This window comes from Tenebrio molitor, chromosome 1 (assembly GCF_963966145.1).
Source record: "Tenebrio molitor chromosome 1, icTenMoli1.1, whole genome shotgun sequence".
Taxonomy (NCBI): Eukaryota; Metazoa; Arthropoda; class Insecta; order Coleoptera; family Tenebrionidae; genus Tenebrio; species Tenebrio molitor.
Genome location: NC_091046.1, coordinates 15,229,763 through 15,518,120, shown reverse-complemented (window position 1 = coordinate 15,518,120; position 288,358 = coordinate 15,229,763). Strand labels below are relative to the sequence as shown.

Here is a 288,358-nt window from a genome sequence, read left to right as displayed (position 1 = left end):
TTGACGCTCTTGGTTTATTTATTGACACAATGTATTTTAAACGCATAAATTTTAAGCAATATAAAATCATAACGCGGCTGTATCGTATTTTCCATCCCTGCTTTATTTTCAGAATTCGCCGTATGTATTTTACAGGAGCGTCGGAAACAACATAAACGTCAGACAATGGCGGTTGCAGGAGACCGCCGTTATGTACGATTATCAGGAATGTTTACGTTAAGCGCTTGTTGCTCTGCAAGACACATGCAAGCAGGTATGAAATATTTACCGTTTAAAATTCAATAAGGCTCAAAATTTTCGTGTCATGAATCTATTAACTCCGTTTAATGGCGGTTAGGTTTCGTACAAAGGCGACCGACTAATCGCGACCCTCTATTTCGGGAGGAAAATCACCGGGACGCGTGACACCAAATGACTAATTGAAATGAATTAATTAAAATGCAATAATTGCTCATTGAGACCTAATCAGTTGATAACGGGCAGTGATTCCGTGTGGACTTCGACAGCACGCCATCCCTTCAATCAATAGGGAAACCACAGATATTATGCAAATGTTGTGTTCGATTTATGCGATACCGAGCTAACATGCGACTGCTGTGCATGCCGGGAAAATTAAATTTAATTTACAATAAAATTATTATAGCTGAGCACTCGACAAGCAACAAGACTAATTTGAAACGTTATACATATTGTCGACCTAAATTCTGTTTGCCTTCCGTTGAAGCGCATTACCATCCTGGTGGAATTACGTAAGTGCTCATAATGCACATCAAATCCCAACACTTCATTAACAGATTTATGTTAATATCGTCCTGATTTGTCAAAGTTTTTTACATCTTATTCCAGCTGCCCTATTAGTATCGGGTGTTTTTTTAAATTTCACCACAAAGTTGGCGTTGAAGAGTCGATTGTGAACGCACTACGCATTACGGATGACTGATTAGTTGTTTAAATCTTACGTTTTTACTCGAGTGGTGCGTTCACAATCGACTCTTTAACGCCAGCTTTAAGGTAAAATTTAAAAAACACCCGATAGAATGATACATAGGGTGTCGAAATAAAAATCTGCTTTGTCACAAATTCTCTTAGTTTCCCGTATATTGCAGCTTACATAAAAACTTGTAGCTGGCTCTGTTGTCAAACTTAACCTTCAGTTTGTGATTTAGTATTTTACTTTTTCATTTTTATTAAAAAAGTCTTAAAGATTTGAATATATTTACCTTCTTCGATTTATTTTATGGAGAGTCGTTAATTATGTTAAATACAGGGTTGCTCACGTAAGATAACGAGCCTGACTAAGTAAAAATGCAACCCAAACTACATTTTACAAAGCATACATTGTGTTTTGCGTAGAGAGGTATGGAGGGAGCACTGTTCAAAAAAGTGGTTACGACCGCGCTTTTCTGTAGACCTAATAAAAGGTCTCCAGATGAGCCGAGCGAAACCGAAGTAAACGTAGATAACTCATCTTTCCAGTGGCGTCCCTTTAATTTTTTTCTGGGGACAATTTTTGTAAGAATTTTCATTATATCGCATTAGATAGTTCAAAATAAAAACAGATCACACTTATATAACTGAAAAAATACAACGAGAATTCACCAACCGGTTCACGTGTAAAATAAAAACCAAATCCCAGTAAAACGACGGAACACCGACGCCTATGAAGCACCTGAGATGCCCAACGACCCTCGCCACAAAATTTCACGAAGTACTGGCGGTCATTTTAAAAGGCGTCATAAAAGGTCTCCGCACAGGTCTCGCGACGTGCCGCTGCCTTTACATTGCCAGCATAGGCAGGGCTCCCTCCATATCCCTCTACGGTGTTTTGGTATTTAAAATTTAATCAAGAATCCAAGAAGGTATTCTATTATTTTGAAAGGTAAGTATATAATACTCCATTCTTTATCTTGGGGAAATTTTCAGCCGTCAAGTTGAGTTTATGGATTTTTGAAAGTTCCCATGGAAAAGTGCGTTGGTAGTTGTTAAAAAATATTCAAATACCTATTACAATAATGTACTTACAGAGACGCCACAAAGTCTTTCTATTTATTATTTTCCAAGTTAAATTGCTCATGATTCACATGCACCGAGACATAACCTCAAACGTGTCATCTTCACATCGCATCGTTCTCTAAAATTTTAATAACTCACTTGGGAATTTCAAAATGTTCTAGACCGGCCAGACACTTTCCGGTCAAATTAGGTCCGGTTTATGGTTTAAGAATCCGGTTAATTTTTCAAACCCAAACTTCTTTGCAATATTGCCCGGCACGGGACGGGAATAGTGTTCGTTCGGATTGACCGACGACGGACGCCGATAATTTTCAGACTGGGAACGATTAAATTTAAGAATCGATGTGTACGGCTTATATGTTTACATTTCGCGACATAAGATCACGAGATTTGGACATGAACGCTTGACGAAGATTCCGAATCTGAATGACAGCGATGACAGTTAATATTTGATTTACACCACACAAAAATTTGGTAGAAAAAGTAAAACTTACAAAGCTACCCATGGCTTGCTTGATCGCATCGACCACTCACCAAGATAAAGTCATTGCATTTTTAGTTCATATTTAGTACCTATTTGAAAATGTTTTCGAACGATGACAGAACCGACATAATCCTACTTACCAATTACTTTTGTGCTTTTAATTGCTTATTATTGTTATTAACTCATACTTTCTTGAGGGAGGTATTTTTCTGCGAGAACTTGATATTCATTATGCTGACGTTAAAAGCAATCTATGTTTTATGTGCATTATAATAATGTAATAGGAATCGAGACAGCTTTATAAATCGTATTTTGGGTTGCATTTTTACCTGATCAGCCTTGTCATCTTACGTGAATAATCCTGTATAAGCCTAAATAGAACAAAATGAATTAATCGGAAGGCCTCTCAACATAATTTTCTGTCCATCATCTTCTTATGCTACTCCTAGAATGTCCAATGGAAAAATTAAATTATTGGGCCGCATGGGCAACATTATTCTCCTCTTAAATAAGTGATGTGAGTTTCCATGTTATTTGGTTGCAAAATGTGTTCTAAATGCTTTTTTATTAATAAACAAACAAATTATTACTCAAATATTTTTGGTGGTTTTGTTTATTTCCCTACATAATTTACAGGCAAAATGTTTCAGAATTCCGTCCAAAATCATTTAACTGCTAAGATACCAAAATAAATTAAAAACAATACATCATATTCAATAAATAGTTTCATAACATGAAACAGAGAAAGTATGTACTACCCGAGCTACCTAGCGTAAATCGTGTGAACGCACTATACGGATTACGGATTACGAATCAGCTGTGTATTTACACGAGTGGTGCGTTCGCAATCGACTCTTCAACGCCAACTTTGAGGATAAATTTAAATGAACGCATAATTTCATTTCATGGTCACGTCTAGTCTGGTGGTTAGACAAAACCAAAAATCCATGTTTAGAGAAAGAGGGAGCTTCATTGGCTTGCTAAATATATACACAATTAATCAGAAATATTTTTAAATAAATGTACGAAAAATATATTTCTTAGTTTAATACGAAGGAATGCCTAATCTACTTTTTTGTATTTAATAAGGAAATAACAAAATTGTTACAAAACTGGATGAGACATTCTTTGTTCAATAAAACAATACAATTTTTGAGAAGTATGTTTTATATTCAATTTTTATAGAAATCAATGAAATAAAAATAGTCTGAATTTGGCCTTGTTAAATTTTATTTTCAACAGTATTTAATTCCTCATAAATATTACGAGTATTATCATAAAATCATATCTTTCCTGGAAATCATTAAAAATCTAGGATATTAATTAAGATTAGTTTTAATTACTAGTTTCAAATCATGGTACGAACAAGGAACATGTTTTAAGGTAGCCAAAATTGAGTGAAATATTTTTTTCTATGTGGGCACGTTTGGAAAATTTATTATTGATAAAGTTTTGATGGGATGATTTTATCGCAATAGTTTATGTATAATGTTGCATGATTTTAGAACATTTACTGTGCATTCTATACAATATAAAGTTTTATTACAATCCCATCAAGATACGCCAACAGTGTTGCCATATTTTCCACATACGTGATTTTGTAGAGTTCATATCGAGTTTATTAAAAATATTGCCGACAACGTAAACAGTATGAAAATATTGTAAAATAGGTATAGCAGGTTAATTATTTGATTTGTTATTAATTATGGACAAAAGATTAAATATAGCTACCGGATCTATAAATATAAGTAGTACAGTTCAGTTTTTTTGTAATAAAATATCGTCTAGGTTTTTCTAGCGGTAATCATTAATTCACGAAGTGGTTCTACATTTTACGCTTTAGGTGAATTGACGAAAGCTTCCTATATTGTACGGCTCTTGAAAAATAAATTACAAAAAATAACAGAATCAATTCTACCTTCAGATTCTACTAATGACTTTTTCGATTATCTTTCATTCGATTTCACTTTAAGGATTCATAATGCGGATATCACAAATCCATCATCGATAAAAGAGCTTTCGATATCTCTGAATCTTATATAAAGTTAATGGAATAATTTTATTTTGCTTCCTAAATACAAAAGTATTATAAGTGGCTATTATTAGCTAATACTTCATTATTCAACATTATTCCATGTTTATTAACAATGACAATTCCATAAAAAATGTGACTAGATTCTAGTGTCCTTATTCTATAGTCCAGATCGTCTTAAATGAAACGTATCAATATTTTCAAAGTGTAGCTTTTTAGCAACACAAAAGTAGGTACTCGAGCACATGTGTACTTATTTTATTAGATGACATGTCCACAACAATAAAATAACCCGTTTTGACGTACATTAACCCACATTTCATTATGTAATGGTATTTGATATAGTGTGACTGGAATAAAATGTCATGTCATCCACATGGTTGATGGTTACAAAATAATATAGTTATAGTGGATAAATATTTATTAAAATTTCAGAATATCCAGTGAAATTTTCAGTTATAATACGAGTAGTCAAAGATTGTCGAATATTTTTGTGGTGGTATCACTAATGGTCATTCGCTTTATGAACACCATGAGTGCGTAGCACGAATGGTTTTTGAAGCGTAATGACCATGAGTGATACCATCGGAAAAATATTCTACTATCTTTGATTACGAGTTGTATTCAACAGACTGTTCAATGAACCAAATCAATGATTAAAATAAAAAAATTCAAAGCAAGTTCGCAAATCTGCGTTACACATGATTTCATTGTTCAGTTAACTTCGTAAGAAAGTAAAAATTTCCTTGAATAAAAATAATAATCAATTTTTTTTTTAATATTCACCTCGACCACTAGTGGAATAGTCAGTTATATTTTCACTAGTGGAATATTCGCTGGAATTTTCTGTTGCTAGGCTACGAAAGTAAATTTCTGCTATTTTATTGGTTAATATTTGAAAAATAACAGGTGAATTGAATAGTCACTAGTAATATCCCGAGTGCATGTAAAATTATCGACAATTTGACATGCACGAGAGGATATTTTGGTAGACTATTTCCTGAGAAAAATTTACATGATAAGTAAGTACCAATAAACGTAATTCTGTGTTTAAAAATTGGTTATTCTTTAAATTTGTATGTTCGAAAATTTGGCACTAGTGCAAATTATCGATAATTGCAGTAGTGCAGTATTATTATTTTATTGGCTAAAATTCAAATATTCGATCTTTTTGATTGGCTTAAATTTTTCGATGTAAATAGTCAGACTGATTTGCTCGTTCTTTTTAAAAATACCTATAATAATAATTATGTCATCATCCACAATAATTTGTTACATTCCACGAGTTAGCATCCGGAAAAATTTTAAATATGTATGAGTAACATATGATCTTTCTGCAAAGATGTGTGCAAAAAGAGAATTGAAAATACAATTGATGCCGTTGAAATAACAACCCCATTTAAATTCCTATTCTTATGATAGAACAGGGGAGGTCACCCCGTCACATGTACAATACCTTTTCAATATGAAATAGAATCGATGTAGCCATTAGAATATAGGAGAGCTACATGGAAACCCTACACCTGAAATTGAAAAGGGATGCCTCCTACATATCCAATGTTTGCTACAAAATGACAAAAACACTTCCAGAAGTCAAATCTATATTGTACGAAATAAACTTCATTGCTGTCAAGTGCAGAGCTGTACAGTGGTCACGTGTGGAGTTTCCCAAATAAGCTACCATGAAAAACGATATCAAATTGCGGTTAGCATGAGTTATGAAGGGTTTTGGGCAACAGGTTTATATACGGACCACTACTTTTTTCGATCAATTTACCAACGATCATTCAGAAATATATATGCCACCTACACTATTTTTCCATTATAGAAAACGATTGCTTGTAATTGCCCTAAATTGATGTAATCAAATAAACCACGTATAAATGTAAATAAATCATTTATCAACATTTAATCAATAGACAAGTATCAAGTTCAGATCTCTACGTACTTAAAAAAAAAGGGACGAAAATTGGTTTGAAGTTATTTTTTCTTATACATAATAAAATCAGTATTCAGAATCGGCTTAAACGACGTTCTTAAAAACGAATTATTAATTTATAGGAACATGATTTATTAAGCCTTAACTCTGGCATTCGAATTTGTGATATAGCGTCTTTCAGGTCGTGGGTTAGCACAATGGTATTAATATCAACTGACAGACACACTCATCAATTACACTTTATTGAATGTATTATTACATCTATGTAAGTGAAACTGCACTACAATTTAGAAATCAATCATTGTAATTATTATTAAAGCACTATAAACACAAAATCAAGATTACATTTAGAAATTCTATTAACTATTAAGCTAGTTATAATTAATTTGGCTTATAAAATGTTCTTTACCTGTTTCCAATTTGGACCTATAATTTTGTCAACGTGAGCAAGACTGCAAAGAATGTATAAACAAAGTGATCGATTTAATTGCAAAAGTAAATATTTTAATATGCACATTAGAGATCCCCAAAGATACTGTACTGCTACTTAAAGTAAATTAAATCGCATGAAAATAAACATTGTTCTATAAAAGATATACGAGCATGTATGCATTTGTCCTGTTCTGTGAAGCTTAAATTGAGTCTTGTTGCTTGATAAGATAATAAAAGTTGATAGGAAAACACGTCTCATTCATTTTCACCTGATACTTTATACATGTGTAGGTTCCTGTAATAATATAAGGACTCTGAAACAGGGACTTGTAAATAAGTAGAAACGAAAAAGCTGTGTTGTTAGTCGGCGCTCTGGGATCTAGTTCCAATATTGCACACCATTGCAATTCACATCTCATCTGCAATATCATGAATTCTTCATGCCACCAAATAGAAGCTGTATCACTTTATTTTGAATTGTATGATTCAATACAATTGTGAACGCATTGGCGGAGTCTGCTCTTTTGCTCTTATTGAATCATCCGTCCGAACTTGTGGCAAATATAATTTTAAGTTTGATTTCATTTATTACTGAAAGAACCCTTTAAGTATCCATTATGTCAGAACTATATTGTTCTTGAATACTAAGCAAGAATCAACTCTAGAAACTACATATTGAAAAAAACAGGTTTTTTACTTTGAACATTTTTGTCACAACTTAAAACTGATTCGTCACAGCATCGACAAATTTGCATATTTCACTCCAAACTGAATTAATGCAACATGGTCATTTTAATTAGTCGGTATGTATTCATAGGTTGGAGCCCTTAGGGCCTCTAGAAATATATTTGTTTTATGGTTTTTATCAATTTCCTTCATTGTAGTCAATTGAAACATGCTCCGGATTTTTTTATGGGATCCGTTGACAAAATTTAATCAAGGGTTGGTGCATTTATAAAATTCTCAGCAGGTTTGTTTATTTAAAGCTTACCTTTTTTATTTTGAGAACATCCTTTTATCAATACGACTACGAATTTCTTCATATAAAACGCCTGTGAAAGAATTCCTTGACTAAAAATAATCCTGATATTAATTCGCCCTCTAAATTATGAAAAAATTTATTCTCTCAGTAACTTACACCAATAATATATCATCAATAAAAAGAGAAAATTATAAGTTCGTTTTCATAATGATAATACCTAAATAATGAGAAGAAATCTATTATGATAACATAAGTAGGTACATAACAATTTAGTTTTACAATACAAACATTTCCGATAATAATGCGGAATCTGGAGAAGTGCCCCAAATGCTTGCAGCGTTTCCACGTTGAATGTCCAGGGAAATCCTCTCGAAAAAGAATTTTTTTGATTTTGAATCGCCTGATTCCGCAATAAGTCGATTTCCGATGACATTAATGAAATCGATGGCTTCTTTGCACCAAGGGTTTCAAAGGCTAAACCTTTAAATATTTAATTTGACGAAATAACTGAACTAGATTTGCTATGTTTGCGTTTGCAAGCCATTTCAGCGGCAAAACCTGAAACTTCAGAAGGTTTCAAAACGTAACTATCTGCAAGTGTATCTACAATAGTAACGTCTCAAACTAAAGGTTGACCTTTAATCCATGGTACTAAAGCCATCCCATCTGGGCGTTTTCCATCATTCCGAGACAGTCCGTTTGGTTCTAAAGTTGAATTAACATGAATAGAAGTCAAAGACGGTTGATAATAATAGAATTAATTTCAGTGTGTCTGGAAAATCTACCACTGCTTTTTGAACAACTTAGACCGTGGATGCCAATTTCGTCAACTTTCGCATTCCATTTGCAAATATGAGGTGTACAAAAATTACAACCCAATCTTAAACCAATACAAACTTGGAAGGAAGTGTTATCTAAAAGAGTACCAATATTAGGAGAAGGTATTGCATGTAACCAAGATCCTGATTGTCTGCATTGCAAGGCCTTAAAACGAGCCAAGTCTCGAGGTGGATTAAAGATGAAGTAATTGGCAATTATTCGTTTGATATTGATATTATCCCAATTCTTCTGAAATTGTGGAATTGTTGGTCTTTCGTTCCCATTTTATACATCCCAGACTGCTAAAGCTTCATCATAATAGTGAATAATAAGCTCATTATTCTTTGATTTAGTAATAGAGAAACAAGCTTTTCAACACCATGAATTGAAGATAGGAAAGCAGGGACGCAAATATCGGAAATGCGGCGAATTTCCAGTCCACCAAATCTAATCGTCAAGTGGACTGACATCATTGTAAATCAGTTAAAAGTAAATTAAGTATTCTTTCTAAAGAAGAGTTTAAAAAGAGTCAATTGAATTAACATAATTCGAAAATTTCCAAAATTAAATTTTGGTATGAAAAAACATTCTTGGTTAAAGTATAAGCCACGCGTCTGCTAAGAAGTTCAGCTGTGTTTAGAAGATTTTCAACTGTAATTATAGTTTTTTCGACAGCGTTTTTGAAACCTTGGTCAAAGATTGGAGAGCCTAAAAGAGATAAACCTTCTCGGTCATAAATTTTAATACCTGGTGCTAAATTTTGAAATTCCTTTATGACTTTTAAATCTGTGTCTCCAGAACAGCAAAAGATCTCGCTTTTGTTAAAGTTTAATTCAAGACCAATTTTTCTGAATAAATTGATAACTTTCTTAAATTAATTAATTTGTTGAATGGCAAGACTAAAAATCATAGGACCGCAAGGATCTCCTTGCTGGGCTCCAACAGAAGAAGAAATTAAATGATCACCGAAAAATAAAGTTGCTATAGCATTGATAAAGATAAGGGTAAAAGAAGTGGGGTATGACATTGGACTTCTTTTAGAATACAATCTCGTTCGACTGAGTTAAATGGGTTTTTGAAATCTAATTTAAGAACAACTTTGCCACGGTTTTGGTCGTTATTCACAAAGGTTCGTGTAGTATGAATTGCTGCTTCACATCCTAACTTAGTGGCCACTCCAAGTTGGTGTGGAGATAAATACGAATTTACAATATTACGACTTTGAAAACAGGCTAGCTCTGAAGCCCATCTTCGTAAACAGTTTCCTATGGCGATCGGTCTGATTCCTCCATCTTTCTTATGAAGGGCACATTAAGACGCACCACATAATAAATGACAAATTTCTGAAGGAAGTTGGCCAGACAATAAAAAATTGCACAGTTTTGTTAGTTAAAGCTCTTCGTGCTTGCTAATCTGGTTTATCAGCAGATAAACATATAATATTTTTCAAATATTATGGTCTCATGCCATCTAAACCTGGTAAAGAACCGGCAGGAAAGGAATTGATAGCTTCTCGAACGTTTTGCTCAATGACTATTAAAGAAAAGTCTCCTGGTTTGAAAGCGTCTGGGAAAAAAGTTCGCGAGATGGTGAAGCATGTTTTTTTTAATTCTTCAACAACATCTTCATGGAATGAAGCTAATGAGTCATCCGAGGACAATAATTTAACAGCTCCTTTAATATCAAAATCAGGTACTTTTGCTTCCACTTTCTTAGCTAATGATAAATGTGTACGTTTCTTAGAAACAGTTCGTATTTGAGGAACTTCAAAATTAGAAAGATTTTTTTTTATATGCTTATTCAATGACTTATAAGATTTCTCGGCTACATTGAAAGCTCTATAGAAGAAAAGCAAAAGATTCTGAAAGGAAGAGATTCATTTGGTCGAAACACAATTATTAATAATTGAGCTTAATTTATCTGCAGTTAAATGTCTATAAGCTTTTGGTAATCTTCTAATAGTTGGTAACTGATGTTTTAAATTAATAAGCAATTAAATAATTAATCAATTAATAATTAAAACTGAAGATTTAGCATAAATTAGTTACCTAATAATAATTATTTTTCACACCGACTATTAAAGAATGAATGTATTCTTATTGGATATTCAATGAAAGAATAATATCAATTCCACCCCCCTTTTAGAATATACTTAAATCCACGGCTGTCGGCCAATCACATCCCTCGTATTTTCATTCTACAACGGCAGATCGCCAATCGAATGCGTTTGTAAACAATAAGTCGCACACTGCATAGCAAGCGCTATACCAGGCACAATTTTAATTGTCAAATATTAAACATCAAATTAAATTTAATTTTCGAAGTTTTTTTTTGGTATAGTCGTGGAGCAAGTATAGTCTTCAAGTCGCCTATAATGGCTATTATTCACTCCTACTCGGCTCCGGCTCGTGTTGCAATTTTCTTCCTCTTGAATAATAGCCATTATTATACGCTCATTGAAAAATGCACTATTATTATATACAGGGTGACTGACGAAAAACCTTTGACGCTGTATTTTACTTATTCTTCATCCGATTTGAATAAATGACACATCAAATGAAATAGTTCGAAAAGCACTTCATTATTATCCTATTCGATATTTTTTTCGACATCTATTTTTTGACAGACAATAGCCAACTTCTTTTTTTCAAATTACACTCTATATATTTTTTTATTCGTTCTTATAAAGAATCTTCTTCTGAATGTTCGTGCGTTAAAAGAAAAAACAAAAAATGTATTTTAATTGAAAAAAATTGTAAATCAAAAATCAAGTAATCAAATTTGTAAACAATACAAAATCTATTCTAGTTGCTCAAAATTTCCTCAATGCTGTTGCAGACACTGTCGATACCTTCTAGAAATACCCACCTTTGCATTCAGTAAAAAATTTCGGGGTTTTTCCTGACATACTCGCACTATCCATTTTCTTAACTCTTTTTGGGTACCTGGTGGGGTTAAATAAACATTGTCTCGAAGGTTTCGAATGAAGATAAAGAAATCCAATGGATTCAAATCTGGGGATGTAGCGGGCCATCGAATAGCTCCATGAGCACCCATTCATCGTTCACCAAAATGATTTAAATGATTTAAAAATACAAAATTCATGCGTGCATTACGTGGTATGGCGCCGTCCTGATGAAACACGACCATTTTCAACACTGCTAATGGTATCTCATCCAGAAAGTTGCTTATTTCGTTTGATAATAAATAATATGATATTTTGTTTGATCGAGACTGCTATCAATAAAAAAGGGACCCACTAGTCCATTGTATCTCCAAAAATGCCACACCACACGTTAACACTAAATCGTCTTTGGAAATTTTCTTCCACAGCAACATTATTATTATTATTATCAAACTGTTTTGACAAATGAATATTCAGAGCTTACTTAGTCATTTGGAGCATTTAGAACAAACTTCTCTCTTGTTTATTTTGGTCACTTGATTTTTAAATTTTGTACATTTACTCTTTAATTTCTCGACTTTTGTTTAATGAATGGGGATAGTTCTTTGCATTTTTATATTCAGAAGACAAATCTCTATAATACTGAATAGAAAAAAATGTACAGTGCTATTTGAAAAAAAGAAGCTGATGTTCATCTGTCAAAAACTGGACGCAAGAATTTTTTTTTATTAAGTTAGTATTGAAGTGTTTTCAAAATTATTTCATTTGACGTGTCATTTGTTCAAATCGGATAAAAAATAAGCAAGATACAGCATCCAAGGTTTTTCGTCAGTCACCCTGTACATACATATATAAATTATACAGGTGTCTCTAAAAAAGAAGATGAGTCCATAGCTCCCTTATTTATCGGAGGATTTTAATTACTTATACACCAAATTAAATGGTTGTGAATAGGCTACAAGATGGTCTACTAAATTCATGTATAGCACCGAGGGTTTCAAGGCTAAACCGTAAAAAAAATTCAAATGGGAACACATACTTTTTTTAGTAATTCTGATAGGATTTTTATTCTGAAAACAACAATGTATCTAGAACCTCACATAAAAAAAGTAACACCAACTTTTGAAACAAATGACTAGCACCAAGCGAGAAGCTAAAAAAAGCACTGGGTTACAGTGCAATAACTTAAGTTAGCATGTATTTTTGGTAGATATGTAAGTCTATATTTGTGATACACTGTTGTTTTCAGAATAAAGATCTCTATCAGAATTACTAAAAAAAATGTGTTCCTATGTATTTGAAAAATTTTTTTTGACCGTTTAGCATTGAAGCGTTTACATGAATTTATTAGGTCCTTTTGTAGCCTATTCACAATCATTTAATTTGGTGTATAAATAATTAAAATCCTCCAATAAATAAGGGAGTTATGGACTCGTCTTCTTTTTTGAGGACACCTGTATATAATTCAAAACGTAGGTACTCTAGAAAGAGAATAATTAAGCAGTGTAATCTCAGGAACTGATTCGAAAATAAAGGTTATCCCTTTTAATCGATGGACTCAGTAAAGTCAGTTTTGTCATTTTGTAACAGCTGGAATTATAACTATGATAGGCACTTGCTCATGGATTGCCATAGTTATGTCCTGCGACTTTGAAATGTCAAAAATTTTAAATACGTAGCAAAAAAAAATCGAATGAGCCCTTGTAGAAAGCTTAATTCTTTAATTCCAACACCACAAAGACTAAATTAATTAAAGTTTTTACGTCGTTTTGCAGCTAAGCGACATCTTCGTGTTATAGAAATATTTAAAAAGATCATCTGACATTCCATGGATATAATAATAATGAATAATACAAAAGTACGCTTTCTCGAATTAACTCAAATTTAAAAGTTTTAAATAGGTACTCGCTTATAAATTACACGATTCATACCAGACCAATCTTTGATTTCCCAGTGGACATTTATAAATTCTTAGTTTGACAAGTTAGTAACAAAATTATGACGAGAATCTAACGAGAAGGAATGTTTAGCATTGTCAGAGAAATTAAAATAAATGTCATTAAATACTACGAGGAACGAACGAATCTCAAAGGAATATATTTAAATAAAACAACATTAATCTTTCGCTTGTTATTAACTGCTACTTGATTCGCAGCTTTAGATTTAAGGTCGGGATTTTTGCATAATTCCGATTTATTACGAGATCCTTTTAGGGGGTTTTCAAAATAGGCCACGGTCAGTAAACCTTTTATCTGCAAAGAGGTAATTTAATACATTACTGTACCCCAAAGCTTTGCATGATCTAACAGAATAATTAAACTTTAAAGATTGTTCAACACGTTACTTGGTACAGTCCGAACAAAATAAAAGGTATTTTTATACTTAATATACCTACCGTAACGTGGTCATTTTACCTGCAAACAAGAAAAGTCAAATAAAATCGATAAATATTCGTAATTAACTCTGTAAGAGTTCAGTCTATTTAAGCTAGTTAACAACAATATTAATTTAAAAATATAATTCATTAATAAATTGATTTGCAGAAATTGATTTATACTTGAAGATTAAAAAAATGTGCCGAAAAAAAAATTGTTAAAAATTAGAGATAAGTTTCAGAAGGATGGTGTACACTCATAAAATTATCAAGCGGCCATAAACGAATAATGTGTTTCTTCGAAGCTAGACTGAAAGGTTAGATTCGGTAGCAGGTGAAATGTACAGCGTGTCCAAAGATCTGGGAAAATGTCAGTTTTACAAATGATTACACCATGCGAATTAAAAGTTTTTTAATGATCGTATCAAGCTTTAGATGAAAAGTATCTACTTGAAAGATTTATTGGAAAATGGAATCTTGAAATTTTTAAATGAAGCACATTATTTATTACAACATACACAGAAAGACTTTTTTGATTTTCTTTTTAAAGTTATAAAGTGATAACTGATAATAAGTTATCCGATAAAGAAAATTTAAACATAGTTTTCAAAAATCAATTAGGTGAACAATTTGAAAAGTAGAACACATTGATATGATTTATGTTTTATTAAACTTTTAAATCAAAAAAATGACAATGTACACAAAAAAAAACTGTTTCGTAATTTAAGAAAATACGAAAATTATCAAAAACCATCTCACTTTTTTCAATGCAAATCATTAAAGAATGCTAATTAATACACTTTTCCCTTTGGATATTCCCACAAAAAATCCAGTAGTATCAAGTCAAGTGATGAGACTGGCCACGCCGTTTTTCTTACGGGACAGGTGTAATGCGATGGAGTACAATTATGTTGAAATGACGCATTTATTGTAGTTTGATAACTGCATCTTCTAATAATATTAGAATATTTCCTATTACAAATTTCAAATATCTATTGGGGGTTACCGCCTCACGCATTATTCTGTCTTCAAAATATTTAACAAGTTTACCTAGTTGATTTTTGAAAATACCGTATGTTTCAACAAATGTCTGGTCAAGTAGGTTATGAAAAACAATAGCATTAAAAACGTATGGCTCAGCTTGTCACTGTATGGATTTATTTGTTACCCTGGGTACATAACCTAACTTTAACATTCGGTACATACATATAATGGTTATATTTTCTTCATTGAATATTTTTTTACTTATTGGGTCAATACTTCAATGATTTTATTTATAAAATTAGAATCAAAAAATATTTATGTCTATGTTGTATACAGTGCGTTTTTTGTTAAGACTGGCCATAGGGTTTTACATGCTAATTTTTCAACCCCCTGTTAACTTTTATTTTTGTGAAAATTACAAATTTGTTTAAATCTAACTTCACTTTTTGCGTCGTTTGTATTTTTTATCTGCAGACTGACGAGTGCTGCCCTCAAAATCGACTCTTAAACACCAACTTTAACGGGAAATTTAAATGAACACCCGATATAACAATATGTCGGATGATATTTCTATATTTATTATTGAAGAACCAATGTTGAACAAGAACCGCTAACATTTAACTAAGTACATTTTTTTCTCTCAAAACTGGCTATAAAAAAGCAACTAGCCGTATTGCTATACTAAATTTTTAATAACATTTTCAACGATGTGTCACAGAGGGTGTGTCGCTATTTAAAATTTTAAACTTGGGATATGGAGCACACAGATAGGAAGAGATATTACAGTAACTATGAGAATACCGAGTTTGCACTATTAATGACTTAAAATGGTATGAGACTCTCTTTTTTCTATATCTTGTCTATAATAGTTATTTATTTAACGAGTTTGTGTGTAAATTGTGCTGTTTTTGGTATGAGTGGCCCAGATTATAACGCGAGTGAAACGAGGCCCACGAGTGCCAAAAAAGCGCAAATTACACAAGAACGAGTTGAATACAACGTTTTTTTGTTCGACGAGCCCCTTAAAGGTTCCAAATCGCTTAAAATCTTTAAAATTAAGTTGACTTTTCGTTTTGACAAGTTGTCACATTTATCAAAATCCGTTCACATAGGAGAAAATTCTCAAATTCTGACAGTGTCGAACAAAAAAAATTGTTCCTATGGCTACAAAAATGTCTTCATAAGTAATTCATGGCCTGTTACAAATAAAGTTATACTTGCTCCTAAAAGAATTAAAAATTAGAATAACATTTAAATATACAGGGTGTGCTATATTTTTGAACCCAGAAAAACATAATGAATAATGAACTGTACCAAAAAAACTGTATGTTGCTATTTAAAAAAATAAAATTGACCCTTGACCTTTGCAAAGTAGGGTTACTAAGCGCAACATTTTATATCCAGTTTATAGTACTGTTTGAACCCTTTAATTAGATGTATCGCTTATTGCAATCGGATTTCAAATAAGAGAGATATAAGCTGGGGCGTTTTTTTGTAATCACTCTGTATGATTAAGTATCTGCTCATAAGGACAAGCATCTGTTTATGAATATGGATTCAAGTATATACTTTTTTGTTCGACACTGTCAGAATTTGAGAATTTTCTCCTATGTGAACGGATTTTGATAAATGTCACAACTTGTCAAAGGAAACGTCAAGCTAATTTTAAAGGTTTTAAGCGATTTAGAGCCTTCAAGGGGCTCGTCGAACAAAAAAACGTTGTATTCAACTCGTTCGTGTGTAAATTGGGCCTTTTTTGGCGCGCGTGGGCCATTTTAAAACGCGAGTGAAACGAGCGTTTTAAATTTACACACAAACTCGTCAAATAAACTACTATTATCCAACACCTGTTTATTATGAAGTCATAATAATGCCGATTTTGAATAGATATATTATGAGGTCTATAAAACACTAGCGGACTTACGAACTGATAATTAAACTGTTTTTACAATTCAATAGCTATTAGGTTGAACTGATACTTATATATATAAGTAAGTAGATACTAATTTTTATTAATATTACCCATTGTCTCATCATCTTCATCTATGAATCTACATAATTAATTTTCAAAACATAACGATCCATTATAATAATATTAAAAATGCGACTACTTTCCAGTAAAACCTTCCGGCGTTGTACGTATGTATTATATTGTTTTTGTTTGTGTGAGAACGAGATCAAAAAGAATGCCGTGAACTTCTAAATCCCACCTTTGGTCGCGCAACTGATCAATCAGAGCTCACGGAATTATGTAATTTATACTTCTGTAATCTGGAATTAACTGTGTTGGTCGTGAACAGGTCGCTCTACGAGTTCGTGTCACTACATACATAAGTTACATTTATTTGCGCAAGACAACATCATTACAAAGACTTATTAGTTTATTAGGGCCAAGTATTCAATTAAATTGACTATTCCATTCACCTATAATTTGTTAAAAATGGACCAATAAAAACACAATTTTACACATTTGTTACCATGGTTTCAAAAAATTGGACCGAATATTCCCACTCGTGATCCCAGCGATTATTTTTAACAAATGAATGCAGCCTTGAGAATTGCTTCCAAATGGACTCACGTGTCTTTTTTGTGTTGTTGGAAACATTTTCTTCGATTTCTGCGTTAATTTCTTCTTCCGATTTGCTGCCAAATTGCCAAAGTTGGTTCATGGAATAGTCCTCCGAATACAACTCGTAGTCCAAATTATGTAGACTATTTTTCAAATTGGTTTCACTCATTCAATTGTGCTTGGGAATCTCACTCGTGCCGACGCACTCGTGGATTCATTCCCAAACATAACTGATAATTCGAGACCAGTTTGAAAAATAATCGACATAATTTGGACTACTCGTGGTATTATAAATGATCATTTTGTTCAGCGAATAAAGAAACTAATACTTTTTCCTTTTAATGTGGGGAAGTTTAAAAATTCTGACTAAGTAATTTCAAAAAATTTGCATTACTGACGCAAAATATTTCTAAAATGACCGATTCATACAGTATAAGTCAATTGTGGTGTATTTCCGAAATTTTCTTAGATGCAACCAAAAATACTAATTCTACTCACCACTTGATACTGTGTTGGATGTAAATAATAAATTGAATCAAAATTGCGTTTTTCGCTACAAACGTCAAAATGACAATGTAGGAAATTTAGTTCGCAAAATGACAACGTAAAAAGAAAACTAACGTAAAAATTGTTCAACATGTATTCCATTTTGGAGTAAACCCTGTTTAAAAAGGACCTTTGAACGTTGTGTAATGTCTCTGACGTTATGGCCATACACTTATCACATCACGAATTCTTTAAGTTCATCAATTGTAAGTACAGACTCTTTCTCTTTTAACATCCCACAACAAAAAATCTAAAGGCGTTGCTAGAACCACTTATGTACGTTGCTGTCTTCTCAACTTTTCCAACAATAAGGGCTAACTCATTTTGTAAGAATTTAAATAACTAAATAAAAAACAAAAATATACCTGCGATTTGGACACCTCTGTAGATACAGATCCGTAGCGACCATGGCATTTTTACGACATGGGTACCCCATACGTGAGAAACATGTCCACTTTCTCATCGTTTGAGTCATAATAACCAAGTTTTATCAAAACTGTCAAGACAAAGTTGACAATTTTCAGAGCAATGCAATCGTGGATTAATGTTTTCATGTTTTTAAAATTATAGATCTAGTATTTTTGGTTGCATTAAAGACCATTTCAGAAATCAGCCACAATTGACTCATACTGTATATTACTTTATGTCTTTATTTTATCTAGCAAGTAGGTTAACTACAAAAACTCACATGGTTGCATGGGGTTTGGCGTTTTGGTGTTATCTACAGTGGGCCACCCTAATCCAGTAGATAGGACATCCTAGTGGAAAAATTTTAAAGCAATAATAGATTTTATTTTTCACTTTAGTATAATTGCATGATAACTCCTAGGATACGAAATACGTAAACATGTCCATAACAACCGGGGAATAAACAGGGCGTAATAAGAATAAGCATCAATTCAAAATTGCAGATGCCAATTTTTTTTTTTAAGAACACGTATAGTGAAAAATAAAATCTTGTATGCACCACGGCGTCACCGAATGATTACGCCCATCGAACGATATCCATCTCTCGGGCTAAAGCCCTCGAGCTGGATTCATCGTTCTCCGGGCATAATCATCGTTGTACGGGCATAATCGTCGTTGTAACGCCCTTGGTGCATAAATAGCTAATATCATTAAGAGTAGAAGCGAATCTTTTTGTGCTAAGCCCAGAGATTGAAGACCGAGACGAAGTCGACAACTGGGCGAAGCACAAAAGGACATTCTACTCTGAACATATAATAATTTATTGCTTTCAACTGTCATAAATTCTCATTTTTCTCCTTTGTAAACTGCCTCCTAACTGGTCTAAAGCAAAAAATAGCAGATAACCAACCGTTGCCTTAGACAACACATTCAAAGTGGCATTTCTTGAAAAATTTGTCAAAACTGTCAAAAGCAAATGCAAAATCATTTTTAATAGATTTGGAAGCTTTGGGGACGTCGTTAAAAACAATAAAGTTTTGTATGCAACTCGTTTCTGTGCAAATTGGGCTTTTCTAATTGCCCTCGAGGCCTTAAAACCCTTGCTACGCTCGTATTTCAATCTGGCCTCTCGGGCAATTAGAAAAGCCTAATTTACACAGAACCTCGTAGCATAAATAACTATTATTTCCACCTTCTAAGCAAGTGACACTTTACAGCATTTGTAGTAACTAAGTAACTGAGTAGTTACGGGCAGAACTCTGTAATATTTTACAGGCTCGTAGAAGAGACCTCTAAAATTTTACGATGCTCCGTTTTCGAAAGTCATTTTCATACCGCTCTTTGGATCGAATCAGTAAGGGAACCGCACTTGCAGCGTTGGCGACTCCTTGGATATTTTCTTCCACTTCAAGAAAATCGCCTTCAAAGTCTTCATCGGGCATTAAAGCCATTCTTTCTTTTTGCAACAATTTTCACAAAACTTCTGACAATATTTTTGTTGTTTATCAGTATCACAACACATGACGACGTAGGTATAAATTGCCCTACCGCCTTTCATTACAGAATATCATCTTTTTATAAACATAAGTAGCAATTAAAAAACGATGTTTGAAGGCTGAAGGTGGAAATAAAAGTTTGCATGCAACTCGCTTAGCAATTAATCTTTACTAGATTCATTGGATTATGGAGCCTCGCTCCTTCGTCGCTCGTCCACAAACCTTCCAACTCGCCCGTAAAGATTAATTTACATCACATCACATAAATAACTATTACCTTCAAGCGGATAACTGCAGTTACAGGAAAAGGACAATTTTCAAACTGCTCTTGTTGCAATATTATTAGTACTTGAAGGTTTAATAATATTAGTAAGGTCTATTAAATTCTAAAATTTACTTTTTATTTAACGCCATCTTGCTATTTTTGATTTTGACATTTGTCATCTATGCACATGGGGACTCGTGTTACACCCCACAGTGGTACCGATTAAATAAATACATATTGGGTAATAATTTCGTTATTTCGCTTTTTTAGATGTTTGTTTTTTTTTAATAAATCGTGAGAAATATTTCAAGCTTTGAGCCACCTTTGAACATTTCAACTCCTAGGATTTGAAGTGTTTCAAGTCCGGTTACAAAAAACAGCTACTTCAACCGTTTCTACAGAGATAAACAAAGGCAGGATTTTCGACCGCTTGAAGATAAAGACAATTTATACATGAGTTCCATACAATGTTTTTTCTACGACTATCTGCAATTGGAAAAACAATCAACACCAAAACATAAATCTAAAATTTAATGTTTCTAAAGCCAGAATCACGAGACAATAACAAATTGTTTTCAATGCATAAACAGAAATATTTTTTTTTTTGTTCGACAAGTTGTCAAAACGAAACGTCAAGCTAATTTTAAAGATTTTAATCGTTTTGGAGCCGTAAATAAACTAATATTCTATTAAACGTAAACACGTTAAAAATCTGTTTTTACTAGTAATTTTTTCTTATACTGATTAAATACTTCTACATTTATTAAGTATACTTCTTAAAAATAAAAAAATATGATAGTTTTACTGTGATAATGAGTTGTTTTACCAAGACTTCAGTATAATGGATAGTTTGTAAGGATCAAAGGCTGGGTTTGCGAGATAACAGAAAAGATTGAACAACAAACAACAAACTCAAGATGAGGCCGGCGTTAAATTAAATTCTTCATAATTGTTATTCATAACGCTTGAAATATTCTCTCATTTATTTAAGTTAATGAGAAAATCTAAGAGTGGTCCAGGCAGCAAGGGCTATGAGACATTCAAAGACAAATCATGTAATTGGTTGCTTGACAGATTGCATTGTTTTGGTTAAAGTAATGAAATAAATGTTGGTTGGGGTCCGTTTCTCTCTTTCAGAGAACAATAAAACCCCCAGCAAAGCGCATTTTAACTCTGATAAAAGATTCAGATATCAACTTTACCTAAATTAAATATAAAAACGTTGAGATATTTATGTTAATTTGAGGTTGCCGAATATAAAATTAAACAAACGGAAACGACAGTAAAAGTCAGATGTCTCATGTCACTCATATCATGTTTAAATTTTAAGAATTTTAAGGCAATACAGTAGAATAAAGTTGTTTTCTTTTTAGTCGGTTAAGCGGGTGGTATGCATAGGTATCGGTAGCGTTAAAAGCAACGTGACCCAAATGGTACCTTCGGGGAACGAAACCAACTCAATAGATTTTCGCCCACCCTTGTTATTGTGGCCACGCGTCGATCCGGCTTAGGTGTATGGAAATCAGAGTGATCCAATTTCCTTTAACAAAAATATCAAGTCTATCGTCCATAAATGGATGAAAGAGCTAGCGGCTATTTGCTTGCTCACCCCAAACAATTCCGTATCGATCATAGGGGCATATTCAGCGATACAAGCGAATCACTTATTTAAAGGACACATACTTTAGTAGATGAGAACTAAGATATCGGCGACATGATAAAAGAACCATTTTATAGAATTCTGTTACGTAAAACTCTTAACTCAAAATCCGTTTATCGGTGAAGGTTTATGTAATCTACTCTACTGCACATATTATACATATTATCTTACAAAGAAATCTAATAGGTTTAAGTAATTTTTTGTTTCTTAATAACACCTGTTGATACGTCAAAGCACTACACCAGAATACATATATAATATTGTGAAGCAGTGAAGAAAATAAGATTTTCAAAAAAATATATTATCAAGAAAAAAAAAGGGAAAGTTCGGACGAGGGGTACTCTGAACAGTGGCTCAGCATGAAAGAGTTGCATTTCCATGGTTATTGCTTATAATGCCAGTTATAAAATATTCACCTGATCTAGGCCCTAGATGAAGTAATGATGACTGAGGCAAATGGCTGGCTTCAAACTTCTAAAGGGCATCAAAGCATTTTTGCATTGTTATACCAAATGTGTATTCAATGTCTATTTATATACTTACATTTTTTTACGCTTTTGTTTGAATGACAAGGAATAATAAACAATGAAAAATCTTATTTTCTATTATACGGGGCAAGTCACATAAGGCTTATTTCTGAATTTATTTTGTACGCAACCAAAAATACTAATGACGCTGACCACTTGATAACGTTTATGATGAAATTTAATTTATTAATCAACGTACAGTGCATTCACTTTTGTTTTAGACCAGAGTAGGCTATGGAAATTTGGCGAGTTGTATGGTAAGACTGTGGCTGAATGACAATATACATTATGTATAATATTTGAGGTTATACTTTCTTGTCAAAATTCATTACCATGTAGCCAAGCATTATCATTTTTCAATTAACTACATAGTTTCGAGGACTCAATATGTGTGTATTTAGTGATAAATGTAAACATTGCACAAATTTAAAACTAATTTACCTTAATACTTAATAATAATGTCAAATTTGACACTGGCAGTTCGAATAATTTTAATTTTTTTTCTGACATAGCCCCGATACCAACATTTAAAAAAATTAAAATAGCCTACTCTGGTCTAAAACAAAAATGAATGTATTATATATACCATTCACGATGTTTTGGCATAAGGGGAGGCCATGGAAAAAGTGCATTTAAGTTGGCAGTAAAGCTGTCTGTTGAATTAGGTTATGTTTTTCTAAGTTTGAGGTTATAAACTGCGTCATTGTCTAGTGCATTGTTGTCAGTTTTACTAGTTTACAATAGAACAATACTCACACATTTTTAATCCATTTTAACAAAACAGGAAACTGACTTGAACAGACTACACAATAGTAAGGGCCGGGACCGAAAGACAAAGTGACTCCTGTCAATTTATGCACCACTTAGATAACCCATTTATACAGTATCTTAACCAACCAATTAGTAACTTCTCAATGAATTTTTCATGTTAACCAAAACGTTCCTAGAACTAGATTGTATAAAATCTTGTACCTATAGGCTCTGCCATTTCTATTGAAACACCACCTGTTGGATTTTTTCTAAAATTTAGCAATGTATAACACGAGAGGCTAAATAACCCAGGACGATCCTTACCAATACGCATGCGTTAGTAACTCGGGTCCTCGGGTGCTTTGTTGTTACATGTACCGCATGGTACTGTACCGCGTGCTGTACGTTAGGCAAAGAACAGTAGATGAGTAGAACACAAACTAAAGATATAATTATGCTTTTAGAATCTTTTAATAGGTCTATTATTGTATTCAATTTGGAGTCGTTTATGGCTATCTATTAAAGCACTCGTAGTTTAATAGATCTCTAAGAAAATTTTTATCAATATTTCAGTGTATTATTGTCATTTACATCAAAAACCTTCCAATATTAATCTTCAAACTATACTTTTTAACATATGTTGTAGATGTAGTTGCATCCGTTACCTTGAATTACCAATTACATAATATAAAATTCCCTAGAATTTGAAAATTTGATTTTTTTATTTAAAAATTAAAAAAAATCTAAAAACTAACATAAAAAACTCGCCTACGGGTCGTTTTCTACACCTGGGATTCGTGCGCCAAATCAACCCTTATAAAACTCGTTGTCCAAAAATTTCATCACAGTTTTTTTAGCAGCAACATCTAAAATCGTTTCCTCGGAAACGCATACGCCTTCAGGCAGGCCTGTGTGATTGGTTATCTTAAAATCGTTTTCATTTTAAAACTAATATACTTTTCACGGGTGTTGTTGTAGAATCCTTGTTGGATTAAATATTAAAATTCACAGTTAACAGCTGACGTGCGAGTTCTGGGACACCCTGTATAAATGAGTTTACTACATAAAGAAGGTCTTTTATCGTATTGTTTCTTATTAGATACGCAAGTGTTGTTCTAATTTTTAAACAATAAATTTGCGATATTATCTAAGTCCGTGAACGTCAAATTTAAATAACGCGCAAAATTATAGGACTTGCGCACAAGTATGGAATGGCCTGGGTCATTTAACCTCTCGTATGTGTAACAGGTTCGGTTGGTTGTAAAACGGCTTTTAGTGAGAAATTTGAAATTTTGACATTTTCTAGTTCCTAAAACGTCAAAGCAAATCACTGTCAAAATAAGTATGATAAATTGATAAATCAATTATCTATCTACACATTTAGCAATTATTTATCTCGTCGACGCATCGTGCATTCTCAATGTATATAATAATTTAATATAAATGTCAATAGAAATCTAAAAATTTTACGCCTGCGAGTCCTACCACTACAAATGTGAGTGAGTGGTTTTTAGCGTGGTTATCTGTCGTGGTTAGTGTTCCTGCTGGAAGGTGGAAGGTAAAACCCAAGGGAAACTCAAAGAATTTTAATCAATGAACAAGGAAATTACAAAATCAAAGGATTGGCGCCAGGTTTGGAATCTTGAAGGATTTCGCCTCTCGGGTGTGATTGGATAATTCTGTAGACGGTAATATCAGATACCTATCTGGAAAAAGAAAGTGGTATAATGGGGGTATATAGGCAATGTGGGACAAGATTGTAAGGATTAAAAAAAAATCAGGAGTTTGAGGAACTCATAATTGAATGAATTGAGGAAAAGTTTAAGCAAAAAAAAAAATAATTTTGGTTTATTTCAATGTACTTATATGTATTAAGTATTTTAATAAACTACACTTGCTGAAATGCTTTTTTTTTATTGAATATTTCTTATACTGAAACCACAGAGGATCGACGAAACTAACACGTAACCTCACTTTTCTGCTGTTAAAGTTAAATGAGTTATAATAATTAATAACAAATAAAACTGCACTTAAAGTTTAGCTGAAGAGATGAAAATCAAAGTTACAATTAATTCCAATTTAGAACAATAATTTAAGGTGTCCCCTCAAGGCGCATGTGCCAAGTGGCGTGTGATAAAAAGTGCGGGATTTAATTTTGATGTTATACCTAAATGTTAGCAAATGTAAATACGTTCTAAGCTGAAGACGCTGACGCTTTTTAGAATGATAGAAAAACACCTTTTTTAACTTACGGAAAAGATTTCTGAAATTTCAACACAAATTTTTCCGACTGACCACATTGGCTGACTTAAATGCAGTTTATCATATAATTTAATAAGAGTTCTCTTCATGTCAGCACCCATAAAGACTCGTTTTTTTTTTCTATTTTGCTCTATTTCCGCGAAAAAACAATAAATTCTTGATAATTATTGGGTTATAATTGAATGAAAGACACGTTGAGTCAAATATGACATGACATTCAACAAAAATCAAGATTGGCAATAATAGTCAAAAAATTACTAAACATATTTGCAGCGTTGCCAAACTGTCAATCAACAGGTGGTGTTTCAATAGAAATGGCAAAGCCTATACTTATTAAGCCTTATGTTATTCGAATCTTTCTGCAAAATATTTACACACCCATCGTCCATGACAAAAAAGAACAAAACTATTCAACTTCCATAATTTCATTAGAAAATTCTGAATCATCGTTACCTGCATGAAAATCCCGATCAAATTCCGAGTCAGATTCTCCTAATGAAATTATTATTAAAGGAAGAACGTTTTCAAATGAAAGATTTCCCATTAATTTTGCCCAATCTTCCGAAATAAGTTCTTCACAATATCTACAAAAATGTTGGCAAATTTCAGGAGTACATTTCAAAATAGACTCAAGCCACTCATTCACAACTCTATTGCGAAGTTATAATAGGTCTTACAAAACCCCTGTGCCATTTCAATTGGGTCGTTGTTTCTTCCTTTACTATCCGTGCTACATATTTATCTTGTACTCACCTACGATTCAATCTTATCTTATCTTCTATATATATAAAACAAAGTCGGGTTAGTTACGCTATATATAACTCAAGAACGGCTGGACAGATTTTTATGATCTTTATATTGTTGGATTTGTCTCCGCCCCGATTAGCAGAATAACTATTGAAACATCGAATAACTAACGAAAAAAAAATTATGAAGAAAATTCATTTTGAAAGGTTATGTCATCTGTCACAATCTGTCATTGTGCGCGCATCGACAATTTGAACTTAATTGAGATTTACGTCAGCTGAGTTTTAACACCAAGTGTGATCAATGGTGTTCAACAACACCTACTTTTGCATTGTACAGGGTGCGACAACAAAACTTCCTTTTTTGAAATGCGCGCTATTCAGACTGTAGGGGTCGTAATGGGACGGGAGTGGTCTCATTCGGAAGCCGTGGTTTTCAAGATTTGTTCCCTATCCCTGTCAGCTGCCATCATGCGTTGGAAGAGTGGAAAGCCTGCGTTTGTCGTCGAGGTCTACTTTTCAAACTGATTTTCTGTGATCGCAACCCTTCCGAAATTGCTTCAATGTTGGGTCGTGTCCCGAACCAGAAATCAATTGTTACATGGGTCATTACGTTCAGACCATGATTTCAGACAAACCGGGAGTGCGATAAGACGAAGAACTGGAGTCTCACCTCAATAAGGGGCAATTTGTAGTAGAGAGCCCGTTCTCCGGATTTGTGCCCTTGCAATTTTATTTGTGTTTTTTTTTTTTGAAATCTCGCGTTTATATCAACCATCAAAAGACCCTACAAGGCCAACATCCGTGCAGGAAATGGGCTTATTCACTTATTCAGTGTATCGCACCTGTATCTAACTAATTATGCATTTAAGTACGTCAACTGTCAATTTGGAAACAGAATCGCACGGATTGATTCTGGGGCGGTACGAAGTTCGCCGGGTCGGCTAGTTTATACATAAAAAGAACTTGACGTCACTGTAACTTACTGAAAATATGTTCTGCAGTCTAATATAAACACCATCAATACGTTTTAATGTCGCTTAATTATGATTACGGTAAATTCGGCAACATGTTACGTTCATTTTGATACGTCCGCATGTCAGGCACTTTAGTGACAGCAGAGATGACAGAAATCAAACATGTATGCAACTTTAAAAAATGAAATCATAGCCTCCCCTTATGCCAAAACATCGTGAATGGCATATATAATGCATTCATTTTTGTAATGACGAACTAACTGGAACTTTTTTTTTGTTCGATTTTTTTACAAAATAAATGAAAATTAGACAGTTGGCAATGATTTAAATCGTCATATTATTGTCACTGCCAAAATAAATGAATTTCCAAAACGGAGTAAAGCATCAATAAGCAAGCAGACAAACCAGCACATTTTAAAGGCTTTGAACAAAATAAAAGAAATTACTCATGGAGATAATGGAAACGCAAGTACGAAAAGTACAAAATTGTAGAAGCAGCGGCGGATGTTTTTTCGGTAAATTCTAATCTAAAATAAAACTCTTCCTAAGTGCTGTACAGGCTTCAGTCCCAGAAGTATGTACAAAATTTTAGATGAAGGACAAGGACAAGGCTTATGGGAAACTTTAGCATCCATGACATATCCCCAATTAGGTATTGTTAATTTGGTTGAAGATTCCGATTCGGACTTAGAAAACAGCGACGATGACGAGGATGAGTAGCAAAATTCAAAATTATTTCATTGTTACGTAGGTTCAACTGCCTTTTCGTATTTGTTTAGTGCAACTTTGCATTTTTTCAAAATACATAATTAAACAAATTTAATTTCACTATGCTTTGATTGGGATCAGTTTTGACAGGACAAATGACGTGACCCATAACCTAACTTTTTAAAAGCCCAAATTCGCGGTAAAAAGATGTGTTCACAAGACCAAAGTTACTAAATTTAGTAACTTTAGTTCGTCATTACAAAAATGAATGGATTATACCTACGTATGTAATTTGGCTAAAAATGTCAAAATGACGTTATCCTGTTCTGATTAATGAAATCAAAAATTAAACTCATCAATTGTCATTTTGACATTTTTAGCCAAATTACCTACATACCTACGTTGATTACTAAATTAAATCACATTATAAACGGTATCAAGTGGTCAGCGTCATTAGTATTTTTGGTTGCGTACAAAATAAATTCAGAAATAAGCCTTTATGTGACTTGCCCTGTATACTGCCAATTGTGGCTTATTTCTGGAATGGTCTTAGATGCAACCAAATATGTATACTAATTCCAGCATTCACTAGATCCATAATTAAAAAAAATAAAAAAAATATTAATCCACGATTGCATTGTTCTGAGTATTGTCAACTTTGTCTTGACAGTTTTGTTAAAAGTAGGCTGTTACCCTTATTGTTGGAAGAGTTGGATCGGAATACAAGACAACGTAGGTATGTGGTTTCAGCAAGATGGCGCCCATTTTCATAGAGATGCCAAACAATATTTAGATGACAATTTTACAAACATTTGGATAGGGCGAGGTTCCAATAACCTTTTGTCACCCCGAAGTCCGGACTTAAAGGCTTTAGATTTTTTCTTGTGGGGCGTGTTAAAAGAAAGACGGGGCACCTGTACTTACGATTGAAGAACTTAAAGAATTCGTGATAAGTGTATGGCCATAACACCAGAGATATTACGCCACGTTCAAAAGTCCTTTTTAAACAGGATCGAAGCGTGTTTACTCCAAAATGGAATGCATTTTGAACAATTTCTCAAACTCTTTTACGAGGGATGCCGCCGGCAGTCTCCCATGATAATCTTACTCTGACGAGTGTTTCAGACGATGATTGTACTTAAAGCCATAAAATGCCTTAAACCTAACATGACTAGTAGACCTGATGAGATACCAAGCCTTGTGATAAGGGATTGTGCGGCGGGCTTCGCCGAGCCTTTGTGTTTCGTATTCAACCTAATATTAAAAACTAGTTGTTATCCTATAAGAAGGAAGACTTCGGCGGTGCGCCCCATTCACAAAAAGATGACAGATGGAGATTACCAACTACAGCCCTGTTGCCTTAATCAATAACTTTGCGAAGGTCTTTGAATATGTCCTGCATAATTTCTCACTCCATTATGTCTCTCCCAATCAGCATGGCTTCACAAAGTGTCGGTCTACCGAGACGAAGCTGGTGTCGATCAGTCAGTATTTATCTGATGCATTATATAACCATTCCCAAGTTGATGTAGTTTACACGTCATTCTCGAAGGCCTTCAACAGGATTGATCATGGACTTTTGTTGATCAAATTGGAGCCATTCGGTTTTTCGCATAGTCTTGTGGAGCTAATAAGGTCTTATTTAAGCGATCGATTTATGTACGTGGGAGTGAATGGGTATGCGTCTAATTCCTTTAACACTTTGGCTACTACGGGGGTATTTTGAAAAATGTCCCCACAAACTACGACATTTTTTTGTTGTCTATATTCATTTGTAGTTAGAAAGGCATTAGAAAGGTGACCTAGGCGACATTTGTAATTTTTTTTCGAAATGCTTCACCAATCTTTACTCACAAACTACGACTACCGAGAATCCCCTTGTAAACTACGAAAATCGTGTCCGTACAGGGTACACAGTGGATCTAATTCGGACCATAGCGGGGACTGCCTTCAGGGCACTGGGTTTTGTTTTGCGTGCTGGCAGGGAATTCTCTGATGTTGCGACCCTGAAGCTTCTGTATATCACCTATGTGAGATCCCGGCTCGAGTATGCTTCCCTTGTATGGTCGCCGATATATGATGTCCACTCTTCTCTTCTGGAGCGAGTGCAACGCAGATTCCTGAAGAATGTAGTCTTCATTTTGAATGGTGCATATCCGCCTCGTGGGTGTCCGCAAGGTCTTCTGCTCGGTGAGGTTGGTCTGCAATCTCTGCTCGATAGACGCATGGAGCATTCGGTGATCTTTTTGTTCAAATTGTTCAGAGGGCTGCAGGAATGTCCTCATGTTCTGGAGAGGATCAGTTTGAGGGTTATTCGGTCGGGATCTAGGGTAAGGAGTGTTTTCTACATCGGTCAGCGCCACACGGACATCGGCCTCAAGTCACCTGTCTCTCGAATGCTGCGAAATTACCAGAGTGTCGAGACCTACATCGATATTTTTTGTTGCAGCTTTTCGCAGATCAAAAGATTCTTCTCCATCTCCTCGTGAACCAAGGCGATCCTACTCAGATGAGTGCTCGGTAGTTGTAGGCTGGGTGTTGGGATGCTCTGTGTTTAGTGGTTCTTGTGTTGTGATTGTGGTTTGTGTATCATTTTCTTTTTGGCAGGGCTTCTAATTGGGCGTCAAGCCTGTTAGCCGTCAACAATAATAATAAGTTTTTTACGTTTTTTATTTTGCTGACAAATTCCCGCATGTTATGAAAATAGTTGATATTGACCAATAGTGTGCCGAATATTGCGAAAAAATCTAGTCATGGTCAGAAAATGCGTCTTCTGCCGACAAAAATCTCCCTTCCGGTGAAAAACAACGTTGACAAGGCTTTTGTTTTTGTTGGTAACACAAATTAATGAACAAAATGTCAGAAAATTATTTTGACGTTTTCAGAAATGGATTGAAAAAATCGTTTTAGAAACGACTCCAGCAGTGATATTGACTACAGTGTGAAAACAATTTGGAATACAACAGGTAAATTGTTGCAGGAAAAGTGCCACGATGAATATAAACTAACCTTTAATCCGTTTTGTGATGTTGTTCCGAATGATTGTTTGAATTGTTCATTTGGGAATTTGTCTAGACAAATATAACTCGACTTCCTATTTTTTTTTCGGAAAATTTTGATTTTATTAGACTCAAAGTTTGTTGCTTTAGGCAAAACCATTCGACCCTAACGGGTCTCGTGGTTATTTCCAAGCAACAAACTTTTCGTCATAAAATCAAAATTTTCCGAAAAAATGGTAAGTCTTATTGTGATATTTTTTCTGATAAAATTTCCTACATTGTCATTTTGACGTTTGTAGCCAAAAACCCTATTCTGATTCAATCTATTATTTAAATTAAACTCAGTATCAATAACTGGTAATTAGAATTTGTATTTTTGGTTGTATCTAAGAAAATTTCAGAAATACACCACAATTGACTCATACTGTATTTAGGAGAATTCTTTAAGTTTATTGTTTCACGATTTTTACCTTTAGTTTATTCCCATAATTTTACGTTGTGTCTCTTCCTAAATGTTTGCTAAATGAACTACTTTATGAATTTGTAGATTTGCTTCTACAACATTTCAGATGAAAAGGACCCAGATATCCTTGCAGCTTCTTACATTCATTTGGTATTAGTTTCGAAAACAAATTTACTACTAATACTTAGACACGTATTATAAATGGAAAGGTAACCTTCATAAGAAATTTTAAAAGTTGAATTTGTTTGTCTTCGCATTATATTTTATATACAGTGTAAACATGAAGTTTAGAACAAAATTCATAATAGCGTCATGTGATGTTTTTGGTAATTGTTCACTTTAACTACTTCTGGAATTTTCGCGTTTTTTCTAGCTAGATAGCCTCAGGGTGTCCTCCTAGATCGTGTCCCACCATTCAAACCTTGTGCAAATGCCTTTTTTTTCTCTCTTGTTGTGTTTCAAGGTCGCGTCAAGGTCGCGCCAAGTCTTAGTATAACTAAAGGGTAAGGAAAATTTTCATTTGCAAAAGTTTTGAGTGGTGGGAAACGATGTAGGTGGACGTTCTGAGGCTGTCTAGCCAGAAAAAACGGGAAAATTTCAGAAGTAGTTAAAGTGAACAATTACCATGTTTTTTAGAAAATCGCTCGGACACGTTGATTTTATTTTGAAAAATGCTATCCTGTGACAAGCAACTTGTTTAAATGACCTTATTGGTTTTTGCGCAATGACGACTTTACCAATTTTTTTAAATGACAACCCCCATTTTTTTTTTCTCCTCCTGATAGACCTTTATATTACTCAAACGACTGATAAAAAAATTGTTACCTTACATGACAATTTTTCTGAGAAAAAAAAAGACCAATTTTTCTTCAAAAATTTAATTTAAATTTTAATGTGATTTTTTTTTTGCATGGCTATATAAAATAGAAGGTTTATTTTAATAGACCAATCAATTTAGAAGATTTACGGCAGAAAATTCGGGCTGAAACGGAACAAATAAGCCCTGACATTATTGAGCGCAGTGTACAATGTGTCGGTGAGTGCCAAGTGGTTGGCGGGGGATAATTTCAACATTTGAATTAAATTTTATTGTTAACCCTAGATGTTTGTTTTTGTTTGACGTCAATTAAAATTTGTCATTTTCTCAAAAAAATTGTTATGTACTGCTCGTCAAATATTAGATGGCCCCTGAGATTCGGATGCGCAATGGTAACGGTAGGAGTGGGGACGTCACTTGTTCGAGCGTCGCAGCAGTGGAAACACTGGTACACTCCAACCCATGGCTTTTAAAAGCACAGTGAAACATGTTTTAAATTTAAACGATTATCAATCGTGTCATATTTGACATTATGAATTATATGGAATAATGGCTTTGATTTCGCAATACATAACAGTTTATTGAAATAATGAATAATTCTTTGTGCCTCATCTTACCGTATTCGAATTCTGGGAAATTTTTTACGGCATTATGTAAAAGTGGCCGAAGCGCTGCGAATAACGAACATCTGTTTGTAATTGTAATTTAAGCGGACGGTCCAATCGACTCGTCCACCGACAAAATAGCAAGGACAGGTACTTCAATAAAATTTACAGTGCTTTATGATTTTGAAATTTAAGGAGACGTAATTATCAAAATGTATGTGTTAACAATAAGAGCAACTTTATGGGTGTCATTTTCTAAAAAGGGGAAATGTAAAAATTACAACGCCGTCGGAAATTTAGTGGGAAAGGTACCTATTTATTATTATTTAGGTAATCAAAATTGCAGATCACAAATGCGTTGAAGACTCGCAATACGTCAGTACAGATTACAGGTACAGGATTAAAATCTTGTCGACAACGCGGAGTTAGAACAAGTCGATTTCTGTATCTGAGTGTACTTTTCAGAATTATACCCCACTTTACCGCTTCACCTTGTGGCATCTCGGTTCCACATCTTGCATCGCACTCCCTCTTCTGCGCATCCTTAGCGGCCATCTAAGATTTGACGAGCAGTAAGATACCAATTTTTTTCATTCATCGGTTGGGTAGTATAGTAGACCCAGAAATATAGTGATTTTATGAGGGATGGAGTACATTAACTTGAGATGGTCAGTTATGGTAGGGCAATAAGCTTCTGGCACCCGTCGCGCGACTGGGCTCTACCTACCCTTGTCTCCGATGGCCCATTTTCAGACGGCTCAAAAACATCTGTCATAGAAGATTTATAACTCTTTTCAAGTTGGTAATAAAAGTGACCCCAAAATTGTAAAAGAAATTATCGGCCTAAGTCCATAAAATCACTATAGTTCTGGGCCTACTATAGGAAAGTCTATCAGAAAGAGATGAAAAAAGTGGGGGTTGCCATTTAAAAAAATTGGTGAAGACGTCATTGAGCAAAAACCAATGACGTCATTTAAACAAGTTGTACGTCACAGGATGGCATTTTCCAAAATAAAATTGACCTGTCTGAGCGATTTACCAAAAAACATCTCATAACGATACTATGCATTTTGTTCCAAACTTTATGTTCACACTGTATGTATATCCCATAACATTTCTTATGTGTTATTATCGGTGTCCGGACGAAATAGTACCGCACAAGTCGACCAGTACAACTTTGCGTAATACCCCACTCACATATAAACACGATTCAGCTGATTCGTTTTCAATAACAGGGAACCAGCTGAATCGTGTTTATGTGCGAGCGAGGGATTACGCAAAGTTGTACTGGTCGACTTGTTCGGTACTATTTCGTCCGGACACTGGTTATTATAATCTTTTTTAGGCAATGTTATATGTTTTCATTATTTTACTTAATCCCTCATTTGATTGACATATTAGCCAAGTAGGCTAAAAAAGAGGGTAGGTATTTTTCAATGTTTATTTTATGTTTGGTACTTTGTTTTAGTTATTTGTATTTTCTCTTTAAACTCAGTTCTATTAGGAGAAGAAATTCTATGCTATATTAAATTCCTTTATTTCCATGCCTTTTCGTTAACTATTCCACAATCAATCACTATTTCCCTTCTTGTTTGCGTGGAAGGGTTAATTGAGGAATATACAAGAGTATTAAGAGAAAATTACCTAAGATTATAGATGAGACACGAGAGAAGTAGAAAAAATATTTTCCAGCTGAAAGTTAAGAAATTTTTGAGGAAAAAATAATACACGTTGCTAAAATAAATTAATTGTGGAATTTTCATTCAACCCAAGATGAAGTGTTATTTGTAGCTTATTATTCTAGGGGCGTTTTCTGAGATGCTAAATGTAGTTTAAGTCACTTACGCTTGTTGATTTGATTTTCAAATATTTTATGAATACCTACTAAGATTTTTGGAAAAGTGAAAATATTATTTTCTGAAGCAATTTCAGTCAACATCAGTTTAATTTGTACTAAAATTTTACATTTTAGAAACAAACACTTCGTAATTGTTTCAAAACATTGTTAACAACCAGAATTTGCTCCAAACCTTAAGAATACCTGTAGGTATTCATTCTCTGGTGTTCCATGGCTAATAAAGAAACGATAATTTAAAATTAATCTCGAACTTTTGAAGTTATCATCGAATCAATGTTTAAAATAAAATTTAAATTTCTAGTAAAAATGTTCTTGCATTTATATAATTTAATTTTTATAACATTTATAGGTACAATGGAAAGTAAAAAATTATTTTTATTATTATTGACGTTCGAAGCTTATTTTCGTTAGATCGTGGTGACACGTTCACATATTATATAAACAGAGAGAACGTGGATGATAATATATTGCAAGTTATCTTATCCCTTGCTGGTGCAGACATTAGCTGAACGCACGTGACAGGACTGCCGATGTCACTCCCCCAGTCTCGATAAATAACTACATAATGGAAAAATAATATCTCGCTTGATCTTTGTACTAAATTATGCATTATTTATTGGTTATATATAATGGTAATTTTCATGTTCAAGGGAACAAATTTGATAGGCCTTATCACAGTTTCGCAGAACAAGTTAAGAAATTGCTTCGCATTTATTTTACTTTTGACGTTGCTGACAAGGCGAACGAACTCTCGAGATGAAATTATTTAACATTTCTCAAATCTCCCAAGCCGAGTTTTTTCTTTTCACTTCATTGTTTTTAAATAATCGTACTTAATCGCACTTAATAGCATTTATATGTAAATGTAAGTTAGGTAATCTTTCACAATTATTTTTTTTTCTTTCACTTGATTTAATTGATTAATTTTTCATGAAAGGGAAATACGGTCGAAATTTAAAGTAAATTAAAATTAATAACTCACGTTTCAACTACAGTGGTTTAAAATATCGTGAAATTTTCTTAATGAGTTTCTCTCTGGGTTTTGCTCCCTTAACTGATTTCGTACATTTGTCTGACGGCAAACCCGGCCAGGCCACACTCTCTCTGTCTTTGTGAAACCACTATTTCCGTAATTGGGTTATCAGTCCTTGCACGTAATTGATTTATTTCCTCTCTCGGCGGCAATTAAAGAGTTATACAGAAGCCTCGGTCCACACCAGACTCACACCTCGGCCTAATGACATTTCTTCCCCAATTTTTGTTCTAATGACAAATTTCAAAATTCATATTTTATTATAGACAGATAATTTTATTTTAAATACACAAATATAATCACAAGTTTTTAAATCTGTTGACGTTTTAACTTCCCTAAGCAAAAATATCTTTGAAGTGAAAGTAGTAGATACTTTTTTGCATCATTTTATTTCGTCTCCTTGGAGATGATTATCAAAGCATACCTATTTTTTTTTGTAATTTTTCATAAATCCTTTTAGATCAAATTTCTGAACTTACATCGATATGCAAAAAAATAGTGTGTACAACACGTTATGAAAGTTTATTTTTTTCACTTATTTGCTTGATTGAAATTAAAAAAAGTATGACTTTCACGAATTTGCAGATTGAAAATAACTGAAAAAAAGAGACTTTCATAACGTGTTGTACATATTTTAAGAAATTTTGTCTAAAAGGATTTATGAAAAATAAAAAAAAAATAGGTATGCTTTGACAATCATCTCCAAGGAGATAGAATAAAATGATGCAAAAATGTACTACTTTCACTACGATTTTTCGTGTAAAAAAAGTCCTACTTTCACTACGATTTTGCGTGTAAAAAAGTGCTACTTTCATTACGATATGCAAAAAATAATTATTGTACATTGTCCTCAAATATATACATTATTTACTTATGTTGTCACCAAGTCGAAATTGTCCAGAATTTAAAAAATATCCATAAGTGTCAATATTTTTATGTTTTTGTTGTTACAGGCAAGTGAGTAAGAGAAGCGCATAATACGAGTACATATATTAAAACTTAATCATGTGTCTCAAACTAAGTTAAGATGCTGGTTCTTAGTTCCTGGTGTATTTTCTGCATAGAAAACCCAACTTTTTTAAATTTTAGTTTAGAAGGTACGTATGTAGGGGAAGAGGCAGCAGAGATAAGACTAGGTACCTGTTATACATATTATGTGACTCAAACGTAGTAATCGGAGTTTACTATTTACCACGTTAGATTTGTCGCCCCCGCCATGTTAACTCGCGGAAGTGCTATCAAAACAAGAGGACGTTTTGTCGCCTTAGAACCAAAAACAGTATTTTACGGGAATTAGTTTTTACTTTCGCTCTGTACGTTATGCGTAACATGGTTCTCAAAATACTGAGGTGAATGTTTGTAATACACAATTCAGAAGACATTACGGTGAGAATATTTTCTTTAATTTGTGAACGCATATTTTGTAGATATTTCTACTTGAATTTGGAAAATCCAGCAGGGGTAAGATGAAGTTATCATTAATTAGCCTAGCTGTTGACAATAGAAGAACAAACTTTTGCATTAATTAATCTAAAACAATTGATTCTTCCACCTATCTTAAAGCAACCAAAAACCATTGTTTAGAAAAGATTAAAAAAAAAGATTAAAAAAAAAACAAGAGACCAAATAAAAAAAAATGAAACTGAAAAACATAAACAACTAAACATATAATATGTACATCTTCTGAGGACAGTGAAAAGAAAATATAAACCCACCACGCTTATGGTCTCCATCTCCAGACAAATGAAAGGTGTAGATATATCATATTTTCCTACGAGGTATCCCATATTATCTCAGTAGTGGGGCACGATAGAGAGAAACACCTTATTATGTAATTTGTTAATTGTTATCTGCTCTTTTCTTAATAAAAATGTGGAAGTTTGACTGCCTTAATAAACGAATAAGACTCTTGATTTTAGAAAGCCTGTGCTAGTGTGTTTTATTGAACGCTCAACTATAACTAATTATCTCAGGTTGGCCCACCTCCTATATGATACCATATGGTATTTTTGAGTTAACCAAAAAGAAAAAGATAGGTGAAAATTCGGCATTTCACTTCTATTCTATCAAGTTTCTTCACGAAGCGATGTGATTTAATGTGTCCACCACAATAGAGATCAGACTGTTTTCTTCTCCCAATATACAAAAAAAATCCAGTTTTCAATAAAACTAACGAAAATCGTATAGAGTGGCGAACAAAATACCGAACACTCAAAGTTCTGTGTTCATGACTTTATTTGCTCAACGTTATGATATATGTATGAAATCGATACAACCATTAAAATGAAATAATTTTTTAAATAATAAGATTATGTATTTGAACAAGTTAAAAAGTGTGGACAGCTTGTCTGTCACTATTTTCTTATTTCACTTATTTTTATTTTATTTTTTAACATAACAGTGTTGTGTTATTATTCTCATTGTATGTTGTTTATTCCGCTTCAAAATGGTTGACCATCCAAATGAACATCATTAGAACAATATTTTTAATTAAATCGTTAACTTCCGATTTTTCAGCCAGAAAAATTTCGTACACACTCAGTTATGGCAAGACCAACCATTGCAAACATCGTGAAGGGGTATTACGAAGGTAAGGATTTTAAGCATAAAAAAGTGGAAAACGTCTTTAGAGGAACATCTGATCATTCATACAAAATCTGTGACCGACCCGAAGGAAACAGCATTGTGTATTGAGTGTCGTATTCGACTGTGGTGTCACTTGAATGATCAATATTCTCCCTCTTTTGCGCTTAATGATTGCTCTCTCACAAAATTTGATATTGGGAAAACCAGAAAGTAAGTTTGGCTTGCACGTCGGTGTCAAAAATAACTGATTTACTGTGATTCTTTAGCAGAGATAGTAGAAAATACCTCTAAGCAGTGCCAAATACTTGGGTCACTTGACCAAACACCCAACAATAGCTTTAAAAAACCAACGATAAAGTATTGTGAAGGTGAATTTCTCATGTGGGGAACATTTTCAGCACAACAATTTGGATCGTTCTTTTGCAATGAAATATGCCGCGGAATCGGATCATCCAACAAAACAATGAGTCATCAAATCTTTTGAAGTTATTTTTTAAATCTGAAACGTCCAAGTTTTCTCAGCTCTCAACTCTTCTGGACACTTCTGGAACATCAATAGTCGTTCGACATTCACTTGAAGAAATCTAATCTAACCTAAAAGCTGAACTTAGTATCATTTGCTTGAAGAGTAGGTGAAAACCAGGCTTGACAATATAATAAAATTGATTGAATTCACCCCATGCCGACGGTATCAACATCAACGAAAATTTTATGGAGAATTCACTTCACGGAATTGGAAATTCCCATATTTTTTATTTCTTTTATTAATAACTTAAACAATCTCTTGTAAAATCTCTTGAATAAACTACACACATAATTTTAGTTATAAATTATTCATGTGCTCTTTATTACAAAATAAATGCAATCTTTGGTCAAACTTGTAAACTAACAAAATGGTTAAAATTTGATATACCTACTGAATATACAGAGTGTGAATGTGGGATCCTAGTAGGCGTTGAAAGTGGTTTGCGCAGAAGACGAATGTGGGATTTCTAGATCAGTTGAATCCAGCTTACGTACCTATATGACAGTGGCGGAGTCAAAAATAAAAAAAAAACATTTTTCTTTTGTTTACGCTATACATGGTGTTAGGAGAATGTTCTGAAGATGAAAATAGCTTTCATTATTCTATTAGAGGTTCCCACAATACCGTGTGTCAGTTCACGCGCACCTACAATCTAAAACCGTAAAGCCTCCATTAGACCGAACAACCCCTGGAGCCCCCATTAGGCCCCAAACATTGGTCCTTCGAGCCGGATCGTATCGACACCGAGGAAGCCACACAACAACAGAGGCAAAGGTAGAGTGCATGCTTTTCTTTACTTGTTGATTAGTGTGTACATTTCCACAAAATAATTTTGCTCAAAGAAAATGTTTTTATTACACAAAACCATTTTGAAAGTCTCGTACGTTCTAAATGATGATTATGCGAAGTTAAATTTCTTCTTTCTTATTATAATTATCTACCACGTAAAAACATCTCTAAACCGTTTAAAAACATATTTTACTGGCGAGTCGTAGACGAGCCTGTCACCTACTGGAGCCAGTAAAATCCGTTACTTTGCGTGTATTGTTAAATATTTTATTTGTTTCTCACTTGTAAATAGTCATACAAACTATAAAGTAAACATTAAAAATTCCGGTATTTGAAAAAAAAATCGTATGAGCTTTATTTCCACGTATTGCTTTGGAAACGCGCGTCACTCATATGAGCACGGGTGTAAAATTTTACTGGCTAGCCAGTTAACAGACATTTTCAAAGTGAATACAGTGACTTGATAAACCGATGTTTACAAGTGCGGAACAAATAAAAATATTAAAATATTAAAAAGAAGAGTAAACTAATATATCTAAGAGTTATTTACGGTAAATGAGTTTTAGCAGTACAAGTCCGGTATTTTGACACCAGTACTGCGAATAACCATTTTTCGGGCCCATGACGTATGTTTTATTTCATATTTCGTCGCTGTCATTTGTTCTAATTAATGAAATTAATTATAGTTACCATAGGAATGAATATGTGGTTACAAGAAACAGTCCGGTAAAGCCTTCAATGTAATTTATTTTCTATTAATACATAATATCAAACTTTATGACTTATATTTGAATGTCGTAATAATATACATACTTTACTACACTAGTGTGTAATGCAAGCTTAAATGTTCGTACCTTTGTCCTCATTTTGTTGGTCCGTATTTGCTGCAGTATCGATATCCGAAAATGCAGTGTGGAAACTTTAACTGGAATAAAATTCATAACTTGGATATAGGTGATATTTGTACAAAATCCCGAAACAGGTCGATTTTTGTTTTTCCTTGCCCGCATTTTGGCGCATTTGGTTTTTGCAAATTTGCTCCCGGAAGCTCGTAACAACCCCTAACTTTTTTTTCCAAATGGAAGGGTGTGCCAAGTGATACTTCGTTTGAAACCCCACTTCGCAAAGATTACAACGCACTATTTGTTTCCTGAATATTTTCAAAGCCTAGGTACGTGCTAAATGTTCAAAATCGGCACAGTTTGTTTCTTAGCCAATTGCAGATCGATAGTAACATGCATCCCTAAGTGCTTATTCACAATGGACATAAGACATAAGAAATACATAAGAGATACCTAAGAATAATTTGTATATTTGGGCAATTGGAAAATCATTTATGTGTCCATATAACTCGAATATGATTCTCCATGCCTTTTTGTACACAACAATAATGTTTACTGAGGTCACTTCTCATAAGTTACGTAAAAATTAATAGTATCGGGCCTTCAAATAAATATATATTTAGAGTAGGCGTAGGCGACATTCTAATTCTGTTAACAGTGTAAAGTAATTTTTGTAGGTAACCAATTATTGTCCGGAGTTACACAGGTTACATAGTAAGCTTTTTCCCAATTTCATATTGTCATATTCCTTGGAGGGGGAATAGGGAGAATGCACTACAAAAATTAAAAATATTTTCTAACCTAATTTTATTTCGTTAAAATGTCAGACGTTTCTTGTGTCATTTTTTACGCTGGAAAAATGTTGCAAACAATTGAATTTCCATAGGTTGCTCTAAATATAAATTTATTTGAAGGCCCGTTATATACACTGCATGTATCATGAATTTCTTATGCCTTAATATGTCAAGCTTATGTGAACAAGCACTTACGTTTTATAACATTTCTGGTGTGATTTGCCTAATTTCATGCCTAAAACCGAACAGTATTGAAGATCTTAGGCAACGTATTAGAGATGAAAGTAGGCAAATCACACCGGAAATGTTACAAAACGCAAGGGATGCATATTACCTAGGCGATCTTCATTTACCAGGCCATGACATTGACCAGAGACAGTGTGCTATGGAATGGCCTACCACAGTCTGACAACAATGTCAAATGTATTCTTGTCAAAATGTATTTCAAATGTCGAATTAGTTTCAAAATTTTGCGAACATCATAGGTCATGGAATGGCCTACCAAGGAATGTAGCAACGCAGCCAGTGTTCTGGCCTGTAACTTGAGACCGCCTTGATGTTACTACCGATTTGTAATTTGCCAAGAAAGAAACGGTGCCCATTTTGAGCATTTGTTGCATTAAATAGAATTCAATTTATAAAATTGGATTTATTTTTTTATCACGTGGGCTTTGAAAATATTCAGGAAATAAATAGTGCGTTGTATTCCTTGCGAAGTAGGCTTTCAAACGAGGTATCACTTGGCATACCCTTCCATTTGAAGAAAAAAAGTTAGGGGTGGTTGCGAACTTCCGAAAGCAGATATGCAAAAACGATATGCGCCAGAATATGGGCTAGGAAAAACAAAAATCGACCTGTTTCGGGATTTTTTACAAAAACTGCCTATGTCGAAGTTATGAATTTTATTCCAGTTAAAGTTTCCACACTGTATACTGTTTTGACCTGTATTGCCTCTATTTTAGCAGTGGTGACAAAAGCGTGGCAAAGATAAAAAAATATCTACTATTGTTGTTTGCGTATTATTATTTGTTCTGATTTATTAATTATTTTTTACGATAACAATTGATAGTACATAACACGTTGCACGATATTTATATCTATCACAAACTCATGTCATTTACAATACATACTTATGCAGGGTGTTATGGAAGTCCATGTAATAAATTTGATCACCAATAGAACTCTTTAAAATAATAGTATATTATGTTATGAGGAGCAAAAATGAAGTTTTATGTGCGGCGGCTGGTAGACAAACCAGCCAAAGCACATAATACCATTTTTGCTCCGAATAACATATATGTACTATTTTTTCTTCAAACATTCATAACAAATTATTTAAGACATGTTAAGAAACCAGGTAGGAATTTCAAATGATTTAGCTAGTTTACTTTACTGCCGCTCATCAGCAGAGATAATAACTTCACGGACGCCCTCAGCGGCGATAATAACTTTATCTGCCGCTCGTCAGCTCGTTAGATGCCATGACAATGAAGTGACACTTTAGCATTATCAATGCAGCAGGATAATGTCATAATTTACGGACGTTTGAAGAAAAACATTTTTTACAGATTGATCTTTCTTTAATCGATTTTTTTACATTTTTCTAACCCCTAATTTGGCTAATTTGTTTTTGTGGGACAAAAACTGTACAGTTTTTTTTTTTGTTCTAGTACATACTAACAGTTTTCGCTGTTTCTCATTCGAGTACTGGTATAATAATCGAGTCATTTTTTTTTCGTGCTTCGTTGTCAATGGATGAGTGGGTATGAATTTTGGGGTTCCACTTATATTTAATTTTAACTTTGTTTTAAAGAATTTGCGGAAAAATTGATAAATATATAAAATGTTTATTTTAACGAGTCCTATTGGTGGTTAAATTTATTACGTGGACTTCCATGACATCCGGTATTGTAAATTCCTGTTATAGTCCATTCATTTTAAATCTTGGGTTTAGTAATAAAACTTGCCTGCTTTGACACTTGTTCGAAACTCAGTGAATCTAAAACTGTGTTCAATACCGAGTGTCAACTACCAAACCTGACCATAGGAATTTAACATGAAAAATAGTTTTTGCGTGATTTCAGGTACCTACTTCATTAAGAAATTGATTAAATTTAACATTTGTCAAATGGTCAAGTTATTAGAAACATTTTTATTCACATTTATCAAAATGTCGAAATATGTTTGTGTTTAAATTTACTACTAAAATCGCCCAATAATTTGATTATTAAAAATACCATCCCAAACATTAAATTTCTGAGGGCATTGCGTTCTTGTAGTTAAATGTATCCGCGGATTTTCTTGAGACAAATATCGAGTGTTCTGGGTGGCTCAGTATTTAACATACATTTGCATTCGTCGGTAAAACATCTGTTTTTAGGTACTATAAATATGTTCTGCTTACCTTATCTATACGACTGGTGCAGGTAATAATAAGACATCCCAAGCGTAGACAGAAAGTACATAATAATGGGGTTTTCCCGAATTTTAAAAATACAGGACCGGCCGGCCCTAAGCCACTAAACAATTACAGTCTTAGTTGTACCGTTCAAGAAATAACTTGTGTTGTGTAAAGTGAATTCAGTGCGTTAATTTTACTCAATATGTAATATTTGTTGCCAATACTGGTGAATCATCTAATGAATTTGATTCAGATGACGATTAATTTTCTATTTATTTATGTAAGTATTTTATTATTTTATTTATTAATTTACTTTAAAGTATACATGTAATGGATACTTTATTAATTACTCTTATTTCTTTATTCAGTAATCTTATTTCTCAAATACAAAATTTCCCAATACAAAATCAACAATCTCTTAACATTTTTTTGGTCACTGATCGCAAAATGTGTTTTAATTTTTTTTTATTTGCGGATACTTTAAGGTCTCTTTCTTTTGCTCGTCGATAAGATGGTGAAAGTACGACGTGGTACCAATTTTATGTGAACAGAGGGATTACTACTTTACAGTACCCACACAATGAAAACTTGCCGCTTTCGTAATTTACGGCGTTTTGAGTTTACAACTTTACCCAAGATTTAAAATGAATGGACTATACCGAACTGAAATCAATAATATAAATAATGAAATAAAAAACCTTTTACCATGCTAGTAATGTTAAGTACTATTGGGGACTTTTGTACACATTTTTAATGAAGTTATTTGCGTTAACTGTTAGTTTGGCAATAAATAAGAGACTACTTTTGTTATTTTGTCCTATTATGTCTTACAATTCAAGATTACAAACGATACCAAAAGTATGGTTTTGTAAGAACATAAAGCAATCACTGAAAATAAATACGTTTCAAAATGCACGTAGCTTTCAATATTATTACTTGAGATAAAAAAAATCCATCTGTTAAATTATCTGCTGTCGACATACGAAATAACTCAAAAATACATTTCCACGATAATATATCTACGCAGCAGGACGTCTAAATACAAGATTTTCATTTTTAGAAAACAATTCTAACTGTCATTGTCTTCCAATACGTTGTAATACATATATCAAGCATCGAATAATTATTTCCCAAACTGAATCGAATCTAACGCGTTATCAAAAACATGAGTTGTCACGGTATATTGATGTATTTTAGAAACATAAATTGAAAAGGAGAAATATTTTTTCTGGAATATTCTGGTTTTCGTAAAGGAGGACCGTCTCGTGTGTCTTTTTCGTTGAGTTATTTACATAGAAAGGTAATAAGTTACCCTCTAAATGTTATTTTATGGCTGTTTACGTTATTATGCTGATCTAACAGTATTTAAAAGCAGCTTATTAAAATATAAAGAAGCTTTGTGTTGGTCGTTATTATTTTAAGGTAAATGGATCCCGTAATGAAGACGAATGTGAAGGCCGCGCCGGTTTTCCCTCACCGCTTTCTAGTTGCGGTGCACCCCCGTTCATTTATACCGTAGATTATGCTAGTAATTTTGTGCAGAGTAATTGATTATCTTTACTAATTGGTGTGATACGGGGGATTTTACAAACACGAAGACAACATACAAATTTCTCCCGAGCAGGAACGTCTCTTATATAAATGACCTTGTCGGAATGTACAAACACACTTGAAATAATAAAATCGAACTGATTATAATTTTATCGGCGTAGGGTACGGTGGATTTCGCAATGGCTGTTACCCCATCTTGGCTCTCAGACATTCAGTGATGCGAGGAATCATTCATCGGTCTTCGACGAAAGCGACATTAGACGCGTTTTTTTCTTTTCGATCCCTGGCTTTCCATATTTGTCATAGTTCGTGACCAGCATGTATAGAATATAAAACATGTTTTAGATTTGGACGCTTTCACATTTCCACGTAGAGTTTCAGTTTTATTGGGGCTCTTTACCTTCAAATAAACATGGATTTTGAATTTGTAAGAATTTTAGTTTGATATATTCCCGAAAACGTGCCGGCCATCGTTTGTTGCCTCCAAATTATTCAACTTACTCTGGTCAAATTTATGGCTACACTGTGAAAACAAAATCCTTATCTAGTGACGTCAGTGAACCTTTATTATCCCAGTCTAATGGCTCCCAGTTGGCAGACTTACCCAATTTTATTTAACAATTAGCGAGCAGGTAAGTGTATCCGGCAATGAAAGGATCTACCTCTATTTTCAAATGTCCCATTCTCCGACACCTACTTGAAGTACCCACCAATAAAACGAACTCAAATTTTACAGACTAATTTACAGAATAATTTGATTGTAGTTAATATTTTTTTTAATAGAAAACGATTTCTCTAACTAGTATTTTTCGCGGAGAGATTCGTTTTAACGAAATACGGTACTGAATACTTCAATGGTGATTATAGTAAACGGTGTTGGTCTTTTAATGTCAACAAAGAAAGAAAAAACGTTGAATATTAATCTTAGACGAGAAATGATATCTTCAGTTGCAGACTTTCAGGACGATGTAAACTTATCGCAACATCTTTAATTTCCTTTTTGCATATCGTTAGGGGCAAATATGCCGCCAGAATCCATCATAACGATAACACTGATGCGTCTCGCCATCAACGAGCCGTGCAAGAGACGTCGTTTTACCAATCTACCAAATTATTCATTACAAATATTGCAAATTTATTCTTTCACAAGCTCGAGATAATTTTAAATTAAGAGCGAATCAAGAAAATTTCATTCTGTAATCTTTGGGTTTAAGCAACAAGTATTTCGTTTTGACAATAGAAGAATAGGGAGGGTCCCTTCTCTTAGCGGTTTGATTTGGTGTAGTCAAATAAAATGCACGTTATCATGTTTTAATATATTTATTGGTCCAGTTTACCAGTGTCAACAAACAATGTGTATGATAAATCGTATTAATGTATAAAACTCAAAAGTAATACAATTTTACATACATATTTACACCTTAATACTATTATGATATGAACAAGAAATGCGTTTTAATATTTATTTGCACTATTAATTCAGTCGACAATACAGGCAGTTCATAATAATTTATTAAAAGATTTTTATGATTTTATAATATGTAATCTGCTAGATATACGGTCAATGATAAAGTTTCTGTTTTATTTCAAATCTAGACACTTCAGGTTATAAAAAATAAAAATGTAAGTAAGTTAAAAATCTATATCCATTAGAAAAATTTAAAAATTCTAACGCTGTATTTAGGCCTATAAGGAAACAACATTTTCTTTTTGTACAAAAGGAAGCAAAGATTTATGCTTACATCGTATAATTCGATTTTTATAGTTTTACTTGAAACCGCATTTGACAGATTTAGCATACATTATTAAGTATACGACTCTCTTTAAAGAAAGCAGGTGGAAACAAGCAATATCTGTCACGATAATTTAAAGAAAAATAAAATCTCAACTTAACAATACACTAATGATACAATTATTGCGTCATAAAAAAGACAGATAATATCTAATACTATTGCACATAAAGAGACATAAATGCTTAAAAAATATTATCACAATAAATGGGATTTGGTTGTGTAAAAAGGTAAAAGGTCAAAGTCAGTTATGTTGTTCCTGAAATGAGTGACACGGAGACTAATAAAAATATGTGGTGGTGTAGACGAGATGTAGAAGAATGTAGAAGGCACAAACGCAGGTTTAAGCGTACTATCAATGAAGCGCGAGTGATAACTAGTATTAGCAATAACAAATGCTTTGGATAATATAACGTTAACATTATTTTACAGCTTTTTAGAATACGTATTACTAGTCTGATTTGCCACTACTTAAAGGTGGAATATATCACGCAATTCTTTCAATTTATTGTCGATAATGTACATCATTAGCAGATGTCAGTGAAGCTCAGGATTGTAACCCAAGTTTTTTCTCTGTAGAAATAAATGGATCTCTCGGAAGTTTGGCCTGTCAGATTCATTTCTTTGCCAACATTCGCACATTAGATCGAATATCTCTTTAGGACAATTGATTGGCGTGCTCAGCAAGACCTGCAAACAATAAAGTATTACATATCGCTTTTTGAGAGGACTTCTCGCACAATACATACGTGTTTGCCGTCATCCTGATAGAAATGAGTGACATTTTCTATAACTTTATCGTCGCTTAACTCCTCGAAAGGTTGTTCCCTGGCGTACGTCATTATTTCCCACAACAAGACAGCGAAGGACCATACGTCGCTCTTACTTGAAAATTTACCCTAAATACGAATATGCTTCAATTTTCGTTACAACAAATTATTGTTATTAAGGATATGAAAATAAGTTGCGTCACGCCAATAAATTGGAAAAGCGAGGAACGTTTACGATACTCACTAGAAGCACGCTTTCCCATGCCATCCAACGAACTGGCAAGGGCCGAGATTCGGCAATTTGACAATAATCTGAAGTATACATCCGACGGTAAGATCCAAGATCAGAGACTTTGATTTCGTAGCGTCTCCCAACCAAGCAGTTTCTGAAAACATTAATTATTGACATACATACTTAGTTTCTTGTTTACTAAAGAAGACGCTTTTAAAATTTTACGTGGGTCTTTGCAGGCAAATCTAATTTTTTTGAGCTCATCCTGAAAGAAGACGAACGACAATAAATTGATTTTAACATTAAAAAAATATCCAAAGAATTATTTCCACAGACGCGAAAAAAGATTCAACATCTTAAAATTGTAATCAGCGTATGATACTAGTTTCCGCGTAAAAAATTAATTAATCTTTATATTTAAATAAATGGAAATGAAAATATTGAAATTATCAAAAAAGTAAAGTTAAAGTGTGTGGACATGACATCTACGTATAAATTATGCAGTTTGATATTATTTCATAATTTTATTATCAACGTATCGTCACAATTTAATAATTTTGTTAATGTTATAACCACATGTCTTATAGCCGAATTTACGAGTAAGTATTTTTTATTTCATCCTGTGTCAAATTTCAATACTTTACGTCATCAGTTTGAATCCGGGAAAACGCAAAAAACGGCCGGACGCCGGTTAAGTGTTGCTATTGGAAACACAAAAGTAACAATCGCACAAATCGCAATAACAATTATTCAGGTTTAAGAAATGTTTTATTCAAAACTAGATCTAAATACAAATTAACAATTTAACTATTTCGGCCACAAAGTAGATGATGCACTTACTTTCTCAGACTAAAAACGTTAGTTCACAAATAAAATAATACAACCATTTAAACCAAATCTAAAAAATAGGCCAGCCAGCATAACCTCTTCCGTAGGTAATTTTCTTCACATTATTTTCTGATTTCCATTTACAAAACTGGCTGAATTGTTTTTGATACCTTTCACCAGACTTGCTACTCTTGCTAGGTATTAATTCAGCACAGGCTTCTGCAGATTTTCTTACAATTTCTGGCGTATTTGCTTTAAAAGTCATTTTGACGCACAAAATTATTTCAACAAAATAAACAATTGCCAAACAGCCGTTGCTAATCATGTTCCAAAAATGTGACTAGATTTGGAGTATTTGTTAAATTATTTTGAAATTAATTTCAATGTTTCTTTCAAACGAAATTTGAGGCAGGATGAAATAAAATACATAACGACATTCGTCCGTGAACTCTTTTTACAGTATTCGTTTCGAGTTTCAAGACTCGGCTCCTTCGTCGCCTCGTCCTTAAACGTCTCACTCATACTGTAAACTATGAGTTCCCGGACTTATAACGTTAATTACTATTTCTGTATATGATATTACCACTCTAAGCTACATTTAATGTTAACTACTTTTCCTTCAAACCTCAGCCCATAAAATGTGGGTACGGGAATATCTTGATGGTTTCTGATAAAAAAAAAACTCGACTGATAATTTACATGCATTGCAAAAACTTCCTTTAATAATTTGGTACTAAATGGAGGAGAAAGTTTAGCAAGCCATTGACTAAGCAATTGCCGAGGAGTCACGTCTTGAAAAAAGGCATCATAATGTGATATACGAATATTGATAAACTTCCCCAAAGTTGGGGGAGAACGCCAGAAAGTTAATATTATAATGATCGAATTAAAGAGGCCGCACTTATGAAATTTCCTCGCTATCGTAAAATGTAAATGACGATAAATTCAGTTATTAGGGCGCAATCTTGACGCCATTAAGATTTCAATTTGTAGTACATATTTATGTGCATAAACAACGCGACAGCTTGACAAGACATTCCGAGGAATGAAGGGGTTGGTGTTCATTTTTCAGGGCGTTTTAATTAGTACAAGGCTCGGCTAACTTCCAAGTAATGGAAAACACTCTTTGTACGTGATGTGAAATATAACTTGACAATTTAAATAAAGTCTGGTGCATATATAATAAAGGAACACTTTACAAGTAATTAGGGAATAACTCACCTCGCCGCCAAGTCCTTGTGAACGTACCGCAAAGACTCCAAGTACTTCATGCCAGACGCTATTTGAGTTGCCATATAAATAAGGCAGCCATAACTGAAAACAGAATATTAAAAACCAATTTTACTTCTCTGAAATATTAGCTCCGGCTACCTCATTTTTACGAAACTTAATTTATCGATTGGGTGTTGCCATTTCGCTTTTAATCTTTCATGTTATTAAAATTCAATATCTGGCGTATGCCATATTTTCACATTCTCGTTTAGTAATAAATTTAGATTAAAAATTAACCAACCGTTGCGACTTGCAATTTCTACAGAAAATGATACAATTCGGAAAAATGTTTAGTGACTGAATCTGGAATTGTTCAGTTCTGAATCAAAAATTTAATTAACTTTTTAACGTTATTTAAAAATATTTTTAAATTGAGTCTTCTCGTTTATTGTGGATGTATTTGACATTGTTACATTTAAAACGTTTTACCAATATATTTAGTAGCTTCAACGAAAACAAAATTGTTTCATTACCATCAGAACTTCTGCAATAAAATATGGATGTTATTTTTATAAGTTTCGATTGAAACATTTTTCAGCGGTTCTTTATTAAATTTTTAACAGCTGTAAAAATAGTAGTTTAAATTTTTCGTTAAAAATTAGTTACGAAAAAGTTCTTTATCATTTCATAATATCCATTGATTTCTACTTATTCCCAAATAAATTCACAACTACATTACTACAGTATTTATAAAAAAGTATCACAGAAACGATACTAATTTATTAAAATTATTACTTGTACGATGTGATTTTAATTAAAAAAGAACGTTCATGCAATAGAGGGTGACTTTAAAGGTTGTGCAGATATTTAAACCTGCGATCGAACCCCAGAAAAAGTAACGATTGAGCCAATAACGCCTTATACAAATGTTGATATTTTTCGAGAAAAAGGAGCTAAAATTTTTGCAAAAAAAGTTTGGGGGCCACTAAATTTTATGAAAAATGGATCAAAAACAATAATATTTTTTGTTGTCATTTAATTCAAAATTAAGTCACTTTAACAAGAACATAAATCTTAACCTCACTTTAAATCACAAATGTCTTTCACCAACCTGGAGAAAACCGATATGGTTTTTGATCTATGGCGACGCCCGTGGATATTCAGAGCTAGCACGGCAAATTTACGGTGAAAAGTTGCTTCAAAGGATAATTCCCAATGCACGAACCCTTGTGAACATTGTGCAGCATCTTCGCGATTTCGGGCGTTTCGAAACGAATAAGCGTGATCTTACCGCCAACGAGAAGATCGAATTTTAGTTGCAAAATAAGACATTCCTCGCGAAATTCAAGAGAGTAATTTTAATTAACGTGTTGGTTGGGATTGTTGAAAATCACCTCGTAGGTCCCTATGTTTTACCGCGCCGTTTGAATGTAGACAGTTATCTTTTTTTAAACGAAGTTTTGTCCGAATTAGTTGAGGAAATTCCTCTAGCAATTCGATGAAAAATATGTAATGCCTTCATGATTGGGGCATCGGCTTATTACGTTCAAAACGCCGCTCAGGAAATTCGGGAATTCTGAATCGAGTTCGGCTTTCTTGGACACGTCGTACTGAAGCTTGCATTACAAACGATGCAGGCATTTCGAGCAACTTCTTCGATGTTTCGTTTCATGCTTTTACTCACAATTACAGTATTTTTTCTTTGTTGGTTTAAGCCTTTGTATCTTCTGAATCAGTTGAAGGCACTATTTTAAGTAAGTGATTTTCTTGTAAACCATTAACATTTGAATAAGGCAATTTGAGTTATTTTGTCTTCTTTTAACACGTACTATCTCAGGTTAAAATATCTGCACAACTCTCAAAGTCAGACTGTAGGTATATGTTTCAAAGATTTCCTCTCTAACTGAGAAACAAAAAAATTCCCCCATGTACTAAAATTTCTATTGATGAGTTATTGAAGTGCACATAAAATAAAAGTAATAAAATCAATTGTGTTCCTTGCTTGAGGTATAAATATTTTATGACTTTTTTATTATCCTTATAAAATTTGGTTATTAGTACCAACACGTAACTAGTTCTGATTTCAACAGATTTAAATAAAAATATTTCACGTTTAGCTTTTCCATCATGTTAAAAATTGTTTAAAATCATCATCTGTACTTACAGTTAATTATTATTCAAGACATTTGACAATTTGATATACCTATAGTATTAAACAATAAACTATAATATGACAATTCACAGTTTAATCAATTCTGTTTAAGTACAGTGTTTTTCTTTTGGTTTTCCTCTTTTGTATTTCACTATTTCTCAAAACTATTTCATATTTACGTCACTTTGACATTTAATAGAGATAGGAAATAGTTTTGAGAAATAGTGAAATACGATTGAGAAAAGAGGAAAACCAAAAGAAAAACAGTGTAAGAACTATTAGTTACCGTAAAATGCATGTAAGAAACACTTAAAAATTAATTTAAAGATCGACTTAGACATAACGATGTAAAATAAATGAAAAATAACGGATATTTTTTTATTATCTAGTAGGTATATGATTTTTTATTGCATTACTTGATCAATACCATGATATTCAATGTTCACGAATATCTGAGTGAATTAAGAGTTGACGTTATCAACCATCGATAATAAAAACAAATAAGTAATATCTTTAAACGAAGTAGTACCTAGACTAATTTTATTCAAGTAATTACTCATTTACGGACAACATCTACTATTTCATAATAATTACATGACGAAAAGAAGGAATAGGTACTCAAAAGTAGAGGTAGATAGAAAACTTTTGTATTATCCAATTATGTATTAGAAAAATGAAAGCATACGAGTATAAGTGCCGCACTTTTAAAATGCGTGAACTAAATTTAGATCGCTACAACATTCAAAAGTGTAAAGTTGTTATTGAGAGTTGTAAGTATGTAATTAGAATATAAATAAATGTTTTACTATTTGCGAATTTCAATTTCATTGCTGCTACAGAGTAAGGGGTAAGGGGTTCTAATAACCATCAGAACCCACTCTGAACAGTTCGAAAATCTTCTTAAGTTACCTTTGGATAAAAGGGTACTAGTTTTAGATTAACTAATGGCGTCCCCTGTACACTTTCGTATGAATAATTTAGAAGAGGCTAGCGTTAATCTCGGCGTATTATGATCACACCTTTCTTGTAAGCATTTCTTTATATTCAAATAGAATTCAGGAACAGAATTTTATCTAGCTTGCTTCTTTAACTTTTATTTTACATTTACACATTGTTTTTTGCATTTTATGCAGTAATAAACTTTATAAAGTCTATTCAAAAAACATCTGGACTGTCAAAATCAAAATTGGAGTTGTTAAGTTGGTTAAATCAATAGTTATTTTCATATTGTCTGGTCGGTATCTATGATTTTTTGATTTTTCAAACTAATCATTTGTTTAAATTGACATTGTCAAATAAATTGCAAAATTATTTAAGTATATTTTGTAAAAAGGACAAAATAGAAAATTCAAAACGAACTATGGTGGCGCGAGAGAAGAGGACCAACAAATTATTACATATATTATAAAACCATACCTTCAACAAAAATGCGTTTCTGATTTTAACGCAACTGTGGAGAAACAGCTTTTGCTTTATGAAAATGAAAACCTAATTAAAGCTGATTGGTTAACTATGTGGGTATTAGAGATGTTCCACCCAATATATCCTTCGCGGAATCTGACTCTCAGGTATGGGAAGCGATTTTCAATTTTGGTTATTGTTTAGTTTTTACCTGTTTTCAGTTTGTCTGTTTTTCTTTGTGTTTTTTATAAACTTGATTAAATTGCTCCAGTTCTTTTAGTTGCTGCATTTCGTTTCAAGTGTTCAAAACATTTTTAGTTCAATGATTAAAAAGGAAAGCATAACCTCAATATATTTTGTAACTAGATTTTGACGTGGGTACGCTCTAGTGAAACATTTTTATACCCAAGTACAGTCAAAACAAACATTTTATTTAAAATATTTTGACAGTCCAGGAGTTTTTTGAATTTACTATAGCTAAATCCAAAATCAATTAGTAAAGTGTTATTTTACAGAGTAGCAACCTTTATCGAATAGGAACAAATTTTACATAACAGTTATTTGTATATCGAGGCTGCGAAATCATTCTTTAACGTACCGAGAGAAAAATTGTCTCTGAGGTCGCTTGCGCCCGAGACAATAGAATGAGTCTCGAGGATGTTAAAAGATTTCGTGGCCAAGGTGTACACATGATTTTGTGCAACCGAAAATTTGTAATTATACATAAATCCATATCCATAAATATAAAGTCGTCTTACACGTCGGCATGTCGCTATAGAAATAACATAAATAAAACAATTCATTTTGAAAAAAATTGCAAGAATGTCGGAAGAAAATTAGGATGTTTTAGTTCCGCGTGCTCCTCCAGAGTTAAAAAATCTAAACGGCAGTGTGAAAAATGTTAGAGTCACTTTAGAGACTGGTGTAACAAGAAGAATGTGAAAACGGTGTTGGAAAATGTGTTGTATTGGCTTATTTACTGGAATGTATTTATTGTGGAAGGTAAATGTTAAGTTCTGTTATGATAAGTTGTATCATCTGCCGCTTTTTAGGTCATTTTATTTATGGAAATATCTGGGGCCGCGCGAAGAGACGAATTAACCAAAATGTCTATTGATGACATTCTGGACGAAAATTCTGTACTAATAGTGACCGTTCCTGACACAAAAACTGGCATAAATCGAATTTTCATAACTGTCACTATTCCAGATTTTGTAAGACTACACTAGATATGTTGTAAGTGTGACAATAAATTATTTCTATACGTTCATCTTACAATGTTTACTGAATTCAATTTAAAACTCAAAACAAAACATGGAAGCTCTGATTTGTATCAAATATTAATATGACATTTATTTTAACGGCCGTCGTTACGAACAACCACCGCGAAACTAGATTTCATTTCGCGTACGGTTGCACACAAATAGTATATTATACACCAAGGTGAAGAAGTTCATTAGAAGATTAGAGCCCGAGGCGTGCCGAGGGTTCTAAGGCGCGAAGGCTATAAGGGACTTCTTCACCGTGGTTTATATACTATTTTTTCCACTACTAGATACGTTAAAACCCTTTCGGATAATAATTATTAATAAAATTATTTTGTCCGATGCGACGATCCGAGTTCTCATTTTTCAACGGTTGCTATGAAAATCGTCTACGTTAACCAATGAAATCAACGAAAATCTTTCGTTGCTACGTGACGGCAGTTCATTATTCACCTAGGTTAATAATCAAAATTATTATTAACCTTGGGAGAGAAATTCTACTTCTGGGGTCGGTTCGAGAGTCAATAATGAAGCCTTCTGAGACTAGTAGTGGAAAAAAATATTTTTGATATGGATATTATTATTAATTTTTATCGGTAAATATATTGAAAACACATCTCGCTTAAATTTGAAATAGCTGCATTTAAAACTTTTTCTCCAAATGAAATTGTGCTTCCCGCTTTACTTGTTCACTTCAAATAGGAATATTCAAATTTTCTGGCGGAACACATTTGAATTTTTTTCAGACAACTAGGTAGAATGTAAAATGAATGAATTCGCATATACTGAAAAGACACTGTACAAAAGTTTGCATGTCAGCGTAACTACCAACAATACAATAAAGTTAAAGATGTTCAAACATTAAATTGTTAAACTACAGACGTTTTAACTTGACAACTACATTTACTTATACAGGGTGATTCATATAGTTTCATTCATACTTTAACCAGTGGCAGATTCCGATCTCAAAAGGCTCTTAAAAGAATAAAATATAGAGTCATACATCAAAAATTGGCAAAAAGTACCATATCGGTCTTTTCACTATTAGTAAAAGCAATTCTTCGCTAATTTATTAATCATTTGTTCCACTTTACGTCCAATGTTTAACAAATGTCATGAGTGTCATAATACAAGCAAACAATTGTTGCTATAGAGAAAATATTGGTATTATAAAGGTCGCTTTAGTTTCATTTTGAACGTAAAATATTTTCATTTATCTGCGGTTCTTCAACATGCTTTATCTTCAACAATTAGAACCTTGACATTTTTGTAAGAGTGTCTAGGGATCGGAATCTACCACTAGTTAAAGTTTGTATGATACTATATGAATCACCCTGTAAGTATTAAGAAAGTTCTCTCTGGCAAGTGATTTTTCATCAAAAATTAGTAAATCGTAATAAATATAAAAGAAGTAAACTAAATTAATTCATTTCTTCTAGTTATAAAACGGTAAGTTGTTATAGAAACGCAATATAAAAATCGACATTATGGCAACATGATGTGAAGGGTAACACATATCTCATTGCCTATTCTATGAATGCTTTGTAATAAATATTTAATTGCGCAAAAACCGTCGTAAGCATCACGAACGTTAAGGACAATGTATCGATCTCGGACAATAATCCAAACAATTGTCTTCGATCGATACATTGTTCTTACCGTTTTTGATACTTAATATCGTCGGTTTTCTTTAGAAACCGTGTAAGTCCCATTTTGATTATTAATTTATTTAAATAATTATTAATTATTTAAATAAGTTTCACAATACAATCAGCAGACTGTTTTGATAAATACTATACAAAACTTTAATACACATTTTTTGCACTTTACTCCAAAAAGCTAACATAAAAAATAAGAATTTTAAACAGTTTTCCAGAAAAATGTTGCTAATTAGACATACACAGTTTCTAAAGAAAGCCGACGATATACTATCTCATATCAAATAAAGAAAAACGGTATTCTTAAGGCTTTCGAAAAGTGATTTTACTGAACTGATATGGCTATTAAGTATTGAATGCGCTCGTACTCAAACTAGTCATACTCGTTCACCTCTTCTAAACTTATTGCAAAATATTAATACAGAGATAACTCATGACAAAAATTGGAAAAAAATTCTCGACAATATGGCACAGCTTCCGAGCAATAAAAAAATCAAATTAAAACTTTGGGACAGATTGAGGCTTGACTCTTAAAATCAAATTTAATGGACCACTTGGTATTGACAACTATAACATTCGAAAGAGAAAATTAATTTTAATTAATATATGATGCTAAAAACTTGCGATTAAATAAATCACACATAATGTGATGACTAAATTTGCAAATTTCATGAAAGTTTCCCTTCTATAACAAATAAATTCTCCTGTTTTCCATGTAGGAAAGAGACTGAATGCACCTACCTGTGCTCCCAGTTTACGACCGAAGCAAATACATAATTAATTTTAGTTTAAGCGTTTTACCTCAACGTTTTGGCGGTGGGGGCAAGCGGGGTGGCTGTTTCGGCGACGTGATCTTGCAAAAATTGGCACAAATCTCCCATTGGCGCGTATTCTCGAATCGCACATATAGGTTCTGTGTCGAGGCAAGCACCCAGAAGACGAGCAATGTTCGGATCATTTAGTCTAGCTAACGCTTTCACTTCTTTATTAAACTCCTCCCTGTAAGTTTCCAGCCTCAAAGTGTGCACGACTACGAATTTACAGTCACTGAATTTCCCATTATCGGCACCGACTAACACTTCACACAAATGCACGTCTCCAAACGGACCGTCGCCGAGTTTTTCGATTATACCTAATTGTTCACGCGGGAAAATTTCGATAACTACATCTTCGTCCTGATCTGAGCAATCATCCGGTTCCGGACTCAGGGGCAGCATGAAATGCCGGCTAATTTTGGACCTGGATAGCCCCGGAGGGGGCGACAGTGCCGGTGACGGAACCAGCGGAAGAGGACTGCATATATCTCGGTCGCTGTAGTAGCTCGCCGGAGGTGGAGGCACGGGCGGCGGTTTTGGCAGGAAGTTCAGCATTGGTGGAGGCGCCCGTGATGATTGTGAGAACCCTTGCTTGTCCATCACGTGAGGAATGGTGTATTCTTGACAAACCAGGTCCGGCACTTCTGGAATTGTAAATAATTTAATGAAAAATTACTACCGACTTCCTTCCGCAAACTTCCTCTACACAAACGTACACATTGATAAATATTTTAAAACATAAATAATATCTGCCATAAATAAATCATGGAAAACTTAAGTGACCTAGCTTTTTATTTCTGCTTCTTTTACTTCTACTTATTTATTTATTCTTTACATTTGAGTTTAAACACATTTCAATCTTAAAGTTTTCAAAATGTAATTCATACATATGTATACATGAAAACTTCATGAATTATGTATGTGAATATTCATGTATGTTTGTCCAGTCGACTACTATGCTACCCGACGTGTTGAAAATTCAAATTCGAGGATTTTTATTTTATGACAACTTAAGAGCTTTGTAGAAAAACTTAACAAAAACAAAGGTAAATTATACAATCAGTTGGGAAATCTTGTATTATGAGTGGGATGTTTGCGAGATGAGCAAAGCCTGTTTTTTTGTTAGACGAGCCCCTCAAAGGCTCCAAATCGCTTAAAATCATTAAAATTAGCTTGACGTTTCGTTTTGACAAGTTGTGACATTTATCAAAATCCGTTAACACAGAAGAAAATTCTCAAATTCTGACAGTGTGGAACAAAAAAATAGTAGTTTATTTGACGAGTTCTTGTGTAAATTGGGGTTTTTTGGCACGAGTGGGCCAGTTTAAAATGCGAGTGAAACGAGCGTTTTAAGGGCTCACGAGTGCCAAAAAAGCCCAATTGACACACGAACGAGTTGAATACAACGTTTTTTTGTTCGACGAGGCCCTTAAAGGCTCCAAATCGCTTAAAATCTTTAAAATTAGCTTGACGTTTTGTTTTGACAAGTGGTGACATTTATCAAAATCCGTTCACATAGGAGAAAATTCTCAAATTCTGACAGTGTCGAACAAAAAAATATTTTTTTGATCACAAAGGTTCCTTAAACTTTAAACTGACAAAATTATTAATTTCATTATTTGTATTAAATAAAGGCTTATTTAGTTTTTTCACTTGTCAGTTTGAAGTTTCCTTTATACAGTTGAGTTTGTAATGTCTGTGATTTATGTTTCGTTAGATCTGAATATGTATGAAAAATATTTGATTCAAGTTCTGATCTACAGTTGTGTTGTACAGAATTTGTAGTGTGTGAACTTGTACATGATTTCATACAGTTCGAAAAAGTGTTGTACAAGCTTTGTTGTGTGTATGCTTCCTTCTTCCTAGCAACACCTAATAATGCGTATTAGATAAAAAATAGAAAAAACAAGTTGCACATAAAGACACAGATACATCCATGGTGATGATCTGATATTTTTTAAATCCGATACACACAACCCTAAAGTAGCACTTTAATGAACACAACTGTACCAAGTGATATATATTTTTTTTGTCACTGGTGTTGAAATAAACGTTTCATTACCAATTGTGGAAATTTTTTCGTTTCATAATATTTTTTTCTATTATTGGATAGTACATATCTACTGTAATTATGAAATTGTTTTTCAGTGGATAACAGGATTCATTGCCCACGGCCCGTTGAATAATAATTTCAAATCTCACTACAAATATCATTGCAACTAGCTTATGAAGTCCAATCGCAAATTTTAATGCAATGGTATCAAGTAATCATTTTAAAACGTCGGTTTCAAACGTCAGTTTCAGTTTGTCTAATAATGAAATTTATTTATTAATTTCTCTTCATAGTCGTTGAAAAAGTATAGTATTCTATTCGCAGATTATGGCTATTACTCGCTCGGATGAATTACGCTACTCGCCTGTGGCTCGTGACACATCATCCTCACGAGTAATACCCATCATTATCGGCTCATTGAATAATATACCTACTATTATTTACATTGGTTTATCATTTGGTCCTGTATCAAAGTCCTTTTTAACCTAGTATTAACGTAGCGTTTTGTGGAATAAAATTATAAGCTTTTAAAATATATCATCATTCGAATTAAAACCTGTTGAGAATTAGTGAATATTACACAGTGAGCGCGAAAAGATTCGAATAATGGAAATATTTTCTTTCCCGTTGAACATCTCGAAAAAAATAAAAAAAAAAAACGTTTTTCGATAATCTTCATTTTTCCACAGTTTTCCGTTTCCGCGCAATGACGTCAACGCCAATTCTTTTTTGTCGTTGACCAAAATAAAATAGGACAAAGTGTTACCTTAGACAGTTTCACAATTCAAAGATTTGTGTAGTGTAACTGAGGCGTATGTGTCTCAGATTACAACTTGATTTGACTTGTCGATTGATTTACAAAAAGTTAGGTTGTGTTTTTTCACTTGTCATCTCTTCACTGTCACTATGTTCAATTGAATCACTGTGAGTTTTTGAAATATTGTCGAATGATGACACTTATCAGAATTGTTATTTTATTTTTGACACTTTTGTTTCCTACTTTGTCCTATTTTATTTTGGTCCACGACTGTACATATTAAATTCTGATCATGTATGACCTTTTGAACTAATGGTTACTGAAATATTAATTTTTAAATGTGAAAACTGGGTGGAAATGAATTTTAATTTTATAACGAAATTTCTAAAAAAAAATCTTAATAATAAAAACATAGAGATGATGGTTTGTTTTTAACCAACTTAATATGTACTTTCGATAAAGAGAAATATTTTGTAAGAAAAATGCTAAACTACAGAACATGAACAGAAATTAAAAGCTACTCAAAACAGTCTTAGACTTATTAAGTCATAACAACAAATACAATTCAAACTTTGTTAGAAAGTTTAACAAAACAAAAGCTTTGAGAGAATTGATCTGCGTCAGATAATACTTTGTTTTGAAAGAAGAAACATTTTCTGTCAAACCAAATCAACGTTGGCTGTAATAATTTAAAACTTGACAATCCAAATCACTGCTGCGACAAAATTTCAACTATACACATCAAATTTAATTAAGTTTGAATGAATAAAAAATTACATTCAATATTGTATCAAGATGTCTATTTTGTCTGAATAAAAATCGATAGGTAGTAAATATTGAATAGTAAATTTGTCATAAAGAAACTTCTGAGATAATAAATGAGGACTTTGATGGTCGTACTTACCGCTATAATCCGGGCTGTTTGGGTGTGTTTGTTGACGAGCGTACAGGTTCGTCTTGCAAGTTTCCACGTAGAGAGCTGATTTGTCGCAATCTTCCATCGCCATCTACCAAGAGCAGAAAACAGAACATAAAACACGTTAGCGTTGCTTGACTTTATAATCATGTTTGTTTGTCGAACTTCGATTGGGTAACTACTTTTTCAATATAAAGTTTCGCCACATTAATTCCGTTTTGCTGAGTTTGCCGTAAAAAATTACTTTTACGTACTTTCCTTCCCTCTAACGAGACGCAAAGATATATTAGATGTTTTCTTTTTGAATCAACTTTTTTCGATTCCGACATGACTTGGTGAAAAGGCACCACGACGACAAAAGTACGTACAAATAACACAAATAAATCATAATGGAGAAGCTAGAAACCCGCAATTTAATAAAGACATTTTATTGCTCGCGATATTTAAGATAACAGATTAGTTCAAAGCGTCGACGAAACTTATTGCTATGGTAAAGTGGTAAACGCCCCGTCATTCACTTATCTTAACAACGTTTCTCTGCAAATTAAAGTTTGTTCATATCATAAAATTCTATGCGAGGCGACGAGTTTGAGAATATTACCGATGTAAAGAAATTAATGATACTGTACGTTATTTCAGAAGTTGGTTGTGATAGAATACAGAAAATGTGTTGCGTATTTCAAAAATTGTGTCTATTTAACTTTATTAAAGCTGCTTCAGAGAATTTAAACAACCGAGGTTTATTTTGAATTTTACCTTCCATTCAACATTTCATGTTGAACTGGATATAAATTATTTCTGACAACAAGACAATAAAAAGAAATGAAACAGAGATTTAAGACGTGTGGACTTTAAATCGGGAAGTTTTCTTACCTTGTCGCATTCTATTCTTTTCTCGGATCTAGGCACGACTGTGAGCCCTGTGGTAGTTTTGAATCGTTGATTTCGAAACACGATAAACACAATCGCCGTTACAAGGATCAATATTACAACCGTAAGAATACCAATAACGAGACCAATGTAGTGCTTAGGTTCTTCATTAGTTCCGCTCTTTGTGGAAGCTCCAGTGGTATTACGATTTACTTTACTGGACGTACTTTTAACTTCATCTCTTTGTAACGGATATTCCTTGCCAGAATCCGGAATTGGTATGTCCTCCGTCGTCTCCGTAAAATTGCCTGTTATCACCACTGAAATAACATTTAGAAAGTAGGAGTTTCAGAGACCGAAAAAAGTATTACGATTTTAGCTCGTCTTTATTAAAGAGAAAAGATGAGAGGAGGATGGTCCACGCGATAATTCCCGATATTGCCCCCAGTTTCTGGGTCACCCGATTTTTAATTAATGAAGACGTGCTTTGTAATTCGTAATTTTAAACCGCGTAACAAAATTGCTTTACCACAAATTTGTGTGAACATACCGCCCCTCAATATGTCATTAATTGGACGGAATTCTACGGCCTGATAAAGTACGAGTAGTCTCGTCGGGGTCGATACTGTAGTTCATTTTGCGTGCGACATTTTGATTTATTTGATAGAGATTAATGTTAGCATTTTATCGTTTGCAAAATGGATCGGTAGTAAAACAATAAGTCACTCGGCTGATTATGGATGGTTGGAAGATTAAAGACGCTTACCGGAGTCAAAAGAGATTTCACTGAGCAAGATCCATCGTGAAGCGAAGTACAGTTGAAGTTTGAGGAATCGGCCGATGCGGTGATGTAGTTTAATCGTGACATTACGAGCATGTTCAAGAACCAAGTCCGGCATGTACGAAAAATGAACTGGTTCACCGTTGAATAAATTTCCATTTACACTGAAGAATGCTCGGGCATGGGAAAACACCTGCATCAATTGAAATCAATTCTGTATAATCTTTTTACGTTAAAACATATCCTTCAGACAAACCGTTTATAATAGACAAAGCCTTATCAGTGATTTTAAAAGGTAAACGAAGATACACATATAAACCAGCAAGCTTAATAATAATAATAATAAATATATTTCCTACAGGAAGCACCCAATTACAGGAAATAATGTGCTGTACAACTAGATTACAAGCTAATAAATAAGTCATAATAATGATCAACTCTTTAAAGACAACAGTCGGTATTCTACAGCGTCAAGAATTGTTTTCAAAGAGTCAAAGTGAATGTCACACCTTGTAGCGAACCGATTAAAGTTGTTGCACATTAAAATAATCGGCGACTTAAGCAACACATTTGTTCTGTAGCTAGGAATATAAAACGTAGTGGAGTTTCGACTATTCATGCGAGGAACATGAAAGCTAATTTTGCTTAAAAGAAATGAACAATCAATTTTATGATGTACAAGCTTATACAGAAATGATACAACAGCATTTACTCTGCGAGTATACAAGGACTTAAGCTTAAACCTGCCTAATACTCGTAACATGTTGTTATCATAATTTCTTATAGGGTAAACACCGTCAAGTTGAAAACTTAAAAACTTCAAAAATTTTCGTTGGACTTTCTCGAGTTCATTAATATTTGTGATGTATATAGGATACCATATAAGTGAACAATATTCCAGTTGAGATCTAATCAATGACGTGTACAGTAACAATAGAGTTTTTGGATTGCTGAAGTCTTCACAATTTCTAAATACAAATCCATACGTTTTTAGAGCTTTGCTAACAATATTGTTAAGATGATCGTTAAAATTTAATTCCGTATCGAAAGTGACACCCAAATCTTTGAGTTTGTAGACTCGTTCTAAACGATGTTGGTCAATTATATACGTATGTTCCTTGACAGAACGAATCCGGGAATATGAGGATACAAAACATTTAGCAGTATTCAAAGAGAGCCGATTTCGAGATGACCATTCAACAACAGCGTCTAAGTTATTTTGTAGTAGATTAAAATCACTATCAGATTCGATTCTAATAAACAATTTAAGATCATCAGCGAAAAGCAACTTTTCACAGGTAATAACATTGACAATATCGTTTATGAAAAGTAGGAATAGAAGAGGTCCAAGGTTTGAGCCTTGCGGAACGCCTGAGGTCGGTGTAAAGGACTTGGATACAAAGTTTTGGTAGGTAACATAGTGGCGCCTATCTAGCAGATATGACTGAAATAAGGCCAGTAAAGAATTATCAAAACCAAACTGTTCAAGTTTTCTGAGTAGAATGAAATGATCGATTTGGTCAAACGCTTTCTGAAAATCTGTATATAGAACGTCCACTTGATATTTAGAGTCAATTGCCTCTGAAACGTATTGCGAAAAATAAGCGAGGTTGGTGAGTGTTGATCTTCTTTCTACAAATCCGTGTTGATGAGGTGAAATATAGTTCTTTACGCCTGCATAAATGCGTTTATATAATATAGATTCTAAGATCTTTGAAAAATTACATATTATGGAAATGGGTCTAAAGTGTTCGATGTTTGACAAATCTACAAAACTACAGAACTGTATGTGGCAGAATTTGTCACGCGTGAACCACGAGAATTATTCGTGAGATCTTGTGGACGGCAGAGAATTTATTTTATATTAGCAAATTAGAAACCTAACAACCAACAAACAAAGATTTAGTGAAAATAATATGTTATTTGAATTTTTCAATTTTGTATTGTATATTTCTTATTGTAAGTAATCATACAACTGCAACTAGATTCTGAATTTCAAATTGAGTTCAGTTTATTGTTAACTTTTGGGGACTCTAAGTGTAAAGATGTGAAATGCAAAAAAAATGTAGCTGATCAAGGGATGAATCATATATTTGGCTTAGTCACATTTTTTTTTCTACAAATTTTAGACAGGAATTGCGAAACTTAAAGATATATATTCATTTTATATGAATGTAGGTACAATCGCGGCCATCCAAAAGTGAACGATAGCTTGCGAAAATTTCCGTATTTTTCGTTATATTAAATCAGGCTGTACTCATTGGCGTTCGTGCAGCAGGCGTTACTATTTTAATAATAAAAAGTTGTAATAAACAATTTTTAATAAAAATGAGACTGAGAAGTAATTAATACATTATTAAAGTGAAAGTAAACTTTAGTAAAGAAACCTTTTCAACACCTATTCGTATTGGCCTCAAGCCTGTTTTCTTGCCAGCGTCCCTTTATATTGAAGATGCAAGTCTTACTGCAATGTAATTCTCTGGCCACAGCAGCCAAAGACCAATTTTCTTCTAGCTTTGCAATAGCCCTAGCTGTCTGAATCGGAGTGAGATGTGGCATTTAAAAAAATAGTTTCAATAATTTTTTTATCGCTAGTGTCAAACTTTGACATTTTAGGACGCCTATGATTTAAAGTAAAAATCAAACTATAAAAAAAAAACGTTCACTTTTGGATGGCCGCGATAGTACTTATACCTATTTTTTTTTAAAGTAAGTACATAATTTATTTGAATTTTGGTATCCAACAATAACTTTTACGATTCTCATGAATATACATATTTGGCACCCAAATAAAAAACAAATATTTTACGAAGTATTTATTGTTAACATTAAACAATATTGGGCCGTATCACGACAGTCACGACACCCTTATTAAATTGAATCATTACGCTAATTATTACCTTGGTGATAAATTCATCTCTCTCTGGCAGATTATAATTGCATTAATCTATATCGTTTTATGTTTACTTTAATCACTACTCTAGTTATCGGCAACTTTAATAACGGTGTCGTGATACGGCCCATTGTTTTTTATTCGGCACTGTCAGGATTTGAGAATATTGTCCTGTGTGAACGGATTTTAATAAATGTCATAACTTGTCAAAACGAACCGTTGAACCGTTAAGCTAATTTTAAAGATTTTAAGCGATTTGGAGCCTTTAAGGGACTCGTCGAACAAAAAAAACCTTGTATTCAACTCGTTCGTGTGCCAAATTGGGCCCACTCATGCCCAAAAAAAAAACCAATTTACACATATAAACCACCACTTCTAATTCGAACTTCTATGTATAACTCGAAACAATAGTTATTTTTGTATTAAGTGCGCAAAATGATTGTTTTTTGTTGGGGTATGAGAATGAGTTTTTGGTCGAGACCGTCAGGTCGAGACTTCAAACTCATTCGAATGCGCCAACAAAACAATCATCTTTCGCACGAAATACAAACACTATTTTTTCTACAACAGCATTTTAAAATTTTTGAATTTTTTAATTTTTGTAAAATTTTCCTTGGATGCTAAAATATTCGTCAAAAAGTTTCCTTGGGTGCTAAAATATAACTATTTTAGCATCCAAGGAAACTTTTTGACAAATATTTTTTCACTATCAAAAATGAATAGTACATAGAGTACTATTAACTAATATTAATACTAAAACTAGGTCCTATGATTAACCACGACACCTGATAAAAATTTACCTCTTTCGGTAACTATAATAATTAGAGAAAAGGCTAAAGAATTCGCAGAAGTTTTGTGAAGAAACTTAGTCGTCTATTGAAAAGCTGAGAACATTTGTAGAGTGCAGAAATAATGTCCCTGATTATAGATATTTATAAATCTTTAAATTTGGTGGTTGTTTTTGTAGACGAGAAAGGGTCCGATAAAACTAAAAAAAAAAAATACCTAACTTTGAAATTAACAAATAAAGTTTTTTCGTTTATTTTTTGTGTATTTTCTGCAACTCAAAATTTCCGTAACTCGAATTTTTTTTTCTTGTCTCATAAAGTTAGACTTAGGGAATTTCCACTGTATTTTCTACTCCTATTGGATAATACTGTAATTATTAAAGTGTTTTTCATTGGATAACAGGATTCATTACCCACGGCCTGTTGAATAATAATTTCAAAACTCACTGCAAATAACAGTGCAAGTTTATGAAGTCTAATAGCAAATTTTAGTGCAACGGTATCAAGTATGCAAAGTAAATTTTAAAACATCAGTTTAAGTTTATCTAATAATGAAATTTATTTATCAATTTTTCCTTATAGTCGTGAAAAAAGTATAGTTATTCTATTCGCAGATAATGGCTTACTCGCTCGGGTGAATAACGCCACTCGCCAGCGGCTCGTGACACAAAATCATCCTTACGAGTAATAGCCAACATTATCTGCTCATTGAGTAATATACTATTAATATCATGTAATATTATACGTTACAACCTGGAAAATAAAATTTATTTTCAAATATAACATAACAAGTGGTATGTATTATTATCATCGATGGCCTCTACGAATGAAAGATAACTGCAGATTGAATGTACTACTTTGATTTCACGAGTCATATTGTCGATTACTAATCATATGACGAGTTTATACAGGGTTATTCTAAATGATTGTAGTCGAAGTAGGCGTGAAAACTGAATGTAAAATTTATGGTTGACGCTCCACATAAAAAAAATCATCAAAATGATGTGTTAAATTGGCTGCAAAACAACTCAATATTTTTAAATTGATTGTAGATCAACTCAATATTTCTGGATTCAATCGTTAATTTAACAAAAATAAATAAAATCCTCATCACCGCACTTTTCACCTAAAAAAATGACAGTGACAGCGACACAACTGACAGTTCACATGAAAACGGCAAAAACGTAATAACATGGACATGGCCTACTTCGACTACAATCATTTAGAATAACCCTGTATTTCATGAGTGAATGAACGAATAAATCAAGAACATTGAAATCTGTAAAAAGAATCAAATGGGTTTTCTTTTTGATAACTGTATTTTTAGGCCCTACTTACTGATTGCTTTCTTATATTAGCGGCGTATCCCAACGACGGAGACACAAGTTGGACAGTTTTGGTATTTAATAAAGGCATAACACCTAGAATAAATGAATTTCTCCACGACTATTAAAGAATGAATGCATCATTCTTATTGGATGTTCAACGAAAGAATGATATCAATTCCACACACTGGGTGTAATGGTATCAAGAATACAAAGTAATAATTTTAAAACGTCAGTTTCAGTTTGTCTAATAATGAAACTTATTTATCAACTTCTCTTCATAATCGTATAAAAAGTATAGAATTCTATTCGCGGATAATGGCTAATACTAGCTCGGATGGATTACGACACTCGCTTGCGGCTCGTGACACAAAATCTTCCTCACGAGTAATAGCCATCATTATCCGCTCATTGGATAATATACAGTGTGGAATAAAATGATTTATATCTAGTTACCTTTGCATTACCCTTGTAAAAATACGAAATGCCGCTCTACAAAAAAAAAAAAAGCCTAACCTCAAAATATTCCAAAATTCCAAATGTGATTTATTGCAAAGGGATGATATGAATGCAAAGTAGAGATTGAAATTAAAAAGGAGCTAACAAAAGCAAGTCATAGCTAGTGTTGAAAGTGGCCACCAACGTTTGTTAATTCAATTTAGTAAACTGTAACAATTGTCAATTCGATTGATGACATTTATTGACAGAACTAATAGTTCGGCACTTCAAAAAAAAAAAGTAGAGCGGTACAGGAAAATTTACATGTGCAAAAATTCCAAAGGTAACTAGATGTAAATCATTTTATTCCACACTGTACAGTGGGGAGCACGGAATTTCGCACACCAATTTGTATGTCATTAAAAAAAAACTATCTAGTCTAAGCTTTATTGTCATTATAATCAATCATGATATATGTGATCATGACTGATGTTTCACCTAAACTGTCACTAAACTGCCGCCAGTATCTCATTTTAATAAAATTATGTCAGTGAAATGTCCAATGTGTGCGAAATTCCGTGCTCGCCACTGTACCATTAAAAATATACTTAAATGTTTTTAATAAACCTGAATACAGTCTATTCCGTTTAAGTATGCAGTATAGAATAGCATAGGGACTATTTTCCCGTCGTTGATTGGTCAAAATGAGAGAAAAGTTTACACCAAGGCAATGTTCGTTTTTTGATAACTATTGTCAAATTTTGATATTTGCTCGATTTTTTGGTTATTAGCGTCAAACTTATCAAGTTTTTGTATCAAACGCATCATTAAACTACAATCTTGTTATTAGAATACCACTACCGTAACTTCCTTTGATTTTTTTTTGTTAATTTTGCTTGGAATGTATGTTTTCAAATTTGCTGCGTTTGCCAGTGTGAAACGTTCTCCGTTCGAAGCGACATCTACTGCATTCTTAAATGGAATGGACTGTAGTGGCATTTAAAAGTAGGTATATTTGATAGTCTTTGTTTGATATGCACTCATTTAAACTAATCTTAATACAATGTGGCAAGTATAAAGCGGATCAAAGCAATTCTTTTGTGTCTATGCTATTGCTTATAATTTACCTGTACATCTTTGCTGAAGAGGTTGTTAGTATGTAGATGAGCGGCGGAGAAGTTGCGTACTTTGTCGAACTCAAAACGCATTTCTAAAGGGTGGCCAGCCCAACCAGGTGTGTCGTTGCGCCATCCCACCCATTCATAACCTAAACACAGAAAATGTGTAATTAGTCTAACACCTCATCTCTAACTCTATATCAACTAGAAAATTAAACACGTCTTTGAATTCGAAATGGCAGATCGTTCAGATATTTCGATAGATAACATTTTGTGGGTGAGTAGTAAATTATTGCATTCAGCTGGTTTTAATTTGTATGTTATTAGAATTTGTTTTAGTGATAGTGTTTCAAAAACTAAAAAATATGACAGAAGATTGCTATCCATTTTGTTATCCTCAATTAGAGCGTTAACTACTTTTCTCTTAGGACCCTAACTAAAGTAAGTTCGATCACTTTGTATCTTTCCACTTCCGGTCTGGTTCCATTTATCTTCGGAAAGAGTTAGCCTCTAGGGAGCACCTCATGCCAGCAAAGCTTTGGCCTAGCTGAAGGAACTGTCACTGTACAGGTGATGACCGCACTTGCTCAACAGGCGGGCCCGATATTAATCCCACGAAACAGCCGAACTCGTAATAAATCTAGTCGCGAACTGCTGATTCACCTACCATTAATCATGACTAAAGCTGAGCGAATGGAGAGACTTCTTTTATTAGGGTTGCGTCGTGCGGCTGTTGTAAGTATTTCTTGTTTGAATACCGATTCTAATTTGTAAAATATGTCAATCGGCAAACACCTACGTTACAAATTGTTTGTCTGTACTTCCACAACCCCACATTCATCAACAAGAATATTACCGACTCAAACCCAACACAAGTACTGAAATGTTTGTTCCTACCGCATTTACGCTTTTGATTTTATGTACTATGATACGAACTACGATGATAAGTTTCTATATGTAGACCCCTAAAAAAATAAGAAAAACTGTTTTGTCCTAGAATGATAGACATTTCATTTTGAAATTGTCAGAAAAATTGCTTGAGAACTGTAGGAATCAATTAAAAGACATTTTTATCAGGAGGGCACAACAAAAACATGGCTTTTGTTATGTCGAGTTGGTCAGTTCTATAAACTTTGAATTACGTTGTGTGTTAGTGTGTTATTTTGTATTGAAAGCTAGGGGTGCCCGTAATTATTAATAAACAAAGAACTGCTATGGTCAAGGGTACCAGCAAAATTTTCTGGACGAAGTGACCCCACACTCCTACATTTTCAAAGATAGTGCAGCACCTGTGTATTTTTAAAATGCATATACTAGTCGTACAGCTTCCTCACAAGGTCATCGCAACTAAGAAACCAAGGCAGAAGTTTTGGATGGAGCAACTCCAAGTGTTAACACTAAGCGACTTGGTCTGCAGACAGGACTCTCCTAGTCTGTGGTTTGGTGAATTTCAATGAAAGCAGAATCTTCCTCGGCCAGTGTATTTTATTTCCTGTGGCTTCCTAATAAAAGTAGCATAGATGCTTGGTGAATAACAAAACTTTTGGCGACTGATGAAGCGGAGTTTCGATTTGACAGGGTTCATAATTTCTACGAGACTCATATTTGGAGTAATGAAAATCCAGACGTTTGTTCAAGAAGGAAATTTTAAATTTGTGGAATTAAATCGTTGTTTTATGGCCTTCTCGTTTATCGGACTCAGAATCCCTAAAATTTGTTTAAGTGAAGCCACTGAGTTTATTCAAGATCTGTGAATTTCCTACTTCGTCAAAGTCGTGTTTTCATTCTTTTTTTTTGCATGCGGCTTATTCGTTCATTGCGGAAAATTTTCCAGTGACTAACAACAGTTTATCTGCTTGTATTTTTTTTTCACATGAGGATTCTTTTCTTATTTTTTCAGAGACCTAAAAATATGTACATATAAAACTATCGCATGACACATGTACTCCAAATCATGAATCATGCTTATTTTTCTGGATTATAAAAATCTAGTCTAAAAAGTAAGGAAATTAATATAGAACGAAATAAACTTGATTTTAATAATAACTAACAAATAAATTAAACAACAATATGTACTTTAAAGCAAGAATTTACTCTAAAAACTGTTTGACGTGTTTTTACATTTTTTCAAAAATTAATACTGTACGTTTTCTGAATTTTGTGCGTTATTTTATCATAACCCTTGCATATTTGCTTTAGACACAATATCTTATGGTTTTAACCCATTGTCGAAAGTATTAATGATTTTCATGTTGATTTATCACATAACATCTTTTTGTTTGTATCTCTAAGTCATTTTTACTTCCATCGAGACTGCATCACCATCCGGAAAATCAATATCACTAAGATTTCATTTTAATTTTGAAATTAAGCAGTAATCCCACGAAGCAGGAATTGCTTTAATATTATGAAAACCACATTATTTATGGGATCTACAGAAATACAGCTCTTGTAAACCGGCGCGAGTTATCGTAATATGACAACACATCTAAACAACACATTTATAATATTTTTGAAAAGAGTATTTTTTGTGAATTCAATGATGTAACACATGCCCACATCGCCGCCATTTTGAACATTTTTAGCATAAAAAATATGTATTTCGCGTTTAAACTTTTTTTTAATTATTATTAAAATGTATTCTGTTTCAGTTAAATGTCTTATCTTTACACTTATTATTGACTTTTATTTATATTTTTGTCAAAGTACAGGCGACAAAGAACTAACGATAGCTAAAGACAACATTTCGAGGCTAACCAAATTTTACATTTTTTTTCAAATTTTTATTGATTCTATAATTTTTTTATAATGTTTCGATTAAAATAAGATATGCATGTGTTACATCACTGAATTCACAAAAAAATACTCTTTTTAAAGATGTTAAACTTGACCTCGCGTGCCACTTAAAAACCATCATCAAAACAAATGATGTTAGAAAATCGAAAAAAATGTCAGATGAATTTACACACTTCTAACTGCGCCCTAAATTTCAACGAGCTCTGCTAAATCGATCTGAAAATATTTAGCCGTATCCATTCTTTTTAGCCACCCTGTATGTATGTATAGGGTTATTCTAAATGATTGTAGTCGAAGTGCGCGTGAAAACTGAATGTAAAATTTATGGTTGCCGCTCCACATAAAAAAATCATCAAAATGATGTGTTAAATTGGGTGCAAAACAACTCAATATTTTTAAAATTGATTGTAGAACAACTCAATATTTCTGGATTCAATCGTTAATTTAGCAAAAATAAATAAAATCCTCATCACCGCACTTTTCACCTAAAAAATGACAGCGACAGCGACACAACTGACAGTTCACATGAAAGCGGCAAAAACGTAATAACATGGGCATGGCCTACTTCGACTACAATCATTTAGAATAACCCTGTATTATAATTCATAATGAATGATACTGAAACGTTTAGCAATTTAGACATTTGTTTTGAACTTTGAACTTGTTTTTGTTCGTTATAAAATTTATTTTTTCCAACTTTTTTTTTTCTCAAAAATGTCCTTATGTAACGTAACAAAATTTTTATACTGTTGTTTAAACAATTAACAGGGCTATCAGAATCAAGAAAAAAAAGGGAATTTCCATTAAAAAAATATCGATGACCACTAAAACAAATGACTGCTTGGAATTTTATTTGCTATTAAAATATGTAGTATCTTTATAACCTAAAATTGACCCGTCCAAAGATTTTTTTGAAAAAAAATTTGTTTAATTTTTAATGAATGTAATCCATTCTTTTGCCGCTCACTGTACATATATTTTTTGTTATAAAATGCGATGGCCTTCTTGTTTTAGGTCGGTCGTTAATAGATATTCGGTTTTCAGACACCTGGTAATATTGTAAATTGTTTCATCACTTTCATCATAACTTTCTCGTTCTAATATGTGACACGTATGCTTTAGAAAAAATAAAGTTTTCTATTTAATACTGAAAGACAAATGTAATTTTTTATATGTCATTTTATTGCAGTTATTGCATTTCTTTTTAAAAAGAAAGAAACTTCACTAAACAATTAAGCAGCGCCAGACAAACACACGTTCAGTAAACAGCCGTTCGTATGCAAAAGTAACACGATTATTATTAAAACGTTTTTCATCATTTACCACCACAGTAAACTGGTTTTATTATTAACTAAAATCTTCGTGTTATGTTTCTTGGAATATGTAATGAATGAGCAAAAAAGTGATATGTATTTAAAAGAACTGACAAGTCACAAGGAATTATTAGGGTATGGCAGAAGGATGTATGATAAGTCAGATGATAAACGCACATTATTGAAAACTCGTAATCCGTTGGGTCATTCAATAAATTTTATAGAAAAGAATCAATTCAATAAATCTGTTGGCCATATCTATTTCAACGTGTCATCAAAAAGCACACGTGTGGCACAGAACGGACAAGATGGAGACAAAATACAGACATAAAGCGGAATGAATCGGTCCCGAACAACACATTGTACCAAGTGCCCCTGGCGAGGGCCGTAATATAAATGTAAATGCGTCCAAACCAAATATCGCAATGCTGTTACCTTTGCCATGTCCTGCGAGGTCAAGTCGGAAGTTATCCTGTCCTTTCTGTCCGTCGACCAACTGGCCTAATCCCCGCGAAAGATGGCCACCTTCTTCCCTCCCGTCGTAAGTGCGGTCGGTGAGGTCTAATTCGGGACCGCGATGGAGTCCCTGAGGCACGTCGTAGCTGAGCAGACCGTCTGCAACACGTCAACAATATGACAACGGAAGCACCTGTGCCGCGAAGTTATTTATAATACCTATTAATCTCTGCAATTAATAATATTCGCGCCCTGCACAAATACCGTCATAATTAATCATAGTTAGAGTCGGTGTATTAAATCAACGGTAAAGAGAGAAAAATCACTTTTCGCGCTGCAAACACAAATACGGGCTATTAATATTAATGTTTTAAAAATTTTGATTTATGGATTTTTTAAGTGACATGTTTACACTGTTTTAAATTCAACTTTTGCTGCCTTATTACAGGAGGCAGCTATACCTAATTTACCTAAATAATACACAAATGCAAATAAAATGGAAAAACTCGCAATCTAACTGAGATTGTACACACTCGACGAAAAAACATACACTTCCGGTGAAAATGCAAAAATCCGATTTCTTTTATACACATTATGTTTTAGTTTAATCGACTAGGGCAGATATTTAGCTTAGAAAATTATTGTAATTATTCCTAATAATTTATTACAAAAAAGACTTGTTCTATATTCTGACTTGGTTCTTCATATCTGAAAAATAAAGTAACTGAAACTAGATCACTGAGTTATTGTGCAGCTTTCTAAGTCGCAGACATTTGTACTCACGAGAAATTTTATTCATTTTATATCAGAATGCTAAGCAACCACTTATTGTTAGATGTGTACAACAAATTTTATACTTTTCTGAAAATTACCAACAGATATTAAACACTTTTTTATTCTCTACCTAGCTTCTTTAAAATTCATATGAACATATTTATTTCAAAATCAATGACTGTACAATAAAACCATTTAAAATCCAAGCAAGAATATTTAGATGCACTTGGCTTTTGGCTGAATTTATCAAGCGTCTAATTTTATATGTGACTGTAAATTATCTTTTAGAAAAGGACTAGCTTCAAAAAGAGAGAAGTTACAAATTTTAGTTATTACGTTCCTTACAAAATTTGTTAAATTTCGTTTCAATTTTATTTATTTACGACAAGTATGGCTACGATAGGTACATAACAACTGAATTAATTCCTTTTAAGCTCCGGGCTGAGAGTTGCTTTAAATCCATTGCCCAGTTGTAGAAAGTTTTATTGTTCCACTTAGCCTATTCTCTTTAGTAGCGTTGCCGTTTGTGAATAATGTCATTTGCTTTATTATTTAATGTTCGCTTTTCTGATTCCCCTGTGGGTTCTCGAAATAACAAATAACATGCATACTGTAACATGAATTATGTAAAATGATTTATTTTCCAATAACAAAAGGTAAAAGTATGAAAAGTAATCATAATTAAAATAATCTGATAGTTACGACGTGTCAAATTCGTTATTTTTATTAAATAAAATATGAAAAGTACATATTCCATGTTTCTTATCCAAGTGAAGAAATCATTTTCAATTTACAACAATTAACAGATGTGCGATAATAATGTTCTTTCGTTATTCTGAATAACTTTATGTGTCATTTGATGTTACGTGTGTGATGTCGATAATGCTATGCACACCTGAATGGAAAATTAAAGAAATTTGATAATAGTCATTAGATTCGCGTTTCGATTCCTGGGAGGTCCTAAGGACTTAATAGAGGGAGAAGTAGACCACGAGAATGGTGCGAGAGTTTGTTTGTTATGAGAGGCTGGGTTGTAGATTTCAACGTTCTCCAAATCACCAACTTAACTGAAATTTTTGGTCACAGCCAATTCTACTTTTTTTTCGATCTCACGGTACTTCCGTGGAAATACTGAGGAAATACTTACGTCCAAAATCTCATAGCCTTCTTTGATCTAAATAATTATTGTTGATCGCACGGTATACCTACAGACTGATTCACATAACGTTCCGACCCTAACGAAATTTTCGGGCTCATTATCACTCGTGAAATACCCTGCTCACAAAGAAGTTTGCAGCATATGGGAATTTTTATAAACTAATTTAGCAACATTTTACAACCGCAATCGTGTTTAATAAATTCTGAAAATAGAGTTTGAGTTAAATACATACATGTATGTATCGGAAAATTAAAAAAAAAGGAATAACAAAGACGATTAACATAATGAAATTTGATAAATCAACATGTAAATAGAAAATTTACCCATATGGAACAAATGGAATGTCCGAATCATTATGATTGGAAAAGTTTGTATTCATATGTGAAGTGACAAGGGTCAGGGCGGTTATAGATTAAAAAAGACGTGTACCATTCATGAATATTCTTTTTTTTCCATATTGATCTATATGGAAGATTAGCTTGTGAAAATATGTATTACAGTTCAGAGTAATTTTCCGGAACAGGGAATTGAAACATCCTAAAATTAACATATTTTACAGTGGTTATTTTTCCTAAATAATATCCCGTGGCATAAATCGTTTCGTCATTCCTATTACATATTTAAGCTGGAACAGTATTTTGTAATAATAGATTAATTGCTTATTGGAACGTGATATTCTGCGGCAGCGAAACCCATATTTTAGTTCCTTCTCATTTAATTTTACTGTAATTCACAACTTCCGCTACTTTTTTTCTCGACTATTCAATATCCCGGCGTATGAGTTGAACATGCTTTTCACAGCGGGAAGCTAAATTGCTGACATGTAGTTTGGTATCGGCAAGTTAGAAACAATTGAAATCTACCACGAACGCTACATTATTCCCTGCTTGTTCAGCAGAGGCAGCCATTACAAACAAAACAACATACTCTGCTGCTAACCATCATTATTAGAGAACTTCGTACAGAAAGCCCAATTACAGATAAAACATCAACCATGTGAACCATGTTACACGGAAAACAACCTGAAATTATTTCATTTGCTAATTACTTCAACGCAGTTCTTGCTAATCATGGTTCCCTGCATCAGGAGTGTTAACTTCCTTTTTTACGTAATGTATAAAGCTAACTTAATTATCTGCAACATAAAAGTGGCACATTCTCACAACATATTGCACTGCGGATGGAAAAAACTTTTCATCATTATGTATCACACCGTCGTCAACCCAAAAATGAGAATTAGTATTTTCAGTTCATGACGAAGACTTATAAAAAACCTATGTTATGTAGATTTATACACAAAGTAGCACGCAATTTTTCAGAAAGTGTTTTTATTCATTTGAAATAATACTTATATCTAGTTAGTTTTTAGATTGTTGGTCCAACCTTACCTTACCTTTGTGCTTTGTGATAAATTACAAATGCAACAGTCTTGATCAACTTATAAAAACACTTTGGCAAGTAAAACGGAATGGAAATGAGGAAAAACAAATAATAAGGTGTGTATGTACTTGCTTCAAAGTAATATTTCTGGCATACTTTTATATCGAGCGATCCATTGAATTTGTTATTAAAGTTGGCGCTGGAACTGAAGCCGTAGGTCTTTTTGAATCGATACACTTATTTGTGTATAAATTAATATCACAAAATGTTATCAGTGGTGTTAAACGAAGGGTCCGTTTCTACTTAGAACAAAATGGTGAACACTTTCAGCATCAGTTGTAACATTGTTTAATAAAATAAACATTACCATTGTAAATTTTCTCTTAATTCCTCGAATCCTTAATTCGCCATTTTCTGTTTTACAATAGTCATTAAATGTGACGTTTGTCGCGATAGTTCAAAACTAGACATGTGTTGTGTAGCCCGATTTTACGGTACTTCGCTACACTTTCTTCGGGCTGCCTGTCGTCGAATGTGTAATAATACTAGAGGTCGTCCTTAATCTATTTATTTACAATTAAAAATTACAACGTTTGTGACTAGTTTTCAGAAAACGATAAGACGAACTGTGTCGACCACCGGGGTGGCGTCCTCTTAAATAATCCCTAAACTACCTGCTAAAATAAACTACCTGCTAAAAGGAGGGTGTTGGCTAGCAGTACATCATAACACCTCCCCTCACATTTGAAAAATTTGTGCAATGATACAAATTTTAATCTAAATACATATATAATAATATCGAATATAAAATTAACATACATAATTACATACTTTTTTTTTTTTTTTTTTTTTTAAATGGTACAAATTTTATTCTAATACATACATAATAATATCAATAACTATAAGTAAGTATGATTACACGTATCAATAATTAATGAAATAATATGACTTAAATATCTACCTAATTGGAATAACAACGATTCATCGGTACTTACTTATTCTATTCTATAAAGTGTTAACATAGACTTTTTTTTTTTTTTTTACAAGATTATGGTAAAGCAAGGTAATAACAAAATTACATGGGTAAAAGTTTTTTTTTTTTTTTCTAGGAACATTTCTTTAGACGGTTTACGTGGACTGTAGTAGGCTTTTTGTTGACTAATATGGTGTAGTTAACATCTGAATCTTTTGAAAGTACTGTGAAAGGACCTTTAAAACGTGGTTCTAATTTTTTTGATTTTCCTGGTGCCTTTGCATCATTGGTTAACCAAACCTTATCGCCAGGTGAGAAATTTTGTTGATTTACGTTGGAATCATATCTGTTTTTTGATTTTTCTTTCTCCCTGATTATAGTTTCTCGCGCAATTTGATGTGAATGTTGCAATCTTGCTTTTAATTCTGCATAATAATCATCATAATTGTAATGGATTTCAGGATTTTCCTTTAATGATGTAGGAATTGAAGCTTTATGTCCAAATAATAGCTCGAAAGGTGTAATTTTTGTAGATGTATGAGGTGTTGTGTTATATGTGAATGCTGCGAATGGTAGGAACTCGTCCCAATTATCACGATCCCGATTAATAAATGATCTTAGGTATTCGGCTAATGTTCGGTGTGTTCTCTCGAGGCTGCCATTTGTTTGGGGATGGAAACTTGTTCCGTGAATTTTTTTAATTTTTAGAAGTTTACACGTTTCCCTGAAAATCGCGCTTTCGAAATTTGTGCCTTGGTCAGTTAGTACGGTTTGTGGCATACCAAATTTACAAATAATTTCAGTAGTGAAATTCTTGGCTATAGTATTGGCTTCTTGGTTTGGAATGGGAATGGCTATGAAAAATTTTGTGAGATCGTCGATGAAAGTCAGTATGAATTTATTATTATTTTCGGTTGGATTAAGGGGACCTACAACATCTAAAAATATTTTCTCAAAAGGTTTGGATGACGTGGTAGTTATGGTCATTGGAGCTTTCGTTTTCCGACTAATTTTGTTTTGTTGACACGTTTGACATGAATTTATGAAATGCTTAATGTCTTTGTACATTTTGTGCCACCTGTAATGTTCTTTTATGCGATTAAAAGTCCGATTTACACCTTGATGACCACCAGGAGGATTTACGTGGTAATCTTTTAAAATGTCTTGAATTTCATTTCGAGTTAGATCCTTTTTAGTATTATTATGAAAAATTATTATTTGAATATTTGTATCTTTGAAGATGTAGCGAATCATGGTTCTTATGGATTCAAATTTAATTTTATGTAGTTTCAAATTCGAAGTCGATATACCAATTTTTTCAATACTATATTTGAAAGAAAACTCCTTTAAATTGATCAAGCCTTGGAAAATGTCTGCATATGATGATTTATGGGCATGTGTTTCTTTGGTAATTAGATATAGAAAATAGCGATTGTCAGATTTTAAAAAAGCGATGTCTGAGATGTTGACATTTTGTGTTTTCAGTTCGGGACGACTATTATGATACTCTACTTCTGATTCGAAATGTTTGTCCGTAAAATAAACAAGATTGACATCATCGGAACTGTCCTCCATGGCTTCGTCCGATTCGAGCACGTTCGAGTTTATAATGACTTTAGATTTGATGTGTTTTAAATATTGTTCGTACGATTCACTATTTTCACCGTTAAGTTTGTAAATTCTGCTGAGGGCATCGGCGTTTGTATTTAATTTACCCGGCTTATGAATTATGTCAAATTCGTACTCTTCTAATTTTAGTCTAAATTTCATAAGACGAGACGACGGATTTGAAATTGAAAAGAGATAAATCAAAGGTTTGTGATCAGTCACGATCTTAAATTTTTTTCCGTATAGATAAGGCCTAAAATATTGAACACCGTAGACTATAGCGGCTAATTCCCTTTCGATGGTTGAATAATTTTTTTCAGCTTTGCTCAACGTTCTCGATGCGTACCCGATAGGTAAATCTTTACCGATTATGCCCTGGGATAAGACCGCACCGACTGCATGTTGACTTGCATCGGCTGTTAGAATAAATTCTTGATTAAAATGGGGATACTGCAAAATAGGGGGATTTATTAATTTGGCTTTTAATTTATCAAATGATTCGTCACACAGAGATGTCCAATTGAACTCAATATTATTTTTTAGAAGGTTGTTCATCGGATATGCTATTTGTGAAAAATTTGGAATAAATTTTCTATAATATGATGCTAAACCTAGGAAAGATCTGACGTTGTCTTTGTTTTTTGGAGTTGGATAATCCCTGACCGCTTGTATCTTGTCGGGGTCTGGTTTAATCCCGTCTTCCGAAATAACATGGCCTAGGTATGTAATTTCTTTCCTTAAGAATGAACATTTACTCGGTTGTAATTTTAAATTATGCTGTCTAAGCCGGTTAAACACGTCAATCAGTTTATTATTGTGATCTCTCAGGGAACTACCATAAATAACTATGTCGTCTAAATAGACAAGGCATTTTATTCCTTGGAGACCCGTAAGAACATGATTCATTAGTCTTTGAAATGTGGCGGGAGAATTTTTTAATCCCATAGGAAGTCTTTTATATTGATAGCGTCCTTCAAATGTGAATGCAGTAAATGGTTTGCTATCCTCGCTCAAAAGAATTTGGTGAAATCCTGTCGCGAGATCGATAACACTAAAATATTTAGAATGACCTAATTGTTCCAAGATTTCGGTAATGTTTGGCAGGGGATAAGCATCCGATTCAGTTATGTCGTTTAATTTTCTAAAATCAACAACTAAACGCCATCTTTTATTTCCCATATTGTCGGGTTTTTTAGGGACAATTAATATTGGTGCGTTGTAAGGAGAAACACTATTTTCTATAATGTCATCTTTTAACATTTGATCGATTTGTTGTCGGACTATGGGTTTTTGAAATTCAGGAATTCTATAAGGTTTGACGAATACAGGCTTTTGTGTTAGCAAGGATATTGAATGTTTTGTGGCATTAGTGTGCGTTAATTGATCGTCTTCGAGATAGAAGATGTCATTAAATTCTCGGCAAATTTTTAAAATTGAGTCATATTCTTCTTTATTTAAATGATTCTGAAGTATTTGGGATTCTAATAATTGTAACCGCTTGGAATGAGAACTCTCTATGAAATTTATTGCGTGGTAATTGTCTAGATCTTCGAACTCGAAATCAGTTATTTTTATTTCTGAGGGTATTTCTAAAGAATTTATTACTCTCACTCGACAATATCCGCTTTCGCCTTTTACAATGGCATTTGGAATATATAAACCGTCGACCACTCGTTTTTGTAAACAAAGTTTGGGTCCAGAAAAATTTACCCCTAATTTCGTTGTAAATTCCGTTCTAGGCGGAATCGTTATTTGAGGGACGGTTTCCGCTAAGAGAGATTGGTTTACGACGGGTGTTTCTTGGAACATCTGGTTCATGGGGAATGAAAAGGTTTCGTCCTGTATCGTTATTTGTAGAGCCGGTATTGCAAAATTTATGACGCCTTTATGTTTTTCCAAAAAATCTTTACCTAAAATGCCATCTCCGGGGATGGGAAAGTTTGAATCGACAATGTGAATTGCATGGCCAATTGACACCTTATTAGAAAGCTGGAAATTCCCAAAACATACGCCTAAAGATGTTACGATTTCTGTGCCAATACCTTTGATTTTAATTTTTTTTTCAATGGACACTTGTGCGTCATCATCGGCGGAATTAATTTTTAAAAGTGAGATATCCGATCCCGTATCAAGTAGTAGTGTTGCAATTTTAGAGTTTGATATGTTGAGCGGAAGTTTGATAAAACATGAGTTTTTATTTGTCAAAACAAACACTTGCTTTTCAAATGAATTTATTGGGAAGCAGTCCTGAGTTCGCGGACCGAGATTTGACTGCCTGAACTCGATCCGTTCTCGTTTCCCGACGTCTCTTGCGAATTTTGGACATCATTGTTAATGTTTTTTCGACTGTTGTTATATATTCTTTTCCTACAGAATTCAATCTCATGTCCTATGCGTTTACAGTATCTACAAAATAATTCTGTACCGGAATTGGTTTGTGTTTGATTACTAGCTTTCGACCAATTATTTTGACCACGGTTTTGATTTGAGAAGTTGTGATTATTTGCATTATAACTATGATGATTACCGCGATTTTGGTTTTGTGAGGTTTGATTCGATGCATTGCTGTAGTTATTGTAACGACACTGGCTGGTGATATGGTTTGATCGACCGCATTTTTTACAATTTTGATTTGAATTATTTTCCCGACTTCTACTGTTAATGGCAACATTCCTTTCTTCGTCGCAAGCCGCCTCGATTGCTGTAGGCAAGTCATCGAAACGACACGCTTTAATTATAAGTTTAATCGAATCATGTAAACCATCAACAAATGCCTTAAGAGCTGTTGCTCTATTCAAATTTTGAATCGTTTCTTTGGCGTTTTCACCTTGACTGGAAATGCAAACATCGTCTAGTTCACCTAATATTTTTTCGATTTTTGTCGCGAATGATCTTACATCGGTCTTGCCCTGACGACAAGTTAGCAGTTCCATTTGAATTTGAGCCATTGTTCGTCTTTCTCTATAATGATCTTTGAGTAGTGTTTTTAATTCGGCCCAATTGTTTATTGTTTTGTACTTAATTAAATTGTAAGCTTGGTCGCAAAGTTTAGTTTTTACAACACTTAAAAATGTAGTTTGTTCCGCATCAGTGTGATAGCAGTGTCAAAAACAATGTCGCAACATGTCAGGAATTTATGTAGCTGCTCTTTACTTCCCTTGAATTCGGGGATCATCTTTAACGCTATTTCGATACAAAAAGGCATTTTTGATTGATCTGTTGCGTCACTGGTTTCGTATAATGATAATGAATTCGATGGAAGATTGGCTCGAAGCTCGACCTTACGTTTCTGAGCTCGAGTTTGCATATAATTTGCGTTAACTGACTAAATGACTAAAAATTAGGCACTAAGATTTTGCACTTATCGCTGTCGTGGTGGATTGCTGGACTGGACTGGATTATTTGACTTGATCACCGACGTGGCCCCTAGATTGTTCACTCCTCGCGTACGGAACGTCGATTTTTGATTCTGACCCCTGGATCCTGGATGAAGTCGGATCAGTGACTTTCGACGGATACTTCCACTGTACACTGAATTTTCGGTGATTTCAAACCGAAGTGAACTTCACATACACACACTGCACAACAGTAGCACAACTGAGATGACGACTTAACAACCGACATTAACGCATTAACCCCACACCTGACACCAATTTTGTTGTGTAGCCCGATTTTACGGTACTTCGCTACACTTTCTTCGGGCTGCCTGTCGTCGAATGTGTAATAATACTAGAGGTCGTCCTTAATCTATTTATTTACAATTAAAAATTACAACGTTTGTGACTAGTTTTCAGAAAACGATAAGACGAACTGTGTCGACCACCGGGGTGGCGTCCTCTTAAATAATCCCTAAACTACCTGCTAAAATAAACTACCTGCTAAAAGGAGGGTGTTGGCTAGCAGTACATCATAACACATGCGTTAACAGTTCCACCGCCAACAAATTTAATGGATCGCACGATATGTATCAAACAGCAGAAGATTTAATAAACCTTATACATATGCACTCGTATGGATTAATGTACATTAAATATGGCGTTTGTAATACGTTCAGCTTTATGTCAACTACATCTGTATACCAAAAGTTTAGAATAACGGAAATCTTTTCCCATAATTTTCATTTTTCTACCCCTCTCCGTTTCCGCGCAATGACGTCTTCACCATTTTAAATGGCAATTTCCATTTTTTTTTGCAGACTGTTAATTGGGTAGCAATTTTACACAAAAAAAAGGTTAATAAGAAAATGATACTCATGTGAGTGAACAAGAACTGATAATTGACTATAAGGGTCCGCTAAAATATTTTTCTTATAGAAAAGTCCTCGAGCTTTCAAAGTTTTGGAAGCACTGAAGAAAATGACCAAAAATTTTAGAAAAGAAGATATGTTACTTTTAATAACTGCACTTTTGTTTATGTTTTTAGCTAATTTATCTGATTGCCAAAGTATTCACTCACCGTAATATGTACCTGTTGAACTAAAAATCGGGAACATTAATAAGGACTAATTTATTGTAACATTACTTTTGTTCCTCGATTGACAACTAGAGAACGAGGTCATGTTTGGAATATTTATTTCGATTAAGCGGCATTTTATCCAAAAAAAACCGAAATAAATTAATGCATACTTTTCTAGTTGAAAAATAACTAACCTTCCCATTTGCAGCCGACGAGTTCCGTTCGCATACAAACCGTGCGCACGTGATCACTGTATGGAAGAAAGCGAATTTTCGAGGCTATTACAGGGGGATCAAGCTTCTGATCTACGATCGTGAAAGTGTTTGTATTTCCAGGTAAAAGCTGAAACAATAAAAAACATTTTAACATTCAGAAATACGGCTGTTTCAATATCAGAAGTTAGGTCGCATCACACGTGTATAAATACCGTGCCTTCAAGTAAATTCGGAATTAGAATAGGGTGTGATTTATATACTCGTATTTTGTCTATTAATGGTTCGTAGACTTTTTAGCACTGTCAGTGTCAACTGCATAAAGTTGGCAACATGCAATTTTTAAAGACAGCACAGTCCACGTGTTGCCAACTTTATAATAAAACCACACCCTACTCTAATTCTGAATTTATTTGAAAGCACGGTATTATGTTTATGCAATGCCTACACCAGTCTTACTGACATTTTTTGCCAAGAGTTATAGTATATTACTAGTGTCCGGACGAAATAGTACCGTACAAGTCGACCAGTACAACTTTGCGTAATCCCTCGCTCGCACATAAACACGATTCAGCTGGTTCCCTGTTATTGAAAGCGAACCAGCTGAATCGTGTTTATGTGCGAGCGTGGGATTACGCAAAGTTGTACTGGTCGACTTATCCGGTACTATTTCGTCCGGACACTGTATATTACATACCGAGGAGGAAAGTGTTCCATTCCGGTCGAGAAAACAATCGTTTACCGAGAAGCTTGCCCTCGAGGTGAACTAGTTCTCGAGACACAGGAATGGACTTTTGCCGAGGTTTGTATACTACATATTTTATTCATACTCAATCATTTAATAAAACAAGCAACATTATAATAATAAAAAATAAATAAGAACGAACCTCCGTAATATTGTCGTTTATTTCGGCAAAATATTAAAACTTAGTAGGCGAGCACGATTGAGATTGTATTAAATTTTAGTTCACAAAAGTCAAACCAAATTGACATTTGCTCACATTTTTTAACAAACAAAATGTGCGATAGTAAAATAGAGAGTACCTTCCCCAGAATTGCGGGAATCCGCACACAAATTAACACTCATTCTCTTAACTGAGAAAAGCAAATTACGATACAAGAAAAACGTACAGAGATTTTCGCGATTGGTGCGACAGTAGCGCCACCACAGGTCAGTTATGGGTTTCATTACTGACCGCTTACGACTCATTATTGACTCCTTTTTTCACCATTACTGACCGGTTGATGTGTACACGAGTAATCGCTCACTTTCTAACCGTTAAGATGTTAGAAAAGCTGTACGTTACTAACCGATTGTGAATAAAAAATTTATTTTATTTTATATCAATGATTATGCCTTTATCTGCTATTACTGGTTGAATTTACCAGTAAGAATTCGACTGAAAAAGAGAAACGATGAAACAGGCATTTTAATATCACGTATTTTAAGAAAAAGCTTTTCAGGAGATGACTGAACCGATCCTACAGTTTTTGTTCTTTTTGTTTTGTACTCACACGAACAGCAAGACGGGTTTTTCATTGCTTTTCATACTTGGTTTTCACGCTTCTCTTCTCATTTCGTACGATAAAAAGAGCTGTTCTAGCTGAAACTGCCGATACGAATAAACAACAAAGAGATAGGTAAAAAAATTCCAAAGATAATTCTATTTACCAAATATTTTTACCTAAGTAGGTACATTGCGTTAGAAATGCAATTTACATATTTAATTCATCCCTAAACACTGAATATTTTAATAAATGTACTATTAATAATAATTTCATTTGTTTTGGTCTTACAGCGTTCACAAATAGACGACGAAAAGTTAACAGAACTCCACATGTTTCTATCTGAACATACAAATCTTCATAATTAACAAAATTCAACATTGCTGCCAACTAAAACTTTTATGGTTCAACATTCTAACTGACCTCTTGCGATTAATTTACAATAGCAGCAATAATTATTAGTTAAGCAAAAATTTCATTAGTACTGTCAGTCGCTCAACTCCAACAACCTTTAAAATATATTAAATCAATAATAATAATTATTGACTTCACTTGCCAGAACAATCTGTCAACTTGTCGTCATTAGGTTGATCGGTAACAGAATCCATCAGTTTCTCCACAGCGTATCCGAAATGCTTTAAATTTATTCGGATAGTTATTGTATTTACAACCCCGATATTTTGCAATTGATTTACCACATTTGAACTACCTACTTATTATGACACTTAACACACGGTGTTCATGTTTAAAGTTTATAAACATGTAATTGAAAAAATATTGGAGTAATATTTTTAGGCACCCTTAATGAAAAAGGTAATTTTACGTACTCCCAGGCGGACGAAAAGTTACTCTTTTTCGGCCGCACTTTTCTGATCCTGGACCGTGGTCTGTTTAGTAACTTAATAACGAATAATAATATTCGTAATAAGAAAATGAACGTTCATATAATCGATAGCAACAGCGTGATGAGAAAATGTGTAATACAACAGCGAAAGTGATGAATAAATGTCTAATACGCCGCTGGACATCGCAGATGACAAAGGCAATAGTTGTCCTGCCACCATATGTACATAAGTAATAGTATTGCAAATAGTACATTTCTCGTTTTGTTTGCAAGCTGATAAAAAATACTATAAAAAATTATTAGTATGTACCTACTATTCCGGTCAAAAAATTTCGTCCATCCTTTTCCTGTCATTCCATAAAAATTGCGTGTAGTTTAACCTTTATTGTCATTATGATTGACGTTTGCAAATTAAAATTTGAAATTTGTTACTGTCACCCATAAGAAGATAGACACAATTTGATTGACACATGGCAACATGTGACATGAGGTTATTCGTTCCTAAAGGGTGGTTTACAACATACGTGAGTGGAATGACAGTTGTGGACGAAATTTTTTGTCCGCCATTGTATTAATAAATGTATTTATTTGAAAAAAGTAGATTTGCAATTTTTCCAATGATGTCTTTTGTTTTGTCGTTCGTGCGGTCGTCAAAAAATGTAATGTGCACCTCGGCCAAAAAGTGCTCCGTCTCGACTAGAAAACCCAGATTCGGACAAAAAAGAGGCACTTTTTGACCTTTATACACAAATAACTATTTCTATTTTGCACCTTTGACACAGTCATTATAACACTCAGACGGGTTTCGAAAAGGAGTTCTTTTCGATCCCGGTAGCAGGAACATTTACTTCAATTTTTAATGTTGGGAATGACTGATAGTGAGTAGTGGCTATGTGATTATTTGACACTTTCAATTTAAAACTTGCAGTTCGTCTAGTTAACGGTGTTACCAACGTTTTATATTTGCCAAATATAAATTTCCTGGCATTATGATTTGAACTTTTTTTAATTTAAAATTTAAAATAGGAGCAAAATAGAAAAAAACATTATATTACACTCGTTTAATAAGCCATTTTGTCGCAATTGTTTGCTTTATAGCACTCCGTGCTTTAATAAACCCGTGCGACAAAATGTGTCTTATAAAACTTGTATCTACATACAGGGGTCCAAGAACTTGCGGCTCAAACTTACAGTGCGTTTCCTTGGTGATAACTTAAAGCAATAGCGTTTAAAAAAAAAGGACAGGGTATAATCGATTTTTTTTAATGAATAATTAAAGTTGACCAATCAGAAGGACGCTGTTAATTTGAATTTCAGGTAAATTTAACCAACAGTTTGAATTGCCTAGCAACATAATTCTAGTACGAATGGTATAGAATTTCAAACATTTAAATGTTTGGGCAACTGTGAAGATTTTGACAACATCAAGTTATAATTTGATTTGAAATTGTCAAACTTCGTATTGAAATCATCTATACAGCTACAGAGTATGCCGAAATGCTCATACTTTATGGAGAGTGCGGGCGCAATGCACGTGAGGATGCAAGGGAATATGCAATACGTTTTCCTCGACGTTTGCCACATCCAAATTATAACGTATTTCTACGGTTGGTATATCGTGCTCGAGACACTGGGTCCTTGGTGCCTACCTAACAAGAAATTGGTGGTCCCCCGCGAGAAGTTAGGACACCAGAGACTGAAGATGCTGTTCTTCAGTCCTTTGATGACAACTGTAGAAGAAGTAAATATATTTGAAGAACTATTTTTATCGCGAACCTATCAATACTTGAATGACCGAATTCACGAAGCACTGGCTACTGTTATTCCTTATATGCTTAGGGCCAGTTTATAGAAAGAGAATTAAATATTTAATTGGAATTAAATTTTAATGCGCGATTAACTCATGAATCCGAAATTTTGATTGGTTCAATCTGATCACGTGTTCACTTAATCTCGCATTTGATTACGATTAACTTAATTTCGCTTCTGTAAACTGGCCCTTAGACTGGCAAGGGAAAATTTAATAAACGAGCTCGCCTATTCCTTCAGATGAAAGGTGGTCATTTTGAACACTTGTTATAAGTAAATTATTCTTTTTATTTTGCATGTTTCTTATTTCATTTGTTGCATTCTACACCGTTTAGTTATAAAATTTGATCTTACATTTTTACTAATAATGATGCTAAAATAAATAGGTTAGTTCAATCCAGTTTTGTCTTTTTTCTTACAGAACTGCCACTATGCTTGATCTGTTGTTCAAAACCTACGTGTAACTCCAGCTTTTTTGCAATGTCAAGAATGTTCCTAAAAGTCTTTTCTTTCATTTCGACGATGACGAGTCCGGCTCGTGTAGCTGCGCTACCTAATACCATTGTCTAATGCGTTGCAGATGCAGAGTGTATGCACAGGAGTCAGGATAAATTTCTTGTGATTCCGATTCAGTTCACAGGCCCTGCATATTTCACTTTTTACTAAGATTTTTAAGGCAGTAATATTACTCACTTGACGCTATGTCGTCATTTTACCTTCCATCAACAAAGGTTCAATTCATCATATCCCTCCCATCAATTTCCCATACCCCTCAAGGTTACAATTGCTCTGAAATTTTCACTCATACCAAACCATATTTCATTCATTGCCGGAAGAAGAAACTTCTTGCGTTTTCTGATTTAGATTCTATACATTTGTTCACCTGCCTTTGGCGAAATTATCCCATTTTTGGTTATTTCAAAAGTAGCTGTCACTTTTGACGTATGTTCCGACAAGTCGACCAGATAAATATTGAAAATAATTTTATTATTCATCGAATTATACGTTGCTTGGCAATTGAGGGAACGTACTCAATTTTCTCATAAAGGGAAAATTAGATTGAGCTCTATTGGTCAATTTGATTAATTCATAACTAAAAAGCTGTTGCACCCTGAATATTTTTCTAAACGTTTTTTACCTTCATTACCATCAAGGAATACACAGTTTCAATTTGATCCTCGAGTTCTGGGACATCTGTATAATAAATTACTATTTTAAGCATCTAAATACTAACATACCTATACAGGTTTTTATTATTATCGCATTTTTTATTTTTATTGTACACTCCCCACAACAATTATCGCATAACATATGTTTATAGATGTAAAATCTGAACTTTAACTTAATTTTTTTTCTGTTATCCTTCCGAGAATGGAATTGAATAAAATCCATATTGCACATACGAGTATCAACATAAGGAGTTAGAGTCATTGATTTATTCGCTCTAAAGTATTGTGGTATAGTTCTCCCAGAGCTGCAGCGATTTTATGGCAGGGTACCATTGTATAAACGTTAACAACACCGACAATAGGTTTAAACCACAAGTACAACCCCTAATCGTAAATTCGTCCAAGTACTACCCTGTAAACTGACAGGTATAGAACGAAAATGATGATTGACAGGGGTCTGTTTATATCGCTTATCGGCATCTCAACAGGCGTAATAATTACTATTGCCCTGCCATAAAATCGCTGCAGCGCTGGGAGAACTATAAATGAGATGGTTCTGCAATGTCTTGCATACAGTCAAAAAAAATTAACAAACACAAGCAGTGCCAAAATCAATTATTATTCCAATATAGGGTTGAAATCTTCTTAAAGATTAAATTTACTCTATTTATACAAAATGTTTGCAGACCATTTGCTATACACTTAAGAAACAAATTGATGCGCTAATTGTTGTGTTGTGTGTATTTAATATTTTTTATTTTATTAGTTTTATAACTCACCTACAATAGTATATTATGTTATGAGGAGCAAAAATGAAGTTTTATGTGCTGCGGCTGATAGATTGGCTGGCGAACGCAGTGAGGCAGACAAACCAGCGAAAGCACATAAAACCATTTTTGCTCCGAATAACATATACTATTTTTTCTTCAAACCTTCATAACAAATTATTTAAGACATGTTAAGACTTTACAGCTGCTCATCAGCGGAGAGAATAACTTCACGGAGGCTCTCAGCGGAGATAATAATTTCACGGACGCTCCTCAGCGGAGATAATAACTTTACGGACGGTGGTCAGCTCGTTAGATGCCATGACAATGAAGTGACAGTTTAGAATTATCAATGCAGCAGTGCAATGTCATTTTTAGGGACGTTTGAAGAAAAACTTGTTTTTTTGGGGTAAAAAATTGATTCAAATCGTTTGGAGAATTAAAAGCATAATGATTCTGCGAACTGAAAAAACTAACATTGTATTATTAACTAAGCAAGACCTGGATCCAAATATGTACATATGTATTACTTTCACCATTAAATGAAATTAAATAAAAAAAAGACGAGTCCATAACACCTTATTTATCGGAGGATTTTAATTATTTATACACCAAGTTAAATAGGCTACAAAAGAGTTTAATAAATTCATTGATAGCCTCAAGGGCTTCAAGGCTAAGCTGCCAAAACATTTATTTGTCATTTGTTTTTCCAGTTAACTTAATTTGGTTATTATTACATTGTAACGCAATGCATTTTGATAGCTTCTCGATTGGTGCTCATCATTTGTTTCAAAAGGTAGTGTTATTTTTATTTATTTTTTTTTTATTTAAGTTTATACTTATGATACATTGTAGTTTTCAGAATTTCTATCAGAATTACTAAAAAAAAGTATATGTTCGCATTAAAAAAACTTTTTTTTTGACAGTTTAACCTTGAAGTCCTTGGGGCTTTGCGTGAATTTAGTAGGCCATTTTGTAACCTATTCACAATCATTTAATTTTGGTATGCAGGGTGATCTGAAATAAGTTTGGAAAAAAAAATGTGGAGTATCCTTGACACAAAATAATTCTGCGTAAATGACTTTTGGAGGTGAAATCAAAAGGATGGAAATCACCCTATATCCTTGTATTTTCAACGCCTATGAATGGGGAAAATTTGTCCAAATTTGTTCACTTCATTAGCAACCATGGTTCCATCAACTCCACAATAAAGTCGTAGGTGCAAGCACACTGCTTTGTACAGGGTCATTATAAATGATGGTCACATCGCAAATGGCGTTGAAAACCCACACAAATTTTGGATGTGCCGCCTGCTTCGTAACGTTAGACAAACTAGTAGACAGATTTGCACTACCGCCGGTGGCGCCACCTATCGGCAATACTGGTCTCACTCATGTTATGAAGCTTGCGGCACATTCAACTACGTCACCAACGCCTACTGCGATGGGACAATAATTTATAATGACCCTGTAAATGTTTCTGTGAAAATGATCGAGAGGAGTAAGGTTACGTTTGTGACTGACGGGCACCTTTGATTATTATTGTTACTAAACTACCAAAATAATCAAGCAATCACCTTTAACTCAGCAGTGTACTAGCAATTTTGACCAAATTTTCAATCATTTGTATCTCGAAATCGAAAAAACTTTTATACGATTTTTTTTTCATCTATGACTTCTCATCACCAATTACCGGGTTTTTTTTTCAAACTTATTTCAGAATCACCCTGTATAGATAATTAAAATCCTCAGATAAATAAGGGAGCTATGGTCACATCTTTTTTTGGGGATACCTGTATAAAATCCTGAAATAGGTACTTAATTGAAGTCACCGAAAATAATGCGACAAGTTTTCAACCGTTCCTGAATCAATAATTTGCTTAATTTAGTAAATATTCGCAGAATGAAGTATAAACCTTACCTACAGGATAGTTACAAGCTTGAAAGAACAAAAATTGCTTTCTTATTTTTCCTTATAAAAGAAAACATGTACACACCATAATGTCACAGCATTGCCATTTTTATGAGCTTTTTTATTGTTTTTGGGGAATTCGACACTACTATGAGATGATTACTGCAGATACATAATGTCTCTTTGAGAGCTTTGAGCCGTGATTAGCCCACCATAAAGAAGATAAGAGGCAATTATAGTATATTGTTTTCCTATTTACTGTTGTTTGTTAAGAGCAATTGTATATTATAATGTTGTGAAGTAATTAATTGAGTTTTAGCTTAACTACAAATGTTACTTCTAATAAAAGGATTTGTTTGTCTGCATTTGGAAAAATTTCCGTATTTAACAATAATAATTTTGCTCTAAATATGGAGGTACATACACACACACACATATTATCTTTACAAAACTAACAATTACACCTAACTTGTTATTAAAGAACGCAATTAGTACAAGTGGTAATTTTTTACTAAGGGTTGCTTTAATATCAAAGATATGATTCGGCACACGCACACTTGACTAACGTGATTAATCAAAAAATCAATTTTAATTTTTTCGAAGTATACTCGTTTTTATTTTATGAATACTAATAATAAAAAATAAAAAAAAAACATTTGTTACACAGTCTAGGACTGGTTTACAAATCTATGAGGGGCATGATGACCAACTCAATAGACCGGGACCAATGGCTTAACGTGACTTCCGAATCACGAGACAGAATATAGCCCTTTTTTTTTATTATTTTAAATTTCGCCCTGGGTCGGAATCGAACCCGCGACCCTCGCGTCCCTGAGCCGAAACGGACTCCCTTAGGCTATATTCTAATAATAAAATTTTTTTAATTTTTTATTATTATTTTTTTTGGCAGAATATAGCCTAAGGGAGTCCGTTTCGGATCAGGGACGCGAGGGTCGCGGGTTCGATTCCGACCCAGGGCGAAAAAAAAAGGCTATACTCTATCTCGTGATTCGAAAGTCACGGTCCTGGTTTATTGAGTTGGTCATCACGCCCCTCATAGATTTGTAAACCAGTCCTAGACTGTAACAACATTTTGCAGTTCCAAATTCAGATAATATAACACAGACATATAACACAAAAATTAATAAATATTTAGAGCTCTCCGTTGCTATGAGAAATCTTTGGTGTTTAGAAAAAATTTCGATTTTACCACTAATAATTTCAGCAACGGGAATAGTACCGCAATCTCTTTTTAAAAATTTAAAAATTCTGGATTTAGGAAACACATTAGTAGTTGAAATTCAAAAAGGTATATTATTATACTCATGTCATGTCGTGAGGAAATTCCTTAACATTGACACAGAACATAATACACAACAAAGTCAAAATGCGGAGGCGAGACGCCGGTAATTATTTTGATAAACACTGCACTATTACTTGATAGTAATATCCGTAATAGTGTATGTACTCCGGCAAAATTGCCGTGCCGCCGGGTGGCGGAGGGATAATTTACCACGCGAAAATGGTGGTAGGGGTTTTTCAAATCTAGAAATTCTACAACACAATCAAATTGCTTCACTAAAAAATTATTTTCTCAATAGAGCTCGTGATAACACTTTTTTTAATGCTTTGGTTTCAGCGGATAAAGGTTACACACCTTTAAATTTAAGCGACAATATAATTTCAGATATTGTTGAGCCAAATATACCTGACACTATAGCAAATATAAAACAGAAGTCTTTACATGGAAGATATTTTAAAGAACTAGAACAACCAGAAATTAATATTCAGGCTTCTCATGCATGGCTTAAAAAATCAAATATTCATCCTGAGACTGAGGGTTTTATATTTGCAATACAAGATCGTGTTATAAATACAAGAAATTATAAAAAACACATATGCGGTTTGCAATCGATCATCGATAAATGTAGGATTTGCGGAACTGAAGGAGAAACCATTGAACACATCATTTTTTCTTGCACCGTTTTGGCTCAAAGCGAATATAAGAAACGTCATGATATATTCGCAAAAATTATACACATGAATTTAGCAGTTAAATTCAATTTATTAAAGAATACACAACCACATTATATTTATAAACCAGAAAGTTGTTTGGAAAATGACAATTACAAATTACGTTTTGATCGTACAGTTTTAACTGACATTCATATTCAGCATAACAGACCAGACATTATTATTTTAAATAAACAACAAAAGCAAGCATATCTTTTAGATATAGCTGTTCCAAATTCACATAATATAACACAGACATATAACACAAAAATTAATAAATATTTAGAACTCTCCGTTGCTATGAGAAATCTTTGGTGTTTAGAAAAAATTTCGATTTTACCACTTATAATTTCAGCAACATCTGTGTTATATCGTGTGAATATGGAACAGTTATATCTAAAAGATATGCTTGCTTTTGTTGTTTATTTAAAATAATAATGTCTGGTCTGTTACGTTGAATATGAATGTTAGTTAAAACTTTGCCATCAAAATAATTTGTAATTTTCACTTTCCAAACAACTTTCTGGTTTATAACTATAGAGTGGTTGTGTATTCCTTAACATTGACACAGAACATAAAACACAAAAAAGTCAAAATGTGGAGGCGAGACGCCGGTAATTATGTTGATAAGCACTGCACTATTACTTGATAGTATTATCCGTAATAGTGTATGTACTCCGGCAAAATTGCCGTGCCGCCGGGTGGTGGAGGGTTAAGAAAATAACAAACTGATCTACACTCACCGGTAGAAAAAACGGAACACCATTATTATTTAAAAATCTATCGTGCCGGTGTGTGGTTGCTCTTTTTCGACCAGATCCAGGTCTTCTTGTGTACTGACCAGTCTCTTGAAACCTTCTAACAGCTCTGTGACCACTAGCAAGAGGAGCCTCAATAGCATTAGCTGCATAACGGAAACAACAATAGTCTTCAACCAAAGCTACTGCTCTGGCAATATTTACATCAGCTAGAGGCATTTTTTTACGTTCTGCACTTAAATTCGAAGTTAATAACAATAAAAAATAACAAAAGTTATAAAAATCTAACCAGGTTGCTTGATTATTATAAAATTGGTAAATTTAAGAAAAGAAGATTTTTAAGCAAAAAAATTGTTTTTATGCGAAATTGCTAATAAAATAGCCTATGCTAACGCTTGCTATAATCGCCTTCTGGTCAAAATACATCAAAATAGGTATAATGGCAATAAATTTGTTGTTGTTGACTAATTAGTGTTCCGTTTTTTTGCCGGTGAGTGTATATTGACGATTTCAGAGATACATATTTCATTTTTTTAATTAAATTAAAAATATTCAGTTATAATACCACGAGTAGTCAAAGATTGTCGAATATTTTTGTGGTGGTATCACGAATGGTCATTCGCTTTATGAACACCATGAGTGCGTAGCACGAATGGTGTTCAAAAGCGTAATGACCATAAGTGATACCATCGGAAAAATATTCTACTATCTTTGACTACGAGTTGTATTCAACAGACTATTCAATGAACCAAATCAATGATTAAAATAAAAATTTTCAAAGCTAGTTCGCAAATCTGCGTTACACATGATTTCATTGTTCAGTTAACTTCGTAAGAAAGTAATAATTTCATTGAATAAAAATAATAATCAAGGTTTGTTTAAAATATTCACCTCGACCACTAGTGGAATAGTCAGTTATATTTTCACGAGTGGAATATTCGCTGGAATTTTCTGTTCCTAGGCTACGAAAGTACATGTCTGCTCTTTTATTGGTTAATATTTGAAAAATAACAGGTGAATTGAATAGTCATTGATATACAGGTGATCCAAATTTTTTTTAAAATGCTCTAGCAACTTTATTTCTTGTCCGATTTCATTAAACGATATATCAAATGAAAAGGCGTTTAAGGGACTATGAACTGTCATATAATATTTATTTTTTAAAGAAGCAGTTTTAAGTGGGGTGATATTAAACTTTCTTATTTTAAATTGTGACATATGTTTTTCATTACTTATTTTTAAAGTCACTATTTTTCTAAACATTGCTGTATAAAAATATTATTTGTTTTTTGAAAAGTTATGAAGAAATAAAAATGTTTAATAAATTAATAATTGAGACATTTTAATGAAAAAGCGAATAAAATCAAGTTGCTTTCTACAGCATTTATTACGCAAAGAATTTGACAAGTTGTTAAAATTGTATTTCCTCGTAATCGTGAGTAAAAATGATTACCTTTGAAGAAATGACCGACATGCTACAAGCGTATTTTGAGTGTGAAAAAAGTGCACAGGCCGCTGAATTGTCAAATTCTTTGTGTAACAAATGCTCTAGCTGACAGGTCTCACAAAGCAACTTGATTTTAATCGCTTTTTCATTAAAATGTCATTTTTATTTCTTAATTTTTTTTCAAAAAACAAATAATATTTTTGTACAGCAATGTTTAGAAAAATAGTGATTTTAAAAATATTTAATGAAAAACATATGTCACTATTTAAAATAAGAAAGTTAAATATGCACCCACTTAAACTGCTCGTTAAAAAATAAATATTATATGGCAGTTCATAGTCCCTTAAACGCCTTTTCATTTGATATATCGCTTGTTAAAATCGGACAAGAAATAAAGTTGCTAGAGCATTTAAAAGAAAATTGGAAGAACCCTCTGTATATGTTGATACGTTAAATCCCTGATCTGAAGGTGAAAGTAGTTCAGTAATGAAAGTTTAGACTTTAGGTAACAAGTAAATGACACAATTATTTATTATAAATTATAATTGAAATCAAGAGAAGAGAACAAATGAACAGACCACTCTATCAAAGTAACATGAAAGCGTTTTACGCCCCATTTTTATTCCATTTGCACTGTAGTATATACATAAAAATATTGGGCATAAGCGATAATGAGAGGAGCAATGGAAATGAAAGGAAACGGGTGTTGATATGGATGGAAGCCCGCTTTTCAGCTGTGACGACCGGAAGTTGAAGCGCCGCGACGCGCTCATTATAGCTAATGGTAGAAGCGTGCGCCGGCGAGTTCGCCACTTACTAAAAAGTGTCAGCCGTGTCAGAAAATGTATAACTGCTAGTAATGCATGTAGCACGCACCCAACTGTTAATTTTTGTTATTAATTTGGCTTTTCAACGAGTTAGTTGGAAAAAGTAATGCAACCAAAAAAATAAATACTCCAACAAACTAAATATATTTTCATTAAATTTCATGGTTATCGTTATTAAACTGTTGTCGCTCACAGAATACCCACAGAGCGGGGTTCGAAATTAAAACAAAATCAACATTCGGTACGTATAAATTTTATTTCTGTTCTCAAATCATTCGGGAAGCCACTAGGAATTTGATGTGATAGAACTATTCACCGACGACGCGTCATTATTCAGACCAATAATGACCGATAGGATTAAGTTTTTAGATGAATAGCACTGGAGACTAATTTGAAATCACAAAGGTTGAGACGTTTAGGGCAATAGGTCCAAGAATATAAATGACCATAATTTATTATCGAATAATCCCATTCTGATATATATTGATACTATTCAAATCTTTAACTGCAACTTTTCCATTACTTTTATGCACGGTCGAAAAATCATTATTCTAACTGCGCACGGTAAGTTGTAATTGAAATGGTATCAAATGAAAACAAATTCATTTTACGCACAACTGTATTAGAAAAGTTGGTTTACATCTTAGTTACCATGAACGAAACTTCAATTTTACATCTGGCGAGCGGTAAAGTAACTTTACAGGCCCGGCGGGCTGTAAACCAAAGCAAAAAGCCCGCAAATGGGAAAATAATGTTTGTATAATGCATTTGGATAATTTGTTTATTTATTTTTTATTTTATTTATTTATTTATTTATTTGAGCAGTTGTGCGTAAAACGTTGTACGTACCTGAGGCCGAAAGATCTTTACACCCTTGAACGAATAAAGTTCAAACTTCGTCCGCGAGCGTAAAGTTAATCTTTCGGCCCTCTATACGTAGAAAAAATACATAATTATTAAACCTGATGAGACAACATTTAAAACATGTGATGTTGTGTTTAAAATAAACACAAATAGCCTAAATAAAATACATATGATTAAAATTTAATATTAAAACGTACCTTAGTTTCTACTTACTATTTCGTAAAAAGTATGAAAGACACCATCATCAGATAGATAAAAAAAAGTCTTGGCGGCTATTATTTATACGATATATACAGGTGGAGCTGAAATACATGTGTTAATTTTTACCGAACGAGTCGTTTTGTATGATTAACTAGTCTCTATTTTTTTGTAACCATCAGAATTTAAATTTAAATTATTTAATTTAGTCTATAACAGTGTAACTTTTTTGACAAGGCTTCGTTTCTGTCACAACAGAAAATTTTAGCCCCTACCCATAGGCGGGTATACATTTTGATGACTAATTTAGTCCAAATTTTAAATCAATTTGTAACTCTTTTTGGTAAAAAATTCAAATAGAAAAAACGTTTCATTTAACAAGCTTTGCTACGTGTTAATAAAATTAACACACGCATTTTAAATACACCCCGTATGTAAATTTTTTGATTCGTCAGCAATTTGCTTTTAATGTTTTTTAATTTAATAGATAATAAGTAAGGCCCGGTTTATTCATCTTCAAGTAACTCTATTTGAACGGTAATTACTAATTACCATGGATCTACCAATAGCAGATTCTACTCGTAAATCATAGCAACTACTGGCCAGATAAATTTACTTGAAAGTGAATAAACCGGGCCTAAATCTAATAGTCTTATACTCGTTTTATTTTTTCCCACGATCGTGTTTTTTCACGTACAGCGTTGTTGAGAGATCATGTACGTTGCCTTTTTCTCCAACCCCAACCATCACGTGTCTATGCTCATCTGAATATCGAAAGTTAGCATTTACGGTAAAGTTTGTGGAAAGTATTTTCGGCACTACACTTCAGAACTGACATAAAAAGTTAACATTACAAACATATTAATCAGTTAATCATCCTTCAGTGTAAATTTCAATAATTTTCAACAAATTGCGACCACAATTAAGGGTAGAAATAAACATACATATTTGACAGTGTTTATTGTTTCACGATCTTTTATTTACTGAAAACAAAATGTTTCCTTGGTTGGTCATTATTTATTGAAAAAATATTTGTTATTTAGAATCAATAAAATTAATGGTCAGATTATTAAATTGACCGTTTCAGATAACTCTCCAATGTAAGCTATCAGTACATTTTCAGAAAAAGACGATTTTATTCCTTTTTTATTTCTCCAATCCATAAATTGTTTGTAGGAAAACTCGTACCTGTCCCTGGATTTAGGTGGTAATAGGTTGAGAGAATTGTTTTTTGCGACTTCAAGTACTTCTGATGGTGTACATTCCATATCTATACACGAGTCGCTGTCTATATCGATAATTTTCTGCAAAGCCGCTAACCGTTTCTCTTGCTTCTGAGCGCTCGTTTCAGATAAACAAAATAGCAACATACGTGTAAAGTCAGTAAAATATCCTTTTCTAACATAAACATTTTGGATAAAACGGACAACTACAGCAAAAAAACGTATCTCTGTTGATTAATTGAATCTTGTTGTTTTATAGAATATCATGCATAACATAATTTCATGCACATGAATTTTATAATTAAAAATATAAGCTTTCATTTTACTGACTTGGGGTATTACATGGACTATACGTTGTAACCGTGCGTTATAATACAGTGTGGAATAAAATGATTTACATCTAGTTACCTTTGCATTACCCTTGTAAAAATACGAAATGCCGTTCTACAAAAAAGAAAGCCTAACCTCAAAATATTTATCCAAATTCCAAATGTAATTTATTGCGAAGGGATGATATGAATGCAAAGTTGAGATTGAAATTAAAAAGGAGCTAACAAAAGCAAGTCACAGCTAGTGTTGAAAGTGGCCACCAACGTTTGTTAATTCAATTTAGTAAATTGTAACAATTGTCAATTCGATTGATGACATTTAATGACAGAACTAACAGTTCGGCACTTCGAAAAAAAAAGTAGAGCGATACAGGAAAATTTACATGTGCAAAAATTCCAAAGGTAACTAGATGTAAATCATTTTATTCCACGCTGTATTTTTGACAGATGAATGAAATTGTCAACTTTCATGCCTACTCAATTGTCTGAAATTGACATCTTTCTTATAGTGTCGTAGGAAAATAAGTTTACAAATAGATGTGGCTTTCAATACCTCACTAATTCATTTTCTTAATGAATTAGTTCTTCAAATCCTTATTAAAGCTCGCTTTAAAAGGAACTTAATGCAATTCTTGCAGTGAAATGAGTATCCAATCATGTTGGATTTGAAACGTGCCATTGTTTCAGCGCATTTCCCTCTTGTGTAAACAGATGTCTGCAGACTAATCCGAAAAGTAGAGAGTGGAGGAAAAGACGCGGTTGTCTTCAGAAAATTACATTGCAGTTAAGTTTGTGTTTCCCGGGCACATATCCGGCCTTGATTAAATCAAATTATTATGTAAAAACCACCATTCAGTTTAGAAGTAAAAAAGTGAGAAAGTGGAGTAAGGTAGGTACAATTGGTATTCGGTACGGTCGCTGTTAAACCAAGTTACTAATTTCAGCGGTAATTACCATTCTACTTCATTTAACATTCCGAGTTTAACTGGAAAGCAATCTAAACTATCATCAAAAATAAATTTGAGAAAAAAATTCGAGTACTTTTAGCGATAATAAAATACGAACGACAAAAAATTACAGTATCAAAGCCCTACTAGAGCCCGGTTCATTTATATCTAAAATTGGATCTTTGTCAAGGCCGCATTTAGATTAAGGAATGAACGTATATGATGATATCCTTCACACAAAAACATAATTCTAAAGGCAAAATAACGTGTACTGGAAATTCTTCTGTTAATTCTGAGTATTGTATTAATAAACGTTTGTGGAACGTAAAATTGTTATTTGAGGTGCGAAGACCTGAATAATTATTACGTGACTTTGTTAAGAAAGTTTTGTTTAAAAGTGTGAAGAAAGTTTTAATTAAGAATCCAAAATAAAATCCCAACACAAAGCCAATGTTGTCTCAGCTGGCAGGTTTATTTATGTTCGTTCATTTTGCTTGTGATGGCCACGCACCATTTACCTGTTCCGTCTTTCATCCTCACTTTATTTTGTTGGTCAAAGTAACCAAGCGCGGATTTGAAAATTAAAATATATTTAGTTTAAATGTATTTTGGAACAACAAAAATTTGATGATTTGACCAAAAAAAAAACTTTATAAATTTCTTTTAGAGCGTATTATACAGGCTTATTCACGTAAGGTGACGAGCCTGACCAGGTAAAAATGCAACCCAAACTACAATTTATCTCGATCCCTGGTACATTACCATAATGCATTAATCTAGATTAGATTAGATAGCTTTTAACGTCAGCCTAATCAATGTCAAGTTCTGACAGAAAAATGCCTATCTCAATAAAATATGACTTAATAACAATAATAAGCAATTAAAATCACAAAAGTAATAAGCAACGGGAATAGTACCGCAATCTCTTTTTAAAAATTTAAAAATTCTGGATTTAGATAACACATTGGTAGTTGAAATTCAAAAAGGTATATTAATTATACTCATGTCACATCGTGAGGAAGTTCCTTAACATTGACACAGAACATAATACACAACAAAGTCAAAATGCGGAGGCAAGACGCCGGTAATTATGTTGATAAGCACTGCACTATTACTTGATAGTAATATCCGTAATAGTGTATGTACTCCGGCAAAATTGCCGTGCCGCCGGGTGGAGGTGGGATATTTAGAGCAAGTAGGATCATGTCGGTTCTGTCATCATTCGAAACCATTTTCAAATATTAAATAATTATGTATGAACAACGAAAAATGGAATGATAGATATATGTACTTACCTTTCAAACTAATATCTAGAATACGTACTTGGATTCCCTAATTTAAGTTTTAAATACCAAATCACAATGAATGCTTTGTAAAATGTATTTTGGGTTGCATTTTTACCTGGTCAGGTTCGTCATTTTACGTGAATAACCCTATGTAATAAATGATCTTGTAAAATGTTCATAAAACTTAAAATTCTAACAAGACAATTCTTACAAGATAAATGTAAAATTATTGCTTCAATAGACTACGGCGGAATGGAGAAGTTCTATATGTTGATGAATGCAACAAATTTTTCATTCTTTATCAATTAGGTAGGTATGTACATTAAAACGACAAACGTTAGTGAGTCTATTTCTCCTTAAAACAGGGTCAGCGTATGGATTTCTATGGAACTAACTCTCCACCATTTTCTTTATCTGTTACTGTTATATGCAGTCAAACCTCCCGTAACGGACACTTCTGAATAGTGAACGCACCACTCCACTCGTGTAAAAGCGTAAGATTTAAACAGCTGATCCGTGATCCGTTATCCGTATAGTACATTCAACGCCAACTTCGAAGTCAAAATTTAAAAAACACCTGTTATTATGTAATATTAGGTGAACCAAAATGATTGTGGATAAATATGAAAATATGGCAATTCTGTACGAAAAGTTATGTGGCATTTGTATGACATTTCATATGCGTGCATTTGATTTTTTTATACCATTGCACAGTTGCCACAAAATTTTTTGTACCTACGTAGTTGGCATATTTATTTATCCACAGTCATTTTGCATCACCCACTACATCTTTAAATCTCTGTATTGTCTGCTCTAAATAATTTCTTCACACTAGGAGTATATTTGTGCCAATGTTCTGGTTGTGAATGTCCATTTCAAGGTAGATTTTCGGTGGTTATGGAAGTTCACGTAAAAAAGTAAACCACCAATAGGACTCGTTAAAATTAACATTTTTTTTTATTTATCACTTTTTCCACAAATTCTTCGAAACAGACAGATAAAACAAAACAAAACCCTAAAATTCATACCCGCTAATGTGCTTGCACATTCATTGAAAACGAAGCATGAAAAAAACATTACTCGATTAAAATACTCGAATGGAAAACCGTAAAACTCATAGTATTAACACACCGGTCGTTCTCTCTTCAAAAAATTGTAAAGTTTTTATTGCACAAAAACATATTCACTCACTCTTTCGTTTCAATTGATGATTAACGATAATCCCATGAGCGGTGTGTCAAATTAAGGGTTAGAAAAATGTACAAAAGATTATTCGACTAAAAAAAGATCAATATGTGAAAATAGTTATTTTTATATAAAGTGCGTGAAGTGAGTATTTTTTGTGCATGAAAAGGTCTTTTACGCCGAGACGCAGGTCGAGGCAGTAAAAGGCTTTCAATGCACAAAAAACATCTTCACGCACGAAATATAAACAATATTTTTTCAATACATAATTGCTTTCAAAACTAAATTTTAAAATTCAAATTTTTGAAGTTACCATGTTGCTAGGTAACTAATAGAAAACAGTGTGTGAAGTGAAAAACAGTAAAGCTTATATGTGTGAAATCGCATTTCACACACTGTTATGTATTGTTTCTATAGTTTCAATCTTACAACAGTGTAAAAAAAATGTATGTAAGAAAATGACTCACTTCACGCATAGATAACTGTGCGTGAATAGATACTAATTTTTTTAATCAATTATAGAAAAATGTTTATTTTAAAGAGTTCTATTTATTACATTGACTTCCATAAGACCTGGTATGGTTTAAACTTAGTAAGACATGTTATGGTCACCCTAATTATCAAACTTCGTAAGATTTTGGTTTCATCTGTGATAGAAAAAGGTCTCTATGTCTTTACTGTCATAATATGAAAAAAAAAAAGGAAACCTCTTAATTCCATTCCGTCTATACGCAGTTGAATACCTTGTAATTCTCCTCGTAGCTCCTCTATGTTATGAGAATAAATAATTCCCCTAACTAAAACTCCATGTTTTTTAACCTAAAATTTTGTTACGATCGGCGAGAGACACGTGACAAAATCCATTTGATTTGGTGTAATTTTTAAACATTAGGTAATTGTCTTAAATGATTGACTAAAAGAAAAGAAGTAAAACATTTCTTCAATGTCGTTTAATAAATATGTGATGCAAACAATACCCTATTTAATTTAATTATTTCAAACATGATCCTGAATTCACTTTCAGAATGTCTCATGCCGAAAAAAAAAAATTTTGGAAATGGCATTCCAACAAATGAATTCATTTTAGAGGAGTCTGCTACCGGCATCGACACCGGTGCAGTCAACACTGATTGAGACATAACAGTGTACACCAACCACTGTGAATACTCTTCCTACTGAGGATGTCATCTGAGTCCAGGAGATAATGCGTTTTCTTCAAAAACACAGTAGATTAACAAAATATAGAGGAACTAGTTCCTTTTGTTTCCGTTACTGTCTCTTTGAAAAATAATATTCATCGCTCTGATGAAACATTAGAAAGTGAACCAACGTTGGACATGAAATTGAAAGTGAAAAAGAAGACATGTAATGCAGAGTTCCTGGAAAAGGGAGGAATATAAAAGAATCGTAAAACCGGAAATAAATACACTCACCGGCACAAAAAACGACTCATTATGATTTCTTTAATAACTGATCTTGAAATTATATTTGTGCTTATTTTTTTTATTATAGTTAAATTGGGATATTTTCAATGATCGGGAGTGCTATGGTCACCATGGCAACCGAATTGTTTTGTTTAAATAAATAATTAGAAAATTTGCGTTTTTCCACGGTGTGTTTTTGTCGGTTGATTTACGTGTTAAAAGATTTAATATGCCAATACGAGATACTAATTTAAAATGCTGTTCAAATTTTGACAATTTTTCATAACATAACATTTTTTCTGGAAAATTACTTTTATTTTTTTTCATTAAAATTTTATTTGCTGTGTTTAATGTTTTGTTTGTCGGATATTCTTTGACAAAGAATAACATAAATAACACTTATCAAACATGATATCAAAAAATTTTTCTAAGACAATGAATTACTTAATTATATTAATAAAATTCAAAGTGAGTCGTTTTTTGTGCCGGTCAGTGTATTACGGAAAAAAAACTAGTAATGGAAATATGATCTTTTCAAAAGAGTGCAATCTATAAAAATTAAATGTGTGTGTAAAAAGTCAGAAGTTAATAATAAGGTTCGTGTATTTCAAAAGAATTTTGAAAAAGGACACACCCAAATGGAAGCCGATTCAATGCATTCATGTACGTATGAGAAATCAAAATATGTGTAAACGTTTCTGGTCATTACGTTAAAATTTGCACAAAAGCTAGAAAAACTCCGAAATCCTACATAGTTGAGCTGAATCATATGTACTTCTATTTAAACTACAGTAAAATTCAACCAGTAAATTCTAGATTTCGGAGTTACCAGGTTTGATAACACAGGTCAACAATGAAAAACCTGTCTCAAAATCAAAAAGTAAATATGATGGACTTTTGGATGCTGATGACGACGAAAATATTTAAAAAATTCCAGCACGTCCAGTTTTCAAAGAAAAAAAAAAGAATGTGTCGTAAAGACGCACGATAGAAGTGAAACTTTTGTATTACAGGGAAACATTGTAATTATTCATCAATCACTTTTAAATAGCATGTTCACAACAATATTGTATATTTTAATGAAGAAAATAAATTATAAACAACAATAACACTAAACAATATCGAAATGCGTAACTCATTGTTCATTTTTAAGCCTCCAAATTAAAGAGAGGACATTATCGATAAATGCCGTGAGTGTGACAAAGACAGAAGTATACACAATTTAAAGGGATGTTTGTATCGTGTCAAACAGATTAACTTACATTTAAGTGAGAGACACTGCTCCCACTCGACCTGATAGTGTTTACCCCCACCACTTTTCGTCACACAAAAAGGTTGCCGATCAGAATTTCAAGACCCTCCCATAAAAAGTTTCACTTCAAAAATTTTTTGTTTGTCGTTTATTTGACTCTGGTACAAGGTGAGAGTCGACTTTTTGGACGTTAAAACTGAGCTAGAACAAAAATTTTGCATCTATCCTCACTACTCAAGTTTTTTGACTAAAAAAATGTTTTTTATTGTCGATGGTGTTTGTACAAAGAAACTTTGTCGAAATAAATATTTAGAAAAAAATTTGAAATGTCGACAAAAGACCCTATAAATTTATCTCAATGTTCAAGAAACAACAAAGAAATATAACGGAGTTTGTGCAAAAGTATACCCTTATTCATTTTCTTAAGATTATTGCCGATTTTAAATCAAAATTTATTTAGGTGTATGTCGTATTTTAACATTTTTTCGAAAACACACTTACGTGATAAAGAATAGTTCATATCTGAAATCAGCATCCTAAATAGTATATTAAAGAACGAGTTTTATAAAGGTTGATTTGGCGCACGAGTCCCAGGTGTAGAAAACGACCCGTAGGGGAGTTTTCTATGGGACGAGTGCGCCAATACCCTTATAAAACCAGTTTTTTTATGTAATTTTTTAGAATGTGCACCCTTGTTTTAATTTTTAAATAAGAAAAATAAATTTTTAAATTCTAGGGAATTTCGTATTAATTGGTAATTCAAGGTAACGGATGCAACTGCATCTGCAACAGATGTTAAAAAGTAGAGTTTGAACATTAATATTATAAGTTTTTTGGTATAATACACTTAAATATTGATAAAAATTTCATTAAAGTACAGTGTACTTTTATAAAGCCATAAACGACTCCTACTGACTGACGTTTATGGACGTATTATAAACGCAAATTCTAAAAAAAAACTTAAAAATCTTATTAAAAGCAAAACAGGTTTTTATAAATCAAATTTTGCAGGCCTGTGTAATTAAGGTGACAATACAGGCTGTTTGATAAAAAACGCCTCAACCCATAACTTTTTTATTTATTATCCGATTTCAATGAACAAAAAAACCGAAGATGCGCTACGAAGTAGGCATAAAATAAGAATTTTTGGCGTTATTTTCAGTAACTTACGATAGTCAACTTTTTTTTTTTAAATGGACACGTAGTTTTTTAGGCTCAGTCTGATAAAGTTTTTTTTTCTGAATCTAACGATGTATTAAAAGTTATCGTTTGGTCCCTAGCTGACTGAAAAAAAAAACAATTTTTAATTGTGGTTCAGTTTATTATGAAATTTTCAAGTGTGCCGTGAAAAACAATTGGAACACAAATAGCAACAAATGTTAAGTGTGAGTTTGAAAATTTTCAGGTGCAATCTTGAAGAGTTTTATTATTATTTTCTTGGAAAACATAAGTAATAATAATAATAATAATAATTTTTTCTATTAACTTTTTGTTTTTGACTAATTACGATTTTTATTACACTCGAACATAAAATAATAGTCAAATGACTGCTATCCTGCATGACTGACAATGTTATTTTATACTTATTTATACTTACATAAAAAAAGGTTAAAAAAGCAGATTAAAACTTCTAAGCTGACGTTTAGATGACATTTATCGTACTTTGTATTCCGATTGTTTTTCACGGCACTCTTAAAAATTTTATATTAAGCTGAACCACAAAAAAATGTTTTATTTTTTTTCAGTTAGCTATGAACCAAATGATAACTTTCAATACGTCATTAGATCCAGAAAAAAAAAACCTTACCAGACCAAGCCTAAAAAACTACATGTGTCCATTTAAAAAAAAAAGTTGACTATCGTTAGCTATTAAAGATAACGCCAAAAAAAAACATTTTATGGCTGTTTTGTAGCGCTTGAAAAACCATATCTTTGATTTTTTTATTCATTGAAATCGGGTAACGAATAACAAAGTTATGGGTTGAGGCGTTTTTCATCAAACAGCCTGTATACAGGATGGAACAAAAGTATCAAATATTGGCTGTAACTTTTTAATTTGACAATTTATGAAAAATTGTTTAATATAAAAGTTGATTGGTGTATTATCCTGCATCATCTGGTCTTTCTAGTTTGTTCCTATCTTCTTTTGTTTCGCTGCTAAGGCAACCAACTTTGGTTTTTTAAATAGCACCCATACATTTTTTGTGTGATTTTTAAACAAGCGTATCTTTCTGTATTCATAAATACAGTCTTTCCATTATGGGGAAAAAGAATAAAAAAAAAAAAAAAAACAAAGGTGATAATCAGAGACCGGCGAAAAATGGTCAAACGCTAGCGAATAACTCCCACCACAATACCATTGCCATCTCGAACTCCAGGCCTTAAGCCAGACAGCGTGTGACGTCACGAGGAAGGCCAAACGTCAAAATTTGACATTTGTTTACATTTTCAGAAAGTATCAAATACGGTGTTTTAATCATTCTTATGGAAAATTGTGAGATAAGCAAGTGTATATAATAGTTTCAGTTGATACCAAAACCAAATTTGAAAATAACTTACTAAATAATCCTAAGGCATTTTATGGACATCTGCGTAAACATCTTTCCTCCAGAGTCAGTGTCCCAATCGTTCGTAATCTTAGCGGAATTTTGTGTGGTAGCAGCCTCGAAACTGCAAACGTTCTGGCAGGGGTTTTTGCATCAATGTTTAACACCAGTTCAAACAATAACATACCCACATTTATTCATCCTTATGTCACACACTCCGACACTTTGTCCAATGTCTCATTTACAGAAGAAATAATTTTAAATGAAGTCAACAATTTACCTGTGAACTCTGCGCCTGGCCCTGATGGTCTCACTTCTAAAACTATTAAGTTATGCTCCCAAAATTTGATTGGCCCTCTATGCAAAATCTTTCAAACATCGTTAACAAGTGGCAAATTGCCCACACAATGGCTTGAAGCCGTTGTAACGCCAATATTCAAAAAGGGAGATAAGTGCAAGGCAGAAAACTACCGGCCCATTAGTCTAACATCTAGCACGTGCAAACTATTTGAGAAAGTGCTAGTTAGACAATTACTCGAATTTCTACGAAATAAAAACGTTGTACCAATAAACCAACACGGGTTTATTCCTGGCCGTTCTGCCATAACAAACTTGCTTACCTCGTGTAACCAGTGGACCAAACTGCTAGACACAGGAAAAACCGTTGACATTGTCTACTTAGACTTTAGCAAAGCATTTGACAGAGTGCCACACTCTTTACTCCTACATAAACTCGAAAGATGTGGCATCAATGGACATGTCTTAAACTGGATTGCGGCATTTCTGTCCTCTAGAACGTTTGCTGTTAAAGTGGGTTCTGTGCTCTCAGACAAGAAACTCGTTATAAGTGGCGTGCCGCAGGGCTCGGTGCTTGGTCCGCTATTGTTCACTCTCTACACATCTGACTTGCTTGCCAGATTACAATGTCCTTTTGCAGCTTACGCAGATGACGTAAAAATCTTTAGTTCATCCAATGAATGTAGACATATTAACAAGCTACAAATTGATTTAAATTTTGTGACTGAGTGGAGTGATCAGTGGTGTTTACCCTTGAATCCGGACAAATGTTCCGTCATGTATCTTGGTTTCAACAATAAAAAAAATATATATCAACTTGGAAACCGAGATATTACTGTAGTTGAAAATCAAAATGATCTGGGCGTTCTTGTTAATAACAAGTTGAATTGGGGCAACCAGAGCGCCAAAGCCGCTAGAAGGGCTTCTGGGGTTTTTCATTCAATCAAAAGAGCTTTCTTTAAACCAAGTCCTGAATTATGCTCAAGGTTATTTAAAATGTACATTAGGCCCCACTTAGAGTATGCAATATCGGTTTGGAGACCCTATCATGTGAAGGATATACATATGCTTAACCGAGTACAACATGCAGTGACAAGATGGCCGACAGGCTTTAAACATAAGCCCTACAGAGAGAGGTTAAATATTCTACAATTGCCTGAATTAGAAGTCAGATATGATAGAGCAGATATGATCCAGATATATAGATTAACCCACAATATATGGCCAGGTGACACCTCGGAGTTCATAGACATGCAAACGGACCCCCGACTACGAGGACACCAATACAAGCTTAAGAAAGAGAAATTTAGGACATCTTCTCGACAATATTTCCTAACAAACCGCGCATTTGAAACCTGGAACAAATTAGATAGCACAGTCGTTAACAGCGCTAATGTCTGTGCTTTTAAGAAGCAATATGACAAAATGCAGTAATAAACACAATTGTCCAATATACGGAATTATACAACCATTAAGTTGCTAAATAGGTTTGCCTCAGCAACTATTTAAATGAATAATAATAATAATAATAATAATAATTTACTGTTCATAGGACAACGCAAGAGACGTTGAAACCTGGGAAGTATTTTTATACCCTATCAACATTTTCGTGATTACAAGTCGTTGTAAGGGCAATTTAGTTGAAACTATATTTGCTACACATATAATTAAGACGTAAGAAGCATTTGTTGTGATTTGATGTTATTTAAATGATTCACAAAGTAAAAATTACGCAAAAACAATAAATACACAAACTTAACCTCACTTGTAAATGACAATTTTCACGTTATTAATGGCATTTTACTCCACAACGCAGTAATTGTAAAACCTAAACACATCGTTCTACTAAAAAAAAGAGTGCTAACCAAAAATTTTACTGTTTCTATTAAATTCTGGAGGTTTAATGCGTTTTTCGATGAAGCCTTTACTGTGACGTCACGATCAAAAACAATTGCTGCCTTAAGGCTTTGTGTTCTAGATGGCAATGACAATACCCTCAGTGTCGGCGCGCTCTATTAGTGGAGTAAAATCGGACTGCAATTATGAATTAGTGATTCAAAGGTATAACTAAATGAGAGACATCCTATCTTGTAGAGGACATTTTGGGGCATAAGGAATGGTCATCTACAACTTTTTTTAATAGGACCAAACTTTGAAAACGGCTTTTATAACTACGTAGTTGAGGTGTAGTCCGAAAAACTACGTTTTTCGTAACATTTAACGCTGTGCTAATTCAACTACTGAAGCTACAGGGTTATTATAAATGTTTGTAGTCAACGAGCCCATGAAAACAAATGAAATTTTTTCTTTTGCCGTTCCATAGTTCAATACGAAAATGATACGAAGTAGATTATTATTCTTGACATTAGGAGGTTATGTTTACCTTCAAAAAATTCTTCGAATTATTAACCACAACAGTGAAGATTCGTTTAAAGAGATTGTTCCAACGTTTTAATATCGTGAGTAACAGTGACTAAAATCCATCAAGACGGGATTTGTTATCAAAGTGAATTTTAAAGTTCATATGGTTCAATCCATCTCATACGGATAATAAAATTTAATTTTCTCTATTTCAGTTTTGTAAACTTATCCACTGGTGTTTAACCATAGGTGTGTAGAACTGAATTGTTGCTGTTAAATTATTCAATGGGTACTGAATCATTTTTGTTTTAAAAGTTTCGAGGAAACAATGTTAAGTACCACAAGATTCCAAAACTGTTGATGGAAAATGAGAGAATGAAATCATTGTAAATAGACATTTTATTTATGTGTTATATGGCAACAAATTAAAGCTATTTAACTGTCCAGCAAGGTTTTATTGTTGTTAATGTGCATTAAATGATTTCCAATGTTATAATGTGGAGGAGCAGGATACACAAGATGGGCGACGTCAGACAGGTGCATGTGTTGATCCAATCTGGAATAGTTGTTAATGAAATCAGCAACAAATATGGAAGAGGAGGTATACTTATTAGTTCTAACGTCTCCCTGAGTACAATCAGGTTATGAACTTACAGCAGGACCACAAGGGCGTAGTAAAGGGGGAGGCCAGGTGGGCCCGGCCCACCCCAGAATCCTTCTGGCCCACTCCAGAATAAAAGTAAAACACATTAAAAACAAGATACATCTGCAATATCTATCTATCATCTGTCTGGTTTAAAGTCTGGCCCACCCCAGCAAAAAATCATTGCTACGCCCTTGCAGGACCATGCCTTGTTGGAAAAGAATGACAAATCCAAAATTCTGTTATCATTTAGGTTGTTTAAAAACCAGCTGCAATATGCAACACGACGTGGATAATCTGCTGGTTTCAGTTCTTGAAACAATGACATTTTATAAGGGTGCAAATTTAATCTTTTCTTCACAATTTTCTGACATGTGCTCAGTGCTACACCTGACTGTGCTGACAGCAATGATGTTCTGGGGTTTTGTTCCATTCTCTCTCTCAAAACTTCACCAACTTGAAGCCTTCTCGATGACTTTTCCTTTGAAGCATCTCTAGTTTTGTCTATTCACAATCCATCGAATGTGGGTCATTAAAGATTGTTCCTCTATCTCTAAATTAGGAAACTTTGCGAGATATTGATCCTTACATGATTGCATTCTGTTTTCATTTTGTACACCATTTTAATAAAATGAAATAATAATGAAAATAGTCTGTTCCACGGTGTACCCCATTGCAATCCTAAAAATCCTTTTTATCCTAAAAAAATGTGTTTAGGAGAAACTGATAATTAGAAGAGAGAATTTGGAAGAGAACAGTTAACCTGAAAATAAATTTACTTGAAACTTACAGAATTTTACTAACCTAACCTTGATCACTGTTGTATACTCATCGTCGTCGTCTGTGGTCTTAACACTCTTAACTTTTACTAAAGACTTATTTTGATTCAAAGGAAAAAAATGGGGTAATCAAGTGATTTGACATTAACAGCGACTTTTACCGTTTCAGTTGGTCTGACTTGGTCAGGAGCTCACTCATACCAATATTCCACTAGATACAGTGCAGAATCGAAACAAGGCGGCACAAATTCATGGCCTACTTGGACTACAAACATTTATAATAACCCTGTATAATTTTGATTTTCTGTATATTTATACTAAAAAGTAGAGCGCTTCCAACAGTGAATTGAAAATTTCGCAAATATCGATAGTTTTGAAAAAAATAATTAATGAATTTCGATTAATCAAAAATGCGCATCGTAAACTTCACTCTGCTGGGACCTATGTGAAATATTGAAAATTTCCCTACACATGCAGCGAGTCAAATGTAACTAAGATATTGGAAAAGTTTAAAAAAAAAAATTAAGTCGATAGCCCGTGTACTTTTTGAGAAAATAATTTTTTTATTCGACGAGCAGAAATAACCCGGAACTTTGTATTTTTGCTAAAATTTACCTATTTTAAATGCTTTCTTTGTCATCCTCATTCTCATATAAACAAGAAACATTGTTCAATTCTGTGTTGACAAAATCAAATATTGGTTTTACTCGTCCGAGATATAATTTTCGAATTCGCAATTGAACCGCAAACAATTTAGTTGGCGAACTCAAATCTACCAAGCCACTGCACTAGTGTGGTGGGAGGCGAAAACCTTTTTCCGCCGGTCTCTGGTGATAATATTAACATACTAAGTAATAAAATGCAATATCAAGAATGCCATGGAAATTTGACAATTTTTGTTGAACGTCATGCATGATAATAAACCAAACCGAACAAGAGATGCAAGTGATGATTTTCCAACCCTTTTCAGGTAGCAATGACGTATTTTCCAACCTCATGCAGGTTAAAAATAGGCGTAAGTATTACAATAATGATTACAAATAAAATAATTACATTGAACATCATGGTGGCAAGAGGGAAGGAATTATGAAGTATATTCGTCCGTGAAACTACATATATAAAATAGATTTACTCGTACAGTTGGTTGAAAAAAAAAACGGGAAAAGGATATTTTCCTAATGTAAATTTGGTTTAGTTCATTTGTCAATTAATTGTCTACTTGACAATACCTGTCAAATAATTTTTTAAAATGTCATTGAATTTTGACCATAATAATTCTAACCCATCTCTCGTAAGAAGGTTTCACACTATGAAAAAATTGTAAAAATGCGTCAATTTTATTCTGACAGTTCCCGTTTTTTTGCAACCAACTGTAACTGTATTCAGGGAAGACTTACAAGTATGTGAAACTATTACTTAGAGACTGGAGCTCTTAAGATTGTCATCACAGATAATCATTTTGGCCTTCCATAAATCGATGAGATTTATGTGTCACAGAGGATGAGTAACCATACAGACCATATCCGAAAGTCAAAATGCCCATACACGGTATGATATTTCATCCGGTCAGACAGATCTGATGAGATGATAAATCTGACCGTATATGGTACCCTTTATCCCACCAATTTTTTGTTTTACTCCTACCATTTTAGGCGTTCCGATTACAATGGCACCATTTTTATTCTATTTTTGTGGGTGGCAACATGTGGTGCGTATTTTAACACTGCCATTCTACAAGAAATGAGATCGTTCATTTTACGCACGACTGTGCGTAAAAACATGTTTGCACGGTACCTATATGGCAAAAAAATAGGTATTTACTCTTATACAAAAAAAAAGAAACACCAAGTAATTATTGAAAACCTTCAACGAAACTTTCAGATTTCATTAAATTAAATGAAAATGATCCAAATTTCAATTAAAACAGAACAAAGGCGAACAGTACATAATCAATATTGGTTGGCACCACTATCAATTTTATACACCCACCAATGTCCCCAGGCATGCTAGAATCAGATATATTTTGACTTTACCAGATCGTTAGCCGTTGTCCATCTTAACATAATTGTATGATGTCCCATACATGTTCTATAAGTGATAGATATGGACAACGCGACGAGCATGGCAACAAAGTTGCTTGGGCACATTCAAGATACTGTCTTGTAATTGTTGTCGCATGTGGACAAGCAATGTCTGTTGAAAAATGGGGTTCTGTAAGACATTTACATATGTTATAGTTTATCCAGCGAGAGATTGGTTAACATAAAAATCACAAAATTCTACGTAGAGAAAGTAGTACCCAGCGCACGTAAAATTTGAAATATATCCTTCAAGCAGTAACATTTTTCATTTTTAATCAATGTATTCTAGTGCATTTTGTTGTGTTGGGTTAATTTAATACAATTTTAAATCTCCCAATCCCTCGCTGGACGAAGTTTATTAACACTAGCTCCACGACGTTGGTTTAGTAGAAACTAGAACAGACAGCCTTCCATTTAGTATCGTACGCCAAATCATAACTGTCGGAGTAAGGGCGGTGTGTGTTTCAACAGCAACAGCAAATTAGAGATTCTGACGTTGATTACGTGGGCGTTTCACTCTTCTACGGTCAGACAATAATTGGAGTCGTCGCTGTGCTCCTCCTCCAAACAATTATTGTCTTCGTTCGGTACATTGTCCTTACCGTTCTTGATACTTAATATACTATATTATAATTATGTATTAACAAAACATTAACAAATTTTGTTTTGCTTTATGTTGCAGCCAAAAAAAAATACATACATACGTGACAACTTGTACAAAAATTCACGGACGCTCCTCAGCAGTGCAACGTCATATTTTACGGACGTTTGAAAAAAAAATATTTAGCTGAACAGATGGTAAGACATGCTTAATAATAAATTTAATAATTTTATAAATGTTCAATGAAACTTTTAATAAGTTGGTGGTTTTAAGTTGAAATCAAAGTGTAGTTGAATAGCACATTCACTAAGATTTAGTGTTTTATAGCTTTAACCTAATAACTCAACCGAATATTTACTAAAAGGCTGTAATGCGGATGGCTGAAAGCTAAATAAAGACTTTATCCAGCTTACTGTATGTCGAGAGTTGGACTTTGCCAAACTCCCCGTTTTCATTTATTTTATATGTTCTGATTAACACTTCTGGAGGAACTATAAATAATAAAACAAAAAAGCAGTTATTTCATCTCACCATACCTCCTATACCTTAACAAAAAATATTGTTCAAAATTATGTTTCACGAGAATTTTATTAGTTCTAATTAGTAATTAGTTTTCTAATCCTCTGTTGCAGTAAAGCGAAAAAATTAAAATACTTTTAATAAAAATGATGTTTTAAGTTTTTTTTTTTAATGTTTGAAATAAAAAAAACGATAAATTAACAATGAATGCAATGAGCGGCAGTAGCGTAGCGATGTGGCGATATTCATTTCGAATGAGGGAGAAAGGACATTAGTGTTGCAAATCTAGAGAGACCATTCATCATCCGCTATCGCCTGCACCACAATACGCGAAATAATATCAGCGGGGTGGGCGGATACTGTTTGCCATGGACCATCCACTCTAAATTTCCAAATAAAAGTCAATCAACTATGCCACCCGCGTTAAAATTAGCTTCTCCATGTGCCGTCCGTGCTCCGTGATCACTACTGCACAAATAAATCATCTTCGACCTAGATTATTTTAAGTGATTATTCCTTTGAACAAATTTTACATCCTAGACACGCGTACCCGCCCGAAATGGCGAAATCTGACACCCTGGCACGTTTACTGAAATTGAGAGGGTCCCATTTGAATACCAATTCAAGACGCGTAAAGCTTTTGGTAATTGTGCATATTCAATCATGGGCGCCAGAGAACGCTATTTTGTAAATTGCAAATAGATCAGAAAATTCTCGGAATCTCAAAATAGACAACATGGAAAACTATCTCTTCGGTGGAAAAGTACTTGTGCCCGTTGTATTGATGGTGAACTCTTAATTGAACATGGCAATAAAAAATTGTTGAACAAAGTTGGAAAGAAATGTTATTTGCTAACATTGAATGCTGGTAGCAAAAATTAAAAAACAGTATTTTTCTGGTTCTGCTGGTAGGTATAAAAGCAGAGTGTAAGCACAGAAAAAAATTAAAAGTGATTTATTATTCACAGTAAGGACGATTACTCTGAATCATATAATTTTGAAAACGGTGCTGTATAAAAGTTACACAAGGAAAATAATCACGCAATAAAGTCCTTTTTTCTTAATAAAAGCAAATGACTATTAAATATACTGCACATTCTGACAGAAAAAACAGTAATTGATATTTTGCTGGTTCCTTTTATAGCATGTTGTTAAAAAAACATAAAAATACTTTAATATCTTGTTTTATGACAGACAAACTTCAAAACGTGAATCATTTTTATGCTTTCCCTTTTTAATAATGTGAATGTTTCTAATGATTTTCCTGTTGTCTGATATTTTTTCTATAGTTCTTCACGGACTTACATAAATACTTTTAAAAGTAATTTCATTTTCGAAGAACGTAATCAGAAGCAAAGGTGCTTTATTTCAATCAATATTTGCACTTTGATAATAATAAGTATTTTTACAAAGCAGGTGTGACAGATTACAATACGTTAACACACAACGATTCGTGAAGTGTAATCAGGAAATAAACTAGGCAAAAATGAATAGGGAATTCCACATTTTTTCTTAGAAAGCAAAATAATTGCCCCAATCCTCCCATGTATTCTTAAACACTAGATAAATTTAAAATGTTACAGGTACTTGAAACATTACATTTAATGTGTATATTTATTTATTTCTAACACATTTCATTATACATTTTAAACTGTATTAACAAAAAAATCAAAAATTGAAAAATTCCCTATTCATTTTTGCCTAGTTTATTTACAGCTGATGAAAAAAATGTGATTTTTTTTACCTACGAAATTAGAGAATAGTACATACTTCAACGAACGTATAATGATGGAGATGGTTATTATTCAAGGGAATGAAAATTTCAACATGAGCCGTAGGCGAGTGGTGGAATCGTCCGAAAGAATAATGATTGTACGCGAGTTGAAAACTATACTTTCTCCACGACTATACCAAGAAAAAACAATCTTTGAAAATTGAATTTAATTAGATTTTTAATATTTGACAATTAAAATTGTGCCTCGTTTAGCGGTTGCTACGATGCGCCACTTATTGTTTACAAACGCATCCGAGTGACGATCTGCCCGTGATAGAATTAAAATACCAGGGATGTCATTGCCCGACAACCGTGAGTTTCAGTACGAGTATATTCTATAACTGGGTGTGGAATTGAAACCATTCTTTCATAGAATATCCAACAAAAATGCATTCATTCTTTCATAGTCGTGGAGAAAATGTATTATAAAATAGTTTTAAATTGTTTGAGAATCATACAAATCAATTAAAAGAAACAAATGAAACAGCTGTTATCAACAACGTGAAAAATTGGCGTGCGAAAAAAATGGTGGAAGTGACTTTTAAACAAGGTTGTATCCATTAAAAGTAACCAAATTTTCAAAACACGTATTAGGACATTTATTTTATTAAATTTTAGCAATATGTATTGCCTAAACAACTTACTGTCAGAAAATTAGAATGCAAGAACGAAGTTGGTTGTTGGCATTGAATGTAAACGTGTGCAGCCGTGGTGCAAATGATACCGAAATGTCTACCAAAAAAAAAATGTTATGTTTAAAATATTGAATAAATCAAATTAGCGGCTTATAATAATTATAATAATAGCGGGCGTTCTAATGAAATCCTGGGCTGGGAAGGCGTTGAAAACCATCAATTGTTGTGCTTTTTTAAAGCGTAGATTAATCGGAGCATGTTGACAGCTAACCTAAAATTTAGAGCCAAAAAAATCTTTCTTTTTTTCTTCCTTTGCCATGTTTTATATTAAAAATAGAATAACTTGACGATTCCTATTCTCGAAGCAAATATCTAAGGGCACCCTTTGCTGAAAACAAACATGTTCAATTATGTCCCGATTAAACATAAACAAATGTCATCGTGTCAAACGGCGGTAAATTCAAACTTTACACTGTTCTAAACGGTTTACTTTTTCCAACGCCTACTCAGCCCAGGATTTCATTTGGACGCGCGATACAATAATATAATATAACAATAAATTACTTAATGGAAAAACTAAGGGTTTTTTCTTTCAGGTGCTTCTAGTCCTGCAGTCCGAGCGGTCCTGGGTCTGAGGATTCAGGGTTCCCTTGGTTTATGGAACTGGGTCGAGGGGAGAGTTGGAAGGATAGGTTATACTAGGATAAGGGCTCTCACGACTTGAGTTCGGTGTATAGTCCGGACAAAATAAATGTGAATCCTGACTTTATTAAGTCAAATTATTTAACATGTTCAAATAATAAAGTCAAGATTCACATTTATTATGTCCAGACTATAACACTGTCGCAGGCCAAAACAACCTTTTTTTTGTTCGACACTGTCAGAATTTGAGAATTTTCTCCTGTGTGACCGGATTTTGATAAATGTCACAACTTGTAAAACGAAACGTTAAGCTAATTTTAAAGATTTTAAGCGATTTGGATCCTTTAAGGGGCTCGTTTGCAATTATTATTATAAAATAAACAAGTAAAATTTACTTTATTGTCAATAAATATATACAAGCTGTCTTTAATAAAACGGTCCACGCTATAATTTTGCCATTGATGACCCAAATGAACAAAATTATACAGGAAACGAAATGGCTCTAAAAACACTACAAACCTGAGTGAGCATACCATCTCCCCAGACGCTGTCAGAATTTGAAAATTTTCTCCTGTGTGAACGGATTTTGATAAATGTCATAACTTGTCAAAACGAAACGTCAAGCTAATTTTAAAGATTTTAAGGGGCTCGTCGAACAAAAAAACGTTGTGTTCAACTGGTTCGTTAAATAAACTACTATTATTGATTCTGTTAGTTTTTTTTTCTGATTCTAATGACATAAAAAATCTATACACTTTGATAACAAAATTTCCGAGAAAAAAAGGAAAATAAACAATTATAGTGATAATCACATTTACACCTGAATTATTCAAGTTAAGACTTACGTTTTTAATGCTTTTATTTTTCACAGCCTACTCGACCAGAAATTTTTTGAAACATACGGTATTACAGGATACAGTTGATCATGTAGACTTAAGACATAAATCTAATGATAAATTTGACTTTCCAACTCTGAATTTGTGTAATGGTTTGAAAATGATGAACATCCACAAATATGTACACATGAAATGATAAAGAATGACGAATGCCCGTGAACAGAAATGCTGAGAATGAATAGGTAAACAGTAAAACATAACTTGAACAAAATAATTACATAATTGAAACGAACCAGTTGAAAATTTGAGAAGAACACTTTCCATTAAATTCTACTACATGTTTGTATAGTGTATGTGTAAAAATACATTAATTTTTTTAGACAGCATATCTACCACAGATTTTATAAAGTCGTAACAATACAATCACAAATTGTAAGTAATGAAAACAATTAATAATAAAGTATATATTAGGGATTATTTAATCGGTATTAAATTGAAATGATACTCCCTTAATAAACTTGATGAGTTTCCGTTCGATTTAAGTTTATTTATTATGTCTATGAAAATGAATCATTAATTTACTGCTATTAATATTTAAAACAGTGAGGCTGAACGCCTGTTGAATTCAAAATTTGAAATGTAACTTTTCTGTTGAATTTAACAACGAAATCCAATTAAAAGCGATTTACAAATTAAAGCCTTTCAAATGAAATTACATTTGCATTTAGGTCCTCGAATAAATTCTCATAATGGAAAATAAATTTTCAATACACCTCATAGCGCTCAAATAAAACACATAATACAACTCGTCAAAACTCGCTCTATGTAGTTGGTTATTAAATGAAAACTACAAATATATTCGACTTTGCACACTGCATTTATCCCAAGAAAATTTTCATTAGGGCGTTTTTTCGCATCCAGCTACGTGCAGTTATGTTGGCGAATATGGAATTTATACATACTAAATGCGTTTGATGTTGCTGAATTGCCAACGGTTACGGTAATGTTACACAACTCGTAAACTTTCGTATGCCTCATCGTTAAGGGCAGTAAGTGTGTCATAAAACATTAAATATTATTTTACTGCTAAATACATACGTTACCTACAAAAAATTTATTTCCAATGAAAAACTCATGATGCTCACATGTTTATGTACCTACGTCAATAATTATAAATGCACTCCAAATAATGAAATTTTCATGACCAAAAAATTTGAAAAATATTAACTTCCGTATCAAATATAAACTACATAATAGTAGTTTATTTAATGAGTTCGTGTGTAAATTTTACTTTTTTTGACATGACTGGCCCACGGGTGCCAAAAAAAGCCAAATTTACACACGAACGAGTTGAATACAACGTGTTTTTGTTCGACGAGCCTCTTAAAGGCCCCAAATCACTTAAAATCTTTAAAATTAGCTTGACGTTTCGTTTTTACAAGTTGCGACATTTATCAAAATCCGTTCACACAGGAGAAAATTCTCAAATTCTCACAGTGTCGAACAAAAAATATAATTAAGTTAGTTGAACAAAATATATCCGTAGTAATTACAGTATTTGAAAATATTTACATGTAATAAAATTTCCAAAGTAGTCTAAATGTTTGTTCTTTAGAATTGGAAATGAACTAAAGCAGTTTCAGTTTTATATTTATATTTGGATTTTGCTAAAACAATTATTATTATTTTCGTTAGATATCTTAATTTTTATTACACACTGTTACTTTGGGACATTTCACAGAAATGATTGTAAGAGAATTTTAAAAAACGCAATAGAAAAACTACCTCTTCCACCCAAACACGTGGCTCATAAATTATGTTCTGAAAGGTCCTTGACTCGGGGGTGATTTTGAAGAGTCCCACAGGCGAATCAGGGGCAGTTTGGTTTGGCAGCTGGAACCGACAGGCTGTCCAAGGTACGAGTACGAGAGTGACGGCAGGTGAATAATTGTGGCCCGAAGGTGGTGTAGTGAATTAGGCTAGTGATAGCCGGTAATAGAGATACAGCTACCAGGTGTGTCGGTGATAGCAGGTTTGGGCAACCTGGGCTATAGATCAGTACCTCAATGCGTAAAACCTCGAGCAGATACCATGGTATAATTCCTGAGCACCGGATGTCCGGGTGGGGCAACTTTGGCTCATGACACGGCTGGGCCGTTGACCGGGCGCGTCTTGTAGGGACGGCTGGCGGTGGCAACCAAATGCACCGATCATACGTTGCGGATTAAACGGTTATGAGGTCCTCCCGGTCCCCAGGTACTGAGGAGGCCTTCTTCTGTGGAGGCTGCGGGCGGGCTGTGTACCCCAAACTGCACACGGGCAGTGACGGCTCGTTAGGGGCGGCAGAGTCGGCCGGGCCGTACCACACATTACGAATTTTATTTTCATACTTTCTGATAAAAAAATGTTTACGTTATTTTTCTTCAAACACAAATAACAACTTAAATTACAATTTACATTTCTGTCTCGTACCTAATTACATTGTACTGTGTACCGTATGTGCTGTAAATACACATATTATGTAGTATAAATACCTAAACGCATCCAGGATAGTTTTGAAAAAAAAAAAGTGTGTGTAAATAAAAATCCACTTAATAAACGCAAAATTCTACTAAACATAAATTATGATGTCTGTTCGCCTTCATCGTTTTTTTTTAATTGCCTCAGTAAAGACCAATTTAAATTAGATATTGAAGTTAAAGTTATTTTTTCACCATTACAAAAATTAAATGCATACGAATATTTACAAAACTACGACAATAATTGACAAAGCCGTTCCTAGGCTCCTGCGGCAAGTGTTTATTAAATAGGTAATAAATACATTCGGCCAAGGAAGGGGAAGGGTCGGCCAGTGACGTATTTGCCGAGTGCACACAGACTAATCTTTGCACTGCGATTTTGAAACGATGAATACGTTCAGAAGTACGTCCAGCTGTCTCGTCTCACCAATCTTAAGTTATGTTGCTGTAACTTGTAACGGATAGCTTAGCTCGTTTCACACAACCCCGGCAAAAGTTAATTTGGCCGATAGCTGTTGCAGCGCTGTGGCGCTGCTAAACTGAGTTTGCTAAGGTAACGACAACGGTTGCGCCAATATTTCCATCTCACTTAATTTGGAGTCTATGCAAGTTAATCGACACGATACAAACATCCCGTGACACGATACAAACATCCCGTAAAACAATGAGTTGTCGCTACCTTATTTATCATCGAGAACCTTAGAGTTTGCGTTTGCGTAGTTTAATTCCTTAATTTCAAATTCACGTCTGCTCCTAACCGTTTAACGTATCGTCTTTTGTTTCTGTTTTGTGTGTTTAATCTGTTATTAATTATTATAGTATTATTTAAATTGTGAGTGTAAGTGGTAAGTAGGTAAACACACCGACAATGGCAAATGTAAAAGATACCAATGCCGATTTGATTAACTATTTATTGGTAAATAAATTTCATACATTGTCTTATGATGACAAAATATTTGTGAAGAAATTGCCAGTTCCATAACCCTCAATGGTTGATTTAATACAATCGAAAAGTGGTCATAATCGCGCGTTTTCTAAAACTCTGTACCAGAAAAATATATGGTTAACGGGCAGCCAAGTGCACTTGCACTTGTTAGTTTTACTATGTAACATTTTTTTAATTATGAACCTACATTTGTCACGCGGATGCCTATCAAAAAGTTAAATTGACTAATTAGAGCTTTACCGATCTACCCATGTTCGGCCGACCCATATTCGCGAAACACGAGCCGTCACTGCACACGGGGCTATTACAGGTGCTACTAGAACATCCAATGCAATCCCGGAATGTAGCGCTCTGAAGACGACGCCCGTGGTTCGAGCCCCTCGTCATGATAGAAGCTAGGGGAGGAATCCCCCGGGTGAGTCACTGTTTGTCCTTGATTTGCGACAGATGTGTCAGGTGTTTATCGTTTACATGTTTGTACCGTCCCATTGAGGAAACCGGAGTCCGGACCTGTGCTTTACTGTTTGAATGCCTGAATGAGGTGGAGGTGAGTCTGATTGTAGATTATCGTACGACTGTATGTAGCTGAAATTGTCTAATTTAACGTGTACCGATGAGTCTGATCGATTAATTATCAAATATTGAGGGAATAACGCCCTTGGGCAAAAACCAAGTCTTACATGATAAAAGCTAGTTTTTCGCTAGTAATAATATGGACAAAAAGAAAACAAGTCAGAACAGGCGTTGTAAATTATCGGTTACGTCGTAGCGGAATCCTATGTAAATAAGCGTTCAATGCATGGGCGTAGATAATTTGTGGTCTCAAACGCCACTTTATAATAAATCATATCTCATGAATTTTAGACATTGGAATTATACTTGTGCATTTTACTATTATACTGAGCGACATTAGAAGTGGAACACCAAAAAATAACAGCTATTTTAAATTGATTTTTATTTAACATATTAGTCTTGACTTAACGTAAAACTGATTAAAAGTTCAGCTCAACTGCAACATGAAATTCAAGTTGCCTGGGACCAAGTGCCTCCTCAAGAGGACATTGATCACCTCATTTCGTCAATGCCCAGGCGGTTAAATGAATGTATCCAAAACCGAGGTCGCCAAACAAAGTATTAATTTTTTGTCATTATTAGTTGATGTAAAAGGATGAAATTTTAATCAGTTTTACGTTGACGCAAGACTAATATGTCAATTTAAAATAACCATTATTTCTTGGTGTTCCACTTCTAATGTCACTCAATATATTACCTGATAATGGAGAATATTTATAAAATAAACAAGAGCAACAGTTTACATTCGTAAAAATGGCGAATTTACCAGCTTTATTGCTGAACGCGACGCCACTGCTAAGCGGATTCTTCGGTGAATTATCAAACAAACGTCAGTTTTAAAGCAAAGGTGTTGATGTGAACCTTGAAAAAAAGTTTTCGCTTTCGACAAAGTTTGCGGACGTTTCCTGTAATTGTAAATAACAATTATGCCAGAATAAGTGGTAAAATGAGATTTACCATTGAAGATAAAGCATTAATTAGCATTAATAGATTTTTCGAGAGGTAGGCAACCAATAAAACGACTGTATATAGCAAGTATACATATGTGTATGATTAAGGTAAGACAGACATTTCAATAACAAAAGATGATATAGCACTTTTTTATGTTTTCTTATAAATCACTCTGTACAGCTTTGCGCTTTGACATGTAAAATAGTGAACTGTGAAGCCCCGTTTCTCTACCCTTGTTTAGTGAGAGGTAAATAATTAATTTTTCATCATTTACCAGTGATGAAAATGAACCAATTCAAAGTTTTTGAAAATGTAAATTTTTCGCAGAATAATAAATAACTACATGTGTCAATGTCAATTCCGCTGCTATGAAAAATTCAGAATTATTAACAATTTGCCAATTTGCGGGTTTTGGATGAAACCGGTGCCGAAAATGAATGTTTTGGAGTGATAAAACAAATGTGAGTATCACGCAGATTTCATCTTTCTATTGATAATAATTGAAGTGCATTTTTTTTAATACATATTAACATTTATTTTGCTATACTTGCACTTATTTTTTACACGACATCCATATTTATTCATACGAAATTACGGATTATAGATAATACTGGAATCAAGTAATAAAGCTGTGAAGTATTGAAGTTTGAAGTGGTTTCCACGGCCGTTTCATCCACACACTGACCGCGTCCGACATGGCTTAACTCCACAGATCGAATGATGATAATGCCTTGATAGTGTGTAGTGGGATTGTCAAAATCTCGTAAACAAATATTATTATAATTTTATAATAGAGAGTATGGCACTAAAACCGGATTAATTTATTATTACGGATATCCATTTCTATCAAGTAATTATAACTCCGTTCAAATATGACAAAAATGAAAACTGAAACTTTTTGTAACCGGTAATATAAATTTATTTGTGTTTTTATTTATAGAATATTTAGGAACTTGTGACAAAATCATAACTCATGAGTACAAATATTATTAGTGCTGTATTAACAGGAGAATAATAAAACGTGGGTATTTTCGTGACCGTGGCCGTGAAAAAAAACAATTACTACTAAAAATCTTCACATAATATGGGTATTATGTGAAGATTTTGCAGCATAATTAATACTTTTACTCTGCTTTGGACGATATTGATTGTTAAATACGATCTGCTATTATTTTCACAAATGTTATAAGCCATTCACTTAGGCATGTACAGAGTGCATCTGACAGTTGTCCAAGTTTTAAAACACAAACTTGGAAGCGAACGGTCTTGCAACACTCATGATCCTAACTCATTAAAAAGTTTGTAAATGACAAGTAAAACATTCAACTTAAAAATGTTTCGAAATTTGTTTCATGCATTTACGATTATACAGTTGACTCAAGTTGCAAAAAAACACTTTTCATTTGCAACAGCATTTTTTCAATATTTTTGAACCAAATAACGACACAAAGGGACCAGAAAATCATAGTTTAGATTGAATGTTTTCCACAGTGGTAAAGTGTAAGACTTAATTTTTGCCCAAGGGCCTTATCCACTCAATATTTGACAATTAATAGATCAGACTCATCAGTTCGCGTTAGATTAGACAATCTCAGCTACAGTCATACGATAATCTACAATCGGACTCACCTCCACCTCATTCAGTCATTCAAACGGTAAAGCACAGGTCCGTTTGCTCAATGGGACGGTACAAACATGTAAACGATAACACCTGACATATCTGTCACAAGTCAAGGTCATACAGTGACTCACCCGGGGGATTCCTCCCCCTAGCCCGATCATGACGAGGGGCTCCAATCACAGGCGTCGTCTTCAGAGCGCTACGTTCCGGGGTTGCGTTGGATGGTCTGGTAGCCCCGTGTGCAGTTTGGGATGCACGTCCCGCCCGCGGTCTTCACAGAAGAAGACCGCCACGGCCAGTGTGAGAGCACGATAGCTCCCTTCCATACGATACTGTGCTCCCTCAGTACAGGAGAGCCGGGGTTACCTCCCAACCGTTTATTAAGCAGGTATGATCTGTTGCATTTGGTTGCCACCACCGGCCGTCCCTACAAGACGCGCCCAGTCAACGGCCCAGCCGTGTCATGAGCCAAAGATGCCTCACCCGGACATCCGGTGCTCAGGAATTATACCATGGTATCTGCCAGAGGTTTTAGCGCATTGGTGGTACTGACATTATAGCCCAGGTTGCCCAAACCTGCTATCACCCAGTTACCGACACACCTGGTAACCGTATCACCGGCTAGCCTAATTCACTGCACCACTCCCGGGTCACAGATTGATTATTCACCTGCCGTCACTCTCGTATTCGTACCTTGGACAGCCAGCCACACTGCCCCTGTCTCGCCTGTGGGACTCTTAAAAATCACCCCCGAGTCAAGGACGTTTCAGAACATAATTTATGAGCCACATGTTTGGGTGGAAGAGGTAGTTTTTCTGTCGCGTTTTTAAAATTCGCTTACAAAAGTAATTTCAAGTTACTAATGCCATAAAAGTGCTGTTGCACACGTAAAGTGGTTTTTTGCAACTTGAGTCAACTATACAGGGTCTATCAGAACTGGCGGACCAAAATAATACGATGAATTCATCATCTTCTGAGAATAATAGGAAAAATGTTCAAAAAAATCTATCTTAAATAGTGATTAGGAAAGAAGCAATTTAAACTGACCAATCCTGTTGTTGATGTTAAGTCACCTATAAATTAGTTTTCCTGCTTTATTTGTAACTATGGATGCATTTCAAATAATGCATATGCATTGTTGGGTGTCCGCATTGTTTGTGCAATGACGGACGTTTTTAGGTTATAGTCTTTTTCAGGTTATAGTATTTCTGCTAGGACGTTCCCTATTGGGAAAACGAACTGCGTACTCCTGAGCAACAACTGTGGCACTCTCATCACACTGTCCATATAAGACAAACATATCAAAATATGTATTCTGAAGAAGTAAACATTAAGCGTTTTTAATGACTTTTGTTTGTTAGAAATAATTTATCATGACATAATATTCAATTATTATGCCTTTACACAATCAAATTTGTTTCGATAGTTACTAATATAATTTTTTAAGGTAATTTTATATCTACAGGCGATTGGTCAATTAAAAACTTATTTTAAAATCCAATGAGGATAGATTTTTTTAAATATTTTTCCTACTATTCTCGGAAGATGATGATTTCACCGTATTATTTTGGTCCGCCAGTTCTGATAGACCCTGTATACATATTTTTTGTAGCTCGACAAAAGCTTTTTTTACTAAAAAAATGTAAATGCATTATATTTTATAGGAGTAATTTATTATTTTTTTTGTTTGACACTGTCAGAATTTGGGAATTTACTCCTGTGTGAGCTTTTAAAACGCGCGTCTTAAACTGGCCCACTCATGCCATTAAAAGCCCAATTTACATACGAACTCGTTAAATAATATACTATTTGTACATAAATTAACATCAAATTGGTTTCAGTCCTCCAAGCTTCAGTCACAATACATTTAGTGATTATTGGATAGAATCGTGACGGGTGGTAACATACTTTCTGCTTTATGAAAGAGAATGGGCAAAGTAATCTTACCTCTTTACCAGAATGATTTTTCCATCTGATCCATTTTGTGAAATTTGGTCTCCAATATTCAATCATGTACTCTTCAGCATATTCCTGACCCTGGCCATTTCCAAATCGTCCTTGAGTACGACAGCCTGTTATCACGTGCAACTCTTTTAAGTTTATTTCCAAATATTCCTTCGCATCTCGAGACACCATTTGTCTCGGACACCAGGCGCCTCCGTTCTTGTCATTGCGAAGCCTGCGAACAATGCACGTTATTAAATTGGCTGAGAAATTTATTAATCGCCTACTTGTTTCTTAACTCAGATAATGTCATCAGACGATTAGGAAACTGCTATGATGTTAAAAAAAACGTTTAGACCTCTGTTATTTGTTTCAGAGTCGACATTTTTAGAATTCAGTAACAATAATAACGTTGGATAGTAATTAATCAAACAAGCGAAACAACTTGCTAATCAAAGTTTACATAATTCGAATTAATGTTTGAAATATTCAGAGTAAAAAATCTTATTACTGACTATGTTAGCAAATGTTTCAGCTGCATTTAGTTTTGAAGTATAGTTATAAACTGTCATATTGCACCATCTAAAGTCTAAACCGTAACATAATTTTTGGAAGTGTTCTCATAGAATTTCTATGTAGGTATATGAAAAATATATCTATAGTAAAAATAATATAAGAAGTCCCTTGTCAAATTTGATAGTGGCGCTAATATTTCTGTTAGTGTATTTAAAACAAAAATTTTAATTTTATAGTAAATTGTGTGGTTGTTTTTTTGCATATTGAATAATGTCTATGTTGAACACATAAATGTTTAAAGTTTCTTACAATTTCGACATCCTGCAAATATGAAAATTTAGAGTTTGAATTGGTTTGAATTGTTCAAATGAATGACAACGTCTTAAACGTAAATTTATTGTTTTGAATGTACTTTCAAAATTTTTGTTCATTACCATAGAAACATTCATTAGTTCGCATTTTTGCCGCGGGACTTCTTACATTATTTTTATATCCTGTTCACGTTGGATTGAACATTAGTGGTGCAAATCCCACACATCTGGCATTAACTTTCATATGAGTTGTTATAGTAACAGGTCAGGTCAGGTCAGGTCAGGTCAAGTCAGGTCACGTTGGATTGAACATTAGTGGTGCAAATCCCACACATCTGGCATTAACTTTCATATGAGTTGTTATAGTAACAGGTCAGGTCATTTGCACCACTGATGTTCATTCCAACGCGAACAGATAACGGGTCTTCAAATAAATTTATATTTAGAGCAACCTATGGAAATTCAATTGTTTGCAACATTTTTCCAGCGTAGAAAATGACTCAAGAAACGTCTGACATTTTAAGGAAATAAAATGAGGTTAGAAAATATTTTTAATTTTTGTAGTGCATTCTCCCTATTCCCCCTCCACGGAATATGACAATATGAAATTGGGAAAAGCTTACTATGTAACCTGTGTAACTCCGAACAATAATTGGTCACCTACAAAAATTACTTTACACTGTTAACAGAATTAGAATGTCGCCTACGCCTACTCTAAATATATATTTATTTGAAGGCCCGATATTACTATAGTACAACGTGATGAAGAATTACTGAATCTGTTGGTAACAATGAAAATTTGAATGATTTTCGTACCACTGTACTCTAAACGCATTTCCGGTTGTCAGCTTTGACAGAGTTGACAGGCGAATTTGACGTTTACCATCAAAGGGTCATGTTCGGTCCCGTCAGTCGGTACCGCTCGGGAATTGTCGCAAATTTGCCTTTTGAAACGAAACAGGTCATTTTTGTAATAGCACAAACATACCCGACATAACCTAATTTTTTTTTTAATGTCGCGTCAAGTTAAAACATCCGGTCAGTGCCAATTACGAAACAGAAAAACACCAATATTTATCAATTGTTTCATTGCCAACAGTCATTGTTGATCACGCTGTATATAATACAAAATAATGTTTTAATCTCATCTGGTTTTTATAAAATATATTTAAATTCTAGTAAAATTTCCCTCAAATTTTTTTATCTAGTTCGATTGCTGCCATATTTGAATATGAGCCAATCACATAATGACAAGCAAATGACATCGGTATTCATACACTAGAATTCATCCAGAATTCACTGTAAACTGTTTGTTATTAAGTTTCTTCCAACACGCGTCAGAACCAGTTCAGAACTGTACTGAGTTTGCGCAGATGAAAATTACCGTTCCAACACACTCTGAAACGTCCTAGGTACGGTTCGGTCCGGTTTTCCAACGAATTGTAGTTCTGAACCGTGAAAAACAGTTCTTGGCCGGAGGTAGTACTGATAGTTCGCACAGGCGCAGTTGTAAAAATTTTGTTTAATCTCGTGTTGGTGAACTGAAGACTGAAGGTATAGTCCTACAGAAACTCTAGTAGAATTCGACTTTGGTTGTAAATTTAACAACAACCGAAGAATAAGATTTTATCATCAAGTAATAACCTTTGTCATTAATACCACCACCGCTACCTGTAACATCCTTGGCTGAAGCTAGCATTGCGAACCCCAAACCAACGACCTTCATTAGCATTTATCAGTAGGATTATTACTGCAGCATAAAACTCTATTTTTCCAGTGACAAACATAATACATAATACATTCGACATAAGTCGAATTCCACTAGAGTTTCTGTAGGACTATACTGAAGCTGACTAATAGTTATTTATTATAGTCCATTTTTTAATTATAGTCCGATGTATCAATTAAAAAGCAGAACAACTGTCATATTGCTATCTCTTTTCAACATAATGTAAACAAACTATTGAATTCTTGTACGTATTGTATTAAGCGTGTCCCACTATGCATCTCGCTTTAGCATGTGTGATTCGAGCAAGACACGAGTTGTACGTTTATTACATTAGCGACGTCAAATTTTTAGGTTACGTTTATGTCGGTCGGTATGATGCCAACGAAAAGCTTGTGGACAGATTCATTTACAGAATTTGTAAATTGCAAAAATAATATTGGAACAGCGCGGAAACTTGCAAGACTGGAAGTTAACAGGTAAGGGGGTAAACTAATTCATGGCGTTGCCGAAACAAAATCTAGGAAGAAAGAAAGAGTCTAAACGTGGTTGTTTAGTGCTGTTTTCAACAATTTTTAATATATCTGACCTATTAGTTGATAAGTATGTAAATAGTTATCAAAAGAGTTCTGAAGGGAGCGGTTTTTTGAGACAAAATTAAAACGGAGGAATGAATTTGCAGAAAAACCAACAAAGCACGAAAGAACACAACTCAAAATCTTAAAAATTGAAATTTGTTATGATATCTGTCTCGTGTTGCCTAAATAAATTTTCAAATATTGGTAGAACCATGCACTGCTGTCAAATGTCGAAAGCAGACGCAGGTCATGTCGACTTCTTGATTCGGACTAAGCTTATTATTATTATTATTATTATTATTATTATTATTTGGTATGTTGGTTAACAGGTTGTACACCCAAACAAAAACCAACAGTAAACAGCGTTATACAATGGAACAGCTCAAAAAGCGACTGTGTACCCGTTACGGGAAACGCTCAATTAAACCTCTGAAATGCAGGTAATCAATCTCTTAAATTGTCCAAGACTAATCACAAAAATATCGCACTCACTACAGTTGCTATTGAATAATGTGCGGACTATAATAAAAAATGGACTATACAGGGTTATTCACGAGAGGGGTATTTCTGAATTTCTTTTTGCCGCAGCCCATTATACACATTGCAACAATATCTTGATTTCAAATTTTGAAAATTATTATAACTGAATCCATGACGGCTCTTAGTCCTGTCTCTTTGACGTTAAATCAAAAAATCTTTGTCAATTCGAAAAAATTGTTTTTACAATAACGACGAATAGATTGATATAAACCTCATTTTGGAGAGCGTGGAAGGAATTCTGTCGCCGCTGCGGATGTTTCCAAACCGATGGTAGACACTTCTAACTTCTAACACCTTTTACATTAACTTAATTTGTTAATTTATTTGTTGAATTTTGATTAAATACAGGTTATCTGCCAATCTGACATTTCTGACAAATCTATTCAACTTACTTTGATTTCTAATTTAAAAGACATAACACATTTGATTTAGTAGTCACTGCCATTATATTGTTGGTTGCGGCAAAATAAAAATTCAGAAGTACCCTTCTCGTGAATAACTCTGTACAGGCTGATTCACGTAGCCCGTTCATTAGATTTTTAGATTTCCCAAAATCATATTAATATGAAAATTGGTAGTTGACTATAATCGACTACTCCAAGTTCAATTGAAATATTTTCAAAATGGCGGGACTTCCGGAAATAACGGAAATCTATGCCATCTTTGTTTTTTTAAATAGAAAGGCCCCATTTTGACTTCACATTTCGATTCTACGTTAACTTTTGAGTTTAGTACGTCTTTTGGTCAATACTTATCTATCATCGTTTTTGACCTATGTCATCTTTTTGCAAAAAGTGAGGTTGCAGGGCTTCATTAAAAAATTTTTAATTCCTGAACCATCAGAAATAAATAATTTATTTTTACTTTACTGACTTGCCAAAGATTTGGCCGCTTTTTTGTGCTATCAAAGATGTTTTTTTTATGTTTCATACGCCCACTGCAAGTTTTTAAAATTGATAATCAAAAAATGTCGAAAACTTCATTTTTTTAAATGGCAACTACCGTTTCTGATACTAGATATAAATGTAAAATTAAAATTTAAGGCCACTTTTATTAACATTATGTATGCCTATTTGCAGCCGTTTAGGCGTAATTTCAATTTTTTTATAAAATAATCTTTTTTATAAGCAATTGTTTTATTTGAATTTTTATTCAAAAATAGCATTGCAATAAATATTAGATAACAACAAAACAATAAAAAACAAGCAAATTGTCGGGGCGTAGAGCCACCCCCCTCCTTTCAGAACCGAGAACAACCCCTGCGTGGGTGAAGACAGAGATTTGAGACGACAGTACCGAGATGGACTCAGGGTAGAACAGTCAGAGTCACAAGTCAGAAGTCATTTACCCAACATCTCGAGTACGGTCGTACGGTCCAAAGAATTGTATAAATGTAAATAAACGTTTTACACAAAACGATACGGTGTGTCAGTTCACGCGCGCCTACAGTCAAACCAGTGAAGCCCCCATTAGGCTGAGCAAACCCAGGAGCCCCATTTGGTTCCGAGCAATTCCTGGAGCCCCCATTAGGCCCCAAACACAAATGAACAAAAAAATACTTTAATGTAAATAATAATAATAATAATAATAATAATAAATAAGTTTATTCATGCCAAGATACAGCGTATTTGCACACGTCAACCAACTAGATTTAACTACTTATAGGAGAATGCAGCTAAAAAATTCAACTAAGCATAATAATATATGTACTATCGCGGCCATCCAAAAGTGAACGTTTTTTTTTTATAGTTTGATATTTACTTTAAATCATAGGCGTCCTAAAATGTCAAAGTTTAACACTAGCGATAACAAATTTATTGAAACTATTTTTTTTAAATGCCACATCTCTCTCCGATGCAGACAGCTAGGGCTATTGCAAAGCTAGAAGAAAATTGGTCGTTGGCTGCTGTGGCGAGAGAATTACATTGCAGTAAGACTTGCATCTTCAATATAAAGAGGGGTTGGCAAGAAAACAGGCTTGAGAGGCCAATGCGAATAGGTGTTACAAAGGTTTCTTTACTAAAGTTTACTTTCACTTTAATAATGTATTAATTACTTCTCAGTCTTTTTATTATTACAACTTTTTATTATTAAAATAGTAACGCCTGCTGCACGAACGCCAATGAATACAGCCTGATTTAATCAAACGAAAAATACGGAAATTTTCGCCAGCTATCGTTCACTTTTGGATGGCCGCGGTTGTACATCAAATTATAATTAATAAGAAGTAAAAGAGCAAAAATGAAAGCAAAGAAAAATTATTGATCAACTACAAGACTTTGTGCACCCATATCATGTAAAATCAGTGAATTTATTCTCTAAAAACTCTTCAAACGAATAAAATTGTTTTTCTATAAGATATGATTTGATTTTACTCAACAGCATCTTTTCATTAATGGTTTTTGTTATTTTCACCGGAAGTTTGTTAAAAATTTTTATGCAAAAATAATTTATACCATCCTTGGATTTAGATAATCTTATTGTTTTAAAGCTAATGGCTTCGGCTCGGGTGTGGTAGTCATGAAATGCACCAAGAGTAGGGTAGGAATCAAGATTTTTTATAATATGTTCTAGACACTTGTAGATGTATAGACAGGGTAGAGTGAGAATATTGAGTTTCTGAAAATATTCGTGGCAGTCATCCTTGTACCCTAAATTTGCAATTATTCTAATGGCTCTTCTCTGCAACCTAAACAGTCTATGCCGCGAAGGTGAATGACCCCATGCCAAAATGGCATACTGTAGATGACTCTGAATTAAAGCGTAATAAGCAATTTTTAAATACTGTTGGGACAAGACATCGCTCAAGTTACGTAAGAGATACACATTTTTGGATATCTTTGTGGCCACCTCATCACCATGCTTATTCCAATTTAGCTGTTTATCTATAAATACCCCCAAGTATTTTGTAACATTAGAAAACGTTTCTGCAGTGGCATAGTTTTTTAATGTGAAAATTATAGAGATCGTTTTTTCTTTATTTAGAGTTAATTTGTTGGATATGAACCAATTTTCAGTAAGTGTAAGAAGATTCTTTTGATCAATCAACAGTTCAGTTAAAGATTTGGCCTTATTACTGACAGTCGTATCGTCGGCATACATTGGGACATTTTTATTTGATAAATATCCTGGGAGGTCATTAATAAAAATTAAAAAGATAATGGGACCAAGTATAGATCCCTGAGGTACACCGTGGATAATCTTCTTTTCAACTGAGTAAGACCCATTTGTACGAACAATTTGTGTACGATCACTTAAAAATGACAAAATAAATTTTGTACTTGCAGGGTGGAAATTATATAATAAAAGTTTTTTGATTAATAATTCATGCGATACACAATCAAACGCTTTGGTTAAATCAAGAAAATATGTGTGATAAAATTCATTTTGTTCGAAGCTGTTTAAAATGTTGCACGTAAGATGGAGAATTGCTGAAGTCGTTGAGTAGTTCTTTCTGAAACCAAACTGGTAGGGTGTAAGTAGTTTATTATTATCCAAGAACTTGATGATTTGAGATAACATAAGTCTTTCAAAAATTTTAGAAAAGATGGGCAATACTGAAATGGGTCTGTAATTATTTACATCCTCAGCGTCGCCTTTCTTAAAAATCGGTGCCACTGCTGCTTTTTTAAGCTGGTCGGGAAATAACCCTTGTTTAACAGCACAGTTGAATAATTTAGTTATAGGCGAGATCAAACAGTTCTGCACCGTTTTTACAAGAGACGTCGAAAATCCAAAAATGTCTTTGGTGTTATTATTTTTTAATTGTTTAATTACATCTCTGACTTCTACTTCCGAAACTTCGTGAAAATAAAAAAAACCATTGCACTTGGCATCAGTAACATTCGTGGACCTCATTATATTTATGGGACTATCTGTGGCTGTCGGTAAACTGGAGATAATTTTATCGGCTATAGATGAGAAATAATCATTAAACTCGTTTGCTGTTATGGTACACTGAAGGTCTTTTTTAGGTTTATGTTGATTTATGATGCTCCAAAGGGCTTTGGGATTACCTTTGTTATGTCTTACGAAACATTCATTTGCTTTCATTTTTGCCTCCTTTATGGCGCCAAGATATCTTTTTTTAAAACTAGACAAAAGTTGTTTAGTTTCTATAGTCTCATGAAGTTTATAAGCGTCATTTAGTAAACCAAGAGTTTCTCGCATTTTCTGTAAGTTAGAATTAAACCAATTATTACTACAAGAGACTTTAGAATTACGTTTAAATGTAACCATTTTCTCAGGAAAAGCAGTATTGAATATAGACAAAATGTTATTTAAAAACATATCAAATTTATGGTTTATATCGAAGTCATAAGTCAAAAAGTCCCAGTCAATATTGTCTAAGCAGTGGTAAAAAATGATTTTTCCATATTGTGTAATGGGTCTAACACGTTTTGTTTCCATTTTACACTTACGATTGAAGAAACAATTTTTTACCTGCACTAAAACTCCTGTATGATCGGAAAAATCCGTTTCCAGTGGAGATGTGCGCACAAAATCACACGGTATATTTGTGAAAACATTATCAATATGGGAATTGTTTCTAGTGGGAAAATCTACAAGGGCATATAACCCAAAACTACTGAATAAATCTGTTAGTTGTTGAACATTTTCGTTTTTCAAGTTAAAATGAATATTAAAATCCCCGCCAAAAACCACATTCTTATCTTTATAATCAATTACATCCAATACTTTACAAATGTTTTCGCATAGAACTTCGAATTTACCCAATGGTGATCTGTAGACGACAATCAAATACAAGTTGAATTCTGGTAGATGCCAATTATTTCGCAGTCAATTTCGGATGACAGGCTCTTGACAAATTGAAGGGATTCGAACTGATGGCAACTGAGAATAAACTGGATGACACCTCCATGGGTATGATTTGACCTAGTGAAGCTTTCCGCTGTCGTGAATGATTCTATTCGCACAATGTCACTTTCCGCTGGCTTGAGCCAGTGTTCTCCAAAACATAGAGCATCTAAAGGTTGTGATTCCAATACCATTTCGATTGCACCAATTTTGTTTCGTAAACACTGGATATTTAAAAACAAAATGTTTATACACTGGTTCCAGTTCTCTGATTGCTAGACTTCGTATACAGTTTGACTTCTTACGACTGCCACTTGTCTTCTGTAGGCTTCACATTCATAGTCGAAGCGAGAATGATTTACTTTAATATTTATATTGTTGATATTGTTAAGTTTGGAACAATTAATGCAGACTGTATTATTTTGACATTCACTTTCAGTATGACCCGCTTTGCCGCAGTTCAGACACAGGATTTCTTTTATTTGACAATTATTACTCATGTGATTGAAACCTCCACATTTGTAGCACCTTATGATATTAACATGTTCAAACACTGAGCATGCCTTCCATTTAACAAATACTGATTTTAGATTTATGAATGTAGAGTAAGTTAGAGGTTCGACTTCTATAATCGCGAAGTAATTATTCTTAATTTTTTTACAGACGATCATACGGAATAAACCTTTCATATTTTTTAAAGAAGAATTTTGATTTATAAGACACTGTTTCAATTCCTCTTCCGTCATTTCATTGTTAAAGCCCACGATTTTAATTTTCGGATTATGCGGCTTGACCTTTTTAACTTCATACTCTTTGCCCATTTTTGTCTTCACTTCTTCTTCCAATTTATTGGCCTCTTCTTGGTTGCAACAAGCAATTGCGACGCTCCCATTTCGCAGACGTTTAACTTTTGTGATGCCCACTTGAACTTCTTCGGGATTAATTTTATCCTGTAGGGTTTCAAAAGTTACATTGGCATTCTGGGAAGATTTTGGTTTTAAAATAACAACATCTTTACTAGGTTTGAGGGCTTCACTATATAGTTGCTTATCTTGATGGAGGACGTTTTTAACATTTTCCGTGATCCTTAATTGTCCGTTTGAGAGTGTGTTAAACTTTTGATCAATGTAAATGAAATTTGAAAATATTTTTTTGTTAATTTGCTTATTTTTTATTATTTCGTTGTCATCTACTGTTTATTACGTGTGATTGTTGAATAAAAATTCAAATAAAACAATTGTTTGATAAAAAAAAGAATATTTTACTCAAAAAATCGAAATTACGCCAAAACGGCTGGGAATAGGCATACACAATGTTAATAAAAGTAGGCTTAGAATTAAATTTTACATTTATATCTAGTGTCACAAATGGTAGTTGCCATTTAAAAAAATGAAGTTTTTGACATTTTTTGATTAGCAATTTTGAAAAATTTCAGTAGGCGTATGATACATAAAAAATATTTCACTAATGGCGGAAAAGATCGGCCAGGTCTTTAGGTATTCAACTAAAAAAAAATCAGTTATTTATTTCCGATGGTTCAAGAGTTATAAATTTGTTAATGAAGCCCTGCAATCTCGCTTTTTTGCAAAAAAGATGACATAGGTCAAAAACGATGACAGATAAGTGTTGACGAAAAGACGTTCTAAACTCAAAATTTAACGTAGAATCGAAATGTGAAGTCAAAATGAGGCCTTTCTATTAAAACAAATAAAGATGGCGTCGATTTCCGGTATTTCCAGAAGTGCCACCATTTTGAAAATATTTCATTTGAACTTGGGGTAGTCGATTATAGTCAACTACCAATTTTCATATTAATATGATTTGGGGAAATCAGAAAGTTTCTAATGAACGGGCTACGTGAATCAGCCTGTATACAAGACGATAAAATTGTATTTTATCTTCGAGGGATTTTTTTTAGCTTGAGACGCCAATTACTCTCGAGAAGATAATTAAATTTTATTGTCGTGTATTATACAGGGTGTCTCAAAATTCGCGAATTCCGAATTCAGAGCGTGGTAGGGAAGGACCCAGTGTAGCTCGAAAAATTCGTTCTTCCTGAAAAAGATATAAGCTCTTTAATTTTGTTCAATACATAGCCTTCATATCCACAGTTACAAAATACTATTCCAGCTACGTTGCCGTTCCATTTTTAAGAAAAATTACAAAAACTTAAGATTTTTTTACTCCAAAGTAAAGCTATTCTTCAAAAAATTGTTTTACGTTATTATTTTCCACAATCATTTACACGAACGGTGGCCAACCTTTTTGTTCTCGAGTGCCACTTTATTTGAGTAAAAATATTTGATGTGCCCCTTTTTAATTTCTTTTTTATTCTTCTGAAAGATAAAACATAATTATGTCCCCTGCCCTACGAAGTCATCTGAATCGAATAATAGGAAAAAAGTTTTTACTTCGCGTAAGTATTATGACGAGATTATGACCGCGTGCCAATAGTGGCACGCGTGCCGCGGGTTGCCACCGTTTAACTACACCATAAATAACAATAAACACTTTACTTTTCAGCCTGTATTTGAAGAAAACGCAGTTCAAAGAGTGCACCTTCAGACTAATGTACAGCGTGATCAACAATCGGTGCGATTCTAATTCAACATGGTTATCCCTTAGCAATGTCAGAAATTGTTATGTAAACATTTTCTGGTTATACAGGGTGTCCCAGAACTCGCGGATCAAATTTACAGTGCGTTTTCCTTGGTGATAACTGAAAGCAATAGCGTTTAAAAAAAAGGACAGGGTATAATGGATTTTTTGTAATGAATAATTAAAGTTGACCAATCAGAAGGACGCTGTTAATTTGAATTTCACGTAAATTTAACCAAAGGTTTGAATTGCCTAGCAACATAATTCTAGTAAGAATGGTATGGAATTTCAAGTAAATGTTTGGGCAACTGTAAAGATTTTGACAACGTCAAGTTCGAAATTGTCAAACTTCGTATTGAAATCATGTATACAGCTGCAGAGTATGTTGAAATGCTCATAATTTATGGAGAGTGCCCGCGCAATGCACGTGAGGATGCAAGTGAATATGCAATACGTTTTCCACGACGTTTGCCATATCCAAATTATAACGTATTGCTACGGTTGGTGTACCGTGCTCGAGACACTGGGTTCTTGGTGCCTACCTGACAAGAAATTGGTGGTCCCCCGCGAGAAGTTAGAACGCCAGAGACTGAAGATGCTGTTCTTCAGTCCTTTGATGACGACGGTACAAGGAGTATATTTGAAGAACTATATTTACCGCGAACCTATCAATATTTTAGAAGAACTAATTGAGAAATGACCACATTCATGAAACACTGGCTACTGTTATTCCTAATGTGCTTAGACTGGCAAAGGAAAATTTAATAAAACGAGCTCGCCTATTCCTTCAGATGAAAGGTGGTCATTTTGAACAGTTGTTATTAATTATTCTTTTTATTTTGCATGTTTCTTATTTCATTTGTTGCATTCTACATCGTTTAGTTATAAAATTTGATCATACATTTTTACTAATAATGATGCTAAAATAAATAGGTTAGTTCAATCCAGTTTTGTCTCTTTCTTTCAGAACTGCCACTATGCTTGATCTGTTGTTCAGAACCTACGTGTAACTCCAGCTTTTTTTGCAATGTCAAGAATGTTCTTAAAAGTCTTTTCTTTCATTTCGACGATGACGAGACCCGCTCGTGTAGCTGCGCTAATACGTTGCAGATGCAGAGTGTATGCACAGGAGTCAGGATACATTTCTTGTGATTCCGATTCACTTCACAGGCCCTGCATATTTCACTTTTTACTAAGATTTTTAAGGTAGTAATATGTATTACTCACTTGACGCTACGTCGCCAATTCGCCATTTTACCTTCCATCCACAAAGGTTCAATTCATCATATCCCTCCCGTCAATTTCCCATACCCCTCAAGGTTGCTCTGGAAATTTTCACTCATAACAAACCATATTTGCATATTTCATTCATTGCCGGAAGAAGAAACTTCTTACGTTCCCTGATTTAGATTCTATACATTTGTTCACCTGCCTTTGGCGAAATTATCCCATTTTTGGTTATTTCAAAAGTAGCTGTCACTTTTGACGTCTGTTTCGACAAGTTGACCAGATAAATATTGAAAATAATTTTATTATTCATCGAATTATACGTTGCTTGGCAATTGAGGGAAGGTATTCAATTTTCTCATAAAGGGAAAATTAGATCGAGCTCTATTGGTCAATTTGATTAATTCATAACTAAAAAGCTGTTGCACCCTGAATATTTTTCTAAACGTTTTTTACCTTCATTACCATCAAGGAATATACAGTTTCAATTTGATCCGCGAGTTCTGGGACACCCTGTATAAAGAGTCTTGTCAACAAATGCTATTCTGATTTGCCAAATCATAACCATTTTTCTAACAATCATGGTTATGAAGATTGTTATATAAACGTGTGACAAATGATCTTGCTAATTTGAAAGATGGACTTGGTTGCAGCAAATTTTCGTCTGCATTTTCAAAATAACGTGGAAAATGTTGAAAAGCAGTAAGTGTAATACATATATAGGTCAAAAAATTGAATAATATGTACCTTTTTGCTATTACGAAGTTCTGTTGTGCTTTCAAGGCCAGATTGAGATTAAAATATAAATTGATAAGAAATTAAAATAAATTAAAAATTACTAAAATATGCTCCTTCTCCAACGTTTGGACCATAATTTCCATTTGCTGGAAATTAGTCTTCTTGTTCCTTTTTTTAACGTTAGCAGAAGAACGGCAAGAATCAATTTTTAAATTAATTGACGCGGGTTTGACGTTTGACTTGAGCAATTTCCACTAGCTAAGGAAACTGCGCATGCGCGACGCTTGTTAAATAACGATGTTCATAATAGACCGCGGCAATAACATTCATTGCTCAAATTTTGTGGGTATATGCCATTCACGATGTTTTGGCATAAGGGGAGGCTATGATTTCATTTTTTAACGTTGGATACATGTTTGATTTCTGTCATCTCTGCTGTCACTAAAGTGCCTGACATGCGGACCTATCAAAATGAACGTAACATGTTGCCGAATTTACCGTAATCATAATTAAGCGACATTAAAACGTATTGATGGTGTTTGTATTAGACTGCAGAACATATTTTCAATAAGTTACAGTGAAGTCAAGTTCTTTTTATGTATAAATTCAATCGTAGGTGAGTACAAGATAAATATGTAGCACGGATAGTGAAGGAAGAAACAACGACCCAATTGAAATGGCACAGGGGTTTTGTAAGCCCTATTATAACTTCGCGATAGAGTTGTGAATTTATGGCTTGAGTCTATTTTAAAATGTACTCCTGAAATTTGCCAACATTTTTGTAGATATTGTGAAGAACTTATTTCGGAAGATTGGGCAAAATTAATGAGAAATCTTTCATTTGAAAACGTTCTTCCTTTAATAATTTCATTAGGAGAATCTGACTCGGAATTTGATGCAGGTAATGATGATTCAGAATTTTCTAATGAAATTATGGAAGTTGAATAGTTTTGTTCTTTTTTTTTGTCATGGACGATGGGTGTGTAAATATTTTGCAGAAAGATTCGAATAAAGTAAGGCTTAATAAGTAGGTACAAGATTTTATACAATCTAGTTCTAGGAACGTTTTGGTTAAAATAAAAAATTCATTGACAAGTTACTAACTGGTTGGTTAAGACACTGTATAGGTGGGTTATCTAAGTGGTGCAGGAGCCACTTTAACTTTCGGTCCCGGTCCCTACTATTCTGTAGTCTGTTCAAGTCAGTTTCCTGTTTTGTTAAATTGGATTAAAAATGTGTGAGTATTTTATATTGCAAACTAGTAAAACTGACAACAATGCACTAGACAATGACGCAGTTTATAACCTCAAACTTAGAAAAAAATAACCTAATTCAACAGACAGCTTTACTGCCAACTTAAATGCACTTTTTCCATAGCCTCCCCTTATGCCAAAACATCGTGAATGGCATATAGAATAGAAAAAAATCATAAAATGGTTATCGACATTGTTACAACATTGCCGAGATAGCAATGTTGTTACTTAGCAATCTTGAATTAGACGAAAATCAGAATCGCACCGATTGACTCAGTCTGTTGGCAATGAAACAATTGAAAAATATTGGTGTTTTTCTGTTTCGTAATTGGCACTGACCGGATGTTTTAACTTGACACGACATTAAAAAAAAATTAGGTTATGTCGGGTATGTTGATGCTAATACAAAAATGACCCTTTGATGGTAAACGTCAAATTCGCCTATCAACTCTGTCAAAGCTGACAACCGGAAATGCGTTTAGATTACAGTGGTACCAAAATCATTCAAATTTTCATTGTTACCACCAGACTCAGTCATTCTTGATCACGTTGTTTCTTTGTGGGGGGAGTCCCGATTTTTTTTAAATTTCCATATTTGGACTACTGAAGTGATCCCCTACAACGCTGTGAATTCGGAATTCGCGAGTTTTGAGACACCCCGTATTCTATTTTTTCGATAGCATTTGTATCGTAAGATCAAAAAGTCTTTGGATCAGGGATGCCGTGTAATTAAAAAGCTATCTATGAAATTATTTATTTCAATTATGTTTGACATTTACTTGATAACTTTCAAGTTAGCAGGTTATATTTCAAAATGTTTCAAAGAGAACATAAAATTTTTATTATTAAATCATACTACAGTAATGGAAATCGTGATGAAAATAGTACTTGGGTTTATTTTCTTCGTTTATGTTTAAATGAGTTGCGTGAGAGATTAGCGCTACTTTGATGTACAATAAAAACTACGGGCAGTAGAAGTAAATAATTCTATAGATGGTTTTTACATTTCACTGCTATTAAAAACTGACATTAAAAGTGAAGTTTTTAGTGGAAGCTAATTTGATTAAAAATTGCTCTTTATAATTTACCGTGTTAATAGTATATTATGCAACAAGATTTATAAACGGCACTTTAGACACGCGTTTTATGTTAGGCACGAGCGAAGCGTAGCGGAGCGAGTGTTTAATAAACAAGTGTCTAGAGAAGTTTATAAACGAGTTGAATACTATACTTTTTCTACGACCAAATTAACAAATGGAACACAAACGAAACAAGCAACTTTTTTATTAAACGTTAATTTAAACATACAAACTAAATGAACATACCAAATAGGAATATATATATTTCTCAGGATACAAACTGTTGGTGGCTTCAGGTCCATATTTCAAAAATACAACGAATTATTCCACTGCAATGACGTTTTCTTTCACGCCGGATGCGAAACTGATAAACGTCAAAATACCAACTTGGTCTAGAGCTAAATATGTCCAAAAAATTCAAGCCGTGTTTAAAGAAACTTCGAGCGTGTTTAATATCCCGAAAACGCCCGAATGGACACCAAGTTGTGACTAATGAACAATCGTTTTTAAAGTGACGTTTTGTACACTATTTGTCAGTGCAAAATGTGACACTTTAGAGAAGGAAGTAGAAAAAAGTATTTTTAACACTAGTAAAAAGAGAACTTTTAACACTAGTTATTTTGTATTTATTTATAAATGTTAAAGTGGCTCTATTTGCCGCTTTTTCAATATCTGCGGGAAATCTGTCGTCGATATCAGCATTGTTAACGTCGTTTTCTTTGCATTCCATGTTTACGAATGCAATAATGTGGAATTGAAAGTGTTTTACAAAACGTAATGAAAACTTTTTTGATGTTTCTAATAAACAAATGTCAATACAAGACTAGCTACCTGATTTTTGCCGCAGAAATTAAAATAGACATCAAAAATACGACTGCGTTTTTTAATGCAATGCAAACCAGTTGTATAAAAAATAGATGTATGATGGACGTGTTAAAAGTGATTTTATTTTGTTCGTGGGGTTGGTCAACTCGCTGCGCTCGTTTCCCAATCTACCCCACTTACAAAATAAAATCTCACTTTTAACACTTACATCATGATAATTATAAAAATAGTTATTTTTAAATCATTACTAATCGTGTCAGGTTTTAAAATCTCGTTAGTATGAGCGTTGTTAGGGTAATAAAAAAATTACTTTATCTACGCTTGCTGTTAAAGTAAACTCTGTCCACTGATAGATTGCTTGACATAAATGTTACTAAAAGTGTTCACTCTACGCTATAAGAAATAGATCCGGCGCGAAATTTAAAAAAATGAAAGAACAGGTTTACACGTGATGTTTTATTATTATTCTGTATGTTTGCACTTATGAAAGACGAAAGAAAACTTCAGTATAGCAGGGGTAATATATTAGGTTTTATTAATACAGGGTATTTCAAGAGTGATAATGTGCCCGATGGATTTAAAAATGCAACACACAATACATTTTCGAATTTCTGAAAAAAGCTGGCTACAGAAATGAAAATATCCAGATTTTTTCGGAAATGGCTAAAACAAACAAGAGATTATTTAATATTTAATGCATGAACAAAAACTACCTCATTTTCGATGTTTGTAATGTCACTTAAAGTGTCCGTTATGCTAGATTCTTGAGGCACGCACTCACTTCACAAATTAAAAAAAATCAACAAAAATCGCAACGGAGGAGATCAAAACAGCAACACGATCAAAACTAATAACTTTTAAAACCAGAGGAACGCAAATCTAAATGCTTAAATCACTTGACAGCACTGACAGTTTCAAATTTGAAACGTCATATAATTTATTTTTCGCGTGGGTTTTATAACAACCAATGAGAATCAGTGGCGCGAATGCTTCAACATATTAATTACCAACACAATATGATACTTTCTTAATATTTTAATGTTATGGTTTAGGGATTTTGTTATCTAAGGATATTTAAAAAAATGCATTCTATCAGTGGACGTAGTCTAGCATTTTATCCTTTTGATTTAACCTTGCGGTTAAAATGCTACTCGACCTTTTGATTTGAATAGATAAAAGCACACTTTAACATCTGCTATAGAAAAAAGTAAGTTATTTGAAATGAGCGATTTGGAAGGTGGTAGTAACATTTTTGTGAGCAGCAGTGACTTCGATGACGATGAATTAGATTTAGCATTGAATACAGGTGTCCCCAAAAAAGAAGACGAATCCAGAACTCCCTTATTTATAGGAGGATTTTAACTATTTATACACAAAAATTAAATGGTTGTGAATAGGCTACAAAAGGACCTAATAAATTCATGTATAGCCCCAAGGGCTTCAATGGTAAACGGTCAAAATATTTTTTTCAAATACGAACACATACTTTTCTTTGAGTAATTCTGATTGAGATTTTTATTCTGAAAAGAACAATGTATCACAAGTATAGGTGTCCCATAAGTGCGCGGCAAAATTTTAACCACGAGCTACTAGGCTTCATGTAGAACTCGGAAAAAATATTTAAAAAATTCTATGTCAAAACATAAAATGACATTTAATTTTTGAGCTACAATTTTTTTAAATTGCTTTTAGTCTTCTACGTTGTTCCACAACCTACTTGGTAAAATTTCGGCACATTTTAAAAATACACCCTTTTATATCATATTTGATAAAATGTACACCAATGCGGTTTCCTTGTTTTAAAGCATATTTTCTAGAGGTTACTTCGCATTGGCATACATTTTATAAAATATGATATACGAAGGTGTATGTTTTACAGCTAATGTTAATAGGTAAACAGTTGTAAGTTGTAATCGTTTGCTATTTACGTTTTGATAAAGTTTGTTGTATTTAGCGAGTATCTGAAGATTCTGAAGTGAGTGTGTACTTTTCGAAAACGAAATGCACGGCGACGGCTCCAAATTGATGCAGATCACGATAAACCCAATGTAGATCTAATCCGACCACAGTCCTGGGCGAAAAGTGTGACCGCTTTCGATGCAATGAAATCACCAATTTGACAATAATAATAATAATTGGTGGTTGAAATTCAAAAAGGTATATTATTATACTCATGTCACATCGTGAGGAAATTCCTTAACATTGACACAGAACATAAAACACAAAAAAGTCAAAATGCGGAGGCGAGACGCCGGTAATTATGTTGATAAGCACTGCACTATTACTTGATAGTATTATCCGTAATAGTGTATGTACTCCGGCAAAATTGCCGTGCCGCCGGGTGGAGGTGGGATAGTTGTATAATAATAATAATAATAATAATATATTTCCCAACAGACCATACAGTCCATAAAAAGGATACACAAATCTAACGTAATATAGTATCAGAAAATACAAAGAAAAATACTGAAAAGAAAACTCTACAAGAAACAGGACAAATACAATAATACGATAATAACTTAATTACTATACATAAGTAGGCAGCTACAGTTAATTGTGACGATGAGTTAATAGCAAAAACATGTTAAAATGGGGCGCACACATGAAGGGCGTTTTTACAAGACGTATGAAAGCATCTATAATTTGTAAGAAAAATGTCAGCCGCATACGAGATGTCATTGTAGTTGCGGCACATATTATTCAGAGGTGAGTGAAAATGCTGATTGGTCCTACAGTGTTCTATGCTAAATGTTATAGGGTGCCTCGCATTTAAGCGAGGTACACGGAACAGAATGTCATTGAGAAGTTGAGTACAAACAATTCGACCATGTACTAATTTATACAAGAACAGAATGCTAGATATGATAGATATCGAAGATTTGGGCTCTGCTATCGTAGTAAAAGTTCAGGATACTGAAAATTATAAATCACCATTTTGGGAAAGTTTTACGTGGAAATTTGCAGAAGTACATCGCATAGAAAAAAATTTACATGCGAAAAAATTCCAAAGCTAACTAGATAATAATCATTTTGTTCCACACTATGAATTTTTGGCGTATTCGGCAAAAAATGAAAAAATATCATATATACAGGTGTCCCGAAAAGAGACGAGTCCATTGTTCGCTCATTTATCGGAGGATTGTAATTATCTATACAGCAAATTAAATGGTTGTGAATAGGCTACAAAATGGTCTAATAAAATCCCCAAAAACCCAAAAAAAAAGTATGTGTTCGAATTTGATTTTTTTTTTGACGGTTGGCCTATTCACAACCATTTAATTTGGTGTATAGTTTATTAAAATTCATCGATAATAAATGGAGCTATGGACTCGTCTTTTTTTGGGGACACTGTATCTACGTGGTTTTTAATAGTAATTTATGTTATAAGTCCCGTAAACCAATGTTTACAGCCGAGTCTGGAATTTTGAGACGAGTTTACTGTAAAAGATTACCAGACGTATAACGTAATGCGTTTTATTTAATACTGTAGGCACTAAATCATTGTTTTAATTTAAAAAATTATAAAACAAAGTTCCGAATTCAGAATATGAGCAACTGTATCTACTGTTTGTTTTGTTGATTTTTTGCTCGTCACTGAAAACGAAATGGAAGAACATTATAACATTTCGGACGAGGTTTTTCGTAAATCTGATGAAGCGACTGGCTCTCCCATTCCAACAAAATCTTCAGAAAGGTATAATAAAGACTATAGACTATTTTGTGAATGGAAGAAAGAGAATGCAGTTAATGAAACCAACGAGGAAGTAATGTTGGCTTATTTATTCATGATATTGATATTAATCACGAATCAGTCTCGTTATAGTCTAAGAAAATGTCAAGTTCCACGTTCTGGTGTAAATTCTCAATGGTTAAAGCAATGTTGGTGGTTCCTGGTCCATGAACACGTAGATACATCAAGATGCTTACTCCAAATTTACTGGGAACACAGATTGTACTATTCATGTTACTACAAATGTGTTCGGTCGCGGATGTTTCTGACGCCGATCTAGTCTAGGGATTTCCTCCAGAGACGTTTGGGGTTCCGTGTTCGGAATTAAACACACACTGTGTTTTTTTTGGTATATTGTTGCAACTTATTTACAAAAAAATTAAACAAAATTAAAACGTGAACAATGGACCTGTTGGTCGTACTATTTGAAATTAAGTCTTTAGCGTGAGGGAGTTTTTCTCCTGAACATTGGGTTTTATAGAGGTCGTCCAGGTAGGACAGAATCGGGTGGTGGCGGTACCGCTGCTATCAAGTGTCCTCTCAACGTACTCTTCCACGAAATAAGGCGTCTCTGATCCCATCCTGGCGCCGTACATAACAAAATGTTTAGATTTATCTACTTAATATTCTCTTTGTGAATAATAATAAAGTGAACGGCTCCATTCTATCAAGACGTAAGTCAATTAGAGATCTGGGTGTCATCATCGACTCTAAATTGTCCTTCAGCAAGCACATTCGGACCATTGAAAGAACTGCCTTTAGGGCCCTCGGTTTTGTTTTGCGTGCTGGCAGGTAATTCTCTAATGTCGCTACCTTGAAGATTTTGTATATCACCTATGTGAGATCCCGGCTCGAGTATGCTTCTCTTGTATAGCCGCCGATATATGATGTTCACTCTTCTCTTCTGGAGCGAGTACAGCGCAGATTCCTGAAGAATGCAGTCTTTACCTTGAATGGTGCGTATCCACCTCGTGGGTGTCCGCAAAGTCTTCTGCTCGGTGAGGTTGATTTGCAGTCTCTGCTTGATAGACGCATGGAGCATTCGGTGATCTTTTTGTTCAAATTGTTCAGAGGGCTGCAGGAATGTCCTCTCGTTCTGGAGCGGATCAGTTTGAGGGTTAGCCGCTCGGGTTCTAGGGCAAGGAGTGTTTTTTACATCGGTCAGCGCCACACGGACATCTGGCTCAAGTCACCTGTTACTCGAATGCTGCGCAATTACCAGAGTGTCGAGGCCCACATCGATATTTTTTGTTGCACCATATCGTAAATCAAAAAATTCTTCTCCATCTCCTCGTGAACCAGGGCGATCCTACTCAGACGAGTACTCGGTAGTTGTAGCTTGAGTATTGGGATGCTCTGTGTGTAAGTAATAATTGTTGTGTTTTTTGTATCGTTTTCTTTTTGGCAGGGCTTCTAATTCGGCGTCTAGCCTGTTAGCCGTCAACAATAATAATAATATAATTATTCTATTGGTTTATTGCATTTGATTCCAGTAAAAATTTTTAACGGAGTCAGTACCGTAAAGTCTCATTAACGTAAACGTGGCTAATATGATACAGGATGAAATAAAAAAAGATATTCATTTAATGCTTAAAAAAAATCAACTTAGGTAACTATGTACATACATACTTATCAATTGTTCTAGGTGGTTACTGATTAGGAGATATTTTCAAAAATTCATGTTACGACATTTCTTTGAGATTAATTAAAAATATATATGTATATATGTCCCTGACATGTAGCTTGGTCACCTCGGCAATTATGTGTAGAACGATTTGTTTCGTCATCGAGGTTCTTTATGAACAGTTGTGTAGATTCATCCTTACTGAAGTAAAGATACGCATACTGGCTCCACACGGTATTTTATTGCATCCTCCACTACAAAACGAACTGGCCGTAATAAAAGTTCAGAGCGAAAGCAATCAGAGATCACAATATGCGATACTTTATAACAAACGTGGCTTTTACGGCGTGTATGTACACAGAGAGCGATATCGACGCCCGACTCACGTTTGCATCTGTGCTTTGAACTTTTTTATCCGCCAATCGGGCATCTGGACGGCGGTGCAATTGCGGAATTAGTGTGGAAGCATAAAACCAGATAACGGTTAATAATTACTTTTTGATAGCTACTAAAAATACGGTCAACCACACGCTGTTTCATTATTCACGCTCCCACTATTTACAAAACAAACGTATGCCATATTTGAACAGCTCAGGCGTTTAACTGAAATGGGAGGTTTTTGTCATCAAAAGGTAGGTACGACTATTAGTTATTTCTGAAAGTGCTAAAATTTATCAGAACAATTTACAGCTAAGGTAAAAAAGTGGCCGTAGATTGTCGTACACTATAAAAAAATTAACATACTTTTCGTGACAGCTAAACAATTTACTTTTCTAAACATATACATATGTACTCGAAATATATTCTAATATTGCATTTTACATCGTTGAACCATAGGGTATACACGCTGATTCACGAAGTATAGTAGAAATTTCAATCTACGGTGTGTCCGCATACACAGATTAGATACGTCAAAAAAATCACGAGTCTAAATGAAAAATTTACGTAGATAGTTATTTTTATTTTAAAAATTCCTTCAAAACTGTTTTGTAACTACTGCAATAGAACTTTACTGAATTGGAAATAAATGAACGTTATCATGAGCATTGGTCAAAAAATTATTTTCATATGAGTAGCACTGTCAGATCACTTTTCAAGTATGAGGCCCAAATTTGAAGCGCGAGGCGTTGACCGAGTGATGCAAAGCAGGCCGAATACCTGAAAACTGACAGCGCCCGAATATTTAACAATGTTTTTTTGTTCGTTTGGGCAAAGTCTAAAAAAACATTAATTAATTGTAAATTTTGAGGTTATCTTTGAAAAAGTGCATTTTTTTGTCCGAGTCTGGGTTTTCTAGTCCAGGCGGAGCCGAGACTTGAAAACAGGCGAGGACAAAGCAAAAGACATCCTTGGAAAAGTTACAAATTCATTATACATATTAATATTGCACAGTGGTGCAACAAGAACAAAATAACAAAATATTGACAGTGAAAATGTCTTACTTGCTTTCTTTTCACAGAAATATAAATCTTCGACTTTATGGTAGACATTTGCTTCGTCTGCAATGTCCGGTGGCGTATTCACTCAGACGAGTGCTCGGTAGTTGTAGCTTGAGTGTTGGGATGCTCTGTGTGTAATAGTTGTTGTGTTTCTTGCATCGTTTTCTTTTTGGCAGGGCTTCTAATTCGGCGTCTAGCCTGTTAGCCGTCAACAATAATAATAATATAATTATTCTATTGGTTTATTGCATTTGATTCCAGTAAAAATTTTTAACACCTCGCCACTTTCACTGTGGCTGTCGACTCCGTCAACGTACATATTCTTGCTTTTTCGCCAAATAACCACTACCAGAAGTAAACGATACAACAATTGCAAATGAAACAATTTAGTCAGTCGGTTTACTCGATTTTGTCGGTTTCGTTGTTAACTTACTAAACAGACCACACGGTCCATGCCCTGAAAAACATGCTTCGAAAAGTGCGATCGAAAAAGAGTTAAGTACCGCATGGGAGTACGTAAAATTACCTTTTTGCACGAGTGGGCGTGAAATTGAATTTTAAGATGCTGTTAGCGGGCGTAAAATAGCACTTTTCAGCCCTAGGGCCGTATGCCTTTTCATAAATTTTCCTTGACATTAAAGTCAATAAGTTCGAGGCTGCTGAATTTGCAGCTTCTGCCACTTCGGGTGGTGTACAGCAGCTATAATTTTTTTCGTCTTGTAACATAATTAAGCTGCGTTATTTACACAAATGAACTGAAACTTTCACATTTTAATTGTGGTTTTCATTTAAATTTATAAATAACAGAACCATTGTTTTATTACAGGATCTGCCTTCCAAGACGGAGCCCGGGTGCTATTGTATCGTGCCAAATGCATTTTCTTTTTTTATTTAAAAAGTTATTAGCAGTGTCTCGTGCAAAAAATTTTGTATGTATGACAGGCGTAAAGGGCGTTTTTGGCCCTTGTCGTGTTAGAGCCCTTGGCTTCGCTTCGGGCTCTAATCTCACTCCGCGGGCCAAAAACGCCTACTTTACGCCTTTAATACATAAATAACTATTTTCATTGCGGACACGGTATAGATCTATGGTGCAGCTGGCGGTAACACATTCCACGTGGTAGCTCTTTATTGGGAGCGGTTTCCAGATCGGCAAGTTCCTGACGCGCGAATGTTTCCGGCAGTTTCAACATCTTTGAGATTATTGCTGTTTTAATGTGCACGCGGTGGATATAGGGCCTACATAATAAAGTGATAGTAAGATAGAAGCAGAGGAAGATGTGTTGGATGCTGTTGCACAAACTCCATCATGAGGAGGCTCGCCATCCAACAGGGTTTATCAATTATCACAGTCAATGGTACAAGGCCTACACCCATATCATCCGTGTACAAGCTTTAAAAGCTGAAGATCTTCCCAAGCAAGTACATTTTTGCGAATGGCTACTTCAGTAACATAATAGTGATAATGAAATTATCAAATCGGTGATGGGGACTAACGAAGTTGGTTTTACTCGTGAAGGTGTACACAACAGTCGCAGTACCTACCCACATTTGAAGTGACGAAAATCCGCATGCAATTCGAGAATATCGATTTCAAAACCAATTTTCGACAAATTGTTGGGTGGGAATCGTTAATAATCACTTGATCGGTCCGGATGTTCTACCGCAAAGACTAACAGATATACCAAGAATATTTGGACGTTTTGTGGAATACGCTGGAAGATCTTTTTTCGGCCTCCGTCTAAAAAATTGATTTTCCATTCGTCTAACAGCCCTTTCGCAACGTTACGTCGATGTTAAAACGTTAATATTAACGTTAGATCTAATTACATGTATTTCAGTACTTTTTATAAATTATTTCCGTTGGCTAATGTTAGAATGTAACGTTAAGAATCCAGAAAGGCCCATACACAATGGCGTTAACGTTACGTCGATGTTAAAACGTTAATGTTAACGTTAGATCTAGAAATTCAAAATTACATGTATGTCATTGTGAACGGTCCACATGCAATTTTGAATTTCTAGATCTAACGTTAACATTAACGTTTTAACATCAACGTAACGTTAACGCCATTGTGTATGGGCCTTTAATCATCTGGAAAATAGCATTTCCATGCCTAGGCAAGAAAATCGAAACAGGAATTTTTAATCAAAGATTTTAGGTTGGCAGCGCAAAATGTCAATGTCATGTGGAATTTTTGTAGATTTTTTAAAGTGTGTTTGGTGTTTGGTGTTTAAGGTAACAAACTCTTCTGAGATGCACAGCTAGGTTTTAAATGAACAACTTTTCTTAGTGACAGTGTCGAACAAAAAAAGTTTTATTTTGTCTATTTCTTTACACAGGAGAAATTTGTTACCTTATACCCCAAACACCCTGTATTACTGTCGGGCAAATTTGTACCGCAAGCTGTACATTGTGTATAGCAGTAGAGGCCGAGGAGGGTATACTCCGTACGGTGATAGATTGCACGTTTTTAAATTCTAGTTCCAAAACATAAAGCAGTGAAAAATACTAAACTCTCCATCTCAATTGTTTCACGTTATGTAGAAAACCGTTGTATCCCTGCAGATTAATTTCCGCCAAACCAGTTTCTGTGTCTGTCTTCTGTCAAAAAACGTGCAATCTATCAGAGTACGGAGTATATCAAGCGATGGGTTAGGAATAACAGAAACGACGACGACGGTCTTGAATATGTGAGGAATTGGTTAACTTTTGTCGTGACAGTCGCTTGTTAGATCCTTTATGTTGCTAATGGAAGAAAAATAAATTCCCTATCCGATAATACAGCTTGATTTTGAAGGTTGTGCAGATATTTTAACCTGAGGTAATACGTGTTAAAAGAAGGTAAAATAACCCAATTTACCTTATACAAATGTTAATAGTTTACAAGAAAATCAAAGGAATCACTTTGTTTGGGAAACGCTGAAAAATTTCAAATTTGGCGGGTAGTTCTAACGTACGACCAACCTAAAATGTCAAGTTTTTCTGTCATTCGAGGTTATCTTTGGTTTGTATCGTTACAATTTTTTGCGTTTCATCGTGAATTTTGGATAAAATTTGTAAAGTGATGATAAAATAGTGCCTGCAACTTATTCAGAAAACAACAAAGGCTTAAACAACGAAGTGGAAGGACTGTAATTGTTAGTAAAAGTATAAAATGAGACATCAAAGAAGTTGCTCAAAATGCCTGCCATCGTTTACAATGCAAGCTACAGTACGACGTGTCCAAGAAACCCGAACTCAATTCAGTATGCTTCTGTTTTCACTAATTTTCTGAGGGGCGTTTTGAAGATAATGAGGCGGAGGTAAAACATAGGGTACGAAGTGATTTTCAACAATCCCAACTCTCACGTTAATTAAAATGACTACTGGAAGTGACGCTCTTGGATTTCGTGAGGAATGTCTTCTTCTGCAACTAAAATGAGTAAAATGTGATCTTCTCGTTGGCGACCAAGATCACACTTATCCATTTCGAAATGCCCGAAATCGCGGAGATGCTGTGTAATGTTCGTGCATTGCAAAGTATCCTTTGAGTCAACTTTTCACTGTAGAACTGCTGTGCTAGCTCTGAATATTCGCCATAGATCAAAGACCATATCGGTTCTCTGCAGATTGGTGAAAGACATTTGTGATTTAAGTTGAGGTTAAGATTAATGTTCTTGTGAAAGTGACTTAATTTTGAATTAAAAGACAACAAAAAAGTCTACTATGATTTATTTTTGACCCATTTTTTCATAAAATTCAGTGGCTCCCAAACTTTTTGAAAAACTTTGAGCCCCTTTTTTTCGAAGAATATTAACATTTGTATAAGGCATCATTGGCTCAATCGTTACCGTTTGTGGGGATCTATCACAGGTTAAAATATCTGCACAACCTTCAAAGTCACTCTGTATTTTAACAAAAATTATTATATTTTGATTTAAATAAATTGTCGACCGAAAAAGTTTTGTGTATTACACGGCTAGAAAATGTTTTGCGAGTGTTCGCACTTGTGGCGCCTCGGCTAACGCCTCTGCTTCACGAACCGTGCTTGCACTTGCAAAATGGCACTTTCTAGCCTTGTGATACAAATAAACTATTGGAAGATGTGCCCCTGAGAGTAAGACGTGACATGTGGTTTTTACTGGACGGTGCTCCCCCACATTATGCAGTTATTGTGACGAATTGATTAGATGCGATTTTTCCCAATATAAATCGATCGGAAGAAGCGCACCAGCGCCATGGGCTCCTCGTTCATCGGACTGTTTTGTGTGAGACCAAATGAAGCAATTGGTGTACTTCGTTCCTCTACATTGTTCACAGAAAAAAATGTCGCTATGTGAAATGCCTGGCATTTTTGGTATGCATTGATATAATCAGGGGTGGCATTTTGAACAATTTTTGTAATCTGTATTATTGTTACGAATAAAAACAATCCTAAAATGTAATGTTCTTTTTGTACTGCTGCGATATTAAAATTTATCCGGTATCAAAAACAATTAAATGCAGATTCTAAGGTGATGTTCAAATGATGTGTAACGTGCCTAAAAGATAAGTATTTTCATTAATTTTTATATCAACTCTGTGGTTAATGGTGGCTATTTTGCTTAATGAAAGTGAACGTGTTTTTTTGTGTCTCGGGCTCTGTACCGCTTTTTGTGTCTTTTTTTTATGAATGTGAAAGTGTTTGTATTGCTGCTAATGCGTCTATTTCTGTTCATATGATTCCTGTGACTCGAAAAATTTCAACCAATCGGATTGTAGTATTTTGAATCATTGGACCAATTAGGAACGAATTACACCGATAATTTAGTGTGGTCCTCGAATTATCATTAGTAATACAACGAGAGGGTACGAAATTGCCGGAAATTTTCGATCTCATTATACGAGTATTTGTTTCGACGACAGTTTCCACAAGTGAGCGTAGCGAACGAGTGGAAATTGTCTAAGAAACAAATACGAGTAAAATGAGGAGAAAAGTTAACTGCAATTTCGTACCATCGAGTTGTATTCGGCATGACTAAAGCTCGGATTCTATGCAAATTGCATATTTGTTTCTATGACGTATATAGAGAAAATTTTGAATTTTCTGGGCGTATTAACAAATTTTGAATGAAATCACGTCATTTTGAAAATGCATATAGTGCATATTTCTCCAATTTTCCAGATTTTTTTTTGTCAAAAGTACCTATGCAATGAATTAATTAAAATATAAACAATTTTTTGGACGGGTCAATTTTAGTTTATCAAAATACATATTTTAATACCAAACAAAATTTCGAGCAGTCAATTGTTTGCGAGTGATGACGTCATCGGTATTTTTTTAAATAGAAACTCCCTATTTTTTTTCTTGATTCTGAGAGCCCTTTTAATTGTCTAAACGGCAGTATAAAAATTTTGTTATCTTACATAAGGAAATTTTTGAGAAAAAAAAATGGAAAAAGTAAATTTTATAAGGAACAAAAACAAGTCAAAAAATCAAATAGATAAATCAAACAGTCAAATAGTACCGGCAATTGTTTCAATCGTTTGTGTTATTTGTTTTACAAAACGTTTTCGAAAATGACTCATTTAACAGAAACAACGTACAGGATTATTCAGGAGACACTTCCGATGAAAATTTCGTTATATGCAACCTAAAATACAAGAAACTCCTAGAACTTGATATTTTGTTTAATTCGAAATAAGTTAGCAATCCAAGTAGCTTGGCGAATAAAATTAATCATGACACTTTCTCTTTATTGATGTTATGAGCGAAAATTAATATATAATAAATGTGCAAACTGACATGACAGACAATAAGGGCCAGCAATGGTTGATTTAAGTATTACTTTTGATAAATTTAGGAAGGTAGAAACCATTGTAAATTGTAGTTTCGGTTGCATATAACGAAGTTTTCATCGGAAGTCTCTCGTGACTAACGCGGTATAGAAATTTTAATTTTGATTGGGTGCGTGGATAAAACTAGATAAAACTAAAACAGGAGGAATTTCTTCAAAGACTTGTTTATTGTCAACAAGCTGGGGATGGCAATTCGACCATTTAATTCCTTAATTTTAAGTACTTTGTAACACAGTTTTTGACTTGTTTTTGTTCGTTATAAAATTTATTTTTTACATTTTTTTTTCTCAAAAATTTCCTTATGTAAGATAACAAAATTTTTATACTGTCGTTTAAACAATTAAAAGGGCTATCAGAATCAGCAAAATAAATACAGGGTTTCCATTTAAAAAAAAACATCGATGACGTCATCACTCGATAATAAATGACTGCTTGGAATTTTATTTGGTTTTAAAATATGTATTTTTATAAACTAAAATTGACCCATCCAAAGATTTTTTTGAAATAAAATTTGTTTAATTTTTAATGAATTTATTCCATACTTTTGCCGCTCACTGTATATTAATAAATTTTGAATAAATACATTAAATCTGTGAAATTTGTCTTTTTTTATTAAAGTGGTAGGGCATATTATAGCATGTTTATGCATATTTGTGCATATTTCAGTGCATATTTAGCTAAAAAGCGTGCATATATATGCGCATATTTCCTTCTTTTTTTTAGTGCATATAATTCGAGCTTTAGGCATGACAATTCCACGAAGGAAAATTTCATTTTCGAATTTTACACATTTTTTTAAATTTATACGTATTCTTATGACTCTCAAAGCGTTAGTTAACGTAGTTGAAAACAACAAAAATTTTGTTGTGGACCAAAAACGAGTTTATCAAAATTCGAGGAGAAAATTACAGCGATAATTTTTGGAAGGTGGAGATGATTACAGCGATAATTTTTCGATAATTTTAGGACCATGCTAAATTATCGGTGTAATTCGTTCCTAATTGGTCCAATGATTCAAAATACTACAAGCTGATTGGTTGAAATTTTCTGAGTGGAATTGTCTCTGTAATCTCTGCTCCTTCCCAGGATTATCGCTGTAATTCTCTCTTCCTTTTTGATACTCATTTTTGATCCATAGTAAAATTTTTGTGTTAAAACTAAAGCTTTGAGAGTCATAAGACTACGTATAAATTTAAAAAAAAGTGTAAAATTTGAAAATGAACATTTCTTTCGTCGAATTGTCACGCCAAATACAACTTGGTGGTACGAAATTGCGGGAAATCAAGCCAGTCTTGAATAGAAAATTAAAAAATATTTTAAATGACATATCACATAAGGTCTCTTGCTATTTAAAATTTTAAAGTTAATAGTGCCCCCAGCACCATTTGCAGATTAAAAAATAACAAAACATACACATTAATTTCCAAGAATTAAAATATTATGTGGATTAAATAAAAAGAAATATGTTCAGTAGAGAGGTGTACTAGTTAATTCTCTGTTATCCCTTCCTCATGTACTTTGCTGTAGTGACCTATTTGGTTAAATTGCTAAATTCCCTGCAGTTAGCAGCTTACAATTATACTGTAATATTAATATACTGCAATGAATGCTAATGAACTGCAATAAGTAAATAAATTAATTTATTCAAAACATAGATCAAACAGTATTACATAGCAATGCATTTTAAATCACTCATAATTTATCAAATTCGGGATTGAAATCAATTCAGTAAAGTTGGGACGTCAGTTCCATTCGTTAATATCCTATACCTCATCATATTACAAAATAAAATTAACACATTTTTACTACCGTGCGATCAAAAAATATTAGTCAAAGCAGGTTATGACCAAAAATAATTTAACAATTCTCCATTCAACTGTGTCGTCGTAAGAATGGTAGAAACTTCGACGGGAAAATGTTCCCGAAATTCTTCATTTAAGGCTACAAAACTAAGTCTAAGAGGAGACATGCGAACTTAAGTACACAGTCGACTTTCACAAGTTTTAAATATTCAAATTATTGTAAGTAACAATAAATTCTTACTAATTTTTACTAATGATCATTATTCTTCTACTGGGTGTTATGGAAGTCCACGTTATAAATTTATTCAGCAACTTTTTGAAATACACATTTTTTACATTTTGACTTTTTTTAATCGCATTTTTTTTTTCATTTTTCTAACCCCTAATTTGACACTTCGCTCATGAGAATTGAAGCGAAAGAGTGAATGAAAATGTTTTTGTGCGTTAAAAATTTCACAGGTTTTTTGAAGAAAGAACGATCGCTATTCTAATACACGTTTACTATTTTTCATTCGAGTAATTTTTTTTTTATTTGCGGAGAAAATTATATGTAAATAAAAAAATGTTTATTTTAACGAGTCCTATTGGTGGTTAAATTTATTACGTGGATTTCCACAACACCCTGTACCTATTTACAATATTTTCAAAAATATGTATACGAGCATACTATCGCGGTCAAAAATAACTGGGACAGTATGTTAATGTAGACATTTCCAAACTGAATGAGTTTAAATGAGTTTTGGAAGTGTCTACACTTCTACAGTAACACACTGTACTAGTTATTTTTGACCGCGATGATATATGTCTATAGATAGTCCAATCAATAGGGAGTTTTACCTTGCAAAAGGTACAGCAAAGTTTATACTTGGCAGGTATCTTCTATCAGGCATATTATTAATGTTGTTGAGTTTGCGACCTTGGGGGGGTTGCCGCTCGCCCCGCCATACTGGAGAATAGGGGTGCAAAATCACATTTTTGCGATTATCTAAGTTATTATAGAAAATGTAGAGCATGCAATTCTCTACATTTTTTGTTCTTTATGTTTTTTGTCAGATCAATAGTTTCGTAGTTACAGCGTATAGAAATAGAGAATTTCAGTTATTTTTGTATTTTTTATTCTTTTCCACACCACCACAGAGGTAGAGCAATAGGGTGCGTTTTTTTTTTGATGTGGTGTCCCCAGTGGGCATAGTCCACGATGCAGTAGAAGTTTACTGTTTTACTCTTTTTGATCTCTTTGTAGCGCAGACGGACCCTAATGATCTGGATCGAACGGTATAGATGAGCTGAATTCATCAGAGTTTATGAATTCGGGAATTCCTCTTGAAAATTTTCCTCTTGTTCCTCAGGGTCATCATCATCATCATCAAGATCATCTGGCGTTTGCCAAAATAGAAATTCATTGATTTCAGATATTTGTTCGTCTTGATCTTCAGATTCTGGAACGTCTGTGATTATTTCATTATCCGTGCGAGATACGTATATCTAACCACTTACAAAAAATGTAGAACATACAATTCTCTACAATTTTTGTTCTTTACGTTTTTTTTGTCAGATCAATAGTTTCGTAGTTAGAGCCTGTAGAAATCGAGCATTTATTGTTTGTCCGTCTACGGGAATATCGGACTCCAACGTGTATACTAATGAAACAGGTAAACGCCAAATGATCCTGATGATGATGATGATGACCCTGAGGAACAAGAGGAAAATTCTCAAGAGGAATTCTCGAATTCATAAACTATGATGAATTCAGCTCATCTAAACCGATCGATCCAGATCATTTGGATCCATCAAAATACACCCTATTGCTCTACCTCTGTGGTGGTGTGGAAAAGAATAAAAAGTACAAAAATAATAGAAATTCTCGATTTCTACACGCTGTAACTACGAAACTATTGATCTGACAAAAAAACATGAAGAACAAAAAATGTAGAGAATTGTACGCTCTACATTTTTTATAATAACTTAGATAGACGCATCTCGCACGGATAATGAAATAATCGCAGAAATGTGATTTTCCACCCCTATTCTCCAGTATGGCGGGGCGAGCGACAACACCCATGGTCGCAAACTCGGCAATATTAATAATATGCCTAATAGAAGATACCTGCCAAGTATAAACTTTTCTGTACCTTTTGCAAGGTGGAGCCATTTTTATGTCTCTATTGACTGGACTAAGATAAGATATTATCATTTTTTAATATTTTCAGTAAATAGTGTAGGCTTGGTGTAAGTTAGTTGTAAATATAGGACCTACAGTAATAAATTAATTATTCGTTCAAATATTTTTGGAATGTTTTTCCTCTATATAAAAAGCTGAATGAATCACTTATTAGTTATATACGCCTTTTAACAGTAAGTTAATTATTTCTAAATGTCATTTTGATATAAAATCTTTTGCAGAGAATTAGTCTCTTACCATTATAATTGCGAATAACATTAGTTCCTTTTCTTTGAACAAGGTTTTTTTTTAAATTACCGCAATCACAGGCCTTATAAAAAAATAACTGAAACAAACTGTTCTTCTAAAAATGATTTATTCCACAAGAAAATTATGATAAGTGATCATTAAAGGGTCATCTTTCAGTAGGTAGTAAGTAACACAAACTATATACGTGTTTATCGAAGGATTGCTGTGAAAATAGTTATTTTTTGTTCGACACTGTCAGAATTTGAGAATTTTCTCCTATGTGAACGGATTTTGATAAATGTCACAACTTGTCAAAACGAAACGTCAAGCTAATTTTAAAGGTTTTAAGCGATTTGGAGCCTTAAAGGGGCTCGTCGAACAAAAAAACGTTGTATTCCACTCGTTCGTGTGTAAATTGGGCCTTTTTTGGCACTCGTGGGCCTTTAAAACGGTCGTTTCACTCGCGTTTTAAAATGGCCCACGCGTGCCAAAAAAGGTCCAATTTACACACAAACTCGTCAAATAAACTACTACATATTATGCAATATGTGTAAAAAAAAACATTCTTTTCTTACTAGGGGTAAGCTTATACAGATCAACGTAGCAAGTTGTATAAAGCCATGCGTAAAAAAGTGCTTTACACATAAGCTACATAAAGGGTGTTAGGTAAATGTCCTGCCAAACTTTAAAAAGAGTATCAGATCGCTGATCAGATTCAAAAAGTCCTCACTCGTTTTTGACTCAGCTGCATAGTTCATTTTAAATCTGTTGACAAAAAAGTTACACCAACTCGTTGAGAACCACTGAAAATTGTATTATTGCAGTCACTACTACTGTAAAAAATGTAAGTAATTTCCTTGGAAACGAAACTTTTTTTTAATTGCGAATCTCAAACGATGGGGCACATTTTTTTCGCATCCCATTTTGATCGAAATTAATTAGCATCCAAATAAAAAATGATTGAGGAAAAATTGACCCAATTTTGCCTGATATAATACATTGATATTTACATTTTGGCAGATCAATTACCTAACATTCTGGATATTAATTTTTTGCAATGCAATCTTTCTGTAAAATAAAATCATTACGAAAAAATTTAAAAATTTCAAAATATAAATCAGGTAGCACGAACTTTCCACTGCCATTGCATAACTAGGTAACCAACTACAGGTCGAAAGCTGCCACAATGTTGAAACGTGTACATTTATAATTATTTCCACAAAATGAGTGAATACGGTGATAAAAGTTATAATGAAGCACTGTCGAATATTTTACCCAAACTTCATTTTGTTTATTCTTTAATTCTATACCAAATTTGGTTAGGTGCAAGTGTGCTGAAGTGTAAAATAAAGTTCCCTAAGCTGTAAAATAATATGTAATATACTATTATAATTAGTGTAAGAAGTGGTACTGTAGAGAACGAGTGCTGTAATACATTTTATTAAACGAGTATAACATTTTACTCTTTCTACTTTGTGTCATTTATTTAACAAAAATACGAAAATAATTTTGAAAAAATAACTGAAGTATCTACGAGTTTTCATTGTAAAATATATGATAATACTGGTAAGCCATTGTGATTATCAATATTCACAATAACTGCAATACTAAAATTGTGCAGCTTCAAAGGACATTTAAATTGTTGATTTTCTTTGCCAGATTTAACAAATTTTACTCGCTTGATAAAGCGTTGCTTTTCAAAACAAATAAAAGTTAGGGCCAAGTTTATATAAAGGGAATTAAATATTTAATTCGAATTAAATTTTAATGCGCGATTAACCTATGAAACGGCAATTTCAATCGGTTCAATCTGATCACGTGTTCAGTTAATCTCGCATTTGGTTAGGATTAATTTAATTTCGCTTCTGTAAACTGCCCCTAGATGTTTATTTCTTCTTTTGCAACTAAAACGCGATCTTCTCGTTGGCGGCCAAGACGGCGCTTATTCATTTCGAAACGCCCGAAATCGCGAAAATGCAAAGGCTCGTGCATTGGAAAGTATCCTTTGAGGAAAGCTTTCACCGTAGATTTGCCGTGCTAGCTCTGAATGTCTACGGGCTTCGCCATGGATCAAAACCATATCGATTTTCTCCAGGTTGGTGAAAGTCATTTGTTCTTGTCAAAGTGACTTAATTTTGAATTAAATGACAATATCTTTTTCATAAAATTCAATGGCTCCCAAAAATTTTTTTGACTATTCCATTCACCTGTCATTTGTTAAAAATGGACCAATAAAAACACAATTTTACACATTTGTTACCATGGTTTCAAAAAATTGGACCGAATATTCCCACTTGTGGAAATTGTATCGGTAATACCGAGCGATCATTTAAAAAATAAATCGAGTTTGCTTTGGAGCATATGCTATAGCATGGGTTGCCATAGGTAACACGCCGACTCGATTTATTTTTTAATTGATCGCACCGTACCACTAGTGTTCCCAGCGATAATTTTTAACAAATGAATGCAGCCTTGAGAATTGCTTCCAAATGGACTCACGTGTCTTTTTTGTGTTGTTGGAAACATTTTCGTCGATTTCTGCATTAATTTCCTCTTCCGATTTGCTGCCAAATTGCCAAAGTTGGTTCATGGAATAGTCCTCCGAATACAACTCGTAGTCCAAATTATGTAGACTATTTTTCAAACTGGTTTCACTCATTCAATTATGCTTGCGAATCTCACTCGTGCTGACGCACTCGTGGATTCATTCCCAAGCACAATTGATAATTCATGACCAGTTTGAAAAATAACACTAGTTTACAAATAATTATTTTTTTATATACCTTTTATCAAAACCTTGTTTTTATGTTTAGTTGCCTTCTATAAAACACAAATGATAATCAAAATCTTTTTATCACCTCACAGTTTTTTGCAAAAAAATATAATATTTCTGCTTCTCTGCACGAATGCCTGCGATTTAAAGTTCATTGTTTTAAGACATCTGGTATCAGAAAGTGTCCTAAATTGTACAAAGTGTATAATAGTAGATCGTGTAAATTACCTTCTGATCGTTTTTGTTGCGTTTGTGGACAATTTATATTTGCAAAAAAAGGAAGATCTATATCAGAAGCACTAAAATCAGGATATCTGCATTAATTTGGTTTTGCAATAACAAATCAAGAGAAGAAATGGGTTTCACACGTTTTTTGTGAAAGCTGCAGGATAACTCTAATACGATGGGTATCTGGAAAAAAATGCTTCGATTTGGAGTTTCAGTATTTTGGCGAAGCCCGTGAATCACGAAAACGACTGTTATTTATGCATGACACGGACATTAGGTATAAATTCCAAAAACAAACATAAAATTCTTTGTCCTGATGTTCCATCTGTCACAAAGTCGATTCTACATTCAGAAATCCTACCCCATCCTGTTTGCCTTTGAAAGAAAAAAATTCTTGGATATCTTTTAAAAATTTTGCCAAAGGATTTTTAAGAAATGATGACTAATATGGGGAAATTGTCCCGCAATTTACACCATCACTAGATGGGTGTAAATATGTCTCTTAAAATACATTTCCTTCACTCGCATTTGGACTTCTTTCGTGAAAACTTAGGTAGCACGAGTGACGAGCAGGGCGAGCGGTTTCATCACGATCTGAAATTTTTTGGAGATCAGCACAAAGGCTTTTGGGATGAAAGTATGTTAGGGGATTACTGTTGGTCTGTTATAAGGGAAACTGATGCAGAAAATTATAAGAAACAAAGTAAAATAGGTCATTTTTGATTTTTTTTATTTAGGAATTTCTCTTGTATTATTATTGTTAAAGATTAAATAGTTTTTTAACCTGACGTGATAGAATTTTTTGAATATTTTTTCTGAACTCAGTGCCCCAAAATCTACAAGAAATTACAATTTTCAACTAAGGTATATAAACCGTGTAAACCAGTGTAATCGACATAATTTGGATTACTCGTGGTATTATGAATGAAAATTTTTTAAGTACTATTGGCCACAACTGACATTTGACGAACAAATAACTCTGTGTGAACTGGCCTTTATTGAGTATAACCCATCTTTTGACTCGATAATGACATTTCCCTGCTTTTTTTGATGTCACAAGAAAAACTTCAAAGTGATTTTTAATAATTGTCATTTATATTAATGACACTAATGATTGGTTTACATCTTTTTTTTTTTTGAAATGTCTAAAAAATGTTGGCCAACATTCCGTGTCCGGAATAGTACCGCCTTTTTCTGGAAAATATCAACATTTGTATAAGGCATTATTGGCTCAATCATTACCTTTGTGGGGTTCTATCACAGGATAAAATATCTGCACAACTTTAAAAATCACTATAACTAACTATAACTAAAGACAAAGTGGACCAAAAATATATCTACTGAACATGAAATTTAAACATTTACAAAAATATAGCCTCACAAATTATTCAGCTAAAAAATTTGGTAAACTGGAAAAGGTAATTTTCTGGCCCTACGGGTACTTTAACAGATGCCTTTAAGTATGTCTCTAATCTGTGATAATCGCGCTTTATTGTTCGACCTATTTAGACGACATCACTTAGTTGGCGCGTGACTTAACATTTGGTATCCTTTGGACCTAATTCGATTCTTTGTGTGGGTCTCCATTCAGGTTGATAGGTCTAACAAATTAAATAAAAATAAGGTAAGAGATCTTACGATCCCAATAAAACACTTAATTTTTATGATAAAGCTTTTCAAACACACCTGTCACTTACAATTTAAAGAAAGCAACCATATTATTTGCCCTACATGGATTTAATTAAATGCCACCATATTTTCAAATTTATCGAGTTTATTGGCTTAACATTCGGAATCAAAATATGTATAAGCTGTTGCAGATTGAATATGCAACAAACAACCCTGTGGTGAAAATAACCTAAATTAAAATAAAATCTTTTTACATTATGTATAATCCTAAGTGTGTTAGAACCATCCGACTTTTGTGGTTGTAAAATTACGTGGTCATGTTTCATTTACGTGGATGATGTCAGTTGACTGCTTAAATTTTTTACCGGCGGTGCTAAATAAAGATCCTTTTCTATAATTCACAATTTCGTTATTTTAACGCTTTAAGCCTCAATTAGTCAAAATTAACAAGGGTTCACTACATTAGTGTAGGCACCTTTTATTCTAAAGCTTAACTGAAAATTGTCATGTCACGGATTTGAAACGCTATAAATATCGGGCAAATGGCAGGGAATACTAACAGGAGATATTTTAGTCGTAAAGTTTATATTCCTTATACGACACTGTAAAGATGAAATATGTATGTAAATTTAATAATTGACCTCAGATTAATTACAAGTAACAAAAACAAATAAAATACCAGGCACCACCCCCCAGCCTTTTATTACAAGTATGTACTACAAGGTTTAACTTTGTAATTTTGATCATAAGATAGCATCTTGAAATAACTAATGGTGAAAATTATCCACTGATCAAAAAAATTAGCGGAACACTATTTTGACCGTTTCTAATTTTATAAATAAAAAGCAGATTAAGGCCCGGTTTATTCACCTTCAAGTAACTTTATTTGAACGGTAATAACCATGGATCTACCAATAGCAGATTCTAAATCATAGCAACTACTGGCCAGATAAATTTACTTGAAAGTGAATAAACCGGGCCTAAGGGCCAGTGTACAGAAGCAAAATTAGGTTAATCGTAATCAAATGCGAGATTAACTGAACACGTGATCAGATTGAACCAATCGAAGTTTCAGATTGTACAGGACCGACCTGTACCGTTAGTTTAGGTACCTGACCAGGGAGGACCGCACCCCACCACCCTCTCTTAAAAAGCGAGACGCATCCAACAGATACGACAGATACATCAGATCAGTCAAACAAATTCAAACAGACATAACCATTTTTATACAATCATTTACTTATACTTTGTTAATGTTATTGTTTGGAAGTTATTAAATATTTAAAAATCAACAATTCTTTTCCTGCGGTACAACGCCGCAACATTTTGGTCCAATCGAGCCGGATCCGTGATCCAGTGTCAACAAATTGAAGAAAGTCGGATCCGTGATCCAGACAATCAAAAAAGTGCGATCCGTGATCAGCCAACGAGGAAGTCGAATCCGTGATTCATCTTCAGAAGCATCAACATTCAGCATCAACTTCAACAATAAACATTATAATTACATTCAAGAATCCAAGCACCACTGTCGTGTCGTCAATCGCCATCGCATCACAGAGCATCAAAACGTGAGTCTGTCAATTCCATCAAACCTTCCTACATTTTCCGTGCATGCTAAATTTGTATCACTACAACGTTGCATTTCTTCGCGTAATTTGTACCTAATCAATCAAATTCAAAATGACCATCGATCTCCCGGGTTGGAAAAGGAAACGAACCACTGTTAAATCAAAAATTACGAGAATTGAAAGTTTTGTCAAATCCTTTAAAGACGGTGACGATTTATGTCAATTAGAAAGTCGAATACCACATTTAGAAAACGCGTTTAAGGAATTTGAACAGTATCAGGATGAAATTGAACAGTTCGAGTTCGAGGAGGACGATAACACTCGGGAAGAAGTAGAGATTCAGTATCACAATACAGTAGCTAAAATTAAAAACTTGACCAGCAAAGTTAAATCTCCCAGTGCGTCTAATTCTCATAATAACAGCGGTGGTAACAATCAATCGTCACCAGAATTAGCCGTCAAATTACCAGTCCTAAATTTACCACAATTTTCTGGGTCTTACACTGAATGGTTGCCGTTTTATGACACGTTTAATTCATTAATTAATAACAATGCAAATTTAAATAACTGCCAGAAGTTTCACTATTTAAAATCGTGTTTAAAAGGGGAAGCTTCAGCGACAATTGAATCTCTCACAATTTCGACAGATAATTATAATGCAGCATACGAGTTATTAATAAAACGGTATAATAACATACGATTAATTGCGCAAGAGCACGTTCTAGCAATCATCAATAGTCCAGTTATTTCCAAAGCAAATCATGTATCGCTTAGAAAACTGTTAAATGACATCACAACTAACATAGAAGCATTAAGGGTACAAAAACAAGCGGTAGATCATTGGGATTGCCTAATTGTCCCTCTAATTTGCGAAAAATTAGACTACACTTCGAGAAAAGAATGGCAAACCAAATTAAACACAGACATTCCAAAATTAAAGGATTTACTTGAGTTTTTGGGAAAACGGTGCGAACTTTTAGAGTGTATGTCCAAAAACGACAAATCAAGTCAACACAATGAGAAACAAAAAACAAACTACAACAAGCAAACTAATCAGTCAAAACATCAAATTGTTCAAACAGTCATCAATAAATCATGCATACATTGCAAATCAGAGTCACATATGGTCTTTAAATGTCCAGAATTTCTCAACTTATCCACATCAGACAGAATCAAAACCATAAACAATTTAAAAGCATGCAGAAATTGCTTCAAATTAAATCACACTGTATCTGCTTGTAAGTCAGTCAATACCTGTCGAGAATGTCAACAAAAACACAACACTCTACTTCATCTTTCAGAATCCACGTCAGCTAACGACAATTTAACCTTATCAATTTCGAACAAAACAACTGTCTTGCTGGCCACAGCAATTGTTAAAATAGCAGATTCCGCCGGTAACTATCATCATTGTAGAGCAGTTTTAGACTGCGGGTCTCAAAGTAACATATTAACGAGCAATATGTGTAAAAAACTTTCGCTTAAAACCAATCATATCAATCTTCCTATATCAGGTGTAGGTGAAATAGAAACTCGCGTGAAATATTCAGCAAATGTTTCCATAAAGTCATGTTACAACTCGTTTGCGTTAAAAATGCACTGCCTAATATTACCAAAAATTACAGAACAATTTCCAAATCAAACATACTCGCGAGCCAATTTGAACATTCCCGATAACATTGATCTCGCAGATCCTTATTTTAATGAATGCGATAAAATCGATTTGTTAATTGGTGCAGAATTTTTCTGGAGGATAATAGGTTTTTCCCAAGCAATCGACATTCTCAACAAACAGATTTATTTACGACGCACCCTTTTAGGATGGGTCGTCACAGGCAAAATCATAAATGGTCAAAATAACAGCGGCAAACACTTTGTCGGCTTTACCTCCAATAAAAACCCAGACGTCGAACTTTCTAATCAATTGACAAAATTTTGGCAACTCGAAGAGCAAACCGACAATCAACCACCGTTATCAGCAGACGAATTTGCCTGCGAAAAACACTTCGCAGAAACGGTCAGGAGAGGTAGCGATGGTCGTTTTGTTGTTCGATTACCATTCAAGGGTGACGTGTTACTCATGGGACCATCAAATAAAATGGCCCTCAAGCGGTTTTATTCAGTTGAAAAACGGCTTCATCAAAATCCAACGTTAAAACGCGATTACACAACTTTCATGAATGAATATTTGCATTTAGAACACATGATGTTAGTTTCACCATATGTGCCAGAGGACAACAGTCATGCCAATCAATATTTTCTTCCGCATCATGCGGTAATTAAAGAATCAAGCTCCACCACAAGGGTCAGAGTAGTTTTTGACGGATCCGCCAAAACTACCACCGGAATCAGTCTTAATGATATGTTGATGGTTGGACCCACAGTCCAACAGGATCTGTTTTCAATTATTACCAGATTTCGAACTCATCAAGTTGCTTTTTCGTGCGATATTGTCAAGATGTATCGCCAGATCTGGGTTGATCCACGCGACACCGCATTTCAACGCATTTTTTGGCGTGATGATGTAAGGAAATCTGTCAACATTTATGAACTGAAAACTGTTACTTATGGAACGGCATCAGCGCCGTATCTAGCAACTAAGTGTCTGCAACAATTAGCCATAGACGAACAACACAATTTTCCGTTAGCCAGTCCAGTAATTCTAAAAGATTTTTACGTAGATGATTTGTTGACAGGAACTAACACAATTTCAAATTCAATCGAACTACGAAATCAGCTAATCAGCGCATTAAGTAAAGGAGGATTCCAACTACAAAAGTGGGCCTCGAATTATTCAGAAATTTTACCTGCTCATGAAACAGGTGCAAATTCTACAGTTAAGCTTGATCATAAACATGAAGTTAAAACCTTAGGATTAGTCTGGAACTGTAAAAACGATACTCTGAAATATACCGTAAATGCAAATTTCAAAGAATGTCCGACAAAAGGGTCCGTACTTTCAACCATTGCTCAAATTTATGACATCTTAGGATTACTTTCACCTGTCATTGTAAAAGCAAAAATTCTCATTCAAGAAATGTGGGCACTTAAGCTTGATTGGGATGATCCTCTCCCAATTCATATACGTGAAAAATGGATGAAGTTGTCAGATCAGCTGCACATGCTAAATACATTGCAAATACCCCGAAAAATAATATCAAATGCACAAAATCAAGTTGAATTGCATGGGTTTTGTGATTCTTCAATGGCCGCCTATGGTGCATGCATATACATAAGAACATGCGATGAAACAAACAATACATACAATACCGAACTTTTATGTTCTCGATCACGAGTGGCCCCGCTGAAAATCATAACTTTACCGCGGCTAGAACTGTGCGCGGCAGTACTTCTAGCGCGAATGGTTAACAAAATTTTGTCAACATTAAATCTAGAATTTAAATCAGTCTTTCTTTGGACCGATTCATCTATCGTTTTATCATGGCTTAACTCATCGCCAAATACTTGGAAAATATTCGTAGCAAATCGGGTAGCGGAAATTCAACGCCTAACTGAAGTCGACAATTGGCATCATATTGGTTCGAAAAACAATCCCGCGGACCTAGTTTCGAGAGGTGTGCTTCCAGAAAATTTAATCGACAATCACTTTTGGTTTCATGGCCCATCCTTTCTGTCAAATCACAAAACCGAGTGGCCAAACTCACTACCTGATGAAACGAAAACAAATGATTCAGAGAAACGTACCAACAACAAAGTTCTAGCGGTATCGGTTAAATTAGAACTTCCATTCCTAACAAAATACTCTTCTTTTGCAAAAACACAAAGAATTCTTGCATATTGCCTGAGATTTATACAAAATTGTTCATCCAAAAATGACTTAAAACAAACTGATAAAACACTAACCGTCGCTGAATTAAATAATGCTGCTAACATGATAATCAAACTTGTACAAAAACAAGAATTTGAATCAGAACTGAAAGAATTAACGAAAAACCAGCCAGTAAAAAGGTCCAGCAAACTGTTAAATCTAAATCCATTTTTAGACAATAACGGCATAATTCGTGTTGGTGGTCGATTAATTAATGCACACATAAATTATGACCAAAAATTCCCAATCGTTTTACCATCTAAACATCATATAACAAAATTAATAATTTTAGATCAACATGAAAAAGAACTACACGCAGGGCCATCAGCCACAATTACGGCAATTCGCGAAAAATATTGGCCATTATCAGCCAGGTCAGTTGTGCGAAACTTAATATACAAGTGCCATACCTGTTTTAAAGTAAATTCTCAAACAACAGATCAGTTAATGGGAAATTTACCTTCAATACGGGTAACACCGTCGATGCCATTTTCACACTGCGGCGTGGACTATGCAGGTCCCATTTTAATAAAAGAGGGTAACCGCAGAAGCAAAAAAACAACAAAATCTTATATTGCTCTTTTCAAATGTTTTGCAACAAAAGCCGTTCATATTGAGATAGTTACAGATGCCACATGTGAGGCATTTTTAGCTGCTTTAAAACGCTTCATGGCTAGACGAGGAAAGGTCTCCTCAATTCATTCAGATAACGCAACATATTTTACCGCAGCAAACCGGGAATTAACAAAATTATTTACATCAGCAAACTTTCAAAACGAAATCATCCAGTCTTTAAAGCAACAGAACATACAATGGCATTTTATACCTGCTCGTTCTCCACACCGCGGAGGTTTTTGGGAAGCCGGCATTAAGGCAATTAAATTTCATTTAAAAAGGGTTGTAGGCAATGCACTGTTTACATATGAAGAAATGCTAACAGTATTGGTACAAATCGAAGCGTGTATAAACTCCAGACCTATAACCCCATTATCCAGTGACCCAAACGACTTTTCCCCGTTAACCCCTGGACACTTCCTAATAGGACGCAGACTCACATCAAACAGTGAACCAGATTTAACATTAATTAAGGAAAATCTCCTCTCACGATGGCAAAGAGTTCAACAGGTGACTCAACATTTTTGGAAACGGTGGAGCAAGGAACATCTGAACACACTCCAACAACGAAACAAGTGGCGTCAACGATCACAAGAAGTTCTACAAGCAGGAACTCCCATCCTCCTAAAGGAAGAAAATCTTCATCCCCTGTGCTGGCGTATGGGTGTCATTCTCGAGGTACACCCTGGACCAGATGGACTGATACGAACAGCAACCATCAAAACATCCACAGGAATTGTGACGAGAGCCACGAACAGGATATGTCCCTTTCCGACCGAAGATTTTGAACAGGACCGTTCAAAGGGGGGCAGGAATGTACAGGACCGACCTGTACCGTTAGTTTAGGTACCTGACCAGGGAGGACCGCACCCCACCACCCTCTCTTAAAAAGCGACACGCATCCAACAGATACGACAGATACATCAGATCAGTCAAACAAATTCAAACAGACATAACCATTTTTATACAATCATTTACTTATACTTTGTTAATGTTATTGTTTGGAAGTTATTAAATATTTAAAAATCAACAATTCTTTTCCTGCGGTACAACGCCGCAACACAGATTGATGGGTTAATCGCGCATTAAAATTTAATTCGAATTAAATATTTAGTTCTCTTTCTATAAACAGGCCCTTAGTGTTTTATTATGGTGGGTTATTCTTTAGACATTCAATAGCAAACAGTAAGCAAAGTTTCTATTTTTCTTCTACAAACGTTCTTTGTGGAAGCCAAAATGTAAAAAAAGTCATAATAACAAAGTGTCGCTGAATTATCTGACAAATTAGAAAATGCTTCAAAGTGTACTCCGATAACAGAAACTGTCAATTTCTACTAATTCTAATTTACAAATTTCAAAATGCGTTCACTGAGTGAAGTAGAACTTGCAAGGGCTGTCGCTCTTCTTGAGGATGGGCGTTCAATGCGTTTTGTTGCAAACGGTCTTACACGAACCCATCTGTTATCTGCAGACTTTGGCATAGGTACCAAATAACGGGTAGCTACTCCAGGAGGGTTGGACAAGGCCGCAAAAGAAACCCACCAGAACGACGGGTATATTGTTACATTTTCCCTTCGCCGGCGTACAGCAACTGCTCGAGAGCTACAAAACCTTCTGCGTAATGCGACCGGCGTAGATATTTCTGATCAAACAGTCAGAAGTCGACTAGGGGAAGCTAATCTGACACCACATAGACCTGTGCGTGCCCTTCATCTACAACGGGATCACAAAGTTGCCCATCTAAGGTTTGCTAGCGAACATATACGCTGGCAGTTACGACATTGGAGGTCTGTGCTCTTTACCGATGAGTCGCGGTTTTGTCTTACTCGTTGCGATGGACGTGTACGAGTATACAGACGTCCTGGTGAGAGATACACTGCAGCCACCACACAGGAAGTGGACAGAAACAGAGGCTGTTCGATAATGGTATGGGGTGGGGTCAGTATAGACAGGCGTACCGAGTTGTATGTGGTTCCTCAACGTCTCAACGCACAAATTTACGTTGAAACCATTCTTCACGAACATGTTGTGCCATTTGCAAACAATTTTGGTGATGATTTTATCCTGCAACAGGACAACTGCAGAGTTCACACTGCAAAATTTAACATTGAACTTTCTACAAGACCAGGAAATTCAGATGATGGAGTGGCCGGCCATGAGCCCACACCTCAATCCGATTGAGCACGTCTGGGATATACTTGAAAGGCGAATTAGGAAGCGTCCTGCTGCACTTTTAACTTTACAAGAGCTGGCTGAGGCACTTATCGAAGAAGCATGGCAAAATCTTCCGCAGGATGCACTAAGAAGTGTTGTTCGAAGCATGCCTCGACGGTGTCAGGCTGTATTCAATGCCCGTGGAGAACATACACGTTATTAGGGCTCGAACTAAAACTAGTGCATACCGCAAGTTTTTAGTCACATTATGTTTTTGGTACTGTTCTCAGTCTTTTATTGCCATTCAAGATAACTGTTAAAATATAGTATATTATATCATTAACAGTAGGAGTGAGTCTTTTTGTGGTTAGCCCAGAGATTGAAGACCGAAACGCAGTTGACGTCGCCAACTAGGCGAGGCACAAAAAACCTTCCACTTTGAATGATATATACGAGTAGGTATATACTATTTTATCTTCAAGCGGATCGCACAAAAAAATCGAACATGAACTCATTTATTTTTTTCCTGTAGTTACTTACATTACTATTATAATTTTCAAATTTTAAGGCAATAATTTTTACTTTCCTTGTAACATTATTGGTATTTGAATTTTTCATAATACATATTAGTAAAGTCCACAAGACCATTTAAAGAATTCGATGTACTTTCAGTAAATTCCCAGGTAAAACTTTCTCAAAATGATAAATGATCGCGATTTGTAATTATTAGTATCCTGAACTTTTACTAAGATAGCAGAGCCCAAATCTTCGATATCTCCCATTGTCAAACTGGTGATTTCATCGCATCGACAAACTCTATCACACCAGTATTTATACACCTAACCTACAATAATAATTTATAATTCTTCCTCTAGGGACTCAGAAATTTTACCTATGTAGCCAGATAGTTTTCATCAGAACCAGAGCATTATGTAGAAATCATACAGTTTTCGCCGGAAACTAATGCTATTAGATCTCCATAGAGTTTGCCGCGAACTGTATCAATTCTTTGAGCTGTGCACCGTACGATGCATTTCGTTTTCACTGGCACCGGAGACAGATATTCGCTAAATATAACAAAAATTATCGAAACGTAACTAGCAAGCGATTACAGTTTACATTTACAAATGTTTACTTTTACCAAACGACCATCTTCCTTGCTGTCTTGCTGATTTTGACACCACATCTGACAGCATGGACACGCTCAAAACAAACAACCCGTGAAATACGACAGTGGGGTCGGTTAAATATTGGATAATAATTTCGTTATTTCGCTTTTTTTTAACTTTTTTTTTTAACAGTTACCATCACTTATGAAAAAAAAATACATATATGTATAAATAATTCAGTTTTGCAAATGAATAATCATGATAATAAAAAACTCATGTGCTTTTTTTTTAATCTGTTGTTACATATCGACTATTTATTGCAACGCGATTTTTGAATAAAAATTCAATTAAAACAATTGCTTGATAACAAAAAGAATATTTTATTCAAAAAATAGCAATTACGCCAAAACGGCTGGAAATAGGCATACATAATGTTAACAAATAAGACAATGGAGAAAATTTATAAAATTCTTCATTTTACATTCGTAAGAATGGATAATTTATCAGCTTTATTGCCAAACACGACGACACTGGTAGGCAGATTTTTCGCGAAAATGTCAAAGAAACGTCAAAATAACTTTTCGATTTCGGCAAAGTTTACAAACGTTTACGGTAATTGGAAGCAACAATTATCCCAAAATAAATGGTAAAATATCGCGCGTTCAAATGAAATCCTGTGCTAGGAAGGCGTTTTAAATCGTCAATTGTTGTGCTTTTTTAAAGCGTAATTGGAGCATGTTGACAGCTAACCTAAAATTTAGAACCAAACATTTTTTTATTTTCAAATATATTCCAGTTCCACAGGACTCTTGATATATATTCTTTTATAGACACTCTGTAAGTTTTCATATTAACAGAGTAAAACAACACATTAAAAGAACGTCCAAAAATAGTTATTTATGTAACAAGTGAGTAAAGTAATACTTTTTTTTACGAGAAGGAAAATTTGCCGCTCGAGCGAAGCGAGTAAAAAAAAGATACTTTACTAACGAGTTGCATACAAAAGTTTTTTGGCGCCCGTAAGTTTAGATAACAATATTTTCGACACTCAAAATTTTAAAATTTTCTCCTGTGTGAACCCGTTGGCCTACTCATGCCAAAAAAAATCCCAATTTACATACGAATTCGTTAAAAAAATACTAATTATGAATGAAAAATTTTATAATTGAGTTAAAAAATGACACGCTACGGCACTTTTTTTAACGCAAAATGCGTGCAAAAATGAACCGCTATGGTATACTTTTTTAACGCTTCTTGACCGATTCAAAAATCACGGACCGTAAAAAAGGGAATTTTTCAATTAAAATATCACCTTCCAATAGCAATAAACAATCAGAACAAATTTTCAATCTGACCCTTGGTAGTTTCGCCGGACAATAATAATTATTATTGATCCCTGATCCTTTCTTTCAATTGCTCAATTGTAACTGATCAGTTGAAATAAACCTTGTTTTTGACATAAGTCCATAAAAATTTAATGTGGCGAGATTGCGCTCTACAAGTCTGCCACTCAATAAAATAAACTAAACTAAAGCACCCCTTTAGGAACAATTTCAAATATATTATTTTATTTTGTTCCTATCAAAATTACTTTGCTGACATTATAATATCGAAATTCAATGTTGTGAGTTATTAAGTTATTATCATTTTCGTATTAAACAGTTTACTTTTTGTGGAAATTTCTAGATAAAATTGGAACAGCACTGCCACCCTGTTTTCAAATTTAAAAATCGATGGCTCAAGAACATGGTAAATGGTCATAAATTACAATTTAACGGTCGATTCTGTTCGATTCTGTTCGATTCTGAACAAAAAATAGATACGAAACAATAAGTGAAATTATAACCTCACTTTAATCAGCTATGTACTATTCCGGAAACGGAATATTGGCCACAACTGACATTCAAATGACAAATATGTGTGAACTGGTCTTTATTGAATATAACGCAACTTTTGACTCGATAATGCCGTTTCCCTGCTTTTTAACGTCACAAGAAAAAACTTTAAAGTGATTTTTAATAATTGTCATTTATTAATGACACTAATGAATGGTTAACATCATTTTTTTAGAAATGTCTAAAAAATGTTGGCCAAGATTCTGTGTCCGGAAGAGTACCTACTGCGCATTTAAAAATGCACAAAACTATTGGGTGATTAAAAATGATTGTGGATAAGCATGGAAACTATGTACGACAATTTATGTGGCAAATGTTTGAATACGGTACAGTTGACATTTGTATCACATTGCATAAGCGTGCATTTGATTTTTTTTATACGTTGATTTGACAATTTTCAAAATTGCGCGACTATGGAGTGTTAAAGAAATGTCAGCTCTATCCTACCCACACAGTTGCCACATAAATTTTCCTACATAGTTGCCATACTTATCCACAATCATTTTGAATCATCCAATAGTATTGGTCAAGTTGTAATGCTCAGTTCCCTTTGAAATAGTTATTTACGTATATAGGGCCGAAAGATTAAATTTACGCCGGCGGACGAAGTTTGAGGCCCAACGAAGGAGAGCCTTTATTCGTCCAAGGGCGTAACAGCTATTTACAATCGAGTGTGGGAAGTTACATTTTGCAGCGCGTTGTGTTTCAAATTAAACTTCGCGCTGCAAAATGTTTTACACACAAGGTATGTATAATACTTTTTGGCCGACGTTTTTTAATTTAAAATGTTAAAAACAATTACTACTTTTCGAATTTTAATGGAACGCACCGACAGATAAATGGCGCTGCTGTTTTGATTTCTTTTAGATTTTATTTTCTAAAACTAATTGAATTCAAAATGTATACATATTGTTCTCCTGACACTGAGCTTCATTAATTTAAAATTACGTTTCTAAAGTTTAAAAACAAGGATTATTTACTTTTCCGCATAGTATGTGGGAAAAATTCACCGTCGCACAGCCGCCGTAAAAACAAAGTTTCATGTGACGTGAACAGTGCGTATTATGTATTTTGAGATTAATTGAAAAACTAAATCTTATTGTTTGGTTGAAAAAAAATGTATACGAAATTATTTAAATAATGCTTCGGCTTTAGCTTTGTTCGCGTTTTGCAAAAGCACATGCTTTCGTAGAATTTTAATTTAAAATCGCGGCCAACAAACGCCATTTTTATACAACGAGACTAAAAAACCTGCGGATAGACTTTGTATAGAAACATTGAAATCACAACAAAAGGAACAGCTTTGTACTTAATTATTCGTTAGAAAACTTACTCGTACATAAAGCGACTCTATTATTATAAAAAATAAAATGATCAAAGGAAAGATTATTTTAGCTACGAAACCACATACAACTTGTGCAATCGACGTTGCAATTGTAAGAAACTTACAGAGAATCGGATGTAGATAGGTAATTCAAAGCAGTATTTTGTAGACAGAATGAATGCCCTCTGTATTTTCAAACAATACACGGTTAACATGAGCGGCGTGGGGCAATTTGTGTATTTATGGCAAACTTAGTTTTAATTAACGACTTTTGTGTTTCTAATAACAGAGATCCTAATCGAGCACACCAAACAAATCAGCCATCCTAACCGGCCTAACTCTGTAGAGCCCCATAACATTTAAAGACGATTTTAAGGGCTTAGAAGGGAACTTTTGGGACAAGGTGATTATTCTGCATAGTCGGGTATAAAGGGAAAATTGGGAATCTCCTAGTTAAATTATCGGCCGTCCATTAGGCTGCAATATGCTGGACGTTCGCTTTATTGTTGCAGTGCATTAAAATTTGATAATCGTTAAATTGGGTTTAATTTATCAAAATCGGGCATGGTCCCATAGGATAGTTAACGCACACGGGTGATAACCACAAGGCTGCGTTGTAAATTTATTGCGTTTACATATGTTGATCATGAACGGTCCATCGTTTTAACGTGACGCGACAAAATTTATATTCTAGGAAATTGAATAGCGACCATATCGACTGGCAGTTTCCAACCAGCGACGCCGAAGTCGTCGTTGATCCGGAAATGCTTTTAACGGAATGTTATTCCAGCCGATCTCCATCAACGTTTTGACATTTTACGGTGTACCTGTTCGCGAGAGCCACGCAGTCTTTCGGAATTTTGCTCTTTGATGGCAGGTGATATCGGTTCTATAAAGCACCAACCATCATTTGTCAGTTATCGACCTGTACAGTTTTTGGTTTTTATGCCGATACGCTGTCATGTTTCAACGAAAATGCGTTATTTTTTCAACGGCAGCTAAATGAAAATCTGAGCCGGTTGTTGCACGACAGATATTTCCTAAATTATTCAGATTTCGCTCAGACTTTTTAATTAGTTTTCAACTTTTAAGAACTTCGTTAAGTATTCATTAATTTAATCACCTTGTGCATATAGCATTACATAGGGAAACAATTTTAAATACAATTTATAAAGTTTCATTTTCATTGTAAGTCGAAAATATGTTTCAGCGTCTGATAATTATAAGGCAAATTTTAATTTTCTCTTCATAACTGGAGAAAATAATCCTTTAAAGGACTTTTAAAGAATTATTTAAAGTGTGTTGAATTTCAGGTTTCGTTTGTATTGTCACGACATAATAAAAATGAATTAGAGACAAACGAAATATCTCGTTGAGTTATTACAATCATTTCATCCAAATTACATTTTTCCTAATTTTATCTTTATTAAATAATGATGATCACAAAATCAATATAATAACGTTAATGAATACAGGTACTCTGTATTTATCATTTGTCTCAGTAATCATATCTTTGCATTCATATTTTCCAACACGAACATTGTTGCAAATCGTTACAACAAACTATTCATCCAAATTTGTAAAATTCGTTCTCATTCTCTCTTTAACGTTTTACAAATAAGAAATCAAAGTATGTAGTTTCATTTAAAAATCAAAAAACCACCACCTGTTGCTTTAGGTTGGTAAAATTTAAAAAACCTTAGGTAGATATTTTTTCATACTATGTTAGTAACTATAAATTATGACATTTATTTGATTCAAAATAAAATTGCTTTGAATTCCGTTCATAATGTTTTATTAGCAGCACGTTTCATTTATTTATTTATTTATTGATTCTTATTATTTTTACTTACACATGCCCAGAAAAACAAGACACTTAATAAACACTTAACCTCAAAACAGTGTTGCCGATAGTAATTATCGAGGAAACTGCGACGTTGGTGGTTTTAAAATGAAATCTAGACCCTGTTTTAAACTGTATTTTGTGTTGCATAACATTACATTTTCGCGGGAACTCTACGGTGAATAACCCTGTATAGTTGCAGCGTCGAAATTATACACTTTTTGTGGTCATTAAGAATTGGTTGTTCTTGTAAACGATCTTACCACTTCTGTTATTACCGATTACAATACTATACTTTGGACATTTTTGATAGTCAGTGCATTAGCAAGATAGTGTTATTTTCAGAGATAACAAAGTCTTGATCCATTGTCCAATGACCCAAAAATATTGTCGATCCCCTATTGGGCGAACGGAGGATCTTTCGTGGGAAATCCCGGAGCAGCACTCCATCGTACCGGAGGGTCACGAGGAGATCCGAAGACAACCGAGGAGGGGATCGTGTGGTGGACGGGAAAAAGACTGTTGACTTGTAACTTAAATTCCGGCTTGTCTTTTTGCGTCGGGCGCTAACAATATAATTACAAAACTAAGAGTAAGACATAGTCAAGGCAAAATTCTTGTGTGGAGAACAACAGTTCGTTGGTATTCTTTAAACTTTTTTGATTGCATCTGTCGTGTCGTTAGACCCTTGGACCTTTGAAGTAAGTCATTTCTTGAATATAAGAGTTCTCGAAAGGACATTGCGATTGCCAAATTTGCTGAGTGACGAAATAAGAATTACAAACATCGCCAGAACTTAAGAATAGAAGATCGAATTTAATATTGTGAAGAAGTCTATTGAATCCATGCAGAGCCGTTGCAACGCTCTCATAAAAGCTAACAAAAACACTGACTAACCGAAATTAAAAATTTCCAACAGTTTCGTTTCAAGTTGGTAAAAGTAGATTATGTAAAAGATGATGATAAAAGAACACTTCCAATGATTAACTGATTCAAAATTTTTGTGAAAATGACATTCGGTGTCCGTTTGAAAACTTCGGCTGCGTTCATATCTGGTGTTTTTAAAAGTTACAAATTCAAAATATTTGCATGTGAATCAGTTCATAACTCATTTCTACGTAACTTAGTTTGCACGTCACTATTCTGCTTTCTACTGTGGCCAGCCAAATCCACTTCATAATGTTAAATGATACACTATATCTTTAATGATGGACTTTGAAAGAGGATATCTTTTTAGTACCTACCTTTCTGCAAAAAATGCCAAAAATGAAAAGCTTTTGAGACATTAGGTCAGTCAGAAAATAATGACTGATTTCTTGTTGCGTTTCTTCTTTACTCATACATATCATTATACTCGTCGTAATCTTGCGTCTCGTGAACAAATCACCGTTGAACAAAATAACTTCATTTATTAATTTTTTTTGACACTTTAAATGCTACCAACAAAACGCGATTTCGGATCACTAGTGTTAAACATCTTCAAATTGGGCCGGTCCGCAGTAACAGCAATCCGAAACATTAACATTGGACTTGGTGATAAATTAATTATACCAGAACGCGTAGTTCACTGTCGTTCACGAGGTGAAAATGTTGAAGATCAGTTACGTTGTGGTTGTCAGTCCCTCAACGACCGTTTGAAGACAACAGTTGAAGAAAATCTTCATAAAAATATTCAATCTTGGTTCACGGCCGCATGTGGCTAGAACGACCGTGCGGAACCTAAAGGAATAAGACTCGGAAGTCTGCCTCATCCACATTACTCTCCAGATCTGTCCCTAATAGGCTCTAGTTTCTTTCGCAGTCTCGATATTTCAGAAATATTAAAATTACCTTTGAGCAATTTATCGATTTTAATTAAATTTTTAAAAATCTTAAAATTTAAAAAATAAACCAGAAATGTTCCAAAATGTTCAAACTGAGTTCGAGAAGCGGCTGTGCTATTATTTCAAGAACACATTGAACATTTCATTCTTAATCAATAAGACGATTTAATTTTTTAAATTGCAAAGTCAAATATCTCAAAAACTTTCCTCTGTAACCTATCATGTTTTTTACACAGACATTCAAAAAATATACCCTCTTACAATGCGTCATTAAATGTAGGGTGTCATTTAAAATATTGAAATGGAGGTGGCCGAGGGCGGCTTAGAGCGTGATAACTGATAATGACGTGACAACTATACTACATTATGTACCCCTATAGGCTGACTCATCCTAACATTTATAATGTTACAAACGAAACACCAGAGAGAAATCCATCAAAATTTTCGCTCGGACACCCGGTATATTTGATCTTGCGGTATCACTAATGTGTTTTCATACAATTGCTGTCGATGATAAGTACATTTTCACTAGTAATATTCCGAGTGCATATCAACTTGTCGATAATTTAATTTTCTCGAGTGCGCAAAGCGCACGAGAGGAAATAATGAGACAATTTGACATGCACGAAAGGATATTTTGGCAGACTATTTCCTGAGAAAAATTTAGAAATAAACGTAATACTCTGTTTAAAAATTGGTTTTTCTGTCAATTTTTATGGGGTCGTTGACGGTCATGAGCAGTCTTAGGACAAAATAGTACCGACAAGTCGACCAGTACAACTTTGCGTAATAGCTCTCTCACACATACACACGATTCAGCTGGTTCGCCTATTATTTAAAGCCAACCAGCTGAATCGTGTTTAAATGTGAGCGGGGTATTACGCAAAGTTGTACTGGCCGACTTGTCGGGTCCTATTTTGTCCAAAGACTACTGGTCACATAAATCATGACATGACGTTTGCACTGAGTTGGTATCTATTGACAACAACAACAACAGTTTTGCTCTAGCGCAAATTATCGATAATTGCACTAGTGCAAATTATCGCTGTAATTCGATCGCTATTGGCTAAAAATTAAATATTACAGCTTTTTGATTGGCTTAAATTTTTCGAAGAAAATAGTCAGTACCAATATCCCGAGCGCGTGGCAAATTATTGATTATTTATTATCATTCATTATCGACAGTATGAATTAGACTCACAGAAAAATTAAAGTTATGACGAAAATACATTATTTAATTCACAGCAGCTCAAATGCATTAGTATAATATTCGACAATTGCACTAGTGCAATATTCGATAATTGGGCAGGTGCTGTAATTTGCTTCTCATTGGCTGAAATTCAAAATTGGCAGCGATCTGATGGAATTAAATTTTTGAAGCGAATCGCTTTTGAGCTCTGTTATTGCAAAGTTTTTTCTAATTTAACAAGTTTTGTATGACTACTTTTCAATTTATGAGGAAATTAAAACTTCCGGTAGCTGTAACATTATTTACCTTCCGTGTTGAGGACCAACGCTGCTCGAGTCATAAGCCGAACTTGCGGTTATTGCAGAATCCTTGATAACTCCTGACTCCATGCCGAGCGCTGATCCGCAGGATCCTGTAGACAATAAAATAAAAGTATTAAACATGTTCTCGTTTATTTAATAGTCCATAAAGCAAATTTGTAATCCGCAATGACCGAAGACGTCAGTCAGTCCCGGGAGATATCAGACATCCAAACACAAGATAAAGAACGTTTGTTTATGGGGGTCCCATATTCATTTATCAATCTCTAGAGCGCAGGTTGTTTTAATAATTTACGGTCTTGGAAAACCGCGCTCCAGGGCAAATCAGCGACACACAAACATGTCAATCAAGACAACCAGTCGTGAACACGAGTTCACTTTGAAGTTCTTTCTGTATGTTACATTCGTCGAGAAGAGACAAAACACCAAGCGTTTCGTCTTGTCATAAAAATAAATCAACTCAGTTCTAAATTTACCGAAATAAGCGCTTAAAAACAAATTAACACAATTTATTAATACAGGTCCTAATTAAACACTAAACTTGCTGTGCTAATAATTTTAATTTTTTATTTAAAAATAAACCGGAAGTTTGCAAGTGATAATCGTTTACAAATTACAAAATGCAGAGTGTATCGATTAATTATGATTGACATTATTATTTCATTAAATTTAGTGCCTAACACCGATTAAACTTTATGTTATCCGTGGGGAAATGCAAAGCCTAAACGATAGTAGGAGAGGATCCACATTAACCAACGAGAAACCATTACGATAACGGCAATAAATTAATTGAGACTCTGGTGACTGAATAAAGGTGTTCCAACATAACGTTAAATTTATTAACATATAAATATAATTAATCACATAGTAATTGATTAAATTTGTTAATGATCTGTTGCAACAATAATTAAATATGTACAACAATCGTTCGTACAAAGAATTATACTGTATAAGTATATTGTATAAACGTGAAAAATAGATTTGTAGACGACAAACTTATACAATATTCCTGTTTAATTAATGTTACACCTATTGTATGTTTGTTAAATCTCTTAATTAACAGGAATTCTTTAAATTGCAATAAGAATGTAAAATTGTCCTAATGCACTGAAGTTTTGGATTATACTTTTTAGAATCTGCGTCTCTAATAGGTCTATTATTGTATTCAATTTGGAGTCGTTTATGGCTATCTCTTAAAGCACTCGTAGTTTAATAGATCTCTAAGAACATTTTTATCAATATTTCAGTGTATTATTGTTATTTACACCAAAAAACTTCCAAAATTAAAGTTCAAACTCTACTTTTTAACATATGTTGCAGATGTAGTTGCATCCGTTACCTTGAATTACCAATTAATACAAAATTCCCTAGAATTTGAAAATTTAATTTTTTTATTTAAAAATTAAAACAAGGGTGCAAATTCTAAAAAATAACATAAAAAACGCGTTTTATAAGGACATTGGCGCACTCGTCCCATACAAAACTCCCCTACGGGTCGTTTTCTACACTTGGGACTCGTGCGCCAAATCAACCCTTATAAAACTCGTTCTTTAATATACTATATTATAACAGAATCGAGGAAGAGTTAAAAAAAGTCATCTCAAATTGTCCCTGTTAATAAATAAAAAACTCTTTATCAACGAACTATCATTTATTAAAAGCAAGAAAATTGAAGTTTGGTTGACGCTTCTTTTTGCGTTTAACAATTAAGCGACCAATCGCTTAATTCAATAAAACCTGTCTTTAAAAATGGATCGAAATCAGAGAGGTAATAAAACATATCTATAAAATGGTTTGCGACCTAAATCAATCCAGAAGGATAATCTTGTGTACAAACACTTGCCATCGGACACCCCAGAACTGTTTTGATACTTACTTAAAAATATTGGTGTGCTCCATGATAAAGTTTTCTACGACTCGAGACATAATAAAATTTACAGCAAAATATTGAAGTACATACTGCACAATTAATTGAGCTTAAAAACTGTGGCTGCCCGGTGGATATCGGTTATGTTAACATCAGATCGGAAGCCCATTGGGCAACTGATCTCTAAAGCAAATTTAGTCATCACTAAGTGAATTACGGTAAAATCACCTACCAAGATCCGAATGGGTTACGTCAAAGATTTGTTACAGTCGATGAGACAAGTTTCAAGCTTTGGAAATGCCAAAGACATAAGGTTAACTACTTTGATGGAATGCGTTTCAATGATTTTTTGCCGCGTGCGTGTATTAGGTACATATATTAAATTCATTTCCAATGTAAGCGATGTTATCAAAGAAAAAAAAAAAGAAAATGAAGATATCTACTAATATTTCTACGCTTTATAATGATTGAAATTAATTATCAACTTGGGAACAATTTTTGGCATACGTAGTATTAAAGAAATACAAGAAAATATATGTGCTTTTTACTTAAATTTATGAAAACTAGCGAAAATCTTACGTAACTATAAATTATTCTACCTACGCTGTTTGTAGAGCATTCGCTATGAAATATTTACATTTCTGCTCGTTTTACGTGTAAATTTAAATTCTGTTTGTCAAATCTAGACACTCGGGCTGTTACACGAAATAGCATCGTGCAGAATATACTATGCACACATGAGGTGAATAATGGTAAAGCATATATTGTGTTCGTCGAACTTAAATTCTTTTTATAGTTTTTGAATCTGTGAAGTGCTGTGCTTCTTTTATATAATGTGCCGATATATCTAAACATACATTCACACATAACAATCGAGTTATTGTATAGTACAGCAAATTACCACCACTTCTCTGACATAACATGACAACGGTAACAGAGTACAAATTGGAATTTATTGAAGTTGTTTTGAGTGCTTTAAAATTGAAAACATCAGAATTGGTCTATATTGAATACCAATTGAATTAAATTGTAATAACAAGCTTCAGTGTTGATCTGGTTGAAAATATTTTAAATTGGAAATTTACTCAAAACGTATTTTTACCCACAGGTGCCACGAAGTATGAATTGTTAAGAAGCGGAAATATTTTATTTCGTGCATATATGAGTATACCGATTATCTGATAAAAGTAATTTCCCCGCGATAACCGAAAGCATTAAATTTTACACTGCTATAAGTTATACGCTAAACTTCGTAATTGAAAAAGTTATGACGTCTGAAATATGTGCATGCATCAAGGACAAAGAAAGGAGTGGATAACCAAAAAACTCATCCTCCTACGTAGTCGCTGTAAAATTTTATTGCAGTAGGAAATATGTAAGTATGTACCTGCAAGTTTTTCGAAATCCAAAACAAAAATGTAAGTACTTCAGTGAAAAAAAGAAAATTGAAAAATTGAAAAATCTCCAACGAATAGATTTAACCAAGTAATTTTTAAGTTACTCAGATTCCGGAAATTCCTGCTGAAGTGGACATTTCAAGGGCTATTGCTCTTTAGGGAAGCATTTATTTGAGATATATTGTATTTACCTTTCAGCTTATTTTGACGTTCCAGATTCCCAAGTTTGCGCAATCGATTTCTGTAAACTTTATACTAGGTACAAAGAAACGAAACCTGTAGTGATTATTTCATTGTGTTCAAATCATGTGTAAAGGCTTTTATAGAGCAACAATAGTATTTACTTAAAGTGTCGTTATAAATATGTTTACAATAAAATACAATTTCATTTCTTAACAAAATATCATCAATTTATTGAAAAACGCTCCAATGTTTATTTAATAATTGTTTTCAAAAGCAAATTCATTTTAAGATGTATGAAAAATAAATCACTTCTGAAAGGCCTTCCCCTAGGCTGTTTTACCCGAGTAAAAAATGTGTCTTTCATATGTGAATAAACGGCGACACAATCAAGTTAAAATTTCCCGAAGGAATCTCAGTTGTGATACGGCTCCATTTGTTTTAATTATCTCATTTTTTAGCTATTTGTTTTCTAAAAAATGCATTTTTCTTAATTATTAGGATATTCCATATTGAAATTAAAAATTTTGAATTGCTGGTTCTACATTTGTGTGATATATTTGTGTATTGATATTTTTAACTTCGGCGAGCAATCATTATCATTAAGATAACGAAAACAATTGTAGAACAAATTCTCCGAACTAGAAGTCTATTACAATCTTGACATTTACTGAATTCCTTACGAAGCAATGGCCGATTTATTGTTTGTAGAACGCAGGCGGTGATATAGGTTACTGGACCATAAGATCGATATAGACGAAGCTGAAAAGCTGAAATGGAGAATTAACTGCAAAGCTGAAATTGCGGTATTTTCTAGTTTACTCCAACAAACAATGACGCCCTTATTGCAAGCAAACTGGAAATTTTAAATGAAAAATTTTCACTCGACATCAAATTTCATACATCTCGTAATTGCACAGGTTCTTTTAGTTTCCTCAAAATCTAGTTATCTAATTTAAAAAAACATCTGATGGTAATTTTATATGATAACAAATTTTTATAATATGTACAAAAGGTAAGTTGTTTTTGTATAACATCCGTAGGGTGAAATATTAACAAAGTAGACGCACTGCCCTTTTTGTTGTCCATAATACTTTATACAGATATTCTGTGTAATACATGCAATACATGCACACAATCAGTAACGAACGAACCCTTAGTTCACAACAAAGTAGGTTAATATGTACGTCTAAAGTACTATTGACAATTAAAAATTAATTAAAGACAGCTTTACAATTTTATGATTAATTATTTTTTAATTGTTTTTATGTGAAAATGTTTGCGATCAATATTTCGATTTAATTTATTATTATAGGCTGCTTGAATAAAAGCTCTACTCTGAATGAAAAATGCCATACATTGTTTTAAATAAAATTACCTTGCAAGGTTTTATCGAGGTTTCATATAAAATATTTTATGTATAAGATCCATTAGTCTTTCAGTACTTTATGAAAATACCATCGCAACCAATGGGTTCAGAATATTTAGTTAATGCTCGAAGAACTGCAGACATGTGTCACGTGTCATTTTACAAATACGACTTTACCATATTGTGAAATTTCATCGAAATTTACTAGTTTTTCAAAACTTATATTTTCTTTAATTTCGTGATGGCATGCGTGCGTTCGTAAGGTTCGGAATAAATTCGATAAAACTGTAAGTATTAATTTCAGAGAGAAAAATCCTCGAAGAGGTCAACTTTGTTTTTAAAAAGTGCATATTCTTCAGTACTTTACATATGTTCACAGCTTTTCATCTCCTAATTATGACATCATTAATAATTTTTTTAAGTGACAACCCTCACTTTTTTCTTCTTTTTCTGATAGGCTTTCGTAATAGCTAAACGACGAATAAAAAAAAATGATATCTTACATAACAATTTTTTTGAAAAAATGACAAATTTTACTTCAGAAATGTAATTGAATTTTTAAAATAAAAATTTTAATTGACCTCAAACCAAAACATATAGGCATCTAAGGTTAACAATAGCATTTAATGCAAATGTTGAAATTGTCCCCTGCCGACCATTTGGCACTCACCGACACTTTGTTGTACACTGCGCTCAATAATGTCAGGACTTATTTTAAATAAACTTATACAAAAGAATACATATTTACATTAACAATTAAATTAAATTTTTGAAGTAAAATTTATCATTTTCTCAAAAAAAATTGTTATGTAAGGTACCAATTTTTTTTATTCATGGTTTAGGTAGTAGGAAGGTCTTTCAGAAAGAGAATTAAAAAATGGGGGTTGGCCAAAAAAGCCCAATTTATACACGAACTCGTTAAATAAACTACTATTATTATTAATAAACCTAAAGAAGAACTCCTGAACAGAGGAAGATATCTCGAGAAAACAAACTCGTCCAAAATTAAGTAACTGTCTAAGAATAAGAATAAAAAACAAGTGGGCAATTGACGTTACATTCTTTAATATCAATCGATTAATTTGTTGCCAGAATGTGTATCTTCGTAACGTGATCTAACACATATGTCTAATTTAGTTTTTACATTTTGTCGAGGTGTTACACATTCCCGCTCACAAACGCATCAACGAACAACAACAAATGTTGATCCCCAGTCGATTAAAATGCACACAATCGTCAGGCAAATCCTATAATTTGTACAAGTTCGAACTGTTGTGATAATTAAAGTGCAGTTCGATCAAAGACATTCGAATAAAGGGCATTTTCGTATACTGGGAACGCTCGATTCGCGATTTGCATTCAATAGAGCACAAAGAGTGAGGTCGTATTTTGGTGTTAAATTAAATTCACCCCTTACCTAAATGACTGCGTCTTGTACAGAATGAATAATTATACATTCGAATTGTACAAAGATGTGTAAACTGATCCCCGGCATTATCTTTGTGAATTAATTGGTGTTAAAAATGTTGGCTGGTGGAAATTGCCAGGAAATGTAACCGCTCCTGACAAGAAACTTTTCGCATAATTTCGCCTTGTGCTTTTACGTCTGTGGAAGCTGAAGAAAGACTTAAGTCGTTATTCGTGTAGCCGAAGCAGTAATCATCTAAAACCTGATGGGACAATGGGCCATTTGACTGTGTGAACGCGATCTTATCGGCTTCGCTGTTAAACACTCGCAAACTGTTAGCTCCGGGTTTACACTTCACCGAGATAGCTTTAGTTGCTAAAACGCTGATATCACCCATTACATCCCTCCAGAGCACAGGAAGCGTCACGCAAATATCTCATAGTTATAATGGTGTTACAAGCAGCACGTTCTGCGGTTTCGTGTTTACCTACACGTATCTGTCTTAGGGCTTCAGCAGATAATTATTGCCCGACTCTTTGCTTCTTTTAAAGCACGCTTGGGCTCGTTTAGAACTTAACAGAAGTTCTAGGTCACCCTCACTACTCAACTTTATCTCCTTTTGCTCTACGACGAAGTCGCAGAATTACATTTTTAATGTTTTGCGGTTTCATAACCAACACCAAATTTATGGTTTCATTTTTAAAGCCACACTTGATATTGAAATAAATGATTATATACGATCCCAAAATTTCACCATTGAAAGAGTGAACTAAACATTTTAATTGAGATATTATAGCTTGCTTTCACTTTGATGTGCTATTTAGAATATGCAAATTAGACAATGAAAATAATTAAATCATTTTCTTACCTATAGCATATTGTTTACACTGACACTTGTGTAACAATAAAGTGATAAAATGTTACGAGAAATGAGAAAATGTCAGATGGTTATTTCGGACAACTCTTATTTCATTGCTGTATTTTGTGAGCAATTATTGAGGCCATAAACTCACTAACGTTGGAATAAATAAAATAGACTATATTAAATTTGGTCGAATGATTTCGGAACTGATTGTCTAAAATTATTTGACTTCAAATTTAGCAGATTTTAATCAAGTAAATTGATCGCAGTAAACTGAAATGCCGTCGGTGTCTGGAAATGCACAGACACTGTATATTTCAATGCAGACGACAGAGAACGCTAGCATAGCAAGTGTGCTGGTAATTAGTATTTATGAACTCTGAAGCTAAATTATTCATTGTGTTCTAATTACCCTTGCAAAGTTTAGATGCGACAGCGCTAACTGGAAGAACATACTTTCTCGTTTGGTAATATTAAGATGTATTGGTCCTGTAGGGCGTATCGGTGTTTCAACTTTGTCCTTCGGGGAGATTTAGCTGGCATTTCCTCTATTTCTTTGATTATAAAGTATTAGTGAGGAGGAAACCAGAAAGTGTCCCGTATAGCAGCATATTTTATTGCACTTATGAAAATAAATCAATAAACGAGAAAAACTTGGGCAAATAAAAAACGTACCTAACATTTTATTGAGGCTTATTTCGTTTATTTGCGCCATTCGATTTAACACGAATAATACCGAGCATCAGCAGGGTAGTTATGGACCTTTCAGCAACTTAAAATTTCGAAATCTTCAGCACAAAGGGGGAAACTTTACCAACTTTTTAATTACAATAAATAGCCAACTTCATTTCGCAATAATCCATTAAATGACCATTTCCAGTTAATTTAAAATTCATTTGAAATCACTTTATGAAAGGAATACTTTTTTCTCGAGTAAAAATTATTGCGATTTTCTCGGCATGATAACTTACCGGATTATTATTATCGGGACAGATCCAATTTTTTTATTAATTGTCATATTAAAGTTTTACTCTCTTAATAAAATTTCTCCTTTTATTGTTTTACTGAAGGAGAAGTTGGATGACATCTTACATTTTACTACCACAAGTGAATGCAATGGTTAGGTCAAACCACTACGCAAAGCCACGTCGAAGGAATGAAGCTGGAAAAGGTCTCCGTACCATCTCTTTCAGAGCTGTCCTTTTACTTGGGCGTTGCAAGACTTTAGGACCGAGAGTCCCACATAATCCAATTTGTTGCCACACTGCTCTCCTTTACAACAGGATAATTCAGTTCCAAGACATGACAAACATTGGTGAACTGCAATTTCCAGCCGGTACTTACTACAACAATACTAACTTTGCTGCTAGTTAGCTTCTACAAACTATTCAGTTCAATAAGATAAGTAGATTAACTGACCCCGATGAACTCATATCTCGCTACACTAATCAAATGATAGATACCCGTTTCTATTGTTATATCCTCTCATTTTCCTTACAAACATTTTCATTTATTTCTTAGCTACTAATAACAAGCAAACAAACAAACCATATAATTTAGTTCTTTTATCTAATAAAATATTCTCAGTCAGTTCAAATCTTAGTACTTAATGTAAAACTAAGTTGTCACGATTTAACGTGAATAGCAGAAAAATGAGAATTTATTAAACAATACAACTCATCTATGTACAAAGTTATTGCTTTAGACGTGTTCATAAAAATTTATAAAACGTAATAAGAGGTAATTTAAATGGTATGAAAAATCGTATATGATAATCACATGGATAATTTTTTTCTTATTTAATGTACCAAAGTTCTTACACATTCGTCTAGTTTTAACATTACATGCATTTCAAAAAGTACATTGCTATAGGAAAATATTGAGAACAATTTTCCCAGTTAGCGCATCTCGCAATGTCAGTTTTACGAAAAGTTCAATATCATCAAGTTAGTGATGCACAGAATTTACAAGTTAGTAAATTTGTTCATCAAACAAAACCCTTGAAAGTTGTAACATGCTATTAAATGAGCACAGACCAGTATGTTTAATCAAAACGCAAATGCTAACACTTATATTATAAATTTGAAATACTAAGTAGTATTTGAAACAATCACACATACTCGTACATACAGGGTTATTGACGTGAGATGACGAGCCTGACCAGGTAAAAATTCAACCCAAACTACATTTTACAAAGCATACCTGCATTATGTTTTGGTATTTAAAAATTAACTCAAGAATCCAAGAAGGTATTCTATTAGTTTGAAAGGTTACATTTTTTGTTCATATTTAGTATTTGAAAATGTTTTCGAACGATGACAGAACCGACTTGATCCTACTTAGCCATTACTTTTGTGATTTTAATTGCTTCTTGTTATTAAATTATACTTTGTTGAGAGAGGTATTTTTCTGTCAGAACTTGGCATTCATTAGACTGACGTTATCTATGTTGTATGTGCACTATGGTAATGTAATAGGGATCGAGGTAACTGTATAAATCGTATTTTGGGTTGCATTTTTACCTGGTCAGGCTCGTCATCTTACGTTAATAATCCTGTATTATGGTCATTCGTTAAACTACAGTGCAAGTGTAATGTAAGAAATAAAAGTCAAGTTGTTAATTTTTGGTAAAAATCATCCGACAAACCACTTCCAAATCTTTCAGCATAAATTATTACACTTTTCTGTTCCATCCAGTGGAGGCACAGGGAGGGCAACTCAAAATTCAAAACCGTATCAGGAGTCAAATGTTATATTTTTTGAAATGTCTTTTTATTCACTATCCACTTGTGAAAGCATTTTTTAAATTGATCCATTAAAACAAAATAATAATAACGCATACTGCAGCCGCTGCAAATAACAGAAACTCATCAGTTTCAATTTTTAAAGACGGCAACACGAGGTGATTCGTCGAACACGACTGAAGAATATCTCCAACCAAACTGAGTGTGTAAATGGGTGTAAAAATGTGTACAAATTTTGCGCAGATTAATTGAATAATAAATCTGTGCAGATTATTATCTATATGTACGTGTATTCTATTTCAAATGAAATACCGATTTTTAGCTACATAGTTTCTTTCAAAGCCATTATAAAGTATTGACCTAGACCGTCTACTGTCCCGAAACAGAAATAAAGTGAAAAGATATTCGCAGAAAGAAACGACTGACACATTCTGTCGCTAACGTGAACGGAGTCAGTAAAATGTTGTATTTTACAGCTTCATTCGTTTTATCTTATCGACTCACAGACATGCAAGAATACATATCAACGATGTTCAATATTCAGTTTTATTCTTAAGAAATCGGAGAATATTCAATTTCATGTAGTTGCAATATTTCAACACATCTTGATATTAAGCTGTAAATAAATCCGAGAATCCAGCTATCCAATTATATTACGAAATCCAGTAAAATTTTGTACTGCTGCAAAATCATATGCATAAACTCTGAACATCATCCACCAAAGTGAAAATTTAATCATATTAACAATCAATTTGCTAAATTTTTACAGGTTTTACATTCGCCAAAATATTTTTTTCTGAATATTATAATTGAAATAATTATTGAAAAACAAAAACAAAATAATAGTAGTTTATTCAACGAGTTTGTGTGTAATTTGGGCTTTTTTTGGTATGAGTGGGCCAGTTTAAAACTCGAGTGAAACGAGAGTTTTAAAGGCCCACGAGTGCCAAAAAAAGCCCAAATTACACAAGAACGAGTTGAATACAACGTTTTTTTGTTCGACGAGCCCCCCAAAAGCTCCAAATCGCTGAAAACCTTTAAAATTAGCTTGACGTTTCGTTTTGACAAGTTGTCAAATTTATCAAAATCCGTTCACACAGGAGAAAATTCTGAAATTCTGACAGTGTCGAACAAAAAATTAATTTTATGCGTTACACCAAAATCATGGAAAGTAATTATTATTGAATAGAAGAAAGTATGTATGTATGTTCCTAAAGAACTGTTAATTTAATTTATTAAGTTTACATTTTCACCGGACTTTACTGCGTTACCTTTCAGTCATATGAACTCAGCTTGCATTCAATCTGTACTGACCTGTCCACAAAAATAAATTACTGAAATTTTTCAGAATTCAGTACTTTTCAAGACTTTGTCCTTTGAAAATTATGGAACTCATATTTTTTCCAAATTCTTTAGGACATAAAGTTTATCAGAAGTATAAATATCTAGGAATAAATAACGATTCATTGAATTCAAACATGAATGTACTTGTACAGTGGTTATCGAAAGAGTTGTTATTCTGACCATGGTAGAAGCAGATTTTAGAAAATGATACTCTTACCTTTGTTGTTGTGCCTTTGAGTGCCTGTTAGACGAAATCACATTAAAATTTTGCAAGATTATTTAACTAGTAGAAGTGCAAAGTGTAAAGAGGCACTAAATAACTTTGGAATAATTAAAGATATGTAATACGATTTTAGGTATAAGCTGTGTTTGAAGACGGAGGCGGGGGGATCGACGTTCCGCTTCTCTTGTGACAAACTTCTTCAATAAAAAAGAAAGCATAGTAACTTAACATAGAAGCAAACTCTTTTGAATAAAGAAGTACACGATAATTATTGGTTTCAACTCGAAAACAATTGAATATTTGAAACAAACAAGAAATTATTAAGCCAATATTTTATACTCCTCACACCTAGAAAATTTTATTTATTACAAAAAACAATAATAACTTGGAAATTTGATTTTTGAAATATTTCAAGACCCAATGTATGCAGAGTGTATCTGAAATACGTGTGTTAATTTTAACCAGTGGAAGAGCTTGCCAATTTATGAAACTTTTCTCTATAACATTTTTCAAAATTCACGAAAGTTTTGCCCCCCAATTTTTACCAAACGAGTCGTTTTGTGTAATTATCTAGTCTCTACTTTTTTGTAACCATGAGTATTTTTATTTTAATGAATTAATAACAATTTAACATTTTTGACAAGGCACTGTTTCTTTCACAACAGAACATTTTCAGCCTTACCCATAGACGGGTGTACACTTTGATGGCTAATTTATTCCAGATTTTAAATCAATTTGTAATGTTTTTTCGTAAAAATGTTATAGAGAAAAGTCTCATAAATTGGCGATTTCGTTCACTGGTTTAAATTAACACACGTATTTCAGATACACCCTATACAGGGTGTAGAATAGATTTTGGTACTATTGGGGACAAAATACTTTGGTCGTCATTCTTCTGTCACTTCAAAACAAATTAATGTAAACCAAGCATTAACGTCAAGTCAATAGTGATGACAATTTCAAATTACATATTGACTTTCCTCTTGTCAAAAATATGGCACCTTCCACCATTCAAAAATTTAGAATCATCTCCCTTGTTTCTGGGGGATTGTCAATGGGCCAAATTGCCTTGTGGAAACCTTTTCAATTTTTCCCCCTGGGAATATCTCCTTCAGTTGTCAATTTTTCGATATTTAACATTTTGCAATGATGAGTTTGACAGTGACAGTGGTTGATAGTAGTAAAAAAATAAGGTTAACCGTCCTAATGCTTGCTTTACAACTTTATGTCAGTCAACTGACTTTGACGACCAAAGTAATTTGTCCCCAATAGTACATAAGCACTTTACGTGTAATTGTAAAAATCCTCGGATATTGGCTCCCCTAATTATTTTCCAACAAAACCTTAAATACAAAGTTGTAGAGTAAAAAAAAAGTACCTAAATCCTTTTCTAATTATTTTCTAACAACTTCTGGTTCTGTTAGAAAAGAAAAATTAAATATTAAAAATCTACCGATAAAATAGTAATACCCAACAACAATAAAGTTCATTTTTTGACAAACGTAACGAGTTTCCTGATTCCTCAAAGAATGAACTTTTTTAACAAAGAAGAAAAAGTTAACTTCGTAAAATGGTATTACTCCGGATTGTCTTTTAGAAAGATGTAAGCAACATTTCCTGTATTCTATCCGGAGCGACCGGTTCCAAGTTTCACATGTCAAATATCATTCATTGTCATCTTTGGTTGTAACCTCGGTTACACTTCCCAGCTATTGCTATATTGACAAATTCTATAATTCTTTTTTCCATTATTGTGTACTTCCGGAAGATGTTAAAAAACAAAACAAATAAGAATTGGGAACCATTTTTAAAACTCTACAACTTTTGTATTTAAGGCTTTGTTCTAAAATAATTAGGGGAGCCAATATCCGAGAATTTTTACTTTTACACGTAAAGTACCTATGTACCAAAATCCATTCTACACGCGGTATATCATAGAAGCAAATGAAAAAAAAAACATCATGAAAGCTTAAATTATCGACACATTTAGTTTTTAACAAATTTTGAAGTTTTATCATACTAAAAGTTACACCATTTTTTGTTCATAAAATTAGAAAATATAAAACGGCATTGATGGTAAAGCAGCAAAAAGTGTTGTAGAACGGAACAGAATTACTCTCAACGATTGCATATTTAACATGTTTGCTGCCACGAGCTTCGCCGGTGATGGTTAGTAAAATTTGCACGCTGTGCTATAAGCATCATCAAATAAAAAATCATTACACTGTTGTAGAAAGGGTTTCACTTTAGTCTGTGACCTAGCAATGATACTAAACAATATTATATTATAAAACCATCCGTCTCTGACATTTACAAAGCACAGTGTATACTCTGAAAGTCTAGAGATATCTTTGTGTCTTTCGCGATGTACATAATTCTATCGGGTGTTTTTTTAAATTTCACCTCGTAGTAGGCGTTGTCGATTGTGAACGCACCACTCATGTAAAAACGTAACATTTAAACAGATGATCCGTAACCTGTATAGTGCGTTCACAATCGACTCTTCAACGCCTACTATGAGGTGAAATTTAAAAAAACACCCGATATATGTCTACATATGTGATATCCAGTATTGCGTAATAAATAAGCATATTTGAAGATACTGTAGATCCAAGCAATATTACTAATTTTGATATTAATATTTTGGTAAAAAATTCTAATACAAAATGCCTTGTCGCCATAACATAATAAATAAATATAGTAGCATGCATTTATTAAAAACCAATAGTTCTCGACAGCCATTTCATAAAGTTTTAGTTGCCACAAAATGCCAATTGTTTAGAGGAAAATTAATCTTTTAGGGCCGGTTTCACCAACGCCAGTTAAAGTTAACTGTCGGTTAAAATGCTTCGTTACTTTAGTTACCTATTGTTATAACAATGTTTTCGTATATTTTAATTTGTAGTTAAATTTAACTCACGTTGGTGCAATCGGCCCTTAAAAAACAACTATAGTCGAATTCAGTGACATCCGTGCTGTCATCTTCAACATGGTGTAAAACATGGTTAAACTAAGTCATCCTCGGAATTCGAATCAGAGTATGTACCTACATATTTTCTTTGATTTGTTGGAAATGATAAATAGATTTTTTTGAACATTTTTCCTATTATTCCCAGAAGATGATGATTTCACCGTATTATTTTGGTCCGCAAATTCTGATAGACCCTGTATAATAATTTGAATATGTCAATTTACCGCGTCAAGGTGAATTGCCAAATTTGGAAATTCAAAATTGATAACTGAAACAGCAAGGGACAATCACAAACACTAAAATTTCAGAAAGCTTGCATGATAGTTTAACATTACTTTTAGAATTATGTACAGGGTACCCATTTTATCTCTTCCCGCCTTACGGTTTAGCAATAGGCAACACATAATACATTGCACAGATATCTTGGTGGAAATTATTTATTTTTTAAAATAAGAAACACAGTTAGCCAAAGTGAAACATTCAATATGCCACAAAGTGACATAACGCATAACCTAATAGTTTAAACTAGAGTTCCTCTATTTTCAAATTTTTGAAGTATTTGATGACTGATGTCATCCATGACGGTAATATTCAATGCAACCTCTTGAAAATTTTCAAAAAAATTTTTTTTTAAACAGCAAAGAAAAGTAAATTGTGCTGCCTATTTTGTAGTTTTAAGGCGGGAACCGATAAAATGGGCACACTGTACTTACATGTGTGTTGCGTAAGTACAACTTGAAAGTACGGTACACATATCATTCACTTGGCAATTACATAATACAACTTAAAATTTAATCACAATCAGCCTATTTTATAAAGTAAGAAATTCTCGAACGCTTTAATCGTCTCACGATTATTAAGAAGAAGATTTGTATTTTATGCAGATATTAAAAAATGAAAGATTATAAAATTTAGTCATTGTAAACAAGTGTCAAAATGTTTAAGATATTCTAATCAAAGCAATATTTCTATCTCTGCAGATTAATTGATTAAATTTTTGTTGTAAACAAAGATTTTCAAATTGATGGTGTATCTTTAAAATTTGATATACTCGTACATTGTATATTGACCCATTTTCTCCATGCAGAACTCATAGAAATATGTTTAAAACGAGTAAACTCAAGCTTTGCAAATCATGTAAAAGTAGCATCCCCAGCAGTAATATACTTCGTCGTGAAACAGTTCTATCTTAACTTGTTAGCGGAAAAGTCGTTCCCTAATTGTGTCATGCACGTTTTCAATTTCGCCAGCAACATTGAACACGCTTGAATGTTAAATTAAAAACAAGAAATATAGTGGAAAAGGACTCAAATCAATACAAAAACTACATCTACAGCGAAATATGGCTTCTTTGTGAGAAGAAAACGCAACTGTGGCAAGCTGCGTTGCCGCTAAAATTTATATTCAACAAATTTCAATAAAAGCCCCGGTATAAAACGTATTCCATTTGAAATTATCGTGCGTCCCCTCCGTTCTATTTAGTCATAAAAATGGCATGTTAATTTAATTTCGTCGAGTTGCGTGAATAACGTTCCTTATTCTGTAAGCCATTCTCAATGCCGCGTCGAATAAATTAAGTAAAACAACAGTAATTTACCTAATTCCAATGCGTCCGTGTGGGGAACAGCAAGGAGCAACAGGACGAACGTCGACGCCGCCGCGACCGTCGATGGTCCGATAGTGCCCATGCCGACCGCCGTCATTATCGCACCAGCGGCTGCATGGCAGCTCACGCACAGGTCACTCACGCACCAGGTCACTCACGCACTGCCGGAGGAGCCGCGCTGGTCGCCTCTCTTCAAACACTCATTGTTACCTCGTTTAACTCTGGTTTGTACCCGTCCGCGCTGATGAGGGATGATTGTGAATCCGGCGCCACTTCTGCACATCGCTTTTATTCCTCCTGAAACAAAAAGATCCTCAGACTGTGCTCGTTGCATACTGATTCATATGTGTGAAATGAATTACAAACGAAACACTGCGGTCATTAGACCCACGACAGAAAACCCAAAGGCTCAAATTATAACACGACACGTGTAAGCTTTTCAAAAGACTTTTGTTAATGCGGAATTCGCCACGTAGCTGCACATGGAAACGGTGGATTAATTATGCGATTTATTTTCCAATTCTGTTACAAAATATTCTAATGGCATTACATTACCCTGCTATTCCTTTGTTTTTTAAAGCCTGCCATTGTTACATGCACAAGTATTGAGATTACTTTTTTTGTTGTATAGTTACAAAGGATTCGTTAGATTTGTATGTAAGTAAAATTGATTTTACAATCAGTGTCCTATTCGTATATGAGTAATAACTGCATCACGTCAAGCACACCATACCTAGTAATAACATCAAAACCTAAGGCACAAATAAATTCCATTGCCAACAGCACTTTTTGAAACACATAAATATTGCAAGAAAATCCATATTAATTAGATATCCATCACACAGACTGATTCACATAACTTTCCGACCCTAACGAATTTTAAATGGAGCCAGTAATATGTTATTTAGTTGTAACTTGATAACTTTATTTAGTATGAAATCTGGATACTCTTGGCATTATTGACAATCACTTGACAATTCTATTTTGTATAATTCTGAAATATTTTTTGTTAATTAAAATGTGCTCCAATGACGAAAGGATTGATACTCGTATATTGATGAGTCAGTTTCTTAAATATAAAAATATAATGGATTACTGCAATTTTTAAACTTTTGTAAGGGATATCCAAACCATAGAAAAAATAAAATTTTTCATGTTTTTGGATCAAGTTATGAATGAAAAACGTACTACTGGTTGCATTTAAATTTCGTCAGGGTCGGAAAGTTGAATCAGTCTGTATAAGCATTTGGAATATAATTGTAGAAATTATAAACAACACATTTTTAAAATTATGGATAAAGCTTTTATTGTTCAACACAAGCTTTATCTTGTTGATCATTAAAAAAACAGCAAATCGCAGACTTTTTATACGAAAATTCATATTATAAGATTGTTTTAATTTTTTTGACAAAGCAAGTAAACGGCTCAAAAGGTAAGGTAGTATCTTAACTTCTTTCAAATCGAAAATTTAAAATTGTCCTAGAAACTGAATATGTATGTACCTTTTTTCCAATGACCAGAAATATGTGAATTACATTACATAAGTACTTAACTTTAATTATATCAATCCCATAGTACTATCGTGCGTTCATTTAAATGTATCCTCAAAGTTGCCGTTGAAGAGTCGATTGTGAATGCACTATAAGGATTACGGATCACGAATCAGCTGTTTAAATCTTACGTTTTTACACGAGTGGTGCATTCACAATCGACTCTTCAACACCAACTTTGAGTTTAAATTTAAATGAACGCACAATATAACATTAAATTACTTAAACACATTTTTATTTTCAAAACAACAAATTATCTAGTGTTCAAAACAATTGAAACAATTTTTGAACCGTTAATTCCTGCTTTAAAGCTTTCATTATTCATCTGAATAATGCTTCCAAACCAAATTTACAGATATGCAAAATGTTCTCTATGTTGATCACATAATTAAAAATACAGTTTTCAAAACTACAAAAAGAAAGAAGCTAAAACGACTTGGGCTCGGATTTAAAACCATCGTTTTGGTTGGGAAAATATGCTAGGATTTTTGTCCCACATTTAATAATTATATCCTAAGGTTCCTTGTTGAGTTAATTTACAGTGGGAATCAGTGAACTAGATGCTTATTACAAAAAAAAAATCAATCTACTCAAAGTTTTACATTATTGGGATAACGTGGAACATAAACTAGGCAAATATGAATTAGGAATTTTTCCATTTTTGAATTTTTTATAAATACAGTTTAAAATTTGTAATGAAATGTGTAAGAAATATAAATATATACGCATTAAATGTAATGTTTTAAGTACCTGTAACATTTTAAATTTATCTAGTGTTTAAGAAAACGTGGGAGGATTTCCCTATTCATTTTTGCCTAGTTCATTACATTATTAAAAAAAAACAGTTAGATTCAGAAATATCATAGTGATTCAACAAACAAGCCACCAGCCAGTGGGAAATGACTACCTTATTCACTCTCTTAAGGTAAGCATAAACTGAGATACTTTATGAAACCTTTGATCAGATAATTTTAAACAGATATCCAGTAGTCAACTTCCTGAATAGTATGTACTGTAGCACAACAAATCCAAATGGACTGAAAAGTTGATTATTATGACAAAATAACTTTTATAAAGACTTTTGGAATCAGTTTATTGACTAGCATGATACATAGATGGATATTTAGTCGTAATATTGCGCATCGTTCAAATGTATGGTTTCAACATGACGGTGTTCACCATCCCGTCATTTTATCATGGATGTTTGAAGATGGTGAAATCAAATTTTTCCAAACAGATGGATGGGCCTCTGCCGACTCCATGCTCGCCCTCATGGTGATCAGATCACCAAACTTTAATCCAAATTCCAATTCCTTGGGTTACTTAAAGGAAAGACTACACTACTTTGATTGAGCGAATACAAAGCAAGAATTAATACAGATAACACACAGAAGTTGCAATTGAAGAACTAAGAATGACACCGCCGATAATAAACAGAGCGATCCGTTCATTGATACATCTGCGAGTATGTTCCTGCGTGTTTGTGATGGTGCCAGACGCTTTGAAGATTAATTTTAAGTTTTAAATCAAAAAACTATTTTTTATATCTACCTGTCAATCGAATTTCCTTTCTTGATCTTTTTCTTAAATTATTTCATGAAATACAAAATTTTGCAATCAGAAAAAGTCATGTCCAAAATGTGGTGTAGAAGATAAATTAGATCATACCATATCTGAGTGTGAATCACTGACCTTTAAATGTATAAATTGTATCAAATTAAACAGAGACGAAAATGCAAATTTTGATACAGAACATGCCGCTTGGGACTTTCGCTGCACGTGCTATCAGCGTGAGCTCGAAAAAATAAAAGATTACTTTCAACTAAAAAAATAGCAATTAACTTCTTCTTCTATTACTAGTAACAAGGCTAAAGAAATTACTATTTATTATCAAAATGTTCGGGGAGTTAACACAAAATTAAATGAAATATTCAATGCTATTTCCTGTTCATGTTTTGACTTTATTGCGTTATCTGAAACCTGGCTGAAGTCTTCAGTACTTGATTCTGAAATATCTCCTAGTAACTATAAAGTTTTTCGAAGCGATAGAAATCTGTTGAAAATGGACAAAAGTACAGGAGGAGGTGTTTTGTTACTTGGTAAATGCAATTACTTTATGGAAAAACTAGATCTGTCCTCGGCAGCATTTGACACTTTGTCATCAACTAACATCCTTGGTATTAAATGCTCCAATAATATTTCCACTGTTTTTATTTTCGTTATATACCGGGTGATTCAGATTGGTATTCGCGGCCCTATATCTTTTTTATTTTAAGAAAAAAGTATAACAAACCATATATATTTGTAAATCGCTGATGAAACTACAATAGATGACGTTGTCAAATCTTCTCTACGATGATATGTGTCAAAGTTAAGACAGTCAACTATTTTTTTTTAAATAGTACATTATACATTTCTTAGTCTATTCTTGTAAAGCTTTTTTTTCTACATTTGAATGTGTAAAAAAAAGTTGACACTTGCAATAGGAAAAAATCGAGAAAAAAAAAAAATATGATTTAATTTATTCGAAAGTGTTATTTTCTAAAAAGAGCTAGTTAGCCATGGAAACAATTGAATTTTTGACATTACTAGCGTCAATTATTAAAGTACCTACATTTAAATAAATAGTTATGTTATAACCTACATTTAAATAACTAACTATGATATAACATCTGGCTTCAAAACCTAACTTCTTCCTGACTATACCGCTTTGAATGCATACACGATGAAAATATGTAGTTGAATTTTGATAGTGCATGAATGACAGTCATGAGTCTTGGGAATCGTATTCGAATTATTCGAATATTTGAATAGCTGACTATGTAAAATTCGAATAAGTGTAAATTATAATATTCGAATAAAATAAATTCAGGATGTCAAATAATTTTATTTTTTGGCTATGTAATTCTTAAAATAGTGAGATGCAGGGAACCAACAGAACGCGAATTTAGCATAGTAAATTCAGTATGGATTTGGTATTTCGTCCGAGTCTCAGTTTTCTGGCCGAGGCGCAGCCGAGGCTTGAAAACAAACAAAGTCAAATCATTTTATTTTTTGGCTACGTGGTTGTCTTGTAAATAGTGACATGCAGGGAACCAACATAATGCGAATTTACAAATGTTTGACTTACTAGCTCTTTTTAGAAAATAACGCTTTCGAATAAATTAAATCATATTTTATTATTTTTCTCGATTTTTTTCTGATGTAAGTGTCAACTTTTTTTACACATTCAAATGTAGAAAAAAAAGGTTTACAAGAATAGGCTAAGAAATGTATAGTGGACTATTTAAAAAAAAAAAGTTGACTGTCTTAACTTTGACATATGTCATCGTAGAGAAGATTTGACAACATCATCTATTGTAGTTTCACAAGCGATTTACAAATATATATGGTTTGCTATACTTTTTTCTTAAAACAAAAAAGATGTAGGGCCGCGAATACCAAACTGAATCACCCGGTATATGCACCCCAAATCCTCTGCATCTGAATATGAACTTTTATTTCAATTATTGGCCCAATTTGTCGATATTCAAGGACACAGGATTTTACTTGTCGGCGATTTTAACATCTCCCATTACTCACCTGACTTACCAATCGATAGCATTGGAAATGACCAAAAATTGTCAATTTTATACAACTATTTAAACTTTTTCGATGTCAAACAGTTTAACAATGTACCAAACCATCATGGTCGTTATCTTGATTTGATCATTTGCAACGAATCGTGTGAAATTACTAAAGCCAATGATATTCTCACAGTTGAAGATCCGCATCATCCATCACTCTGTATAACTTTGAAGCATGTTAGTATTGCTAATAGATCATTCTGTAATTTAAAATATAAGCAATGGAATTTTAAGAAAGCTAACATTCAGCAGTTGTATGATAATCTTTCTAAGATAAATTGGTCCTTTCTTCACAATTGTGACAATGTAAACTATGCTTGTTTATTATTTTATAATAAGCTATACAGTGTTTTCGATACCTGCGTGGCCAAAACGCACTGTGGTAGCAGCAAATCTTTTCCCCCGTGGTTTACAGCAAATATTATAAAAATGATAAAATGTAAATGGCAACTGTGGCGTAGCTATAAAAAAAATCGGTCAATCACTAACTATAATAAATTCAAAACAATTAGGGCTGAAGTAAAAAAGAAAGTCAATGCCGCTCACATTGACTATCTCAAAAATGTTGAAAACGATATAAAGATGGATCCAAAAAAATTTTGGAGCTTTCTAAGTAATATAAAAGGTACCTCCGGTATTCCCAGTCAATTGATATTTAACGGTGAAACACTCTCTACACCAATCAAAATTGTTGATGCCTTTGCTGATCATTTCAATGTAAATTATATCAAATCTAATTCAAGTCCTAGTCTAACTGATAACTTAATTTATCACATTATCTCTTTTGGCTCGGTTTCCGAAGATCAAGTCCTTTCTGCTTTAAAGAAAATTAAACCGAAATCAACAACTGGTCCCGATGGCATTCCGGCTTTTCTGCTGCCCAATTGTGCCGCTACACTTGCATTTCCTCTCTCAGTCATTTTTAACCTTGCACTAAAAACAAGTGACTTTCCTTCAACATGGAAAAATTCATATATAACCCCAGTTCATAAAAATGGTGATAAGTATGACGTTACTAACTACAGACCAATTTCACTTATCTGCAATTTTGCCAAAACATTTGAGTTCATTCTGCATGAGTATTTATTTACTAAAGTATGTAACCATTTATCCAACTGCCAACATGGTTTCTTTCTGAAACGCTCTACAATCCCGAATCTTTGCTGCTTTACCCAGTTTTCAGCTGAGTGTATTGATGAAAGAAAACAGGCTGATGTGATCTATACGGATTTCTCAAAAGCCTTTGACAGATTAGATCACAATATTCTTCTCTCTAAATTACACAGTTTTGGGTTTTCTGCTTCTTTGTTAACTTTTTTTAAGTCTTACTGGAAGGAAGCAGTATGTTTTCTATAAGGGATTCAAATCTAAAGAAATTATTCCAACTTCAGGTGTTCCTCAAGGATCTGTATTGGGACCCTTCTTTTTTTCGATTTTCATCAATGATATAGTCAATGGCTTATTATCTTTGAAACTGCTATTTGCTGACGATTTTAAGTTGTACCGTGAAATCTCTACCATTAGTGACTGTGTGCTTCTTCAAGATGACTTACTCAAACTCAGTCGATGGTGTCATGAAAATAAATTACATCTAAATCTGAACAAGTGTACTGTAATGTCCATTACACACAAAATCAACATCATTGAGTTTGAGTATAGAATTAATAACGTGAAATTAGCAAGAGTTTAATCGGTTGTTGATTTAGGTATTACGTTTGACAACAAATTGTCCTTTGTTCCACATATAAACGTTGTCGTTGCAAAAGCATTTCAGGCACTTGGCTTTATTATAAGGTGTTCCATGCACTTCAGAAATATTGACACATTAAAACTCTTATATTGTGCATATGTAAGATCAAAACTTGAGTATGGCAGCATCATTTGGGATCCAAGTTATCAGAGATATGTGGATAAAGTCGAAACTATTCAGCGTCGTTTTCTCAAATTCTTAGCATTCAAGACTGATGGTGTCTATCCTGAGAGAGGTTATTCTCAACAGAACTTACTCAAAAGATTTGACTTTCTAGACCTTCAGACCAGGAGAAGAAATTTTTCAAGGAATTTTTTAAAAAAATTGATCAAATACAAAATTGACTGTCCTGACTTGCTGAGTCAGATTTCTCTTCATGTGCCTAACAAAGGAACTCGCCAGTCGAGACCTTTTTACATATCCACACCCAGAACGAATGTTTTGAAGTTTTCACCTTTACATCAAATGTGCACTTATTATAATGAGTCACAAGACAATGATATTTTCAAGTGATTGCTGAACGCCGTAAAGTTTCCTGCCCCGTAATTGGATTCGTCTGTCGGGCAGTGTATAATAATAATAATAATAATAAATACAAAAATTTGTATTAACTTTAAGGGGCGTGCACAATAATCATCAAATTTAGGAGTCAAGTAAAAATTCATAATCGCTCAAAAATCGAATACTTACAACTGTGTCAGTACGAACATAAAACTATAAGCGGAGCTTGATTCCAGAAATTAAATTATTTTCGAATGGAAATATGTATCAACATGTGTTTCTGTAAACAAAGGTATTTGAGACAATTAATTATTTCGCACAGCAACACGTACTCGATAAGCTGTTTAAAAACAGCTTCAGAACATGCAAACTTTGTCGAAATATGTGAAAGTTCAGAATTACTTTTTTATGACTGTTGGCTGTGCGCTAACTGATAAAACTGCTTTAATAAACTGTTTCCCCAGCAAATACTAAACCAATAAAATTTGTCATCGTGTCTTATAGCGTCAGCATATTATTTGTGTCACTGTGACTAGCTATGGTCAGATCGACACGATATCAACGAAGGTTGTTAATTATGCAGGCTTGATCAATTTGACCTAAAAACTATCGTCACTTAATTAAGTTACAACTGTCTTTATATTAAATTCCACCCTCCTTTTTATATTCTATAAATAGGACCGGAAACGTTAAAATCACTAAGACGAAATGAGTGTGTAAAATGTACAGTCGCGGCCGTTGAAAACTCAGACACTTTGACAACGCTAAACTTTTGGCTTTGTAAATGGTATTGAAAGTGACGTTTCTCAAAATGTCACAAAAACATTATCCACATTAATTTCTCTCGCAATGGCTCTTACACTCACACCGTCCCTCAGTCAAACACATTTTTGCAAATCAAATAATTGCGGCATTTCAAAAGTTACGCGCGATTCTTACCTAATATGTCAAAAACTGACACTGACTTTGTAGTCCTTGATGAAAATCCTGTTTACGCTAATCAAATTTCGGAATGTATACAGAGTGTTTAAATCTTTCCTGTCTGAGATTTCAACGGCCGCGACTGTACATATAATTGATTTCATATAAATGTTCATCAAGTGAGCTGTGCATTTGTAAAAGCACCTTTAATTTAGTTACATTACAAAAGTCACATTTATGAAGGTCATGTCCAATAAATCTTTACTTGGTAAAAATACAAAGACAAAAACAAATAAGAATTACTTTAATTTAATCAGTAAAAAGACGTAACATTGCTTTTGAAATCAGCAATGTTAAAATGGACAAAAACTGAAAAATTAGTCAAATCGGGTTCGCGCAGAGCAAGCAACTTTGAAAGTCAAAGTTACTAGCTTTAGCTTTAATACCAACAGAAAATCAGATTTTCATGGCTTGCTTAGATGCACATTTATATGAAATTGAGTATATATACGACAAGCTACTGGATACAATTAGATTAGATATAATAGGACACCGGCCCGTGCCCTTCAACATTTTTTTTCATTAAAAATTGTAGTTAATTGCATGAGCTTTTGTGAATATTTTAGATAGAATGATGAAGATAAACGATCGAATCACTTTAGCAAAAATTATTTCAACCCTAACATGCAACGTAATCATAAAAGATTTTATCAAGCATTAAAAGTGAAAAAAATCGATTAGGTCAAAAATAGACAATACACCTGCACATAACAAAATAAATCTTTAGGTAGGTACAGGTCGCAAAATGTAGCTTGATACTTCAGATGCGAAGATAGAATGAGAAATCCGATTTACAAGGAAGAACGAAAAGCTTCCGACGGCCTCATTTACAGAGGGCTCTCCCCACCACTTCCCACAATTTGACTGCGCAAGTATCAAGCTATGTTCTGCGACCTGTATGTACATATTTATATTGAATATTAAACAAAAAATTATACATATAATCTTTTCAGAATAGCCCACATAGAAGTTGTACTATATGTCGGCGCCACTCGTGGAAAAGATTTATTTTGTTATTTTAATGCTTTGGCTGTACTCCTTATACCAAATAGAGTTATTTTTAGAAACATGTTATCACTGTTCTTAAGAACGCGTCAGCGGGGCAACCCCTGACGAACGGAACGTTCGTGTGTGACGCGAGGGTAGTACCAGAATAACTGGAGAGTGGAGCGTTAGGTACACGCGCGCGGACCGTTACGTTCTTTATTCCCTTTATTTATAACAAATATCAAATAATAATGTCTTGGCGGCTAAGACCTCATCCTGTTATTCTGACATCAGAAGTGGGATTTGCCCCCGTCAAAGTGGCGTGTGGACAATACTGCGAGTAACGCGGAAAGTGACAAGTCCGTGCGTAAAGGATTCTCAGGTGAAGGTTCGTCCAGAGCAGACACCAAAAGTATCTGTACACTGTTGCAATGGAGACTCGGTAAAGGCGCGACGCTATTTCCTTCCGGTCATCACACCGAATTGAAGCGTCGAGCTTTGTCGCCGTCTTCCAACAAGCCCAACAACGAAAAACGGGTCCACCTCCCTGAGAAATGCCATTTTTGTGGACGAATTTGCACAACGGTCTGCGAGGAAAAAGCGTGCTGGTGCCTAAACGCCTACCTGTTACAAATTGTCCCTCAAAGTCGAAACGGGAGCAAGTGGTGGAGAGGCACGTGAACGTTTGCGAAAAACAATCGATACATATTTGGAGAAAACTTAAATCTGGTGAGACCTTTCCTTTTTCTTTTTAACATGGGTTCAAATTGCTCTTTAATGAAAGACAATATTTCACGTTATTTGAATGGCAAGCAGTTTAACAACATGACCTCACTGATAGGGATTGGTCGTGATGGCTCTTCTTTTTGTGATAGCCAAATTTTAACCGTGGTTGAAATTTAAGACATATTTATTGAAAAATTCGTTCTATGTGGTACCTGATGATTTCATGTCTTCCGTGGACATTGTAACTGGCAGAGATTTAATAGCACACAACATTAACGTTTAACTAAATTCCACCGGTTTAATTGTTATCTCGAGAGTCAAAATTTATTGAAACTCTGAAGTGTTTTCTGGAATTGATTGGAGCCGTCAAAGTGGAGACCCAAGACGACCCAGCCGCGTGACCTTGTATTAATTACCTCGCCTTTTTGTCTCGTTTTGTTTATGTCACGGGGCGTGAGGGATGTGAAGGAATCTAGCATCTGGCTTTAGTTTAGAATCAATGACATGTTAACTTAAGAGAGTACCTCTCCTCATTTACGATGGAATTGTTTCCGGCTTTTGTTGGTATTTTGATGAATCTTACAATTGCTATTTTAAATGAATCTTACATAAGTAAACATCAAGATAATTTTGTTATTGTTGTACCGTCAGGAAGGGTAACCGGTACTCTTGAAAGTTGAAATCCGTTTAAAAGAGTGATAAATTCGTTTATCGGAGACCATACTGACTAGCTACAACTGAGCGCGAAATTGTTAGAAAACGCCCATCCAACTCTGTCAATTTCTTGGTTTTAGCTCCTACTTCGTTCAGTCAATTTATTCGAAATTTTTCCGTGGTGGCTGAACCGTCGTAAATGCCGTGAAACATTTTCGACACTTCCTGGTCGGAGGACGCTTGACGGTAGTGACCGATTATAAACTGCAATTCTTTCAAAGCAGCACGTACAAAGTAGGTATGACCTAACTCCTCGAGCACAGGGCTGGTAGACTTTTCTGCAAGCTTTTGATTTTGATATTCGTTATGGCGAAGAAAAACACATGAAATATGCCGTCTTCTTTTCTCGAAATCCACCACTTAACACGGCGCCCTTAAAAAAAACAACCATAAAAACATTCAAATCGTTGATTTACAGGCGGACTAGTTAGCACAACAACGAGGTGATGAGGTTTTAAAAATAATCGCCGCCCTTAAAGCGAATGAACTTGACCCAGATTTAACTAAGACGTATGTTTAGGGCCAATACTCTTTTCGAAGAATTCAACGCGGCCATCGCACACGCTTTTTACCGGTTGTTCCCCAAGCAGGGACTTGGTCGATAATAAATCACATGTAGATACACACTAATTTGAAACACCTAGTTAAAAAAAAAAATAAATAAAAATTTGGATAAATTGTATGTCTTGTACTGGTTTCTCAAAATGTCGCGAACAGTTCGCAAATTTGTTGATAAATGCCTGATTTGCAAATCTTCGAAAAATCACACGGGAAAAACTCAAATGCAAATGCTTCCTATCCTCAAAGTTTCTCGACACTGGCATACAGTTCAAATCGATATTTTCGGCAAATTTTTATAGATGTTGAAAAATGTAACAATTATTAAAGTTTGTGGAAGACGACGGTTATAATTTCGTTAGTCACGCTTGCCGGCGGATCTGGAGCAGCCCTTTCCGTTTTCCATAAAAGTTAAAAATAGTCGAAATATTATTTTACGAGAATTAAGAAAGGGGATGTATAAATGAGATTTAATTAATTTTTAAACACTCTTGTTTTGACCTAAGATCAAGATCTAGTAACGTCTACTGATTTCCGAGAGAGATGAAGTAGAATTAAGAAGGTCTTTGTTTAATTTTTGGAGAATTCTGACAAATTGATGTGTTCGATTGTAACAGCTATTATAAAATTAACACGCAAAAGTGACCTTAAAGATATGAATTTGTTTATCTATTCGGCGCCCCATATCGTATCATTAGCGATCAAGGCAACTGCTTCACAAGAGTGAACTTAACATTTTTTGTTCTAATTCTGAAATTCATCTGCACTTCATCGCACACTGTGCAAACCGGTCCAATGGTCAGGTTAAACGTCAAAACGAAACCCTAAAAGCGACTTTGACCGCTATGGAAATCGAAAGCGAACAAAATTAGCAAGATAACTTAGGTGAAAAGTACAATTATCGTTGAATACTACTACACATCGAGTGATAGGTTTCAGTACCCCTGAAATTTTATTTGGCACACCTATCCGTTCGTTAGACTTGCAGAAGAAGAGAGGATAACTTCCCTGTATCAGAAATTCGTCGCATTGCAGCAAAGCGTCCCACAGTGACGCCCTTCGGAAGAATGTAAGAAAGGCCACTATACTTAAGCCTTTTCGCGTAGGTGATTTTATCTTTTATCCAATGAACGGATGATTTTTAAGTTTGACCTTAAGTTTCGTGGACTGTTCAAAATTGTCAAGGTTTTAGAAAATGCTCGTTATGGAAGCACACGATCACCATATTCGTGTTCCTGAGGGCCAAGGAAAAGTTTCGCTCTTGCTAGCCGTGTCGGCGGGAACTAATGATAAATGAACATCAGGTAAAAGCCTTTTTTTGTTTTTTTTGAGCAGTATTGTGTCGATCCTGGCTGAGGTCAGATGAATATTGTGTCGATCCTGGCTGAGGTCAGATGAATATTGTGTCGATCCTGGCTGCGGTCAGATGAATATTGTGTCGATCCTGGCTGTGGTCCAGATGAATATTGTGTCGATCCTGGCTGAGGTCAGATGAATATTGTGTCGATCCTGGCTGAGGTCAGATGAATATTGTGTCGATCCTGGCTGCGGTCAGATGAATATTGTGTCGATCCTGGCTGTGGTCCAGATGAATATTGTGTCGATCCTGGCTGAGGTCAGATGAATATTGTGTCGATCCTGGCTGAGGTCAGATGAATATTGTGTCGATCCTGGCTGCGGTCAGATGAATATTGTGTCGATCCTGGCTGTGGTCCAGATGAATATTGTGTCGATCCTGGCTGAGGTCAGATGAATATTGTGTCGATCCTGGCTGAGGTCAGATGAATATTGTGTCGATCCTGGCTGCGATCAGATGAATATTGTGTCGATCCTGGCTGTGGTCCAGATGAATATTGTGTCGATCCTGGCTGAGGTCAGATGAATATTGAGTCGATCCTGGACGCGGTCCAGATGAATATTGTGTCGATCCTGGCTGAGGTCAGATGAATATTGTGTCGATCCTGGCTGAGGTCAGATGAATATTGTGTCGATCCTGGCTGCGATCAGATGAATATTGTGTCGATCCTGGCTGTGGTCCAGATGAATATTGTGTCGATCCTGGCTGAGGTCAGATGAATATTGAGTCGATCCTGGACGCGGTCCAGATGAATATTGTGTCGATCCTGGCTGAGGTCAGATGAATATTGTGTCGATCCTGGCTGAGGTCAGATGAATATTGTGTCGATCCTGGCTGCGGTCAGATGAATATTGTGTCGATCCTGGCTGTGGTCCAGATGAATATTGTGTCGATCCTGGCTGAGGTCAGATGAATATTGTGTCGATCCTGGCTGAGGTCAGATGAATATTGTGTCGATCCTGGCTGCGATCAGATGAATATTGTGTCGATCCTGGCTGTGGTCCAGATGAATATTGTGTCGATCCTGGCTGAGGTCAGATGAATATTGAGTCGATCCTGGACGCGGTCCAGATGAATGTTGAGTCGATCCTGGACGCGGTCCAGATGAATGTTGAGTCGATCCTGGACGCGGTTCAGATGAATATTGAGTCAATCCTGGGTTAGCCCCAGATGAGTTATGTGTACCAATAACTGTTTATTACGTTGATCCTGAACCAGGTCCAGATGAGCCTGCTTGTTGAGTATTGTCGATCCTGGTTTAACGCCAGATGAGTCATGCCACCGCGCGTTGTGTTTAGTCGAGAAATGTTAGATTGTCAGGAAAGGCCGAACGTGTCTAATAGATACAATTTGCTGTAGTTACAGTTACCTTTCCATAAGGATGCCCGAGGACGGGCGTAATGTCAGAATGGCCGTGTCGGCGCCACTCGTGGAAAAGATTTATTTTGTTATTTTAATGCTTTGGCTGTACTCCTTATACCAAATAGAGTTATTTTTAGAAACATGTTATCACTGTTCTTAAGAACGCGTCAGCGGGGCAACCCCTGACGAACGGAACGTTCGTGTGTGACGCGAGGGTAGTACCAGAATAACTGGAGAGTGGAGCGTTAGGTACACGCGCGCGGACCGTTACGTTCTTTATTCCCTTTATTTATAACAAATATCAAATAATAATGTCTTGGCGGCTAAGACCTCATCCTGTTATTCTGACATATATTTCTATTAAGTACTTTTACCGCATTTTTATTATATTACTGTGGATTTCTATTTCCAAACCAGTTTCGCAATTTTTATTAATAATCATGTGCGCCTTCTAGGTTCTAAAGTAAAAACCATTTTTGCGTTAAAATTTGCCTCATAGTGACAGTTGTTTGACGTTTATTCGCAAAGATACGAAAAATCTGACACTGTCAAAGTCATAGCTCCCCCTTATCTAAATAATTGTTGGTCGCACCGTATAGAATCAACGTCCATAAAACTATTCAAACTATACTGTCAACACTAAATGATAGACATGATTTATAGTCTTTATTTCTTTAACAAACAAAACCACACGATATGCTAGTGCAACCACGACAAACTTATCCTTTCGGTTGCAATTTAGTTTATAAAATCAATATTAATTATGTGCCATTTTTGTATGCTGACCTAGTATTATTCAAGCAAAAATACTGCAAATAGGTATCTTGACCGAAAAAATTCTGACCACTTGCGACTGAATAAAACGAAAGAAGTAATATAATTATGCCTCGGTTATAAAAGGGGCAATTTTATTCAAGTGTGCTGAATTTCTGAATCTAATTAACGAAGATGCCATTTGCGATAAACCTTCGCACAGTGTGTATTAACTGCAAACAACATGTTCTATGTGTGTTCTACAATTTTCCGAAAGTGATAATGAAACAAATGTTTAAATATTCATGGCATAAACGGTAGATAATAACACATTTAGTAATGATTATATCTAAATAGAAAAATAACAATTCATGTGTACACTAGGTTGAGCGCAAAACGTGCTTAAAGGAGTGCCCATAAAAGACCCACCCAACTTTGCTGGAGCTTTTTAATTTGTTCAACATCACAAATCTCCATTATTACGTATGTAAATGAATTTGCCGTAAACGTTCCCTTGGGCCAAAGTTAAATAACGTCCCAAAAATAATTTTAAAGATTATGAATATAAATGGCGCGGCCGGATCAACATCTGATTAAAGCAAAGAGAGTTTAATTTTGTTCCTCACTCCTTTATGTGAAAATAGGTTAATATTTTGTCAATTATTTTGTTTCATAAGCTTAAAACAAGAAAATCTCACTTATTTATTTAATATCGTAGATTTACCTTCAAAAGTCGCTTAAATTAATTAAACCCACCTGCTGGTTTTTTTAAATAAAAACAACTAACAGTAGCTAACCTCATCACAGCGGCCTATCGTAAAGAATAAAATTTAACGCTGTTGAGGAAGAGCTTGACCCTAATATTTGATGTAAAAAATGCTCCTGTATTCCGGTATGTCGGTTTATTGTCTTTCATCTTCCCGGACCGGTGATTCTGGCCTATGTCAGATAGCCGGAGTTAAGCCCCCCACAGAGAACGTTCATCACTAGGCGTCATTGCCCCACCTCGCAAGCAACAGTTGTTCACTTCATGATGGATGTTCTAAACTGAATCTGATGCTCTCTTGGCTTGTCACCAAATCACGTTCTTTGATCGATTACTTCATTTTCACATGTATTTGACAGACAACTCCAAATACTAGCAATAAATACAGAACAAAACAAACAAAATTTTATTTTAAATTATTCTATTCAAATTTTTATTTTAAGAATAACATACTCGTAATAGTTTTGTTCTGGACAATACACTGTTTATCTTTATGTGCATTATTTACTTAATAACGTTCATTGTCAGATTAATTATTTATCAGCTCTTCAGTCTGGTTATTAATTTTTTTGTATCTCTTGTTACCTTATTCTTGTTTTGGAAACTACCTTGCCATGGTCGCTAAGCTCATTACTGTTGGCTTACGTTGAAATTTTCCGCAAATATGCACGTTTTAATTACATAATGTGTTCTGGACTTCGGGTAGTAAAAACTGGTGACTTTTACCTCCTCTAGAGCTAGCGTTATTGTATTTATTGTTTATAAATAATAATAAGTAATTTTTTAAAACATATTTAAATATTCAGTTTTAACAACCAATAGAACAATAATAATGTAAGGAAAAAAAATCAAGAAAGCTTCGCTGAACAAACACAAAAAGCATAACACAAGCACGCTTCGTTATAACATCAAAGGGATATTTGTTAAGCGGATAAGCGCATAAAGAGGACAACTATATTATATTATACAACAACTTAACTTGAAGTTATCAAGGCAATAAAGTATATATCAATGCGAAATAAAGAAACAAATTTAGGAGAAAAATTGGCTACAGCTTTATGATTCATATACATTGTATGCGAGTTTATGATATATCTATTTTCTACTTACCAGCACTAAACAATGCATAGTGAAGAAACTAAAGAAATAAATAAGGTACTAAAATTTTTAGATTCTTTGTAAACATATCTGTCGCATTAGACTCTTTTAGAACACAAATCAAGTTTTAACGTAAAAGATATTAAAACCCATACTAAGTTTTAAATTTTTTGTACATTTTTTAATATGGGTTGTAGCAAAAGTCGTAAAAAATCGTCCAAATTCTGCCGTTTTCGTAACAAATAAATCGGAATATATGTACTGGAAATAACAGCTATGACAACAAAATTATTGTCCATGCAATTCACAGAAATTAAAACATAATTCTACTTTTGTATCTTTCCACTGAACTATGTATAATAAAATGTTTCCCTCAAAGATAAGGTTATATCTTGAAAAACATTACTTGCAGTTAAAAATCATTAATAACTTAGGATATATGTTATTTTCTAGAGGTGTTTCACTTCCAACTCGAAGCTAATTTTTGTAGCCATAATGCAAATGGTTGGATTACATCCGACACACGCTTCATTTTTATTTAATTACATTAATGCCAAAATCCAAATCTACATTTCTTTTCAAAATGACTAATTTACATATGTTATGTTATAAGTAAAGTCGCGTACCTAACTACAGTACTAAATTTCAAATACTTTTATTCATTATTTATTAAAGAAGCTGTTAAGCGAAGTGACATTATCTGTCGACAATTGAACTAATGTATTTTTTTGCATATCGTAATGAAAGTGGCACTTTTTTACACGAAAAATCGTAGTGAAAGTAGTACATTTTTGCATCATTTTATTCCATCTCCTTGGAGATGATTGTCAAAGCATACCTATTTTTTTTTTTGTAATTTTTCATAAATCCTTTTGGACCAAATTTCTCAACTTACATCGATATGCAAAAAAATAGTGTGTACAACACGTTACGAAAGTCTCTTTTTTTTCACTTATTTGCTTGATTAACGAGGGCGTAGCAAATTCATGAAAAAAAGTATGACTTTTATAACTAATTCTACAAATAACTATTTCCACTTTGTGTAGTGTAGTTTCCCTTGGTTGTATCAAAATGAGTTACATACTTCCAAATTAAGGATGAACTGGAGTAACAATCTCAGCAGAAAGTTGCGGAATTCTTATAATGCTATGAAACGTTTATTACGAGAAATCAATATTTGAAAAAATAGTTTTTAATTTTTGGAAACGAATTGTAATGAGTTGCAAGTAAATTTTGTGTTTATTTTCTTGATATTTAGATAATTACTTCCATGCGATTTTACAATCTTTTGACTAAGACTGTACGTGAAAGTAAACAGAAGCACACTAAATTTCAATTTTCATTGATTTCTGTTAAAGTTCTTAACGTAACTGTAGTAAAACATGCGATATGAGTGTAATGTTGCATACCGACGTCAATTATATGCATTTTGTTCACTTTTATTGAAATTAAAACAGATAAATAACCTCAAAAACCGTGTTTTTCCACATATAATTAGCGATTACAAGGAAAATCCTCGACCAACTTTTTTTGTAAATTCATTAGAAAATTCTACGATATCGGTACTTTATGTGTGAAAAATTTAAGAAAAATTGGCCTTTTTGGAATATGTTTTTTATCAATTTTTATGCGATCATTGCTCGATTTCTCATAAGAACACGTGTAAAATATCCCGAAACTTTAAAAGGTAATAACTTTAAAATTCCTCGATCAATTTTTTTTAAATTTGGCACAGTACTTTAGAATGGATGAAAGGACTATTGTACCAATTTTAAGCAAATTTCGCCATTTTTCAATGTTACTCCAGTTCATCCTTAATATACATATTTTATTGTTTTCAACTGTCATAAATTCTCATTTTTCTGCTTTGTAAACTGCCTCTTAACTGCCCTAAAGCAAAATGAGCAGATAACGAACCGTTGCCCCAGACAACACATTCAACGTCACATTTCTGACAGGTCTTGAAAAATTTGTCAAAACTGTCAAAAGCAAATGCGAAACAATTTTTAAAAGATTTGGAAGCTTCAGGGACGTCGTTTAAAACAATAAAATTTTGTATGCAACTCGTTTCTGGGTAAATTGGGCTTTTCTAATTGCCGTCGACGACTTAAAACCCTCGATACGCTCGTGTTTTAATCTGTCCCTCGGGCAATTAGAAAAGCACAATTTACACAGAAACTCGTTGCATAAACAACTATTATTTTTTTGGTAACACGATATTGTTTCTTTTCGTCATAGATACAGATTGTGAAAAACAACTCATATCTCCCTTGGGATTTGTCAAATTTTTTCGCCCTCCACATTGTTGACAACAAACTCATGAGAACGAAACTATAGCAACCACATATTCACGCAATCTTCCCTGCTAAATATTTTTAATAAAATTTTAACTTTTAAGTACAGAGACTAAAAAATAAAATATTGTATGCACCACGGGAGATATTCATGTTTTTCCCCTCGGTTGACTTATAATTCCTCGGGCCAAAGACCCTCGGATTATAACCACGTCAACCTCAGGGAAAAATCATGTTCATATCTCCCTTAACTGTCATAAATTCTCATTTTTCTCCTTTGTAAACTGCCTCTTAACTGCCCTAAAGCAAAATAAGCAGATAACGAACCGTTGCTCTAGATAACACATTCAACGTTACATTTCTGACAGGTCTTGAAAAATTTGTCAAAACTGTCAAAAGCAAATGCGAAACCATTTTAAAAAGATTTGGAAGCTTCAGGGACGTCGTTTCAAACAAAAAAATTTTGTATGCAACTCGTTTCTGGGTAAATTGGGCTTTTCTAATTGCCGTCGACGACTTAAAACCCTCGATACGCTCGTGTTTTAATCTTGTCCCTCGGGCAATTAGAAAAGCCCAATTTACACAGAAACTCGTTGCATAAATAACTATTATTGTCTCACAATCACTTGCTGACGGAGAAATAGGTTTAAATAATATTAAATAGATACAAGTAAGATTATTGGAGAATGGAGCCCCCTGACCTTAATAGAAGCTTTGGACTAAAAATGTTGTACCTATATTGAACGATAAAGTTTTGGGGAAGACTATAAAAAATGTAATAGCCAATTTTTCTATTATAAACAAAATAACGGCATTTTTGTAAAGGCATGACTTAGTCTTTTTTTTCACAAAATTAGCTCAAAAATACTCAATGCCGAGGTTAGATACACAACCAAAAATAAATTTCCAAAAAATCAGTCTTCGCATATTACAAATTAAAGCTTGCTGAAATAAAATTTTCGATTTTCTTCTGTAATTCTGACAGTATGGCGACCACATCCATGAACCTATTACTTCGACAACCCTCTAGTAGATGCCACACTCTATCTTTGGTGATGATCTCTTACGTAGCCTCTGAAAATTAAAGGACTGCAAACTGAGCCTAACCCTCCAAAGTTTTTTGTAGTAACCAGAACGATAAAGTAGGCCCAAAAGAAAAGTCGGGCATTTATGAAATCAACTGTACAGATACTAAACAGAAAATGGTCAAACAAAAAGATCGACTTTGATTTGAGACTTAAGGAATTATGAAAGTCTAGAAATATGTAGTTCCAAATGAAAATATGATTATGAGTGTCCGTAGGAGCTCCATCCACTCTTCTTTTCTATTTAACCTATTAAACACCAATAAAAAGAAGAAAAACCGGCATCATGGTAAGGAGTAAGTAATACCTATAGTTTAGATTTCGTCGCTCTGATGGTGACAGTTTCCCTGTCGAAAAGTGTGTCAGCTTCAGATTAGTAATAAAGACTATTCGATGTAAGAGAGTCAATAAAGTGATATAATTGTCTTATGAAGACAAAGCAACAGCAAAATGTCACTAAGAAGGCCCAAGAAAATTGTCAACGATAAAACACGAGAATTTAATACACTGTTTTATTACTAGTCAGTTTATTCTTAGTTTTTATTAGTGTGGGGCATTGAAAAAATGCTTTATCATCAAGCGGTCGAAAATCACGCCTTTGTGTAGGTATCTATAGAAGCGGTTGCAGTGGCTTTTTTTTACAACCGAACTTGAAAAACACTTCAAATCCAAGGAGTTGAAATGTCCACAGACGGTCGACCGAGTCAAATGTAAGGTCATTTGAAGCATTTCTCACGATTTATTTATCAATAGTCACACGAAATATTTTAATAATTAGCAAAATAACGAAATTATTACCCAATATTTAACTACTGTGGTGTAACACGAGTCGCACAGATGCATGGGTGATATATGTCAAAATCAAAAATAGCAAGATGGCCGTTCAACATTAAAAAGTAAACTTTAGACTTTACTAATTTTATTGAACATTCAACTACATACTAATAATACTACAACAAGAGAACTAGGAATTACTGGTGCCTTAATAAAAAAAGTTTGAAAATTGTCAGTTAACTGTGACTGCAGTTAAAGAAAATAAATGAGTAGGTATATATCATTCAGAGTAGAAGGTCTCACTTCTACTTTTAATGATATAATCTACTATTATTTACTTGTCTTCTTAACAGTAACTACTTTATCAAATATCGAAAGTCTAAAAATCATTTCAAATTTTTTTACTTATTTTCAGGACCACACGAAGATTACAGAGTCCTGATTTCCTAACACCACGCAAGTAACTATATACATTACTAGTTACTTACTATGCCCCCATCTAAAGATGAAACGAGTCGCCACTGATAATTTTTGAATTCGGTCAGCACTGATTCTACTCTGTTTGTACTCTAACTTAATAAGAAATTCAGTTTAATCTAGAAACAATACCTACTTTAATAAAATCGATACATTGAATGAATATTTCTTCCTTTAAAAGTTAGTTAGAAGTATCTCTCAACACAAATAACCTCAACAAACAGATTTCATTGATATTGACATCTGTTAGGATGTATTATTAATTGCCCTATATATCCACAACTAACAAGCTACGTGGTCAACAATAAAAAGTTTCATTTCTTTGTAAATTTTAATGAAATGATCATCTTATCAATAAAACTCTGTTTCATAAAACGAAATTGAACTTGTTAAAGTGTAATTAATAATTAACAAGTTTCTCAAACTTTATTCTACCACGTAAGTTTTTAATGAAATAACGGATTAATTCCTTTATGGATATCCTCTCTTGCTAATCAATCAATAAACAAAAATAGGTTATATTAAAACATCTAGACTATCGTCATTTACATTATGCCAGTGGCATAATGTAAATTCTATTTTCCCCAATGTTAATCATAGTAACTATGTAAATTTTAGTAGCAAAGAAACATTACGTACTAACGAGTTTGTAACCAGATTCACGTCGGTATTCATAAGCCTCTCCGAAACCAAGTTGCAAATGCTCGAATACCATCCCATTCATCAAAAAGTATGTTATTACTTTTCATAATTAAATTTCGTAAAACCAGGAATCAAAACAAAAAAGAAAATCTTTCAAAAAGAAAACTAGTGAATAACTTTTTCTTTATACAGGGTGACTGACGAAAAACCTTTGACGCTGTATCTTTCTTATTTTTTATGCGATTTGAATAAACCACACATCAAATGAAATAGTTCGAAAAACACTTCATTATTATCCTATTCGATATTTTTTTCGGCATCTATTTTTTGACAGACGATAGCCAACTTTTTTTTTTCAAATTACACTCTATATATTTTTTTATTCGTTCTTATAAAGAATATAATAATAATATTCGTACATTAAAAGAAAAAACAGAAAATGTATTTAATTGGAAAAAATTGAAAATCAAAAATCAAGTAATCAAATTTGTAAACAATAGAAAATCTATTCTAGTTGCTCAAAATTTCCTCAATGCTGTTGCAGACACTGTCGATACCTTCTAGAAATGCCCACCTTTGCATTCAGGAAAAAATTTCGGGGTTTTTCCTGACATACTCGCACTATCCTTTTTTTTTAACTCTTTTTGGGTACCTGGTGGGGTCAAATAAACATTGTCACGAAAGTTTCCAATGAATATAAAGAAATCCAATGGATTCAAATCTGGGGATCTAGCGGGCCATCGAGTAGCTCTATGAGCACCCATTCATCGTTCACCAACATAATTTAAATTATTTAAAAATACAAAATTCATGTGTGCATTATGTGGTATGGCGCCGGGCTGATGAAACACGACTCTATTCAACACTGCTAATGGTATCTCATCTAGAAAGTTGCTTATTTTGTTTGATTGATACTGCTATCAATAAAAAAGGGACCCACTAGTCCATTCTATCTCCAAAAATGCCACACCACACGTTAACACTAAATCGTCTTTGGAAATTTTCTTCCACAGCAACATTATTATTATTATTATCATCAAACTGTTTAGACAAATGAATATTCAGAGCTTACTTAGTCATTTCGAGCATTTAGAACAAACTTCTCTCTTGTTTATTTTGGTCACTTGATTTTTAAATTTTGTACATTTACTCTTTAATTTCTTGACTTTTCTTTAATGAATGGGTATAGTTCTTTGCATTTTTATATTCAGAAGACAAATCTCTACAATACTGAATTAAAAAAAATGTACAGTGCTATTTGAAAAAAAGAAGCTGATGTTCATCTGTCAAAAACTGGACGCAAGATTTTTGTTTTAATTAGTTGGTAATGAAGTGTATTCAAAATTATTTCATTTGATGTGTCACTTATTCAAATCGGATAAAAAATAAGCAAGATACAGCATCAAAGGTTTTTCGTCAGTCACCCTGTATGTATTCACTTGAGTTTAATAATTAAAAAAAAATGTTTGGCTACATCATTAACAAAATCTACATATTTTTTTACAAATAAAATAACGTCAAACAACTGTCACTATTAATCAAATTTTAACGCAAAAATCGTTTTTACTTCAGAACATAAAAGATTAATCTTACTTTCGTAATGGTGTTTTCAACAACGAAAAATTGACATACAGCGCCGTTGCCTGTATGTAAAAATTTCCAAATTTAAATTGAAACGTGTATATGCAATCAGAAATACTTCCATCCCTGTCGATATACGGCCAAGATTTCAACGCTTTCTTTGATCTAAATCTAAATAATTGTTCATCACACGGTATAATGTTTGTTTATTTTTTTGGTAATTGTTCACTTTAACTACTTCTGGAATTTCCGCGTTTTTTCTGGCTAGACAGCCTCAGGACGTCCTCCTACATCGTTTCCCACCAGTCAAACCTTGTGCAAATGAAAAATTTCCTTACCCTTTAGTTATACAAAGACTTGGCGCGACCTTGTAATACAACAAGAGACAAAAAAAGGCATTTGCACAAGATTTCAATGGTGGGACACGATCTAGGAGGAAGGACCCTTTGAGGCTGTCTAGCCAGAAAAAACGCGAAAATTCCAGAAGTAGTTAAAGTGAACAATTACCATTTTTTTTTAATTATGAATTATTTAGAATCAAAATCTAAATTCAAATTTGTAATTTTTTTAATTACCTATTTTCGTAATACAAGAACGCTCCTTGCAAATCGTTTCCGTTTATTAAGCAATTATTTTTTTAAATCAAATTACCATCTAATATAATTGAACATCGATATCTAGCAACCACAAAACCGCAATGTTGTAATTTATCTGTCGATATTGCATCTGCTCTCAAATTTCAGCATTTACAAACATGGTAATTGTATTAATGTACGGGCAGATGCAATGACGTAGGCGGACAACGGAACGAACTCGATGAATATTCATGAGAGATGCCTCGGTAAAGCCTTCGCAAATGAACAATGATATATTTTCAGTTTATGCAATTGTATGTTTTATAATTATCGAAATGAATCTTTAGAGGTGGACAAGCGTTCATCGATTAGTTTTAATAACGCATAAACAGTTTACATTTCACGTCGCTCTGTTATTAAATTGTTTCGTTTTATCACATATTACATTTAAGGAGAACAGACAATTATACATACGAGTATATTTTTTAACATCAGCATCAACAAAATCAGCGTTAGGGTTATTTATAGATACTAATTATGCTTCTTCTAACACATGGGACTGCCAAAAGAAGTGACTAAAGTCAAAAGTTAAATACCAAACGACCCCGTGATGTAAACTTTTTAAATCTAGCGACTGGAGATGAGACCCCCCCTATAGTCAAAAGTTCTATTTTGTGGAATTCTTTAGGTCCAGAAACTCGAATCCATGAAGCTCTCTGTTGAGTATAACGAGAGTTCAAGGGCAAATATATCGACGTCCACATCTTCAGCGTTATAGTCATCCTTAACACCAGTGTCAAGCAGGTGCTTCAGTGGGAGTAATCCCACAACGAGATCTCTTCTAACGACTTAGTAGCCCTTTGTTGCAATGGCAGTACAAACTAAAATGCCGAGTGCATTCTATTCATTCAAGTGACAAGATTTTACCCATTGTTCGTATGTTTTCTTATGTCGATTTAGGAAAGGGAAGACGTGACTACAGTCGCATTTCCTCATTTCTGTGCACTCCTTACCTTGAAAATTAAACCGTCCACTCGCCTTACAGTCGCTACGGTAAAGAATCTACTAAACTTGTATTTTTCTGTTGCGCTTTGATACCTTCTGTAATTCTGTATAACATTCCCAGACAAACCCCGATACGTGCCCAAATGATTCCAGGATATTACATTAAGAGCATACATACTTGTAAACTGTAAAACCGCTCAGTCCGTAAAGTGCCCTAACCAGTATTTGAGGTTACACAAAATCTCTAAGTAAGATTTTAATAACATTTTTGAGTAAAAAAACATTCTCAAAAATGTTGGTCAAAGCGATCTAATAAATAATATGACAAACTACATAGCTACATTTTATTACATAGTTATTATACAAAGAGAACTGCCACAGGTCTACGTTCATATTAATCTTTTCATTTACTTTCCTATTATAGATGTGGTAACAATAAAAACAATACGGAAGCCTTATTTCTATGTAAACAGTGATCACTGTTCAGTGAAGTTAAGCAGTTTCGTCAATGTCAATGGTCAATGTTTGGATGGGTGACCAGGGGGAAGTTGCAACTCAACGTAGAGTTGCGTTCAATTGCAACTTCAATGCTTTGTAGCTTCGTGACTTGATTTCAGCATTGTCTGTAATCCATATTGTCTATTGTCGCAAGAACAAACTCCGATGTGAATGTCGTGTAAAGTGGGCATGTACATAAAAAATAAATGATAGATAATATAAAGTGACTTCAAACAAAGTATCACTTCTTAATAAAAATATCTGCAATGAAAAATGCTTCTGGCCTCAATATTAATATTTAAAAAAAATGTAATTGCCTAACTAATCAACTGTCTGTTGACCTAATCATTTACGATGAGATCTCTAATAACAATCAACGGAGGTGCTATTTTGTGAGAAAAAGTAGGTAGGTATTTTAAAGTCAAAAAGATCATATTGATTGACGAATAGCCATTATTTAACTTAAAAGGTCGCACCCAGTCCCCTTCAAAGAAGTTATTAAGCAGTCTTAAATGTCTACATTCAAAATAACACTTTCAGCTCAAAAGGCTGAATTTTTAATTTTCCACCCCGACACATGCTTTTTCATTATTAAAACATATAAAAACTTGCGCGATGAACTTCCTTGAAATCCGTCGAGCGGAAAAATTATGAACTTCCTTGAAATTCGTCGAGTGGAGTGGAGTGGAGTGGAGTGGCTTCATGTAGAACTCGGAAAAAATATTTTAAAAATTCTGTCAAAAAATAAAATGACATTCAATTTTTGAGGTACAATTTTTTTGAATTGCTTTTAGTCTTCTACGTTGTCCCACAACCTTGTAGGTAAAATTTCGGCACATTTTAAAAATACACCCTTGTATATCATATTTTGTAAAATGTACGCCAATGCGAAGTGACCTCTAGGAAATATGCTTTAAAACAAGGAAACCGCATTGGTGTAATTGAATGCAGGTTTTCACGGCCGTTGTCAATAGGGTTATTGTTTTCCGGGTTGTGCCGCGGTCGTCTGGATTGCTGGGTAGCTGACGTTTCAATAGCCATGCTGCTATCTTCTCCGGAGCTTGTAAATAAACTGGTTTGGTCTATTCCGTGTTGGTCTATTTATATGGTTAGTGGTGGGAGTGGTCCCCGTGGGATTGGTGGTGGGGGTGGTAGGCGTGGCTCGGTAATTGAAGTTAGTGGGGGGTGCGTACATGGTCGAATAACGGAATTCCACCTGCTAGAAAGCTCAACACCTTGGTCTCTGTTGAAATTATTAGGATACATATTTTCTAAGCTCGATTGCTTCCTTTATTAATCTTTGATGGTATTTGGTTGTTTTTGCCAGAACTACTGTTTTTTCAAGGTCGAACGTGTGGTCTCCATCTTCGAATTTGTGTTCCGCCAATGCTGATTTCTCCTTGTTATACTGCTTGATGTTCTTTTAATCTACATTGTATTGAACGTCCTGTTTGTCCGATGTAGCATTTCCCGCAAAGGCATTCTGCTTTGTAAATCTCTTCAGACTGGAACAGGGGGAGTTTATTCTTAGGTGTTGGAAGGATCTGAGAGATTTTCTTTTCCATGGTAAACCTGGTTCCAATGTTTCTCTTCTCCAAAATTTTCCTAATACGGTCCGTTACTCCTTGTACATATGGGAGGCAAGCAAATTTCTGGTAAGTTTGTTGTTCGGTGCGTTGTCTAACTTTTCTTTCAAATCGAATGTCTCCGTCCGAGAAACCATTGCATTTCAGCGCCCACTTAATATGTTTCAATTCCCGTTCTTGACTGTCTTCATCACAGATGGTTTCAGCGCGATGGAATAAAATTTTCATCAAGGCTCTTTTCTGTTGTGGGTGATGGTGAGATTGCGCACTGAGGTGTCTGTCAGAATGTGTTTTCTTTCTATAAACTGTGTGACGAAGCTGGTCACCAACACATCCAAAAAAGTTATCTGGTTGTTCTCTTCTATTTCCATTGTGAATTGTATGGATGAATGGAGGCTGTTCAGGTGGTTCAAGAATTGATCTAATGATTCACGTCCATGTGGCCATACAACAAATGTGTCATCCATGTGTCGCATTGGTGTACATGTTATAAAAGATATACAAGTGTGTATTTTTAAAATGTGTCGAAATTTTACCTACGACGTTGTGGGACAACGTAAAAAACTAAAAGCAATTTAAAAAAATTGTACCTCAAAAATGAAATGTCATTTTATTTTCTGACCCAGAATTTTTAAAATATTTTTTCCGAGTTCTACATGAAGCCAGTAGCTCGTAATTAAAATTATGCTGGTTCATTCTGGGACTGTATTTATTATTATTTTCGGTAACCAAAATTAAACATGTGAGATAATATGCTCACAAGTGACTATAATGGTTGATTACTATAGTAGTACAATGGTGGATACAATTTTTGTCTGACTTATTTAAGTTATTTTTTGTTCGACATAGTCAGAATTTGAGAATATACTCCTATGTAAACGGATTTTGATACGAAACGAACGAAACGTCAAACAAATTTTAAAGATTTTTAAAGGATTTGGAGCCTTTAAAAGGCTCGTCGAACAAAAAAACGTTGTATTCAACTCGTTCGTGTGTAAATTGGGCTTTTATTGACATGAGTGAGCCAGTTGAAAACGCTAGTTTCACTCGCGTTAAATAAACTACTATTTTTCTATAAATCAAAAAGTTGATATTCACGCAAAGTTGTTCATGCGTGAAGTGGGCATTTTCTTACATGTATTTTTTTTACATTGTTAGTAAGATCGAAACCATAGAAACCATACACACACTTAACCTTTTCTGTTTTTCACTTCACGCACTGTTTTCTATTAGTTATCTAGCAACATGGACACTGGTTAATATACTTCAGATTTCCTTCAAAAATTTGAATTTTAAAATTTAGTTTTGAAAGCAATGTGGAAAAAATATTGTTTATATTTAGTGCGTGAAGATGTTTTTTGTGAATTCAAAGGCTTTTACTGCCTCGACCTGCGTCTCGACGTAAAAGACCTTTTCATGCACAAAAACCACACACTTCACGCGTCTAATATAAAAATAACTACATACTATTGTTTCATCAAATTTATTTATTCCATAGGTATTTTTATTTTATCTCGAAAGTGAAAAATATTGTTCCTATAAAAATACATTTGCTTATTCATTTTATCCAACTTCACCTATCAAGATGGCAAATAACTTTATTGAAAGATGAAAGTATATATTTTAAATTCTCCTCGCTAAACCGCAACAACTCATTTACGGACCTGAAATGTGTGGGGGCAAGAATTTATGTGACATCTTACCTAAAAAAGGTTTTGAGTTATACCAATAAAATAATGAAGAAAATAAGAAAATTAAAGTGTCGTTCCTTTAACAAAAATATGAACTTTATTTAATGATCACAATGATCACATACAAAGTATACCTATGAACGTCTTCTTTGGAGGAAATGCAAATACAGAAAGTCGATAAATTACACAGTATGACCAATATTCTCAGTGTCTCCGTGGTTTTTCCGTAATATCAACTTATTTTTTCTTTAAGTTGTAAAGACATTCCTTCCGCTTCTCCGTTTTAAATTCAGATATATAAAAATATATTTTTATTTCAAAGTCCTATCATTCGTATTTCTGATTTAAAAAGACGGCTGCCGCAAAGCCTCGTAATAATCGGAAGAAAAACTGACAGGCCGTCAGTTTACTTTATTTTTTTGCAAGCTGCGGCTTCAATTCAGCCTTCGCGAAAAAAGAATTTGTCGTTTAAGTGAAAAATGGCGCTTTACACCTTACGAGACTTAATTTACAACGCAAACTTCCAGAAAGTTGACCCAATTTTCGTAGTACCTGTGTCATCCTATTACGGTTTTTGTAGCTCTGCAGTAAATCTCTTTGTGGATTTTATCTTTCAAGTTGTTTTAGTGGAGGACCGATATCCTTGTTTCCACTTTTCAAACTCAAATGCTTTGGTAAATTAACATTATTAGGGATTTGTGCTGCCCTTTTAAATTTTAATTGTCTAATTTGCATGAATAATAGAAAATCAATGTTCGTAACCAAATTAGCACAGCACCTTACCCGATAACATAGCACTAGTCCTTGTCATGAATCACTAAAATTCCTAAAACCTGCACAACCAAAATAATACGATTATGCAAATCACTTGTACAGTTTTTTAAACGACTTAAAATCTACTCGTGATAAAAATGGAATAAAATCAAAGGAACAGAGCAATGCAAGGTTTGTCGATGCGAATGGCATTTTTAATTAAGCTGGAACGAAAATCTGCTCGCGAAGAACTCTCATGAGAATTCTTTCTCACCAGGTGAACACTATAGAAATGCAATTGTTACGATATTGAAACATTCTTGCTATCTGACAAACACATATTTCTCTTTCCTCTCCAATTCTATAGGTTCCTCGTTGATTGCTACCAACAAACTATGTGAACTGAAACAATATTACTGATAAATCGCTATTCTTCTGAAGTTTCAATCTTAACTGCAGTATAACAGATTACGATGATACTGCAATATCTCTCAGGGTTTAGTTAGAAGCATTCAATGTGAACGTGTGACCTGTAGAGTGCAGGATTTCAAACTTTAACACTTTCAGATTTATACCCATGGGAATTATAACACGTGACTGGAAAGAGGGATTTTGATATTAAATTTCAACCAGGTCCGCATCACCTGGCAATTTACTTGATACGTATGAAATCAATTTTTGCCCTCATATTTTGAATGATCCAATTTAAATTTTCATTCTTAATTTAAATTGCGTTAAAATTTCCACAGCCATAATCCTTGTATAACGAGAATCCATTTCTCCATCCACATGTGCTCACTTAACCCTTATTCATTAACAACAGCAACAGAAGACTTTATAATTATCGTAATTGGGAAAATAATTAAGTTTGTGTTGTTTAACTGTCAATTGAAATATAAGATGTGACAAATCACGACTTCCGTCAAGTGGAATAATGTTTTAGTAAATGTATAAATAAATAAATAAATAAATAAATAAATAAATAAATGTATTTCTTAGCGTCCCAGTTCTGATATTAAAACGTGTCGGCTGCTAAATATCGAACTGGGATGAAACTACATGTATTTAATTCTTTATTTACTCAAGAAACAGAAAGTCGGTGTTTTTAGTGTCCTATGGGATCGGATAAGAAACCGTGTAATACTTTTCCAGGACAGAACGGCTATCCGCTCTTTTGCCCGAAAACAATTCTTTATGTCGAGCTTCGAAAATATTACTCGAACTGTTGTAGGTTACATCGAACTTTTATGAATCTGCGCCGAGGGCAACAATGTATGGAAAGTGCATTTGCAGGAAGGTACGTGCAAATATATGAAATAATCAGGGGTCACCGCGATGGCGCTCTTGCACCCTTGGGTTTAGTTTTATATCAAAACAGAACAGATCGATATTTACTACTTTAGCGGGTTGCCTGTGTCAGGCACCAAAACACGATCATATCTCATGGTCATGTCATATTTTCAAATAATAAGAATGATTTAAGAGTATACACGTGACTGCTTTCATATGTAACCTGATATTTTATTATAACGATCGTCGCACATAAAAAGATCTAAACCTTGATTAGAGCCACTCATCACACATGATTAAAACCCGTTTCACGTGTAACTGAAACTGTTCATGTACCTATCTATACGAGAACGTGTTTCAGTAATTAAGGTAATTTACCAAATGTATGTATGTACCTACCTCTTCACTATGGTTCGTTTGTTCCAATCTATTCATGTGTAAACGCCATAGCTGAATTTGCAACACAGAACTGGTAATTGCATGTAAAAAGAACCGCGCTGGCAGCTTAATTTACAGATTCTAATAAAAGAAAATTGTGAACAATGACAAGCAATCACTTGAAGTTAATAATTGTCTAAAACTTCTGAATCCATAAAAATAGACATGGATATACCACAAACTGTTTCGTTCCTTTATTTCAAGTTTTAACTTGTTGCAACGAAGCCGAAGAACTTCAAAGATTAATGAAAAACTATTGTAAAAGTGGATGAACAAGTCTCTATCATTTAATTAAAGGTGGGTATCGATTTCCTGTTTAACAAGAATTCTTATCCAGTGGTTTGTTGATGAAACATGATATTTCAAGAATGCACGTAAAGTTTCACCTGCAAATAACAACACGCATTTATAACGGAACCAGTTTTGTAAACAAAACGTACCTACATTTCTCTCTAAAGAAAGGTGTAACAATCATACTACAGGTGTAAGTGTTGTAAAATGCAACGCTTACTCGTACAGGGTTTTTAAGATGGAACAAACTAGCCGTATAGGTGTAGAAAAAATGTCTTTTAAGAACTGAAGGACTTAAGAACCCGAAAGCCTTTAAACGATATTTTCATGAAAGAGCTTTACAATTACAACACACTTTCTCAAATAAACTGTTAAGTATTTACAATAAGTAACGGTTTGAAAACATTTTACGCCGAAATTTATTAAAAAAATTAAAAGATGATAAAACACGGAGACCTACGTTCTAAATCAAAAGGCACTAGTTGTTATATGTAACTATTTGTAAAAATTCAAAGTGACATATTGAGAAAATACCGGGTGATCAAAAAGGACTGTTTAAGTTGGCAGTACAATTAAGAAAATTTTATATTTCGGTTATTTATAACACTGCAACCGGGTATGTTTTGTTGGTTTATTTGACAAATATCTGATGTAGGTATAGCATTAACAACGACAAGCCATCAACAACCGAAAGTTACTCCTGTTATACGATTTAAAATACAATTCAGTGTTACCAACTTAAACAGTCCTATTTGATCACCCCGTATAAAAAAGCAGTGGTGCCAATTAAAATTAAATAAATTAAAAGTTATTCAAGAAGGAAATTTTTAAAAATACTCGCGAACGGTAATTTATAGGATGAATTTTTGATTATCATTCTGGTAACAGAAAAATCATTTCAATCAACGATTAGTCCGGGGCATTGCTGTTCAATAAATATTTTGAAGTATCTTCGATTTCTAGGGCAAATAAACTAAGCAAAAATGAATAGGGAATTTTTCCTTTTTTGAATTTTTTATAAATACCGTTTAAAATTTGTAATGAAATGTGTTACAAATATATTAATCTACACATTAAATGTAATGTTTCAAGTACTTGTAACATTTTAAATTTATTTTGTGTTTAAGAATACGTGGGAGGATTGGGGCAATTATTTTGCTTTCCAAGAAAAATTGTGGAATTCCCTATTCATTTTTGCCTAGTTTAATATCTGATTTGAAAGAGATAAAAATATGTTTTTCAACAACCGTCTTAAAAGAGGTTACTTTTAATACCGTTTTCTGTCATTAAAGTTGATGTTTTTATAACTGTACAAAAAAGTTACGTGTTACTAAGGCAACATTTTTACCTACTATAGGTAGGTAAATATATATTAAAAGTATTGGGTGATTCAAAATGATTGTGGCCAAGTATGGCAACTATGTATGAACATTTATGTGGCAACTGTGTGGGTAGGATAGAGTTGATATTTCTTTGACAGTTCATAGTCGCGCAATTTTGAAAACTGTCAAATCAATGTGTAAAAAAAAAAAAATCAAATGCACGCTTATGAAATGTCATACAAATGACAACTCTACCTCATCCACACAGTTGCCACATAAATTTTCGTACATAGTTGCCATACTTGGCCACAATCATTTTGAATCACCCAATATGTACTTTTAAATAATAGTATACACCAAGAGATTAGAGCCCGAGGCGTGCCGAGGGTTCTAAGGCGCTAAGGCTATAAGGAACTTCTTCACCGTGGTTTATATACTATTTTTTTCACTACTAGATACGTTAAAACCCTTTCTGATAATAATTATTAATCAAATTATTTTGTCTGATGCGACGATCCGATTCTCATTTTTCAACGGTTGTTATGAAAATCGTCTACGTTAACCAATGAAATCAACGAAAATCTTTCGTTGCTAAGAGACGGCTGTTCATTATTGACCTTGGTGAATAATGAAAATTATTATTAACCTAGGGAGAGAAATTCTACTTCTGGGGTCGCTTCGAGAGTCAATAATGACGCCTTCTGAGACTAGTAGTGAAAAAAAAAATTTACTTGCAACTAACAGTTTGACATTTTGTTGATTTGAAGAAAACAAAAAAACAACTAAAAGTGTAAAGAAAAGTGTCTCTTTATTTACACAAATATTTCAATGAAACGTTCGCTTTAAAATTTTAAATGTAGGTATACCTATGAGTTTCCTCCTTTTCGTAATATCGGTCCTTTACTTGGATGTAGAAAAAATACATACATATTAGGTATGTGTCATTCGGACTAAAAGTGATTTTTAATCCAAATAACACAATATACTCTTTGTTACAAGCAGACTTACTACACCTATGTCTACTTTAGTAATAGCAGCAAATGCTTTGCAGTGCACTCTACCTAATAATCTAAATTTATCATTATACAGCGTGATCAACAAGGACTGAAGCTGTTGGCAGCAAATGACAGCAAAATATTCCCAAAGTATGAAAATTTTTTGTGCGTCACTGTTGGCACCCGCTGCAAGTTGTGAATGTCAAAAAATTTAGGTTATGTTACGAGTTGGTAGTTTTAAAACACGATACGTACAAAACGACTAAAAACGGTATAAAAAGTAATTAGCCGTACTTAATTAAATGGCCCACTGTTTCGATATTCATAAAAGCGACAGGCCGTGCCCGCATGCCCCTCCTGAGAAACAGAAACATGATGCAGGGATTGGATCTGGGAAAATTTGTAAGGGTGGAACTTTAATTTCTTCTTTAAAATGGTTAGGCAACTTCCATATGACAAGCTTGTACTGTAAGGAAAAGGAATGACGGGATTTTTAATGGTAAGAATTATTAGGCCCTGCATTAAACGTGCCCAACAAAGAACTTTGGATGCGTGTGTTTTAGATAAGAATCACACCTGTTTGGAGTGAAAGCTTTCGCACTGACTTTCGAGGGTTTTGTTCCATTCTACCTCGAACATTCTCGACTACATCTTCTGTAAGTGTAGATGATGTTCTACCAGTAGCTTTTGCACTTTTCCATCACTGGTTTGTAGGTAACGTTGCACCAATCTCGTGCAATGCTGCCTAAACGCAACTAAGGTACCTATATAACAACTGGCTCGGGGAACATTTGTTGAAACTGGTGAAATGCATTACCCGTGCTCCGTGGAATAGTACCAACCGTTAGCAGCATCAAAATTTCCAGTCCGAAAGTACGCCATACCAATAAAAATGTCTTGTTCTAGTGTAAGAACCATTTTAATAAATAAATTAATACAAAAATGACACTTGATTTTGAAGTTTGAATTTGCCCGTCAAAATTGACAACTGAAAATGTAATGCTACCAATTTCACTGAAATTTTCATCATATTATCATTGTTGCCAACAGTTTCAGTCCTTGTTGATCACTCTGTATTTAGTATTAATGGTATTTACGTGTTCCTTGTTGATCCGTTAATTGATTTATTCAAAATAGCATAAGATAAGACTATAAATCATTTTTTTAAATATAACGACCATTAATTTTATTCTCCATTTGCTGAAATTACATATTCAAGTCCTACTCATTTTATTAAAATCAATTTAAATTCTTTGATAATTCGAGTGGTATATCTAGTGTACTCTTAACCCAAAATACATCGCATTTACCAAAAATAGGTCAAATAAATATAAATATTAAGCACAATGTTGGTCGGTAATATTAAAGACAAGAGCTTTTGCTTTTTGCTTTATTGTTATGTCTACTCACTTAAAAGGGTTATATTTTTGGAAAATACCAATACTTACAGATTATTTTGAGGCAATTTATCCACTGATATATAACTGTTCAATAATGGTTCAAAAATATCTCTTTTAATTTCCTTTTGTCACGTTTCTAAACTAAAAACAAGACAAATGAATGACAGTAAATGCTTGTTGTGTAAATTGATTTCGATTCAACTATAATCAAAACTACCTGTTACAGTTAACAGGAAAATGTTTTCCTTTCACTTTTGTTGTATTTCCCATTTGGTGGTGATTATTGTGTGTTTTCTGTAATACCATTCCACACTGGCTTTCATAAAAAACGAAACACCTAGATAGAAGCTGTTGCCTTGAAAATTTTACGAAAGTTGTATTCTTTTGTGATAAACAAATGATGGAAGTTTTATTAAAAATAATGTTAATAAACGATATATTATTATGAGTGGCTTCGCCGCGGTTCCTGATGCACTCACTTATTGGATGAGGCGTACTCTCAATGAGAACGTGTATGTCAGTATTGTCAGTCAAATGTATCTCATACCACGTTTCTTTAAACCGTCGCCCTCGTCGAAGCTGCTTCAAATCCTTTGGAGCCGCCAGTTATTCAACTAAATCCCAATCATGTCCTACACATATTCAATTGGGGATACATCTAGCCAACGGAGAAGGCACAAAATAAGGAACAACACTGCCACATTTGCGTGGTGTCGGTTGTAGTCATTCTTGCCGAATAAAGACGCGTATTGTCTTGCTGAAAGATAGGATTATTTACCCCCTGAAGATATGGAATTTAAAGCGACTCTAGCACCTCGCCAATGCGTCGAGTGCTACCTCCACCTTCACCCCCGGTCGTGGGGCCATAAACAAAAATGGTATTCATCACTGACACCCACTTGGCGCCATTCTTACACCCAGTTAAGAGCACGATGTCTTCAAGTCAAAGGTAGAATTAACATTAGACAGCAAAAATTTAAAGCACATGATTCTACGATATACCAACGACATCGAGATCCCACATCCCACACCCTCCCTTCAGTCATTAGCAATACTCCTTACTGCGGCAAATCTGTCTCTTAGAACCTTAACTTGTAGGTGACGATCTTTTCAACCAGTAATCCTTTGAAGACATCCAGATTCACGCAGACGCTCATAAACAACCCCTTCTTCCGACCATTTGTATCACCATCATTATTGCTCTCTAACTCTGATTCAAGCAACGGGTGAATTTATTCCTCGCTCAAAATCACTCATTTGCCGATAATTTGCACGGTAATGAACTAGGAGCATCAACACACTGTGAAATGAAATGTGGAAAAAATTGTGACAAGTCTCCACATTCTAGAAAAAAATCATGACAAATTTATCATTATATTCTCATCTTTTAGTTTTAGCTGTAAATCAGATATTTCGTGAAAATTCAAACAACAGCTTCTAGGTGTTTCCTTTTTCCAGAAGTCAGTATACATATTTAGACACTGGTATCCATACAACAGTAATACTAATATGTGGCGTCATAAAAATGTATGCGAGATATTTTGTGTCCATAAACAGCAAATCCGTCTGAAACCCAGATGCCGAAAGAGCCAATTTAATTACCTTGCCGGGTTAACTGAATCAATCATGTGTGGAATTTGGACGAGAATATTCCTGAGTCCCGTAATTTTATTTCTCTATAACCGACTGTTCTGCAAGGGGTAGTGAGAAATATGCGACCCTTTCATTCAATTCAATTCCGAGTGCCAATTTAAAACAATAAGGTCCTTGTTAACCCCATACGGCAATTGCATCGTCGAGTCCCTTGTTGTTAGTCGAGATTCTTTAATTTATTTCGGTGCAGGATTTTACGAACACCTGGTGTCCTTTTTAAGTTCTCCTTTATTAAACGGCTTTTACTTTACTTAAATAAATTACACGCAGATTTTATTTGACTTAACAAACATTTTTATACGCAAATCCTGTAACTACACGGAGGAATTTAGCTTTCCTTTAATCTGCTTAAAACTTTTTAAAATTCAGATTTTATAGGCAATTCAATTGGTATATTAATACTAATTGTCCCATATAGAAATTACAAGTAGATACAACCCTCATTAAAATATTCAAGGATGATAATTATTAATTATGTTAAACACTTCGCTTTGAAATTTTGATAGGTAATTCATAACATTGTGGCAGATGTACTTTTAATGAAAATCTGTGGCATATGTATATCCAGAATGTAGCTTATAAATGGTCACACAAAAAATAATGTTTTTTATTTGAGTCAATGACTCTTTTATTGTAAATTGAAGGTTTTATAGCTGTAAATTCTACTAAAACTTGAATGTTAGGTTTAACATTTGGTACGTTTACAAAAAAGTAAATTTACCCCCTTTATTTTTTAACATCAAATTTCTGTTTACATTAACTTTTAACATTAAACCGTGTTGATAATGGTTAATTGATTACGTCCTGTAAAATACAATTTAAATAAACAAGAAGTAAGCAGGTAGCTTTTATTTTTATTTCAAGTTCTCATTTACTGCTTGCCATCAACAGAATCCTTAATTTACGACTGTTTTTTCAAATTACATTAAACTATGGGTACAAATCGCATGAAAATTTTAACATCCAGGTGATTAATGCTCATTACCGCCTTTCCGTCTTTTGTACAAAATTCTTTTTTTATTACTCATACAATGTATTCACGAGAGGGGTACTTCGGATTTTTTATTTTGCCGCAACCAACAATACCAATGGCAGTAACTACTAAATCAAATGTGTTATTTCTTTTAAATTAAAAATCAACGTAAGTTGGATAAATTTGTGAGAAATGTCAGATTGAAAGATAACCTGTATTTAATCAAAATTCAAGAAATAAATTAACAAATTAATTTAGTGTAAAAGGTGTTCGAAGTGTCTACCATCGGCTTCTAAACATCCGCAGCGGCGATAGAATTCTTTCCACACTCTCCATAAATGAGGAGCACGTCAGTCTTTTCGTCGTTATTGTAAAAACACATTTTTCGAATTGACAAAGATTTTTTGCTTTAACGTCAAGAGACAGAACTAAGAGCCATCGTGGATTCAGTTATAATTATTTTCAAAATTCTAAATCAAGATATTGTTGCAATGTGTATAATGGGTTGCCGTAAAAAGAAATTCAGAAATACCCCTCTCGTGAATAACAGTTTATTATGCAGAACTAAGTATTTGTTTTTTCCTAAAACCTCTCTGTGATCAAATTGACATTAATATGAACTCTTCTGATTATGACTGTTTTATTATTAATATACATATATGTACAGGATTATTCACGAGAGACTTCCGATCAAAATTTCGTTATATGCAACCGAAACTACAATTTCCAATAGCTTCTAGCTTCCTAAATTTATTATTTTAAAGTAATACTTAAATCAACGATTGCTACTCGTTATTGTCTGTCATGTCAGTTTTAACATTTTTAGCTAATCATAATTTTTCAAGACTTTTTTCATAATGTACACACACAAATGTGAAAAGACGGATATGATTCTAATATATGAAAAATTGTGTAACCTACCTGAGGGGATGGTCCACTGCCTCGGCATCAGTCGTAGAGCAATTTGTGTATTGGGGGGTTCCTTTTCGAAAAAAATAGGGCGCCACGGATTTGGTTGTAAAAAAAAGTTTAAAAATTTCACTCTGGGTCCAAATCCGAAAACCTCAGAAGAAAAATTCCGGCAATTCAATGATACAAGAGCATTGAAATAAACGTGTATTGATAAAAAATTGAAAAAATGAACATAAAAAGAGTATTTGGTTTGGTAAATGAAATTGTAAAAATAAAATATGAATTATTCTAGCAAGCCGCTACCATTTAAAAGTAAAAATAAACTTCAATTCGGTTTTTGACTCGGGAATTTGTCCTATATTAGAGCGCGTGGCCACGTGTCGTACAGGGCGTTAATTTACTTCAAAAATATTTGAGTGATACGAGCGAACAATCACGCGTCAAGTAGCTAGCCCTTCACAAAGTTTATTTCAAGTTTGTTTTATAAAAATTCAGCGAACTTGCGCAGATTAACGGAACAAATCGTCCGTTCCTGATGGCAAATTTCCTCTAAGAATTTAAAAGCTCTGACCGTAGTTGCTGCGGTGCTGGTCGCTGCCGGAAGCTGGACTCCGGGACTCCGGTGAGGGTGGCTTTGGCGGTGATAATTGCGCCTGCGCAGAGCCTTGTAAGTAGCTCGCCTCAAGGATCCGGCGGTAGCTCCTGTAGGAACACGGACTTGCCTCTGGAGAGTCCGGGGTACGAAGACGTTACTTGGCGGTAGGACGAAGATAATAAGCGAGAATGACGAGATAAGAAAAAAAAGGCCTGGGGAAGACAATAGAAAATTACCCAGCTGAAGAAAAAAAGGCGGAAGGTCGACGATAAGAAGGTTGGAGGTCTCACCTGAGTTTTTACTCTGGCCTTTCTCGGGAAATTGTTCAGCGAGATGTCTAGTCGTGGTGTTCTCGACTGCGACTACGGGATTGTAGCTGCTTCTTCCCTTTTGCGGCACTTGACGGTAATCTGACGGTAACGTTCACCACGTAAAAAAACTTGGTGCACACGCAAAACGGGAAGAGGGCTAAAATCCACTCCACGTGAAATTGAGTGGGCCAATGGTGTACTGCCGTATGCTGCAGTCGCAGGAAAAGTGGGGTGTTGGATTTTAATGAGAGAAGAGAGTTGACAGACCAAAATAAACAAAGAAGTGAGGTTTAGTTAAATGAAATTGTGAATGGAAAATTGAGAAATCAGCAAACCTTTGCTCGCTGAGTCACACGGAGAGGACAATGGGCATTGAAATTGAACTAGTTTCGCCCACCGACTAGTTCGCGGCACGAAGGAACGAAGGCACTCAAATTGAGACTCACAGTGCCCGAGTGTGGGCCTCCAGGGTAAAGTTGAAAGGAACAAGGTGGCTAAACTACCCTGCTAGTAAAGCTGTTTATGTAGGTGACGGTAAAAATTTGTTCTGACTTTTGGAAGACTCCTACTTCCCCTAAATCACAAAGGGTGGCGATATTCTTCAGCCCTTCACCACAGGGCGATGAAGATGAGGAACTTTAAGAGAAAAATGCGGAAATGAAAGAGGTTGATGATGTAATTATATCAAGTATCCATCGAATTACCGGAGATGAGTATTTTAAACAATTGTTTCTGAGGCAAAGTCAAAACTGTTTTTCAGCACGTAGCGCAAAGGAACCCTCAACACAAAAATCACGACTTTGGAGTTTTTTGTCTAAAATGGGGCGCTTTAGCCCGTTACAAATGTTCGAAAAATGTTTACAGACGGCGATTTTCAAATAGGCAACATCCATGTTTGTTGTAAAAACTTTTGCTCATACCTCTTATTCGCCAAGCTACTTGGATTGCTAACTTATTTCGAATTGGACAAAATATCAAGGTCTAGGGGTTTCTTGTATTTTGGGTTGCATATAACGAAATTTTCTTCGGAAGTCTCTCGTGAATAACCCTGTATATGCCGTTCACGATTGTTTTAAACACGCACTGTCATATGACGTTTTGTTATTAAATATTCGTCTTGTTGTCAATTCCCTAATTGATTTGGTGTAATTCAATTATAACCTAAAATAGATTTATTATGCCAAATCACAATATTGCCAACTGAAATGCCAGATTTTCATAGACAGTCCGAATTTGAAACAATCGTGTACGGATAATATATAATACGTCACAATCTTAAAACCCCAGGATCTTCAGGAAGTGAATAAACCGAAAATGTGGTTAAACATTTTAAATTCATAAAGTTCAATTTAACTTAATTCCATCCCGAACGAGACGCTTCTGAAAGTTCTAATAAATCGAATCATGAAAATTCGCAAAAACGATTTAAAAACAGCGTAACAAAAGCTTGCTTTGAATGAAATAGCCGAAAAACACTTTAAACACACAGCCGCAAAAACGTGTAACATTAAGAGTGAAAACCAAGTGAAAGGAAAAGTCAAAGCAAAAACCACAACTACCGTCCTTACAATAGTTACAATTATTAGACACAATGTTCAAAATGTCGGTCGTGATTTCTAATCCCTTCGATGTAGATTGTCCCGAACCCTTACAAAACTTGCTGCATCGTCCGGGATTTGCGCTGATGGAATATGGGTTTAAAACTCCGTTAACAACACTATTCGCATAAAATCAGGTTGATCGACGCACATTCGAATCACTCACAAAACTCTTGCTGCCGGATGCAATCGAAAAGTACCATTTTCCTGTACACAACAACCAGAAATGTTTGCGAATGCGGAACACGACGCGCCGGAAACTTTTCGCGATACAAAGCTTGTGCCCTTAAGCCAACACCATCTGCACTTCCATAACAAAGTACCATATCGGTCATTTCACTATTGGTATAATTTTCCATGATAATGATACACTGAGACACAAAATTCCAACCAAACAATAGCCGAAGGTCGCACTGAACGCAACTAATGTGCACGCGGTACTATGTAGCACCCGCGTAACAAAACTTTTTGCACCTTTTTTGCGTTGCACTCGATAACTTTTTAAATCTTACTATCCGTCCTAACGTGATATCAGTGGCGTACTCAACTTTTGTGGTTGAAGTTTACATGGCTTTTCTGCCCTTATGCGGATCTATAGCCCAAAACTGAATGCACGGGATTTTTACAATTGGTTTGAAGATTCTGGGGTTTCAAGATTGTGACGTATTTCGAATTCACGCTGTATGTAGTTTATAAATAAAATTGTCCCAGATTTATTTGAGCATGACTGTATCTAATCTTGACAATTTTTTCTATGTGAACCTTACTAAAAATGACAAAAAAAATTACCTTAGAATATTTGTTCGAGACTGCCTATTGACAGGCACATTACAAAAATAAATTTCTTTAAGTAGGGTGTTTGTTCGGTTTATTTATGGCTTAAGTCAAAATTCCTTATTAAAATAAAAATACAATAACGTGGGTGTTTGTTTTTTGATTTAAAAAAACATAAAACATGGTTAGCTGTGCAATGTCGTAAATTTTGACATAAACGTCATTCGCTTGGTTAAATGAAATTGTCCAAAACGAAGAGTTTTTGGGAAAATGTTTATTGTCTGCATAAACGCGCAACGGCATTTTAATCGTCCTATTTTAACTTTTTCGTAAATGTCAGTTGTGATAAACAAAATTAAAACAATACGATCTTTAAAATAACTACGTTAACTTTGGAAATGGTATTGTGGTTGCATTTTCAATTCCCTCTGGCTCATTGTCACTCGTGAAATACCCTGTATATCGTGCCTTCAAATATTTTTATCGGCACTGTCAAAATTTGAGAATTGTCTCCTGTGTGAACGGATTTTGATAAATGTCACAACTTGTCAAAACGAAACGTCAAGCGAATATTTAAGATTTTAAGCGATTTGGAGCCTTTAAGGGGCTCGTCGAACAAAAAACGTTGTAAGTATTCAACTCGTTCGTGTGTAAATTGGGCTCTTTATGGCACTCGTGGGCCTTAAAATGCTCGTTTCCATGCCATAAAGAGCGCAATTTACACACGAACTCGTTAAATCTTAAATAAAACTACTATTATGTGTTTTGTCTATTAATGGTAGACTTTTAGCACTGACAATTGTCAATAGTTTTATGCCACGATCAGAATAAACACGTGCACTGTACTATCAAATATCAGTGCTGTACTGTGTTTAAAAATTGGATGTTGCCAACTTCATACTAAAATTACAGCCCACTCTAATTCCGAATTTATTTGAAGGCAGGGTAGTACATACATACTTGACACCTTTCACTTTCTCTTGACATTTTTGTAGAATCCTTATGACTATTCAATTCACCTGTTATTTTTCAAATATTAACGAAATATTAACCAATAAAATAGCAGATACATATTTACTTTCGTAGCCTAGCAACAAAAAATTCCAGCGAATCAGTTATATTTTCACTAGTGGAATACTAGTGACTATATCATTCATTACTTTTCTTTATACCATACTGTTATTAGGATTTATCAGTACTCAATGCTTGATTGATATGATACCTATAACAGTCTAGGCCGTTATTCAAAATTATCAGACCGAGGCCGTTATTTTTGCTGCCGTTGCTACGGTTACGGCACAAATGACAACTAAATTTAATTTTTGAAGTAAAGAGAAATGTCAGTCTTACAAATAAATGTTAAGTATTATTGGTATAAAGAAAACTATAAAACAACATACGGCCGATATGGATATAACAGACTCGGTTGATTATAAAATCTCGGCTCCGCCTCGATTTTATATTATCTCAACCTCATCTGTTATATAACCCATATCGGCCTAATACCGTTATATACTATTATAAACCAATAAGAATCTTTGATTTTCTTTAGTTACCATGTATTACAGCGGTTATTGTAGTAACCAAGGCGATTTCGAATATACGAACATTTGTATATTCGAATATACCAACCTTTGTATTTTCGCTCGCCGCCTTAACTTTTTAAATTTTTTGCGCTAGCCGTCACATTAACGTCACATTAAATCGCTCTGCTACTGAATGCGCCCAGTCGGTTTCGGGAACCTGTTTATTTATTTATTTATTTAATTCATGATATAGTCTACCCGTATGCAACTCGAGGATGGAAAATTCTCGATTACTCGCCGTGTTGCCGGAAACACACTCGATCTACGATCTCGTGGTGTTTCCGGGCAACACGTCTCGTATAATCGAGAATTTTCAATCCTCTCGTTGTATAATATATGAAAATATAACTGATTATTTTCATATTTAACTTCCTATACTCGTTGTAATAAGCGTAATCATATTCATAATAAATAATAAAATGTTAGATTATAATAAGTAGAAGATTTATTAACCCATATAAGATGAAGGATAAATTAGATTCTACTAATTTTGCACTACATTTTGAATGTGTAATAGGAAAATAAATAATTGTCATTTCAGCTTAAAATTGTTTTTAGCTAGAATTTAATAATTTTCTTTGTCTGCATCGTTTGTTGTATCAACCGAAGAAGTTTAGTTACACCAACAGAACTCTACACAAACTTTCGGCAATAATTATTTTAAACTTGGAGAAGTTTTAGCTGTGATTATGGCGCAAAACTGTAGAATCTTGTACACATCTCTCGACAAAGGTTGGTTCAAAATGAGACTGTTGAGTCACTAACACATGACGTTTAATTTGTAATATATTAAGAGTTTCATCACGGCCACCGGATCGCGTTTCCATTAACCGACGATTTCTACCAACCGCGCACTTAATTACCTCCTAATCGTCGATATATCAGAGTCACTTTTGACAGGATCGATATACTGGACTTAGTTACAGCAGATGGGGGAGTCTAGACTTTTAATTAAGTGCAGTCATGCCGTAATTTTAATAACAGAAATATTTTGTTAATTAAAACTTTTCAGTATTTACGAAATTTTAAATTTAAATATATTGCGATAAAAACGTCCGAAACTCACATCATTTATCAATATGCGAAAACGATGTAAACCAATTTTTAATTTTTGTAAAGTTTGTAAATGGTACAGACTGGCCGTGAAATGCATAAATCTTAAAAATGAACACGCAGTTTGACGGCATCACCTCAACCTATAAACCCATTGATCAATGTCCGACTGCATTATCCTGATTGTCTGTATTCAGATAGAAAATCGAGGAATTGCTTTTACATTACAGTGAATGAGATTCTGTATCCCGATAATACCCATTACAATCAGACATTAGTTGCTTTGTAATGCCTTTATTGTTAACGTTTTTTTTGTCAAAATGGTCCTCAAGAATAATGTTATTTTAAAACAATTATAAGTATAGTAACGGGCCTTCAATTGTTTGCAATATTTTTCCAGCGTAGAAAATGACACAAGAAACGTCTGACATTTTAACGAAATAAAATTAGGTTAGAAAATATTTTTAATTTTTGTAGTGCATTCTCTCCATGGCCTCCTTTATCGAAAGAGACAAAGTCTCTTATAAGGCCAGCCGCATTAGCTAGTTTCAGGCCTTTTTCGTGTTTTTAAGAGGGCAGCACTATAAGGGGTCTGGAGGGTTGCCTATCTTCAATAATATAACCTCAAATGAATTTTGGGATTCTGATATGAGAACGATAAAATCATCTTTTTTTTTTTTATTACAATAGATAAGCCAGTTATCAAAAATTATTTATTGAACAATAATAATGTATTTTCTTAATTAATTTAATTTCATAAGTTTTCCTTTTTTGGTAAGAATGTTTGTCTTTTTAAAAAATTGTGTCTTCGAATTACAATAATTATTTAGTACCGGAGATACTAATTTACCTATTATTATACTGCAAACAGTGTAATTATGAATTTTACATCGAAAAATGGGGTTGATATAAAGATATGAAATTAAAATTTGGTCAAAATATAATCGACTTTTTTATGTGGAAGATATGGCAAGATTTCCTGTATAATTTGGACCAAAAATTCTACTAATTTTATAAATCGTTCGTTTGGATAATTTAAATTTCCTCTATCTTGATTGTAAATTAATTCTAACAAGGGACTTTTCTTGTTAGGTGACGCATCCCATAAAGTCGACAAACATATATCACAATTTACACCTTCTTTCAATTTCAAAATTAAATAGCCACATAGGAAAGCTGTGGTTGCCACATAATTTTTATTAAATGTTTATCTAAACGCTTGTAATTTTTCTAACTTTTCAATAACGTTGTCGGGTAATACTGCGATAATTTCATTAGGCTGAGCACTTAAATTTTGAATTTCTATTAATTTTGCATTACTACTGTATTCTAGACCAGATTTTAGATTAGATGTATTCATACTCTTCATCAATCCATTCTTTAAAATTAGTCGAACTGCATGCTCAGCCTTGGTCTGAAAACTACAAAAATATTACTAAATTAATTTTTGAAAATTCACTTTTAACAAACATTAAGTAAGGAAGGAATTGCTCCCTTGCCTAGTCTACGCTGTTTTATTTTTGGTACAAAACTATCTGCAGTAAAATGTTGACTACATATAATAACTGCAGAGTCCGTTATCTGGTCCATGTCTACGAAATAGAGAAGTAAACTCTACACTTTTAAATTCATATTACATACCAGTGTTCTCTAGTAATAGTTATTTGTATAGCAAGGCTGCGAAATCCTACTTTGACGAACCGAGAGAAAAATTGTCGTCAAGGCCGCTTTGCGGCCGAGACAAGACAATCTCGAGGTCGTCAAAGGATTTCGTAGCCAAGGTGTACACAACATTTTGTGTGCAACCCAAAAATTTGTAATTAAAAAATGAACAAGTAAAATTTCCTTCACTGTCAATAAAAATAAAGTCGGCCTACATGTCGCCATGTCGCTATGGAAACGACATAAATAAAACAATTCATTTTGAGAAAAATTAGAAAAATGTCGCAAGAAAATTACAACGTTTTTGTTCCGTCTACTTCCCCGGAGTTAAAAAATATTGCAGATTGTGCAGTGTCCAGTGTCGGAGAATGTTGTTTTGGCTTATTTAATGGAAAAATCAAAAACTGTGAAAAGTTCAACTTTATGGAGCACATATTCAATGTTGAAGCTCACGCTGAACATACGGGATGGCATTGGTGTCACGAAGTTTCTGAAATTGGTACCTTTTTTGAAAAAAAAGTCAGTTTGTTATCAGGCGAAAAAGTCTAAGGTATTGACACGAGACCAGATCAATTTACTGTATAATCTGCCCTTTTTTAGGTCATTTTAATCATGGAATATCAGGAATATCAGAAGCCATGCGAAGAGACGAACTAACCAAAATATCTATTGATGACATCAAAGATGAACATTCTGTATTAATAGTGGCCGTTCCTGACACAAAAACTGGCATAAAACGAACTTTTACTGTCACCAATCCAGAATTTGTAAGATTATACCGCAAATATGCAGCTCTTGTTCCGTGTACTCATCCAGAGTTAAAAAAATATTATAAATTGTGCAGTGTCGCATTTGAAACCTGAAAAATCGAAACAGCAATATAAAAAAATGTTACAGTGACTTTGAGACTGATGTAACAAGAAGAATGTGAAAACCGTGTTGGATAATGTTGCATTGGCTTACCTATTTACTGGAATTTATTTATTGTGGCAGGTAAATGTTAAATTCTGTTAAGATAAGTTATCATCTGCTCCCTTTTAGGTTATTTTAATCGTGGAAATATCAGATGCCGTGCGAAGAGACAAATAAACCAAAATGTCTGCTGATGCCATTCATGATTCAGGATATGTTACTACTTACTAGTTACCAGATATTTCCCTTTTTGACCGGTGGAAAATTAACCTAATTCATACGTGTCTGTTCTAGATCGATCTTTTTTACCGACTCGTCAATACGTCAATCATCGAATCATCAGGCGACCACTCCATTTGAAATTGGCGGGAACTTCAAACCGGATGAAAATTCTGTACTAATAGCGGCCGTTCCTGACACAAAAACTGGCATAAATCAAACTTTAACTGTACCCAATCCAGATTTTGTAAGATCACACCGCAAATATAGAGATAGATATGTTGTAATTGTGATAATAAATAAATATTGAAATGACTTTTACTTTTACGGCCGTCGTCAAGGCAACGGCTGCGAAATTCAATTTCGCGGCTTGCTCTAGGCACGCGAAGTGCTCATTTCGCGTACGGTTGCACACAAAATATTTTTCCACAATAAATTTAAATTTGCGTCTGCAGGCATAGAATGAAAGGAAACATTATCATCAGGATTACTTGAATTACACGATTTTATGCAGCACTTTCTTACGTATGGCATTTTGTAAAAATAAATTGACAAATATTTTTGATTTTTCAAAATTAGCCGCCTATTGTAATGTACATGACTGAAAAATAGAGGGAGCTACTGTAAGGGATGTCCATGGCCAACTTCATCTAGCTTCCGCTGCGCTCCATACGGCCGTCCCAATAAGGGTCTAAAGTCATGGATGTATTAGTACTGGATACGGTGTACAGCCATCATAGTTGAATAAGACGTACCATCTACTTCTGTTGCTCTTAACGCATTATTTGGGTATTATCACTATCCTTTAGCGAGTCCCCCGACTCTGATTGGTTTAAATACTCAATCTATCAATTATTTACTACTCTCCTGTCATTCGTGTCATCTTTTTTCTAATCTGTTTCTCTGAAGTTTGCATAGTTCGAGAGTATTTGAACCGTTAACTCTATCAAGTATTATTGTTTTAGAACTTGAACGTATTAAGAATGACTAATTCGTCTAAAGCCAGGTATTTTTCACTCTAATGTGAAACACTGACAATGCTGTTGGAAAAGATTTCACAAAAGGAAATCCAGGTTTGGACTACAAAGGTGATGAGAGTTGTCTGCCTTCAACAACTACCTATATTTTTGTGAACCACTTAACTTTAATTTGTGCGTAAATTCTAACTCACAAGTATCCATGAAACTTACAAAAAAACACCAAAATAAATATTACTCGTAACAGATTCTTATATTTATTCATTATTAAATAATACAACTTTGTTAAGTTTACTTCTTATCTTGTTTTTGTTTAAGAGCTTTCGCAGTTTTCTTACATTCGTAGTGTATTTCCCTTTGCTCGTCAACATGTTGGATCATATTTACATGTCGTTTTGCTTTTCGAGGGCTACTAAAATGCTCTACTGTTACATCTGTATTATATCTCGAATCTGCTGATTGAGTAGCCGTAGTTTTATTTTCTAACAATTTTTAAAAATAGGTAAGTAAGTTATGAAAGAGAAATTAAATATTTAAGTTTTATACGCTCTACATTTGTTGCCACTACAATGTTCTTCTGCTAAATTGAAATTAAAGGGGGCATTAGGTGTGGTAGGAAAATTAAGGTATTGTGAAGATACCTATACAAACTCTTTTTAAAATTTTGCATGGTTTTTTACATTCATTCTAATCAGAATTCCGAAAATGTTTTGAACAAATAACCGCATCGTTTGCAACTTTGATTGTCTCTTCCACACTGATATCCATTTGTTTCTTAAGAAGGTTTCTTTTGGAAAACTGAAATCATTTTTTCACCCAGGTCTTCGGTATTTGTAAAAAATCGTCTATTTTAGGTACATACCAGTGAAAAGATAAGTCTTATCTTGAAGAACAATAAGGAGTGGAACAAATTCTGCAGGTTTTCATTATTGCAATTATTCTATTTTACGAATTCAGGAAGTTTTATGACAGTTCAGACCACAGGTTCAGACTTTTGAAATTAATTTCAAACTTCAAAATTGACATTTGCGAAACATCAAAACGACATACGTATTGTAATAACAGAGAGAAACATATTTTAATACAGGTTAGAATGAAATGGGGGAAGGTACCGAAGTCTGTGATATGTTTTTTCAAAGTCGACGTACGTTTATAGGGTATTGCCGTATCCAGTACTAATAAATCCATGTCTAAAGTTGATTCAGCTAACCTAAAAAAATCGTTTGGTAACTAGCCCCATCTGTTGCAAAATTTTTAACATAAATCTTTATGGGTTGATGGGGAAACCGTGTTTTTTTGTCAGTTTGGCGGAAAAATGTGAACCGGAATTGATACTACCCTTTCGACTGTTAGAGAAAATTCGAAATTTAAGTAAACCAATTATTATTTTTAATCGCAGTAACACCATATATGCAGCTTCATAGTATATTGTAAAAAAATTAAATGAAATATTTCACTGCGACAGTTGTCTCTCTCCTATATTGTCTTTTTCAACCCCTGGTCCTCTTTTACGTTCAATTAATCTTCAAAATCGTGGCGGTTTGACTTATCCAAATTATCAGTTTGTAATTTTTTTTAAAGAATTGGCAGATATTGCCACCACAGAAGTGTTATCATATTTGGCCCAAGAAAATATTTTCAAACAACTCGTAACAATTTTACTTCCACATTTAATTCGTAATTCCCTCTTTATCTGTAACACACATAAAGGCAAAATTTGTAAAGTTATTATAGAATTATTGATGAAACCACTTTTAAATAATAGGTAGTTGTTCACAAAAAACTGATTCCATAAAAAGAAAATCAATTGCTAATAAGCCCATAAGCGGAAAGGTTTTAAAATTATAATACTACGTATCTACCAAAGAGGTACCTACATAGGACCTACCTATCCACCCATTTAGGTATGTTTTTTACTTATCACTCCTTTATGCTGTTTAAAATTAAGTTACTTTCGAGTTTTGTTCCTTTTCCATTGTTTTATGTAAATAATGTATTAAATATAGTTATATATTTTCCAGTTTTACAAGACTATTACATATTTTCGTTTGATTTTCATATCTTTTTGAAACTTCATGACTTTTGAAAAGAAACGTCAATCATTGTTATTAACATTTTTCTCCGCTAGTTGGGGCTAGTTACCAAACGATTTTTTGAGGTTAGTAGAATCAATTTCAACAATGAAAATTGGCGTATTGGGACGGCCGTATGGAGCGCAGCGGAAGCTAGATGAAGTTGGCCATGGGATGTCAATGAAAGACATTTAAAAACAGACATTTCTACGATGCGACTGGCCTTATAAGAGACTTTGTCTCTTTCGATCTAGGAGGCCATGATTCTCTCTATTCCCCCTCCACGGAATATGACAATATAAAATTGGGAAAAAGCTTACTATGTAAACTGTGTAACTCCGGAGAATAATTGGTTACCTACAAAAATTACTTTACACTGTTAACAGAATTAGAATGTCGCCTACGCGTACTCTAAATATGTATTTATTTGAAGGCCCAATATTAAGGTACGTTTCTAATCACTTTTCGTGGCAAGTGCACTGGGTCATTAAAAAATCCTAGAAAAAATCCAATATGAAGATTTCGAATCATGTTGAAGAAACATGAAATATAAAAACGTCTACCCGAAATTTTGCTCACCATCTGCAATTATGTATCTCAACAAACGGTTTAACATATTCTCAAGAAACATACATTTTTACCTTACCACGAAAGGTACATGCTCTTTTTGGAAATGACCCTCACCGTAGGATTAAATTTTGTACTTATGATTTTACTTACATATAATAAGTTATACCGTTCCGTGTTTTGGTCAGATGAATGCACTTTCAGCAAAAATGATGCATTTAATGGAAACAACCCTCATCATTGGAGTTTTTCGACTTATTTCATTTCATGTGTCATTAACAACCCTTTCACAATGGCGTTAACGTTATCTCGATGTTAAAATGTTAATATTAACGTTAGATCTAGAAATTCAAAATTACATGTATTTCCGTGTGGACTGTTCACAATGGCGTTATGATGAAAGTTAATGTTACATGTTATTGTTAGCGTTAACGTTAGACCCAGAAATGTTCTGGATTTTTAACGTAACATTCTAACATTAGCCAATGGAAATAATTTAAAACAAAATTCATACAATTTGAGAAGTTTTAAGATGTGCTTTGAAAATGCCTTGGTTGTCAATGGTTGTCAATTGATTCAAAGCATTGTATATTATAAATTAAACTCTTTTTTAAATATCGTCTAACGTTATTGTAAAAAAAAAACTTATAAAACATTTGGACAAGTTGACCAACAGGATGTCCCGATTACAGGTCAACCAAGTAAAAGACCAAGCATAAAAAAACGATCAAACCTCCAAACAGTCATTAAGAATCAACAGAACTATTCCAACCCGTACCAAGCAACTAGCATCCTATTGCAGGTATATGTACATTATATACAGGGTGTTTTCGAAGTTGAGGCGTTTCTTTTAACATGTATGCGTTGTTCTAAAGAGTTTTAGCCAAAATCACCTTAGTAAAATGTGTACGGCAATGAAGACACAATAAGTTAATTTTTTTGAAATTTTTGAAACCGGTCCTGTTTAATTTTGCGTTGATTTGTTAGCAACTAAAATCGACAAAAAAAAAATCTAATGAGCATGCACGTTAATCAAAAATACTGTCAGAATTGTCATCTAATTAGTCGGAATGGGTTATCATTACGAAAATAACGAGCTCACAGATATGTTGCTAAAGTATGGGCAATGCTATCAGAATATAGCTGCGGCGTCCAGAGAGTACGCAGAGCGATTTTCGGAAAGATTCCATCCTGGGCCACGTCAGTTTATTAATCTAGTACAGCGGAGAAATAGACAGGACCGGACTCAAAATTTTAGAAAACTATAAAAATATGCAATCAATTATCTCCGTTAATACAAACATTTTACTAAGACGATTTAGGCTGAAATTCTTAAGAATAATGTTTAGTACCTCCTGTTACAAGGAACACCTCAACTTCGAAAACACCCTGTAGTTCTTATTTGTTAATTTCTGACATCATCACACTTTGAAATAACTGTGATTTCTTATTCACTTCTTTTCAATGTTCTAATCAGGCTAACTTGATTTTTTTATAGCTATTAAGACAAGTGTTTTATAGACGATTTAAAAATCGAGGTCGTAGTTTAAAACAGAGCGACCGCAAGGAGCGAGGATTTAACAGACCGAGATTTTTAAACTATAAAACACGCGTTGTCTTCAAGATTTTTTCTAACACTAACATCTTATCAGAAATTTTAATAAATTCAGAAATTATTCGAGGCGCATCACAATACACAAAATGCGAAGGTTGCCGTGGGCACTATGGTAATAATATCAACAAATTTGGAAAAAAAACAATTTTCATCGTTGAAATGTGCCAAAACGTTCCAGAAGAAATAAGAAAAAAGGGGAAATTTGTTACCAATGAAGTCTAAAGCACGATTTATAGTTCCGTATACATATAGCATAACATAGACAAAAATCATAAACATAACATAAGTTTTAAAATTCAATTTATAGTTCATGACAAAACGTGATATGATTGTTGACTTTTTAAGTGTCAAACTAATTGTCAAATAAGTTTTGTGAAGACGAGGTTTTAGAAACTGCTGCTGCTGGTGATCTTACACGAGATAGGTTGTAGTAAAGAAAAAACGAAGAAACCACGAAAACAAAACGCATTACAAAAACACGTATAAATCAGCTACTCCAAATCATTTCCTTCGTCACACCGGCCTCAAAGTCTTTGGAAGACTTATCGTACAGTGCCTTGAACCTTCAACACACTGTACGATTAGAATTTCCTTCATATTTTCCACCTTTTCAATAACGTTTTTAAATTGAATTCATTGACAGCGTACTTACACGTAATCGTTTCTATGGAAAAATATTAAAATTCCGTAACTTTCATGATACACAACATAATAATTGGAATTGGCCAATTCATATCTAAACGGATACGGACTTATGTTAACGGATCTATAAATGAATACATTTGATTCAATAGGATTCAATTTTGATATGTTATGCCATACGTACACTTCTATTCAAAAAAGCGTACAAGTATTGAGAGCTACTGTAAATGGGGATAAATTTAATTAATCGTTTCCAAGAAAACGTATTACTGACATTTTGTATGTATGTCAAATGTGTGAACACTGTTTTTTATAAATTTTTAAACTGTTGTTAGATTGTTGAGAGTTGCCTTTTTCCATAAATTTGTGAATAAAAGTTTGAATTGTGTTTGTAGTAATTGGTAATACTTGCCTAATAAATAAGGCAAAACATTTATACACATTAAAATCTCTGAAGAATACATCGATCAAATCCAGCTATCATCACGGGTTTTGTTACAGGTTTCTAAGTAACAACAATTAAAAGATAGGTTTACGATATGGCAATCTAACCAAAATTGTGCTCACTACGTGTACGCCTTTTTTCTGAATAGAAGTGTACATGCTACAGAACTATAAATCGGCCTTTAAAGTGCATACGAAAAGGTGTATGTTTCGTTTCAAGGCCGGAACAATAAAAAAAGCATCACGGAGGTAACGGAAGATGTCATTTTGGCTTTTCTTGATATGGGGCAAGTGTGTAGAACTTCATTAAAAGTTAATTCACATTGCGGCAAGAATAATTTGAAGAAAATGTAGATTGCCAGTTTTCGATGGCCGAGCACTTGCATTGGATGAAACAGCAGAAGTTAAAGAAGATGTTAGGAACAAGAGCACGAAGTTAATGTGGCAGTTCCAATTCAATAATTGTACTTTTCACTTTTGTGATAATTACTGCAAAAATGATGAATAAAATGTTACTTGAATAATATGTTTGAGCGTATTTTATGACTCTATAAGATACGTTGCTATTGACGACGTGTCTTATAGGGAAAAGCGTATTTTATGGGAAACAGCTCAAATGCACCATAGAAACAGTATAAGATATTAGAGTTAGAAAATGTATTTTTTTTTTCATTCGGACACTCAGTGTACGAAACAGAAGAAGCTTCCTCACCACTCACACACTATGACAACGTTTTTAGGAACATTTGGTGTAAGCTTCTACAGCCATATTTCAACAATTCGACCAGTTTATATTTTTTCAGATTTATTATTAGATTGTTGTTCCGGGAGTTTCCTCTATATCAATCGTTTTTTGTTTTGCTCTATTTAAAATAAATATGTATTGTCAATGTAGATATTTATGAGTTAATATGTAGGTACTTTGCATGGAACAAGAAAATGATTAATTGGCTACAAACACTTTTTGCAAAGTTTCTGGATCAATAAAATTTCACTATTTCTATTAATGATTTATGAAAACGATGAAGATGCCTTAATACAGAAATAGAATATAATATGACAAACATTTAACTATATAAAACTTGTAGAACTCTGTTATCACTGTTCGGCTAGTCATAAAGATTGTTTGGTAAGTCATTGGGTCGTCAGATTGTGAGGGTGATGTCAAACAAGCTATAGAATCGGAAATGGCGTTGTATAGATAACAGTTTATCGAAACTGACCGCAAACATGGCACGGCGGATTTCCGAAACCTCTGCCAAATGACGCGAATTGTAAAAAATAATCTACTGATACCGTAACGTAAAATTACACCACTTTTTTGTTCAACATCGAAAATTTTTGAATGAAAAAAGAAATTATCTAAATGTATCTACTCGTATACTTCAAACTGAAGCGTTTTTCTAAATTAGCGTTCGATTTCAGATCCAAGTTTCTTCGGTCTGTCTGTGTTTTTCTATCTATAATCAAGCAGTTGATGGTCCTTAATTGGTTACAGTGTTTCATCAAGTACAAAAACTGGTCTTGGTTTGATACAGACTTTAATTTCTGTTATATTTCCAATAACGAAACGAACGGAAGATTCACCGAGCAGAATATCTCTCTGCCGGCAATAGCCATTAGATTCTAATGTAGATTCTAATTAATGAAAATGTTTGAGAGTTGCGAATTTGTCTGAACCCTCGTCTGAATCTTGGTTTAAAAGGTTTTAAAAAATCGATGACGTGAAAAGTGAGGCCTGAATTTAATGACCCAAAGACAACAATATCCCTCTGCTTTACGAGTAGGTATAGTTAACAACGTATTTTACATTAGGACTACAAGTCTATAACTAACCGTTTATTAAAACGGTATACTTATATTTTTTATATTTATATTTTTTAATCAATTATGTGATGTTCATTTCTTCCCTGTTTTTACAAATTACAAAAATATGGCGTCACACTTGTCTACCTGTATTGTTGGTTGCAGAAAAATTAAATAAAATTTAAATAACTGTTTCGTTTATTAGAAAAACATTTAAGAACAGACGAGTCTGCAACCAGTTTAACCAGTACTGCGTCACATATTGGGTAAAGAATAATTCCGAAAATTTTCAATGTATTTATACTAAATTCATTTTTGTAATCACGAACTAGCTGGAACTTTTTTTGTTAAATTTTTTTACAAAATAAATAAAAATTGGGCAGTTGGCAACGATTTAAATTGTCATATTATTGTCGCTGCCATAATGAATGAATTTCCAAAACGGAGTAGAGCATCAATAAACAAGCAGACGAAACAGCACATTTTAAAGGCTTTCACCAAAATAAAAGAAATTACTCTTGAAGATAATGGATACGTAATGAAAAAGTACAAAATTGTGGAAGCAAATGACGTGACCCATCATAACCTAAGTTTTTAAAAGCCCAAATTCGCGGTAAAAAGGTGTGTTCACAAGATAAAAGTTACTAAATTTAGTAAATCTAGTTCGGCATTACAAAATGAATTTACTATATGTATTTCACAAAACTGCTTTGAACCCTTTAGTCGGTAACTTCTGTTGTATTCTAAGTGTACTATGTAGTGCTATGAAATATATATAGTAAATTCATAGCACTACATAGTACACTTAGAATACAACAGAAGTTACCGACTAAAGGGTTCAAAGCAGTTTTGTGTGGCCTCCGTTCAACTATTGAACATCCTTATAAATTACACTTTTCTTAGATAATCACAAATTACTTTCAAATAAAAATTTTAGTCACCACTATACCCGTTGAAAATTTTTAAAAAATCTTAAATTAATTGTTTTATGATTACCATGCAATTTTAGATAACATTGTACCGGTTGCAAGCCAAAATAATTATCTGCTGCAGACAGGATGTTTAAACTAATTTGAATTCCACGTCGCTATGTGTAAATACTGGGTGAGTCACCCCTAAATGAATCACTCATAGCATCTTTTCACAGTTGAAAATAAAATGTCTCAATTAAAATGTAGCATTTACTTAGAACGAATAAATAAAAACATTAAATATAAGATATTTATAACCAATTCTTTATCGAAAATATATTTTTAACCTACTAACCGAAATTTGAAAGTATGTAAATTCCACATACCTATAGGCCGTGCCAAACCCAAATAACCACCACCTGTTGAATTCGGTTGGTGAAAACAAAATTACACTAAATGTATAATGGCAATTTTGATATTACTAGGATGCTAGACCAGTCAAATCTAAGTACACAACGTTGCCGGTTGATTTTCTGGGTAGAATGCAGTGTTGGTGGTTATTTGGATTTGGCAAAGACTATACATATGAAATCATCATACTTACTCGTAGTTAAAAAAAAAATATTATACCTGAATCATATTCCCTGTTTTTGACACTAAAATGCGTGCAAAATCGGCCTCTTAAAACACTAAAGCTTTAAAGTCGCTTAGGTAACAACAAATTCACCTATATTTTGAACAATGGTAAATAGACACTTATACACAATTTATAATAGCAACGAAACAACAACAATTGACCATTTCTACATCAACGATTAATGACACAGATTACTTCGGAAAAGGTACTTCAATTTACTTTTTTTGTTATAATTTTCAGATTGTAGTGCAGGTATAATAAAAAATAGCGTATGATACACGTTTATAAGGGACTTTTTAGAATCTGCGTCTCTAATAGGTCTATTATTGTATTCAATTTGGAGTTGTTTATGGCTATCTCTTAAAGCACTCGTAGTTTAATAGATCTCTAAGAAAATTTTTATCAATATTTCAGTGTATTATTGTCATTTACACCAAAAAACTTCCAATATTAATGTTCAAACTCTACTTTTTATCATATGTTGCAGATGTAGTTGCATCCGTTACCTTGAATTACCAATTACATAATACAAAATTCCCTAGAATTTGAAAATTTAATTTTTTATTTAAAAATTAAAACAAAGGTGCAAATTCTAAAAAATAACATAAAAAAACTCGTCCCATAGAAAACTCCCCTACGGGTCGTTTTCTACACATGGGACTCGTGCGCCAAATCAACCCTTACAAAACTCGTTCTTTAATATACTATTAAAGCACTTGCGACGTTAAAAGCACTCCGCGCCACGTCGCGCGTGCTTGAAAGGCTTCCTTATAAACTTGTATCATAATATACTATTACGTACAACAGTAAATCACTTCCCATGCTTGTTTATTCCAAATTTAAGTAAAAGTCATATAACTTATACTAGGTCCTTAATTCATTCAAAATAAGTCATAAATATTATGCGCCATTTTTAAATACAACCTGTATATTGATAAATGATTAAATTATGTGCAAATTTCACCTAAAGTGTCTGAGCCGTAGTTTTTCAACGTTCCACATATGATCATATCATGCGAGATAACAATATACAAATTATAATTTTAATTACTTTTCCGAATGAGTACACTACACTACGATTATGCCAGTCATCTTGCGCGAGGCAGTGTTTGTTGAAGCTAAGACAAATATTCCATCTTCCTTATTGCAAAACTGTCACTGCAGCGAAGTAAACAACAGGGGTGTGAGCCGAGAAGTCATCGCCGACATTCAAGTGGGAATTAGGTGTTATTATCTCTAGTGTCCGGTGCAGTTCGGCGCCACCAGACGCGCTTTCATTGATTTAACCTACGGCGACCCCAATCATATTGTCATAAATAACACAATCATTCTCTGGGAGAGATCCTACCATTATCATATTTACTGGTCATTATAATATGCATTTAGATGAATGACGGCGGCATAGCGTAATGGGTGAATTGTTAAATATGTATGATGAAATTGTAAAGTACCCAAGTTTTTCGTTTTAATCTACTAGTTAAAATTTCATAAAAACAATCGGTGATAGATCGTTAGTGGTTATCATGTAAGTTTAATTATTGTAGTTCTAAAGCACTTACTTCTACACAAATAAATTAGACAAAGCTGCATATTAAATACATAATTTTAACTGGAAAACTCTTAAGCGTATTTTATCTATACTTCTATTTAAAAAAAAAACCTGTCTGAAAAATGTAAGTAACATAAATGTCATTGCCATGTTACTCTATATAAATAACAATCCTCCCTGTAGTATGAGGAATTTAACTGATGAACCTTTGAACCTTTTACATTTAAAATAAAGAACAAAATTCTAGGTGATTTATTTTGGATAAATTGAAAATGGCAACAAACCTGTATTGCTTTTGTATCTGTCACAATAGTGTTAATGGTAATGTTAATGTTAGTGTTAGCCAGAATTTAATCTTCAGAATATTGGTGAAACGTTCAACCGTTCACAATAATGGTGATGTTGATGTTAATGTTAGAAACGATGTTAAGAGAACCAGAAAATGTCTGGTTCTTTAACATCTTCGTTAACATCTACCAATCTCCATCGAGAATTTTACGCACGCGCAGGCGCAGTGACAGTTCACACCACGTTGACAGCTGTAAGAGTAACATTCCGTTAACATTATTGTGAACACTGGACTACTAACATCATCATTGCCATCTCGACTAACATTATAACATTACCACTAACATTAACACTATTGTGACAGACCCATTAGGATGTTAACCGTTGGCAAACTGCTGTATAACTTTATTCAAAAAGTTGTCATCGTACAAATTACATTATTTCTTTATTATTTACAAATACATTTTATAGATAATCTAGAATAATTTTTCCAACCTTTCTAAATTCTTCGAAATATCAAAATACAAAATGTAGTTAATACTCGAAATGTATTTAAGATTATTTCCTTCATGTGTTTAGCAACCAATTGCGTAACAAATATTGACCAATCAAAACGAGAAAACAAAAAATAACCCGATAAAATTTCTCTAAAATGCACACTGTGCAATAATCGGATAAAAAATGTCGGTACCTGTTTTTTTTTTAATAAATTATTTTGAATAAAAAGGTTGGAAATAATGCGTTTGTTTTCATTCTATTCAGGAAATAATCAGCCGTATACCCCTCGTGCAAAATTTTAATATCGGCAATTTTTTTGGTAATAAACTCGAACATCCATAAATTATTCGGTCAGAAGACCAATTATTATCAAATAAGAGCACGAGACGAATGACCAATAAAAGCAAACCGTGTTTTTTCTCAAGATGTCTTTCTGGAACGCAAACAGTGGTAGAGAAAAGAAATTTTAACTCTAGGTCTTCGCTCAACAACAAGTGGAACCTAAAACTATCAAAGTGCTATTTTAAATTTGAGAATAAAAGTAAGTAATTAAGACTGCAATCTGCCATGAAAATGAACCGGGCATCGTCCTAATAAGCAGTTTTTATCTTACTTTTGTTTTATACTATTGTACACTTTGGAAACTGTTGAAAACGAGGTTGAAAGTGTTACACTCTATCCACGTTAAACCCAAGCACCCCATTTGATTTCCAAAAAGCTGGAACAAGAAATCAGTCAGGATCTTGTTTCCAGGCAAAGAACTTGATTTTTAATAATAGTGAAAAGTTTAATAATAAAATAAATACAATTTGCCGGAAAAGAAGAAAGAATTTTCATTTTACGAATGACCTTCGCAAAGTTTAGTGCCCAGGGTGAGTACTTTTTTGTTAAATTTAAAAACCAGCAACTTTTAAAATGGCAATTCAGTGCACGTATTTGGTTTTATTGAGTGTCGGCAGAACCTAATAAACGCGCCCGACAATAGAGAGGCGTGATGTTGATGTAGATGTTCGCGAGACATCCTCATGCTGTCCCCTCAACGTCCCTCTGTGCAACTATTCCAATAACCCCGTCGTCGTCTGCGAGTCTTCGCCCGTTAGCGCGTGTTCCTATGTTTTGTCGCATGTCACAAGCATGTCGGGTCCCTGTGGACGGAACACGCGGGCCACGTGACCTGTTTTATTCATATTTTCAATTTCCTCTCGCTGTTTTTCACGCTGGGCAGGTAATGTTTGTTTTCCGTTATCCTACTTGCGTTACAAGGATATTACTAATTCACTAACCGGAGAACAATAAAGTTCTATCATGGGTTAAAAATAGGGGCTTGGAAAGATTACGCTTTGCTGCTTTCATGGAGTAAGCACTCGGTTCCCTAATGGAATAATTATAACATGAACCTACATGTTACAGGTCAGATGCGAACGGAGAGAACGAAGTGATCGGGAGGAAAAACGAAGTCAAACACTGAAAAATAACACACCATTTCCACCCGCTGTGACTCTGAAACTGTGTACGTCTGAGATTGACTCAACGGTGCATAACGGTTATAATAACAAATGTCAGATGTGACAGTTAAAATACAAGCAAAAATAGAAGTCGAGCTCAGTGGTGATAGTATGTCACATAACCAATAAAATTTAGAACGTTAGTTAAACCGGAAAAATAATAATAAGCTGAATCATAAAATTCTAATTGTCATCAACCGTCAACCGTCAGATTAAAAGTTAATAACATTTTCAGCTGATCTAATGTACAATGACCGGCAATAAAAACTAGCCATCACTTTTCTGTCACATCAAAATCCAAATGTGTAATTAATGCTTTAATGACACTGACATTTAAATGATGGCTAACTTTTTTTGCCGGCCACCGTAGGTACTTACAGAAATATATGCCAAAATTTTTTTAAAATGTTTTCTTTTCCATTATTGTTTTAAAACATTTGTGTGTCAACAATTGACGCTATCGTCATTTTAGATTTCAAATCGAAAAAGGTGAATACAAATTTACTTGTTTTGGAAGGTTTGTAAAAATAATAAATAGTTGTGACGACAATATACGTAAAGCCTGGAACATTGCAGAAGGCATGTCAAAAACAATACTTACAAATTTTTTACAAACGACATAAACGACAATATATTATTATTATATTTTTCCGTTGACCGCTTGTTAATTTCAATATTAATGAATTATTTTGTCTAAAATATAGTGTATTAATGAACCTCATTAATACACTATTTTTCATTAATCAACGATTTTTGCGATTTTGACGTTTTCATGAAATTTTGATGTATAAACAACCTCGAACATGTATTGTTTGCACTTACCAACACTGCAGCAGGTAGTGCAGCAGGGTTTTCTATATTTTATAGCTCCATAACTGCACAATTACGAATTCACTTTTTCAAAAGCCGACTTTTTTGGTTATAATTCGCATGTCAAATTTTTCAAAGATAACTAGGTTTTCTTAGTAACCGTGATTTTTACGTGAAATTGAATGTGAATAGAGTTGACGTCTTCCGACCCTCTTTGTGGAAAAGTGAATACAAAGTGTTGAAAAATTTAAAAATGGCCTACCCTGAGGACAAAAAAAGAATGAAGGTATTTTCTAAGGTCTCATCTTTATCGAAAAAGATGAAATTGATTTTGATTTGGCTTTAATTTGAAATTTTGTCACAAAAAAAAAAAAATTGCGGTCAACGAAAAATTTTTGTAATCAACTCGTTTGTTAATGGGCGATTAATAATCTCAACACACTCGTTCGTGCTTTAAACAGTTTTGATTATTAATCGCCTTCATTAACAAACTAGTTTATTAAATAACTATTAAATATGTCTTGCAGTTTTTAAATGAGAAAGCTGTTCTTTAATCTCTCTAATCTAAGAGAGTTTCTTTCTTTGATGTCGTTCTTAAATTGTTTCTTATTGAACGAAAATTTGTATTACACTTACATAAAAGGAAGTAAGCAAAAGTAGTCATGTCCAGTTTATTACGTCTTGGTGGCTTTTAGTGAATAATTCTGTGAATTATTTTTTGAAATAAGCAGCAAGATCGTTTTAGCAGTGGCTGGATAGTACAGTAAATAAAGTCTCAACAAAGAACAGTCTATTGGTTGTTTTCCCCAGTTAAGCGCCACGAAATCTTATTTTACTAAATAATTATTTATTACAATATAGAGGGTGTTTTTTAAATGCTAGTACAAAAAAAGACTGGTAATATTTGAGGATGAGTAGAACTCATAGGGTAAGTGGGGGAGAGATGAACCACTTTTTAGAAAATGTACTGTAAAATTATTATACTTGAGAAAGTTCAAAATATAAAATCTATTTAAAATAATACATAGTTTAAGCCTACTTATAAAAGTAACAAAACATAAATCCATTCTTTTGAACATTATGTACGTAAAAAAATTATATACTCTGACGTGTAAAAGTCCATCTCTCCTGCACTGTGTAGGTGAGATGGACCAATGACTTTTTTGTAACTTTTTAATGTGAGTGGCCATTTTTTTCTGCATTAATTATTAATCCGGTCCGAGATAATGTTTCTTAACTAAATTACTTGATTTCATTCTACTCACTAGCGTAGATTTGGGTATACTAAATGCTTTGGCAGCTTCATTCATTCCTATCGCCCATAATTCACTGCATTTTATAAATTTTCTGCAGTTCACTCCCTTCGATTTGGCGCACTTGTCTTACTAATATAAAATGTAGGCATATCTGCTATGAAAAACACATAAGAAACCCTTGGTCCATCTCTCCTCCGTAAACGCGGTCCATCTGTCCTCGACGCAGAGAAAAAGATGGATCACTTAATTACAGCTGATCCTGCTTGAATATAACCACATTTTTAGGTTATAATATGTTTTATACATGCAATTGTTACGCTGGAGTATGAATAATAAATGTAAACTTATCGTAGTTCTCTTAACATTAATGTTCATGTAAGCCACCAAAAATTGTTCACTACTTTTTCCCGCAATTATTTATTGTTTTCCTTAAACGGCATACCCTTTTCGCGCGGTTATTTGCACGAACTGGGATCATTATAATTAACATTCATTAGGAGAGGTGGCGCCCTGAGATACTTTTAAGACCAATAGTCCATCTCTCCTACCGGTCCAACTCTCCTCCCTTTACCCTACACAAAAGAATCATCAACAAGTCTTTTCGTTTTCAGCACGCTGCTGAATTAAAGATAATTAAAAACGTAATTGGGGTTGTTAAGCAACAATAATAATTTTGTTGCATTTTTGTTCATAGCATTGTAGGGCTGCTATGGATTAATTTATTGTTTACTATTGTTGTGTCTGTGGCGTAGAATGTGCATGGACAGGGTTAGTTTATCCCTACCGTTTTAGATTTAAAAATGGACCCAGTTTTTTTGTACTAGCATTTAAAAAACACCCTCTATGCATTATTAAACTACAAATAAGTAAATAATAAAAGGTAAGAAAGGTGAAACAAGTAACATTTTCGAAAATATCTAGCTGAAAATTACCCCCATCGTCTATCTGAACTTTGTAGCACTGCAACCGTATACAGGGTGATTTTGAAAGTTGTGCAGATATTTTAATCACGAGCTACTGGCTTCATGTAGAACTCGGAAAAAATATTTAAAAAATTCTATGTCAAAAAATAAAATGACATTTATTTTTTGAGCTAAATTTTTTTTAATTGCCCTTAGTTTTCTACGTTGTCCTACAACCTTGTAGGTAAAATTTCGGCACATTTTAAAAATACACCCTTGTAGGTATATCCTGTTTTATAAAATGTACGCCAATGAGAAGTAACCTATAGGAAATATGTTTTAAAACAAGGAAACCGCATTGGTGTTCGTTTTATAAAATATGATATACAGGGTGTATTTTTAAAATGTGCCGAAATTTTACCTACGAGGTTGTTTGACAATGTAGAAGACTAAAAGCAATTAAAAAAAATTGTAGCTCAAAAAATAGATGTCATTTTATTTTTTGACATAGAATTTCTTAAATATTTTTTCCGAGTTCTACATGAAGCCAGTAGCTCGTGATTAAAATATCTGCACAACTTTCAAGATCACCCTGTACGTTTCGTTGGTTTATTTAACAGATATCTGACGTAACATTAACGGCGAACTTGGTATGTTATGAGAGTAAAAATTAACGGTAAAAAGAAATCAAACTTGAAGAATTATCTAAAAATTAACTAAAGGAAATGCTCGAAGAGCTTCCATTTTGCTCTAAACATAAATTAACTATTCTTTTTTATAGATTCACCAGCATGTTTAATTTAATTTAAAATGTCAAATGTTAGATGTCAATGATGCGGCTGTCAGTGTCAAGCCGTCAACAACTGGAAGTTACTCCAGTTGTACCACTTAAAAATAAAATTCAGTATAACCAACTCAAATAGTCCATCTTGATCACTTGTATATTTAATGTGTGATCCGAAAAAGAATTTAAATCCGATGAAGTCCGTTCTTCGTAGAATGCCCTTTGGTTTTGCAACGTCACAGCACGGACTCGAAAAACTTTTTCTTCTCCCATTTATCATGCTAATGATCAGAAGTTTGTCGTAATTTTTGTAAATACTCTTACTCAATGAATGATTAACAATATCCCATAAGTACTGTTACATTTTATAAAAATTCAAATTAAATCGAATCGTTCTCGAATCTTGGATCACCATGCGCATGACTCGTGGCGATTTCTGTTTTCGATTGAAAACGAAAAACTTCCTACAAGAGACGGGCGAAGGTATAAAACGGGACAACCAGTGTCCATCTTGGTCTTTTGTCTTTGGTCTTTGGCCAGATCTGTGCCGGAGTGTGGAGGGGGCTGAAGGGGTGAGTGGTTGAGCGGCGAGAAAAAGGAGACGTGGAGACGTTAGGGATCCGAAGAGGGTGAGGCTGGAAGGAGAATCCCGGGAGTCCAAACCCAAACGCCAAGGAGCGGATTTGCGGTTTCCTAACGCAAGGTTCCTGAAGAACGGAACGCCGAGGAGCAGAGTGACATTCCACGTCCGGATTTCGCCATCCTCCATGATCCCGAAGAAGTCCCCGACAAACGACCAAAATCTCCAGAGACGTCGACCGCCCCGTGAGGACCAAAGCCAGACGTTTTTAACTTTTTTTCAATATTGTGCAAACCTCGTCTCTCGCCGGAGTGATTGTTCCGATATCCCATCGCAGAGAGATCCGTCCGGGAAGCCAGCACGTCGTTTTGGAGTAAAACCTTTTTTGTAGTGGGGATTGGGTTATCGGTCTACCGACGACCTCGCCTGCAAGCGACCGATCAGACCCATAGCAGTTTTTTTTTTGCTTATCTCTTGTGTCGTCGTCCGCCGCGCGACTTCTTTTCGTTTTCAATTTTTTTTTTTTAGGAAACGAGGCGAAGCCTGGGGGAACGGTCCCGCCGATCGTGGGCAGCGTAGAGGGTTAGCGCCGAGGACGGTATCGGTCTTCGCTTTCAGTTTTCCCGCCCTCCTTTTTTTCATTTTGAATTCATTTTCATTTCGGGAGTTTTCTTTCCTTGTCGCAGCGAGGGCACAAATACCCGGTCGGTCGGTACGTAAAAATTAATGTTAAAAAAATTTGATAATAATAAAACATAATTACCTAACATTTTTAATTTACAATGCAAAAATTTCCGATATTTGTAAATATAGGACTTGGTGAATAAATTAATATCCTTTTGTTAAACTTAACTAGGAAGTTTCCTTCCCCCGGTTTCCAGGCAGGTTGTCATCACCCACCCTTTTTTTGGGTAGCACTCTCGAGCAGGTTCCAGTGTTTCTCAACATGAAGTCTAATAGATCGTTATTTTGGGAGAGTGTATAAAGAGAAAAATAAATAACGTAACAGTACCTAATATGGTTGAGGTCTACCCATTCTAGAACTTGGATGTTTTGAATTCAAATAACTTCGCAACCTGCTATGAAGTCTTGGGTTCTCATTTTCTTGGGCGAACGAACCCTCTTAACATATTTGATCATATGTATGAAACGATTACTTGTTCAAGAATGTTCGTGTACACCACGGTTGTTTGATCACTATCAAAGAGTGGTCCAAATTCATGTGCAAAAAATGCTCCCTACACTTGCTGAAAACTTAGTTCCACCATACTTTATTTATCGCTGGTTGGTTGGAAGATGCACGTACTTCACAGTGAGTATTACTTCTAAAGAGACAAAACTTCGAGTGGTCACCAAACACTCTGTACACTTTTAAAAGTCTAATTTTGGTACAGACTCGCAAACAGAATTCTTGTCATCTAGTGTTTCCAATTAACTTCGCTCAAAACCTTAAGAAGAAGAGAACGACTAGTTCTTGGAATGACACTGGTATCGCAGTTGAATTTAGGTAGATTTTGGTTTGAATGTGAACTGTGGTCTCCGTCGGGCTGACAACGAATTTTGTCGGATTTTGTGTAAATGATCCGATCTTTCATTGAAGATCCCTTTTTAGATTTGCCACTTTCCTTTTTGCGCTCATCACGTTGGTTGTGGGTTGTGGACTGATAAACTGTACCTACGTTTACATTGTCCGTAGTGATGGTCACATCTTTTCAACAAGCACTAACAAAGTACAATGTGAGTAATAACACAATACTCCAACTTTAAAAAACAAAAATTGTTTGGTCATTTTTCAGACACATGATTTTTGGTGCGTTGGTCTTGGTTTTCAGGTTTAACTGCGTTAAATTTGTGATAACTGAATTTCCGACAAAGACTCATTAGGAAAGCAATAGAAATATACAAACTTCCAAATAATTTTAACAGAGATACGGGACTAGACATCAAAAGCATGGAATACTATATTACGAGTTACGACAAAACCTACCGTCTCCAACAATTTCCACCACTCCAGCCCACACTCCCACCTTTACCTCCACCTCCACAACCTCTACAAAACCTACACCAAACCTACCACCAAAAATCACAAATACAACACTCGAACTCGTAACCGACAACCAGTTTCAGATTTGCTCTTAGGACAGGTGATAGCATGGCCTCCGAAAGCTCAGCTACTCGTACCACAAATTTGACGCGACCAATGGACAAGGACCGCGAAAGCCTTTACAAACTTCACAAACACGTGATTTTTGTTATATTTTACCATATCGTCGGTGATGCGGTAATTCCGCTGAGATGACAGTGACCTTTTTGACTCAAGAGGAGAGATAATAGTACGAGTATTATGGAGTTCAATGCGACTTTGTAGGTAAAACAGGATTTGTATTTGTATTTTATGTATTAGAGGTAAAATCCTCAAGGAAAAGACTTTGGCGATTTTCTCTAGGTCAACACATTAATTCTGTGTTGACTGGTGGTGGTTGTTCGTTGTTCTCGTGGTTTTGCAAATTGTTTTCATCATGGCATCAATAGATTATGATATTTTAGCCTGATTGCATGGGACTGCTTTCGTAAGAAAATGTGCAAAAGAAGTGTACAGTGCAAGGAGTGACTTTTGAAGAGAAGCGTGTATTCCCACAAGAATCTAATTACTGAACTAGAGGGTTTCCCGAAATATTTCCACATTTACTTGAGGATGGACCACGATACATATTTACATCTTCTTTCATTGGTCACCCCTTTTATCCTTGAAGAAGATACGGTTCTGATAATACATACACGCAGCAAGAGACTGGGAAAATCCAGCCTCAAGGCCGAAAAGGATTGATTTTTGTTCGGGATTTTGTGTTTTTCCCACCCACCGCGGCCTCAAGGACGTCGCCACACACGTTGAGGAATCCCTCAAGGGTTGGACTGTTCAAGCTGAACCTTTAGAAAATCTCGCTCGCGTATAGCTACCTCTATTCAATAATGTTATGTACTCATTTTTATATGTAGAAAAAGTTGATAAGTTCCCAAAAGCAGCTAAAAGCTTTTAAGAAATTTAATGTCTCACACTAAAATTGTTGATTTGTAAGAAAATTTGGCAGAAAATAATGATTGGTTCTTTAATTCCTCAATTAAAATTGTACTTTGCATGACTCTCAAAACAAACACAATTTTCAAATTTCATGTTGTTTGTCTCCAGAGCACTGAAATCAGTTTTTGTTGATTTAAGCCTACCTAAACGAAGAGCTTTGTTCGATTTTCTTCCTGATCCACAATTCGTTAAATCAAGATTGACTTACCTTAAATGAGGACCCCGAAGAGACGATCGACCAGAAAGCAAGGGTTGGATCAACGAATTATGGGTACCACTTTTAGCAAGTGGGTTTCGCGATACAATACAATTGTTGGTCTTTACACTACGATGGTCTAAGTGCTTCCTCTTTCCCAACGATGTCCCTCCTGGGGGGAGGTTTCTCAATGCCGACTTTAGACTCCAGTCGTTTAGTGAAGGGACATTTGGTGGGGGAAACTTGCGCCGTCCAAATATCGAACCAATAGCAACCATGCTTATTTACTAATAAATGGACCTGGTCGAACCACAGAACGGTCGAACGAAATAGCGTTGCTGCGCATCCCCACCTAATGTCCCTTCACTAAACGGCTGGAGTCTAAGCGACACTGTGAGATCGTTACGCGAAACAACCAGTGGAAGGGGGTGCAACTACCTTTTTTGGAATTTTAAACTAATGTAAATGACGCGGTATTTTCACTTTTCTATTGGTGCTTATGTGTACTTACTTATTTTTTTGTAGAAAGTGTAAAATTTCAAAATACCATGCGATTGAAATTGCACCTATAATTTTTATGAAAAAAACATTGTTCATTTTTAAATACGAAGACGTTTACTTCACTAAATTGTAATATGTAATCATGTACTCGTAAGTCGTACTACAAAAACGTTACATACTGTAGTAAACTGCCAGGAAACGCGAATGTGTGAGTGTAAAATAAAGAAGTTGTTTGTTGACTTCTCATGTAAATGTGTGTGCAGCCTTGGTACAAGGCGCAACAAAAATGCCTACCAAGAATCAAATGAAAAGTGTAAATTATATAAATTGTATAACCCATCGCAGTTGGCGTTGAAAACCCAGACAAATTTTGGATGTGCCGCTGCCTCGCAACATTAGAAAAACTAGTAGACAGATTTCCACTACCTATCACTATCACCTATCGGCGATACTAGTCTCACTCATGTCACAAGGCTTGTGGCACATCCAACTACGCCACCAACGCCTACTGCGATGGGACAATCATTTATAATTACCCTGTATTAGATCTTAAAATGACGGATTTAGATGATCACTCGATTACAGATTTGCTTTACCACACGATGCGGGAAATGAATTGACAAGTTCAATAATTAGGCATTCATTTATAAGTTTATTCTGAGCTATACGAACTATTTAAGTTATTGCTAGTTAAAATATTTAATTACATACTTACAAAAAATACAAATTTTATTTTCAAATTAAGTACTATTGCGGGCAAAAAAAGTGAGACATCAACGTCATTGTCTTGACTTTTAATGTGAAATAACCCTTATCTGATTCTAACCCTACTTTGAATTGATTGACGTTGTCATTAAGTATTGTAGGTTCTAGGGAATTATTGTACCTAAGTAAGCACGTAGTGAATATTTAATTAATGCTAAGTTCCAATCAAAATCTACCTTTGTCAAAAGAAGAGGGCACTTGGAAAAGGAAAATAGGAGTATCAAATAAATTTTTAAACTGTCAGCTGAAGTAGTGTCAAAAAAAATGACAATAAAGCTTGAACTACATCGAATTTTTCAAAACTGACAAAAATTTGATGTCCCACTTTTTTTGCCCGCAAATAGTACCTACTTAGGTACACTTTGTGACTTCTTTAACTGCTAAAAAAATTCTTGTTTTTTTTTTGAACGATAATAGAACGATTTGTTCAAAACTTAAATTAAATTATTAATGTTTTTAATGCTGAAAACAATTCATAAAAGGGACAAAAGAGAATTTATCAAAATAAAATAACTACAAAGTATGTACACCAAAACAGCAATCGTTAAAGATGGCCATTCATATTTATATGAATCTGATTTTGTTGTTTATAGACACTTGTTGCCGCAAACTTTATTTCATACATAGTAAAAAGATGTTCACTGTTAAACAGTAAGAAATAGTGGACAACGACGGTGTAAATAAAGTTGAGCCTAACGGTGTTTTTCGACATTTACATGTAACAGTAGTCTTTGGAGACAATTAAGTTTCTATTGCTCTTCTTTGATGATTAATTTAGTTTCAAAATAATTACAGAAGCTTGAACATTTTGATAAATCCTTTGGCACGGGAAACAATTTCGCTTGCGACAAAAACATCTAAGGCATTCCTGTTTTGTAGCATCAGCACGTGTCTTCAACACTTTAAATCCACGGACAATTAATCCCATCTAGCAGAAAATAGGCGCAATTGTAAGCGACTGGAAATGAAAGATATAAGACGAGTCTACATAAACTTCCCCACTTTCATTAGTTCCGTTTTAAAGGGTTTAACAAAAGAAAGCAACGAAAGTATGTACTCGTAACTATAGTTAGATACTTCCTGGGATGATGAAGTGCAAAATGGAACAATGAATAACGAAATTTAAAATGGTAAACCTGGAACGAATATCAATGGAATTGCTCAAATAACTGTTGAAGGCGCATTGTTCATAAGCACAAACTATGACTTGAGCGTAAAGTTTAGTTTTGGAAGTTATGGCACTTTAAACGGGCTCATTGAATTCCTCGTATTCTCAACTAGGCGATATAGCCATTGTAACTGAAGCCAACGCTATTTGAAACAATTTCTCATATTTCATAACATCTCGTAGAGTTTAACTTAATACAGGAATTAGGGGTTAAGCCCGAAACCCAATTTGACCGTAACCTGAAAGATTTAATTGATTTATATTTCACATTTTCAAATTTCCCGAAATATGGGTATTAGTCGTGATTATGAATAATTTAGGTGATGTCGATACAAATTTATTTAATGCTACGTTGCCTACCTGAATCCATTAACCGCAATTTTCATCCATTTTCACTTGAGGTCTCACCACTCAACGCAATTATGATATCATCTTTTAATCGCTACAACCGTATGGAGACCGAATATGGTTTGCAATATCGTGATATTGGAAATTTATAAACCAACCTACCAAATTTATATCAAAATCCATTTAGTTGGGTTGAATGATGATAACTAACGTAAAGACATCTGTAAATAACACATAACATAATAATTCTGAAAGTAGATATTTTATTATAACTATCTCAAAGTGTCATAAAAATCACGTACTGCAAGAGTAACGTTATAGAATTATTGTTCCTTGTATTGACTATACGTAACATAAATATTATTGGATACAGATAATCTATAAATATACGCATATGACAAGTTTGTATATGGAATTGTTATTTATATTATAACAATATATTAAACACTACCTTACCAAATATGTACATAGTTAACAAATATGTACATAGTTAACAATCATAGATGTAAATAACAATATCTATGTATAATACATACCGGGTGTAGAATTGGTTTACGAGACATAGGATTTTACTTGTAAAAATAAAGAATTTCAATTATTGGCTCCCCTAATAATTTTACGGCAAAATAGTTAAAATGAAAGTTGGAAAGAATTAAAATTACTGTCTAATTTCAGTCTTACTTTTTTCTAACATCTTGTGGTACTGAAAGAAAGGCAAGAAAGAAGTTGACACAAAACAGTAAAAAGTACTACTAAGCATGCAATTGTATTTCTTTCTTTAAATGTTATTATGGAGGATCTTTTTTAAGCAACTTCCAAGCAACATTTGCTTCAGATTTCCCAGACCGATCAATTCCTGCCACACAAACAATTGGAAGAATTCTAGAGAATTTTGAGCATTTAATGGAAGATACCTTTTCATTCATCCTGTAGTCCTGTACGACTTCATTTGAAAGGCAAATTAAAAGACAATTAAATAATAGAGAAACCATCCGACAAATACCTAGTATTTTAAAAGTCAAATTTCATAGCTATTATAGTGCTATAAATTAAAAGACAATTAAATAATAGAGAAACCATCCGACAAATACATAGTAGGTATTTTAAAAGTCAAATTTCATGGCTAGTGCTACTTTTTAGTATTTTTGTGTTAACTCCTTTCTTGCTTTTCTTTCAGTACCACAAGATGTTAGAAAAAAAACAAAGAGTGGAATTAGACACTATCTTTAATTCTCTCTAACTTTCATTTTACCTATTTTGGCATAAAATTATTAGGGGAGCCAATAATTGAAACTCTTTATTTTTACATGTAAAATCCTATGTCTCGTAAACCAATTCTACACCCGGTATGTATTATTATGGAAAAACAGATTGTTCAGTTTCATGGAACGATATACATATAAAATTAATTGCAACATCACAAATTTATATTCATTTTATTTATTCTGCTCTATTATTCACTATTATTATTGATTCTATCACATTTTCATTACCTTAGTACATATGTAATGTATTTTTCGGATTAATGCATAACATGTAGCGAGCGTTACATAATGGACAGTGTGAATAAAAATTAAGCAAGTACTTTTACTTACAATTTTTAAGTAAAATCTGTGTTTCGGTTGAATAAAAATTCGACGTTTGCTAAAACTGAAAACGAAAATCTTATGCCTTAAGCTTAAAGTAATTTTTCCAGCATTTGGTGAAAACGGTGTGAATAAAACAAGTAAGAGCTGAACATAATTAAGTAAAAGCTTAAATATTTTTAAGTCTGGTCTCCCTCTGGCTTAAAAATTTAGTCATGGTGAAAATGGCACCGTTCATACACGTAAGATCTCAAAAATATTATCCTCCAGGAGTTACAAGTCGCAATGAAGATTATCTATCACAAGTTATATCCCTTCAGCGAAGAAAATGTACCTACAAGGGTTAGGGAAACATTTTCTGGGGCATAACGTAGAGAAGAGGGATGCAAATATTTTTAAGATTTCTCAGTGATCCAGGATTCTAAGTAGGAATTGGAAAACAGAAGGGTGTACATCGTTCAACAATAAGTAAAACCATGTGTCCTTTTTATCAACTTTTTTCTTTAATTCGTTTTTCATATTTTGAATTTTCTTTTGTACTTGTTTAGCACTAATATTTTGACCGGTTTGTAACATATACTTCTTTCAACGCGGCTTCCTTCCTTTCCTTGACTTTTGGCACTTGTAATTTATTGAATAATACTCTATGTTCATTGAGAATATTCACTAACTTCACGTTGGCAGATTCTTTTTGGGAGACATCATTAGCTTCTATTGACAAGTCGAAATCACTACCGCCTGTTTTCACTGAGATTTCCTCACCTTACCGTTTAAATAGCTATACTTCGTCAAGCGAGAGATTGTGAGATTTTAAATTGTAGGCTTGTAACATTACAAAATGCATTAGAATACATTAATTACAGCATAATTTCAAGGCAAAAATGTTGCTGCTGAAGGATATATTTCAAAAAAATTTCAAGATCCTTTGTGTTTCCTATTCAACCTAATATTAAATACTAGTTGTTATCCTATGAGATGGAAGACTTCGGCGGTGCGCCTCCTTCACAAAAAGGATGACAGATCGGAGATTACCAACTACAGGCCTATTGCCTTAATCAGTAACTTTGCGAAGGTCTTTGAATATGTCCTGTATAATTCCTCACTCCATTATGTCTCTCACAAGCTATCTCCGAATCAGCATGGCTTCACAAAGTGTCGGTCCACCGAGACGAACTTGGTGTCGATCAGTCAGTATCTATCTGATGCGTTAGATAACCAAGTGGATGTAGTTTACACGGATCTCTCGAAGGCCTTCGACAGGATTGATCATGGTCTTTTGTTGATCAAATTGGAGTCATTCGGTTTTTCGGATAGTCTTGTGGAGCTAATAAGGTCTTATTTAAGCGATCGATTTATGTACGTGGGAGTGAATGGGTATGCGTCTAAGTCCTTTAAGCAGGAGTCTGGCGTTCCGCAGGGTTCGGTTTTGGGTCCGCTGTTTTTTAATATCTTCATAAACGATCTGGTGGACGATCTCGACGTACCGTACCTCTTGTTTGCCGATGACATGAAGATTTACCTTACGGTAGACTCGATTGATGATGCTCTTCGACTTCAGGGCTGTATTGAGGAGATCTCTAGAAGGTGTAAGTTAAATAAATAACCTTGTTCTCAACCATCTTAAGTGTAGCATAGTCTCATTCACAAGGAAGACCAAGCCTCTCTTATTTGACTATAAAATCAACGGCTCCATTCTTACAAGACGTGAGCCAATTAGAGATCTGGGTGTCATCTTCGATTCCAAACTATCCTTCGGCGAACACATTCGGACCATTGCGGGGACTGCCTTCAGGGCACTGGGTTTTGTTTTGCGTGCTGGCAGGGAATTCTCTGATGTCGCGATCCTGAAGCTTCTGTACATCACCTATGTGAGATCCCGGCTCGAGTATGCTTCCCTTGTGTGGTCACCGATATATGATGTTCACTCTTCTCTTTTAGAGCGAGTGCAACGCAGATTCCTGAAGAATGTAGTCTTCATGTTGAATGGTGCATATCCGCCTCGTGGGTGTCCACAAGGTCTTCTGCTCGGTGAGGTTGGTCTGCAGTCTCTGCTTGATAGACGCATGGAGCATTCGGTGATCTTTTTGTTCAAATTGTTCAGAGGGCTGCAGGAATGTCCTCACGTTCTGGAAAGGATCAGCTTGAGGGTTAGCCGGTCGGGATCTAGGGTAAGGAGTGTTTTCTACATCGGTCAGCGCCACACGGACATCGGGCTCAAGTCACCCGTCACTCGAATGCTGCGAAATTACCAGAGTGTCGAGCCCCACATCGATATTTTTTGTTGCAGCAATTCTTCTCCATCTCCTCGTGAATCAGGGCGATCCTACTCAGATGAGTGCTCGGTAGTTGTAGCCTGGGTGTTGGGATGCTCTCTGTGTAATGGTTTTTGTGTTGTGATTGTGTTTTGTGTATCATTTTCTTTTTGGCAGGGCTTCTAATTGGGCGTCAAGCCTGTTAGCCGTCAACAATAATAATAATAATAATAATTTTTTTTTTTTAGGCAGAATATAGCCTAAGGGAGTCCGCTTCGGCTCAGGGACGCGAGGGTCGCGGGTTCGATTCCGACCCAGGGCGAAATTAAAAAATAAAAAAAAAAAAAGGCTATATTCTGTCTCGTGATTCGGAAGTCACGTTAAGCCATTGGTCCCGGTCTATTGAGTTGGTCATCATGCCCCTCATAGATTTGTAAACCAGTCCTAGACTGTGTAACAATTTTTTTTTTTTTATAATAATAATAAAATTTACGTGCGCTGGGTAGGTACTACTTTCTCTACGTAGAATTTAGTAATTTTTACGTCAACCCATGTCTCGCTGGACAAACTATACCAATAAAGACGCGTATCATGCAAACCATTTTTTTTGTCTTCTTTTTACTTCAGATAAATGGTCGTGAAATGAATCGGGCGATAAGTTTTTTTTAGTGTAGTTAGCAAATGCTATAATTTTCCAGCTTTTGCTGTTAGTGAAAGCAAAAGATTATTCACATCATTTTAAGCAAAAGTTTTGAGCAAAAACTTAAACTACCTAGCAAAAGCTACTGCTAAAACTAAATGCTAAAAGCAAAAACTTAATTTTTATTCACACTGCCCAATAATGTGTGGTTGAGCAGACCGTGGGTTTCTTCCTTCTTTACAAACCCAGTTTTTTTTAGTTGGTATACTTTGACATTTTCTACAGATACATATACCAGGTGTTATAGAAGTCCACGTAATAAATTTAACCACCAATAGGACTCGTTATGGAAGAATTTATTTATCAGTACTTGTAGAACTTTCTTCTATTGTATAATTAAGCACTTTTTATTGGACCACATTTCAAAATATTTTAGTGTCTTTCAAAGCTGCTGATTAATCAGATTGCCACTAACACTTTTTTCAGATTAAAGATAATGGAAACTAAATGATACCTCATTGGCTAAGATGAAATTCATATTAATCACTTCCAATACTTTAACAGCTCTGAACATGATCGTTCATACCTACAAAAAAAAAATTGGTAAATTAATTTTTTAACAGTTTGTCAATTCAACACGGATAACTGAGTAAAAGCCATCATATTACTGACAGTAATCTCTTCTATATTCAGAAAAAAATAACTGGATTAAAAATAGATTTCATTTGAGTTAATAGAGGTGCAAGAAAAGAGCAAAAATATAAAAGGGTACAGATTCAACGTGATATTATAAATCACACTTAAAAAAAAGTTGGGAACAATATGTACTTAAACTAAAATTCAAATTTATGATTTAAGACTTATGAGTTAGTTATAGTAGAAAGCTTTGCCTTATTTAAATTTCTCAAGAAGATAAATGTAAGGAATCTTTAAAAACCTGCAGGGCAAATAAGATATATTTGGCAAAAATGAAAATACTCCCATACCTTATGCCGGCAAAAGGAAAATTTATTTTTTCCACAGAATCAGTAAAAAAACTAAAAAAAGATTAATTTTTCTGAAAAATCACTTACGAGTATGTCAATTTTTGGTTTCTTTGAATAATGTAACCAATCTAATGGCGAAGTTTACAAAATTGTTATATGGTTTAGTTGTTTAGTAGAATTATAACGAACAATTCAGTTAATTTAAGTCACTGATGGTAAACTATGAAACAAAATACAGCTTCCTAATTACTATATAAATACATATAGGTTTATTATAACAGGTTTTTAAATTCCAAAAAAAAAATAATTATAAAATATTACGAGTACATATTTGCCATTATTATTACACGTCAGTAAAGTAATTATGGATTACATAAACATAATGAGTATTACTTTGTATAATAAATAAACATATACTTTCCGATTTATTGGACCAAAATTGCTTTTATTTATTTGATAAACTTTTACTAAAACATAAAAAACACAGCTGTTGCACATAATCGAAAAAAATTAAAATACATATTTCAATAAAAAGGTATTTGGCTTTTTATTGCTATTATAGACCAATACTATCTATATACAGGTTGTTTTCGAAGTTGAGGTGTTCCTTTTAACCTGTGATAGTATGCGTTGTTCTAAAGAGTTTTAGCCAAAGTCACTTTAGTAAAATGTGTACGGCAATGAAGATACAATAAGTTAATTTTTTTGAAATTTTAGAAACCGGTCCTGCTCAAATTTGCGCTGATTTGTTAGAAATTAGAACTGACAAATGAAATGGCAATGAAGATACAATAAGTTAATTTTTTTGAAATTTTAGAAACCGGTCCTGCTCAAATTTGCAATGAAGATACAATAAGTTAATTTTTTTGAAATTTTAGAAACCGGTCCTGCTCAAATTTGCGCTGATTTGTTAGAAATTAGAACTGACAAAAAAAATCAAATGAGCATGGACGTTAATCAAAAATACTGTCAGAGTTGTCATCTAATTAGTCGGAATGGCTTTATCATTACGAAAATAATGAGCTCACAGATATGTTGCTAAATGTATGGGCAATGTTATCACGTTATCAGAATGCAGCTGCGGCGTCCAGAGAGTACGCAGAGCGATTTCCAGAAAGACACCATCCTGGGCCACGTCAGTTATTAATCTAGTACAGCGGAGAAATAGACAGGACCGAACTCAAAATTTTAGAAAACAATAAAAATATACAATCAATTATCTCCGTTAATACAAACATTTTACTAAGAAGATTTAGGCTAAATTTCTTAAGAATAATGTATAGTATCTCGTGTTATAAGGAACCCCTCAACTTCGAAAACACCCTGTATACCATGTACAAAGGAGAATTTGATTTATAACAATAACAATAACATCTAATAATAACATAAACAAGCAACTGATACCACCTTCCAAATGTACATCTATTGAATGATGTTTAAAAAATCAGTTTTCTAACGATTTCACAATTTCAATATCTTGAATAAATTTCATAAATTAATATGAAAACTGTGAGATGGCTAATAACATCGATCTGAATGGCATTAATCAATAAATGTGTTATAGACCTCGTATCATATAAATTGGAAATAACCAAAAACGCAATAATCTACTTCAATTACAGTACAGTACAGTACTGATTCTTTTCTTTGGAAAAACGTTGATAATAAAATTTTGGATTAAAAAGTTATTAACCTGGAAAAATATCTGGTGAAGATTTTTATTGTGTAATATACATCCAAAAGTAATTTGATTGGGTTTGTTAAATTGATTACGAGTATTTTTCAGTACAATTTTCTTCTTACATTTAGCATCCCTTAAAATAATGTTCCCGTGTTTCAATATCTTATTATGCTGTTAAATTTATATTCAATGAACGCTGAATCACTTGGTATTTAGTGACATATTTCTTTTCACGCAACATTGAATTTTTTTTGTTTTTTTTTCACCAATCAATTTTCCAGATATTCATCATCACGTGCACATTCATTAATCGACGTTGTTATGTTGTGTTATTAAGTTAAATTCAACTTACATAAATTGATAACAAAATATTAGTATCCATCTAATGAAATATCAAATTTCTACTTTTTTATTAATATGTAATACAATAACAAAAATAATTTTAAAATGCCGAACATAAATTTAGCAAACATTTCAAGATTTGGCATGGGAACTTTCAACTTATTTTACACAATGGAAACTTGTGAATTTTAAACTACACGCAAATCTTAACCGTATCAATTATTATTCAAATCAACAATTATCATATTATTCCTGGATTAATGGTGATCTGCATAGAATGAAAAATTTTACATTTTCACAAATAAAATTCGGGTATATTGCACATGAGTTGAATAAATCAAATGTACATATTATTATTTTTTTCTAATTTTCTCCTATGTGAACGGATTTTGATAAATGTGACAACTTGTCAAAACGAAACGTCAAGTTAATTTTAAAGATTTTAAGCGATTTGGAGCCCTATAAGGGGGTCGTCGAACAAAAAAACGTTGCACATATTCAACTCGTTCTTGTGTAAATTGGACTTTTTTTTGGCACTCGTGGGCCCTTAAAACGCTCGTTTCACTCGCGTTTTAATCTGGCGCCACTCATACCAAAAAAAGCCCAATTTACACACGAACTCGTTAAATAAATAGCTATTATAGCTCAAAAATAAGTCAAAAGTCTAAAATAACAACGGGTTTGAACTGCGTCAATATTTTGGATGAGAATGAAAATATTTAACTAAAATTTTGTGTTCTTCATTGGAAAATATTAACTTTCATAATTTTATTACGCTGCAATGTAAATACTGAAGCCAAGTTACTCTGTTCCTTGAGAGATCAGCAGTTCTCTCTTTGTAAGTTCTTTGATCTGTCGACAATTACCCTTTTTGTTTTGTTTTAACCAACCAGACAGAGGCAAGATAGTGCATGGATTTAATGCCACCGTCGCGTCGCCTTAAATCGACCTTTTAATTTGCCGCTAGTCAGTGTAATTAATTAGTTATTTGTCTTTCTTCATAATCAAATAATAATTTGTAAAACACTTTTGTACCACAGTAAAGAAGTTATGAAAGAATTCCACAAACGCACGACTAAAATAACGATTGTTACTCGCCTAGTGGTGCTGCCATATACTTGGATATCCTACGAAAAAATAATTTCCCTGAAAAAAAAAAACAAACGCACCCATATGAATTTTGTCGTAATCATTTCAGTTACAAAAGCATATCTTCGTTTGACATGACTCCGTAAAGTGCACATTATTCAAATTACATAACCGCGGTTCATTTACACAAAGAAATATTTTGAGAACATTGTTTCGAGTTACACGACGCAACAATTTACGAAAACAAGCACAAAAAATTTTCAAATGTAACATAAATAATTCGGCGGTAATAAAACCGACTTACCACGTACAATTTACGACCCATCTCACTGATATTGTCCCATTTCACTTTTAAAATATGAGTGAAAAACAGTAATTAAGAAAAGTCCGGACTTCAAATAAGATAAACTTCAACGTACGAAGTTTGCAACACGTGTGGTTTGAAATTTAGAGCGCAGCCTGACACTATGATTCTTCCGTGGAGTCGTATCGTGACTGCATTCAATGTTCAGTTCAAATATAAAAGTGCGTTTCGCGCCATGACGTGCCCTCTGTTGAGGGACGCTGGCACCGACGCTCTCCGGAAAGTGGCGACGCCTTCAGAAGCTTTCTGCTATCGGAAGCTTTTTATTGTTTGCAAGCTTTTCGGAAGTGGCACGTGCAGCACTCTGTAAGAGATAATGGCAATGAACAAATAACAAAATAATTTATGCAAATATCAAAATAAAATAAAAGCTGTAGCTTTTACCTGTTTATTAAAAACATAACTACATTCGTTATCGTTTTAAGTTTCAAAGAAGACATACACATATTATAAATACTTTAACAATAATAAAATTTACAGAATATAAACATTTAATTATTTAATATATTGTTTCTTTTCACATTAACAAAGATTGTGAACATGGAACATTCTGACTACATTCATAGTCTTATAAAAATAATTTGTATAGGTACCTATTTAATACATACGTATATTATACCAAGCGATCTAAAAGTCTTTCTACCAAGTGAGCCATTATTATAATTACACCATAAAATAAAAAAAATTGAAATCAAAAATATCAAAGGATACGGACAGACTAATAATAGTTATTTGTAGAACTAGTTATGAAAGTCTTTACTTACTTACTTTTTTCACGAATTTGCAGATTGATTAACGAGGAGTAGCCCGAGTTAATCAAGCAAATAAGTGAAAAAAAGAGACTTTTATAACGTGTTGTACACACTATTTTTTTGCATATCGATGTAAGTTGAGAAATTTGGTCTAAAAAAATTACAAAAAAAGAAAATAGGTATAGTTGACTCAAGTTGCAAAAAACCAGTTGTCATTTGCAACAGCATTTTTTCAATATTTTTGAACTAAATAAAGGCACAAAGGGACCAGAAAGTCATAGTTTGGACTGAATATTTTCCATATAAGTACAGTTTTAAAGTAATTTCGAATGACTAATGCCATAAAAGTGCTGTTGCAAAAGCAAAGTGGTTTTTTGCAACTTGAGTCAACTTTATGCTTTGACGATCATCTCCAAGGAGATGGAATAAAATGATGCAAACAAGTACTACTTTCACTACGATTTTGCGTGTAAAAAAGTGCCACTTTCATTACGATGTGCAAAAAATTATATTATACTTAAAAATTTATGTTGACTAGACATTTAAAAAACATAATACATACCTACATATATGTTATGTTATTAGGAGCAAAAAATTGTATGTGTTGAGGCTGGTAGTTTGGCAAACCAGCCAAAGCACATGAAACCATTTTTGCTCCGAATAACATTCTCGTATACATACTATTTTTTCTTCAAAGGTTCATAATAAATTATTTAAGAAATATCAATAAACCAGGAATTATTTTAAGCTAGAAGATTGGGTAGACTGATAAATTAATGTAACTCCTTTTGGAAAGCGTTACTATGACTATGAATGACTAGTATAAACAACGCTGTGAACAAATCCAATTTTTTTTATAATTACATATTCGTCTGTCAACTAGTTTAAATTTGAATAGATTTTGTAAGTATGTATGTTTTACAGTTAAGTCAGATTCAGCAACGAGTTTGTTAAAATTTGAGTTAGGAATTTCAAATGATTTAGCTACAGTAGTAGTTTATTTTATCTGCCGCTCGTCAGCAGAGATAATAATTTTTATCTACCGCTTGTTAGCTCGCCAGATGCCGTGGCAATGAAGTGACACTTTAGCATTATGAATGCAGCAGTATACTGTCATATTTTACTGACGTTTGAAGAAAAATGTAATTTACGAGTACATACATGTGTATAATAATCAATAATCATACTTATGCAACTAAATTTCTCACGATTATAATATACTTGTGTAAGGTGAAATTTTATTATAATTTTTACATTAGTCTACTTATTCAAAACATTTCAGATATACAGAAATTCGTCAACTGAATCTAAAATTAAATAAACTCAACTAAAATAGATGTTTTAACTCTCATATTTGATTACACCTAATCTTAGTGTAGAAATGTGTAGATTAATCTTTACTATTTTCTCAGTGAACGGCACTGTAACTGTATATCAATTTACGAAACGTTGAAAAAACGTCCCACAGTCATAACTTCATTAATGAAAAATTGTCGGTTTTTACGACTCCGTGAAGTAAACTCGGAAGGGAGTTTTGATCCTGCATTCGTAACGGATCTTGTTTCTTTCATCGCATTCATTCCCATCCCACATAGTTACCGTGACAATATTTCCTTCTTGGAGATAATTTATCATATCTGGTATATGATGTCGGTGGTTCATTATTTTAATTGTTGCGATGTACAAATCTCAAAGACTGATGACGTCACATTTGTCTTCTGTCACATTTCTCATTTACTAATGTATCGTCTCCCAAGGGTGAAGTTACAGCATTGCTTGCTATCAGAGTGATTATTAGTCTTAGATCATAATAGAAAGTCACTTGATATTAAACAACCATTAGCGTTACCTCGACTCTTTTTTTTGAAAATGGAGTCGATGCATGTTGCATTGTTGTTGTAAAAGCAAGGCATTTCCTTCTGTTGTGAGTTTACGATACCGAACACCTGCCAATGTTCTAAGGATGTTTGTTTCTGTCGAGCATTACACGGTTTTTAGTGACACAGACCGTTCATCAAGTGCGATACGAGCTAATTTTACTCAAATTTCCCAATTCGTGACACTCTTAGTTCTATGTAGTCATAAATCTAAAAGGCGAAATGTTTTCGTGCGAAACTGAGGCGTTTCGAATTTGCATATCTAAATACTGGTTTACGAGCTTGGTTATCGTACACATCTCTTGTGTATAAATTGTTTTATTTATAATTTTTCGTATACATAATTATAATACGGGTTAATTTATTTAATGAATCTACATGCGTGCAATTTAAACAATTATTTACAGAAATTAATGACTCTGTATTGTAAAGTGAACAGTTCCTTTTTCTCCGAGGAAACTTGCGATTCAGCAGTCACTCACCAGTTGTTCCGTAAATGTGCTGATTCTACAACCCGTGATTTGTAAGTACATTAGTGGTTAGATGGGTCATGAATTCAAAGGTCGGTTTCGAGATGCTTCTTGAATAAGCAATATTTTTCGGATAAACCTTTTGGACATTACCACATTCGAAAAATCGCGCGACACTGCCGAGCGGTTGTTCTTGTGTTGTCAACATCATTTTGTCTTTTATGAAAGTATTGTTTCGATGCATATTATGGCTCATAAAGTAAAAGTTATGATAAGCGTTATATTATAATTTTAGTATTTTTACTCCTAGTCATAAAAAAGTTGTAGCTTTTGTTACTTCGCAACTCAAGCGTTAAGATATTATTGAACATAACTTGTAAAGAATATGGCGAACATGAATATCTATACATTTTATCGGGTAGAATGTTAACTATGTAATTCCAAAAATTAGATAGTTAGACCACATTTTGGTGTCAGAGTGGCAATTTTCCCAATATGTACATATTTTCATTTTATCTCCACAAGTAAAGTTGTGATTATTAAGAATATTTGCCACAGAGGTAAAGCGTATCGTTCAAGACTTCGATTGAAGCAAATAAAATTTTTCTTCTAACAATTATTATCTACTATCATAATGATTATTTCTTCAAAATGATTAATAAAAATTTGAAGAGTTGTAAGTAAACTCTGTCCACTCATAGATTGCTTGACATAAATGTTACTAAAAGTGTTCGCTCTACGCTACAACAAATAGATTCCGCGCGAAATTTAAAAAATGGAAAGAGCAGGTTTACACGTGATGTTTTATTATTATTCTGCATGTTTGCATTTAGGAAAGACGAAAGAAAACTTCAGTATAGTAGGAGTAATATATTGGGTTTTATTAATACAGGGTATTTCATGAGTGATAATGTGCCCGACGGAATTAAAAATGTAAGGCACAATTCATTTTCTAATTTCCGAAAAAAGCTGGCTACTGAAATTAAAATATCCAGCTTTTTTCGGAAATGGCTAAACACAAACAAAAGATTTATTTAATGCATGAACAAAAATTACCTCTGAATCATTTTCGATGTTTGTAATGTCACTTAAAGTGTTCATTATGCTAGATTCTTGAGGCACGCACTCACTTCACAAATTCAAAAAAATCAACAAAAATCGCAACGGAGCAGATCAAAACAGCAGCACGATCAAAACTAATAACTTTTAAAACCAGAGGAACGCAAAACATAGCTCTAAAGCAAATCTAAATGCTTAAACCACTTGACAGCACTGACAGTTTCAAATTTGAAATGTCATATAATTTATTTTTCGCGTGGGTTTTATAAGAACCAATGAGAAGTGGCGCGAATATTTCAAGGTATTACCAACACAATCTAGGATACTTTGATAATATTTTAATGTTATGGTTTGGGAATTTTGTTATCTAAGGATATTTAAAAAAGTGCAATCTATCAGTGGACGGAGTCTAGATGTGATTTTTTATTTTTCTGAAAGAACAAAATACATCATAATTAGGATAAATAGTGGCTGTTGGTTAAATTATTATTAATACAAGTGTATGTTCAATACCTACGTTTTATAAGTTGGGACGGAATATTATTAGGTAATAAAAATTACTTGTAAAAACTGTATGTTTGTTAGGTAAATTTATACAGTGTGGAAAAAAATTATTATCATCTAGTTAGCTTTGGAATTTTTTCACATATAAATTTTCCTGCACCGTTCTGCTCTTTCTGAAGAGGCCTTGAAGTTCTGTCAATAAATGTCATCAATCAAATTGACAATTATTACAATTTATTGAATTGAATTAACAAACGATTAAAATGTATACAATGCAAGAAAACATTTTCAATATTGAGGCGTATTTCCGATCTCATCCTTTCGCAATAAATCACATTTGGAATTTTGATGTATATTTTGAGCTTGGGGCACTGCCTGTAGAACGGCACATCGTATTTTTAAAAGGGTAATACAAAGGTACCTAGATGAAGATCATTTTATTCCACACTGTAGTATCGTTGAGGTTGGTGCATTCAATCAACATCAAAAGCTCTAAAAGTAAGTTGGCTTGATTTGAATTATCAAATGAATAATATTTTCTTTATTTAACAACCTGTTTAGTTTTCGTTTTTCGATTTCATTATTGACCTTAGCTGCAATTAATACTGCAACAACAAGGACATAAAAAGTTCTGCGGTCCCGATTTTACTATGTACATGTTTTTTTTGTCTAAAAATAAAAGAAATTTTATTGTCGTCTAAACTAAGGCGGCGTGTAGGAGATCTAAGTTAAAAAATGGCGCAGGAAATACATTAGGTTAGTCATAAATCCATAGTGCCACATGTAAATGTACAAGCTTTGAGACACAAAACATAAAATGGTGTATATGTGTTAGTGTAAGCCGAAATACAGAAGCAAAGGGACCGAACAGATAGTTGAATAATTTATATGGTCTGTCGGTTGCTGCGGAAACTGACCACACTTCAGAGATAGCAATATGCAATATTAACCCACAGGTCCGTCCACCGACAACTATACCTTTGTCTCTCGGTACATGGCTTATCAATAATTTGATTGTAGAGAAGTTCCTGTATATTTAATGGGAAATTTATATTACCTTCTGAAACATTTAGCTTCACGGGACGTCAAAGGATTCTCCAGTTCGCATTTTGGCTTCCTCTGCTATATTAAATATTTAACAAAGTAGGCAGAGGAATATATTGTATCCGGTAGAGTTCCACCTGGTGGTTTTTATTTGCAGTGTAAATCAGAGGGCTTTTGAAATAGCATTAGTTAGTTGCAAGTACGTGTTCGTTACTGTGGAAAGTCTTAACAGTCTTACTACGGCAATCACCAGTGGGAACTGGAAGCTGTTTGTGACACCTCTACAATAAACGACAGACGCATTTGAGCTCTCGTGCCCGTAACGTACACCTATAACACTAATTGGATTGGCGGCCTCTTGTAACAGAAGAGTTATTGGCTGACGCGTCGTCAACAAACAAAACTATACAAAACGAATCGCATAACAGCACAGAGAAACCAAACAGCAGTAATCGAAAAATTGTTGTTTCAGAGATGCACAAATAAAACAATAAAAATCGGAACGGTCTCTGCAACATGGAGACATCATAATCGTATCTGCCCCAGTTGCTACGAACGGCGTGGGATAATTTTAGATTTAAAAATGCAAGGGAAACCGAGCATGACTTACACATTATTGCTTTTAGGACCTTTTGTAAAATAAATGATTCGCGTCCATCACAATGACACAATTAAAATGGCAACAGCTAGTGGGGAGAATACATTCAATTCGCCTAACGTGTGGTTTTTTAGACCACAAAGGGTGAAAGTTTTCTAACAATAGAACTAAAACTGCCTTTCCTACTGAGGGTGTTCCTATCACGTGTCTCTCGCTACTCTATAAACGCTTTCAGTTGTGATTATTAAGTGGAAGCTCTAGGATATTTTTTAAACCTCGTCTGTCCTATTTAGTTAATGGAACGGTTAAACGAAACACCTTCATCATAAAAATTTAAAAGTGGCACATGTGGTTCTAATCAACTTTAAATTGGCCATCAAAGGCTTAATCCATCACAATTAGAAACGTTTCCCGCCTTGTAACCAATTTCATAAGATGATTCGTTCTTTTTTATTCATCGATCTCTTCAACCAGTTTAGGGACATTTTAGCCTAACAAGGTTTTTACTCTCGTTTTATAAGCCACATGGGATCGAAAAATAACATTATCGAGAGTTCTTTTTAACGAAGCTTGTCGTTCTTTAAATGGTGATCGAATTTTTTTTTGAAGTCTAAACACAAATGACGTTATCACTTGTATAAAATTTCCCATCGTAATTCGATTATTATTGAATTATCACAAAATTTGGTAGAATTCTGTCATAAAAATATACGTGGCAGTGTAGAGCCTAAATGCAAAATTTAGTGCCCATAAAAAGTAACAGACTTGCATAGGTCAATGTACATAACATAAAATGTAACAAAATTCGAGGGCCGTAAAGTCGGAAGTACATATTGATTCGAACGGTCCATCAGTCCAACAGTAGCAGAGTCGTAAAGGTGGTCGAGGTTTATAGAGGTCGTCGGTGAAGCCCATGAGCCCACGAGGGCGTGAAACTTTCAGTATGCGCGTCTTATTCCGGGTGCTGCACACTATTTTTGCCGGCGCGGCGCCACCTATACCCACGTGAGAGATAATACATTCACGTATTCTGCAGTCATAAATTTTATTTTTGAAACTGATTTATGCTTTATTTGTTTGTCGCGGCTTCTTTACGAGTGCACTTGTTATCGGGGGTAACTAAATCACGACGTATTACTTCGGGATAAATTTTATAAATCACTGCTACAACACTATTAAGTGACTTTAAAGACAGCGCTTTGTTTGAAGGCGATGTTCCGAAACCGTTTCACTTCATTCATTACCTCAAGCAAACCGCAAACCGGAAGACCTGAACCGAAGGTGTAACTAATTGGCAAAAAATATAAATCTCTTGTCTTTCAAGTTTCAACTCACTCTTTATAAATGCATTCAAAGATGTTCAACATTTCTATCTTACGGTGTGTATTCAATTAATTCACTGTAAAATTGAAATTATACAGTATCGTAATACGAGTAACTACGAGTATTATATACACATATGTGACCTACACTGGAGATTGTCGTTGCTGCACTTCTATAATCATTCTATAATATAACAATAAAACAATTATTATTATATAATACTAACCCTCCACCGCCCGGCGGCACGGCAATTTTGCCGGAGTACATACACTATTACGGATATTACTATCAAGTAATAGTGCAGTGCTAATCAACATAATTACCGGCGTCTCGCCTCCACATTTTGACTTTGTTGTGTTTTTATATTATGTTCTGCGTCAATGTTAAGGAACTTCCTCACGATATGACATGAGTATAATAATATACCTTTTTGAATTTCAACTACCAATGTGCTACCCAAATCCAAAATTTTTAAATTTTCAAATGTTATTATCATTATTTTTACAGTAACTAACTAAAAATCTTAATTATGTTGAGAAGCAAGTGTCAAAATATTTA

General features: G+C 33.9%; 1 protein-coding gene and 4 long non-coding RNA genes across 6 annotated transcripts; 2 read left to right on the top strand and 3 right to left on the bottom strand.

The window, feature by feature from the left end:
- Positions 1–46,443: 46,443 nt before the first annotated feature.
- Positions 46,444–280,316, bottom strand: Ddr (discoidin domain-containing receptor 2). Of its 2 annotated transcripts, none has more exons than XM_069061943.1 (15): positions 280,114–280,316; positions 199,651–199,956; positions 183,675–183,780; positions 128,361–128,592; positions 84,313–84,460; positions 73,749–73,928; positions 69,214–69,353; positions 62,628–62,835; positions 61,865–62,181; positions 60,980–61,082; positions 57,252–57,909; positions 49,984–50,076; positions 47,947–48,088; positions 47,682–47,831; positions 46,444–47,622 (listed from the first exon to the last, which is right to left on the bottom strand). In XM_069061943.1, exons 2-15 carry the CDS (start codon positions 199,754–199,756, stop codon positions 47,470–47,472), a joined length of 2,736 nt encoding a protein of 911 aa, XP_068918044.1. In that variant the 5' UTR covers positions 199,757–199,956; positions 280,114–280,316; the 3' UTR covers positions 46,444–47,469. The 2 variants fall into 2 exon arrangements, with proteins under 2 accessions (XP_068918044.1, XP_068918053.1); XM_069061952.1 differs by having other exon boundaries at positions 280,121–280,316.
- LOC138141292 (uncharacterized) lies at positions 111,675–113,009 on the bottom strand. The gene is made up of 2 exons (XR_011163062.1): positions 111,901–113,009; positions 111,675–111,849 (listed from the first exon to the last, which is right to left on the bottom strand). It is a non-coding gene; the product is annotated as an uncharacterized lncRNA (long non-coding RNA).
- LOC138141332 (uncharacterized) lies at positions 148,907–149,611 on the bottom strand. The gene is made up of 2 exons (XR_011163097.1): positions 149,490–149,611; positions 148,907–149,429 (listed from the first exon to the last, which is right to left on the bottom strand). It is a non-coding gene; the product is annotated as an uncharacterized lncRNA (long non-coding RNA).
- LOC138141298 (uncharacterized) lies at positions 233,764–234,638 on the top strand. The gene is made up of 3 exons (XR_011163064.1): positions 233,764–234,184; positions 234,249–234,341; positions 234,400–234,638. It is a non-coding gene; the product is annotated as an uncharacterized lncRNA (long non-coding RNA).
- On the top strand, positions 246,789–247,648 carry LOC138141322 (uncharacterized). Its single transcript, XR_011163086.1, has 3 exons — positions 246,789–247,195; positions 247,244–247,299; positions 247,409–247,648. It is a non-coding gene; the product is annotated as an uncharacterized lncRNA (long non-coding RNA).
- Positions 280,317–288,358: the final 8,042 nt, after the last annotated feature.

Coding starts and splice junctions, on each gene's coding strand:
- Ddr (XM_069061943.1), bottom strand. CDS start 199,756: ATGACGGCGGTCGGCATGGGCACTATCGGACCATCGACGGTCGCGGCG. Junction 57,910..60,979: donor AAACAGCCCGGATTATAGCG/GTAAGTACGACC, acceptor TTACAATTCCAG/AAGTGCCGGACCTGGTTTGT. Junction 47,623..47,681: donor ATCAGGATGACGGCAAACAC/GTATGTATTGTG, acceptor TATTGTTTGCAG/GTCTTGCTGAGCACGCCAAT.